This window comes from Aquarana catesbeiana, linkage group LG03, assembly GCF_042186555.1.
Source record: "Aquarana catesbeiana isolate 2022-GZ linkage group LG03, ASM4218655v1, whole genome shotgun sequence".
In the NCBI taxonomy this organism is placed as follows: Eukaryota; Metazoa; Chordata; class Amphibia; order Anura; family Ranidae; genus Aquarana; species Aquarana catesbeiana.
In genome coordinates, this window is record NC_133326.1 from 626,083,073 (window position 1) to 626,347,026 (window position 263,954).

A 263,954-nucleotide genomic window follows, 5' to 3' on the forward strand; every position below is an offset into this window, starting at 1 on the left:
CAAATCGTCCCCTCCGCTCCTCCCAGGACCTCCTGCTCTCGAGCCCCCTTGTTACCTCCTCTCATGCTCGCCTTCAGGACTTCTCCAGAGCCTCTCTCATCCTCCGAAATTCCCTGCCCCGGTATATCCGATCAGCCCCTAACCTGTCCACCTTTAGGAGATCCCTGAAAACTCACTTAATCGGGGAAGCCTATCCAACACACACCTAACAACTGTCCCCAAGCCACCCCCTATCAAATCATTCCCTGCATCTATTATCTTTTGTACCACCACCCCCTCCCTTTAGAATGTAAGCTCTACGAGCAGGGCCCTCCTGTCCCTTCTGTATTGAACTGTACTGTAATTGTGCTGTCCCCCCTATACATTGTAAAGCGCTGTGTAAACTGTTGGCGCTATATAAATCATGTATAATAATAATACATTTAGTCTGTTTGCACTTCCCATTGAGGTCCCGTATTTCTGGCTGCAGGATCTCAACCGCCCTTCCACCTGATACTGGGATAACAAGACTACTGGTCAGGAAACTGGAGGGACAGTTAGAGTCTCCTGGCAGACCTGACAAGGGGTGTACACTTTTGTGAGATACTATGTATACATACATACATACAGTGCCTTGAAAAAGTATTCATACCCCTTGACATTTTCCAAATTTTGACATGTTACAACCAAAAACTTAAATGTATTTTATTGGGGTTGTATGTGATAGACCAACACAAAGTGGCACATAATTGAGAAGTGGAAGGAAAATGATAAATGGTTTTCAACATTTTTTACAAATAAATATGTGAAAGTGTGGCATGCATTTGTATTCAGCCCCCTGAGTCAATACTTTGTAGAACCACCTTTCGCTGGAATTACAGCTGGAAGTCTTTTTTGGGATGTCTCTACCAATTTTGCACATCTAGAGAGTGACATTTTTGCCCATTCTTCTTTGCAAAATAGCTCAAGCTCTGTCAGATTGGATGGAGAGCGTCTGAACAGCAATTTTCTAGTCTTGCCATAAATTCTCAATTGGATTTAGGTCTGGACTTTGACTGGGCCATTCTAACACACGAATATGCTTTGATCTAAACCATTCCATTGTAGCTCTGGTTGTATGTTTAGGGCTGTTGTCCTGCTGGAAGGTGAACCTCCGCTCCAGTCTCAAGTCTTTTGCAGACTCTAACAGGTTTTCTTCTAAGATTGCCCTGTATTTGGCTTCACCAGCTTCCCTGTCCTTGCTGAAGAAAAGCATCCCCACAACATAATGCTGCCACCACCATGTTTCATGGTGGGGATGGTGTGTTCAGGGTGATGTGCAGTGCTAGTTTTCCACCACACATAGCATTTTGCTTTTATGACAAAAAGTAAAATTTTGGTCTCATCTGACCAGAGCACCTTCTTCCACATGTTTGCTGTGTCCCCCACGTGGCTTCTCACAAAAAGCAAACAGAATTTATGACTTTCTTTCAACAATGGCTTTCTTCTTGCCACTCTTCCATAAAGGCCAGATTTGTGGAGTGCACGACTAATAGTTGTCCTGTAGACAGATTCTCCCACCTGAGCTGTGGATCTCTGCAGCTCCTCTAGAGTTACCATGGGCCTCTTGGCTGCTTCTCTGATGAATGCTCTCCTTGCCCTGTCAGTTTAGGTGCACGGCCATGTCTTGGTAGGTTTGCAGTTGTGCCATACTCTTTCCATTTGCGGACGATGGCTTGAACAGTGCTCTGTGAGATGTTCAAAGCTTGTGATATTTTTTCTATAACCTAATCCTGCTTTAAACTTCTCCACGGTTTTATCCCTGATCTGTCTGGTGTGTTCCTTGGCCTTCCTAATGCTGTTTGTTTACTAAGGTTCTCTAACAAGCCTCAGAACAGCTGTATTTATACTGAGAATAAATTACACACAGGTGGACTCTATTTACTAATTGGGTGACTTCTGAAGGCAATGGGTTCCACTAGATTTTAGTTAGGGATATCAGAGTAAAGGGGGCTGAATACAAATGCACGCCACACTTTTCACATTTGTTTTGTAAAAATTGTTGAAAACCATTTACCATTTTCCTTCCACTTCACAATTATGTGCCACTTTGTGTAGGTCTATCACATAAAATCCCAATAAAATAAATTTACATTTTTGGTTGTAACGAGACAAAATATGGAAAATTTCAAGGGGTATGAATACTTTTTTAAGGCACTGTATACACACACACATTATATGTGTATATATATATATATATATATATATATATAAATATATATATATATATATACACAGTATCTCACAAAAGTGAGTACACCCCTCATATTTTTGTAAATATTTTATTATATCTTTTCATGTGACAACACTGAAGAAATAACACTTTGCTACAATGTACAGCTTGTATAACAGTGTAAATGTGCTGTCCTCTCAAAATAACTTGACACACAGACATTAATGTCTAAACCGCTGGCAACAAAAGTGAGTACACTACTAAGTAAAAATATCCAAACTGGGCCCAATTAGCCATTTTCCCTCTCCTGTGTCATGTGATTCGTTAGTGTTACAAGGTCTCAGTTGTGTTAAATTTGGTGTTATCATTCTCACTCTCTCATACTGGTTACTGGAAGTTCAACATGGCACCGCATGAAAAAGAACTCTCTGAGGATCTGAAAACTAGAATTGTTGCTCTACATAAAGATGGCCTAGGCTATAAGAAGATTGCCAAGACCCTGAAACTGAGCTGCAGCATGGTGGCCAAGACCATACAATGTTTTTTACAGGACAGGTTCCACTCAGAACAGGCCTCTCCATGGTCGACCAAAGAAGTTGAGTCCACGTGCTCAGCATCATATCCAGAGGTTGTCTTTGGGAAATAGACAAATGAGTGCTGCCAGCATTGCTGTAGAGGTTGAAGTGGTGGGGGGATCAGCCTGTCAGTGTTCAGACCATACGCCGCACACTGCATCAAATTGGTCTGCATGGCTGTCATCCCTGAAGGAAGCCTCTTCTAGAGATGATTCACAAGAAAGCCAACAAACAGTTTGCTGAAGACAAGCAAACTAAGGACATGGATTACTGGAACCATGTCCTGTGGTCTGATGAGACCAAGATAAACGTATTTGGTTCAGATGGTGTCAAGCATGTGTGGCGGCAACCAGGTGAGGAGTACACAGACAAGTGTGTCTTGCCTACAGTCAAGCATGGTGGTGGGAGTGTCATGGTCTGGGGCTGCATGAGTGCTGCCGACACTGGGGAGCTACAGTTCATTGAGGGAACCATGAATGCCAACATGTACTGTGACATGATGAAGCAGAGCATGATCCCCTTCCTTTGGAGACTGGGCCACAGGACAGTATTCCAACATGGTAACGACCCCAAACACACCTCCAAGACAACCACTGCCTTGCTAAAGAAGCTGAGGGTAAAGGTGATGGACTGGCCAAGCATGTCCCCAGACCTAAACCCTATTGAGCATCTGTGGGGCATCCTCAAAAGGAAGGTGGAGGAGCGCAATATCTCTAACATCCACCAGCTTTGTGATGTTGTCATGGAGGAGTAGAAGAGGACTCCAGTGGCAATCTGTGAAGCTCTGGTGAACTCCATGCCCATGTTAAGGCAGTGCTGGAAAATAATGGTGGCCACACAAAATATTGAAACTTTGGGCCCAATTTGGACATTTTCATTCAGGGGTGTACTGACTTTTGTTGCCAGCGGTTTAGACGTTAATGGCTGTGTGTTGAGTTATTTTGAGGGGACAGCAAATTTACACTGTTATACAAGCTGTACACTCACTACTTTACATTGTAGCAAAGTGTCATTTCTTTAGTGTTGTCACATGAAAAGATATACGGTAATAAAATATTTACAAAAATGTGAGGGGTGTACTCACTTTTGTGAGATACTGTATATGTGCATGAAATTATTTTTCCATTGTTTCTACATACATGTTAATCATTTTATATTGATAAAAATACCTCCATTATTCAATTGCTTCATTTAAAATCCCAAATTTCCTTTATTCTTTACCCTAATTAGGGATGGAGGCACTTCATTGTGCTTCATTCAAAGTCCCAAATCCCCCTCTTTTTTCTATGTGCATAGGGATGGAAGCAACTGAAGATTGGGTTTGGCAGTGTTCCCTTGTCATCCCTGTGTGAGGTTTGCCCTCACTGATAGGGTGCCTTTCGAAAAGGTTCATTTATTAGGGACACTTACTTATACTGTTCCTTTATACTTGTATTTATCAGTTGTGTTCACGACATTATTTATAGGCAACATTCCCAGCACCATTCTAGTGATTTCACATTTTTGTTTATGTCTAGGTGTCCAATTCCTTCTTGCCACCTGGTCAGTGCCGTGCGTCTTTGTGGTTTATTGGACGCTCGGTTGGCGATGTGCTCTTTTCTTTGTGCGGGAGCTGTGATGCGTCCAGTGGGTCCTCCCCCTCCTCCCTTTGCACTTCCTGTGCTCGGGAGGTTTGGGCGAGCGCCTCTTCGCACATCGGCGCCACGTCACTCACGCCGTGCGTGTAACGACAGTCATGACGTCATCATGCCGACATTTAGCGTCAACATCCTTGTGTTTCATTGTGAGGGAGCTTTCGCGCTTTTCACTGAGTGAATGCACAGTTCAGGTGCGGACCCTCTCCCTCCATGGGCTCACTTATGTGGCGTTGGTGGCATATATTCATCCCCCATTTGAAGCTAGCTGTCTACACGGCTAGTCTCCTCCTGGGACTCTGCACACCAGCCATATTGCTTTGCTGGTTTTGCATTGATGCGGCATTGGGGTAAGTTGTACCAATTTCATTTCAGCTATCATCTCCTTCACAGCTATACTGGGCCAAGTATTATCCACTACTTTTGTATAACTTAATATTGTTATAACTATACACATACTCAATATTTTGTTCCCAGATATCCCTGTTTGATGAGCTACACATCATCATCATTTGCTATATGGAGATTATTCTCACATTTTGCCCTTCCCAATACTATCTGGTGCCGCATCCCTATATATTGCCACCCCAGCTCCTGTGGCGAAGTTGTGCTCTCAGCTCACCTTTTTCCAGTTACCGCATGCCGCATTCACTGTCCTGGTTGGTAAGTGTGGTTGATCCGACTACCCGTATAGTATAAAGATCCACTCTTCCTGATATTTTTTTCCTCTCTATTTTGAGTGTGGTTCATTACATTCATACATTCATATATTCTTTAGTAATTCCTGTCGCATCTGCTCCTGATGAGTGGGCATACCCACGAAATGCGTCAAGCTCTATTTGATGTCACACCATATATGGAATGACATTTACCCACTAACTATGTTTGATGATGTTGCTAATATGTTACTCAGTAGATGTACACATATCATGTGAACACAGATGCCAGTATCGGGCATGTTGCTGTTGGAATTTTCATGCCATGCCATTTTATACATTTACATCAATACCATGTATTAGTCATGATTTTGTGTTGATATATTTGCATCCATTTGTCCATCATGTTTTTGCCTTGTGTACGATTGTTTATATATGCATGAAATTATTTTTCCTTTGTTTCTACATACATGTTAATAAATAATTTTATATTGATAAAAATACCTCCACTATTCAATTGCTTCATTTAAAGTCCCAAATTTCCTTATTCTTTATTCCCGAAAAGGGGCCGGATGCCTGAACAGGGGGGTGGTGGTGGCGGCAGCCATTGATAGATTCATGCAATGCATGAATCTATCTATCTACATGGGGGGGGGTGGCTGGAGAGAGGGGGCAGTGCCCGTGCGCCCTTAATAGACGCACCGCCACTGAGTACATGTATTGGTCTATGAAGGGTTTCAAAGCCATTTCTAAGGCTTTGGAACCCCAGTGAACAACGGGGAGAGCCATTATCCACAAATGGAGACAACTTGGAACAATGGTGAACCTTCCCAGGAGTGGCCGGCCTACAAAAATTACTCCAAGAGCATGACGACAACTCATCCAAGAGGTCATAAAAGAACCCAGAACAACATCTAAAGAACTGCAGGCCTCACTTGTCTCAGGTAAGATCGGTGTTCATGATTCAACAATAAGAAAGAGACTGGGCAAAAATGGCATCCATGGGAGAGTTCCAAGGCCACAGCCACTGCTGACCAAAAAGAACACAAAGGCTAATCTCACATTTACCAAAAAACATCTTGATTATCCCCAAGACTTTTAGGCAAATATTCTGTGGACTGATGAGACAAAAATTTAACTTTTTGGAAGGTGTGCATCCCGTTACATCTGGCATAGCTAACTAATACAGCATTTCATAACAAGAACATCATACCAACAATCAGACATGATGGTGGTAGCATGATGGTCTGGGGCTGCTTTACAGCTTCAGGACCTGGACGACTTACCATAATTGATAGAACCATGAATTCTGAGCTCTACCAGAAAATCCTAAAAGAGAACGTCCAGACATGAGTTTGTGACCTCAAGCTCAAGTGCACTTGGGTTATGCAGCAAGACAATGATCCAAAACAACAGCAAGTCCACCTCCAAATGGTTCAAACAAAGCAAAATTTAGGTTTTGGAGTGGCCTAGTCAAAACCCGGATTTAAATCCAATTGTGATGCTGTATCATGACCTTGCACAGGCCGTTCATTCTGGAAAAGCTTCCAATGTGGCTGAATGCCGTATTCACTGTCCTGGAAATTGGACAATTCTGCAAAGAAGAGTGGGCCAAAATTGCTCCACAGCAATGTGAAAGACTCATTGTCAGTTATCGCAAACGCTTGATTGCAGTTGTTGCCGCCAAGTTTGACACAACCAGTTATTAGGTTTAGGGGGCAATAACTTTTTCACATACAGCCAGGCAGGTTTGGACAGCTTTTTTGCCTTCATAAATGAAACCATCATTTAAAAACTGCATTTTGTATTTACTCGGGTTATCTTTGTGTAATAAAAAAATGTGTTTGATGACTTGAGTCATTTAAGTCTGACAAATATGCAAAAAAATAAAAAATCAGAAAGGGGGCAAATACTTTTTCACACAATTGTATATACAGTATATACACATAAACATGGCAGGGGGACATGTTTGCTGTCTTGGGGGGTCTGATCGAGGAAGAAGGAAGTCAATAATCTTCCTCCTTCTCCCTCAGTTCCCCCAGGTTTCTCTCTTCTCTCCCCGATTCTCCACCTCTGAGCGGGTGAGCCTGGGAGGGAGAATTCTGACATAGATCGCCAGGGAAGTGCTGAGATCGCACCTTCATAAACTGTCCGCTTCTGTGTCAGTCAATGATGGAGATGATCGGCGATTATCTCTGTTTCATAAACCGGTAATGAACTGAGCTCAGCGGCGATCCTCGGGATCGCCGCTGTTCAGTTTTATAAATGGACACCTCTAAAAGCAAAAATCAACAAGTTGGTGTTCAGTACTGAAGACAACAAAGTCCATCTTTTCTCAATCCGAGATTTTTAAAAACTAATGTAAGCCATGATAAGAAATAAGCTTTTACTGATGCTTCCAGATCTGGCTACAGCCACTGTCTTATAACCCTGTGCTCTGCATACTTACTGAGAACTACTGAAGGCCATGCTCACCTGTTGGAACACTTGGCCTTTCATGTCCTAATTTGGAAAGCCTTTCAGATAACAAGGATACTTCTAAGGTCTCATTCACTCAGGCAACAATACCTGCAAAATATGAATGGGCTTTTTTTTTCTTCCAGGTGCTGCCTGCAGGTAGCTCATTGAAGCCTACTGAAATTTAATAGTATGCACAGATGCACAAACTCAACCTTGCCCTAATGTGACGAGTGTGCAAGTGCAGGTGAACGGGCCCATTTGCAGACAGTGTGCACAATAATCGATCTAATAGACTTCAATGAGCTGCCTGCATGCAGAACCTGGAAAAAAATCCAACCTGTTCACAGGCAGTGAGACATTTACCCGATGCATCATCACCCGTGTGCCTAAGGAAGATGAAATCATACACTTCAGCATCTAGATTGTGGGGTCCATTTAAAAAGTGGCTGTACAATGGTCACACCATTGCTAAATATTTATATAAAAAAAGCTAAATATTTATATAGAAAAAGCTAAATATATATATAAAAAAAGCATGCTGTACTTTATTAAAGCACAATGGTGGGCCTTAAAAATGTGCATTGTTCTAAGCTTTGTGAATCTGAAGCTAGTAAAGAGCAAAAAAGGATAATGATTGAAGAAAAAAAATCCATGAGGAGAGCCCAGTCACCATTAAAAATGGTTAAATGACCGACTTTCCCACAATCATACCCTGCTGGGTATCACAGTCTCCTCCCCATGACCTCCGTTTTTTAAATTGCCCTGTAAAATGTGGACTGATTTTTTATTTTGAAATCTTGTTTCTATATAGAGATTGTTATTACTACTTGTCCTGGAGATATAAAGATAATGAGCATTATTAGTGAGGTTAAAGCGTACCTTCAGTAATTTTTTTAAACTTTCCTTCTATTAAATCTTCTGCCCTTGTTTAACTTTGGAAAAAGAAAAAATTGCGCTATTAATGGACAATATGCTAAGCTGCGACTAAAAGCGTTATACGACACTAAACAAAATTAAAAAACAGGAAGTCGCGCTAGAAATTATGAGAGAATGTGATATGTGCTCACAAAATAGTAACGACAAACCACATTAAGTAGGTCTAAGAATAGACAGATCCACTGTGCAAGGAACAAAATATATAAATGACTACACTGAATAGTGATATTTAAAAACCTACGTGATACAACAAATACTCTGTAATGTAAAGGAGGACATTACAGATGTAATAAACAGGTGAAATAAATACCGAATGAAACAAATAATTAAAAATAAAAAATCAAATGATATATTGTATACCAAAATACGTGACTAAATGAAAAGAGTCCATATGTGATAGTGAAAAGACCATATCATGATAGTAATTAGTTCATTAAAAATAGATGGTTCTTGAATGGTGATGTGCTGCAGGATTTCCCAGAGAAAATGACAAGTGAGAAGATGCCTCCATGTGTTGCGTTTGTCACAATATGATTTTTTTTTTTTTAATAATCAGACTTACGATACATGGGACATAACATTACACAATAGTGATTGGTCATAGAGATATTGTCAGTTTTTGGCTTGAGTAGATTTCTCAAACAAATGCTGTTTTATACAATGGGGGTAAATATCATTGTTGTATTCAATTGATAGTTCAATTAACAGGCTATTGTCTCTATAGCTACAGTAAACAAGTAAGAAATTTACTTTTCTGAGGTTCTTTCAGCTTTCAAACTGAAAGAATGACTGTTAGATTACTGTCAGGTGTTGGATTGATTAGACAATGGGTACGTAGATGCAGTTTTCAACAGTCCATTTTTTCTACAGCTACAGTAAACAGGCATGTTTTCTGTTGTTTGGTAACTATGGCAAACAGCCTGACACATAAAAGGGGGTGAGTAGAGACACACACAGACACACACCATCATGCTGTAACATCTGACGCCACTCATGATAGAAGAAACTTGCCTGATGCTCCAGGAGAATCGTTGCCAGTGGAGATCACGAACATACAGTAACAAGATAAGTAACCTTTAAGTGTATTTGTACTATTATAGACCATAGGCTGTTCAGTTTGCTAGGCATTTTGCTTGTTATAGATATATGTCAGTCTTGTATTGTATTCCTAATATTGTAATAGTTTTTGTATGTACAGCATCTTTGTATAGTAAAGCACATTTACACACAGAAATCTCAGCTTCCTTGCTTATACCACAGAGTAACCTTGCTAGATAGACGCAAGCAAAACATTTGGGGGCTTGTCCGAGTTCTGTGCTATAATTCAACTGAAGCAGACCTGTTTTTCTGTAGTGTGTTGTGTAGCTTGTGCTAGGTAAAATACTGCCTAAGCTGTTTAGGAAAAGCAAGGCTGCAGAGGGTTCTGGTGGCCAGAAGGAAGTGTGCAGCTTACCTATCTGGGCCAGAGACAATGAGTGGGAGCCTCTTGCTAAAGAATTTGTGAAGTATGCTTCTCCCTTGAACCCGACATGGGGTGATAAAGTCTCAGATCATTTTGTAGATTTTTAGCCTTAAGGGGTTGGATTTAAGTAAAAAAGAGAAGAGGACAGTGTCCACAGTGGGTTGGCACTTCCTTAATGCTATTTATACCGCATCACATAGAAGGGAGAAGGCAGAGGCAGAAGTTAAGGTATTAAAAGACCAGCTAGCAGTTGCTTCAGAGTGTGTGCGTTCAACAGCTAGTCGGGCTGATGATTTGCAAGAGCGGTGTGCAGCCCTCATGACCAAATCAATTAATGCCTTAAGGAAAAGGAAGGGCCATAAACCTGTTAGTAAAGCCAGGGTATGTGCCATTGTCACATCCCAAAATTGGGATTGTGAGGATGTGCTCTCCTCAAATGATAGTGAGGATGAGGGGATAGAGTTTGATATTTCGCATGATGACCTGCTAGTGCGAAAGAAAAAGTATGCCAGACCTCTCATTACTAAGCATAGGAAACGGCAACATGATAGAGAGGATATGGCAGATGGGGAGGTGCATTATCGCAACCCCAGAGATGTTGAATTTGAAGAAGTACGGGAGTTTACACAAACTGAACTCCATGAGCTGGCAAAACAATACAAACAAAGGTCTGGGGAGCCCCTATAGACCTGGCTCCTACGCTTATGGGATGAAGGGGCGGACAGTGTTGTTTTGTCAGATAAGGAAGCAGTGACTATGGGAGTGTTAACACATGATCCACAATTGTGTCAGGCAATGCGAAAAGCCCGAGAGTTTAGCATGAATTTTTCACTGTTAGACCTCGTGAGAGATGGAATAGTCCGAGTATACGCTAGTCCTACTGACCTGGAAAATACCTACTCATGGAGAGCAATAGGAGAGGGTATTTCCAGGTTACGTGAGATGGGTTGTATAACCGGATTAAATATGTTTCCAGAATGGATGGGTCCAGATATGGAACCCTTTATGTCTGCTCTGCACTCTAAGCTGATGAAGTCTGCGCCATTTAATCTCAGGGCTCCATTATTGTCCTTGTTGGGAGGCCTGGGATTAAACAGCAAGATTCATGAAGCCATAACTCTTTTAAGCCAGTTGGGGGAGCTAGAGGAGACTAAGACAAAACCTGTCAGGGCAGTAGATAAGGCCAAGGCCAAAACAGGAAGAATACAAGCAGAAAAGAACAGAGAAGAAAGGGAATGGGGTAGAGAAGACAGGAGGTGAAGAGAAAACCAGGCTTGTTATTTCTAGGAAAGAAATGTGGGTGGATCTATTAAAGGCAGGAGTACCTAAAGATGAGATAGATGGGATTTCTACTGCAGAAATGCTGAAGAGGTGGAAACATTTAGTAGGGAAAACTGTCAGGGTTAGAAACACTACTCCTAGTGAAGATAACATCAGCCTAGACTTAGAGGAAACAGAACAGACCCCTCCTGTTAGCCCCAAACCAATTCCCAAAACTGAACATGAATCCAAACCCGAATCCCTTTATCCTGGGGAGGAATTAGAGAAAATCAGAAAAGGGGATTGGGAGGTTCCTTATACTTTATGAAGGGAAGGTGAGTCTCCTGTAATAGCCGTGAGGGCAGTGACAGCAGGAGACCGACCCCCATATGCACCTATCACTGTATGGTGGGGGAAGTCATCTTCTCCTACACATGTTATGGCTTTAGTTGATAGCGGAGCCGAAGTTACACTTTTGCAAGGAAATCCTTCCCATCACAAAGGAGAATTGATTTATGTAGAAGGTTTGGGAGGGCAAACTACACCAGCATGTAGGATACGGGTGAAATTGGCTATTGGCAAGGGATCAGGATTTATGACAAATGTTTTGGTATCAGAGTTACCCGAAAATATTCTTGGGAAGGATGTACTTCAAGGTCAGTCAATTCAGACTGAAAGAGGTACATTCGCATTCGGGTATCCTGGTATCTGGTAAGAGCGGTGAAGGCTGTGGTCAGAGGTCATGTGAAATGGCCCCCTGTCTACATTCCTCCACCAGAGAAGCCAGTCTGTCTCAAGTAGTACAGACTTCCTGGAGGCCACAAAAAAATTGGGGAGACTATTCAAGAACTGTTGAGAGTAGAGATCCTTTTAGGGCGTACACACGGTCGGACTTTGTTCGGACATTCCGACAACAAAATCCTAGGATTTTTTCCGACGGATGTTGGCTCAAACTTGTCTTGCATACACACGGTCACACAAAGTTGTCGGAAAATCCGATCGTTCTAAACGCGGTGACGTAAAACACGTACGTCAGGACTATAAACGGGGCAGTGGCCAATAGCTTTCATCTCTTTATTTATTCTGAGCATGCGTGGCACTTTGTCCGTCGGATTTGTGTACACACGATCGGAATTTCCGACAACGGATTTTGTTGTCGGAAAATTTTATCTCCTGCTCTCCAACTTTGTGTGTCGGAAAATCCGATGGAAAATGTCCGATGGAGCCCACACACGGTCAGAATTTCCGACAACACGCTCTGATCGGACATTTTCCATCGGAAAATCCGACCGTGTGTACGGGCCATTAGACCTGCTGTAAGTCCTTTCTTGTCTCCGGTGTTCTCAGTAAAGTAACCTGATGGGACATATAGAATGACTGTGGATTACAGAGGTCTAAACAAAGTGGCACCTCCATTGAAGTCAGCTGTACCAGATATGATCTCAGTTGAGAAAATTGCTAAAGATGCAGGAGAATATCATGCTGTGATAGACCTGGCTAATGCTTTCTTTCTGATTTTTTTAGACCCAGAGTGTCAAGACCAGTTTGCTATGATGTGGGACGGCCTCCAGTACACTTTCACGGTGCTTCCTGAAGACTATGTTTATTCTCCAACGATTTGTCATGGACTGTTTGCCCGAGATTTAAGTACCCTGAGTTTAAAAGTCGCTGTGTTCCACTACATTGATGACATCATGATCTCTGGAACAAAAGAATATGTAACTGAAGCACTGCACCTGCTGATAGAGCACTTGGAGAACAGGGGATGGGCTATCAACAGAGACAAAGTCCAAGGACCTGCCACAGAAGTGAAATTCCTGGGAATAATGTGGACTGGGCCGCAGAGGAAAATTCCAGAGACAGTTGTGCAAACTATCCAGGCTCTGTCGCCTCCTACTACCAAAAAGGAGGCACAGAAGTTCATTGGAGTTGTGGGGTTCTGGAGATCGTTCATTCCACATCTTGGACTGATCCAGAGGGTCCCGGAGCAGAGAGAAGCAGGGGATCAGCGCAGGGACAGCATGACTTGTGTGGACTGCACAGTCACGCTGTATACACTGATCTGTTTCCCCTTTAAGAATAAGGGAGGGGCTGGAGCAGGGGAGGATGCCGGAGAGAAATGTAGAAGAGAAGAGGGGGGAAGTGACGTCAGTGGAGAGCGACGGGGGAAGAAGATTAGACACGCTCCCACACCGCTCCACTGAATTCTAATATAATGGCAGCGTTAACGGCGGCGGCGATGCTCGAACAGCTCCGAGCGGTGGCCGCAGCACAAGGGGCAGACTGGCTGCAGGCTCAGGTCGCAGCAATTATGCAGGAGGACAGAGCGGCACCGAGCGGGGGGGGCCAGGAGGCTCCACGTGGGCGCCGTTCCAGGCCGCCAGAGCGCTTCAGCCCTGACTCTGCTCCTGGGAGTCAGAGGCCTCAACATCAGCCCAGAGGAAGGTCGAGCCAGCCATCCCCCAGTGCACAACAAGCTCGGGGAGCCAGCAGAGGTGATGGACAGCGTTCGCAGCGCAGAGGTCGAAGTGCAGGGATGGGGGAGACCAGTGCAACCCTCGGTCCCCCCCCTCAGCGCGTCGCAGGCGTCAAGAACAGCCGGATGGTGAGTCGCAGGGGTCAGCAAGTGGTCAGTCGGACCAGCGGTCATCGTCAGTTGATCGGGGGGCTGGTCAGGCGGTCCAGGCGGTCCAGGCGGCCAGCAGCCCTACGCCAGACAGAGGAAGAACTGTGAGAAGCGCCGTTTCGGTGGTGAACAGAGGCAAAGGGAGACCGGTTGAGGCCCAGTACGGTCAGAGGAACAGAAGTTCGTCTACAAGGCCAGGACACGGGTCTGGTGTTGCGGCGCAGCGTGCAGGGAGAGAGCAACAGCGGAGACCCCCGGCCGCCAGAGCGGGAACCTCTGGAGTGCAGGCATCAGTCGTTCGCCAGGAGGAAGTCAGCGACAGATCGGAGGGAGAACTGTCCGGGACAGAGAGGGACGAGGACCAGGGACATGCGGCAGCGGTGGATTCCGGAATGGCGGCTGTTGGGCCCAGTCCTGGGCAGCCCGGTGAGTGCAGCTCTACTTTTACTATTTCTTCTTTGTTAGAAAAACTATTAGAGCAGGGCAGAAAAGGGGCTCCCTCTGGGGGGGGGGTTCCGGGGGGGTGAGTGTGGTTAGGTCACCAGCAGCACAACCTAGGGAGGCAAGTGAGGTGGCGAGCAGTAGGGGCTTGCAGGATTTATTGGCAGGTTTGCGGGACTTAGTACAGCGTTTTGATCCACCCACGGGGGACAGATCGTCACCGGCGCGGGCGTGGGCCACAACTCAGGAAAAGGAGACGGCTGTGGTAAGTACGCCGGTGCCGGCGGTCGTAGTTGGTGGAAGTTCTGAGACAACGGTGCAGATGCGGGGTCGGCGGCCGTTGAGCCGCCTGGGACGTCAAGTGGCGCTTCGGTCACGAACAGCCAGGAAAAAACAGGGGATAAGACGGCGGAGTCAGTCAGATTGGCTGATGCTGCAAAAAGTGAAGTGTATGTCTGCTTTGAAGGCCCATTGGGAGCACATCTTAAAGCAGAAGTAAAAGAAAAAATTTGGAAAGGGGAATATGTGGAGATATTCACGTTATTGCCTTTAGAGAAATTCAATCTGGATAGATTGAAACCAAAAGAACGCAAAAAAGAGGATGAAGAAAAACGCAGGTATCGGCTGATTCCGCGTACTTTTTCCAGTTGGCTGCAGGCATTTGCTATCCTGGCGAGTGTGGTTGGGGAAAAGGCCCCTGAGCACTGCTCGGCCTTGTTTGTGTACTTAGATGCTATTAGCGAGGCACATCAGACGTACGGCGGAGTGGCGTGGCTGCGGTACGAAAAACAGTTTAGGCAACGGATGGCCGTCCGACCGTCACTACGCTGGGATCATAAGGACATCAGCCTGTGGATGAAGCTTATGACTGCGGCGAGGGCTCCGAACCAGTTTTTTCAGGCAGGGGTCGGAGGTAGCACAGCTCCAGGACAACCGACCGACAAAAAATGGGGCTTCTGCTGGCAGTTTAATGAAGGCACCTGTAAGTTTGGTGCAACCTGCCAGTTCAAGCACACATGCTCGGGTTGCGGGGGATCTCATGCCCTGTCCAAGTGCTTTAGACGGGGAAAAGGTCGTGGAGGAGAGCCTTCAAACAAAAGGGAAGACCCCAGTGCTGGTGGAAAGGATGCGTCCTTTTCTCAGTAGATATCCTGACCGAGAGGCAGCACAGTTATTAGACTCAGGTTTTGAGAGTGGTTTTAAAATACCGTGTTCCTTGTATGCGGCACCCCCCTTAGCAAAAAATTTACGGTCGGCTCTCATGCATCCGTCGGTGGTTGCTGATAAATTGGAAAAAGAGGTACAATTGGGGCTCATGGCTGGTCCTTTTACCTCGGCCCCACTGCCGGGATTGGTGGTTTCCCCGTTGGGAGTAGTCCCTAAGAAGGAGCCAAATAAATTCAGGTTGATTCACCACCTTTCCTTTCCGAAGGGTGCGTCAGTCAATGATTCAATTGCGCCGGAAATGTGTGCAGTGACGTATACCTCCATTGATGCAGCGGTATCATGGGTGCGGCGCTATGGGCGGAGGGCACTGCTGGCGAAAGCGGATATTGAATCTGCTTTCCGGCTTTTGCCGGTTCATCCGGATAGTTTCCGTTTGCTTGGGTGCACATGGAATGGGGCGTTCTACGTGGATCGCTGCCTTCCAATGGGATGTTCTATCTCATGCGCTTTTTTCGAAAAATTTAGCTCATTTCTCGAATGGGTGGTTAGGGACGTGTCGGGGATCCAATCGGTAATCCATTACCTTGACGATTTCCTTTGTGTTGGCCCGGCGGGTTCCAACGTTTGTGCTGTCCTCTTAGGGACTTTGCAGCACATAGCGGAACATTTTGGGGTCCCGTTAGCACCGGAAAAGACGGAGGGCCCTACGTCCACCATTGTTTTTCTGGGTATTGAGGTAGATTCCATGGGGATGGAGTGTTGATTACCGGTGGACAAGCTTGAAAATCTCAAGGCGGAAGTACGTTGGACCATTGGCAAGCGCAAGGTGCAATTGAGGCAGCTGCAATCATTATTGGGCAAGCTGAATTTTGCTTGCCGAATAATGCCAATGGGCAGGGTTTTTTGCCGGCGGTTGTCGGCAGCGACCGCAGGGGTCACCGCCCCCACTCACTTTGTGACGCTCAACAGGGAGCACAGAGAGGAGTTATGGGTATGGCATGAGTTCCTAGAATCCTTTAATGGGTGGGCCTTGTGGATGTCAGGTCCCATCAGTAATTGGGATCTCGAACTATTTACGGATGCGGCAGGTTCTACGGGCTATGGGGCAATTTTCCAAAGAACTTGGAGCGCAGCCCGCTGGCCCCCAACTTGGGTGGAGGCTGGGTTCTTGAAGAACCTGGTCCTGCTGGAATTGTTTCCAATTGTGGTGGCAATGGAAATATGGGGAGAGTCTTTTCGGAATTTGAAGGTGCGGCTGAACTGTGACAACCTAGGCGTTGTTCAGGTGATTAATCATTTGTCGGCCAAGTCTTTGCCAGTGGTTAGGTTGCTGAGGCATTTAGTGTTGCGCTGTTTGAAACTGAATGTTTTCATCTACGCTGTACACTTACCTGGAGTGGACAACACCTTAGCTGACGCACTGTCTCGTTTTCAGTGGGACAGGTTTCGGGAACTTGCACCAGACGCGGAGCAGCAGGGGGTTACCTGCCCGGACTGGATGTGGACCGTTGCCTTGGGAGCGCGGCTAGGTGGATCCAAAACTCCATGAGTAAGGCCACTTGGGACGCTTACTCTAAGGTATGGCAAGAATGGCTGGCATGCTTAAATAGGTTAAAAATCGACCCTGTGAGCCGGGAGGTACCTCAGGCGATGCTATACTTTATTAATTTGGGTTTCGAGCGGGGCATCTCGGCAGCCGCCGTCGATAAAAAAATGGCGGGTTTGGCCTTTCTTTTTAAGTTGCAGGGGCTGCGAGATCATACAAAAGATTTTTGGGTTAGGCAGGCATTGAAAGGTTACAGGAAAGGTCAGAAGAGGAGAGATGGGCGACGACTGGTGTCTTTTGACATGTTGCACGGGCTATTTAGCCAGATAGAAGGCATTTGCAGTTCAAAGTTTGAAAGCGCATTATTTTGCGTGGCGTTTGCATTAGCGTTCTTTGGGGCGCTGCGCGTGAGCGAACTGGTCAGCCCGTCTAAGCGTGCAAACGGGGGACTGCAATGGGATGATCTAGAGTGTTCAAATGAATCAGTTAGGATTTACATTAAACGGTCAAAAACTGATCAAGTGGGGAAGGGAGTACAACTGGAGGTGTTCCGTATTGCGGGATCACAGATATGTCCGGTAGCAGCAGTGGCAACGTTTAGAGATATGCGCCCGTGATGCCTGGGCTCATTTCTGATTCATGCGGACGGGTCGTCCTTGTCAAAATTTCAATTTATAGCCGTGTTCAAAAAGTGTTTATCGGCAGCCGGATATGACCCCACTAGCTACTCGTCCCATTCCTTTCGTATTGGGGCGGCTACGGAAGCTGCTAGGGCGGGTCTTGGTTCTGAGGCAGTGAAGCGTATTGGCAGGTGGGACTCAGATAGGTTCAAGCTTTACATCCGCCCACATTTATTACAGGCTTGTTGAATAGGGGGTGCTTTTTCTTTCATTTTGGGAAGTTTGGGTTAAAGTTTTGGTGATTTATTGTTGTGTTATGTCAATCTTACTTTACAGGTGACTCGGTGGCTCTGGTTTGAATATTGGGCCACACATTCGTTTTCTGGGGTGCCAAGGAGGCCGACGTTCGGCCGAATGGTAGGCAGCTGGGTATCCCAAGGCAGGAGGCATGGGTAAGGTGGATTGGGTTGTCTGGGATGCTGTGGAACAGGGTAAGGTCAGAGGTTCACAAGTTTGCTCGGTGGGACAGGGCTCCGGATGTCTTAGTTTTGCATGTGGGGGGAAACGACATGGGGGTCAGGTCCATGAGGGATCTTATCCGAGATATAAAATGTGATGTTTTACGCTTACAGGCGGCATTTCCTGGGATGGTGATAGTATGGTCGGACATGGTGGGGAGGAGGTCATGGCGCTGGGCTTTGTCTGATAAAAAGGTTGATAGGGCCCGTGTAAAAGTAAACAAGGAGGTCAGCAGGTTTGTTATGAGGAATGGGGGTGTGACCATACGGCATAGGGAGTTGGAGGTGGATACCTGGAGGTACCTTAGGAGTGATGGGGTGCATCTTAATGATGTGGGCACTGATCTTTGGGCGCTTGGTTTGCATGAGAGGGTACAGCGAGCTTTGAAGGTGTGGAGGTGCTCGCAAGGGTAAGGTTTTACCCCTTGTGAGCGGTGGCAGTGGTTTGGGTCTGTGAGGAGGAGGAGATTGATGGTATGGAGAGATAACATGGTTGATACCCATATATAATATGGGCTGTTTTATGTACCTTCCTGTTACGAGGGGTTAACCAGGAAGGGGAAAAGTTAGGTCACTGAGAAGGTTGGGTACTGTCTCACAGTCTGGGGTTAGCGACTGGAGGCCTTAAAAAGTTTACGAATTCTTATGCAGTGACCTGTGGGTGTATTCCCCTCCTAGACTCCAATAAGTTCTGAGAAGTTATTATTAAAAGTTATTTAAAAAGTTATTTATAAATATTATTTATTGATTTTATATTTTATTAATAAAAGGCCGGCAAGGCCATTTACTCCACCACCTTGTCACGTCATTTGTGGGAGGTCTTAGAGGGTAATTGTTATAAGGGGTAGCTCTTAGGACTGAAGTTAAGTCCTTCACAGGTCAAGAGGGTCCCGGATCAGAGAGAAGCAGGGGATCAGCGCAGGGACAGCATGACTTGTGTGGACTGCACAGTCACGCTGTATACACTGATCTGTTTCCCCTTTAAGAATAAGGGAGGGGCTGGAGCAGGGGAGGATGCCGGAGAGAAATGTAGAAGAGAAGAGGGGGGAAGTGACGTCAGTGGAGAGCGACGGGGGAAGAAGAATCCCACCCACCCTCCCTGAGGCTTATGGTAATAGGAGACGTTGGTGTTAGATTGGGCAGTGGTTTGGGTCTGTGAGGAGGAGGAGATTGATGGTATGGAGAGATTACATGGTTGGTACCCATATATAATATGGGCTGTTTTATGTACCTTATACGAGTTCTTATGCAGTGACCTGTGGGTGTATTCCCCTCCTAGACTCCAATAAGTTCTGAGAAGTTATTATTAAAAGTTATTTAAAAAGTTATTTTTAAATGTTATTTATTGATTTTATATTTTATTAATAAAAGGCCGGCAAGGCCATTTACTCCACCACCTTGTCACGTCATTTGTGGGAGGTCTTAGAGGGTAATTGTTATAAGGGGTAGCTCTTAGGACTGAAGTTAAGTCCTTCACAGGTCATGAGGCCTATATATAATGTCACCAGAAAAAAGACTTAGTTCTCATGGGGTTCAGAGCAGCGGACTGCATTCTAGGCTGCTAAAAAAGCTATTTTGCAGCATCAGGGATTAGGACCCGTGAGACAAGGAGTACCATTTCAGCTGGATGTAGTGGAGCCGAATGGTACCATATCTTGGAGTCTATGGCAGCCAGATGAAAAGAAAGGACTGAGAGCAATACCCATTGGATTTTGGTCCAAACAACTGACAGGGGCACAGAAGATATACACGCCCCTAGAGAAGTACCTGTTTGGGGCCTACACAGCACTTCAACATGTAGAGACCATTACAGGAAAGGACACAGTCACCATCCATACTGCATTGCCAATAGCAGGATGGGTGAGAGATAATGGACTGACCACTAGGGCAGCTGTAGCCCAGAACCAGACACTGATGAAATGGAAGTGGTACCTTCAAGAAAGAGGGGGTATTGCATCTGGGGATGTTAGAGACATTTCAAAACAGTTGGCTGGGCTTGTCACTTTTACCAGCACCCGGCCAGAAGAAGAACTTCCTGTGCTGCAGTCATCCCCCATTCAAGAGGCTCCACCCTTTGAGTCTCTGTCAGAAGACATGAGTCAGCGTGGTTCACTGATGGTTCAGCCATAGTCACCTCGTCTGGATGTAAATGGACAGCAGCAGCCTACAACCCAAGTACAGACACAGTCCTGCAGGAGACCGGAATTGGAGGGTCCAGTCAGTATGCAGAGTTGAAAGCTGTGGTGATGACTCTTCAGGAGGATCCTTCTTCCCATGTCACTATCTACACTGACAGCTGGGCGGTTTTTAAAGGACTGACAACTTGGATGCCCACGTGGAAGTCCAATGAATGGATGATTCATGGAAAGGTGGTGTGGGGAGGCAAGGAAGTCTGGGACTACATCTGGAAGGAAGCTCACTCCCACACCATAAAAGTGGGGCATGTTGATGCACATGTGCCCCTAGTCCCAGACTTTGAGAACTATAACAGAGTTGCAGATAAAATCGCCAAAGTGAAGGCAGTTGTGCCAATTGATCCTGTCTTGATGAACTTGGCCAACTGGGCCCACAAGCAATCTGGACATTTGGGGCAGAAAGCAACATATGAATGGGCACAGCAGAGAGGATTGCCTATGTAGCGCTGACAACTTTTGTTTTTAGCCATATGTGTGTTATACAGGACATAAGTTGTTATAGTGCCATCTTGTGGACAATTGAAAAGGTACAATACTTTTATGTTTCATGATTAAGAGAAGTGACATGGAAGTGATTGATTGTTTACTTCTGAACTTTAGCTATGACCTACCCACAATGCTCCTGGACAGGAGGAGAACTGAACTGCATTGTGGGAGGATATAAAAGGGCTGGGAGCGGCCATCTTAAGTCTCTTGTTCCTGGGACGCGTGGCCTGCTAGCAAAACTCTGTGGGTGTGTGTGTCCCACAGGGTTGCGGCCTACCTTGTGAAGGAGTGGAGCAGCAGCAAGGATCCTGCCATCATATCACAGTGTGCTGGAGCAGCAGAAGTGATCGTTCCGGAGACCCGTGGAGGAGTTAACCGAGGACTCCTGGTCATTAGTGAACGGAACAGTGTGACGGCGTGGTGGTGGCTCCATACTGACTGAGAACTGCTGAAACGGAGACATCTACCTGCTCGGATCCCGTGTGGTGAGAGGGTTAACACCCGAAAGTTTGTTTAATACTACACACACATTTAGAAGTGTTACAGAGTGTTGCTGGGACTGATAGTCCCACGGAACAAGTTAAGTTGGAGAACCTTACATCTGAATAGACTTCAGTATTCAAGAACGGATGCTAGAGGTTTGTCTTCTTCATATAAGAAAATTTAGTCAATCTGCTGGATTATAATTGCCTTAGTGTATTACATTACACTGCGCAACACCCAGGAGGAACCCCTTTGTGAATTACAATTACAAAAGCTAGCGAAGACTGAAGACGGCAGGACTATCTCTTTTATTGCAGGGCCCTGCATTTAGTTACCAGGGATAGTGACTTTACAGTTTAGAGCAGGGGGAGCTCCCTGGTATAGATATATACAATTAGGTATATTTGTGTATGTTACCAATTGTCATAACTATTTACTATACTATTGCACTACGTTGGCGTGATAGTGTAGTCATTGTAATAACCCTTTACATAAATATATTATTTACACAAAGAAAGAAGTTATTTTTGGTTATTACTGAAGTTTGTGTGCAGTGTTGTTATTTCTCCTGCAGGTGGAGTTACCAGCACCCAGGTAGAGGTAAATATAAATATAAATATAAGTGTGTATGGTGGATTAAAGTTGATACTCATATCATTACAACACTGCACTACAGCTGTGCCAAGGGGATTGAACTATTTAAGAGGGGTGAAGAGCAAAGAGGACAGGCCCGCTTTAAACCAGCAGCTTCACTGAGAGTTATTGCTACACCTATATCCATGGACATGATAAAGACTGTAATAGGGAACTGTACAGTGTGTGGAGAAGTGCGACAATGGCCATTGCAAAAGTACTCCACCGGGTCGATTAAGAGGGGTGAGAGGCCTGCAGAGATTTGGCAGATCGACTTCATCGGTCCCCTGCCCCAGGGAAACAATGGACTGAGATATTGTTGCACTGCAGTGGACACCTATTCAGGACGTATGCTTGTTCATCCCTGCAAACGTGCAGATCAAACCGCAACGCTTCAACTGCTCCAGAAACTTGTCGTTGCTTATGGTTGTCCCAAACAAGTCCAAAGTGATAACGGCTCACACTTCACTGGATCAACAGTACAGCAGTGGGCCAAAGATTCTGGAGTGTACGGGTTGTGCCACATCCCATACCATCCAAAGGCAGCTGGTTTGATTGAAAGATACAATGGGCTATTGAAGGACCAGATACGCAAACTTACACCCACACATACACTAAGGGGATGGGATCGGGTCCTCACACAGGCAGTCATGTTGTTAAATTCTAGGCCAATAGCCAAAAGAACACCATATGAGAGGATGGTAGGGGCTGGGGCACAGATTCCACAGCTGGAGTGCAGAGTTCAGTATTTATGTAAGGTTCCTGAAAGAACAGGGCTTAACAGATACCATGTTACTGCTTCCCATGAGATAGAAACCAAGAGTGACGTATCTGAAGCTGAAGCCTATCTAGGAATGAGAGGGAATCTGGCAGGAAGGTTTGAAGTTACATTTGCATTGACAGATGAGCTTCAAGACAGTGGCTGGGACTCTGACTGGTTAGTGGATACTTCTCAGCAAGAGTGGAAAGTGAGGCTATATAACAGCAAACCTTCCAAAATAAACAGCAGTGATCTTCTGGGAAATATCAGTATATTTCCTCTCCTCCCTATTGATGTTCTTTGGGAGGGTCAGAAGTGGGTACAGGCAGGGGGCAAAGTGTAATGCCCCGTACACACGGTCGGACTTTGTTCGGACATTCCGACAACAAAATCTTAGGATTTTTTCCGACGGATGTTGGTTCCAACTTGTCTTGCATACACACGGTCACACAAAGTTGTCGGAAAATCCGATCGTTCTAAACGCGGTGACGTAAAATACGTACGTCGGGACTATAAACGGGGCAGTGGCCAATAGCTTTCATCTCTTTATTTATTCTGAGCATGCGTGGCACTTTGTCCCTCGGATTTGTGTACACACGATCGGAATTTCCGACAACGGATTTTGTTGTCGGAAAATTTTATCTCCTGCTCTCCAACTTTGTGTGTCGGAAAATCCGATGGAAAATGTCCGATGGAGCCCACACACGGTCGGAATTTCCGACAACACGCTCCGATCGGACATTTTCCATCGGAAAATCCGACCGTGTGTACGGGGCATTAGTCAGATATCCAGGCAAGAAGCCATTTAGAGGAGAGATTTTAGCTGAAGGGCCTGGATCTACTGTTTATGTATTATTAGAAGGAACAGATAATCCGCTTTGTTTTCCACTCCACAGGCTGTCTCCGATTTGATCCACAGGAAGACCAGACAAAAGTGGTTACATTATGGAAAGAATGACGGAAGATCACAAGAGCTGTGGAGAGCAAGGCCTTTGTTGTATTACAAGCCTGGACTTGTTTCTAAAGAACTTTAGAATGGACTTTCTAATTAACTTTTTAGTTAAAGACTGAAACACCTTCTCAGTGACAGAAATGGGAGGTGTTGCATTCAAGGAAAAGTAATGTTTAGAATGAGTTTAGTAATGAAGATATTTTGTGTGTAGTCTGGGAAAAAAAAATCTAGGGCGGAATGTGTTGGATTTGTTACAATATGATTTTTTTTTTAATAATCAGACTTACGATACATGGGACATAACATTACACAATAGTGGTTGGTCATAGAGATATTGTCAGTTTTTGGCTTGAGTAGATTTCTCAAACAAATGCTGTTTTATACAATGGGGGTAAATATCATTGTTGTATTCAATTGACAGTTCAATTAACAGGCTATTGTCTCTATAGCTACAGTAAACAAGTAAGAAATGTACTTTTCTGAGGTTCTTTCAGCTTTCAAACTGAAAGAATGACTGTTAGATTACTGTCAGGTGTTGGATTGATTAGACAATGGGTACGTAGATGCAGTTTTCAACAGTCCATTGTTTCTACAGCTACAGTAAACAGGCATGTTTTCTGTTGTTTGGTAACTATGGCAAACAGCCTGACACATAAAAGGGGGTGAGTAGAGACACACACAGACACACACCATCAAGCTGTAACATCTGACGCCACTCATGATAGAAGAAACTTGCCTGATGCTCCAGGGGAATCGTTGCCAGTGGAGATCACGAACATACAGTAACAAAAGGTAAGTAACCTTTAAGTGTATTTGTATTATTATAGACCATAGGCTGTTCAGTTTGCTTGTATTATATTCCTAAGATTGTAATAGTTTTTGTATGTACAGCATCTTTGTATAGTAAAGCACATTTACACACTGCAGAAATCTCAGCTTCCTTGCTTATACCACAGAGTAACCTTGCTAGATAGACGCAAGCAAAACACTCCACTGCATAAAAACACTGCCGCTTACCAGAATTCGGTGGTCCCTTGATTATAGGGGACCACACAAGGCGGATGGCTGTAACCCCAGCCCGGGATCTCTTTGGCATAAACTGGGCACTTCAGCCTCAATGGAAACGGTCTGCAGATGGATCGGTTTGGGTAAGTAGTGAGTTCCCCATAAAACAACAAAAAGGCTTCACATAGCATAAAATCCTTAAATGTATTCAATTTTGAAAAAGACAAATGAAATGCTTTGTCCCGCGTGCACTCGGAACAAAGCATCTGCATTTGCCATTCTAACACCGGGGTGATGTTTCACTGTAAAACTGAATTCTTGAAGGGCCAGGAACCACCTATTCACCCTCCTATTGGTCTCTTTGTTCTATGCCATCCACTTTAATGGAGCATGATCTGTTACCAATTCAAATTGTCTACCCAAGAGATTTTATCGCTAAACATTCTTTCCATATAGTGGCGTAATTTTCATCATGGGCCTTCAATTTCCAGCTGAGGTAAATGACAGGGTGTTTTCCCCCCTTGAAAACCTGAGACAACACAGCTCCTAACCCAACATTTGATGCATCAGTCTGGACCACAAAGTCCCTTGAAAAGTCAGGCGAGTATAACACTGACTGACTACAAAAGGCCTGTTTTAAGGCCTCAAAAGCTGCTTCTGCTTCGGGGGTCCATTTAAACATGACAGACTCCTTCCCTCTTGTCAAACTGGTCAGGGAGGCAGCCTGTGAGGCAAAATGGGGAATAAAGCGGTGATAATAGCCAGCGATTCCTAAAAACGCTTGAACCTGCTTCTTGTTGGTGGGGCGTGGCCAACTCTGAATAGCCTCAACTTTGTTTACTTGGGGCTTTATTGGACCTCTCCCAGTGGTATATTCGAGATACTTTGCCTCCTCAAGCCCAAGGGTACATTTTTTGGGATTTGCTGTAAATTTCCAGGTGGAATCTAACTCAGACTGAACCTTTGGTAAGTGTGAGTCCCAATCCTCACTATGGATGACCACATCATCTAGGTATGCAGCAGCATAGGATCAATGAGGCCGAAGGGTCTTATCCATTACCTGTTGAAATGTGGCCGGAACATTCTGTAACCCAAAAGGCATCTGCCAATACTGGAAAGACCCCTCTGGAGTTACAGATGCCGTTTCTTCCTTGATCAATTCTGAGAGAGGAATTTGCCAATATCCTTTCATCAGGTCTAAGGTTGTCATATACCGGGCTGTCCCTAGGCAATCAGTTTGTCTATGTGGGGCATGGGATAGGTGTCAAACTTAGTGATTTTATTCAAGTGATGAAAGTCATTACAAAACCGCCAACTTCCATCTGGTTTGGGCACTAACACAATGGGACTGGACCATTCACTATTTGACTCTTCTATAACCCCCATCTCACGCATTTTTTTTACTTCTTGGCGAATTGCCTCTCGGTGGGCTCGGGGAATTCAATTAAGGTTTCAACTTGACCCTTTCCCCTGGTGTGGTGACAATGTCATGTTCAATCCCAGACTCCCAACCTGGCAATTCTGAAAATTTCTCTTTATTTTTGAGCACAAACCCTCTGGCTTCCTGTTGCTGAGCTTTGGACAGAGTCTCCGCTATCACGACTTCAGGGATAACCAGGTTAGATGGAGCAGAGTCGGGTAGTCTTAGTGACCAAGAATTCCCTATTCTTTCATGGTTTTAGCAAATTCACATGATATATCTGCTCAGGCTTTGGTCTTCCTGGTTGACTAATTTTATAATTCACATCACCCATTTTTTAAAACACTTCATAGGGACCCTGCTATTTGGCTAGGAATTTACTTTTGACCCTGGGGACCAACACCCTATCACCAGCTGCAAAAGAACGGACCTGGGCCCCGCGATTGTAAATCCTCTGCTGAGCCAACTGGGCTTGTGCCAAATGTTCCTTCACAATAGGCATCACTTGCGCAATTCTGTCTTGCATTTGTTCCACATGTTCAGTCACACTTCAATGAAGGGAACTCTCACTCTCCCATGTTTCCCTGGCAATGTCCAGTAGTCCCCGTGGGTGCCTCTCATAAAGTAACTCAAAAGGAGAGAACCCTGTGGACGATTGGGGAACCTCTCTGATAGCAAACATCAAATAAGGGAGCAGACAATCCCAATTCTTTCCATCTTTATCAACCACCTTCCTCAGCATTTGTTTTAACGTTTTGTTAAATCTTTCAACCAGCCCATCTGTTTGAGGGTGATACACTGAAGTATGTAATTGGGTCACTTTCAGAAGTTTGCAAAGCTCACTGGTTACTCTAGACATAAACGGGGTGCCCTGGTCAGTTAGTACTTCTTTAGGAAGGCCCACACGGCTGAAAACCTGAAATAGCTGTTTGGCAATGGTTTTGGCAGAGGTGTTCCGAAGAGGAATCACTTCTGGGCAATGGGTGGCACAGTCCATTATCACCAAGATGTGCTGGTGCCCTCTAGCGGACTTCAGCAAGGGGCCAACCAAATCCTTTGCAATCCTCTCAAAAGGGACCTCAATAATGGGCAGGGGTACCAAAGGACTGCGGAAATGTGGCATGGGTGCAGAAATCTGAAACACTGAACAGGAGGAACAGTACATTTCTACTTACTTAGTGATCTCAGGCCAATAGATCCTCTGGGTCAGTGATGGCGAACCTTGGCACCCCAGATGTTTTGGAACTACATTTCCCATGATACTCATCTACATTGCAGAGTGCATGAGCATCATGTGAAATGTAGTTCCAAAACATCTGGGGTGCCAAGGTTCACCATCACTGCTCTGGGTGATTCTTTCCCGGGTCTTTTCAGCTCCTAAATGTCCCCCAAGAATGTGCCCATGGGCCAGTTCTAAGACCAACTTGCGGTAAGGTTTGGGCACCACCAGTTGCTCAATGGTTTCCTCTTCCCTCTGTGTCACCCTATATAACAGGTCCCTTTCCATGATGAAGTAAGGGAGACCGGCCAGGGAAACTCAAGAGAATCCTCACACTAAGACCCCTTTCACACCGAGGGCGTTTTGCAGGCGCTATAGCATTAAAAATAGCGCCTGCAATCCGCCCTCAAACAGCTGCAGCATTGTCTCCAGTGTGAAAGCCCAAGGGCTTTCACACCAGAGCGCTGTGCTGGCAGGACGTCAGGAAAAGTCCTGTCAGCAGCTTCTTTGGAGCGGTGAAGGAGCGTTGTGTTTACCGCTCCTCCACCGCTACTCCCCATTGAAATGAATGGGGCAGCGCTGGGAAACTGCCGGCAAAAGGCCGCTATTGCGGCGCATTGCGGGCGGTTTTAACCCTTTCTCGGCCGCTAGCGGGGGAGAAAAGCGCCCCGCTAGCGGCCAAAATGCGCCGCTAATCCGACGGTAAAACGCTGCTAAAAATAGTGGCATTTTACCGCCGACGCTATGGGTGGCTCGGTGTGAAAGGGCTCTTAGAGGATTCCTTAGTAGAACCTCCAGGCTCTGAAGAACCACTTAAAGTGGTGTTCCACCCCCCCAAAAAAAAAACAAATAATGCATAAATGTGCCTAAAAAAAATATATTTTTTTTTGTACTCACCTCTAAATGCCTGTTGCTAGGGGGTCCCTCGTAGTCTGCCTCCTTCAGTGCCTGGGCTGGTGACATCACTTCCCCTCGGTGCAGGAAGGGCTCAGCTCTGCCCCCTCCCTCTTGTCAATCATATGGAACACGTGACAGGTCCCATATGATTGCGCGCCCAATCACGGCGCGCGACGCCGCTCGCGCATGCGCACTGGGTGCCCGGCTGTGAAGCCACAGCCAAGCGCCCACAGTTGCAATGCCGGCGCTGCTGAACGGAGGGGGAGACGAGCGGGGCTTCTGATCCCCCGCATCGCTGGACCCTGGGACAGGTAAGTGTCCGATTATTAAATATCAGCAGCTGCAATATTTGTAGCTGCTGACTTTTAATTTTTTTTTTTAGTGGGAACTCCTCTTTAATGGTGTATCTTGGCAATCCCAGAGCTCCCAGAATTTTGGGAAATCCCTTCTCACAATGGTGTCATGTGGTAGTTGGGGAACCAAACCCACCTGGTGACACAGGTTACTGAGGGAGGTTTCAGAGGATACCGTAGTCACCGTGTCCCCATGTACACAAATGACCACCATTTTCCTAGGGTGTAAGGTTTTTCCCACCACCAGTTCAGTTTTTACAAAGGTAACCAGGCTACCTGAATCCAACAATCCAACAACATTTTTTTACCATCTAAACACATTTTGCATAAAGGTTTCTCATTTTCCTTTACTGCAGTGCATGTAGTTGCAAATAGGGACTGCTGTCTCTCTGTAAGAAAGTCACACTGCATTGGTTCATCAAAAGCTGGGCAAACTGCCGCTACATGTCCCTCTTCCCGGTAACAGTAACAAATTAAATTTCTAGTCACCTCCTGTGGGATTGGTCTTCCAGGCCGTTCTTGCCAGACATTAGAAGCAGTCCCAAAAATACCTTTAGTTACCCCTTTTTCACTCTCTCCTCCCCCATCCCTTGATTCAGTCTTACCCGTAGCTGGGGATGGTCTGGTCTTGGGATGGAAAGTCTGTGAGTCTGTGAGGAAAGATGTCAGATTCTCAGTCGTCGGATACCGTTCCACAAGGTTTACAAGTTTTTCTGCTGTTTCCGGATCTCCATGGCTCATCCATTTCTGCAAGGTGGTAGGGAGAGACCTCAGAAATTTGTCCATGACTACCCGCCCCACAATTTTTGGTCCGGACAGAGTTTCTGGCTGCAGCCATTTCCTGGTCAAGTGGATAAGGTCATACATTTGCGACTGGGGTGGCTTTCTCAGCCGATAACTCCAATTGTTGACACGCTGAGCGCACCCAGTCATGCCAATATTTCCATTTTCAAACGATCATAGCTTTTTGCATCTGCAGGCTCCAAGTCAAAATAACCCTTTTGGGATTCTCCAGATAGTAGAGGGGCCACTAGTCCAGCCCATTGTTCTTTAGGCCAACTTTATTTTTCTGCTGTCCTTTAAAAGTTGGTCAGAAACATCTCAGGGTCATCATTTGCAGTCATCTTTGGCAACAGGTGGCTTAACTGAAAAGCCAGTATGTTACCGACATGACTCTCAGCCTCGGTCTGCTGCCTCTGCAGAAGCTGTTTCATGATGGTCTCAATTTGCTGCTGTGTTGGCCTGTTTTAGGGCTTGTTGCTGGGCTGCTATGCTCTGTTGCAAACCTGCATTTGCCTGCTGTTGATTTGCATTTACTAGAGCCAGCTGTCTCAGTATCCCCTCCATGCTGGCCTTTCTTCACCTACCCGCATCCTCAATCATGTGTAAGGGATTAGCTCAGTAGCAGGGTGTGCAGGACCCCCTGGATGGGTCACAGCACAGGATCTTTGTGAAAACAAAACAGTGGTTTATTTTCAAGTCTGTAGTTACAAGTGCAGGTTTTAAAAACAGCAAAAATAAAACAAAACAGAAAATAAACCCTTGCTACTTTGGGCGTCTAACTGCAAAACACAGAAACCTATATATCTGGTCTGGAACAGCCTACCGCTGCCCAAAAAAACTGCCTGACACACAGAAAAACAGAGTCTTTTAGTCATACAGACTTAATCCCACCACTCAGAAGGTGCTCCCTAGACATGTGCACACTGAAAAATTTTGTTTCGGAATTTCGTTTTCGTCCGAAAAATAAATTTATTTAGTTACTCCCGAAATTCGTTTTTATTTATTTCGTTTTTCGTTAAAAATTGCATTCGTCCGAAAATCCAAAATAGGGTCGAATCTCTCATTGAAGGCTTACGGTGTCTGTCGAATGTTCAAAGAAGATTCGACGGAGCAGCTAAACTGTACAATGCCGTATAGTTTACCTGCTCCGTCGAATCTTCTTAGAACTTTCAGCAGACACCATAAGCCAAACTACGTGTGTACTTAGTTCTAGCTATTTTACTGCTCCTCCTCTTTGGTTACAATCAGCCAATAACATTCATCATCATCATTATTTTTATTTATCTTTTCTCCCCTACGTCGAATCTTTCCTCTCTACGTCGAATCTTTTCTCTCTATGTAGTATAATCTTGGACTAATAGAGTTAAGGTTAGGCACATTCGGCCACAGGTTTGATGGACACAGATTGTTATTGTCAGCGTCATGTCAAATCTGCTATTAATATTGAACTGTTGTAGCAACAAAAACAAAAATAAAGCATTTGTTTATGTCGGATCTTTCGTTTTTCGGATTCTGCACTTTCGTTATCGTTTGTTAAAACGATAACGAAAATACCTGAAATTCGGACGAAAATGCATTCGAACGAAAACGAATGCACATGTCTAGTGCTCCCCAGTCCTATGCAGGAATCTGGTTCCAGGGTGCAACCTGAGAGTTTTATAGAGCCCTGAGTGCCCGTTAACCCACAATAAACCTCAAACAGGCTCACTACCCAGCAGAAATATATCTCCCATCTTGGATACTACAACCCATAGATTTGCCTGGCTTCCTGTCACAATATATCTACGTATATATATAATTTGTATTTTCTTTTGCCAAAATTTCCAGATCCTATTTTTAATACTCCTATGTATTTTATTTTATTTGTTATTTTAATATTTGCACATTTTATTACCAATATTTTTTATTTATTCTATTTATTTTTAAAATTACAGCTGATATTGTATTGTCCAACATAAAATGTCTTTGGCATGGACTAGAATTTGTTTGGGGTTTATCAAGTTTATGATACAAACTAGCAATATATTAGAGCCTCACCTATCCCACACTTCATTTACTATTTCGATTTTTAAAGAATAACTTTTACTAGCTGTCACTGCTATATAGACTGTAGTTTCATTGTGTTACTTTTGCCTTTTGTGATTATAACTTACTTTTTAAAAATACTTTTTAACTTTGGTCTTGTGTATTATTTTTAGTCTTACTGTTTTATATGTAATTCTTTTGATATGTAATCTTTATTATATATTTTGTAAACTTTTTTTTTTATACTTTTAATGATATGCAATTTTTACAAAGTAACTCTTTTTAGGAAGTAGTTTACAATTTTTTTGGGTTACATTGTTCAATCTTCTTGTTAGAAACCTATCCCTCATTGCTGCGTGCGCACTGCTGTTGTCCCTTGCGTCATGGCCCGTCTATATACTACCCTAGACTGTCCATATACCTGCAGACCATGGCTAGTGTGACGAAGCGCGCTGGTGCCGCCACTATTTGTTTTCCGGCTGGGTCCAGAGGTGCAGATGCGGGCCTGCAGATCGCGGCTGAAGAAATAGGTGTCGAGGCGCTGCAAAAATCTCCACCTTATACATGGGCAGGGCAAAGGGGATGGAGTCAGGGAGACGGCAAATCAAGGTTTCGCCAAGGGTGTAAAAAATCCTTGCACCAGCCCTGATCAGCTGCCACGGGTATCCACTGCACCTTAAGCACAGGGAACCAGGGAACCTTAAGCACAGAGCAACTTTGATCATTGTTTCCTGCTCCATATGAGAGTTGAAATTAACTCTTTGGACTCACCTAGATAAAAAGAATCATGTGACTTTGTGTTTGAGATTTTATGGCAGCACTGCTAAGCTTTTTCTATTTTGGTAGACAAAGCATATTATATGGTTTTATATGAAATTTATTAGCAGTTGCTAATCGTATTACAATTTTTATTCATACATGTGCGCTAAGGGAAGTGACGGTGGACACATATTTACGTGACATAATCGCTTTTGTTTTATAATTAGGGCCTAATAACCTGGTAATAAATGTATATGTGTTATCATTATCAACTGTCTTTTATGGAATTCTAAGACAGGAAGTTAGCTGTGAAAAAAAATGTTTACCCAACAATATCTACGGTACTTTATCCCAAATTTCTTCTGTTCCGATGTGGTTGATCATCCAACTCTTTTATATAATGCAACTTTTTTGCTCACTGGCCCCTTGAATGCATTTGACCAATGTCATTTTCTGCGGGTTGAGTTCAGTTAATGGAATACAAATCCAGTTAAAAGCCCTTACTAAGCCCTAGTGCTTTACTTAGTGTATTACTGCCTAATTCCCAGAAGGCTCAGTGTTCTGTATTCCTCTTAGCTCTTGTTTCCTGAACTTTGGGAGATGCATGTCAAACATGTTAATGCTTGCCTCAATCATTCTATGTTACATAATTTACTAAAAGAATGTGTCTGCTTTCTTACTAGTTCACTTAACCATACTGAAAAAACCCAACACAATGTTACTCAGTTTAGAATCCATACATGACTGTAGCTAAAACAGGGCTTGAATGTTCAGTTAAAGGGAAATGCATAGTAGTTTCCTACATCATTTCATTGATTATTATGGTCAGGATTAAAAAATATAGTTTTTATGCACAGTATATGGTATATTTTTTTTTTACTCAATCTATTTTTATTGAAAAATAAATAAGTAGGGTTACAGAGTAGAAATGGGGAAAGCAACAATAAGTTAAGAAATACAGCAATAGATTTTGTTGGTTCACCCTTTGAGCCAGTACAATAAAAACACTAATGTTAAATTACAGCTTCTGGAAATATATATTATTTGAAATATACAGTTTATACGGTATTAACATGTCATGTGCGTAATGTTGTTAAAAAAGGCATTTTTAATAGACAGGCTGGGTTCACACTAGCTGCGGCCAAGGCTCACAGCAGGGGTCCATTGCGTCCCTGTTCCATGCTTCAGGTGCGAATCAGGTCTGAATTTTTGCCTAAATTCGTACCTAAAACTGAGCCAAAGGACCCCTTTTCAATGCGGGCCACGGAGGTGTGTGAAACCGCTCCATTGAGAGCCAGTCACAGTCTCCTATTATGCAAATTGGATGAGGGGAAACCCAGCCTAAAGTGTGAAATCAGCCTAAAATTTGTGTCCAAAGTTTCACTGGTCATTAAAGTATGCTGTTAGTATAAGTGAGCTGTTAGCATGGGGTAAAAAGGGGATAGTGGAAGATGGCACCAATTACTGTATATAGGTCCAAATAGGAAGAAGAAAGCAGTGAGGGGGGGAAATGAGTGAGGTGGTAATAGAAAAGGAAGGGGGAAAGGGAAAAGTAAGAATCGGGGGGGAGGAGTCCAGTCTCTTAGCTTGTGTCCCCAAGACAATAAAACCTACCCCAAGAGGTGATATTGACGGGGGCTTCTAGATCTGCAGCCACATTTTAATTAATCTGAATGTAGACGATCCAAGTGTTTCCCCTGTTCATAAATGAACTATAGATGAATTATAGATGTTGTGTCATGGGCTATCATTTCCTCCATTTGCATTATGTGGCATAGTTCAGAAGTTCACTCTTTAAGAGGTCTTGCAGGCATTCCAATGTTTAGGAAAAAATAGCTTTATAGAGGCCTAGCACCCTCTAGTAGTGTGCTAGGGAGGATAGGTAAATTTTAAGCAGGCCTGGCTGGCAGCTAGGCCTGTTTGTTTTCAATCTGAGCTGGGTGTGGCTCGGGGTAGCAGCTGGTGGCTCAAAGATGGCATCACTGAGACCTCCCTCTTCTTTCTAGAGTTTGCTGGAAAGTTCTGGAAAGAGAAGAGGAGAGGAGAGGTGGAGCTGCCTGGGGTGTTTTAGGGAGCCCTGACCAATCCCCAACCTGGATTGGCAGGGGGCAGGCCTCCTCAAATACCCAGGGTCAGCCCAGCTGGGGAGGAGTTGTCGGGTGGCAGAGCTGGATTGAGAGGGTGCAGAGGCTGTCGGACCTTTCAGAGAGCTCCCCAGTCTGGGGGGGGGGTGACCTTGGGTCTGGGCTCGGATGCAGTCGGGATCACTTTCAGGAAAACATGAAGAGGTCCTGGACCGGAGGCACAAGAAAGAGCAAGGAGAGGACAACTGATTGCAGCCAGGAGGGCTGGTGAGTGAGGCACAGTCAGGGGGACTGGGGAGGCATGCCTGAGAGGACTGGGAGTTTGCAGTCTGAGATGGGTGCAGAACCAGAAGTGTGGACTGTGGTGGAAAGGGCAGTGGAAAGAGGCAGCTGCAGCCAGGAGGGCTGGCAGGGCCTGAAGAGGGCTAACTGGGATCAGTAGCCATAGTAGGGCAGCTGCTACACCACTGGGGCCTGTGGTTCCAGCCTGCAGGGTCAGTGTCAGGCCTAACCAACAAATAGTGCTGGGGAACCAAGTGATGTGCTGGAGGTGACTAGAAGTAACAGTCTGCAGCAAGTGATGTGCTGGTGGAGTGAGGAGTAATGAGCTTAAAGCAAATTTGTGCAGGAGGAAGATGAAGGAGTATGTACAGGGAGTGTACATAGTTGTCCCAAAACCAATTGCTGTTTATATTGATCCATGCTGGGCATCCCATAGCTCCCATCCCCATCCAAGTTATACCCCTCAATGAAACAAAAAAACAACAAAATTCACTGACTGCTTGAGTGCCTGAGAGTGAATGCAGGGCTGCTCAGGGTGACAGACACACCACAATTTTCAATAATATAAACAAAAGAAAAAAAGACCACTGGCGTTGCCAATCAAGCGCAGGTGTGCGTGAGCTTTACTGGCGGCTTACCGATTACCTGCTCAGATATATACACCTGCGTATATCATTACCACAGACTATAGATCGTGAAAAAAACCACATAAAACAGGGTAATTGTCCTCTGAACTTAACTAACAGCATATACAAAAGAAAAAAGTCGGAAAAGATTCCAAAAAAGCAGTTTCTTCAATGAGGACACACTGATATTAAGCTTAACTATCTTTATTAGAAACCCTCAGGTAGAAAAGTTCATATATAAACAGATTAACAATAATACAGAAATTAAAGATGAAAATAATCCTCCCTCCAGCTAGAATTAAAAATAAGACTGACGTCTTACATGGGACATTGGGTGGCCACCTTACCCTATATACACACCTCCATCAATCACTCGTCTTGCATACACATACAGACAAAAAGTCCTTGACCCGGGTCTTATTGAGTAAATATTGTTCAAATGTTGCTCAGATATATAAAGTGATAAAAGTAGAGTACCATGGGCATATACACAGGACAATTGACTGTATCAGAGCTGCATAAAGGCGAGAAATCCACCCGTAGGATTGACCCGAATATATTGAACAGAGATCCATGCAGTATGGCGCTGTTAAGCACGGGGGTCAACAGTTAGTGACATGACAGACCCAAGTCCATTGATGTTTTTACATAGGAAGACATGTAATATCGCTCACCATTTAGGCGTCTTGATCTGAATGTCTTGTGGTCCGCGGAGTAGCCGTGCTGACACCGTCTCCTGGCTTGTCAGTGAACCATGCTGATAGCCTTACACTTCCGGCAGTACTGATTCGTCCAGACTACGCTTACGGTAGATCGCCAGGTACAAGGGTAGTCAGCTGGGCTATGGCAATCAGCTAAGTAGGCGGTATTGTAGACAGCCACATGAGGAAGCAGCGGAGAAGCAGGATCGCTGTTTAAATTTAGCGGTATTGGTCCGTCCAGGGGTGGAGATGGACTGAGGTGGTTCCGGGCTATTTGGTGGGCATCCAGAGGTCCCAGCCACCACACAGGTGATGGCGTGATGCTTACGCGTTTCACCTGATCACAGGTTTCCTCAGAGCATACGTGCTGGGTCAGGATACGTGCTTTAAATAGTCCCACTAAGGATATCAATTACTAATCAAGGACACTCACACCTGGACACCATTCATTACGTCATTCACCACTAGTGCAGAATTAAAAACCATATATAAATGCAGTTAGTTAACGGACCTGATGGATATATTGAGAAAGCAATAATAAATATATAATTTTTCTCAAAAAATGGAAAGCATTCACTTCTGCTTAGCAGTGGCAGCTCACCAAGGGGATATGTGTACAATTAACCTGTATATGGTAGTAAATGCATATAAGGTACTTTTGATAAGCAACCCCAACTCCCCCTGGGGGATGCATGTCTAATTAGCCCATATAAGGTATGCTGATGTATACCCCTAATAGTGAATCTGTACAGTATGCCAATGTGATCTCGAAACCCCGTAACCATATTAGGGGAGTATATACAGAGGCAGCCTATACAAACCCTATACAGGGGCAAAAAAACTTCTCAGGAAACAAGAGTAGGGAAAATAAATTTCCACGCAAAGGTCCATCTCATTAGCGTTCCAGAAATGCAGAAAAACTGCATTCATTATTCAAGCCCGAAGGCTGTAGGCTTTTTAAGTAGAAGATCCACATCTTCTCTTTTTGATATAAAATCCTATCATAGTCCCCCCTTCTAGAAGGCAAATTCAGTTTATAAATACCCTTGCATTTAAGGCCACTTGGATCACCGCCGTGGGCCTTCAGAAAGTGCAATGCAAGGGGATGGTCATCTTCTTTGTTGATGATACTTAGGACATGTTCACCAGTTCTGGTCTTAAGTTGTCTCTTAGTCTTGCCAACATAAATTAGTCCGCATGCACAAGTCAACATATAGATTACACGTGTTGTAGCACAATTAATAAAATTTTTAATCTTAAATTGGTTTTGGCCGTCGGAACTGGTGAACATGTCGGTCCTATCAACATACTTACAAATATGGCACCTGCCACACGGATACATGCCTCTCAGGGGGGGGAGGCTGGTAAGCCAGTCTCGTCTTGGAGGTCTACTATACTCGGAATGGACAAGGCAATCTTTTAAGTTCCTTGCCCGTCTGGCTGTCAAGAGTGGTCTATCGCCTACTATATCACCTAAGATTGGGGCCTCAGAGAGTATATGCCAGTGATGGCTCAATACCTTTCTGGTTTGTTCCCATTGTGCCCCATACCTGGTGATAATCCTAATTGGGGACGAATTTGCATTACCTGGCTTGTTCTTTTTGTTTCCAATCAGAAGGGACTGTCTATCAGACTGTATAGCTCTTTTTTTGGCCTTTCTTATAGATTCATGGGAGTATCCACGGTCCCGAAATCTCCCATATAGGTCCTGTACCTCAGAGTAGAAATCACTCTCACCCGAGCAGTTCCTTCTAGCCCTAAGGAACTGTCCCACGGGGATGCCCTGTATGAGGGACTTAGGATGATGGCTTGATGCCAGGAGCAATGTGTTGGCTGCAGTATCTTTTCTGAATGTCCTGGTCTGGAGTTTGCCTCCCTCAATACTGATGGAGAGGTCGAGGAAGGACAGGGTTTCGGAACTATAGGTATAAGTTAGTCTGATGTTCCTGTCGTTTTCATTTAGTTCTTCCATGAAATTAACTAGGTCAACTGTTGTGCCCTTCCATAGCATAATCACATCGTCGATGTACCTTAGCCACAGTAAACAGTGGCCAAGGTACATCAGCGAGGGATACACACAGTCAAGCTCCCACATCCCCAGATGCAGGCACGCATATGATGGGGCCCATGGGGCTCCCATCGAGGTGCCTCTGATCTGTCTATAGTAGACCCCTAAGAACTGGAAGCAGTTGTTATCCAACATAAATTGTAGGAGGTCTATGATAAACTCATTTTGGGTGGCTAGAAGTGGGAATTTATGGTCCAAAAAGTGTTGTGTCGCTTTGATCCCCCAAACATGGGGAATTGATGTATACAGCGACTCAACATCAATTCCGACAAGGAGTACCTCCTCCGGTACCACAATATCATTCAGTTTTCCCAAGACATCCCTTGTGTCTTGTACAAATGAGGGTAACTCAACCACTAATTCTTTTATAAGGGCATCTACATATTTGCCTATTCTTTCAAGGGGGCCCTGTATAGCAGAAACTATGGGTCTCCCTGGGGGGTCGGTCATAGATTTGTGGAGTTTGGGTATTGTGTAAAAGGTGGGGATATTAAATTCCTGAACACTAAGATACCCATGTTCTTTACGAGTAATGAGGCGCTCCTCCAAAGCCATATTGAGCTTAAAATTAAGGTTAGCAACAATCTGAGAAAAGGGGTTTATAGAGAGCCTCCGATATGTAGTTTCATCCCGCAAGAGGGACAGAGCTTGTCTCTCATACATAGTGCTGGATAGGAGTACAGTGTTGCCACCTTTATCACTCCCTTTTATTACAATATCTGGGGCCTTTTCCAGCTCTCTCAGGGCTTTTCTCTCCTGTTTACTCAGATTGTCTAGTCCCTTGTGGTTCCAATTGATCTTGGAAAGGTCTTTTTTCACCTGTTCCAAGAAGAGTTGGATCCTTTTATGCTTGGAAAACGAGGGCATTTTCAATGATTTGATTGGTAGTTTTGATGGACAAGACTAAGACTAAGAGACAACTTAAGACCAGAACTGGTGAACATGTCCTAAGTATCATCAACAAAGAAGATGACCATCCCCTTGCATTGCACTTTCTGAAGGCCCACGGCGGTGATCCAAGTGGCCTTAAATGCAAGGGTATTTATAAACTGAATTTGCCTTCTAGAAGGGGGGACTATGATAGGATTTTATATCAAAAAGAGAAGATGTGGATCTTCTACTTAAAAAGCCTACAGCCTTCGGGCTTGAATAATGAATGCAGTTTTTCTGCATTTCTGGAACGCTAATGAGATGGACCTTTGCGTGGAAATTTATTTTCCCTACTCTTGTTTCCTGAGAAGTTTTTTTGCCCCTGTATAGGGTTTGTATAGGCTGCCTCTGTATATACTCCCCTAATATGGTTACGGGGTTTCGAGATCACATTGGCATACTGTACAGATTCACTATTAGGGGTATACATCAGCATACCTTATATGGGCTAATTAGACATGCATCCCCCAGGGGGAGTTGGGGTTGCTTATCAAAAGTACCTTATATGCATTTACTACCATATACAGGTTAATTGTACACATATCCCCTTGGTGAGCTGCCACTGCTAAGCAGAAGTGAATGCTTTCCATTTTTTGAGAAAAATTATATATTTATTATTGCTTTCTCAATATATCCATCAGGTCCGTTAACTAACTGCATTTATATATGGTTTTTAATTCTGCACTAGTGGTGAATGACGTAATGAATGGTGTCCAGGTGTGAGTGTCCTTGATTAGTAATTGATATCCTTAGTGGGACTATTTAAAGCACGTATCCTGACCCAGCACGTATGCTCTGAGGAAACCTGTGATCAGGTGAAACGCGTAAGCATCACGCCATCACCTGTGTGGTGGCTGGGACCTCTGGATGCCCACCAAATAGCCCGGAACCACCTCAGTCCATCTCCACCCCTGGACGGACCAATACCGCTAAATTTAAACAGCGATCCTGCTTCTCCGCTGCTTCCTCATGTGGCTGTCTACAATACCGCCTACTTAGCTGATTGCCATAGCCCAGCTGACTACCCTTGTACCTGGCGATCTACCGTAAGCGTAGTCTGGACGAATCAGTACTGCCGGAAGTGTAAGGCTATCAGCATGGTTCACTGACAAGCCAGGAGACGGTGTCAGCACGGCTACTCCGCGGACCACAAGACATTCAGATCAAGACGCCTAAATGGTGAGCGATATTACATGTCTTCCTATGTAAAAACATCAATGGACTTGGGTCTGTCATGTCACTAACTGTTGACCCCCGTGCTTAACAGCGCCATACTGCATGGATCTCTGTTCAATATATTCGGGTCAATCCTACGGGTGGATTTCTCGCCTTTATGCAGCTCTGATACAGTCAATTGTCCTGTGTATATGCCCATGGTACTCTACTTTTATCACTTTATATATCTGAGCAACATTTGAACAATATTTACTCAATAAGACCCGGGTCAAGGACTTTTTGTCTGTATGTGTATGCAAGACGAGTGATTGATGGAGGTGTGTATATAGGGTAAGGTGGCCACCCAATGTCCCATGTAAGACGTCAGTCTTATTTTTAATTCTAGCTGGAGGGAGGATTATTTTCATCTTTAATTTCTGTATTATTGTTAATCTGTTTATATATGAACTTTTCTACCTGAGGGTTTCTAATAAAGATAGTTAAGCTTAATATCAGTGTGTCCTCATTGAAGAAACTGCTTTTTTGGAATCTTTTCCGACTTTTTTCTTTTGTATATGCTGTTGGTTAAGTTCAGAGGACAATTACCCTGTTTTATGTGGTTTTTTTCACGATCTATAGTCTGTGGTAATGATATACGCAGGTGTATATATCTGAGCAGGTAATCGGTAAGCCGCCAGTAAAGCTCACGCACACCTGCGCTTGATTGGCAACGTCAGTGGTCTTTTTTTCTTTTGTTTATATTATTGCCTTTTTGGGATTATACTTCCCTTCCTGACCTTTGATAGTAACGCCACCCTCTTTTCTCCCACCAGCCTATGTTCTTTTTAATCACGGTTTGCACGTTTTTCCATATAGTTGCAATACATTTTTTAATTAAAATCGGACCGATACGGAGACATTGTTAATTATCAGGGTGTATCCGTTTACTATTCTTATGGTACCCTAATATCTAAAAACATGGCTTATCTTTTAGCTGAAGAAATCAATCTAGAAATACAAACAGCATTCACCTGCGTGACTTCTGCCTCCCACAATACTGATGATGGTTTAAAAAAACTATTAAAAAACCACAAAAAAACTTACGATCAAATTTCTCAATAGAAAGTGGGATATTTCATCGCTAAAGTCTCATATTGAGCATAGGATAATTCCCAGAGGACTGCGGGAAAGAGTTATTCCCGCAAGTCATTTACACACATCACGTTTTCTTGAAATATGGAAAAACAGTTGTCTTGAACGTGGGCTATCAATCTTACAAATGATTGTAGATGAGGAACAAGCACAACTAGAAGAAATCCAAAAAGAAATTGATACTAGTGTACAGTTACTTGAACCATTCAAAACTGACCCAGAGTTTATTAAAAGCAATGATCTTTTGAAAAGAGAAGTAGAAAAAACACAAAAAATTCTAAAAACCACCAAACAGGAAAGGTTTAAACAGAACCTCCTCGATTGGGAGAAGGGGGAGATATTTGACCCCACAATATCAAGGGGGAGGAGTAGGTCACGTAAAGGTAGGAGGAATAAATCAAACACGAGTCGTGCAAGATATTCCTCAACCGACAGCGACCCAGAAAGGCAAGATAAAACAGTTGCTTTTTTAGATCAGGATGGGCCAGGTCTGGAAGTAAAAAATCCCAGAAAGGACAACCAAAAAGACATTGCCATAAGCAAGAACTATATAAAGACCAACAGGGGAAATCAGGGAAAAGAGAAGGAGACAAAGGGAGGTCAACGGGAACTAAGATCGGGGTCACGAAGACCCTGAATAATGAACAAAAAAGTACCCCCACTTTGGGAACGGATAACTTGTTATCTGACCACAGGGTGGTAAACCTCACTGACTTTCCCCTCAATCAACACCATATTTCCCTACTGCAAAAGGGCCTGTCATTTTCACCAACCGCAACGATGAGCGAATTTGAGGTCTTTAAAGACCTGAATTTGTTCTTGCGGAAGGTGATTTTTAGATACTGGCACTCCGATCGGGGTAATCAACCAACACAAGTAGATGAGCAAACCCGGGAGGAACGTGAGTCCTTGGAAGCCCTGGTCGCCCTCTTGGAGGAAAACCAGGACTGTGACTCCGATATTGAAACTCAGGACTACTTACAGACAAGTTCTCGTCCATCAAAACTACCAATCAAATCATTGAAAATGCCCTCGTTTTCCAAGCATAAAAGGATCCAACTCTTCTTGGAACAGGTGAAAAAAGACCTTTCCAAGATCAATTGGAACCACAAGGGACTAGACAATCTGAGTAAACAGGAGAGAAAAGCCCTGAGAGAGCTGGAAAAGGCCCCCGATATTGTAATAAAAGGGAGTGATAAAGGTGGCAACACTGTACTCCTATCCAGCACTATGTATGAGAGACAAGCTCTGTCCCTCTTGCGGGATGAAACTACATATCGGAGGCTCTCTATAAACCCCTTTTCTCAGATTGTTGCTAACCTTAATTTTAAGCTCAATATGGCTTTGGAGGAGCGCCTCATTACTCGTAAAGAACATGGGTATCTTAGTGTTCAGGAATTTAATATCCCCACCTTTTACACAATACCCAAACTCCACAAATCTATGACCGACCCCCCAGGGAGACCCATAGTTTCTGCTATACAGGGCCCCCTTGAAAGAATAGGCAAATATGTAGATGCCCTTATAAAAGAATTAGTGGTTGAGTTACCCTCATTTGTACAAGACACAAGGGATGTCTTGGGAAAACTGAATGATATTGTGGTACCGGAGGAGGTACTCCTTGTCGGAATTGATGTTGAGTCGCTGTATACATCAATTCCCCATGTTTGGGGGATCAAAGCGACACAACACTTTTTGGACCATAAATTCCCACTTCTAGCCACCCAAAATGAGTTTATCATAGACCTCCTACAATTTATGTTGGATAACAACTGCTTCCAGTTCTTAGGGGTCTACTATAGACAGATCAGAGGCACCTCGATGGGAGCCCCATGGGCCCCATCATATGCGTGCCTGCATCTGGGGATGTGGGAGCTTGACTGTGTGTATCCCTCGCTGATGTACCTTGGCCACTGTTTACTGTGGCTAAGGTACATCGACGATGTGATTATGCTATGGAAGGGCACAACAGTTGACCTAGTTAATTTCATGGAAGAACTAAATGAAAACGACAGGAACATCAGACTAACTTATACCTATAGTTCCGAAACCCTGTCCTTCCTCGACCTCTCCATCAGTATTGAGGGAGGCAAACTCCAGACCAGGACATTCAGAAAAGATACTGCAGCCAACACATTGCTCCTGGCATCAAGCCATCATCCTAAGTCCCTCATACAGGGCATCCCCGTGGGACAGTTCCTTAGGGCTAGAAGGAACTGCTCGGGTGAGAGTGATTTCTACTCTGAGGTACAGGACCTATATGGGAGATTTCGGGACCGTGGATACTCCCATGAATCTATAAGAAAGGCCAAAAAAAGAGCTATACAGTCTGATAGACAGTCCCTTCTGATTGGAAACAAAAAGAACAAGCCAGGTAATGCAAATTCGTCCCCAATTAGGATTATCACCAGGTATGGGGCACAATGGGAACAAACCAGAAAGGTATTGAGCCATCACTGGCATATACTCTCTGAGGCCCCAATCTTAGGTGATATAGTAGGCGATAGACCACTCTTGACAGCCAGACGGGCAAGGAACTTAAAAGATTGCCTTGTCCATTCCGAGTATAGTAGACCTCCAAGACGAGACTGGCTTACCAGCCTCCCCCCCTGAGAGGCATGTATCCGTGTGGCAGGTGCCATATTTGTAAGTATGTTGATAGGACCGACATGTTCACCAGTTCCGACGGCCAAAACCAATTTAAGATTAAAAATTTTATTAATTGTGCTACAACACGTGTAATCTATATGTTGACTTGTGCATGCGGACTAATTTATGTTGGCAAGACTAAGAGACAACTTAAGACCAGAACTGGTGAACATGTCCTAAGTATCATCAACAAAGAAGATGACCATCCCCTTGCATTGCACTTTCTGAAGGCCCACGGCGGTGATCCAAGTGGCCTTAAATGCAAGGGTATTTATAAACTGAATTTGCCTTCTAGAAGGGGGGACTATGATAGGATTTTATATCAAAAAGAGAAGATGTGGATCTTCTACTTAAAAAGCCTACAGCCTTCGGGCTTGAATAATGAATGCAGTTTTTCTGCATTTCTGGAACGCTAATGAGATGGACCTTTGCGTGGAAATTTATTTTCCCTACTCTTGTTTCCTGAGAAGTTTTTTTGCCCCTGTATAGGGTTTGTATAGGCTGCCTCTGTATATACTCCCCTAATATGGTTACGGGGTTTCGAGATCACATTGGCATACTGTACAGATTCACTATTAGGGGTATACATCAGCATACCTTATATGGGCTAATTAGACATGCATCCCCCAGGGGGAGTTGGGGTTGCTTATCAAAAGTACCTTATATGCATTTACTACCATATACAGGTTAATTGTACACATATCCCCTTGGTGAGCTGCCACTGCTAAGCAGAAGTGAATGCTTTCCATTTTTTGAGAAAAATTATATATTTATTATTGCTTTCTCAATATATCCATCAGGTCCGTTAACTAACTGCATTTATATATGGTTTTTAATTCTGCACTAGTGGTGAATGACGTAATGAATGGTGTCCAGGTGTGAGTGTCCTTGATTAGTAATTGATATCCTTAGTGGGACTATTTAAAGCACGTATCCTGACCCAGCACGTATGCTCTGAGGAAACCTGTGATCAGGTGAAACGCGTAAGCCTCACGCCATCACCTGTGTGGTGGCTGGGACCTCTGGATGCCCACCAAATAGCCCGGAACCACCTCAGTCCATCTCCACCCCTGGACGGACCAATACCGCTAAATTTAAACAGCGATCCTGCTTCTCCGCTGCTTCCTCATGTGGCTGTCTACAATACCGCCTACTTAGCTGATTGCCATAGCCCAGCTGACTACCCTTGTACCTGGCGATCTACCGTAAGCGTAGTCTGGACGAATCAGTACTGCCGGAAGTGTAAGGCTATCAGCATGGTTCACTGACAAGCCAGGAGACGGTGTCAGCACGGCTACTCCGCGGACCACAAGACATTCAGATCAAGACGCCTAAATGGTGAGCGATATTACATGTCTTCCTATGTAAAAACATCAATGGACTTGGGTCTGTCATGTCACTAACTGTTGACCCCCGTGCTTAACAGCGCCATACTGCATGGATCTCTGTTCAATATATTCGGGTCAATCCTACGGGTGGATTTCTCGCCTTTATGCAGCTCTGATACAGTCAATTGTCCTGTGTATATGCCCATGGTACTCTACTTTTATCACTTTATATATCTGAGCAACATTTGAACAATATTTACTCAATAAGACCCGGGTCAAGGACTTTTTGTCTGTATGTGTATGCAAGACGAGTGATTGATGGAGGTGTGTATATAGGGTAAGGTGGCCACCCAATGTCCCATGTAAGACGTCAGTCTTATTTTTAATTCTAGCTGGAGGGAGGATTATTTTCATCTTTAATTTCTGTATTATTGTTAATCTGTTTATATATGAACTTTTCTACCTGAGGGTTTCTAATAAAGATAGTTAAGCTTAATATCAGTGTGTCCTCATTGAAGAAACTGCTTTTTTGGAATCTTTTCCGACTTTTTTCTTTTGTATACACCACAATTTTCAGCAGCCCCTGCGGGGGTACCGCTACAGAAGAAAAATCCTATTAGAGAGAGATTTTTTGGTGGCAGGATCTAGGAAATGAAGAAAAGGTTGCAGTTTCTGGGGTAAGTGTGTCTATAGAAGAAGAAGCTCATTGAGGTCTGATTAATGGGCAGCTCCACCATATATGGGTAAGTGTGCCCACATACTTTATGTGAGGCAGAGCAAGCAACAGATGGAAAAATCAGGTAAGATTTAATGTAGTCTTTGTGGAGAACTAGTAAGGTAAAAAATCCACGCTTAGGAAAGCAAGTGTTGCAGCCTCCCCTAATTAGTACCCTAAGGCCCTAATGGAGTAAATAAAGGAGAGTGGGGAAATGGCGCTACTCTGTGTGCCAAAACGTAAGCTAAAGTATATGTAAGTGGGGCATCAAATAAAGCCAAACCTAGTAGCAGATGACTAAGGTATGTTTATGTTCCACCAGTGAATGTGAATACACGTGTAAAACATAAACAAATGTAATCAATAGAGTGTAACTGGGCGGGACCCCCATACAGCCAAACTTAATAATCCAGCCCCTGGCACTCCATATATCCACACCCCTGCTCTAACAAATCCAAAAAATCAGCTCAAGATCAAACTAAAAAATAACATAAATTAACATGTGTTCAGTGACATATATGTACACGCTAGTAAATTAGTTAATCAACCAGTATTTGGTGCGACCAGCATCCACAGTGTTAAATACACATATAATTGTCCAATCTATGGTATATATCCATAAATCCTGTGCTCATATTATGAAAACAACTTGTATTGCATAAAAAAGTGCTTATAAACAAAATGTGATAAAGTTCCAAATGTGACCTCCAGTGAATTCTGTGTATGGCAGATTCCGTGACTTAGTGCTCCCCCAATGTGTCCCCACTCACCAGAGATGATAACCCCTGCAGGGGTAGTAGACATAGAGTGGGTAGCTGTAAAACGGATCTCCCCCTTAGGTAGCCATAGTAGTAGTCTGTACCACCATCACTGCAGTATAAGGTCATGGATTTCCAGCATGAATTTTAACCAGGGTACCTCGAGATACTTCACCGCACCGGTCCGTTCCTCACCGGAAAACACAAAGGACTCCCATAGTGTAGTATGAAAGGTCCATTATAAAAACAGCATACATAAAAAACCCGTTCGGCACAAGATACAAAAATGCAGGGGCGCCTCAGTGCCATGAATGGAGAGCTGTCTGCAGCATGCGCACCAGCCTGCGCTCCAGGCCGAGACCTCCGGGCACGACGTCAGAGCGCGGCTCCGCCCCACGCGCCTCGCCACAGGACGTCATCAAAGGCGCCTTTTTACAGCTACCTACTCTATGTCTACTACCCCTGCAGGGGTTATCATCTCTGGTGAGTGGGGACACATTGGGGGAGCACTAAGTCACGGAATCTGCCATACACAGAATTCACTGGAGGTCACATTTGGAACTTTATCACGTTTTGTTTATAAGCACTTTTTTATGCAATACAAGTTGTTTTCATAATACGAGCACAGGATTTATGGATATATACCATAGATTGGACAATTATATGTGTATTTAACACTGTGGATGCTGGTCGCACCAAATACTGGTTGATTAACTAATTTACTAGCGTGTACATATATGTCACTGAACACATGTTCATTTATGTTATTTTTTAGTTTGATCATGAGCCTGATTTTTTGGATTTGTTAGAGCAGGGGTGTGGATATATGGAGTGCCAGGGGCTGGATTATTAAGTTTGGCTGTATGGGGGTCCTGCCCAGTTACACTCTATTCATTACATTTGTTTATGTTTTAAACGTGTATTCACATTCACTGGTGGAACATAAACATACCCTAGTCATCTGCTACTAGGTTTGGCTTTATTTGATGCCCCACTTACATATACTTTAGCTTACGTTTTGGCACATAGGGTAGCGCCATTTCCCCACTCTCCTTTATTTGTGGAGAACTAGTTTGAAGTTCCTCTCCTAAAGACAGCTGTCCAGTTTATGTGTATGACATGAACAGGTGATCTTGGCCTAATTCTGTGAGAATGAAGTTCAGCTCTTTTTGCCATACATTTAGGAAGTATTAATCATTTCAGTGCATGCAGGAGAGCAGGGAGTTATAAAAAAAAAAGGGCACAAGATGTTCAGGGAAGTGACAAAATATACACATATTTTCAAAGGAAGTCAACTGTTGATATAGTTGCCCCTTTTCAGATAAAGAAAAAGAACAAAGTGTAAATACCAAAGGCGGGCTCCTCTGGGAGGTAACTCAGGATGGAACAACTGGGTTCAACTATTTAAAAAAAAATTCTATTTGAATAGGTTGGTTCTAAAAGCACTGGATAAGATAGTGCCAGTGCAGAAAGGATGTTACTCCTTGTATAGGTGAAAAGTCTGGGTTGCCAATGGCCAGCATAAGAGGGCCACAGTGGATGGATAGCCAAAATGTAGTCATTATAGCTTTTCGTACTTTAAGTATCAGTGGAATTAAAAATGGCAAGGTTGAATGTTTAGGGTAAAAAGAGGTGTTAGTCAAGGAAGGATAGTTAAGAGAATAGCTAAATATTCCTCTCTATCAAACCAAGTTTGATGGAGGATTGTCCAGGATTGGAGTTTGGAGTATATGTCATTAAGCAGTTTATAATTCAGATTGTAGAGGTCATGGAGGTTTGTTCAGATGTGCACCACTAAATATATGTGGTCAGTTCTACATATACATGGAAATTACTTTTGTATGTGAACCTATGCTGGGAGTGGTAAGGATATAGTATTTAGGGATTCAGTTTTCGTCTAGGTCACTTTGTAATTAATAAGTTTGCTGTAAATTGTAAGCTCTGTTGGTAAGAAAGGGAGTCTAATTCTCCGAATGAACAGGTAAAGGAGCCAATTTTTTGCCTTCATATAATGCCATTTAATAGGTATATTTAGCTATTTTAAATCCTTAAATGGAGTTGTTAAGTTGGATGGCATTAGCCAAACGCTCCTTTACTAAAAAATATAAATAAGGCAAAAAGGGACAGCCTTGTCTCGCCCCCTTATTAACTAGAAAGGGTTTGAAAAAAGTACCATTTGACCCAGATCTTAGCAGTAGAGGTTGTGTATAATAGATAATTTTATGTATAAATTCTGGAGGGAAACTCGTGAGATAACGATGCAATGAGGAATCTCCAGTGTAAGCTTCAGTAGCTCCCCTGCCCTTGGCTGGCTAAATTTAGTTTTTCTTTCTGTTGTACCAAGCTGAGCATTTATTGTCCGGGTCTAACCAGGTGTATCCCTAATGCCTTGTAGCTGATTGTGTAGTTAGGGTTAGCCGCTGGGTTATGAATATTTATCTGACCTCAGCCAATCCCTGGAAGGGAGGCCCAGAAGGTGTGGCTGGGAAGATAATAAATGTTTTGAGGAGTCTGATCAGAGCTCTCTCCTGGGACTTCTCCCCCTGGGAGGCAGCCTGTGTTACTGAACAACTGTTGCTGTTGCTGACAGTGCCATCTTAATAGCATTGTGGGCCCCCTGGGCAAAGTAATGCACTGGAGCCCCCACAAGCCTGCACTACCGCTCACCAAATGCAACCCAATCCCAGGTAGCAACCAGGATCAAAAGAATGTATGTCCCCAATTCTAAAACCTCCTGTCTCCATCCCTCCCTCTGTTGCAGGTCCCTTCAACCTCTACACCCTCCATCACTTCCATCCCTCTTTAACTTTATCCCTCCCTTCTTTTATCTTCCCACAACTCCTTGTGCCTTATATCCCTCCACCTTTTCTATCCTCCATCACTTTAATCCCTCTATTATTCTGTCTCTCCCTCTTTCTTTCCATAACTCCATCCCTCCATCCTTTGCTTCATCATTCCATTTCTCTGTCTCACTCACATCCCTCCATGCCTTGCTCTATCTCATCATCCATCTCTCTGTCACCCAGTCTATACCTCCATTCTTTAGGGCTCTTTCACACACACGTCCGTTTTCACGGACTCCGCTTGCTTAGCAGGGATCGCTCCACTGAGCCGACGGATGACAGGTCCGTCTCTGCACACTGTGCAGAGACGGACCTGTCAATGCTCCGGTCTCCTCTATGTGGGATCGAATGAAAACAGATCTGCCTGTTCGTTTTCATCCCATCTGCCAGAGGGATGGACAATAGGGTTTTCATCCATCTGGATTAGCGGATTGGATGCCAGCGGACAGGTCACTGCTGACATCCGTCGCTCCATAGAGGTGAATAGAGCATCCGATCAGGTCCGCCTGAAAAACCGACAGACAGACCTGAATGTGTATGTGTGAAAGGGGCCTAACTCACTCCTCACTCTTTCCATCTCTCTGTCCGTCCAACTCCCCCATCACTCCACTACTCTCTTTCCATTATAAACAAATAAAAATACTCCAGTGCGCTTCCATACTAAATTTGCTCACTACTTAATAAAAAAATATATGAATAATAAAAATCTTAAGACCATCGAGCACAATAATCATATATATAATGATCATCCGTTTTAAAAAACACACACTATACAACACCAGCACTTTTCATCTACAAAACCAGCCTGATCTGTGATATTGCTGATGCCTCCCCTCTCCTGGCATGCTGGGATTTGTAGTGCCACAGCCTGACACATGATGTGGTCATGCAGGAGAGGAGGCTGTGCCTGGTGAGCAGGTAATGGGTAGGGACAGGGAGGCTTAATAGAGATTGGGGGGAGATCTCAGAAAACATGCTCCCTTTAGAAACAGAACAGTTCACAGCCACACACAAAAACGATCTAGTGTAACAGCATGAGACAGGAGCCTGCTACACAGAGCCCCTCTCTCCCCCTCCTCCTGACCACTAAGATAAGCCACTGACAGGACTGCATGTTGTTCAGCTAGCTTACCTTAGGCTATGCTGAACTCCGTCCTCCACTACAGGCTGGCTCCACTCCTCCCCCTCTCAGCTTCTCCTGGGAGGAACTTGAATAAGGCGCGCTGAGAGAAAGGGGGAGGGTACAAATAGCTTCACTCACTTAGATAGATGATCGGAGACTCTCGGTCTCCGCCGGTTCCAGCCAGGAACTGCACATGCGCAGTCGAGCCGAGAGCGAGTACTGCATCCCTCTTAGATCGGAGCCAGCCCTAATGGGGCCCCATGAGCACTTGGTGCCCCTGGGTAAGACGGCCCTGGGTCGCTGGGCAGGTGGGGCCCCATAGGCAGGTGGGGCCCCTGGGCAATTGCCCAGCGTGCCCATGCGAAAGGACGGCCCTGGATGCTGATATGCTTAAATGAAGACCTTGGAGGAATTTGGAATTTAGGAAATTGGCTGGAGGACACTATCTTGGGAAGCTGGGTTGGAGAAGGATGGACCCCTTTCACTGAAGAGTGTCACAGGGGAGCTGGTTGGGGAGCTGCCTCTGGATGTTGCAAGTAAAACCTTCCACCTAGAGCTCCAGGTGTCCTTGTGCTTTGAGGGTTAGATGCCAGAGGTTGCTACAAGAGCTGGGCCTGCTCCTACAGAGTCTCAGACTAGCTGTCTATCCTCTCTACCTCCAGCATTATTTAAGGTAGCTACAGAGGGACTTTGCTTGGGGTATCTTGAACCCTCATTGCTCTACTCGCCCGTGTTCAAGTAGTGCAATAAATCATCAAAATGACACCTCTAGACAGAGCCTACATTTTGTAAGGAGCTGGTACCTGGGTCTGGCAGCCTCTAAATAAGTAAGTTAGCTCCAGCAACACTACACTCTTTCTACAGCGCTTTTTCAGTTTCAATAGAGAGTAAATAAATAGGCGTAGTTGAGTGGGGGTAGCATAATGGATTAATGGGATTGTCTTTTTTAGTCTTATTATTAGCTTCTCTTCATGGTACAAAGCCCACCTGTTCCCTATGGATTAACAAGAGGACCTATGGTTTCATGTGGTTGGCCTCATTTAAAAAATTATATTTTAAGATCTACATTGATGAGCTGTCAGAAACCATGAATCAGACCAAGACAGAAGTACAGTTAAATCACACTTGTTTAATAATAAAAGTAAATAGAACAAACGTAGTCAAAACATAGCCAAAGTTCGGTAACCGAAACGGATAATCAGATAAGCCAGAAAGCCAAGAAGCCAGGAATCAGCGTAGTGGAACAGCAAGCAGGATCTGGGGCCAGAAGGAATGTCAGCTAAGCAAGTCTTTAAAAGGCACGCTGGAGAAAGTCTCTGTGATGTTGACCAAGGCGAAGGCAGAGATGATCTGGGATGGACGGCTTAAGTGAGCAGGATATCATCAACAGGTGAGTCACTGTGGAGACATAGGAGCTGGCAATTAGCCGACAGCTGAGCGGCCAGCTCAGAGAAGGAAGGGCTGAGCCCAGCCCTGACAGTACCCCCTCTTCAACGACCCCTCCCCCTTGGAGTACCATCAGGCTTGAGGGGAAAATGTCTATGGAAGTCACAGAGGAGGACAGGGGCATGTATGTCCAAGGATGAGACACAAGAGTGTTCCTCCTGGCCGTACCCTTTCCAATGCACCAGGTCTGTATGCGGTCGTGGAACCTACAGGAGTCAACAATGGACTTTACTTCATATTCCTCATGGTTCTCAACCTGTACGAGGTGAGGATGTGACACTGAGGTGGTAAAGTGGTTGCAGACCAAAGGTTTTAATAAGGAGACATGAAATACATTACAAATACGCATATTAGAAGGAAGGTCTAATGCGTAAGCCACTGAGTTAATCCTGCGGAGAATACGGAAAGGCCCAATAAACCGAGGTACAAACTTCAGAGAGGGAACATGAAGTCGGAGGTTGCGAGATGACAGCCAGACCCTGTCCCCAGCCTGGTAGGAAGGCGCAGGCAGGCGTCTGCGGTCAGCATGGAGTCTCTACCTATCACTACGGAGATGCTCCTCTAACGCAGGAATACTCTGCGGAACAAATGAGTCAGGCAACATGGAAGGTTGGAAACCATAGTTCACCATAAACGGGGACAATCAGGAAGCAGAATTCAAGACACTATTGTGAGCAAACTCCGCCCACGGTAAGAGGTCTGACCAGTTGTTATGATGGTCAGAAATATAGCAACGTAGGAACTGCTCCAAGGACTGATTGACTCGTTCTGCAGCCCCATTAGACTGCAGGTGATACGCAGAGGAGAAAGCAAGCTGAATTCCCAACTGTGCACAAAAGGCTCACCAGGACACAAACTGACTGCCCCTGTCCGAGACGACCACCTTGGGTAGCCCATGTAAGTGAAAGATCTCCCGAGCAAAAATGGAAGCCAGTTCCTTAGAAGTGGGCAACTTCTTAAGTAGGATACAATGAGACATTTTCGAGAACCGATCAACCACAACAAGGATAACTGTGTTGCCCTGGGAATTGGGTAACTCCAAAATGAAATCCATAGACAGGTGGGTCCAGGATCTCTCTACATTGGGTATGGGTTGTAGGAGGCCCACTGAAAGGTGTTGTGGAGTCTTAATCTGAGCACACACAGAACAGGCAGCTACAAAGGCGGTAACATCAGCACATAGACTAGGCCACCAGAATTGTTGGGAAATGGCCCAAAAGAGTTGGTTCTTCCCAAGGTGGCCAGCAGCATTGGGGGAATGGTAAGTCTGGAGCACGGCAGTACGGAGACTCTCTGGGACAAAGCAGCGGTCACAAGGTTTCTTAGAAGGAGCATGGACCTGAGCGGCAAGAATTTTGTCACCCAAAGGAGAAGTGAGACTGGTGCGAACAATAGCCAGAATATGATCAGGAGGAATCACAGGAACCAGAACCGACTCCAACTTGGAAGTGGAGGAAAATTGTTGCGACAAAGTCTCAGCCCTTACATTCTTAGTACCGGGTAAGAATGAGACAATGTAATTGAAACTTGACAAGAAAAGAGCCCATTGCGCCCTTCTGGGAGAGAGGCGTTTAACCTCAGACAAGAATGTGAGATTCTTATGGTCAGTAAGAATGAGAACTGGCACAGTGGTACCTTCGAGGAGATGTCTCCATTCTTTCAGGGCTAAAATGTTCGCTAACAGCTCTCTGTCCCTAATCTCATAATTGGACTCCGCAGGTGACAATTTCTTGAAAAAATAGCCACAAGGATGCATAGCGCTCTCAGAGGTAGGACGTTGAGACAGAAGGGCGCCAACTCCAGTCTCAGAAGCATCAACCTCAAGGATAAAAGGTAACGTTGGATCAGGATGTGCCAACACAGGAGCAGAAACAAAGGCAGCCTTGAGACTCTCAAAGGCCGTAATGGACTCCGGGGACCAACTCTGTGGGTTACCGTCCTTTCTGGTCAAATCAGTCAAGGGGCTTGACCAAAGATGAGAAGTTATGAATGAACTTCTGATAATAGTTAGCAAAGACAAGAAAACGCTGCAGAGAACGTAAACCCATGGGTCGGGGCCACTGTAGGACTGCTGAAAGTTTCTCTGGGTCCATCGAAAAACCAGCAGTGGAAATGACATAACCCAGGAATTTAACCTATTCACAATGGAATTCACACTTCTCCAATTTATTGGATTGTTCTCTCTTAGTTTCTGAAGCACAGGACAGACATCTGTATGGTGGCTCTCCGGGGACTTGGAAAATATGAGGCTATCGTCAAGATAAACCACCACACATAACTGCAACAACTCTCGGAGGACATCGTTAATAAATTCCTGGAAAACTGCCGGAGCATTACAAAGGCCAAATTGTATTACAAGGTACTCATAATGGCCTGTTCTGGTATTAAATGCAGTTTTCCACTCATCGCCCTCCTTAATCCTCACAAAACTGTATGCCCCTCTCAAATCAAGCTTTGTGAAAACCGTTGCTCCCTTGAGGCGGTCAAATAACTCCATAATCAACGGAATCGGATAAGCATTCTTAATCGTGAAACGATTGAGACCCCTATAATCAATACAAGGTCTCATTTCACCACTCTTCTTCTTCACAAAGAAGAAATCAGCACCAGCAGGAGACAAGGATTTGCGGATGAAACCTCGAGAAAGCGCATCTGCAACATACTCCTCCATGGCCTTATCCTCCAAGACTGACAGAGGGTAAACCTGGCCATGAGGGGGTATGGCACTAGGTTGAAGGTCAATTACACAATCATACGACCGGTGTGGAGGCAAACTACCAGCTTGAACTTTGTCAAAGACATTGCTAAAATCGCAGTACTCCTCCGGCAGGGAGGAGAGTGAAGAGGTGCACAGGACCATGGCTACCTTCTGGAAGCATGTCTTACTGCACTGTGGCGACCAGGAGATAACTTCAGCACAAAGCCAATCAAAAGAGGGTTTGTGCCTCTGTAACCAACGAAAACAAATAATCATCGGAAACTTAGGTGAGGAAATAACTTGGAATTGGATTATCTCATGGTGAAGAGCCCCTACAACCTTGGACAATGAAACAGTCTCATGAGTCACATGGGCAGGCTCTAGAGGTCTCCCGTCAAGAGCCTCAATGACAAGTGGAGTTGCACGCATCTGCAGCGGAATCAAGTGCTTCAATACAAAGGCAGCATCAATGAACAGGCCTACAGCCCCAGAGTCGATTAAAGCCTGTATCTCGACAGACGACTCAGCCCAAGAAAGGGTAACCGGAACCAGGGGCTTATCCTTCTGGATAACTGGGGACGAAACAATGCCACCTAAGGTCTGTCCGTGACAGGACCTCAAGGTTTGGGCGTTCCCTGGATGGGTAGGACAAGACTTCAAAAAGTGACCTGCCTGGCCACAAAGGCACAAACTCTCCCTCCTCTTAAGAGCTCTCTCATCCGCAGAGAGACACTTGAAGCCCAAGTGCATGGGTTCACCTTCACTGACTGACTCGGTACCAGGAGGAATGGGAGGTGAGGGAGGCACGGGTGGGACTGCAAAGCTCGGAGACAAATTTACAGGAGGCTTCCGCAAGAGCTCCTTAAAAGAGAGTCTTTCTCTGAGTCTGTAGTCAATGAGGATGGCAAACATGATCAACTTTTTCAGCTCAGTGGGTATATTCTAGGCTGCTATCTTACCCTTGATGGTGTCCAAGAGACCTGCTGCCAGAGTACGGAATTCAATGGCGTAATCGACAACAGTTCTCATTCTCTGTTTGATGGACATAGGGCACTTGGCAGCAGAAGCGGAGCGTGCAGGAATGTCAAATACTCTTTTAAAGGAAGCCACAAAGTCTGGGTAACTCAGGACAATGGGTTTTTGCGTCTCCCATAGAGAGTTTGCCCAGGCCAAAGCTTTCTCAGAAAGCAAAGATATCATGAAACCTACTTTGCTTCTGTCCGTGGGAAACACCTGGGGCAGCATCTCATAGTATATCTTAACCTGGTTTAGAAACCCTCTGCATTGGACTGGATTGCCCCCAAATTGCTGGGGAAGCAGAGCGGAGCCAGGCATACCTCTTATAGAGGTAATACTTGAGGCGGGTGCCTGCACAGACTGGAGCAGCAGCAGCAGGGACGCCTGCAACACAAGTTGTAGCGGAGCAGCCACAGTGGGAGATTCCAGGTGAGCCGTGTGACTCAGGAGCGTTTGTAACGCCATGGCAAACTGATCCATGCGGTGATCCTGCTCATCCAATCTGGAAAAAATATTACCAACAAGTGGATTGACTGTATCTTCTGAATTCATTCATCTGTCAGAAACCATGAATCAGACCGAGACAGAAGTACAGTTAAATCACACTTGTTTAATAATTAAAGTAAATAGAATAAACACAGTCAAAACATAGCCCAAGTTCGGTAACCGTAATGGATAGTCAGACAAGCCAGAAAGTCAGGAAGCCAGGAATCAGCGTAGTGGAACAGCAAGCAGGATCTAGAGCCAGAAGGAATGTCAGACACGTAAGTCTTTAACAGGAGCGCTGGAGAAAAGTCTCTGTGATGTTGACCAAGGCGAAGGCATAGATGATCTGAGATGGACAGCTTAAGAAAGCAGGACTGACAAGCAGCATATCCTCAACAGGTGAGTCACTGTGGAGAAATAGGAGCTGGCTATTAGCCGACAGCTGAGCGGCCAGCTTGGAGAAGGAAGGTCTGAGCCCAGCCCTGACTTGAGCTTAGTGAGGAGATAATTATCACAGTGTGTGGTACCCATACCCAGTTTTGGAAGAACTACCACATGGGCATCCATGAATTGTTTTAGAAAATAACAATTTATGGGATCAAAGTTAAAAGTTTGTTGTAAAAATGGCATCAGGAGGTCTTTCAGGTGTCTGCAGAATTATTAGTCAGGCCATCCAGGCAAAACTTTTACGGAGGGAAGGCTCTATATTGCTTGCAGGATCATAAGGTCCATAAATGGTGGTTTTAATTCCCCCAAAATGTTAGCGTTTAGGAGGGGTAATGCAGACCATGTAATATATTAATTTTGTTTATCCTTGTACATAGACTTATGCCGCGTACACACGATCGGACTTTACGGCAGACTTTGTCTGGCGTACTTTTTGACGGACTTTACGATGGACTTTCCGAATGCGCGGACTTGCCTACACACGATCAACCAAAGTCCGACGGGTTCGTATGTGATGACGTACGACAGGACTAAACCAAGGAAGTTCATAGCCAGTAGCCAATAGCTGCCCTAATGTCGGTTTTTGTCCGTCGGACTAGCATACAGACGAGCGGACTTTTTCGACCGGACTCGAGTCCGTCGGACAGGTTTGAAACATTTTTCAAATCTAAGTCCGTCAAACTTTTGAGAAAGCAAAGTCCGCTGGAGCCCACACACGATCGAATTGTCCGACGAAATTCTGTACGCTGGACCAAGTATGCCGTAAAGTCCGATCGTGTGTACGCGGCATGAGAGTCAGAAGTAGGCGCTCAGGGAATATTTTTTATAAGGATGTAAAAAAAAGCTATGAAATTCAGCATCAATTCTTTCAGTTTTCTAGACCACGCTGGTTAAGGGGGGAACTGAGCTTTGAAACATATATGGAGGATTTCTCTTGTTGCCTCAGAGCTAGAAGGATCTTGTTGAAAATATTACTATGTGCATAAAACACACACCTAATTTTGATTCCTGTGTAAAGCCTCGTACACACGATCAGATTGTTGGCAAGGGATTGTCTGACAGACTGTTGGCCTAAAATCTGACCGTTAGTACGCTCTTTTTGACAATTATTGTCCAACTTTCTGCCAACAAATGTTGGATGACATAAATATACAGTGGACAGCGGTCTGTTGTCAGATTTTCTGATGGTCAGTACACAAGTCTGTCACACAAGTTGAAAGTACAAACACGCATGCTCGGAATCAATGCTCACCAAACACAAAATTAGCAGAAGAGGCCCAAAGGGTGGTGCTCAAGAGCTGAAATTCCTCGCAGTACGTCACTACGTTCGTGTTTGTTGGCCAACAATTGTGTACCATTAGTAAGACAAGTTCCGGGCACATGCCCTTTGGACAAAAATCAGACGCTCGGTTGGCCAACAATCTGATCGTGTGTACGAGGCTTAAGAGGGTCTTGGAGTCAAGTAGCTATTTTATGTCAGTTTAACCACTTCAACCCTGGAAGAATTTACCCCCTTCCTGACCGGGTAATTTTTTGCGATACGGCACTGCTTCACTTTAACTGACAATTGCGCGGTCGTGCAACGTTATGCTCAAACAAAATTGATGTCCTTTTCCCACAAATAGAGCTTTCTTTTGGTGGTATTTGATCACCTCTGCGGTTTTTATTTTTGCGCTTTAAACAAAAAAGAGCGACAATTTTGAAAAAAAACACAATATTTCTTACTTTTTGCTATAATAAATAATCCCCAATTTAAAAAAAAAAAACAAAACACATTTTTTCCTCAGTTTAGGCCGATATGTTTTCTTCTACATATTTTTGGTAAAAAAAAATCGCGATAAGCATATATTGATTGGTTTGCGCAAAAGTTATAGCGCCTACAATATAGGTTTTTTGATTTATGCCATTTTTGTAATTTTTTTTTTTTTACTAGTAATGCCGGCGAGCTGCGAGTTTTATTGGGACTGCGACATTGCAGCAGACAGATCGAACACTTTTGACACTTTTTTGAAACCATTGACATTTATACAGCGATCAGTGCTATAAATAGCCACTGATTACTGTGTAAATGTCACTGGCAGAGAAGGAGTTAACACTAGGGGGCGGTCAAGGGGTTAAATGTGTTCCCTCACTGTGTGTTCTAACTGTGGGGGGAAGGGACTGACTGGGGGAGGAGACCGATCGCTGTTCCTATATACTAGGAACACATGATCTGTCTACTCCCCCCTGACAGGATGTGGATTTGTGTGTTTACACACATGGATCCACGTTCCTGCTCTGTCACGAGCACTTGCGCGTGCCTGGCGGAGATTGCGTCCGCCAGGCACGCCCATCAACGGCGGGCGGTTGGCATGTGGTTAAACAGTTCATGCAGAATAGATGCAGAGGCATTTTTGTTTGACTTTGAAGATTCTTTTTTTTAGCAGTGTCTAGCCAAATTGGCATCTTCACCATACTTAATAAAAATGCCTAACAACACAGATTTAAGTATTTTCTACTTTACCAGGGTCAGGCTGGGATCTGAAATGTGGTCAGATATAAACTTAGTCATAACTGATCGTGTCTCCAGCACACAGCTTAGTGGAGTACAAGAAAGCAGGAATTTGGAGTTTGGGTTACGATGAGTTCAGAGTATGCCCAAGCTCATCTCTAGTGACAACAATGGCTGCTCCCATAGATGAAGCGGAAGAGTAAGCATAGCCATCCAGGAACTTAGCCACCTAGGAACATAAAATGTGTTGTTCACATGACTACCAGGTGAAAAAAGGGTGGAAAAGTTTGAAAAAAATAAACTAATGCAGCCACCACATCTAAGGACTGGTAAGCTGCAATATATTCATTGTTTGGGTTGGGATATAATGTAGGCTACTGATCAACTAAAAGACTGCATGGATGTGACAAGTCCACATCAATCTGTTACTCTCAGTTTCTCTGTTAGGCAGTCCAATTATAAAAACTAGGGTGCAAATTAAGAACATTATTTGTCTGTCATTTAGAGATGTGTGAAGTTATTTTATTTTTGCCACAAAATTAACAAGTTTGCCATCTGTGAACATTTTAGGAAAGTGGACAATTTAAGGTTTGAGCTGCTTAGGAAAAATTTTCTTGGAAAATAAAACTCACTATTTTTGTTGTGTATTCAGGGCTGCACAAGAACACGTTTAGGATAGTTGACTGGAGCTTCCATAACCACCAGGAACTATTTAAAGCTCCTCGCACCCTAGTTTACATTGCTTCGACACAGAAGTCGCACGATTTCCAATCCGACTTTGCTCTGCGACTTCAGGTCCGACTTCTATGCGGCTTCAATGAACAGGATCCGACTTTGAGATGATTGTGACTTGTCCTTTGACCAATCAAAAAAATGTATTTGCTTCTAGTATGAAGGAAACCTCACGCCAAATTTATTTATATAAAAAAACAAAGTTTAAAAAAACGGAGTAGGCCCCCCCCCGATCCATACCAGGCCATTTGAGTCTGGTATGGATCTTGAGAAGGACCCTATGCTAAAATGTTAAAAAAAACTAAACAATGTTGGGTCCCCCCCAAGACCATACCAGACATGGATCTTGAGGGGAAACCCCACGCCAAAAAAAAAAAAAGGTCCCCCCCCAAATCGACACCAGACCCTTATCTGAGTATGCAGCCCAGCAGGTCAGGAACGGTGGGGGAGGGTTTGAGCGATCGCCCCTCCCTCCTGGACCATACAAGGCCACATGCCCTCAACATGGAGGGGGATGGGTGCTTTGGGGCAAGGGGCTCTGCGCTCCCCCACCCCAAAGAACTTTGTCTATGGGGACTATGGGAACTATGGGGACAAGGGCCGTTTCTTGACAACCCTGGGCGGTGGTTGTGGGGGTCTGCGGACAGGGAGCTTATCGGAATCTAGAAGTGCCCTTTAACAAGGGGGCCCCCAGATTCCGGCCCCCCCATGTGAATGAGTATGGGGTATATTGTACCCCTACCCATTCACTATAAAAAAGAAGTGTAGTGCTACAAAAAAACGAGAGACGGTTTTCGACGAGTCCTTTATTAAAAATAAAGACTGTCCCCATCGTAGCTTCAATGTGTCTTCTTTCTCTGGTTCCACCACTGATGTCTTCTTCCTCGGGTCTTCTCCCTCTGCAGATGTCTTCTCCCTCCGGTGATGTCTTCTGCCTCCGCCGACCCGCTAAAAATAAATAAAACGGTCCTTCCCTGAAGCTGGCTCCCACCGTTGTGTCAACTTCGTTGTCTGCCAGTTCTTATATAGCTATGGGCGTTGTCATCTGGTGACATCACCCGGAGACCCCCGCCCATTGTGACATCCCAGGTTAGTTCTTGATGTCTAGATGTAATTGCTGCATTTGTTTTCTTTTTAGGCTTTCTTTCTTCTATTTATATCTGGTGGTCCAGCCAGTAAGTCTGTTTTTCAAAAGAACAAGCTCTCTTACAGAGATGAAACAAACCATTTAACACTAATGCCCTGTACACATGATCGGATTTTCCGACAACAAATGTTGCATGTGAGCGTGTTGGCTGAAAGTCGTACAGTGTGTATGCTTCATCGAACATTTGTTGTCGGACTTTCCGCCAACAAATGTTGCCTAGCAGGTTCTCACATTTTCCGCCAACAAACGTCGTGGTCGGAATTTCCGATCGTGTGTACACGCACAAATGTCCGACACACAAAAGTTCACGCATGCTCGGAATCAAGCAGAAGGAGCCGCACTGGCTATTGAACTTCCTTTTTCTCAGCTCGTCGTATGTCTTGTACGTCACCACGTTCCCACTTCCGTAATTGTTAGCCAACATTTGTGTGACCGTGTGTATGCAAGACAAGTTGGAGCCAACATCCTTCGAACAAAAATCCACGGTTTTGTTGTTGGAAAGTCTGATCGTGTGCAGGGGTGCTTAACAATTGTGAGCTTTTATATATTTATGTAAAACCTTTATCCCAAACGTAAAAAAAAAGCTATAACTGCTTATAAAGTGTTAGCTGGGGTTTGGCTTTGATTTGTTAGTGCATCTAAATCTGCTAGTATATCTAACACTACCCTCAGTCCAGACTGACAATGCTACTGTCCAAAGATGTCTCCTGTGCTCCTTCATCCAGAGTGGGGGCACTTTAATACAGAAGGTGTGTTACTGGCCAGATCACCAGGTGAAAACAGAGGGGGGAAAGCCTAAAAAAGAAAACTGATGCAGGCAACACATCTAAGGATTGGTAGACTGCAATATATTACATTTTTGGTTTTGGGTTTAATACCACTGTAACACGAAGTCTTTCATTCTCAAAGATAACAACAAAGACTCTACAGTCCGTTCCAGTTAGTTTTAACAGCTTGAAAACAATTGCGGTCTGTTTGCTTTAGAGGGCTGGCAGACAGCTAATGTTTTTTACTTTACCTATTTTGTTGTAGTAGTTTTTAATCAAGAACAGGAAGAAGCAAAGCAGATGTTCTTGATAAGTAATGAAGGGGAATATGGGTGGACTGAGGGAAACATTGGATTTTAAAAATTTTAAAAGTGGGAATATAGGAAACACTGGTTGTAATATATTGTGATATCAAGAGTAAAGTCACCTAACCAGCTTCCAGGTCATAGAGACTTCCACTTTTGGTGTCCTAAAAATAATCCCATTGGTGCTCACCCAGGAGCTTAGTGACTTTTGTATGGAGTCTTCAATGAGATGGTTTGTGTTGATAAAGCACAAAAAAGCACTTGTGGCTTTAACTAATCATTTTTTTAAATGTAGTTCTCCTTTAAGGGGGCGTGGTAGGGGGTGAGTCCTATGCCTACATACTTTTGCTAATAGTTTTCCCTCTTTCCCATCTCAAAAAGTCGGGAGGTATGCATATATGAATGTTTAAAGAGAATTATGGAAACTGCAGATTGAAAAGAAACAGTCAGCTTTAATAACATTAAATTACAATATGGCTAATCTATCAATTATATATGCTATATTATTATTATTATATTATTATTATTTTTTATTTATTTATTTTGTGAAAGTTGAGTCACCTCTTATCTCTTTTATCTCATTAAAGTTGCCATTATGGAAATAAATTGAAATCCAAGAATGTCATGCCACATCGGTCTCTGGAAAAAAAAATATAATAGAAGGACCACTAGACCAAAAGATAAAACAGTCCAAATAATTTGTTAGTTTATACTAAAAAAACTTCCAACACATTTTGGGGGTAAGAAAGAACTCCCCCTTCATCAGGGCTTCAGTTCAAAAAAGAACCTTGAATGGACTCAGAATAGAACTTTCCTGTGTATATCTGTGTAGGGAAGCTAATTGCTGGATCAGGAGAGTTACTGGCCAGCAGTATTTGCGTGAGCAATCAAGATAAGATGCCACATCTGTCTGACATTAAAAAATAGTTCAGCCTGGTACACAACCTTCAGTATTTTTTCATTTAACCCAGCGGGCTGAATGAAAAAAAAAATCAGATGATCAGCGAATGCCGATTGGCAAAACGTTTGGTCATGCCCCTTTGACAGAAGATGGATGTTCGGCTGGCTTCTGTCGGACCGTCTGCAGTACACACGGGCCGAATGTTGGCCAGTTTCTATTGAACTGGCTGATACTGCCCAATAATCAGCCCTTGTGTATGGCCCTTTGGATAGGGAGGTTATTGTTACAGTTTTTCTTTAGGTCTTTTGACATTAAGGCCTGATTCACACCCAGGGGCAGACTGTTAACTCATGGGGCCCCCAGGCAATCAGAGATTATGGGGCCACACAGTATACACACACACAGTATACAATCACACAGTATACACATAAATGTACACACAGTATACACCGACAGATGTAAAAAAAACACAGATTTATACATACTGTCCCTGGTTTTACTGAGGCTGGTAACCCTGATGGGGCCCCCTAGTGGCCCAGGGCCCTCGGGCAATGCCCGAGTGGCTCAATGGTCAGTCCGCCCCTGTTCACACCTATGCATTTTTTGTGCATTTTGCATTTTGCAGATTTGCACTACAGAACGTGTTTCATAGGAAACCATCTTAAATGGACTGTAGTTAAAATCTGCAAAATGCAAAAAGTACTAAAAATGCATAGGTGTGAATCAGGCCTAAGGGTCTCTTTCTTCTCTGGTAATGAGCAGATCCTGAATGCTGAGAACAGCTCCACATAATGATGTGGTGCTGCTCACTAAAGCATTTTCCTCGGAATTAAGGGTGGCTTGATGATGTGCCCCCAAGGGGCAGGTTCTTGATGCTCTCAGCTCTAGCTTTGGTGTGGTTCTGCCAAGAAAAGAAGATGTGCTGGACCTTGGAGTAGTGATTCTGCCGGGACAGTGCTGGAGAGTATTGCAGCCAGAGCTGATTTTTGTATTTTGTAATATATGTGAATCCTTACCTTATAAAACAGCCCATTCAGTTTAAAATAAAAATGAAAGGCAAACCATTTGTGTGACGATATAGATGGATAGAGAGACAGAGAGACAGATATATATAGATATATCTATATAGATATATAGATATATCTATATATCTATATATAGATATATAGATATATATAGTGCAAGTCTGATAATTGGAGGACAGGCAGGCTATTCACACAGCACATCCAGAAAACTGACCATGCTGGATGTGGTCTCATGCCTAGCGTGGTCAGTTTGGATTAGGAAAGCAGGGGAACTCTCAGGACCACCAGTTTTTTCAAACAAAGGAAGCAATACAAAGAGAACAGAATACTTTTCATGGTACATGGTACAGCAGACACATAGTAGGAATATGAAGTGTTGAGGTAACATATTCTTTAACAAGGCCTGGGCTACTTATTTTTTTATATCCATCTGAAAGTGGAGTTGAGCTTTAAATTTTGGATCATGCAGTTGGATACAGCCAAAAGTTTTCTGAATGGAAGCATCTGATAAACAATGATAATAATGACGTTTAGGCAGTATCTGAATTATTTGTCATAGCACAATCCATAACGATAGCTGTGTTTTCACAAGCATTCTCCATCTTGTCCTCTTCTTCCATGTGGGGGTTTGTAAAATGTTCATGTTTCCTCCAGCAGTTCTTCTTGAGAGATGACAGGTGCTTCTCCTTTTAGAATCACAAGTATAAAAAGAAAATACATTATAAAGCATTTTGTCCAGTGTCAGCTTTATATAGTATAGTGTCTATACTCAGACAAAAAAATTAAATGAAACACCCCCCCCCCAAAGAAGACAAAAACAAAACAATCAAACGAAAAAAACTAAAAAACTAACAAGAAAATGGGCAGACTCGATAGACTACTCGGTCTGACTCTGCCATCACTTTTCTATGCTTCTATGAATCACCCACTGCTTTCTTCCATCTATCAGATTCTACCTTATGGTAACATGCATCTCTCATGACAGATTCTCTTCCCTCTACTCTTTTTAATGCATTTGCTTTTGTGCATTATTTAGTACACTGGAGTTATAGCATTTGCTTCATAGAAATAATGGTTTTAGGACAGCTGATCTTGTAGACTTTGGGGCTTATTTAGTAAAGGAGTTGAGAATGTTCATACAAAACACTCTAAATATTAAAGCAGTAGTAAACCCTGCTTGGTCATTTTTACCTACAGGTAAGCCTATAATAAGACTTGCCTGTAGGTAAAATGAATATAGAGATATTCACCCTGGATGCAGCCAGTTACGTCACCGACGCATGCGCTCTGAAAGTCCGTCATACCTTGCTGGACCTTCAGAGCGATGCATACCAGCACATTATGCCATTGCCTTGCAGGTGTTTTTTTGTTTTCTTTTTTTCACAACAGCCACGGTTTACAACCACTTTAACTTTATTTATCCCCATTTACTTATTTTACCTGAATAATTAAAGTGAACAAATTATTAGTGTAAACATTTTCAACTTCTTAGACACCGCTCGCACTAGCGCAGGGGTAAGCAATCTTAAAGAGATGGAGATCTACCTGAACAACATGGGAGAAGTCAAAGACCACCAGGCACAGTGTCACCTCGTCACACCTGATTTAAAAGCCTAATTGCCACACTATCGTGTTACAATCACGTGCATTGTAAGGCAATCATGGGTTTAAATTGCCTCCTCACCACCTGTCAAACGAACTCAGATTGCTTTTCAGAGGAACAGCAGTGCCTTCTGCACTTGTGAATGAGTCCTTAGTTGCATTTGGCAGTGGTACCCTTAGGGCGTGTTCACACATAAAGCTGGGGGCCAGTGCCCGGACAAGGTCATCCAGTGCCCAGGGCAAGGATGCCAAACTGTGCCCCCCTCTCCTGTTCATGATGTGCAAACTTCAGTATACCTCCCAACTGTCCTGGATTCTCTGGGACTGTCCCAGGATTTGATTTAAATTCCGGCATCCCACGAGTCTGGGCTAAATCCTGGAGCTTAGTGCCAGAACAAGTTCCAGCACTCGGTTCCACTAACCCTTCTGGGCAAGCTAGCATCAGCAGTTGGCACCCCTTCCCCACTTCTCTTAACACACGCACTCACCCCCTCAATGGCAGCCGGCCACTCTCCCTGTTGGCTGCCTGTAAATTTGCCCACTGCAGAGCAGACTCACACTCAGGCTCGCTGATAAAGCAGTACAACCGGCCCTGCTGTAGGGGGCACGAGCCTCATCAGTGCAGAACGGGGTCCGGGCACCTGCAGGGGAGGAGAGCCGACTGTACTGCCTTGTGACTCCTGAGGAACCCCCGGCAGCGCTGCTGGCTTTCTCCCTCCCACTGCTCTGCAGGGGATCAATGCTACTTACTTGTCCACAGTTCCTGTCCCATGCTGCCTTTGTTCTCGGGCTGTGTGATTTTGAAGCAGCAGGCACAGCTGCAAAGTCTCTCTGCCTTTGCCAATTACACTACCGGTTCCTGAAACTCCCCTTTCCCCTGTGATCTGCAGTGTTATCTCTTGCAAAGAAAAAAGATTGAGGTAAGAAGTTCTCTGCCTGTTCCTCCCTGAGTTCTGAGCTCTGCCGACCTCCACACTGTGCTCTGTGTGCATTGTAACCTGCTGCATGTTGTAGTGCTACTGCTGGAAGGGGGTGAGTGGGGGGAGCTGCAGAAAAGTTCAGGATTCAGAAAGGGGGAGAATGTGCCAGGAGCCAGCCTAGAACTGCAGGTAGACACTAGCTACCACTGCAGTGCTGGAGCTATAGGCCAGTGAATACACCTCTCCGTCCACCTGACAGACATCTCTGCACCAGCCATTTCTATGTGCCACCCCTGAGGCCCTATTCACACTTAGCGTAGCGGGAACCCATGTTCCTGCTCACATTTTTTTTAGCCTGTTTTTCACACATAGGGCAGCTCATTCACTTAAATGGACTGCCCTACGTTTGACAAACGTAGCAAAGAATGCTATTTTCAGGCATGCAGCTTTGCAACTTTGCCACATGAAAAAACGCAAGTCTGCTAAGTGTTTTTGGGGTGCCATTAACAATTAATGGCACCACTAGCGCTATGCAAGTTTGCAGCGCATTTATAAAATGTACTGCAAAGGGTGCATTCCCCATGCACTTTGTCACATATTTAGGAAATGCAAAGTGTCAATGGGGCCTAAGGACGCTTTCACATGGGCAGCTGAGCTATGGATTTACCGCCTTCCCTGGCTGCGCAATCCAAATCCTAAAAATACAGTCACCACTGATGCCACCCACCTCAACACTGCCGCCACTGATGCCACCCCCCTTAACACCACCATTGCCACTGAAAATAAAAAAAGGATCAAAACACGCTTTTTCGGGGGTGGGGGTTCGGGGGATTGGGCCTTCATGATTTCTTGCACTGGGGCCCTGAATAGGAATCTACTGAATCCTGCTGCTGGGATTGACAGCTGTGTGTGGATCGCAGCGGGCTGTTGGCAGCTGCAGCTATTCGTGCCTGTTCACAAAGCCAGTGATTGCCACTGCTATGCTGCTGGTGACTAGTGGTTTTCGTGTTCTAGCAGCAAGGCAGGACATGGGGATTTCTAACTGAGAGTTTTTTGGCCAGGCTTCAGGGGGGGGGGTGCCCAAATGGAGTACAGATATAACAATGTAATTAATGAACATTTTACAAAGCTGCACTGTTTTTCTGATATCTACTGGGACCCCTTGACTGCGCAGGCTATTTTCTGGAAAAGGGGAACTTGGCCTTTAGCTCTAGGGATAGAAGAATAATACCTCGCTCTAATGCCCTGTACACACGGTCGGACTTTCCGACGGAATATGTGTGATCGGAGCTTGTTGTTGGAAATTCCGACCGTGTGTGGGCTCCATCGGACTTTTTCCATCGGAATTTCCGACACACAAAGTTTGAGAGCAGGCTATAAAATTTTCCGACAACAAAATCCGATCCTTTAAATTCCTATCGTGTGTAGACAAATCCGACGGACAAAGTGCCACGCATGCTCAGAATAAATTAAGAGACGAAAGCTATTGGCTATTGCCTCGTTTAGAGTCCCGACGTACGTGTTTTACGTCACCGCGTTCGGAGCGATCAGATTTTCCGACAACTTTGTGTGACCGTGTGTATGCAAGACAAGTTTGAGCCAACATCCGTCGGAAAAAATCCATGGATTTTGTTGTCGGAATGCCCGATCAATGTGTACAGGGCATTACAGGCTTACTCCATCTGTGTGACTGGTCCCTCAGGCCTCCTCTAAGATGTTCCCTTAACTTATACAGTATATTTGTCCTTACATTTAAAATGCAGCCAGTCTATCTAGCAAATATACCAGTGACAGGGCTGGAGAAAACTTCAAATTGTCCAGGGTGCTAACAGGCACACTTATCTTATGGAATGGGCCATGACATAGTCTGATAACCTCCTAGTTAAAGTGGAACTTTAGGTCATAATTAAAGATGGGTGAACAGGCAGGAATTTTAATGCAGAAAGACATGCTTTGTCTCTTTGGCATTAAAGTTACTTACCTGCCTGCCCACCAATGTACAGTAAGCCCCGCACATGCAGCTTACTGTACAAATTCAGAAATGTTGAATCTGACTGTGCTCCCATGCATGCACAAGAGTGACGTCATCCCCACCTGGCCAATGACAGAGGGCGGCGATCAAGACCTGGATCCTGGCTGCCTGAAGATGTCAGCAGCCGAGCGGTGAGCTTGGGGATGCAGCATCACTAAACCCAAAAGCAAACATTTATTATATTGCAACTTACTCTTTTTTAGATGTGATGGCTGCATTTGATTCCTTTTTAAACTATCTTTCATTTATTTTCACCTGGTGATCCTGTCAGTAAGTCTGTTGTTTTTCAACAGAACAAGCTGTCCCGCAGATGTACCAGTTAGAGGGTTGAGACACTGACAGGGATTCTTACAATGATCAGCTTTTATTTATTTATGTAAAACCTTTATCCCAAAAAAACTGTTGCTGTAACTGCTTTTAAGTGTTAGCTGGAGTTTGGCTTCATGTTGTTAGTATATCTAAATCTGCTAGTCCATCTAACACTCCCTTTCCCCCAGACTGACCACTCTGCTGTCGAAAGGTGTCTCTGTTGCTCCTTCATTGTCCCCTTACTGGCCAGTTCACCAGATGAAAACAGAGGGGGAAAAAAAGCCTAAAAAAAGAAAACGAATACACCCACCACAATGGTATGCTGCCAATACAGTGCCTTGAAAAAGTATTCATACCCCTTGACATTTTCCACATTTTGTCATGTTACAACCAAAAATGTAAATGTATTTATTGGGATTTTATGTTATTGACCAACGCAAAGTGGCACATAGTTGTGAAGTGGAAGGAAAATGATAAATAGTTTTCAACATTTTTTACAAATAAATACGTGAAAAGTGTGGCGTGCATTTGTATTCAGCCCCCCTGAGTCAATACTTTGTAGAACCACCTTTTGCTGCAAATACAGCTGCAAGTCTTTTTGGGTATGTCTCTACCAGCTTTACACATCTAGAGTGATATTTTTGTCCATTCTTCTTTGCAAAATAGCTCAAGCTCTGTCAGATTGGATTGAGAGCGTCTGTGAACAGCAATTTTCAAGTCTTGCCACTGATTCTCAATTGGATTTAGGTCTGGACTTTGACTGGGCCATTCTAACACATGAATATGCTTTGATCTAAACCATTCCATTGTAGCTCTGGCTGTATTTTTAGGGTCCTTGTCCTGCTGGAAGGTGAACCTCCACCCCAGTCTCAAGTCTTTTGCAGACTCTAACAGGTTTTTCTTCTACGATATTTGGCTCCATCCATCTTCCCATCAACTCTGATCAGCTTCCCTGCCCCTGCTGAAGAAAAGCATCCCCACAACATGATGCTGCCACCAACATGTTTCACGGTGGGGATGGTGTATTCAGGGTGATGCACAGAGTTAGTTTTCCACCACGCATAGCCTTTTGCTTTTAGGCCAAAAAGTTCAAATTTGGTCTTCTCTGACCAGAGCACCTTCTTCCACATGTTTGTTGTGTCCCCCATGTGGCTTCTAGCAAACTGAAAACAGGACTTCTTATGGCTTTCTTTCAACAACGGCTTTCTTCTTGCCACTCTTCCATAAAGGCCAGATTTGTGGAGTGCACAACTAATAGTTGTCCTGTGGACAGATTCTCCCACCTGAGCTGTGGATCTCTGCAGCTCCTCCAGAGTTACAATGGACCTCTTAGCTGCTTCTCCGATTAATGCTCTCATTGCCAGACCTGTCAGTTTAGGTGGACAGCCATGTCCAGGTTTGTAGTTGTGCCATACACTTTCCATTTTCCGATGATGGATTGAACAGTGCTCTGTGAGATGTTCACAGACTTGTGCACAACGGAAAATTTAGTTTCGTTTTCATTCGTAAAATACATAATTTTGTTCTGTTATATTCGTTATGTTACGTTAATTAGTTTTCGGATAATTCGTTATTATTCGTAGAGTGTTGATATTCATTATACTGAATCTCGAATCATGTCGAATTCATTCGTTATATCCGCTATAATTTTTTTCGTATTATTTGAAATTCGTTATTTTTTTATTCTGACATTCGGATGCATCCGAATGTCCGAAAGATGCAAAATTCGTCCGAATTTCGATTTATTACGAAACGAATTGCACATGTCTAGTTCACCGCTTGGGATATTTTATTTATAACCTAACCCTGCTTTAAACTTCTCCAACTTTATCCCTGACCTGTCTGGTGTGTTCCTTGGCCTTCATGATGTTTCTAACAATACCCTATATGTAGCAGAGGTGAGACCCTTTGTTGACCTTGCTTAAGCTATCTTGTCAAAAATAAAGATTGGGGGGAAGAGATATGCTCGTCTGATATTAAGTGCAATTAACTTATTGGGCATGAATCCTATCTGATCTGCATGGATAATGTGTTTAATAACCATATTTAATCCAGTAGCAAGTATTTTAGCGAGAATTTTAACATCTGTAGATAGTAGAGAAATTGGTCTGTAGGATTCAGCATGTAGCAGGTTTTTATCCTTTTTGGGTATAACTACTATTACAGATTGACCCATAGTGTCTGGAAGCCGACCCAGATGGAAAGCCTCATTTAATGTACTAAGGAGAGCGGGAAGCATCTCCTTATTGTATTTTTTATAGATCTCTATAGGGAGACCATCAGTCCCTGGGGCTTTGGAGTTAGGGAAACTAACCACCGCACTTTCCAATTCCAATAGAGTAAGTGGATTATTAAGGATCTCTCTCTCTTCCATTGAAATAACTGGGAGATCAATACTGGCCAGATAAATAGATAGCTCTGCTAATGTATAGTCAGCCCTAGAAGTATATAAATCCTGATAATAGGACTTAGAAATGGATATAATAGGGCTAGTCTGATTAAAAACCTCCCCCTCTCCATTCATTAAAGCTGAAACATGTGTAGGGTTAGATTGAGACCTTACTATCTGAGCCAACAGTCTACCATTCGCCTCTCTCTCAGCCCAACTGAGTCTCTTCTAAAAGAAGAGTTTATTCCTAGCCCTAGATTCCAACAGTTCATTCGGCCTATTTGAGATAAAAGCCATTCCTGTTGGACATCCGGAGAGGGATCCTGAATATACATGGCTTCCACCGCAGGAGTATCGGCCTTTGCAAATTCGAGCTCTCTACGAGAAGCACTTTTAATAACACTTATATTCTGGATTAACAATCCCCGAAGGTAGGCCTTGAGAGCATCCCATACGACCCATATGGAAGAGCCCAGATTGAGGGACCAAAAATCCACAATGCAAGTGGATGACATCCGCTGTGGGAAATAGTTCCAGCCAAAAGGGGTTCAGCCTCCATGGCATTATAGACACCCAATGCCACGATGTTAAGGTAACTAGCAGAGGGGAGTGATCTGAGATTCCTTGGGGTTCAATATTAACATCTACTATATACTTCCAAAGGGGGAGAGATGCTCATAGGTCATTGACCTTCGGAGCTGGGCATCTGTCCCACTTCATATCAATTACACTATTAAAGTCTCCAAGTACCAATATTGGCATCTGGGGTGAAGCACCTGCAAAGGAAATGAGCTGACAAAATATTTCTGGATTATATGGGGGAGGTATATAGATATATCTATATATCTATAGATATATAGATATATCTATATATCTATAGATATATATTGGTCGAAGTTAACTCTAGCTCATCCAACTTGCATTGTAAAAAAATATATTTGCCATTTTTGTCTACCATAGTCTACTGCAGGAGAATACCACACCAGTGTAGACCAGAACAGAAACTCCTCTTGAGTGGGAGGTAAAAAACAAATGGTATGCCTCTCTAACCAATCGACGCTTCAGAAATCTGGTCACACTGGATGTGGCATGTGTCTCCTGCAGACAGACGAGGGCAGGATGAAAAGAAGCAATGTAGTCAAAGACAAATTGTCTTTTTAAAGCATTATTCATTCCCCTAACATTCCAAGATAAAAGTCTAATTGATTGATTTACCGGGTACGAGCAAAATTAAGCTACTAGTCAACCAACCTGCACCAAATACAATAGAATGTGGTATACAGATATAAAACATAATAGATACTCCAAAAAAAAAAAAAAGGACCCCCCGCCCTAACCCCCCCGACCCAAAAAAACAAAGTTTTAAATTAACCATCAAGCCAGTCCTGTCCTTCCTGGGGTATTTGAAATACTTGTACATTGCCTTCATAGACCACCAGCAAACGAGCAGGATAGAGCATAGAATATTTTAACCCTTGGAGTAACAGGCATTTCTTCACCTCTTGAAAATTTGCCCTTCGTTTCTGAACCTCTGGTTTACAATTATGTGCCACTTTGTGTTGGTCTATCACATAAAATCTCAATAAAATAAATTTACGTTTTTGGATGTAACGTGACAAACTGTGGAAAAGTTCAAGGGGTATGAATACTTTTTCTAGGCACTGTATAACATTTTTGGTTTTGGGTTTAATACTGCTTTAATATCACTTTAAATGTCCATTGAGGTGCAGATTTTTAAGTGACTGGCAGCTAGGGGGCACTAGAGACAGTTATTTGAGATACGCAGCTATTTACAGTAAATACATACAGTGAGGTCTTACCAGAACTGCTCTCTGTTCTTCGTTTTCCTCTTTTTGTGTCTCTGCAGAATTCTTCTCTAAGATATCAATTCTGTTAAAAAAAATAATAAATCAATGAAAATGGTTAAAGGAGTGAAGCTGAAGCACATACATTTATTAAAGGAGAAGTACAGCCAAAGCTAGTTTGGCTGTACTTCTCCTATGGATCACAGGAGTGCAGTTTAATCTGCACTCCTGTGACCTGTTTTCAGCAGATAGCGGGCTAAATGCAGCTGTCGGCTGATGTCACAGAGCAAGTCCAGGCAAGTCAAGACCATATGGTCTGGATCCACCCAGTGACCAGCACCCGGCTCAGCCTCCTCCTCCACAGCCCAGCGCTCCAGCTGTGTGTGTGTGTGTGTGTGTGGGGGGGGGGGGGGGCAGAGAGCCGGTGACTGACAGCCACCGGCTCTCTGCTCATGGAGCTCTAAGAACTGAGCAATCAGTGGAGTTTAATCGCTCTCTTCTCAGTCTTAGAGCTGGAGGGGGACAGACGCAGCATGGAACCGGTGCTGCATCCACCTATGTAAGTATGATTCCAAAAAAAAGACCAAAAAAAAATCTCAACTTCTCTTTTAATCTGTATTTCTTTTTATAATTGACAATTTTATTAAGTTTTGATCATTTCAATACAAAACTATAGGACACAAATTAAAATGAGTAAAAAGAAGAAAATAAAATAAAAAAAAAACAACAAACTTCTCTGGGTAGCACAAAGGCAACCATCAAATGTCAAATATGAGGCATAGCCTATTAACAAAAGAGGCTGTGATACACCTCTACAAAAGGTGAAAACATAATGCTGAAGTAATAACTATAGGAGAGCCTCAGTCCAACATACTATCAGCATATTAAGTAACTTTTAATTGTGTGGTCTGCATATCCAGGGATAGAAGAAAACGAAAGACATGGATGAGTGAGTTTGGGGTGGAGGAACTTGACTGGCCTGCACAGAGTCCTGACCTTAACCTGATGGAACACCTTTGGGATGAATTAGGGTGAAGACTGCAAGCCAGGCCTTCTTGTCCACATCAGTGCCTGAGCTCACAAATGTGCTTCTGTAAGAATGGTCAAACATTCCCATAGACACACTCCTAAACCTTGTGGACAGCCTACCCAGAAGAGTTGAAGCTGTTATAGCTGCAAAGGGTGAGACAACTCAATATTGAACCCTACAGACTAAGACTGGGATGGCATTAAAGTTCATGTGCGTGTAAAGGCGGGTGTCCCAATACTTTTGGTAATATAATGTATATACATAATTGCCCCTCTCCTTGCTCCCCCCCCCCCAATGCATATATTTATGTTCCATTCATTTCAATCAGAAACATTGAAGTAAAATAATTGGTAAATCTGGGTATATAGGGGCTTGTGACTCTTCTTCCTTCTCCGACAATTAAGTGCTAATTGGCTGAGTGGCCAACTGCCAGGTTCTGTCCTATGGGGGGGAGGGGGGATTGCTGCACCCCAGACATCATAGTTTTTGCTTTAGCATGCCAAATTCCTCACAACAATTATTTTTCAAATTAAAAAGGCTACGCAGGAAAAAGCCTGTGCAGTCACGGGGCCCCAGTAGATATTAAAAATCTGTGCAGCTTTGTAAATGAATTAATTTTTTTTGTCACACTTGTAGACCATTTGTGTCCCCTCAGAAGATTGACCAAAAACCCCCAGTTAGTATCCCCCACATCCTGCCAATGATTTTCACATCCAAGCAACTAGGCAGGACAAGGGGATTGCAAACTGGGAGTTTTTGTGACAGGCTTCCGGGGGACCCGAATGGCCTACAGGTATGACAATAAAACTAAGCAAAATTTTACCTAGCCTCTGTTTTTTAGTACCCATTGGGGTCCTTTGATTTACAAAATGTGAACTTAACCTTTTATACAACAGTTTTTGGATTTATTCGAGGATAATAATAGAAGTGTGATTTGTTACCTCTTCTGCATTTTGCCCATCTGTTCGGTCATCTCAGCCTGCAATGCCCGGTACATCTCTTGCGTTCTAGCCAGCTGGCTCATGACTTCTTGCACCTTCTCTGTCATGGTCAGAAGCTGCCCCTCCAGGTCCTTCTGCTTACCCGAATTCTCAGCAATCTGCCCCCTCATCTCCTGCAGATGCATTTCCTTGATGGGCATAATTGCAATGCAAATTTTATAGACCATTTCATTATACAGGAGGCATTTTAATTTTCAACTGATTTAAAATAATTGAGAAAATAATCATAACCTAGACTACTGGTTTATATTATTATTCAGGCCAAATGCCAAACTATTTATTAGGCCAAAAGCTTATATGAAAATTCCACATTTATTTAAAAAACAGTATAATTTGAGGTTAAAAACTCCCCAAGACAGGGTTGCCCCCTTTCTCCCCTCGACTTTGCCCTTGCGATTGAGCCCCTAGCTGCTCTGCTCAGGGCAAACCCAAATATTAAAGGCCTAGAAATAGCCTCCATAACCCATAAATTATGTTTATTTGCTGATGATGCACTATTGTTCATTACCTCACCACACACAACACTCCCAAATCTTATCCAGATCCTGGACAATTTTGCTCTAATAACGGGTCTGGAGGTCAATCAGTCCAAATCCAAAGCTCTCAACGTGTCTCTTCCACAAAAGGAACTCGAACACATACAAGAATACTTTCCCTTCACCTGGTCCACGACATTGATACCATACCTCGGAATAAAACTAACTAGCGACCCGGCCCACCTTTTTCAAACAAACTATCTCCATATGCTGACACACCTGACCTCCCTGCTAGACACTTGGCGACCGCTGTGCGTCTCGTGGCTTGGGCGGGTTGCGGCCGTGAAGTTGTCTCTTCTTACTAAACTTTTATATTTATACAGGGTCCTCCCAGTCTCAGTTCCTCCCTACTTCCACCAAATTATTCAAACCCGAGTGTCCAAATACATATAGCGCTCATCAGACCCAGAGTGTCGAGGTCTATACTACTCTGTAGCAAGTTTAGTGGAGGACTGGGGTTTCCCAACTTCTTAAGATATTATCACGCAGCCCAGCTGGCCCAGATCACCCTTTTACATGCAAAAGCAGAGGTTCCTCTGTGGGTCAGTCTGGAAGCGATCGACCTCTACCCCCTCACAGTGACTAACTTACTATGGTTATCCTCTTCTACCCGGGGCCCCATAACCAACCCCATAACACTACATTCTCTCAATATATGGGACAAATTACGGGGACCGTTTAAATTGTGTCCGCCCACTCCCCATTACTTTCTTTCTTGGGCCATCCAAAATTCTACCCAGCCTCCATTGATCCAGGTTCATTTCAACTCTGGTCCCAAGTTGGACTGAGTCGTATATGTGACCTTGTCACTAACACCTCCCTGAAACCATTCTCAGCCCTACAAAGCCAAACTGAACTCCCTTCGAAAGAGTACTTTAGATACCTCCAGATCGCCCACTTTGCCCACACAGTTATAGGCTCACTCTCTCCACTAGACAATCTTTCTACGTTTGAAGGAATTTGCAATTCAGACCCCCATGCTCCGGGCATCATATCCCGACTCTATAGTCACCTAAGATCACCTCCAGCCAACATGCCATCTTAAGCTACACGGTGGTCTACGGATCTAGCTATAGAACTTCATGCAGAAGACTGGTCAGATATATGGGCTAATACAAAAATCTCATCCCACAATGTATTCGCCTGGAAGCAAACTATAAGATCCTTATGCGGTGGTATCTAGTCCCGGCTAGGATCCCCAAATTCCTGCCGCACTACCCCTCAGTATGCTTCAGAGGTTGTGGTGAGAAGGGTACACATGCCCATATATGGTGGTCATGCCCGATAGTCCAGCAATTTTGGGCGACAATATTCCGCATGGCCTCCACCTTACTTCAAATTACCATAGACCCTGACCCGTCACTAGCATTACCGAATCATGTCACCATAGAACGCATTAAATCCCAGTTACGTCTCCTCCTCACGCCCAAAATTAAACCTCACCGCACCGAAGTAAAAAATAGGACTACTCAAGCCATCGAGGCCACAATTTTGGAGAGAATCCCTCAACACCTCAAAATATGGCGTCCCTGGGTGGAACACTTTCTGCCCCCAGACTTTGATAAACATTTATTGGAGCCTTAGATTCCCTGTTGTGGCCCCAGATTCTGGAGTACAGTAATTTGGTGTCCTGTGCGACCCTCCCGACCACCCTTTCCCAACCTTCTCCCACTTCCCTCCTCTCTCCTCCCTTCTCTATTTGATCTTTCTTTCTCTCCCCAATTTCCCTGCCTTACTCATAATCTCACTGCTGGTAATGTTAACTACTGATTACACAAGTTTTACTAATTCCTGACCCTCAAGTTACTGAGGAACGTTCTCACCCCAAACACACAACTGCACTGGGGTTTAGCCCCCTTTTTTTTAGCTACTATAATAAAACTGAAGATTGTACACTTTTTGATACAATGATTATCTACTATACCATCACACAAAGCAAATGTTTTTTTTTTCAATATCTTGCTGTACCAAGTGATGTTGTGTAAGTTACATTGTCAATTGTCACACAGAGATTACCTGTTGATGTTTATGTCTTCTTTTCGATAAAAAAGTTTGAACAAAAAAAAAAAAACTTGCCCCCCCCCCCCCCCCCAACTCTGTAGTCAGCTATGATATGTACTTCCTTCTATGACAACTTGGCTTATTCAATAATATTCAATAAACTACTTGTATACAGAGCCCCCCCCCCATATAATTTTCTGCCAATCTGATAGGTTGCCTGCTTTTCCAATCAGCTTTTACTCCTATTACAACACTAGGATTGATCACATGACTGTAAAAGTTTTCACCCAGGAAATGAATGACATGCACCTGCTGGGACACTTCCGGGTTTATCAATCTCGTTTATTTTAACAGTTTTAAAGTATGTGTAAACCAGTATTGTGCAATTTTTAATAAAGTGGAATTATGCTATGGGGATCTTCTTTGTTTCATCCTGCATATGGTGAGAGATTTATTGTAAAGACTGTGTATTGGGACAGGATTTATTTAAGCACTAGCACTTTATCACAGAGACTGCATTATTGGGACACTAAACACATTTCTATATGAACATTATATTTTCTTAATTTTAATTCTCTACAGTATGGTATTTTGTATTTATACAGACTTGTGATTTACACAATGGTGAGTAAATAATAGAGGTAGTGCTGTGAGCCTTTATACTATTTATAGGTCCAAGCACCTTGTAACAGTAGCAGCCCATTGTTACTGTTATTGACTGATATATGTGTTCATTCATTTGTTGATTGTTCACATTTTTCATGGTGGAGTATATCATAGCGCAGGTTAATAGTGACCCATTGAATGCATAAAACTGTCCCGATGAGGCTTTTCCTGAACAAACATGGACTTACACTCTAATGTTCCACCTTTTCTTACTTCTAAGGTCATACCTGGCTTCCTCCTTCCTCCCTCGTTGGCCCAATCAGATGATGGTCCTCATTCCTGCACCACGGGACAGTGGACTTTCGCCTGGGAAGAGAGGATGATTGTCGAAGCCGTGGTGTCCTCTGTAAAGTGGAAGCACAAAAATCATTATTTATTACTGTGGAGAAAAACGGCAACTTCACCAGTTCCTCATCAATCCTACCACTTTAACTGATTCATTCTCTCTGTCTATTTTTCTCTCTATCCACGGAACTGTGGTAGGAAATTGTTGTTCCTATGACAGAACAGGGTTGAATTACTGAAAGATTAGAGATTTTTAATTGAGCAAAGTAAAGCCTTTTGCAAAGGGTACTGCATTACTGGACGTATTTTCAGTCGTTTGTTTTGCACATATTCGCATGTATTTATGTGCATATTTGTGCATTCTCACGTACAATACATTTCCTAGGCAAAATTCATTAATTAATGATTTTGCTGAACTTATTTTATTTAATTTACTTTGTTTTTCTATGCACAATTTTTGATATATTTATTTATGCACAGACACTTTATTGATTGCATTAGTATTTGATTATATGTGGATATGTACTTGAATTCTGTTATGGTTCCACTTTAACCACATAAAGTGGATGTAAACCCGAAATGTTTTTTTTTTTTTTTTTTTATGTCATAATGTAGAGTATAATGCCCCGTACACACGGTTGGATTTTCCGATGGAAAATGTCCGATCGGAGCGTGTTGTTGGAAATTCCGACCGTGTGTGGGCTCCATCGGACATTTTCCATCGGATTTTCCGACACACAAAGTTGGAGAGCAGGAGATAAAATTTTCCGACAACAAAATCTGTTGTCGGAAATTCCGATCGTATGTACACAAATCCGACGGACAAAGTGCCACGCATGCTCAGAATAAATAAAGAGATGAAACCTATTGGCCACTGCCCCGTTTATAGTCCCGACGTACATGTTTTACGTCACCGCGTTTAGAACGATCGGATTTTCCGCCAACTTTGTGTGACCATGTGTATGCAAGAGAAGTTTGAGCCAACATCCGTCGGAAAAAATCCTAGGATTTTGTTGTCGGAATGTCCGAACAAAGTCCGACCGTGTGTACGCCCTATTAGATTTCCTATCATTTGAGCCCAGTCTTGCCACAAAGAGTTAATCCAGCTCTGAGCAATCCTCTTTTATTGTTCAGTGAGATAAATCTTGACAAACAGAGAAAAACTTAGTCAAATCCTCCCCCTTGCTGTGAGTGACAGGTGATTTACATATCTTGTGCACTAGCCTAAGACATGCATTGCTTTTTAATTCCCACTCCCACTCCTTTCTTCAGCAACTCTGCAAGGATTGGCTGTTCCACACCTCAGCATGATTTGGCATGCTGAAGTCATGTGGTTACTTTCCTGTCTTTTCACTGGATGTTAGAGATCATAGCAGAAGTTCAGTGTAAGAAATACACAGGAGAAAATGCATATTGACAAGGGGAGTGTAGAGGTGGGCGGGGAGTCTACTGACATCACGACTCCACCCACCGAGCTCCAGACAACAGACCCACCCACAGAATATGCAGTTTTTCGGGTCTCATAACAGACAGAGGGGAGACATTTGACAGGTAAAAATACACGCAGGAGGCATGTATATCCTTACAGATAACCCCTATGGCAGTAGTTTAGAAAAGATGACATTGGGTTTACATCCACTTTAAGGACTGGGCCTATTTTTCAGACTCTGTGTTTACCGAGTTAAAATAATTTTTTTTTTTTGGTAGAAAATTACTTAGAACCCTCAAACATTATATTTTTTTTCTAACACTCTAGAGAACAGAATAAGACAACAGTAAAGTTAGCCCAATTTTTTTTATATTGTGAAAGATAATGTTACACCGAGTAAATTGATACCCAACATGTCACGCTTCAAAATTGCGCCCGCTTGTGGAATGGCGACAAACTTTTACCCTTAAAAATCTCCACATAGGCGACATTTAAAAATTTCTACAGGTTACCGGTTTTGAGTTACAGAGGACTAGGGCTAGAATGACTGCTCTCGCTCTGATGATCGTGGCAATACATCATATGTGTGGTTTGAACACTGCTTTCATATATGGGCGCTACTTACGTATGCACTCTCTTCTGCGCGTGTGCTCGTTTGGGACGGGGCGCTTTACATTTTTTTATTATTTTTAATTTATTTTAATTTTTTTTTATTTCGACACTGTCCTTTTTAAAAAAAATAAAAAATTGGGTCACTTTTATTCCTATTACAAGGAAAGTAAACATCCCTTGTAATATAAAAAAAGCATGACAGGACCTCTTAAATATGAGATCTGGGGTCAAAAAGACGGTATTTAGCATCAAAGTAACGACGTGCAGGTATGGCGATTTGCGTTAAGTGGTTAAATAATATCGTTGATTTATCATTTTTTATCACTTGATTGGGTCGAGCTTATCCACTCTTCTTGGTACATTAGCGCTGCACTTTTCCTGGATTATACATTGTGATACTTTGCCTGAGTATTGTGCTAGAAGCTTTGTTTCCTTCACAATAGTGGCCTTCAGCGCGGGAGCTTTTCTCTTTCTGAAACTCTGAAAGGAATATTCCAACAACCCCCATTATTGGCTTTCAGACAACCACCCAACCTCAGACACAAACTAATTAGCAGGAAGCTTCACTCTGATTATGAAGTCACAAATAATGGAAGCAAACCCTGCAATAAAAAAGGCTGCAAACTATTTAACCAGATCAATCTATCCAAAAGTGTTACGCATACAAATGGGACCTTCAATATCATGGGATCTTACAACTGTACCTCCAGTAATGTTGTGTACCTCATCCAATGCAAAAGGTACAGCAAAGGATCTTATGTTGGTGAAACAGGACAGAAGTTGCAAGCGAGGATGAATTTGCGCAGACATACCATCAAAGAACATAAAGAAGACAGTTTATGCACACCTGTGGGACATCACTTCTCACAACACGAAAAATAATGGCCTGAATTTAGATATTGGTTTCCTTACACATTATGCTAAAGTTTTAGGACCCCCTCTGTGACTAGTATCCCCCCCTCTATTCTATAGCTCTCCCTCTGTCTTATCTCACTAACTCTGCTGCTATCTTTATTACCATTGATTTGTATGTGTTTGTTTTTCTCTCTCTTTTTTTTTCTTTAACATTCTACTTAAAAATTTGTGAATCAGTACCGCTTGGACCTTGAAGAAGGGGACATACCCCGAAAGCTTGTCCTGAAAAATTCTATGTTAGTGTAAATAAAAAAATTAAATAAATAAAGTATCACGTACAGTACTCAATTTTTTCTTTCTTTCCAAAATACATTAATATATATGCTCATATGCATGTATTTTGTTGTATCGGCGCAAAATATTGACTGGAAATGCAGATTTTTCCATTTAAAAAAAAAAAATTTTTTTTAATTTTCAATTTACTCAATTACTCAAGAATAACCAGCGCTTATTTACACTCCTGTGTGTACAGGCTCATTGTAAACAATGGGCTGCATTTTAGATCAGAAAAAAAATGTTGTACTGAGCTTTTTCAAGGCCTAAATGTTAATTAGCTTTGTAAATTTGGTGAAGCTGTGTTCTCTTCAAGCATCCAATCAGGCTCTGGAGAAGTCCTGGAGGCGAATATGGGAGGAGGTGATGAGGGAGCTAGAGAGCAGGAGGTCTTGGGAGGAACGAAGAGGACGATTAGGTTGGTATTTTGAGAGCAGGCGAGTGATGTAGCTGGGGGCAAAGTTGTGGATGGCTTTGTAAGTTATTGTTAGTATTTTTAATTTAATTCATTGGGCGAGTGGCAGCCGATGGAGGGATTGGCAGAGAGGGGTAGCAGACACTGAGCATTTTGTAAGGTGGATGAGTCTGGCAGCAGCCTTCATTATGGACTGAAGGGGGGGATAGTCTATTTAAAGGTAAGCCAATGTGGATGGAGTTGCAGTAGTTGAGGCGAGAGATAACCAGGGAGTGAATCAGGAGCTTTGTGGTTTCATTGGTTAGAAAGGGACATAGTTTAGAGATGTTGCGAAGGTTGAGGCAGCAAGCTTTGGAGAGTGATTGGATGTGGGGCCAAAAGGAGAGTTCAGAGTCCAGGATAACACCTAGCACCCTGACATGCGAGATGGGTTGATGGTTGTGCCATTGCTCCTGACAGATAAGTCAGGGGAAGGGGCACGTGGGGGAGGAAATAGTATGAGCTCGGTTTTGGACAAGTTGAGTTTGAGGTAGTGGTGTGACATCCAGACAGATATGTCTGTTAGTGAGATAGTGATGCATGAGGAGACTGATGGAGTGAGTTGAGGTGTGGAGAGATAGATTTGGGTGTTGTCAGCGTAGAAATGATATTGAAAGCCGTGGGAGGCAATCAACTGACCCAGGGAAGAGGTATAGATTGAAAATAGAAGAGGTCCAAGAACAGAACCTTGGGGGACCCCGACAGAGAAGGGAAGAGGAGAGGAGGAAGTAGAATTGTAAGTGACACTGAAGGTGCGTTGGAATAGGTAGGATGAGAGCGACTGACGAGCACAGAAGAGTGAATAGTTCATCAAGAATTGTATCAATCTTGTTTGAAGTGATTAGTAATCTCCTGGGCAGTGAGTGAGTCAGTGAGTTGAGGCAGTGCAGGACGAAATAGAGAGTTGAAGGTAGAGAAAAGTTGACGGGTACTGGATGAGAAGGTGTTAGAGTAAGAGTGGTAAAATAGGTCTACTTGGCAGTGTGGAGGAAAGAATAGTATTTTTGGAGGGCAGATTTGTACTGGTTGAAGTCTCTCAAAGACTAAGTTTTTTGAGTATTCTGGTGTCATCTGTTTGCCAGGTTTGTAGGGGTCAAGGCCTAATTCTGTATGTAGTGAGGGGAGCGAGCTTGTCCAGAGTGAAGGACAGGGATGTATTGTAGATGGAAGTGGCTTGGTTGGGCAAGGACAGGGGTGAGATTTATTCATAGAGGTAGTCAGTAGCAGAATAAAGGAGAAATGGGTTGAAGTGGCAAAGGTTTTTACGGGTGATGGTTAGACGATTGGAGGGAAGGGTGGTGGAAGACAGGGAGAGAGAGAGACACAAATAAGGTGGTCGTCAGAGCGAGGAAAAGGATTGTTGGAGAAGTTGCATGGAGTGCATAGGTAGGAGAATACAAGGTCAAGAGTAGAAGCCTGTACCCATTGTTTCAGTTCAAATGAGGCGGTTAGACTAAGGACCTCATCAGGACCTTCATCAGGAGCTTATACAAATACTGTTGCTCTTCAGTTGGATGCTTTTTAATATATGACTGCATACAAACCTTCTGTGGTGTATATTTTATATGCAAATTTGGGGAAATGTATTAAGTGTGTCGTAGACACCCTTCAGGATTCCATTGGGCTGTTAAACTAAAATGTTTGGTGCTTGCACCCAATCCATGTACCTGTCAGAGACGAATACATAAATCTTTCAGTGCCTGGCACTAAGGTTAAAGTGTCCATACTGGACACTCCTTCTTCAATCCTTCCTTGGCCCCTGTGCCGTCAGCAGGTTGAATGAAAAAAAACTGACAGCTCCGGTTGTGATGTTAGAACAGCGATCTCTCCTGTTCTGACAGGGGGACAGCCATTGGCTGCTGGTCTTCCAGCATGCTCCTCCAACAGATGCCTGCCAAACGGCTGGCTTCTGTCAGATTGGCTGCCTTTTTTTATTAAACCGGCCTATGTCACCTGACATTCAGCCCATGTGTACTAGGCTTTAATCTGCCACCCATTGTCAGTCTCTCAGTTCCCTCTCAGGCTGCGCCTACTGAAAAGGCACTGCAGCCCTGGGGACTAGTTCACCATCAGGTCCACCACCCCTGTGACTCAAGTCAATTTCTCAAATATGGGCATTGCCATATTTAGGTAATGACATCACCATTATTCCCAGCCCCTTTGCTTTCATTTATTTTTTAGTCAAATTAGAGGAATCTCCCGGCCAACAGCTGAATGGGGCCAGTGATTCCTGTGTAGGAAACTGTCACATACATAACCGCTTTCCAGCACAGACGTGCCCCACTAAGAACAGTGGCGTGTCATCTCAGAGCTGTTGTTAAAGGAAAGCTACAGGCTCCTCCCAAAAAGATTAAAAGTCAGCAGCTACAAATACTGTAGCTACTGACTTTTAATATTAGGGCACTTACCTGTCCAGGCATCCAGCAGTGTCCTCACCTGATTCAATTCTTCAATCGTGCTGGCGACCACATCTTGACTAAGGGAAACCAGCAGTGAAGCCTTTCCTACTGCTCATGCACTTTGTGAATGAACTGTAGTCTTCTAGGACCTGCCCCCCCCCCATAAGGTACCAAATGTGGTAGCAGAGGGGGGAAGGGGGCAGACAATCTGTGAACTGGTGGTAATTCTTTAAAAAATCTGTTGCTGCTATAGCAATTAGGTCCCAAAGTGTCATAAGTTAGAACTACCTGATTTTGGTGCGTGTGTCAGTAATGGCACGAATACTTGCCCAAATTAGGTATAATTATATTTCGTTGATGTAGCACCCTGGTGTTTAGGCAGGGTCGCAAACAAATTTAGTCTGTCAGGTATCAAGTGTTCTGGCTAATTGTTAGAGGATCCACTGGTTTTTCCCTAAATCTAGGTTTGCCGCACTTCTCTCTTCTGTCAGTGGAAGGCACGGTTGCCGGTGACATTGGATTGACAAGAGCCTAGCAAAGTCAGACTATGAGTGGATGGGTTGCCTTGGCCAATTGGCAGGGGTCTCTTTAGCCCCTTGGCCTGCTGGGAGAGCCTATTTATTTGGGCGGAGTCAGGTGATCGCGGTTCTGTGCCACCTAGATGGCTGTCTGGGTGGACATGTGTTGAAATGCCCTGGGTTGCTAGGCCAAAAGCCTGAGGCCTCTCCCAGGAGTACCTGGTTGCTAGGCTGTCTGAGGCCTATCCAGGAGTAGGAGAAGCAGGGCAGGGTTGGGTCTTCAGTCTTGGAGTCTGACCAAGTTGCAGAGGTTCAGTCGGACGGGGAACCAAGTTGTTGCTATCAGGAATGATAATTTTGGTTGCCAGAGGCAATCACGGATCAAGGCCAGAGGTAAAGGGAAAGCAGTCACCACTAAGGGACCATCCTTCCTGTTATCAGAGGCCAGTTTATGGAAGTCTAAAAGAAGTACCAGACCAGCCCTTTTCACTAGCCGAGGACGGTGAAGAAGTGGGAAATCTTTAGCAACTGCCAAGCCAGGCACCCAGCAGGTTAGCGGGGGTGACACTTAAGGAGTATAAAGCGGGTTAGCTGTGGAAGAGCTCAGAGGATCCAGTGATGACTGGGATCTTGAAGTCTAGTGAGAGACTGGGAGCTCAGTGAGTGAAGATTTACAGTGGGACAATGTGAGATGTAAGAAAAGATCTATACCAAGTTACTGTGAGTTACATGTAAGGATCACTGTTGACTGTTGCAGGTTCGGAGACAGCAGTTCTACAGATGCAGTGACCGTATCCAACTGGAAGGCCCTTATCTGTATAGCTGTCTGCCTATTTTGTCTCGGAGTCAGCCAATTACTATTGCATCTGCCTAAGGGTGTCCTGGCCCTAACCTTCTCTCCTCCAGTTCTTGTTAAGAGACAATAAATTTCTTCAGTTTGCATCCAAAAAGTGACTGGCGCCCAATCATTCAATCTTGCATTACACCCACTATGCCTAGGAACCCACTCTAAAAAGGATGTCAACTCTTCCTGATTCTGGAGGTCACCATTAGGCCTTTGGAGGTCAGGGCCAGGGCTACATTTATTGACAGCACTATTGTACTACCAGCCAGCACAGAGATCTCGCATAGTTTGCATACTTACTGTAGTTACTAAATGATCACCCATTTTTCAAATTGAATGGCCTCTACTTCTTTAGCAAGTCAACCCAACAATCCACTAAGTGGTAGCTGTTACATACACATCCAAACAGTACTTATGACATAATTATTTTTGTCACCTTTACAGTGTTTGTAGTATCCTCCTGATCTTTATCAGCCACTGAGTTAGCATCTGCTCTTGTCCTGCGCTCTCGTTTTGGTCTGCTCTGCGCAGGAACACTCTGTGTGCGGGTAACATGACGTTTGCTCTTCTTCTCCTCAATCCTTGGCAGTGGAGCCAGCTGTTCCCTCATTAGACTGCCAAGCGACTGACACTTTTTCACAAGAGGTCTAAAATTTCTCATGTCCTTTGGAAACATGTACTCTGGTTCTTCGCTCTCTTCCTGGCTGTGGAAAAAGTACACAATGGGGTGTGATTCTTCATATGGTAACCTCTCCAGGAAAAAGTTAACTTCATCTCTTGCCAATGTCTATACTTCTTTCTACTGTCTACTGAACAAATATGAATTTTTGGTTTGTTTTTTTTGCCATAATTGGGTAGAGCATCCCACAAAGGCCATGTACAAAACCTATAATTTAATACCATATAACAAAAACAATACAGTTGCAAAGACAAGGTAAGTCTGATAGGAATGAGTGTCCCAATTGCAAGAGCTAATTGAGCTGGCCATGGACATGAGATACCAGAAACACAGGCAATCAGGCAGTGATCTAATGTTTATGAGACCAGAAGATGTTTTCTCCTTGAATGCTCACATGAAGAAGGAAGGGTGGCATCATTTGGACCAGAGCTGGATCATCCATAAGGAATGCTAGGCAATAGCCTAGGGCCCAGTGATTGTCCATGACCCAGATACAACCTTCTCCTGCAGTAAACCAGGGGGATAGCACGATTGGACAAGCCACAAAATTCATTCTCCTGCGCGTAGTAGTGGGCCCAGACCATAGGTATGAGCAGCCTATTGCATTAAGGTGTGCACCCCAAAACCCAAACACACATGTATTTCTCTGCAGCCTCAGCTGCACTGGACAGTGAATGAAAGGGATAGTGCTCTGTGCTGAGCCGTTTCCTGTTCATTCACAAACTGAAGCATAGTAAACACTGTTTACTATTCATTTATTTATTTCAGATACTTATATAGAGCCGTCAGTTTATGCAGCACTTTACGTATACATTGTACATTCACATCAGTCCTTACCCTCAAGGAGCTTTTAACCTAGGGTCCCTAACACACATTCATACATATACTAGGGCCAATTTAGACAGGATCCAATTATACCTACCAGCATGTCTTTAGAGTATGCTTCAGTTATGAATGAACACAATAAATATTTTATTACATCTTTTCATGTGACAACACTGAAGAAATCACACTGTGCTACAATGTAAACTAGTGAATGTACAGCTTGTATAACAGTGTAAATTTGCTGTCCCCTCAAAATAACTCAACAAACAGCCATTAATGTCTAAACCGCTGACAACAAAAGTGAGTACACCCCTAAGTGAAAATGTCCAAATTGGGCCCAAAGTGTCAATATTTTGTGTGGCCACCATTATTTTCCAGCACTGCCTTAACTCTCTTGGGCATGGAGTTCACCAGAGCTTCACAGGTTGCCACTGGAGTCCTCTTCCACTCCTCCATGATGACATCACGGAGCTGGTAGATGTTAAAGACCTTGCGCTTCCCCACCTTTCGTTTGAGGATGCTCAATAGGGTGTAGGTCTGGGGACATGCTTGGCCAGTCCATCACCTTTACCCTCAGATTCTTTAGCAAGGCAGTGGTCGTCTTGTAGGTGTGTTTGGGGTTGTTATCATGTTGGAATACTGCCCTGCGGCCCAGTCTCCAAAGGGAGGGGCTCATGCTCTGCTTCAGTATGTCACAGTACATGTTGGCATTCATGGTTCCCTCAATGAACTGTAGCTCCCCAGTGCCGGCAGCACTCATGCAGCCCCAGATCATAACACTCCCACCACCATGCTTGACTGTAGGCAAGACATACTTGTCTTGAGGACAGTAAATCTTTGGTGAGGTAATTGTCCCAAATTCGTAGCGTAGCAGAAGTCATGAGGGGCAGTAGGTCAATAGGGGGTCTGTGTATCGGGTTTGTCCACAGTAGAGACGTGAGGTCAGGAGATATCAGGTCGTTTTCTAATGACATCCACAACTTAGTGGATTTACCATGGTACCAATCAATTATCCTGATTAGTGACGCTGCATGGAAGTATAACAAGAGGTTAGGAAGAGCAACACCTCCTCTGATCCTAGGTAGCACTAAAATGTTAAAGCCAATCCTAGGCCTATTATGTTACCAGATAAAATTACGAATAGCCCTTTTGATCGTCTGTAAAAAACCTTGCAGATGGGGGAAAGAGATCGCCTGAAAGATGTATAGAAATTTAGAGAGAATGTCCATCTTGACAACATTCATACAGCCAAACCAAGAGATGCTCGGTTTAGCATATGATTTAAGACACGTATGAATTGTTTGCGCTAGGGGCATATAATTGAGATCTGCCAGGGTAGACAAGGAGGTAGGACTTTGCTTTCCAAGGTATTTAATAGCCTTTTTGCTGCCATTTAAACACAAATGTAGACCGAAGTTGGGATAAAATAGTCTTGGGTAAGGATGTGTTGAGGGCCTCAGTTTTATCGTAATTTACTTTGAAGTTACTTACTAAGCCAAACTCCGTGAATGCTTTGACAATGTCTAGCATAGAGATATGAGGAATAGAAACATATATAAGAGGACATCTGCATAGAGTTATAACTTATAATGACATTAGCTGATAGAAAGACCCTGAATATTAGAATTTTGTCTTATGGCAATGGCAAGATGTTCCATAGTGAGTATGGTTCCATTACGAATCCAGTTCGGGTCTGATAGTAGACCATTAAAACGAATCCTCGCCATGCGTTTCCATAGAGAGCCTGGATCTTACATAAAATGTTTGACTCAAGGCCCACTTGTTGAAGCGTGCCCTCAAGGAATTGCCAATGAACCCGGTCAAAAGCCTTTTTGGCAACGACGGAGATCAAGCAAGCTTGGATTTGGCATTTTTGGGCATATTCCATCAGGGAAAATGGTTTTAAGGATATTACCCCTGGCCTCCCTCTCGGAGGTAAAACCCACCTGGTCAAGACGGATCAGGTTAGATATCAATGGCAAAAGACGTTTGGCCAATAATTTAGAGTTTAAGTGAATGTAAATATTGATAAGTGAAATTGGGTGATAGCTACCACAGAGTGTAGGAACTTTCCCGGGCTTAGGTAATACTACGAAATTAGCTTCTAGGGCTCGGGAAAAGTCTCGGGAAAAGAGAATGGTTTTGTTTAAGTTTAGAGCCATGTTTAATAAAGACCCCGTGTAACACACATTTTAATGCCTCCCACTGGATCGGGCAGAGGTATCGTCATTACCATGGTCAGAAATGAAGTTGGAAATAGTGGTCCGAATTTCTGCAGAACACAGGTCCACTTTCAACAATGAGTCGTTCAGTCTCCATGTCCAGTCATGACCAGGCAGATCAGGTAGGGAAAGGAACAAATATACCGACGCATGAACGGACCACAATATGTTGCTTTGAGGGCAGTATGTCAAGACATAATGACTTACAAGAAAAAATTCAATGCAGGAGTAGATATTAAGGACATTATTAAAGTCTCAGCGAGAAGGATCACCCCTTCTGCAAATTCCATTAATTTATGGAGATATTGAATGGTATAAGTTATTTGGTCTTGGTTAGGGATGTATATGTTAGCCAGGGTACATGTTTTGCCACTAAGAGACATTTTCAAAAATAAATATCTCCCGTCAGGGTCCGAGTATGAATCTAAGAGAGTATAGTTTACCGATTTGTGGAAGGCAATCGCCACCCCTCTAGATTTCGATTGGGAATACGTACTATGAAGCCAGGTCAGGTAGTATTTATTCCGCAATGAGGGAATATGGTTTGAGCAAAAATGGGTCTCTTAAAAAAAATTACGTTGATCTTTGATTTGTGAAATAAGTATAGTATTTATGATCTCTTAGCAGGTTCATTCAGGCCGCGGGCATTGAATGAGCACAGGTGAATGGTAGCAGCATTCTGGGGGCCTCCCATGGTAGAAGGGATGGAGGAGAGAAGAGAAAGTGTAAGTAAGAAACAACAAAAACCAAGATGCTAGTATAGAGTTTAGCACCACTTTGGTACCCTAATCAGGGACGGCTATAAAGGTCAAAGCCAGGCAGAAGCTCTGAGTTCTATGTGGGGAGGGAAAGTAACCTAAAAGCAAAGTGTCAAAGCAACGTCCCACACTATAAAATAAGCAATAAGCAATAGTGTATAATGAAGGAAGAGGGCCAACCGATTCCGAGATGGCTAAATCATATAAAACACCAAGATAGTTAAAGAAACATAAACAACAGGTAAATGAACCCTAGCCATATTGTGAAACTTATTCGATTCACAAGAGGAGTATCCTGGTAGGAGAGAGGAAAAGATCCATAGAGATAATGTACTCCACAAAAGGAGTTAACTGCATTGGATACTAACAAACATCACAAATGTAAGAGGGCAAGAAGCAACCTTAAAGCTAAGGGGGGGGGGGGATGAATTGGGGGCCTTCCCCCAGGGTCCTCTTAGATGAAGATACTTCTGAGCTGTCAGAGCTTGAAATAGGTCATATTGTAGATCTTGCAACTATATGAAAAAATATAGGTATATATAAAGGCTTTAAACAATACCCAATCCTAAGACTCTCAGCATCGAACAACAACAAAGGAAATAAAAATATATATGGAAAGATAACAAGCATGGAATATTGGTGGTTCTTTGTAAAGTTTATAGGGCAAGCCCATGCTATAAAATTGTTATCCAGGGCCATGAACAGGCAGTGGAATTAAAGCGTCAATGGTGATTGGTTATTCCTGACAATATGGTACAAGGTCTGATAACCAAGGAAGTAGCATTAGGCTCCATTACCATGAGGCGGATCCACTGCCTCGGAGTTCGCCTCTGTCCGCCAGTTCAGTGGGAGATCTCCCTGTTGATCTCTGCTGAGCCGGCGGATGACAAGTCCCTCTCTGCTCACTGAGCGGGGAGGGGCTTGTCGAGTGCCGCTGGTTGCTATGGAGAGATCGGATGAAAACCATCAGCATGTCCGTATTCATCAGATCTCACCCGATCCAATCCGCCAGGTATGGATGCGAACTTAGGACCATCCGTCTGATTTTAGCGGATCGGATCAGGTCAGATGTCAGCGGACATGTCACCGCTGACATCCATCGCTACATAGACTAGCATGGACCGCCCGTTCAGGTCCGCCGACAAAACTGACAGGCGGACCTGAACAGTCTGACAGTGTGAAAGGGGCCTTACAGGATCTCTGCAGTAAAGATAGCGTAGGTCAAATTATTGCTCTCTAGAGAGTGGACCAGTAGACTGCGGTCTGGAGTTGCTTCTGGTAGAGGACCTATGACGTCTGTGTTGTGGGAGTGGAGGACCATTGGGGACATTATCGAACACTAACCAATCAGGTAGGTCAATGGGTTAGATGTCAAGAAAGCAGAAAACATCCGGCAGTTGCCTGTGGTCATTCAAAATACTGTCATTGAGTAGGCGAATAGTGAGACCAAAACGGTAGCTCCAGAGATATGCGCCACCACAGTCCCTAACTATCCAGCAAAGGCTTTACTTGGAGTCTCATGTAGAGGGTTCTGCAAGAAAGATCCGGAAGGAGGTGAATAGTAGCACCATCAAATTGAACTGAGCCCCTGTTCCAGGCTTGCCACGTGAGCTCCTCTTTCATAAGGAAAAAATGCAACCTGCATAAGATGCAGATTTGGATTTAGACATGTTATGAAACCTATTTTCCTTGAGATAAGTGGCACTGGATGGGATTTGCATTTCTCACCCCATCCCTACTACCTAGGTATAATTGTGAATGCTTGGAAAAATCGCCTGTTCATATTTATGGAATGGCTGACAGGCAGTAAGGTCAGAGTGGCCCTGTAACCTGACAACACAACACTTTTAAAGTGATATTAAACGGGCCTATGTAAAGCCTGACAGAAATAAGGAGACTGTCATTGCTGTTTTCCTTCTGAAAATGCCAGCTGTCTGGTTGTCACAAATTTCTAATGCTACTTTTGGCGGACTTTCAACAGACTTTCTAACGACCAGACTTGCCTACACACAATCACACCAAAGTCCGACGGATTCGTACGTGATGACGTATACCGGACTAAAATAAGGAAGTTGATAGCCAGTAGCCAATAGCTGCCCTAGCGTGGGTTTTTGTCCGTCGGACTAGCATACAGACGAGCGGATTTCTGGGTCCGGCGGAGTTACGACGTAAAGATTTGAAGCATGTTCCAAATCTAAAGTCCGTCAGATTTGCGACTGGAAAAGTCAGCTGAAGGTCCGGTGAAGCCCACACACGATCGGATTGTCTGCCGGATTTGGTCCGTCGGCGACGTCAGACAAGTCCGGTCGAAAAGTCCGACCGTGTGTACGCGGCATAAGTCATAGACCTGGAACAAGCATGCAGAAAGTATATTGATTAGAAATTAAAGATTCCTGATCTGCATATCTTCAGAAACATTTAAATTGGGGACACCAATTTTTCCTTGACAATTGGCGTTTCCAATTGAATCCTATTGGAAGTAGTGCTGAGAAAGGACCAGTAGAAGAAAGCAGGGGTTTTTCTTCATCTTAACAATAACGATATCCTTGTACACCACAATCCACCAGTGGTCGGGGCCTGGGTGGGTTTAGTGTTCTCTGGTGTTACAACACACAGTCTACTGTGCACATACTGTACATTTGTCCAGAAATTGTAACAGCCAGAAACATGGGAAAGAGTTCTGAATAATGAGGGTGAGGCCAACAGAGGGTGGCAAAAGCATTGTGTTTCGAACCTCTATTAATGAAGATCCAAAGCTGATTGTGTCTTGTGCAATACATAACATATAACACCAAAGGTGTATAGGGAGCATATTTTACCTTTTTACCTAATACGAACTGTGGAAAAGGCAAAAAATATTAATTAAAAAATAGGTGTAAGCAGAGTCTGGACTAGACTTAAAATAAACTGAATGTTGAAATGACTGACAGCTTTTCAAGCTATGCAAACACTGCTTCTGCTGACAGTAATGAAAAAAATTACATAATATTAGGCTTTATTAATCTGTTGAAATTGACCGAGATTTTATTATACCCAAGTTTAAAGAAGTTGATGAAATATTGTTATCTTTGTTTTCAGGTCACTGTGATTTTAAATGCCTTTATCTTCACCAAAAATGGCACCAACCATATTTATATTGTGCCTGTTACCTCTGATCCTGGGTGATGCATTCTGGGACAGGAAGACCTTCTGCTAGGGCCTTGAGGATTGTGGGCAATGGCTCCAGTTGATCTTTGGTTTGCTGAAAACCAGAATTCAAAATACTTTATACATTTCTGGACTGGTTAAAATGGTAAAAATCTCTGGTAATCATTATTATTATAATTCAGATAATACTTAAAGGAAACGTAATGTTTGACAAGAAGTCAATGGAAATCTTCCCAGTGGGACACAGATGGCAATAGCATTCCCAACTTTTTCCAAAGGTTTAAACCAGCCATACACTGATTGAATTACATTCAGAATGTGGCTGTCTCTGCTCGACAGTCAATGATTTGATCAACTTCTGTCAAAGGAACATAATGCTGGCTGGAATCTACAGGAAATTATGTGTGCTCTGTCCCAGCAAAATGGATGCTCACACTCACTCACATTCACTTATTTTTACATTATTTACTAAGTTAGTGAAAATTCACTTTGCTAAGTGAACATGGCCTACTCTTTTAGTAAATCAACACCATTGCATTAACTACCTTAATTTTCATAATAAAGCAGTTGGGCAGTGTGTCTAAATATTAATGCACAGTTCAAGTGTTTGACAACATTGTCTAGTGCAGTCCATAGTTAACCTATGAGTTGGGATGTGTGGCTGTTACTTTTCTCCGCAAGCATCAAGCATCGGAGTGGCAGAGCAGGAAGTGTACCATTTCCATTAGGAGAACAAGATACTTTAAGTCATTGCCAGGGGAAAATCAGTTAAAATCATAACATGCAGGACTTTAAAGGTGAATAAAACACATGAAACGTCATTTGGGCCTTTCTTGCAGGCATATAATACTAATGAGACCACAGAAGGAACAAATAACAAATCATATTTAGTCATATGCAATGTTGAGTGTAGGCTACTATGCTGTATTTAACAATTGTATTTAAGATATTTGAATATATACCTGATGGACTCCTTTAAAGATAGCACACAGCATGTAGTGGAGTGTAGCAAGTTCATAGGCCAGATCAATGCTGCCCTCATAACCGACTGGTGACACCTCACTGTCCGGATCTGTGACTGTCTGCAGGAAGATCGACATCCCATCCCAATACTGCTCCAAGAAGCCATTCATAAATGCCATGTAGCCTTCCTTTTCTCCGAACCTGTGGAGTGCAACATATAGGAACAGATTCCTTCCTGAAGTATTGTTATGATAGTCAAATTGCGGGTGTTATCGATATGATATTAAACACTGCTATTCATTATAACCTGCCTTTAAACCATTCACTGGACTATGAATGAAAATCACCAAACTGGTGAGGTCCTCCTTGTTCTCCCATTCTGTAAAGCCACCTTATCACCATCAGATTCCAACACCTAAATCTTGGTGGGATGCCAACACTGTGCAATGACATAGAGACCAATTGCACCACAGTATTGGCACTCCCACTCTGATTTCTTGTGTCAAAGACATTATGGAAGCACATTTGTGTAGTTATACTAGGAATGTTTAAAATATATTTCATTCATTTTGATTAAATACAACATTGAACAAATTGAGGTTTTCAATATTTGCTTGGAATTTCACTTTTAATCTGGAAGAAATTCATGTACTGTGTTTTAATAAATATATATCTTTATCAACACATTTGGGATAGTTTACTAAAGGAGTTGAGAATCTCCATGTAATTAATTGTGTGAATTTTCACCTAAATGATCAAATTGTGAATGGAAAATTTCTGTTCACTTTGAATATATAATCACGTGCATATGAAAAATGTAAACATTAATTTGCTTTCAACATGATTGGATAATTGAAGTGAATATTCACAAAATGTATTGTCTAAATATTCTAAACTTCTTGTAATAAATCAGCCCAAAAACATTTAATTCACCAAGCTAACACACTACGATAATGGTCTTTTTTTCAAACAAGTTGACTGTTATTTCTGAATAGATTTGAATGTCAGTAAAACAGCTAAAAAATAAATAATCTTATCTTTATGTTGTTCTTAAAGATTCTCACATATCCAGATCATGCTATAGCTATTAGCTAGTAGCTATAGCTAGTAGAAGATAGTCACATTCATCTGGCCTTGTTTTGTAACTTTGAAATTGTTTCACCATTCATCCTAGAAGCTTCTTCTGCTCTATCAAGTGTCAGGAACATGTTAATACTTTGTGTATTGAATCTACTGCAGCTGAAACCAATATGCGCGGGTCACAGCCAACTATAAGTACAGCTCTCGGAAGAGCTTATCCCTTCAATATTTCATTATGTTCCTCTTTCACAATAAGTTGCTTGTTCTTTATAACTTCTTGGTGAACTAAGTCACTACAGATAAAATCTTAAACAGTGGTAACTTTTCATGGAACAATGTAGAGCAGGCATAGTCGCTATCAAGAGTTTACTGTTTGTAATTTAAACCTACTTTGACCTTAAATTATTTCTAATAAGAATATATGCTCACATTTCCATAATATGACAACGATAAATCATATACAGATTTACAAATTGATCCTCTAGTGGCCATCTCTGTATCAGGGTGTTGGTTCTACAAGCTTGCTTAAAGTGAGCTTGACTTGGTTTTCAATGTGCTTAGGGTAGCAACGTTACTGAAGAACAATCACAGGGGTTGATTTACTAAAACTGGAGAGTGCAAAATCCGGTGCAGCTGAGCATGGTGGCCAATCAGCATCTAACTTCAAAATTAAAATAGTCAAAGTCAGCGCTCTTTCAGGGAAACTTAAGCAGCCACGTGCAATAAGTATAGATATATGGTACACCAATAACCAAATTATAACAAAAATGCAGCGCTAAAACAATAAGGGGTTGATTTACTAAAGGCAAAAAGACTGTGCACTCTGGAAAGTGCAGTTGCACACAGCAAGAGCAGTTGCTCCAGAGTTTAGTAAATGAGCAGAAGCTCTGCTGACTTTCATCAACCAATCACGTGCAAGCAAAAATGCTCTTTTTTTATTTACCTTGCATGTGATTGGGTATTCTTTGCAAAGTGAAGCTTCACCTCATTTACCAAGCTCTGGAGCAACTGCACTTGCAGAGTGCAATTGCACTTTCCAAGGTGCACGGTCTATTGGCCTTTAGTAAATCAACCCCTAAGTGTCCACAAAAATGTGACCATAAACTGAAGTTTGTCAGAACAACAAAAATAAACAGTTCATATTGTTATAGGTGTAAAACATATAAAAGTGCTCCACTTCAGCCTTCACCCAGCGCTTGGAAAATAGTGCCAATCCTTCACCAATAATAGAAATACACACTCGCCAGGGGGATATGCTGTTTATTACTAGAACAACAATAAGCGCTTTTTGTAAATGGCATTTAGCATCAGCACTCTCCTTCCCAGGGCTGGAGCTACCACTAGACGAACTAGGCAGTTGCCTGGGGCGCAGCCACGGCCGCTGGTTCTATATCTCGATGTGTGACAGTCGTAGTCCTTTAAGGCCAGCGCCGCCGTGCAGTCCTGTGGAGGAAGAGGAGGAGGCGCTGGGAGCTTGTCACAACCTCGATCCAACAGTTGTTGGGTTAGTGAGTGGATTCATGTGCTCACCCGGCTCCTCCCCTTCTCCCGCGCTCTGCGGATCTCCTAACATGTGCAGAGCGCGGATAATGGACGCCATGGCTGAGCAGCTCCCTGACCTCATCTCCAGGATGGACGGCCGTAGTGGAGGACCTGCCAGAGCAGGTATCACGATCAGCGCGGGGAGCCAGTCTGCCGGAGTCTCAAGGTACATATAGCATTACAGTCCTGCTGCCCCACACAGACACATCCTGTGACATCATTCCCTAACCGAGGGTGCCCCGAACATCCTTGCCACCAGCCGCCTGTCACCTCACACACACAGCCCTGATGATATGATGCTACCTACTGTCCCCCTGTCATCATCATGCTCCTCATCATCCCCCTGTTCCTGGCATCCCACCACCCTACCTCCGAGTCCTGTCATCATACTTTTTTTTATCATCATCCACCTGTACCCCCCTGTCATATGCATCCCCCTTTCATTACCCCCCCCGTAGCTCCCCTGTCAAATGCATCCCCCTGTCATTATTTCTCCTGTACCCCCCTGTCATATGCATCCCCCTGTCATTATCCCCCTGTACCCCCCCTGTCATATGCATCCCCCTGTCATTATCCCCCTGTACCCCCCCTGTCATATGCACCCCCCTGTCATTATCCCCCCAGTACACCCCCTGTCATATGCATCCCCCTGTCATTATCCCCCCTGTACGCCCCTGTCATATGCATCCTCCTGTCATTATCCCCCCTGCCATATGCATCCCCCTGTCATCATCATCCCCCCCTGCCATATGCATCCCCCTGTCATTATCCCCCCTGTACCTCACTGTCAGCTTCCTACCACCCCACTCCCTGTCATCTTCATCCCCCTGTACCCCACTGCCAGCTTCCTACTATCCCACCCCCTTAAATTTACTGGTGCACGTCACATATGATGGACGCAGGGACAATTTCTTTCTTCCAGACACCATCAATGGGTGGGGACTTTTTTTCTTTTAGTGACACCAAGGATGCAGGCGCATTTCTACCTAAGTCCCTGCTCAGCCATAGTGCAGTGACCTGTGTTTAAAAAGCTGGTCTTGCCTAGGGTGCAAAATAGCCTATCACCGGCCCTGCTCACTCCACAGATGGCAGGACCAGACTGCGCTATTCAACTCCACCAGGGGATAGTACCAGAGTTATCAGCATGAAGTCACCAACCAAAAACAATATTTTTGCTCATGGTGTAGTATTTTAATATTCCCAAATATCGCGGTGCGACCTCTAGCCCTCCACAGTGTAGCTCTACATTCGTTTCACACAAATGCACGTTATCAGTCATCAGGAGCTGTCTCCTGATGTATGTTTTACAACCAAAACAATATGAAGCATCTAACTTCAGCTTGTTCAATTAAGCTTTGACAATAAAACCTGGAAGCTGATTAGTATCTTTGCAGATCTGCACCAGGTTTTACACTCTCTAGTATTAGTAAACCTTCCCCACAATGTATTGCATATAAGCACTTGTGTTTGTCTTCAACACAATCCCTGTGGAGACGCTTAGATCCTATGCCCAGGCTGTACACATGGGGGGTTATTTACTAAACCTGAAGAGTGCAAAATCTGGTGCAAGTCTGCATGGAAACCAGTCAGCTTCTAGGTTTTATTGCCAAAGCTTAATTGGATAAGCTGAAGTTAGAAGCTGATTGGCTACCATGTATAGTTACACCAGATTCTGAGTGCACCAGATTTAGTAAATCTGGTGGGCACTCAATGGGGGGAGGAGCCAGGAGCGCTGGTGGGGGACCGCAGAAGAGGATGATCAGGGCTGCTCAGTGCAAAACTATTGCACAGAGCAGGTAAGAATAACATGTTTGTTATTTTTTTAAAACAACTGGTTCCTTTACAATCACTTTCATGGAAGAGGACAGAGCTTGGTATCACATTATTAATGAGAAAGGTTGATCAAAAGTGTAACTATAGTTTAGCCTAATGCCACGTACACACGATCGGAAATTCGGCCAACAAAAGACCGATGAGAGCTTTTGGTGGGAAAATGCGTTCGTGTGTATGCTCTATCGGACTTTTGTTGGCCGAATTCCAGCCAGAAAAAGACTGAGAGCATGTTCTCAATTTTTCGGTCGGAAAAAGTTCCTATCCGAAAATGCGATCATCTGTAGCAATTCCGACGCGCAAAATTCCTACGCATGCTCGGAATCAATTCGACGCATGCTCGGAAGCGTTGAACTTAATTTTCTCGGCTCGTCATAGTGTCGTATGTCACCGCGTTCTTGACAGTTTCAGCGTGACCGTGTGTATGCAAGGTAAGCTTGAGCGGAATCCGGGCATGCGTCGAATTGTTTCCGAACATGCGTGTTTTTTTGTGCGTCGGAATTGCATTCAGACGGTTCCTGATTTCCGTCAGGAACTCTTTCCGTCGGAAAAATAGAGAACCAGCTCTCAATCTTTTTCTGGCGGAAATTCAGACAGAAAAAGTTGGATGGAGCATACACACGGTCGGAATATCCGACCAAAATCTCCCATCACACTTTATTTGATGGAAATTCCGCTCGTGTGTATGGGGCATTAGAGTATAAATCCCTTTTCTACCTCTATACCTATCATATCTATAGACCATATCTACCAAAGGATAATGCAGAGATGCCTAACATGCAAAACATGAAAATTCTAGGAGATTATATTTAAAAATTCCCATGAATGGGGAGATAGGCCTATCAGACAGCTCAATGGTCAACTGAAAGAGCTTGCACGACAGACTGACTATGCTACTGTTCCTTGCAAGGCAGTGGCTTACTGTTGTCAGCCTGAAATAGTGCTGTTACTGGAAGAATCTTCAGGGAAGAAAGTTTGCACAGATTCACAAAAAAATAGTTTGCTTACGCAAATTGTATAACGTGAGACATGATGCCAAAAAACATGGTTTACTTTAAGCTCAGTTCGCATTTAAAATTTGACCATTAATTTGGTAGATCATGATGGTTTAAACACATGTGGATAATATGCAGTCTTAACTCTGGATTTTCACCTTGTAAAGTTTGCAAGATTTTGGAGGACTTTGGCTACTAGGGTCAAAGCACGTGCAGCAAGAGGGTTGGGATGTTCAGGAGAGATGTGGAATAGACCTGGGGAGAGGATAGCAGGACATAGGAACCGCAAGAAGAGGCAAGCGCTGACCATCTGAGAACCCAAATCTGGTCTGTCCCACATAGTTACTTTCTCCTGCCAGCTTGAGAAAACAGCCAGTAGCTCTGGAGGAAAAGACCTGTAATTAGAAGAAAAAAGAAATATAGAGTAAAGATAAAGTACTTTTTACTAGCTGTTTACATAACAGAAAGGTGGAAACAGAATGTTTGAAAAGAGGGACAATAATTCCAGCATACTCAGGTATTAGCCTGGGCTCACAGCAAGGGTCCGGTGCGTCCCTGTTCACCATTTCAGGTCCGAATTTGGTCTGAATTTTTGGCTGAATTCAGACCTGAAACAGACCAGAAGACTAACAGAAGTCCTGTGCAATTTGCTCCAGAGATGTGTGAACCGGTGTCTTGCCGAGAAAGTTCCCCCGGCAAATAAGGACCCCCCTGTACTGCGCAGGCGCAGCGCTTGCGCAGTACGAACGACTAAGGAGCCGCGAAAATAGCCGAAGCTGAAAACCCTCAGTCAGCTGTACACGGCACCTGCGCCCTGGGTCCAGGTTCAAGCCCCACCATCCAAGTGGACCTAGAGTAGAATAAAAAAGTGCAGAGCGAAGCGAGCCCACGAGGGGCCCTCTTACAGGCGCCGTGTACATCTGATTCACAACTATTCGGCTTCGGCTATTTCTGACAGCTCGTACTGCGCAAGCGCTGTGTCTGCGCAGTAAAGGGGGGTCCTTATCTGCCGAGGGGAACTTTCTCGGCAGAACACCGACTCCATTGAGAGCTGGTCACAATCTCCTGACATGCGCATTGGATGTGGGGAAACCCACATCCAAATCGCAATAGTGTGAACCCAGCCTTAAAGTGTATGTCCAGCCCAAACTGTTCTCATTAAGTTTTTGAAATATTATCAAAGGATAAGAGCCTCTGTTGAGTTTTAAAGTTGCACTAAACAATGTACTCATTCTCAAAACACAATCTATACACATCCGCTACTTAATGGCCTGGTAACCTACTTTTGATTAAATAGTTTCTAACTGTGTTTTTATGCCTCCTTGTAACTTCCTCCGTCAACCTTTTCCCCTTTACTTCCATTTGTCTGCTCTTTGCACACTATAAATTCCATAATCTATAGTCTATCTCAAGAGTGAGCAAGAGAGGGTGGCTACGTTCATACATACATTGGGACTATGAAGAACGAACATAACCACCCTGTAGGCAGGTGAAATCTACTTTCTTCACTGCAGGTGGTGCTCCTCTGCAGCTGCACTGCAATTGGAGAGGAAGTCAGGATGAACAGGGTTCATCTATGGTTTCCTGGGTCACTAAGGAAGCTAGCCCATTAGATGCTGACACCCCATGTGACTCTGGTAGCTATCTTGGATCAGGCAGAGCCTTTTTAAGGTCCTGGCTCCCAGGTTTCACACGCATTTGCGAGTGGATAGACAAGGGACAGAACTAGTGGCAGTGAACGGTTCCTGATGAGGAGGGAAAGTTTAGGGCTCCCAACTTCTCTGCCAATCTGCATTCTCCCCCTCTCTACAGACGTAGTCAGTACAGCTACATTCTGCTCTCTGCCTGCTGTTGGAACTGTGAGTCTTCCCAGCGGGTTATTTGTGAACTGTCTCTACATTATTTCAATACAAATTCTTTCATTGCACCGGGCTTGAATTTATTATTTCTACCACACCGCACTGCACCCCACTTACAAACCTTCCCTCACAGACAGTGACTGTTTTACAAATCAGGAAGCAAGGGAAATCTTCAAAAGCTGTTACTGTTTGGTGAAAGGATTGTCTCCAGTGGCAGCCCGTCCATTAGGGGCACCTGGGCGCCGCCCCCTCTCTCACGCCACCCCCCTATATGCATAATGGATAGATTCATGCATTGCATGAATCTATCTATGGCCAACGCGGCCACCCCCTATTCATGCATCAGACCCCTTTCAGGGGCAACAGGTGCATGAATTACAGCGGCAGGGGATTTTTTTTTTTAAGCTCCTGATTAGAGCCAGAGTCTCTTATAGGCTTCAAACTAGGGTGGACTTGGGTCGCAGAGCATGCGACCTGGAGCCCACCCAGGTGTGTTACAACAGCGAATGAATATTCGCTGTTGAAACACTGATCCTCAATTTGGCCAATCAGAAGCGGGTGTGAGACCTGTTTTATGATTGGCCAAAAAGAGCAGACTCCTGATTGGCCACCGTGGAGGACAGAGGAAACGGAAGCAGCCACAGTGGAAGAGTAGAGGGAATCCACAGCCGCAGTGGAGAGCAGGTGGAAGCTGCAGCCGCCATAGAGAGCAGGAGAACGGGAGGCTGCCGAGCAGGGAGAAGCCACCACCATCGTTGCCATGGAGAGCAGGAGAAGGTGAGGCCGCCGAGCAGGGGAAGCTGCCGGTGATGGAGAGCAGGAGGTTGAGAGGCTGCCACCACCGAGCAGGGGGAAGCCGCCGTTGATGGGGTAAGTGCTGGGTTCCTAGTACTTCAATCAACCCATAACTAACAGAAAAATGTATCTGATGCTTGGTGCACTTGATATACAAATTGTCATTTTCAGTCATTTTCCAGCCTTGAGTCATCACATGGATATTCTAACAATCTTTAGGATGATGTCCATCTCTACAGTAAGAGAGGGACAATGGTGGAACGTACCTTTGTGACTCTAGAATACTTTGCACAGCCTCCTCACAGCTTTGCCACAGATGCTCCTTGTTTTCATTTAGCTCTTCTGGGGAACAGCGCAGGGGGTCAACTTCATGGCTGTCTGTTGAGGCATATATGCGAGAGACAAAAGGGCCTGGGGACAAAAAAAGACTCCTATTTATTATCTTAGGACATATTTTTAATGTGTGATATAATACATTTTCTAAGTGCAAGCAAAGTAAGAAGCAACAAAGAAACCTAGTGGAATATTTTATTGTTAATTAATTCACCATATAGAAATCAATATTTTTTACTCAAAGTAAACATTTATGTATCAATTAATTTTTAAACAACCCCTTGAGAAAAAAAAGTTTCTGTGAGTCAGGTAAATAAACTGATATTTGGAACTAGGGTGCTGTTTCACTATTAGCCTGGACAAATTTGGGAAATGTCTAGGTTCCAGGAAGATTTAAAAGCAGAAGTGAATGCATTGCTACATTGATGATCAGAGATCTGGGCAGGATGACCAGAAGCTCAAAAGATAATAGTTTTTCTCACAATTGGTGGGAACAGGTGAGATCTGTGACTACAGCATGATCCTAAAGGCTTTCTGTGCATCTGACTGACAGTTCTTCTAGAATAGGGACTTCAGAAGATTGGAGTTAATGGCACAGTACTAGATCTATGTTATCTTTGCAAGCACACTGATTTTATGCATTTGTTGCCTCCACAAACTCCCTAGTGGGGTTCTCCTCCCACACCGGGCCCCATAGCAGCTAAGATTATATGTAAACCACTGAATGAAATTGTGCCTGGAGTTAGGTTTTAACATTGATATGGTTCAGAAATAATGAGAAAATCAATAAAGATAATTAACCTGAACTTGATGGTTTACACCCATGAGTCCTCAAAATCCTGAACTAAATGTTGTTTCTAATGTAAGACATCATAGCTAATTTTTCAAGATTCTTTATTACTGGCTTGGGATCAATAAAGTTGCACAAAACACGATTGGTACCTATATTTAAAATGGGATTAAACCCTTTATGTAATAATTACAGAACTGTATTTAGTAGTAGTTAATCACACGTAAGTGTAATGTAATGTTGAAGAAGTTCTGTAGCTTGCCCAAGCCACTTCTTCAGCTCTAATAAGTGTCAAGAGAATACCCCAGCATTTATATCCACACAGGTAGCTCATATACCTTGAAAAAATCGTCATAGAAAGACAGATGTTTTTGTAGAAGAACAAGATAGGAGGTGTGTTCCTCACGCTCAATAGAACTGAAGAAGTGGCTTGGATGAGCTAGCAAATGGTGTCAGCATTAAAGTAAAAGTCCAGTTCAATGCAACAAACTACTACTATGGTAGATATACCATGGCCTGTGTAAATGAGAACCTTCACAGACATACAGAACTGTCATTTTTTTGTGGAAAAACAATATTTTAAGAGGAATTGTATTGTATGTATGGATATTTTATACATAGTTACATTGGCACACTGGTACATGGGACCAATGTATCTATGTACATACCATACCTGGCCAATGCCCCTGGAAGCTGGAAATCACTGAAGTAGACACTGCTACTACAGTGATCTCCACTTGTCTTCCATGCTGAGCGGCTAGCCTGATGCATTCTGGTCGGCTGCTTGGCATGGTTGCCAGTCAGAGAATGCTTTGCATCTACTGAATGAATGCAAAGCACTCTTTGGTTGGACGAGGTGCAGAGGTGGGGCAGTGAAGGCAGAATGGTATCATTTATTTACCCATTTTAAACTTTTTTTTACATTTCTTCAGTTGCTTCCTGGTTTCTGGCCTAGACCAAAATGATGTCATACATCCCAGGAGTCTTCATAGGCTTTTTTTTCTTTCACCTGGAGAAGGGGAGGAGGGGCTTTTTTAGCTAAGCACACCCTCCTTCCTGTTGTCAGTTTGTGGTGCTTAGATACAGTGGGGTTTTGCTTTAATAACCTCACACAATGTTAGTCTACAGTTTCTTAGGCTGGCAAGATATTTTTTTAAAGAAGCATGTATTCAAAGAGAGAAACATCACTGGTTGATCCAAAAGGCTAATATGTTTGCTTTTGGGAATCTGGAAATATTTTTTTCCCCCTTAAAGCAAATTGGAGCTTGCTTCATAATTGTTTTTTTTTTTTTCCCGGCAAATCAGTTAGAGGTTAAGGATCCTGATTGAAAATGCAAGTTTTTTATGGTTAAACTTCCTGAATGTGTCATTCTTTCACCCGAAGTAAGACTTCCTATAAGCTGAGCTCTTTCCTCTCTTAAATTATTCTGGCCCTGACTACTAGCAAATGGAGCTCTATTCCCCATTTCATGAGGCCTGCTTTATTTTAACAAGTATAGCCTAGTGAGGGCTTTCATTCTCCGCACCAAGGGTCTCCTGGAGGTACGTCTGTCCCACCATTTTCATGTACTCTTCAATGGCCTTGGTGACAATAGTGTTTTCACGGAATATTAATGATTCTTGGAAGTTATAACGTGTAAGCTCAGCCGTACCGAGGTCCACCAGGAACTCCTGCAAAACAGTGCACAGGAATAGAAAGTCTCATCCAGTGAGTTTGATGATCCTATACATGTCCATTTTAAGTATGGAAATGGATATCATATAGTTTTATTTTAAAATTTAGAAAAGCTTAGATCTCACCTTGGCCTGACCAGTACTCTGCAGGACGTAGACCAGTGATCTACCAAGCTCTTCTTTCTCCCGTGCACTCAGAATGGGCTCCATTGCTCGGCTTAGCTTAAGGTACTTCCAGGTAAGATACTCTGCAAATTCCTTGTATTGCACCAGGGGAAGAACACAGAGCTTTCTGTACCTTCCTCGTAGTCTGAGTGTCACCTCTCCACCAAGAGGCACCCATCTCTCAACCCCTTCCCTCATTCCTTCCAAAGCCAGTGTTACAGTTCCCACACCAGTGGCTTCTTTCCCTTCTCGGAGAAGATGCAGAGCAACATGGCCTGAAAAATTTGGCAAGTCTTTTAAGTTAAAGCTCTCTCCCCAGAATACCACGCCAGACTCAGGTGCTTTGCTTGAGGTTCGGCCATAAAGAGAGCCATCGAGATGGACCTCACAGAAGTAAAGGGCACGAGAGCTAGGACCTGAATTGGGAAGACCTTTGGCTTCATGGATCCACAGACTGAGAGAGGACTCTTCACGCTCAAAATTATCCTAGGCAAAGCAAAAATATAAATGGGTTTATGAACCTGACAAATGATATTTAAAACACTCGGGTGATGGTTGAATAAACACTGACAAACTTACTCACCTTATCTGGTTGCACAATTCTGCGAAGATTTTCAATCCATCGGTCTCGTTCTAGAACAGATGAACATCCAAAACAACGGCTGCATTTGGAGGTGATGACCTATGAGACATGTAGGATTGTTAGTCATTGTCTTATTTATTATGATTCTTCAAGTAAACTAGTTTGTGTTTCTAAATGTAACCTTTTGAATTATCAGTCTAGGTTTGAAAATAAAAGAATGAACCTAGCTTTTATGGGCAACAGATATTGCTTGTTTTACACACTTTCATAATTAAGGTCCATTGCGTAAGTTCCAGTATAGCAGTGGTTTTCAAACTGCGGCCCATGGGCCAAATTCTGCCCTTTGCTTGTCTTTATCCGGTAGTTATTAGCCTTTAATCATCTCCCTACTTTAAAATAAAACTATGACCTTCCACTTAAGTGTGCTATACACTGCAAATTTCAGTCGGTGCCCAATGCAGCTGCTGTTTGGGTATTGACAACCGGTGGTGGCACCTGTCAGGATACAGTAGTCCCGGGAATTCCTCTATCTGTGCTCTTAACCTGCAGGCTGAACAAAACAGGGTATGACCAGCTTTCTTTTAGTCCTCCTGAAAAGTCCTGCATATACCATTTGATCCAGTCAGTGAAGTCCATCTCATGCAGCTTACAGGGATGTGGGGACAATGCTGCTGCACTGCTCCAGAAGTCAGAGCAGAATTGTCCTTTGTGTAGGCTGTGCCTGCTTGGAACACAATGGGGAGATGTTTCAGGGGTCGTGGCTATCAGCATTGTCAGCTTGTGACCTTTAAATCAGCAGCTGGCCATATGTAGCCCCATCCAGTTCTTTTTAGACTGGCAGAACTGACTGTGCTGCTAGGATCCTCACACTTTTGGCTGTAGTGTCTGGGAGCATGTGAGGCACAAATAAAGGAAAATTTGGCTGAACCAAGACACTTTTGTTTTAGTGTATGGGGCTTGTGCATAACATAGTAAATGGATTTGAATCTTGTTTAGACTGCCACTCAGGAGTCTTTGAATGTTGGCTGTCACAATTTCAACTTCTTTTGTTGTATTACAAGATAAAAGAGCCCATAAAAGAGATACAAGATAAAACAGCCCTAAAATGAGATCTTGTTATATTTACCTCAAAGCAGAATTGCTCCCCCAGAATACTGCTATGTAGAGCTCGTATAATCACATCTTTCTCATTATTCAGGTCAAGAATTTCCACACAACCCAGTGATTCATGGGACCCATGCAAACTCCTGGATTAAACAAAAGAGAATTTATTATCATCTCCTCATTTTACTTTGTAAACTACACAATTTCCTGCCATATGGCACAATTCACTTTTTTTGGCTGGTGTTTATTGTACCATAACTGGGACATATTGGGATTGATTTACTAAATAAGTAGAGAATCTTCACTTTTCAAAATAAATCTTCACTTTGCAAAGTGAATTTTCACTTACTGAAATAAATGAAACTGTGCTGACTTTAATCCTCCAATTATATGCCAACAAAAATCAGTTTTATTTATTTATTTTTTTGAAAGTCACATAATTGGATAGTCTTTGCAAAATCAACACTAATCAGCCTAAGACATTGCAACTTACATTGGGTGGGAATGGTCCCTTGTGCTGGTGACTGCTCTCTTATTTTAAATCTTTTTTCCTCTAAACCGCATCCCCCCCTCCCCATATCCCTGCAGCGGTAAGCTTCCAATGCTGTGGAGGATAGTAGGAGCCATTGAACCTGTTATAAGCCCTCAACAAGATCGCTGACTATGAACAAAAGAACACACTAGAAATGGGATCTTATGGGTGCATAAAAATATGCATATAATAATATACACCACTATTAAAATTATAAAAATGTATTCACAAGTATTAAAAGTACAACGCATGGCCTATTTACACATCCTCGATGTATTGACATTAAAAAACTCTTGTATCACAGTATAACGTTGGCTTTCCCAGCCTACTTTGATAATATATACATCTTTTGTTTTAGTCACATCAGGTGACTTCAAGATCCTAGATGACAGTAGCAGGGGGGATCCCAACAGTTATGTCACGACCTCTTTTGTGGGTTCCAAATACCTCACTTCCTCAGGCTCTGTAAAACACTTGGAGGGGTCTCAGTATCGCTTTAACGTAAGAATAAAAATTATAACATTCTATTAGCCTTATTAGGGATCTTCTATTGCCCCACAATAAATAGTGCATGATCCTTAAAGAGGACAAAGCCTATATAGTTGCATAGCAAAACCTTTTACCATCTACTAAACCGTCTTATAGTATATGTGTTTCCCCAGGTAAGGCAGGGGCAGAAAAAGTGCCGACTATGCCTGACCTTTCCATCCTTCTCCTTCATTCGTAGAAGTTGTTGTATAGCTTCCATAAATGAAAAACACTCTGTGTGAAATCCAGATGCACCCCAAAATCCACCAGATATGTCCAAAAGATTTTAAGAGCCTATTTAACAGGTGCACCCCTCCTCCCTTAATAGAAGCTGTACTGTAGTTTCCATCAATAGCAAGTGCTCTATGAATGGAGGCAGTGGACCTTTCATTTATCCATCCATACTCCTTTCATAGAGTGCTTTTCATTGATGGAAGCTATACTATATACTATATTTTTTGATTTATCTACACTGCCTGCTGACACCACTAACTGTGGAAGGGAGTGCCACATCTATACAGCTCTAACAGCAAAGAACCCCTTAGATAGTTTAACCACTTCAGCCCCGGAAGGATTTGCCCCCTTCCTGACCAGAGCACTTTTTGCGATTCGGCACTGCGTCACTTTAACTGACATTTGCGCAGTCGTGCGACATTGCAACCAAACAAAATCAACGTCCTTTTTTTCTCACAAATAGAGCTTTCTTTTGGTGGTATTTTATCACCTCTGCGGTTTTTATTTTTTGACTATAAACAAAAAAAGAGCGACAATTTTGAAAAAACGCAATATTTTTCACTTTTTGCTATAATAAACATCCCCAAAAATATATAAAAAAATTTTTTTTACTTAATTTAGACCGATATGTATTCTTCTACATATTTTTGGTAAAAAAAATTGCAATAAGCGTTTATTGATTGGTTTGCTCAAAATGTATAGTGTTTACAAAATGGGGATAGTTTTATGGCATTTTTTATTGTTAATTTTTTTTTTTTAGTAGTAATGGTGGTGATCTGCGATTTTTATTGTGACTGTGACATTATGGCAGTCACATCGGACAATTTTGACACTATTTTGGGACCATTGTCATTTATACAGTGATCAGTGCTGTGTGTGTCCTAGGGAGTGATCCTAACTGTGGGGGGGTGGTCTTCAACACACATGACAGCGATCACTGCTCTCAGTGACAGAAAGCAGTGATTTCTGTCATGACACTTGGCAGAATGGGGAAATGCTTTGTTTACAAAGGCATCTCCCCATTCTACCTCTCCGTGACACGATCGTGGACACCTACGGTAACGGTCACGGAGAACGCGGCGGGCACGAGCGCGTGTCAACAGTGCCGCTTCTTAAAGGGGACGTACCTATACACCTTTTTGCCCACCCGTGCCATTCTGCCGACGTATATCGTTATACAGCGGTCGGGAAGCGGTGAAGATTGAACCACTTCTCAAACTTCACTGTGTGGCTGTGTGTCTTCTTTATCTGGCTTTCTTTCAACAATGGCTTTCTTCTTGCTACTCTTTCATAAAGGCCAGATTTGTGGAGTGTACAACTAATAGTTGTCCTGTGGACAGATTCTCCCACCTGAGCTGTGGATCTCTGCAGCTCCTCCAGAGTTACCATGGGCCTCTTGGCTGCTTCTCTGATTAATGCTCTCCTTGCCCGGCCTGTCAGTTTAGGTGGACGGCCATGTCTTGGTAGGTTTGCAGTTGTACCATACTCTTTCCATTTTGGGATGATGGATTGAACAGTGCTCTGTGAGATGTTCAAAGCTTGGGATATTTTTTTATAACCTAACCCTGCTTTAAACTTCTCCACAACTTTATCCCTGACCTGTCTGGTGTGTTCCTTTGCCTTCATGATGCTGTTTGTTCATTAAGATTCTCTAACAAACCTCTGAGGGCTTTACAGTACAGCTATATTTATACTGAGATTGAATTACACACATGTGGACTTTATTTAGTAATTAGGTGACTTCTGAAGGCAATTGGTTCTACTAGACTTTAGTTAGGGGCTTCAGAGTAAAGGGGGCTGAATACAAATGCACGCCACACTTTTCAGATATTTATTTGTAAAAAATTTGGAAAACCATTTATTATTTTCCTTCCACGTCACCATTATGTGCCACTTTGTGTTGGTCTATTACATACAATCCCAATAAAATACATTTACGTTTTTGGTTGTAACATGACAAAATGTGGAAAATTTCAAGGGGTATGAATACTTTTTCAGGGCACGGTATATTGCAGCTTACTGGTCCTTAGATGTGGTGACTTTATTAAATTCTGTAGGCTTTTTTTTCACCTTTATTTTTACCTTCCTGCCCAATATGGCAACGTTCACTCACTGGATGGTATCTACAGAGGAGCAGCATTGTCACCCTAGGCAACTGGGTCTACAAACACCTCCTTCTCTTCTTATCTCTATTACATAGATGTTATAGAGATTTGCAGTTCATAGACAATAACTGGCAAGGCTAATAACATTGTTTGATATTTCAGTGAAGTGGACATAAAGTTACAAGTTACTGGATTTCTGACAAGACCAACAGGTATTTTTCTGTACTTGCAAAAGTGTTCTTAGCCTGAAAAAAATAAGTTAAAGCAGCCACCACAACTAAGGACTGGTAAGCTGGAATATATACATTTTTGTTATTAGGGTTAAATATAATTTATTGTAGAAAACACAGAAGCCAGTTTAAAATACAGACAACTATGTCCAAAACTGATGCCTCTGTTGTTGGTAAGTTGCCCCTTAGAAATAGAGGCCCCTTTGTTTAGTGTTATAATGTTTACTGATTACCTCTCATCTGGTTGAAGTGGTGAAGAACTTGTTTTTTTCTTGTTCTTCTTTTTCCTTTTCAAAATCAAACCCTTCCAAATTAGAGTGAAAAAGTAAGTTACTACTAAAACAACACAAGACAATGTGTAAGAGAAAGGACTGCTGTTGGGCATGCCTCCCAACCTCCTGGAATGATAAAGAGGGAAATCATTTAGCACATAGTATGTAAGCAAAGACCATGTCCATTGCCATGGCCCTGGTTATATGGATCACAAAGATCTTATATGCAGAAAATGATAAGCTGACCCATACAAGTGCTTTTTTTACCCTGATTTTCCCTTTATATTGGCTTTTCAAAATAACAAATGCAGTGATATAGAGGTTGGATTAAAGGTTTAGAACGGTGTAACACTTTTGTTAGTAAACTAGTAAATTCTGTATAGAGATGTACACATCACACCAAAAAGAGCGACAACTGAGGCTGCACGAGAGACAGTCCTTCCAAATGAGAGACACGTGGGAGCTATGCTGTTGGGTATTTAGTCAGACCAGAATCCTAATGTGCAGCAATAGTTCAAGATGTTCTGATTCATCAGTGCTTGCTTATGAGGAGTTTCACTTTTCATGCAGGTTGCAGCTTATACAACCCCAGAGCACTGTGTAAAATCTACATAAACTCTCCATCTCCACATAAACTCATATTTTATTCACAATAGAAAATAGAAAACATATCAAATGTTGAAAATGAGAAAATGTACCATTCTAAGAAAAAAATAAGGTCATTTTTTAAATTGATAGCAGCAACACGTCTCCCAAATAGTTGGGGCAGGGCCATGTTTACCACGGTGTAGCATCCCTTCTTCTTTTAACAACACTCTGTAAATGTCTGGAAACTGAGGAGACCGGTTGCTGGAGTTTTGGGAGAGGATTGTTGTCCCATTCTTGCCTGTTATAGAATTCTAATTGCTCAAGAGTCCTGGGTCTTTATTGTTGTATCTTTCATTTCAAGATGAGCCACATGATTTAAATTGGTGAAAGGTCTGGGCTGCAGACAGGCCAATTAAACACCTGGACTCTTCTACCATGAAGCCATGCTGTTGTCATAGAAGCAAAATGTGGTTTAGCATTGTCTTGCTGAAATATGTAAGGCCTTCCCTGAAAAAGATGTTGTTTGAATGGGAGCATATGCTGCTCTAAAACCTGGATATATCTTTCAGCTTTGAAGTTGTCATCCCAAATGTGTAAGCTGCCAATTCCATACACACTAATGCACCCCCATACCATCAGAGATGAGGCTTTTGAACTGAGTGCTAATAACAAGCCAGATGGTCCCTCTCCTCTTTAGTCTAGAGTATATGGCACCCATTAATTGCCAAAAAGAATTGTCAAATTTTGATTCACCTGACCATAGAACAGTTTTCCACTTTGCAACAAACCATTTTAACCTCCCTGGCGGTATGATTATGACCAATTTTTGATGCTGAAAGCAATACAATTATTTTGCATGGAAATTTGGCGTTTTATATTGTAGGCCTGTAATTCTTAGGAATAACTCACTTAAATCTGTCCAAACAAGAGTCTAGTAGACATCCAGGGTATGATAAAGTTTGAAAAACAAAATCATAAATTATAATATAATAAATAACTATAAATAATTATAACAAACAATAATATAATAATAATAAAAATTATTCAATAATGTAATCACTGAAATTTGCTCAGGTGCAGAATTGTCGCTGTCATTACTTTCAGTGTTTGATGACGGATCTCCCCACAAATCACTATCGCTCAATTCTGCAAGTGATTCTAATTTATTATCGCTGTTTTCTAGCTGGTCTAAATCCACTTTTGATGTTGAGGGACACTTTTTGGTTGCTATGGACAATCTCCAGTTTCCAGGCAGAAAGAACAGTATTTATAATATAAAACTGCATGCAGGGCACTGGAGAAACCACTAGGGACAAAAGGGAGGTGAAATAAATTGATACAGTACTGTAATCTGTAAGATTACAGTACTGTATATGTATTGTATTTTTTACTTTTTGAATTTGGCGCCGTTCTCCATCCCCATGAGTCGCAGCGCTCGCAGGGAACGGAGCATGGCACTGTAATAGATCCGGCAGAGGACGGCTCGCACACAGACCGGGGTGGACATCGCAGGATCCTCGGGACAAGGTAAGTAACTTCTTCCTAGATCCTGCGATGCGATCCAGAGTGTGGCTCGGGGTTACCACTTTTGGTACTGAAAAGCCACCCTGAGCCACACTCGGGAATACCGCCAGGGAGGTTAAATGAGCTTTGGCCCAAAGAAGATGTTCATCGTTTCTGGATTAGGTTCCGATATGGCTATTTCTTTGCAAGATAGAGCTTTACCTTGCAGTTTTGGATGGCATCACAAACTGTGTTCACAGACAGCGATTTCTGGAAGTATTCCTGAGCCCATGTGGTAATGTCCATCACAGAATCATGCCTGTTTTTAATGCAGTGCTGTCTGAGGGCCAGAAAATTACAGGCATCCCTTTTGGCCTTGTTCCTTGCACACAGAGATTTGCCCAGATTCTCAGAATCTTTTGATGGTATTAACCTCCCTGGCGGTATGATTATTTCGGATTTTAGGTGCTGAAAGCGGTACAATTATTTTGCATGGAAATTGCATTTTATATTGTAGGCCTGTAATTCTTAACAATAACAGACTTAAACCTGTCCAAACAAGAGTCTAGTAGATATCCCGGGTATGATGAAGTTTGAAACACAAAAACATAAATTATAATATAATAAATAAATATAAATAATTAAAAAAAAAAAATAATAATAAAATAAATTTCCCCAGGACTCACTATCGCTCAATTCTGCAAGTGTTCTAATGTACTATCGCTGTTTTCTAGCTGGTCTAAAGCCATTTTTGACGTAAAGGGACACTTTTTGGTTGCTATGGACAATCTCCAGTTTCCAGGCAGAAAGAACAGTATATATAACATAAAACTGCATGCAGGGTAAGGGCCAAAGCACTGGGGACAAAAGGGATGTGAAATAATTTCATACAGTACTGTAATCTGTAAGATTACAGTACTGTATGTGTTATGGTTTTTACAATTTTTTAAAATTTGCCGCCAGGCTCCGCCCCTATGCATCACGAAGCTCGCAGGACGGAGCCTGGCACGGAGAGGCTTCGGAGGAGACAGAGCCCGCAGACACAGGACATCACAGGATCCTGGGGACAAGGTAAGTAATGCCGCACCAGGATCCTGCAATGTAATCCCGAGTGTGGCTCGGGGTTACCGCTAATGGGACTGAAATTTAACCCCGAGCCACACTCGGGAAAACCGTCAGGGAGGCTACATACTGTAGATGATGATATATTTAAAGTCTTTGCTATTATATTCTGAAATTGTTGGATGATTTTTAAACGCAGCTTTTTACAGATTGGTGAACCTTTGCCTATCTACTTCTGAAACACTCTGACTCTCAAAGATGCTATTTTTATACCCAATCATGTTACTGACCTGTTGTTGCCAATTAATCTAATTATTTGCAAAATGTTCTTCCAGCTCTTCCTTCCTTACCTACTTTGCCAGCTTTTTGTTGCACTGTCTCGATTTTTTTGAGATGTGTTGCTGCCATCAATTTAATTACCTTTTTTTTCTTTTAAATGGTACATTTTCTCAGTTTAAACATTTGATATGTTTTCTATTTTCTATTGTGAATAAAATATGGATTTATGAGATTTGCAAATCATTGCATTCTGTTTTCATGCAGATTTTACATAGCGTCCCAACTTTTTTTGATTCATTTGATGCATCATTTTCCACACTCCAACCTAAGGTTGCTTATTTTTTTTCAGTATAGTGTACACAAGCAAATATGGGTTGAAAATATCTTTATGTGCTAATAATAGCTTTTGGTGAACAGAAGGACTTGGTCCTGCATTTCTAAATTGTTTGATGGTGGTTTGAATTGGTCACAACACCTGCTTTCAATGTACGGTATGTGGCCTGGTTAGCGCTAAAATCGGCTTAGAGGATTATTTAGTAAATCAGTGTGCAGTGATTAGGCCTAAACAGTACTCTGACGTTGGACAGAAAGCCTTCTGAATATAAAAACTCTAGATGACAAAAGGTTTGTGGACACATAACCATGTAACCATATACATAATAACCATATACATAACCATATAAGCTTGCTGGACAGCTCTGTAGAGCTTGTTGGACATTCCATTCCAAAACCAAGGCCATTAATATGGATTCATCCCATAAGTGTTTAATAGGGTTGAGGTCAGGGTTCTGCGTGGGCCACTTAAATTACACTGAACTCTTCAAACCATGTCTTCATAGAGTTGGAAGAAAAGGGTCTTCCCTAAACTGTTACCACAAGGTTGGAGGTGCACAATTGTCTAAAATGTCTTTGTATGCTACAGCATTAACAATAACCTCAAGCACACTCATATGGATCGGCCATAAAATGTAGGTTTTGTATTGAATATATTGTATGTTGATCGGTTATTTGAAGCTTTTGTAGATGCCCCCTGACTATTGTTATACAGGATTTAGATTTAGTGGCAATGGTTTTTGCTTTACAAAATGAAGTGTGACAGTATATTTACAGGAGGGTTAGGAGGGCCCTGGTCATGAGAGCTTGCAATCCAAAATATTGGCTATCCGGTCTATGCATATTTGCATAGCTTGCAGTCTTTAGTCTTTGCTATAATTGCTTTTTGTATATAAAAAAAAAAATAAGTGTTCACTTGTTGGACCTTCTGATCACCATCTAATGTCCAGCTTTATATTGACCTGTTTCTACGGAATCAGTAAAACATGATTCAGTAGAAACCGGTCCATGTTGGGGAAGATGGGACCCTTCTCCTGAATATACCTGTATAGGGGCCATTGGACCAATTTTTACCAGTTTACTATTATATCAGGTCTACTGCACCAACTCACTGGTGGAGTGAATTTTAGTGTATTTGCTCATCAGCTGACACAGACCCAACATTTAATCAAAAATTTCGTCTTCTAGAAGATGTGTCCAAAAAAAAAAAATTCAATGTATTTAGCTTTTTAGTTCACATAATTGTTGCTGATATTTTTTTTACATAACTACCAATAACAGGCCTTGTATTCTGAGTGCACATTATTCTTATACCATTTAGTTTCAAGTACCCTTCTCTGAATCCTAATATCCGTCATATAATGTAGACATGGCTTTTGCTGGCTTGATTAACATAGATACAATTTATTTTCTAATGAATGATCAAGTAATATATTTAGTATAGATATATTTTTAAACATTACCTTCACATTATTAAACTGATTCTTTGAATCAAACTCTGCATTTCCATCAACATTTGGATCTGTGATTAAAAACAATAGCAGATTTATTGTACAACTCGTGTGTACGTAACACAAGCAGGAAGGCTTAGCACAATATAGACTTTCTATTCATGAATAGTGCTTTTCACTCACCTCCTGGGGTATAGATAGGTAGGAAAATGGAGGTCTGCAGAGGCACAGCATATAGGCTAGAAAGCCTCACCCAGCAAAAATGCATTCTTTAGGACTGGCAGTAGTAACGGCAATGCTGCCCACCAGTTCTGCCTCCTGCCCACCCTTGTTCACTGCAGCAGCCGTATCTGTTGGTCCCACCATCTGCCAACCCATGTTCCCAAACCCAGCTTGCAAAGCCAGTCTACAATGCATGCTGAGTTTATGGTGGGGTAGGGCATATATGCAGGCAGGAAGGTGGTGGCTTAGAGACTCTTCGTGATACATTGTTCAACAGTTTCTGGCTGCTAAGTCCTCATGCACATTGGACGTTTTTGCTGCTGCTTCTAGGGGTGTCAGACATTTTTAAACTCCCCTGCATGTTAGCCTATGTGTCCAAGCACACATAGACTTTTAGCAGCGTTTAGTGGCAGGGGAATTTAGGCCTCATGCTCATGCAAAAGCCTTTCCTCCTGGTAGCAGCGTTTTGACAGAAAAAACGCCTGACACTTGTAAAAGTGTGTAACGTGTTAAGGCGCATTAAGGCACGTTTGCAGGCGTCAAGTGCTTGAACGTTAATTAATTTCATTAGCCAGAAGGCCAGAATAATTAATTATTCTGCCCATTGAAATGAATTAACGCTCAAGTGCTAAGCACTCCTAATGTTAACACACATTAACAAGCCTGTTGTTAAGGCGTGTCTACACACGTCAAGCACTTGGGCGTTAATTTGCTTTATTGCCCAGAATATTTATTCTGGCCATTGAAATGAATTAAAGTGGTTGTTAAGCCAACACAATAAAAAAATCCCACCCCCTCTGTAACATAACGTTAGGTGCCCCTGTGCCTGTGTTATATTAAAAAGCTGTCGATCTGTACCTATATCAGAGTGTCTCCCGGCGCTCATGTGACTCATTGGCTTTCTCCTCTGCCCAGCTGACAGCTATAGCAGGCGGGGCCGAGCACTCCGGTTGCTGTCAGCCGGGGAGAAGGAGAGGAGAGAGCCGAGAAGTCATGAGAGTGCTGGTAGACGCTCTAAAATAGGTACAGATCGGCAGCTTTTTTATATAACAGACAGAGGGGCACATAATGTTATGTTACAGAGGGGATGGGATGCTTTTATTGAAGTTATAATAGCAGCAGGAGGGTATAATACCTGTGGTCAGTTTACAGGGGGGAGGGTATAGCCAGGCAGGATCAGCCAGGTTTTTTAGGTGATAGAAGGGGCCAAATTACACAGCTTAAGCACTGTGCTGCTAATTATGCTTTAAGGGAACACAATACTTTTTTTTTTTAGGGTAACAAAATCTTTAACACTCAAGCGCTAAAAGCGCCTAGCGTCAACATGTGTTAACAAGTGCTAATGCGCGTTATTGCCCGCTAACAAGCATCAAGCACATCAATAAGTGTCAAACATGTTAACGCCAGGCAATTTTTCTGCCAAAACATCACTGCTCTTGGATGCAGTGGCAGTGGGGTTTCTTTTCTGCCTCTAAAAGCCCCTGTCACTAAATGCTGCTAAAAGTTGTGTGCTTGGGCACATAGGTTAACATGCAGAGGAGTTTAGAGGCAGAAAAAAAAAAGTCTGACGCCCCTAGAAGCAGCTAAAAAAATTGTCCAGTGTGCATGAGTCCTAAGAGGTAGAAATAAACCCACTGCCAGTGTGTCCAATAGCAGCGGCGTCGTGGCAGAAAAGTCGTTTGACACTTGTTCATGCGCTTGATGCTTGTTAGTGCGTTTTAATGTGCGTTAACACTTGTTAATGCATATTAATTTTAGGCACTTTCAATTTTGAGGCTGGTTGCAGCACCAGTGATTCAGATAATGGGTGCTACATATGTCATATTCACACTATAATACTTATGCAGTAAAACCCAGTAGGGTTGTGTATTATATTTAACCTTATGATTTTTTTTCTATATATATTCTAGTGTATATATATATATATATATATATATATATATATATATATATATATATCCAAAGGTAATTTAATGTATAGCACTCAACCACTGCACGCATTTGGAATATTGATCATAAGCACTTTTTTCTTTATTTATTTAGGTTTAATGCACATTATTCATCTAATCGGGTACTTAAACCCCCCCCCCCCCCCCCCACACACACACACACATTGGAATCCATGGTCTGGGGCTCTGATATGTAGATCAGGGTGCCAGACGCATGGATAGGGTAGACGGCGCCCGTGAGCCTCTATGGACGGGCCACCGCTGGTTTTTACCTTTAATGCAGAGAATTCATTAAGGTAAAACAACCTTTACCTTTACAACCACTTTAAGTTTTATACTCCTCCCACTGTTAAAACAATTTTGCCATACCCACAATTTTCCACAGCACACTATGTATGCCACCTAATTATTGTTATACAGTACAGGATTTATATAGCGCCAACAGTTTGTGCAGCTTCTCCTATGAATCACAAAGGTTGACCCCCCCCCAGAAGATTCTAACTATGGTGTAACTACAATGTATGATAGTCAGTCACCCAGTTACAATATGTGACTGAAAATTGTCTCCCCTATGTTGCCATATGTGAGTACGTTTCTGAAGAACAGCTCTTAGTAACTCTAGACAGGTTATCAGTAGTGCTGATGAAAGAGTTTTCACATTGGCCACTTCCTGCAGGAAGGAAGTGGTGGATTGATTCCACTTTACTGTGTTAACTCCTGATTGGCCAGACCACTGTTTAGGTACTTGCTTTCTGGCCACAGAAATAGTAACTGGTAAGTCAAGTCTATGCCCTAACTTCCTGAACATTGTATATCTGAAGCTTACAAGTCTTCACATTGCAGAAAATGAAAACCTCTTACCTGCCTCTGCTCTGTCTGCAAGCACTGCTTCATTATTGGACACACAACTGCCAGCACGACTCCGGGTGCGAAATGCATCCTGGGGGGGGGGTAGACAGAATTAAAGGGGTCTTCACCATCAAACAGGTTAAACTGCATTCATCCAATATCTGTCATGCAACTTCCTGATTTACGTCTTGGCAGAATTTCAAAAGTACAGTTAAAACAATGCTAGCAATTACAGGCAATAAGACTAGTCTCCAGGATTGAGCACTGAGAACACAGTCTAATCACCAAATTTACAGATCAGGGCTTCCAAACACAAATCAAATGTTTATTCCGCCTTCTGAGTTCCTCTTGCAGCACGCTGCTCTGACCCCAGGCTTAGGCCAGCCATACACAGAGCGAATTTCTTTCCTGCAACCAAGGGTTGCAAGAAAGAAATTCACTTGATTCCCCCATCAACAGAGACAGTATTGACAGGGCAATCTCTCCCATCAGGCCATTGTATTCTCCGGGGGGGGGGGATTAGGGGGGGGGCAGCCGTCCCCACCGGGAGGAGATAGTGAATACTACTAGCGGCTATACCAGCCACTAGCAGTAATCATATGTAAAATCCGGCAGGCAGGTTGTTCCCAAGTTGATTGATCGATTAACTTGGTACATTCAGCCTGCCCATACATGGTTAGCCGGTTCTTGCTGAATCGGCTGAGATTCAAACCATTTATACAAACCATCGCCTATCTATGACTTAGGCCAGGGGTCAGCAACCTTTTTCCACTTAGGGACCGGATTCAATGTATGTGAATGCATGGAGGGCTGCATTCACCTGCTAATAAATGAAGATAATAATAATCCTAACATGATAAGTAATAATAACAGTACAGGTTTACCACCCTCACTAATACAAAGCCAGTTCACCCCAAGGGAGCATGTGGCTGGGCAATCAGATTTTACTGCCCCCTCCCCCATCCTGGCACCCAAGCCTGACCAGCCATCATGGTCTGAAGATAGGGTTTCTGTCCCTAGGGAAAATGGGGTTCCTGCCTGTAGGGGAGATGGGAACCTCGTTCCAAGAGGAGATGGGGTTCCCGTCCCCAGAGGAGATGGAGTCCCTGTCCCCAGGAGAGATGGGGCCCTGTCCCAAGGGGAAAAGGGGTCCTTATCCCCAGGGGAGAAGGGGTCCCTTTCCCCAGGGGTGATGGGGTCCCTGTCCCCAAGTGAGAAAGGGTCCCTGTTTCCAGGGGAGATGGGGTCCCTGTCCCCATGGGAGATGGGGTCTCTGTCCCCAGGTGAGAAGAAGCCCCTGTCCCCAAGTAAGAAGGGGTCCCTGCCCCCAGGGAGATGGGGCCCCTGTCCCCAGAGGAGACGGGTCCTTGTTCCCAAGTGAGAAGGGGTCCCTGTCCGCAAGTGAGAAGGGGTCCCTGTCCCCAGGGAAGATGGGGTTCCTGTCCCCAGGTGAGAAGGGTCCCTGTCCCCAGGGAAGATGGGGTTCCTGTCCCCAGGGGAGATGGGGTCCGCCTTCACATCACTCCCATAGTGTCCTCTGTCCCCTGCGCCCCCCCACTTTAGTGTCATCTGTACCCCAATAGTGTCCTCTGCCCCCCTGCACCTCACCCCACCCCCCCCACACACACAAACATACAAACAGAGACAGAGTAGGTAGAACTCTCCTACCTTACACATGTGTACAGCAGAGCAGAGATCGGCATCACAGGGCTGGATATGGGCGGGAACTGCTGAAGTTAACTTTTCACATTAACAGGCTGGTGATTGGTTGCTAGGATCGCCCAGCAACCAATCACCTGCTGTTTAATGTAAAAAGTTAATTCCAGCGGTTCCCGCCTCCATTCAGCCCTGTGATACCGGCCACTTGCCGCTGTCCAATGAAGAGGACAGCGGCAAAAATGTCCCCAGGCTGGGTGCCCGTGAATTGATGGGCCAGACATTTAGTGGTGGCGGGCTGGGTGCGGCCCGCAGGCGATAGGTTGCCGACCCCTGACTTAGCCTCTTGTCTATTCCTTCAGATTGGCTCACAGCTTAACTGGCCACATTTTAATCCATGTATGGCCAGCTTAAGTTGCTGAGGCATGAATGAAAGAGAAATGTTTACGCACAGATTTCCAAGTAATATTGATGAACTACAAATTACTAATGTTGTGTGACCAGCAGCTACAGGAAAAAGTATGAGGGAAATTATTTTTGCCAGAGGAGGTTCTATCTTTACTGCATGCAAGGGTTCATATATTTGTTTCAAGCTCAGGCTTAATGTACACGGGACGTTTTTAGAACCTCTCCTGAACGATTTACCTTGACAGATAGTAACCCACGTTTAAAACGTCCATTTTGACACGTTTACATGCCACGTTTAACAGCGTTTTGATGCGTTTGCGTTTAGAAGCGTTTTTTTAAAATAGCCAAAATAAAAAGCCTGTAAATGAAACATGGCTAAATGCGAGTTAACGTGTGTTTAGAAGCCTTTGGCGCTTGAAATACCTGTAAACTCAGATTCTGAACCCATTTTTTTGCGTTCCAAAAAAAAGCTCAACTGCCTAGAAACGACTATAAACGACCCTGTGTACATGTACTGATTAGATAACGGAGAGAAGAGTTCAGAAGCAGTTGAAAAAAATGCCCAAAAATGTCCGTTTACCAGCAGCAGTGTACATGAGGCCTTAGACTGTAAATATTTAAACTACTTTTCCAATAAAGACTTAAAGCTGTACAAATTTTGTGTTTTTTTTAGTGTAAGAAGATTGGGCTTGTCTATTATTGTGGACACAGTGTACTATAGGAAGCATCACGTCTATGCAATCACGAGATTGCAGACGAGACACTTCATTTTACAGGGTTTTGAATGGGCTTGTGGCACCGTCCAACGGGCCAACCAACTTCCGCCCGCCCGTAGTATCACTATGGCCAGGTGCTTTGTTCTCCATGTAGGACATCACTTCTGGTTTTTCCATACTTAACAATAGTTCCGAATCCCAATTTTCCCGGGACAATCACGATTTTGGGACCCTCGTTCCGATTAAATTCCCGGGATTTTGCTTTTTGTCCTGGGAAAATCTGGAATGTTTCAGCAAAAATGGCCAGCGGGCTACAAAAAGATGGCTGCCGCCGCCGACATGAGGACTAATCCCCTTGTGTTCAGTGGAGAGTGAGCGCTACAAACTGAAAACACTGTTTAATTAATTTTTTAATATTTACAGCAAACTCACCAATTCATTCATTCATGCTTTTTTTTTTTTTTTTCGAGAAACACCCTCCCTAGCATTTCTAGCCATGACCATCTTGAGTAAAAGTGAGATGATTTATGTACATCCACCTCCTGGAATCCATCTTCCCTTAGCTCAGGTATACTGGCAGGTGTGCTTAGCTGAGAAAACCCCTCCTTCCCTCTTCCAAATGAAACAAAAAAATGCCCACAAAGCCTCCTGGGATGTATGACATAATTTTGACCTAGGCCAGAAACCAGGAAACAACTAAAGAAATGTAAAACAAAGTTTAAAACAAGAAAATATAATATACCTTCCTATCTATTTACTAATGCTAGCAGTATAAGGATTAATAATAGTTCATGATGATTAAGAGAGTTTAGTTTCACTTTAAACATGATTGCATTGAATGGAGGTCCAACAGTTATGACTGCAGCTATATGGACAAGAGAAGCAGATCCCTGATTCTGGATGTGTAGCGGTAGCTATGCATCTTCACTACATTGCCAAGCTCGCCGGGACCCTCTTAGTTCCAACCAAAAGTGGAACTTCCGCTCATTGTACTCCTCCCCCCCTCTGGTGCCACATTTGGCACCTTTCGCAGGTATGCTTTCCCCACTTCTGGGAGCCTCAGCCACAGGTATTGATGACACGGCTGGGGCTCCCTCCTCCTCCCTGCTCCTCCCCCTGTCACTGGGCCAGTAGGAGGGAGGAGTGGAGCGCATGCGCAGTAGAGTTCTCGGCGTGAAGTCAAAAGGCTACACTGCCGGGTTTGCTTACTCGCAATGGAGGCGGCATGCACCCGACAGCTGATGTGGTGACATCGCTGGACTCCAGGACAGGTAAGTGTCTGATTATTAAAAGTCAGCAGCTGCAGTATTTGCAGCTGCTGGCTTTTAGTTTTTGCAGCAGTGGGCGGACCTCCGCTTTAATGAACAGAGACACAACTTGTCAGCTTTGCACAAGGAACTTCCCCCCTCCCCTTTTTCTTCTCACAGACTTGTTTACAGGCAAGACAGCCCACTCTGTCCTGTCACCTAATTCTCCATAGGCAGAGGCGAGTTGGCCAACCAAGGGAGGAGATGCAAAGAACTCTGGGAGTTCCCAGCACAGACTACTTGATTGAAATCAACACGCAGAGAACTACACATTCCAAGAAGCACTGCTGCATGGGAGGAGTGGCACTGATGAGCACTGATAGGTGGCACTGATGATTGGCATTGGTGGGCACTAATAGGTGGCACTGGTGGGCACTGATTGGCAGCACTGGTGGGCACTGATAGGCGGCACGAATAGGTGCCACTGATGGGTGGCACTGATGGGCAGCAATGATAGGCATTGATGAGCAGCACTGATAGCATCACTAATGAGCACTGATTGGTGGCGATTGGCGGCAGTTGTGGCCACTGATTGCTGGCACTGGTGGTGCTGTATTGTAATCAGGGCACTGATGATCAGAGGAGAGGAGAGGAACAATTACAGTCGCTCACATGTAAACACGGAGATGCCGGTAATCGGCTCTCATCGCCTCACACTGACAGCGTGTGTGGCGAGAAGAGCCCATCAGCGGCATCTCCCCTACGAGGAGATGCCGTTGATGGGCTCTTCTCGCCACACACGCTGTCAGTGTGAGGCGATGAGAGCCGATTACCGGCATCTCCGTGTTTACATGTGAGCGACTGTAATTGCACACAGTCAATCACATGGTTAAAGAGCCACGGCTCTTTACAGAGATCGGAGTCACTCCGCGTCCTAGCAACATGGTGTGCGGCGGCGGTCGGCGGCGATCGCCGCGCTGCATGCCCCCAAGAGCACATGAGAGCGCCCATTTTGGGACGATGTCATATGACTTCTCTGAATGAGAGCTGCACCGCCCTTCCGTCCTTTGACAGTGGGAGGGCGGCAAGCGGTTAAACAAGCGCACAGTAAAAGTTACTTTCTGATTTCACTATAATCTGTGTCTTTTACGGTGATATCTACACAACACTACTGCTAGGTGTGCTAGTGGGGTTGAGTCTGTTCTCGGGGTTGAAGAGGCAGAGTAAAGAACAAACAATATTCAAGCGGCTCCTGCGGGAGTAGTGTTACAGATGTGATCCTTATTTTATTAAAACATTAAGGCCGGGTTCACACTGTAACCCGCTGCGGATCGCACAGGAGCGCTGTGCGTCCCTGTTCCCCGTTTCAGGGACGAATCAGGGCCGATTGTATGCCTGAATTCGGCCCTGAAACGGAGCCAAAGACGCACAGCATTTCTGTGCAGTGCGCGCCGCAGCTGCAATAGAGATAGGTGAACCAGCTCCATAGGGATCCAGTCACATTCTCCTGCTATGCAAATTGGATGCGGGGAAACCTGCATCTAATTCGCATAGGTGTGAACCCGGCCTCAGTGTCTCAAGAAAAAAAATAATTACCTGTTCCTCTCCTTTTGTCCTTAAAATACGTCCTTCTACAAGGGAGAAGCTTGACACATCCCATACGGGAACTTCAGGCGTAGGGGTGGGAGAAGGTAAGACCGGCGGCTCTGAAATATACAATTACAGGGCACATCAAACCAGGAAAAATGTACATAAGGTGTCAAACATACATTTGTTTTGACAACTTTTGGTAACTATCTATACTATATCTAGGACTTTAGATGCATTATAGGCTAATGTTACATCTCAGTGCTTCAATGCCTTACAATTATAAAAAACTCTAATTAACTTTAACATTCTGCATGAATGCTACTTTGTCCTATACCTGCCAATGCATTATTTTTTTTGTTTACAAACATTTTTATTAGGGTTTAACATAAAAATAGAGTGTACAGGCACAGAGAGGACATTAAGCACAATCCCAAGATAGGATTAATCAGCTGACAAATACATCTCTCATGCGACCTATAAACAAAGTAGTGGAATAAGAATTCACCCCATTAATTGGGGAGGAAAAAGAACATAATAAAAATAATAATAAAAAAAATTAAAAATTAAAAAAAAAACCTAGAAGCCTTGATGTTCAACCTTACAAATATAGGGATTGTAATACCATTCAACCAGAATTCAGATTGCAGATGTATAACGCGACCATGAAAATGAGTGTCATAATTATCCACAGTATGAGATGTGTTAATCTACCTAGTCTATACGGGCAGCAGGAACAGGGATCAAGGGATCCTTAAGCCCCGAGCCATGTAGGCGTGCCGTCCAAATACCCCACTTACAGTCAAAGATGTGCATGGAGTCCAGGAGAGTATGGTGAATCCTTTCCATCAATCTAATGGACTCCATGCGGAGGAGTACTTGCAACCACAACACAGAGGGGGCCTTCCAGTTCAGTGCTATTGTCCATTGGATGGCACTAAAAAGTGGGTGTACTAATTTCTGATGTGGGGGGAGAATTCTGAATATAATATGCACATCTGATAGGTCAGAGTAACAGACACTCCAGTTAACTGGGTGGTCAGAGTGGCGGTTTTATGTCAAATAGGTTCTAATACTTTACAACTCCAGAACGTGTGTAGGAGTGTGCCCCTGTCCCGACACCCTCTATAGCATGTGTCAGGAACCAGTGGGTACATCCTGTGTAAGCCGTCCGGAGTGTAGTACCAACGGGTATGTAATTTAAGGACCGTTTCTTTAATGGATATAGATCGTGTGCATTTGTGCATATTGTCAAACATGTCTTGCCAGTCATCCTCTGAGAATTCCTGAGCCGTCTCAGTCTCCCAACCCACCATTGCAAGAGATTTCAGGGTGGTATTGTAGTCATTGAGGTATCTGTATAAAGTTGAGATAGTCCCTCTGTCCCTAGAGGCCTCTCCACATAAGTACTCAAAAGGCGTTTTTGACAGATCCACTCCGCCACACATGCCTTATTTGTAGGTATTGGTAAAAATCTGATTGAGCAAAATGAATGAGCAAAAGGATGTGCCCTGTAGCAGAGATTCTAGGTTTATCAATTCACGTTCCCTCCAGTTGTGAAACAAATCACCTGTGTTAAAGGCTGGAGGGAATGAAGGTTCACCCATAAAGGAAGATAGGAGTCGAGTGTCAGACCTCAGTTTGAATTTTTCCCTGTAGAGAGACCAGAGGTAGAGAGACTGGCCCACAACACCATTCAATGGAGTAACATCTTTCGAGGATATTGAGCCTGACCAAAGAAGACCCGGGAGGTAGCATGGAGCCACTGAGATCCACTCAAATTGCAGCCAGGGGATAGATGTAGGAGAAGCGTGCCATTGTGCCAGTTGGACAAGACAGGATGCCAGGAAGTATTTCCATAGATCCGGGCATCCCAAGCCACCTCTCACCCGGGCCCCATACATCATTGAGCGGCTCAGTCGGTCGGGGTTTCTTATTTTGCCATATAAATTTAAGCAGATCTGATTGAAGTATTTGTAAAGTGGAGTGAGTTACATACAGAGGTAGGGATCTAAAGAGGAACAAGAGTTTTGGAAGGATAGACATTTTGACTGCTTGAAAGTGACCTAAGAAGGATATACGGTACGGAGACCATTGGTTAATCAGGTGTTTCACATTGGAAAAGGCTTGTGGGTAGTTTAATAAGTACATCTGTTTGAGAGAGGGAGCCAATTTTATTCCTAAATATTGTAGGGAACTATGGGTCCATGAGAATTTATACTTATCTATAAGGGTGGTCAGTAAAGATTGGGGGAGGTGGATAGGCAATGCTGTGCATTTAGATGGGTTCACTCCTAGTCCTGTAAGATGATTGAAGGAGTTTAGAGAGGTCATAAGGTTGGGAGGGAAATGAGGAGGTCAGAGATAAATAAGAGGACGTCATCTGCATATAAGCTGATTTTAAATTCCTGATCTCCTTTTTTATATCCCTTTATGTTGGGGTTATTAGAGATGGATCGGGCCAAGGGTTCCATAGCGAGGGCAAATAAAAGGGGGAAAAGGGGGCATCCCTGTCTGGTTCCGCGGTTAAGGGGAAAATATTCAGAGTTATACCCTGGGAGTTTGATACTTGTGCGGGGGTGGTGGTAAAGGGCCTTAAATCCATGAATAAATTTGCGTTGAATCCGAATTTGGAAAGAACAGTGTCTAAATAGGGCCAAAGGCCCTCAGTCATTACCACACTGATATCACCCGACCAAACAGGCTTTATACCATCTAGACAAATCACAGATAACATCCGCTTAGCATAACATCCGCTGTCAAAGGCCTTATTAATATCCAGGCTCAAAAGTAATACTTTTTTGGAGTGAGTGTCAGTATCTTGGAGAATGTTTGTTGCTAAGCGGATGCTATCTGTGATTTGTCTAGATGGTATAAAGCCTGTTTGGTCGGGTGATATCAGTGTGGTAATGACTGAGGCTAGGCGATCCGCTAATATCCGCCCAAAGATCTTTAAGTCATTATTAATGACAGAGATGGGGCAGAAATTTTGGGGTAGGGTATGGTCTTTTCCTGGTTTAGGTATAAGGGAGATATTGGCCAATAGCATTTCTTCGGGGAAGTGTTGCCCCTTGAGGATAGAATTATAGAGTTTGGTCAATTTGGGGACAAAAGATTCAGCGATTTTTTGTAATAAGTGGCAGAGAATCTGTCAGGGCCTGGAGTTTTAGTGGGTTTGAGAGAGGAAATGATGCAGGCTATGTCTTCAGAAGTGCAAGGGGCATTGAGGATTTGTGACTGCTCCTCTGAGAGCTGAGGAAGTGCAAGGGCATCTAACCAGGTTGGAGGGGAGGGAGGGAGTGGGAAGCCAGTGTCAGAAAAAAGCTTTTTGTAGAAGGAAGAGAAGATACTAAGGACATCTTTGGGATGGGTGGTGAGGTTACCATTATGGTCCCTTAATTTGTAGAGGTGTGTCGGTTGAGTAGTCTGTTTTAGTTTCCGAGCAAACATTGTGGACGCCGAATTGCTGTGAAGGAGAAAACGAGCCTTAGCCCACCTAAGGGACTTTTCTGTGTGTTCAGAGAGTAAAGTGTCTAGGGTCCTTCTTTTTTCGTTAATTTGGAGCAATAAGTCGTGAGACGGAGTCTGATTGTGTTTGTGGTAAAGTTTCTCAAGGTCCCAAGTGAGTCTTTGAGTTTCTTGTTGTTTTTGGCATTTTCTAGTGGTGGAGATTTCAACCAGGTGGCCCCTCATCACAGCTTTATGAGCTGCCCAAAGGGATGTGGGGGATATTTCGTCTATGTCATTGTGTCTAAAATAGTCTGTAAGGCGTTCGGATATTTGGGTCATTGCTATGGGGTCCGTAAGTAGTGCGTCATTGAGTCGCCAGGTTCTGGTAGCATATGGGAGACCTATACACGGAAAATAGCTGGATACCATGTGATGGTCCGACCATGGGCAAACATGAATGGTCCTGAGGTGGAGAAGGCGAGTAGGGAGGGAGTGCAGAAAATGTAATCCAGGCGAGAGTGGCTGTCACAAGAGTAGGAATAGAACGTGTATTCCAGAGAGCCTACGTTGTGAGCCCTCCAGGCATCTATCAGTTGATGGGACTTTAAAGAGTGTTGAAGTGATTTAGGGAAGGCATTGGAGGAGGAACCTGTACGAGTTCTATCTAGCACAGAGTGGGCCACCAAGTTGAAATCCCCCCCAATGAGTGTGTGAGGCGAGTAGAACTTATCTAGGACCTGGAAAAAGTTCTTAAAAAAAGTAGCCTGAGATGTATTGGGGGTGTACACTGAGGCCAAAATAATCAGTTTACCCTGTATGGAGCCTTTGACTATAACAAAACGACTGGACGGGTCCCTGTAAGTCTGCTGGACCTGAAACATTACAGAGTTTTTAATGAGGATAGTCGTCCTCCTAGATCTGGACTCAAAGCTGGAAAAGTAATATTGTTTGAACGATTTGTCCAAAAAGGGTGGGTGGTTACTGGTGGAGAAATGTGTCTCCTGCAGTAGGAGGATGTCAGCACCCAATGATTTATATGCCTTAAAGGCCTTTCTCTGTTTATGAGGGGAGTTAAACCCCTCAATGTTGTGGGAGATTACCCTAAGACCCATGATATGGTAAGGGTGGGAGACTGAAGGTTAGGGGAGAGTCCAGGCCAAGAGAGACATTCACACAATAATTAGCAAAACCCTTGAGAATATAAACCATAGGTGTTATAAATGTATGTGGGGTATCTCCCCAATCAACAAACATATCTGGTACACTATCGGCATTGGCATCACATTTATGGAAAAATATCAAGGTTAGTAGCTTAAAAAAGAAAAAAAAAGCAAGAAAAAATAGAAAAACCAGCAACTTCGAAACTGGGCCAAAAAATGGCAATGTATAGTCTTAGGGAGTCAGGGGGGAAGGCCTCCCACTTACCCGAAGAACAATGTCAGTGTGGACCAAAGGGTCCAATACTCTAAACCCGCAGGTCCAAAAAATCCGCACATACCTTAAATCATTATGCACATGTACCTGTGAGGGGCCTTCTGGCACGGGCATTACCAAGCAAACGGGAGGCCAACAGGCTCCAACGGGTGTAGAGTAGGGGGACAAACAAGCGTACGCAATTGGAATTCACCTCAGAACCCGAAGAATCAAATTGCTGTGAGGCATGGCGGGAGTTGCCAATGCATTATTTTAATAGGATATCTTCAGACTCAGAGGCACCTGGGATTATAATAATAGGCTTGGCTTGTTCCTATAAAAGCATAGTTGGGATTGTTAAACCAAATTTTGTTTTTTTTTTATAAGTGGACTTAGTTGTTATTTATTTCTGCCAGTTCTGTGAGTCTTTCTAGCAATACTCAAGATGGTACTCATGCTCACACAGTAACATTTTCTTTCTATCCAGGGCTTCTCTTGCACTCTTCTTATGTAGCACCCTCTAGTGTACTACTAAATTAATGCAGGAAATGTATTTAACACATGGTAAAGTGAGTCTGAATCTGGGTCAGGGTTTGTTGCAGGTCAGGCTATATGACTCACAGAGGCACGGCTCTGGTGCCTCCCCCTGGATCTGGGGGTTTGGAGAAACCTCTAGAAGTTAGTGGGCAGAGGCCAGGAGGGTTGATCTGCATACTTGAGGGAATCTGGCCAATCCCTCAGTGTACAGTCCTGGCAGCGTGGCTAGGTCAGCCCTTAAATATGGATGAGTCATGCTAGCAGGGGAGTGGGGTTGAAGATGGAATGCTGAGGAGGCTGTCGGTGACCTAGGAGGGATCCCCTAGGTCTGGGGGGATCTCTACCTCCAGGCTGGCCTCAGGCTGGCTTAGGAAGACCCTTATAGCATCACGGTTTGTCTAGGAGTTTCAACTGAGAGCAGTGGGAGCAAGAAGGACAGAGTGACATCAGCACACCCAGGGCTTTTCAAGGGGAGAGACTGCCACACGTAGCAAGCTTTCTAAAAGGGCAGCACTGTGCTTAACCTTTTGTCAGGGCTGGGCCCAGCCCTTCCTTCTTTGAGCTGGCCGCTCAGCTGTCGGCTAATTGCCAGCTCCTAACTCACCTGTTGATGTTATCCTGCTCATCAGTCCTGCCTACTTAAGCCATCCAGCCCAGAGGATCTCTGCCTTCACCATGGTCAACATCACAGAGACTATTTCCTGCTTTCCTGTTTAACCATCTCAATACAGTGCATTTTCACCTCCTTCCTGCCCAAGCCATTTTTCAGCTTTCAGCGCTGTCACATTTTGAATGACAATTGCGTGGTCATACAACACTGTACCCAAATGAAATTTTTATTATTTTTTCCCCACAAATAGAGCTTTCTTTTGATGGTATTTGATCACAGCTGCGGTTTTTATTTTTTGCGCTATAAACAAAAGAAGAGGGACAAGTTTGAAAAAAAAAAAATATATATTTTTTACTTTTTGCTATAATAAATGTCCAATTTTTTTTTTTTTAAACACATTTTTTCCTCAGTTTAGGCCGATATGTATTCTTCTGCATATTTTTGGTAAAAAAAATATCAAAATGCGTATGTTGATTGGTTTGCGCAAAAGTTATAGCGTTTACAAAATAGGGGATAGATTTATAGCATTTTTATTATTTTTTGTTTACTAGTAATGGCGGCGATCTGCGATTTTTATGCAATATTGTGGCAGACACATCGGACACTTTTGACACATTTTTGGGACCATTCACATTTATACAGCAATCCGTGCTATAAAAATGCACTGATTACTGTATAAATGTGACTGGCAGGGAAGGGGTTAACACTAGGGGGTGATCGAGGGGTTAACTGTGTTTCTAGGGAATGTTTCTAACTGAAGGGGGAGGGGACTCACAAGGGGAGGAGACTGATCGGTGTTGCTCTATACTGAGAACACACATCGGTCTCCTCTCCTCTCTGACAGGACGTGGATCTGTGTGTTTACACACACAGATCCACGTCCTGCCGTGTTATGGGGCTATCGTGTTATCGCGGGTGCCCGGCAGACATTGCGGCCGCCGGGCACGCGCATCAGTTGCCCAGTGACATGGCAGGCGCGCGCGATTGCTGCCAGTGGCGCGCGCGCCCCCGGTGGGTAGGGAAGGCAAGGGTGTCATATGACGCCCTCCCAGAACTAGAGCCGCGCCGCCTGGCCATCATATGACTGCCGGCGGGCGGCAAGCGGTTAAAGACTTGCTTGGCTGACATCCCTTCTGGCTCCAGATCCTGCTTGCTGTTCCATTACACTGGTCCCTAAATTTCTGGCTTGGCTGACTATAGCAAAGTAGGTTTCGTGATATCTTTGCTTTCTGAGAGAGCCTTGTCCTGGTCCAACCCTCTATGGGAGACACAAAAACCTGTTGTCTTGAGTTACCCTGAGTTTGTGGCTTCTTTTAAAAGGGTATTTGACGTACCATCAAGGATGAGATAGCAGCCCGAGATATACCCACTGAGCTGGAGAAGTTGATCACTTTTGCCTACTTCATTGACTCCAGTCTCCTGTCCGTTTGTCTCTGAGCTTTGCAGTGCCACCCTTGCCTCCCTCGCCTCCCATGCCTCCTGGTACCGAGACGGTCAGTGAAGGTGAATTCATGCACTTGGGTTTTATGCGTCTCTCTGCGAATGAGAGAACCTTTAGGAGGAGGGAGAGATTGTGCCATAATTGTGGCCAGGTAGGTCACTTTTTGAAGTCTTGTCCTACCCGTCCAGGGAACGCTCGAACCTTGAGGTCCTGTCATGGACAAACCTATGGGGAGTTGTTTCGTCCCCAGTTATCCAGAAGGATAAGCCCCTGGTTTTGGTCACCCTTTCTTTGGCTGAGTCGTCTGTCGAGATCTAATCGACTCTGGGCCTGCAGGCCTGTTCATTGATGCTGCCTTTGTATCGAAGCACTCGATTCCGCTGCAACTGCTTGACACTCCACTTGCCATTGAGGCTCTTGACGAGAGACCTCTGCAGGGGCTCTTCACCATGAGATAATCCAATTCCAAGTTATTTCCTCACCTAAGTTTCCGCTGGTTATTGGTTATCCTTGGTTACAGAGGCACAATCTCTTTTTTGATTAGCTCCATGCTGAGATTCTCTCCTGGTTGCCACAATGCAGTAAGACATGCTTCCAGAAGTTGGCCAAGGTCCTGTGCACCTCTTCACTCTCCTCCCTGCCCGAGGAGTACCTCGATTTTAGCGATGTCTTTGACAAAGGTCTAGCCGGTAGTTTGCCTCCACACCAGTTGTATGATTGCGCATTTGACCTTCAACCTGGTGCCATACCCCCTTGTGGCCTGGTTTACCCTTTGTCGGTCTTGGAGGACAAGGCCATGGAGGAGTATGTTGCAGACACACCTTCTCGAGGTATCATCCGCAAATCCTCGTCTCCTGCTGGTGCTGGTTTCTTCTTTGTGAAGAAGAAGAGTGGTGCACTGAGACCTTGTATTGATTATAGGGGTCTCAATCATTTCACGATTAAGAATGCCTATTCAATTTTGTTGATTACAGAGTTATTTGACCGCCTCAAGGGAGCAACGGTTTTCACGAAGCTTCATTTGAGAAGGGGCATACAATCTCCTAAGGATTAAGGAGGGTGACGAGTGGAAAACTGCGTTTAATACCAGAACAGGCCATTATGAGTACCTCGTAATGCCTTTTGGCCTTTGTAACACCCCAGCAGTTTTCCAGGAATTTATTCAAGATGTCCTCCAAGATTTGTTGCAGTTATGTGTGGTGGTTTATTTCGACGATATCCTCATATTTTCCAAGTCCCTGGAGAGCCACCACACAGATATCTGTCGTGTGCTTCAGAAACTAAGAGAGAACAATATCTATTGTAAATTGGAGAAGTGCGAATTCCATCGTGAACAAGTTAAATTCCTGGGTTATATCATTTCCACTGCTGGTTTTTCGATGGACCCAGAGAAACTTTCAGCAGTCCTACAACAGCCCCGACCCATGGGTTTACGACCTCTGCAGCGTTTTCTTGGCTTTGCCAACTATTATCAGAAGTTTATTCGTAACTTCTCGTCTCTGGTCAAGCCCCTGACTGATATGACCAAAAAGGGCGGTAACCCACAGAGTTGGTCTCCGGAGTCCATTAAGGCCTTTGAGAGTCTCAAGGCTGCCTTTGTTTCTGCTCCTGTGTTGGCACATCCTGATCCTACGTTACCTTTTATCCCTGAGGTTGATACTGCTGACACTGGAGTTGGTGCTCTTCTGTCTCAATGTCCTACTTCTGAGAGCACTATGCATCCTTGTGGCTACTTTTTCAAGAAATTGCCACCTGCGGAGTGCATTTATGAGATTGGTGACAGAGAGCTGTCAGCGATCATTTTAGCCCTGAAAGAATGGAGACATCTCCTTGAAGGTACCACTGTGCCAGTTCTCATTCTTACTGACCATAAGAATCTCACATTCTTGTCTGAGGCTAAACGCCTCTCTCCCAGAAGGACGCGATGGGCTCTTTTCTTGTCAAGTTTCAATTACATTGTTTCATTCTTACCCTGTACTAAGAATGTAAGGGCTGTCGCTCTGTCACAACAATTTTCCTCCACTTCCAAATGGAGTCGGTTCCGGTTCCTGTGATTCCTCCTGATCATATTCTGGCTATGGTTCGCACCAGTCTCACTTCTCCTTTGGGTGACTAAATTCTTGCTGCTCAGGTCCATGCTCCTCCTGAGAAACCTTGTGACCGCTGCTTTGTCCCAGAGAGTCTCCGTACTGCCGTGCTCCAGACTTACCATTCTCCCAAGGCTGATGGACACCCTTGGAAGAATCAACTCTTTTGGGCCATTTCCCAACAATTCTGGTGGCCTAGTCTACGTGCTGATGTAACCACCTTTGTAGCTGCCTGTTCCGTGTGTGCTCAGAGTAAGACTCCACGAGTCTCCTACAACCCATACCCAATGGAGAGAGGCCCTGGACCCACCTGTCTATGGATTTCATTGTGGAGTTACCCAACTCCCAGGGCAACACAGTTATCCTTATGGTGGTTGACCGGTTCTCGAAAATGTCTCATTGTGTTCCACTTAAGAAGTTGCCCACTTCTAAAGGAATTGGCTTTCATTTTTGCTTGGGAGATCTTTCGCTCACATGGGCTACCCAAGGTGATTGTCTCGGACAGGGATAGTCAGTTTGTGTCCTGGTTCTGGCGAGCCTTTTGTGCACAGTTGGAAATTCAGCAGAACGAGCCACTCAGTCCATGGAGCAATTATTACGTTGCTATATTTCTGACCATCATAACAACTGGTCAGACCTCTTACCATGGGCAGTTTGCTCACAATAGTGCCTTGAATTCTGTTTCCCAATTGTCCCCGTTTATGGCGAACTATGGTTTCCAACCTTCCATGTTGCCTGACTCTTTTGTTCCACAGAGTATTTCTGCGTTAGAGGAGCATCTCCGTGGTCTTCGTTCCACTTGGGCACAAGTCTCCATGCTGACCTCAGACGCCTGCCTGCGCCTTCCTACCAGGTTGGAGACAGGGTCTGGCTGTCATCTCGCAACCTCTGACTTCGTGTTCCCTCTCAGATGTTCGCAGCTCGGTTTATTGGGCCTTTCCGTATTCTTCGCAGGATTAACCAAGTGGCTTACGCATTAGACCTTCCTTCTAATATGCATATCTCAAATGTATTTCATGTCTCCTTATTAAAACCTTTGGTCTCCAACCACTTTACCACCTCGGTGCTATGTCCTCACCCTGCTCAGCTGGAGAACCATGAGGAGTATGAAGTACAGTCCATTGTTGATTCCCGTAGGTTCCGTAGGCGCATACAGTACCTGCATTGGAAAGGGTATGGTCCAGAGGAACGCTTTTGGGTCCCATCCTCAGACGTACAAGCCTGGTGGTACTCTAAGGGGGAGGGGTTGTTGAGGAGGGGGTACTGTCAGGGCTGGTCCCAGCCCTTCCTTCTCTGAGCTGGCCGCTCAGCTGTCGGCTAATTGCCAGCTTCTATCTCTCCACAGTGACTCACCTGTTGATGATCCTGCTCATCGGTCCAGCTTAAGCCGTCCAGTCCAGATGATCTCTGCCTTCGCCTTCGTCACATCTCTAGAGAAGCTCTCCTGTGTTGCTGTTAAAAACTTGCTTGGCTGACATCCCTTCTGGCTCCAGATCCTGCTTGCTGTTCTACTAAACTGTTCTCTGGCTCCCTGATGTTTTGGCTTGTCTGACTATCCGTTCCGGTTCCTGAACTCAGGCTATGTTTTCACTACGTTTACTCTGTTTTTACTTTTTTTTATTATTATTAAACAAGTGATATTTAACTGTATTTCTGTCTCAGTCTGATTCATGGTTTCTGACTCCCTTTTATCTGTGTCCTGAAGATTTTCAGAGCAGCCAGGAGGGCTGGTAGTGCCTGCAAGCAGTGGAGCTGGGAGCAGTTCTAGATTAGGAGAGGATTTACTCCTGCATGCAGTTTGCCTAATTTTTGTGCTATTTCCAAGAAGGGCTAAGAGTTCCTAGTCTGTTATGGACTTTTGCTATTGATCCACAAAAAAAAACTGTTTTGCATAGAGGAAGGAAGTTGTCCCCTTTTGTTGTTCTCTGACTCTGCCTTTTGTGCACAGCTGGGAAGCTTGCTTTTTCCTCTGCGTATCACCGTAGTTTAAAGAGGCCGCAGAACGAGCCAATCAGTCCTTGGAGCAATTCCTATATTTCTATATTTCTGACCATCATAACAACTGGTGAGACCTATTACCATGCGGCAAAGTTTGCTCACAATAGTGCCTTGAATTCTGCTTCCCAATTGTCCCCGTTTATTACGAACTATGGTTTCCAACCTTCCATGTTGCCTGACTCATTTGTTCCGTGGTCTTCGTTCCACTTGGGCACACGTCCAAGAGGCTTTGCGACATGCTAATGATAGGTACAGACTCAATGCTGACCGCAGATGCCTGCCTGCGCCTTCCTATCAGGTTGGGGACAGGGTTTGGCTGTCATCTCGCAACCTCCGACTTCATGTTCTCTCTCTGAAGTTCGCACCTCGGTTTATTGGGCCTTTCCATATTCTTCGCAGGATTAACCCAGTGGCTTACGCATTAGTTCTTCCTTCCAATATGCGTATCTCAAATGTATTTCATGTCTCCTTATTAAAACCTTTGGTCTGCAAACGCTTTACTACCTCAGTGCCACATCCTCACCCTGTACAGGTTGGGAACCATGAGGAGTATGAAGTACAGTTCATTGTTGACTCCCGTAGGTTCCACGGGCGCATACAGTACCTGGTGCATTGGAAGGGGTGCGGTCCAGAGGAACGCTCTTGGGTCTCATCCTGTGACGTACCTCCCCCTGTCCTCCTCCTTGATTTCCACCTGACATTTTCCCCTCAAGCCTGGTGGTCCTCCGTGGGGGAGGGGTCGTTGAGGAGGGTACTGTCAGGGCTGGGCTCAGCCCTTCCTTCTCTGAGCTGGCTGCTCAGCTGTCAGCTAATTGTCAGCTCCTATCTCTCCCTAGCTACTCACCTGTTGATGTTATCCTGCTCGTCAGTCCTGCCTACTTAAGCCCAGAGGATCTCTGCCTTCGCCTTGGTCAACATCACAAAGACTATCTCTTGCATTCCTGTTTAAAGACTTGCTTGGCTGACATCCCTTCTGGCTCCAGATCCTGCTTGCTGTTCCACTACACTGATCCCTGACTTTCTGGCTTGGCTGACTATCCGTTCCGGTTACCAAACTTTGGCTATGTTTTGACTATGTTTGTTCTATTTACTTTTATTATTAAACTAGTGTGATTTAACTGTACTTCTGTCTGATTTCATGGTTTTGGACAGACAGCTTGCGGCTTCACAGCCGCTTGAGCACTGCGCGAGTCGCGCTGCGCTCTCCTAGTGACCAGGCAATCTTCTGGGACCTGTGACGTGTCCCAGAAGATTGCAGAGAGGGAGGGGGAGAGGAGGAGTCGCCTAGGGTTAGAGGAGGGATTGCCTAGGCGGCGAGGCGACAAGTGTAGGAAGTAGGAGCTGGGTACCTGTTAAAACTAGGTACCCGCCCCCAAAAAGAATTACATGCCAAATGTGGCATATATGGGGGCGAGGAGTGCTTAAAACGGAAGTCCCACTTTTGGGTGGAACTCTGCTTTAAGACGTTGAAAAATAACAATGTATTGGCCAGATCAAAAGATGAAATAAAAAAAGATGCAAGCTCAGTGTAAGATACACTGATACATATCTCAGTGATGTACTGGTTTCGCAATTGCAAAAGTCAGCCTCAACTAAAATATGCTGTATGCATGTGGTTGTATGAATGGTACATATTTGATGCATGTCCACATCAGAGTTCCAGTACAGTACTTTTTATAGAGGTGTTATTTTTTGGTATCCTGATAAAATATTTTTTTATCATAATATATTTGTTAATAATGCTTTATATATACAATAAATACATTTATATAGTATATACGTGTGTGTGTGTGTGTATGTTTGGTGAATGAATAGTGGCAGTGACACTGCCACTCCATGTGGTGATTTTCTGTGATTCTTTAGACTGGAACCTCTTGGGAAGGTTTGTCATTGCACTTTTTCATGCTTCTCTCTCAGGTGAAAGATCTTGGAGTTCCATGTTAGAGAAAATCATCAGAAACTTCTTATCCGTGTATACGGCCGTGGCATAAAGGAAAGATATAAAATTTCTTGGTGTTTCAGGCCAAGCTCAAGTCTACTTGTGTTAGCTCATATGGGAATACGCTAACCCAGTGGTCTCTGAACTGTGGCCTGCAGCCCAGATGCAGCTCTTTGCTTGTCTTTATGTTGCCTTTGGGGCACTATTCCTTTCACTGATTCAAGGCACCATTCTTCCCACTTACACCAATGGTTGGGCACTGTTTAATGTGTTTACCCTAAAACTAGTCACTTTCATCCCCTTCCTTCCCAGACCAATTTTCATCTTTCCATGCTCTCGCACTTTCAATGACAATAACTCAGTCATGCTACACTGTACCCAGATTAAATTTTTATCATTTTGTTCACACAAATAGAGCTTTCTTTTGGTGGTATTTATTCACCACTGGATTTTTTATTTTTTGCAATATAAGCGAAAAAAGAGCGAAAATTTTGAAAAAAAACAATATTTTCTACTTTCTGTTTTAAAAGAAATCTAATAAAATCTAATTTTGTCATAAATTTAGGCCAGAATGTATTTTGCTACATGTGTTTTGTAAAAAACAATCCTGATAAGTGTATGATAATATGTTTGTGTGAAGCTATGCTACGTATCATTGAAAATTGATCAAGCCTGATGTACTGACAGCCTATCTCATTTCTTGAGGCCCTAAAATGTGAGGACAGTACAGATAAACCCCAAATGACCCATTTTTGTAAAGATGACAGTCCAAGGTATTTAGTTAGAGGCATAGTGAGTTTTTTGAAGTTACAATTTTTTGCCCACAATAGTTTGGAAAATGAAGAAAATAATTTTTTTTTCCACAAAATTGTCATATTAGCAAGTTATTTCTCACACTTACATGTGGTAAATATATATATATATATATATATATATATATATATATATATATATATATATACCACATGTGTGAGACTTTTCCACAGCCTGGCCACATACAGAGGCCTAACATGCAGGGAGCACCATCAGGCTTTCTAGTAGCATAAATGACACATTTAATACCTGTCACATATTTTCTCCCACTATAATATTGTGTTTTTCTATTTGATACACAACTTTTGCTTTAAAATTTTCATGGGATTGCACAATTTTGAGTATAGTGATTTCACATATATACTGTATGTAGCACGCTCCTAGGTAGGTGCTAGAAGAGAGTATAGTTTCTTTATCTTTCTGCTTACCAGGAAGATGGTCAGGTAAAACTTATGCCGCGTACACACGACCGGACTTTTCGGCATCAAAGGTCCGACGGAACGAATCCGTCGGACAATTCGATCGTGTGCGGGCTTCATCGGACCTTTTCTGTCTAAAAATCTGACGGACCTTAGAAATAGAACAAGTTTCAAATCTTTCCAACGGACTCGATTCCTATCGAAAAATCCATTTGTCTGTATGCGGACCAAAAACTACGCAAAGGCAGCTATTGGCTATTGGCTATGAACTTCCTTATTCTAGTCCGGTCGTACATCATCACGTTCGAAAGGATCAGACTTTGGTGTGATCGTGTGTAGACAAGTTAGTTTAGTCGGAACTCCGTTGGAACTCTGTCGGAACTCCGTCGTAAAGTCCTTCAGGGTTCAGTCCAACGAAAAGTCTGCTTGTGTGTACGCGGCATTAGAGTGCTCTCTGCCTACCAGGGAGCAGGATCTATTGCTTAGGTCTGCTCATTGTGCTCAGGTGCAGCTCAGCTTGCTCTGACTGTCCCTCACTGGTCCAATAGGGAGGCGTATTGGACAGTGGGAGGATACCTGACAAATGAATGCACAGGCTTTGTTACAGCCCTGGCAAATGACAGAGTAAAAGTGCTTGATTGCATGTTGGGACACTGTATATAAAGCCCGAGTACATGTGCTCAGAGTTAGTTGAGTCGGGGAATAGAGTCCGGGAGGGAGAGGGGCGGCTGCCCTCTACTCCATGGAGGAGGCCGTGTGGCCCTGGGTGGTCGACCCAGGGGCCTAGAGAGAGAGAGAGAGAAGCTGCACCCAGAGGTCCTGCAGAGCTGACTGGAAGGGAGACACCAGGAAGGATCTGATTCTGCCTACTGTGAGTACAGATCTGTGTCTTTGGGGTCTGTCGAGTGGGGGCCGCCCCTTCAGCTAGAAGAGTCAGTGGACAGGTGTCAGTAAAGGGCATGCTAGAGAATGTCCTGAAGATAATGTAGTGCATCAAGTCTGCTGCTAGTGAGAGCAAGAAGACTTAACCCTTCCATACATGTGACTGTTTGGTCAAAGTAATGTGACTGCTTCTACTACTAACCCAGTGAGGTCAAGTGAGAGTTGTCTTTATCCTTTGTGAATAATTCCAGTTGAAGTATCCCACTTATCCCTTCTCCCATCTAAGTTCCAAAATAAAATACAAAAACACAAATACTCCGATCTGATCTTTGAGTACCGAGCAAGTGAGAGAAGGGTGGGACAAAGTGGGAACCCTCAGCAACCAAGTGGGAACCCTCAGCAACCAGGTGGGAGCCCTCAGCAACTAAGTAGGAGTCCTCAGCAACTAAGTGGAAACTGTTGACAACCAGCTGCAGGTAACCAGAAAGAGGCCTAAGAAGTCAACACTCAGCAAGCCCTACAGGGACAGTGCTTCATGTATACTGTATATATCAGCGTGGCACAATTTTAATCTATTTTATTATATTGTCAAGAGGTGGTGTTTACCATTGAAAGTCTTGACAGCTGATTAGTTGATTACCAGGCTAATGTGAGGTATTTTTATTAATATTCATAATTGAGTTACACGTGACTATAAATGCAGAGGTATGTTCCTGATGCTCATTAGAACTGAAGAAACATCTTAGATAAGTTGCCAAATGTCTTCAACATTACAGGAGAAGTCCAATTGAATGTGACCAATACTCGCTGTAGTGCTAAAGGTCCACAGACCTCACTGGTACCCTAAAGCAACTGTATCAAGCGGCATCCCTCCTGGACATTTTCAGAAAGAACTAAAAAAAATCCCAAAGAAGAATACTGTTAAAATAATGTAAAATGTTTTAATTGCTTAGAAAAACTTGTTTTATGTTTAAGCTATACTAACGATCACCACAAATCTTTGTTACATCAGGCCAGAAATCACGTTATATAAAGCTTCTTTCGACAATGCTCTCCAGAAACAGTGATATATGGTCTTCCTGCACAGACATCAATATATATAAACCATAAAAGGATGGCTGAAAGCACTATGGTATTTGCATGTCAGAATTAGACCAAACTGAACAGGAAACATGTTCAAATTTCCGCTACTGAAACCACATAGATTCTATGGCAGAGTTGCTGACAAAGTGTGTTTCCTCATCCATACAGAGATGCTGTACATACAAGTATTGTAACATTTTAATTTATGATTGTGTACTGGAGTTTAATTTGTGTTTGTCACATTTTTGTCACATTGCTTACAGTTCTGTAATTGAAAGCTTACCTCCACACAGATATAAAACACAACTGAATCCTCTTCTAAATGTGTCTAATACATAATTTAAGTACATGTAGACCTACTGTATTACAAATAGTTTTCTAAAGCACTGTGCGTCATAAATACATTTTATTAAAATATTACTTATTTTGACAATTTTTACATCCTGTGTGGCAGCTCAGTGCTGCTGATTTCATGCAGCCCCTTTGTAGCTACCTGCCATCTACATGCACTCCAGCATGGCTATAAAAAAATTACAGCTGCGCTTAAGCATATCAAAGCAAATCACAGTAGAATAAACTTAGGAACACACAGTATAATAAAGTCACGTGGACTTTATTATATGTTCCTACGTTTATTTCACTGTTATTTGCTGTGATTTGCTTAAGCGCAGCTCTGATTTTTCTATATTTGTATGCAATTGTTTATATCACATGGTTGAGTTGCTGCTCTGGATAATATTTTTAGATAATTATTTTTTTCTTTTGGCATTAGAGCGATTTCTGCAGTTTTATTTACTCCAGCATGGCTGAATTGCATTTCTCAGGGTTAGTTCCCTGATAAGTATAATAGTAGAACATTGCTGTATACATTGCTGTATATAGTTTGTGTTAAAAAAGCCACTTGTATTTAATGGTTTTAAGCTGGCCATACAGATTTAGAATCTCTCTCAGTCTGTAGGCTGAACGGAGAAACTCTTAACAGACTCCACCATCCACGCTATACAGTGCGGATGGAGGAACCTTCAACTGCAGCCATTATATGTTGATAGCCGGGCCCACCAGCTGTCAAAATACATAAACGGCCACTGCGTCTAATTGGATGTGGCCGCTGTTTGGCCAACAATTTCCCATGCTCCTTCAATTTTTCGATCAGGGAATATCAGATTGGAGGCAGCTGGTTCAGCCAGCTTTGGCTTCTTGCTATCTACTGTATGTAGGGCCCTCTATCTTTAGGTAGGTGCTTTATTGTTTATTTTGATAGCGTAGAATATAGTGACAGGTAAATTTAGCCAGGCCTGTGTTCTTTACTGGGCCTGAAGTTTAATTCAGGGTTGGAAGTACCGGGATAGAAGGGGGTGTGGCCGCCTACACTTGGGCTCAGGGAGACCTTCTCTGCTTAACAGTGGATTCTGCTGGAAAGAGAGGATAAGCGGAGACCTGAGTGGCAGGAAACCCATGTGAGAGGATTGACCAATGGTTAATTTCCATGGTCAAGGGGAGGTCTCTCATTAAAGGGGAGGGTCACATGCTCTGTGAGGAGTCGTAGGAGTTTGAGTCAGGATTCAGAGTCCACAAGGGAAGCCCTGTGGCCCGGGAGTTCAGAGATCCCGGAGCCCTGGTGCTGGAGGAGAATCCAGGGGGGGCCAAGTGCCTAGGCCCTGGAGAAGAAGTCAGCATGTAGTCGCTGAGAGGATACCGGGCGTTCCCAGGCGGGAATGTGCCGGTCGGAGAAGGAGGAAGTAGGAGCAAAGCAGGGGAAGAAGAACTGGGTGATCGACTTTCTGTGAGTAGAACATGGACTGTTGATTGGGAGAGAGCAAAGGGAGTGCAAACCCAGAGGAGCTAAAGGAAGGATTTTATACTGTGCATTCAAGGAATACAGTATCAAGCATGTTTAGAGACTGAAGGATGTTGATATGCGGGTCATGGAAAAGGCGGTGCAGGTCTTTGACCTTAAAGAATTAATACCCCAAAAAGGGTGTTGGTATGCGGGTCATAAAGAAGATGGTGCAGGTATTTGACCTTAAATAATTAATACCCCAAAGGAAGCCTAATCAGTCGGACAGAGGAACTATTCAGAGTAGTAAATCTTCAGCCAGATTGATAACAGAAGAAGCAATAGTCTGCAGTGAGCACCATTACAGGGGGAATCATTTAGAGTGATTTGTCTTGTAAATTGGAATCAATAGTTGCAGTAAGGACTGGACAGGGGAAATCCACTAAAAAGGCCAAGGCCATGGAAGATAACCTATTCTTCTGAAACATTCATGGGCATCTCATTCATCTCTAGATCTCTTCAAGTTAATCTCACAAATAAAGATCAAGTAAGAAATCCTAACATGGACTCTTTCTATCTCATAGGTTGTGGTGTGTATGGCAGTATGGGTGAATGGCAGATTGTACAACTAATTTAGCAGCTCCTACGGGGGTAGTGCGCTGCATGTATAGCAGACGTCAGACTAGGAGAAGAAGAAGGAGCACGGGGAGATAGTCAGCTGTGTTACAGTGCTGTGGTAACAAACATGATTTTTCCTGGACAGAGGATTGGGGGGGAGGGGTTGATTGGGGGTGGCTGGATGAATTGGCCCTGAGGGACTTGCCCATATTTTGTCATATTGGATGTTTGTCATTTGTTGCCAACATATTGTAACAATTAACTCTTTGCATGTTTAGAGCTGCTGTTAGAAATCATGGGGCCCTGTACAACCTTCCTGACTTGGCCCCCCCACCCCTGCCTATACCCCATCCACCCCCCTGGGGAGCAGTGAAACAGTGACACTGACTTTACCTCCCAATGCCTCGAAAATTAATGAAAAATTCCCCCTTCCTGGGCACCTCTGTTGACCTGATGGGGCCCAGGGAAATGTAACATAAGCCCTGGTAAAAAAGTAGGAGTAGGGGTGTGGTCTAGTAAAATCCATACCTCCCAACTTTCTGAGATGGGAGTGAGGGACACCTATTAGCAAAAGTATGTAGGCATAAGACACACCCCCTGCCACACCCTCCTTAAAGGAGAATTGTACAAAAAAATGATTGGTTAAACACACAAGTGCTTTTTTACCACTACTATTCCTTTATACTGGCTGTTGCAATTTAGAAACTGGATAAAAGGTTTAGCACTGGGAAACACTTTTTGATAGATAAGTAGTGCATTTTATGTATAACTATATAGATCAGACCAAAATGAGGGACAAATGAGGAGGAAAGAAGGACTTTGTTCCAAATCAGGGACAGTCCCTCAAAATCAGGGACAATGTAAAATCCATTTCTTCATTTAGGAAGAAACGAACAATAAAGTTGCCCTGGGCCCCCCTGTTTAGCTGATGAGGTTTGGGCCCAGTACAAAAGGACCAGTTGTACTGCCTTACCAGCGGCCCTGTTTACCCATTTGTTGCTTATGTATTACAATGGCTACTCCTTTGTTGCTCAGGCGTTGTAACAATTGACTGTTTATTGCGTTGTTATTATATATGACTGGCCATTTGTAGCCCATGTAGATAGGACTGAGATTTTCTTGCCTATGTATCTCCAATTCACCTTATTAATATAATATATTCCCCTGCAGGCCTGTCACTATCAAACCATAGTTCCCATGTGTCGATACAGTGCACGTAGTCATTGACTCCCACATGCAAATCTTGTTAGTTGCTCTAAATGTAAAAAAAAAAAATGTATACAACTCGAAAGAACATAAAGCAGATGTTACTAAAAAAAAAAGTTGCCTTCTTTGTGAGACCGGAACAGGCATAAAAATCAGCATGTCAAGTGCACCAGTCTACCTTTGTCCAGGGGATTGAACTTTGACAAGCCTGGTAAAATCATACATTTGGCATACAGTAAAACAAATACAGCTTCTATTACACTACACTGTGATCGTTTGAGTAGCATTAAATTCAAATGCAAAATGCAGCTTTCATCAACAAAGCCTGCCTTCAGAAACACTGAATCTGGCCACACGCCATCAGAGTGTGATATGTCAGATTAATGATATTCACCTGTTGTGTAGTGTCAAGGGACATAAATATCATTTTATTTTACATGCAGGCAACTTTTGTTGATCTGACAGATCAAAATATGACTCTTATGTAGTTAGGTTGAAAAAATGACAAGTCCATCTACTGTACTTCAACAAATAAAATAAAAAAATAAGTACATGGAAAACCTCCATATACAGAACCTTATACCCAGATTTGATCCAGAGAAAGGCAAAACATACCTATAAAGCATGGTTCAATTTGCTACAGGGGGGAAAAAATAAATATTTGTTTATTTAGGAATGCATCCAACTCTTTTAAAAACAATCTACTGAGCTGGCTAGAACTGAAAGAGTCTGTTCTACATTTTCACAACTCTTACTGTAAAGAAACCTTTCCATATGTGGAGGTTCAGTCTCTTCCTCCAAGACATAAATGCCCCTTTGTCTTTTCTAATGACCCTAAAGTGAATGCCTCACACCAAATCCACTATATGCCCCACTTACTGTATGTACAGTATACATGACGATCATATTCCCCCTTAATCGCTGCTACTCAAGAGAGAATAAATGCAGTTCAGCTATTTGTTTAGTTGAGCTCCTTCATGCTGCTTATCAGTTTGGCTGCCCTTCTTTGCATTTTCTCAGGTTCCTCAATATCCTTTTTTATAATCTAGCATAAAAGCAACTCTATTGATAAAAAAAAACCTGTATGATAGAGGGGTTCCCTGCAAAAAGCACAATAAATATTCACTTTCCCGGCTGCCCACACAGCTGGTCTCTGTAGCAGTGAGGAGAAATCACCAGCTAAAAATTAGACAGGATTAAAAAACTCCAGAAATATTGATTCCCTGGTCCCCCACTTCACTCTGTGGTTCCCACTTGTGTGATTGCAGCACAAAACTTGTGGCCAGCCGATGGAACCACTAAGGACAATGTTGGACTAGGAAACTAACACTCCTGGAAGTGAATACTCAATGTCTTCTTTGCAGTTTATCATACAGTTTTATTATACTGACAACCGATTTAGGGTGGCTAAAGATATAGCATGACAGTTCGGACATACATGCATGATCTGATGGTTTTCAGGAAAAACTTTCTATTCTGCTGCATAAACAACATAGTCTGCTCTGCCATATGTAGACGATCATGTCTGTAGAGAGGGGACAAGCAAAAAAGTGGAGGCAGACTTCAATGCGATAACATAAGTGAGCATACAAGGTGTTTGACCCTGCCCAACTGACCAGGCACCCTACTGAATGGTTACCCAGGGCTGTCTGCAGACACATACGATATGGGATTGGTTGCCTGATCTATCAAAAATGGTGACAGTATTCTCATTTCAACATTCAGTTTTAGTCACTAAGTGGTTTATTTACTAAAACTGGAGAGTGCAAAATCTGGTACAGCTCTGCATGGTAGCTAATCAGCTTTTAACTTCAGCTTGTTCAATTAAGCTTTGACAAAAAAACCTGGAAGTTAAATTGTTTCTAAGCAGAGCTGCACCAGATTTTGCACTTTTCAATTTTAGTAAATCAACCCCTAAAAGTCTAGGCCTGTTTGTTTTAACAGTTTATGGAGATGTTACTAAGGCTCCAATAAAGTTAATTGTCCTAAATCAGGAATCCTTCCTCTCCCACCTCTCTACTTACCCTCAGTCACCTCAACTAGCTCCGTTATGTCCTTCTTCCTTCTTTTCTGCGGCAGCGAGACTGAGCCCAGGTAACGTGCAAAGCTCCCTTTTTTTGATTCATTGGATGGCTTTGACTGCTTTTTTGTGGATGGCTTATGTTGCGTAATAAACGAGGTTCTCCAGTCCTGAAACCTGTTCCACACACTGCGATTTCGGCTTTTCCATTGATAGGAGGCCATAGGATTGAGTTCTGGAACGCTAGACTCATGGTCTGTCAGCTCCTCACAAGGCTCCACCATCTTGTGCCCCAGATAACGGTGATGGCTATGAGATGTAGCACAGGTCTTTCTCAGACCAGATTGATGTTTTCTATATAAGTCTCAGTCCTCTTTGAAGCACCATTCAGCCTTTACCTCTTCTTCAGCATGTTATCGTATCTGATGTCTTTTCAGTTTCATCAAGCTCGCTTGCAATTCCTCTTTGCTCCCTTCTCTCTTATGTGATTCAAACTGAACACAAACTGTCTGGTTCCCGTCCTGTTAGTGTCCTTTATTTACAACCCAACGGGTTGTCTATTACTCATTACTATGTTCCTCTCTATTACTGTCTATCTGTGATCTGTCTTTCCCCTACGCTCTCTACCCTCACAACAGGAAATAAACTTTTTTTGGAGCTTTTTTTCAAATAACAGTCAACCTGTGGTGTTAGAATATATTTCAGCAACTCAGGCCGGTGATGAGGAGGGGTGGGCGAGACTGTGGTAACAAACATCTGACATAATTCACAGAACACGTTGTTATCATGAAAATTTTATTAAATGCAGCACAAGATGCGATAGAGGCAGGTTGACAGCCGAGAAAAGATCATTGTCAGGATTCCTGTAAAGAAAATAAATGATATGTTACTCAACATTTAAAACACTAAAGAGACTCTGTCGCAATAGTACACGCTGTAGGCATGCGATACATACTATAGCTCTTTGCCTGGAATCAGTCTGTTTTTAATTTAGTATTCTAGTTTTTACCGACACTTTTGGTAGAGTTGGAGGCTCTTTACAAGCTGCAGCTTTAGCTACTTCTCAGACATCACCAGGTATCCAGCAACTAAATGGGAAGCCTACAGCATTACTATGCTCAGGAAGGCACCCAGGCTTTCATCTATGTTGCTCAGTGCCAGCCCTGCATGATCAGAGGGGGACACTTTCTCTTGTTGCCTCCTAGTAGACACAGTGCTTGTCTTCATTTTTAACCTCCCTGGCGGTATGATTATTTTGGATTTTAGGTGCTGAAAGCGGTACAATTATTTTGCATGGAAATTTGGCGGTTTATATTGTAGGCCTGTAATTCTTAACAATAACACACTTAAATGTTTCCACCAAGAGTCTAGTAGACATCCCGGGTATGATGAAGTTTGAAACACAAAATCATAAATTATAATAAAATAAATAAATATAAATAATAAAAAAAAAAAAAAATATAACAATAATAAAATACATTTCCCAACGATTCACTATCGCTCAATTCTGCAAGTGTTCTAATGTACTATCACTGTTTTCTAGCTGGTCTAAAGCCACTTCTGACGTAAAGGGACACTTTTTGGTTGCTATGGACAATCTCAGGTTTCCAGGCAGAAAGAACAGTATATATAATATAAAACTGCATGCAGGACATGGGCCAAAGCACTGGGGACAAAAGGGAAGTGAAATGATTTCATACAGTACTGTAATCTGTAAGATTAAGAAGTATGTGTTATGATTTTTACAAATTTTTGAATTTGCCGCCAGGCTCCGCCCCCATGCGTCGCAACGCTTGTAGGGAAAGGAGCTTGGCACAGAGAGTTTTCGGTAGAGGACGGAGCCCGCAGACAGCGCGGGGGGACATCGCAGGATCCTGGGGACAAGGTAAGTATACTACACCAGGATCCTGCAATGCAATCCCGAGTGTGGCTCAGGGTTACCGCTAATCGTGCTGAAATTTAACCCCGAGCCACACTTGGGAATACCGTCAGGGAGGTTAATCTGTTAACCTCCCTGGCAGTATCCCCGAGTCTGGCTCGGGGTGGAATTTCAGAACCAAAAGCGTTAACCCCGAGCCACACTCGGGATCGTATCGCAGGATCCAGTAAGAGCTTACTTACCTTCTCCCCTTTATCCTGCAATGTCTCCCCGCAGTGTGAGCGGCTTGTCCTCCGCTCAATTCATCGCGGAGTCGGGCTCCGTTCCCTGCGAGCGTTGCGACGCACGGGGACGGAGAACGGCGCCAAATTCAAAAAGTGAAACACACACAATACATACAGTATACTGTAATCTTACAGATTACATTACTGTATCAAATAATTTCACATCCCTTTTGTCCCCAGTGGTTTCTCTAGTGCCATGCATGCAGTTTTATATTATAAAAACTGTTCTTTCTGCCTGGAAACTGGAGATTGTCCATAGCAAACAAAACCGTCCCTTTACATCAAAAGGGGTTTTAGACCAGCTAGAAAACAGCGATAATAAATTAGAATCACTCGCAGAATTGAGCGATAGTGAATCGTGGGGAGATCCGTCATCAAACACTGAAAAGTAATGACAGTGACAATTCTGCAACTGAGCAAATTTTAGTGTTTTTGATTTGATTACATTATTGAATAATTTTTATTATTATTATATTATTATTTGGTATAATTATTTATGGTTATTTATTATATTTTAATTTATGATTTTGTGTTTCAAACTTTATCATACCCGAGATATCTACTAGACTCTGGTTTGGACATATTTAAGTGAGTTATTCCTAAGAATTAGAGGCCTACAATATAAAACGCCAAATTTCCATGCAAAATAATTGTACCGCTTTCAGCATCAAAAATATGAAATAATCATACCGCCAGGGAAGTTAACAAGTGCTGAGCTGATTAGAAAGCCCAGCATGCACTGCAAAACAGTGTATTTTTCAGGCACCCTGCATTAAATGTTTACTTATAAAATAAAGATTCTATATAATTAACAAAACAATATAGAAAGCATCAGTTTATTAACGTGTAAACTCAAGAAAAAAAAATATAAACTTGAATTGAACACAAATCATTAGTGTTGCCTGTTAACAACTGCTCATATGAAAAAGACTACAATATTAACCAGACATCACTAAAACCCATGCCAAATGTATGTGACAGTTAACAAAAACTCTGACTAAGTGGTCTATATGTTTATACTTTCTAAAAGCAGGAAAAATAAGTTAAAATGAATTTTAGAGCAAACAAACACAATATAATACCCAAATTTTAGTTTAAGTATAGTGCCCCGTACACACGATCGGACTTTCCGACAACAAAACTGTGGATTTTTGTTCGAAGGATGTTGGCTCCAACTTGTCTTGCATACACATGGTCACACAAATGTTGGCCAACAATTACGAACGTAGTGATGTACAAGACATACGTGATATCTCCATTATGAACGCTAGTTTTACAAGACCGAGCGCTTCCGGCTCGTACTTGATTCTGAGCATGCGTGGACTTTTGTTTGACGGACTTGTGTACACACAATCGTAAAGTACGACAACAAACATTTGTTGGCGGAAAATTTGAGAACCTGCTAGCCAACATTTGTTGACAACAAATGTTCGATGGAGCATACACACGGTCAGACTTTTCGCCAACAAGCTCACATCCAACATTTGTTGTCAGAAAATCCGTTCATGTGTACAGGACATAAGACTGGTTGGATTGGGTAAATAGATACCAAACATGTCAAGTCATAAAATTGTCTATCAGTTATATTTTAAAAGTCATTGCAGATCATCAGTTTAAAGCGGACTATGGTACAGGCATAGCCCACTTTTAAGTACACAATGGGGTTTATTTACTAAAGCTGGAAAGTGCAAAATCAGGCTCAGTTCTGCATAGAAACAAATGAGCTTCTAACCCCGGCTTGTTCTATTAAGCTTTGGTAATAAAACCTGGAAGCTGATTGGTTTCTATGCAGAACTGAGCCTGATTTTGCACTTTCCAGCTTTAGTAAATAAACCCCATTGTGTACTTAAAAGTGGGGTATGCCTGTACTAAAATTATTGCTTTAAGCCCTGGTTTACAATGAGCTGCGGGAATGAAGCCGTGCAAGTTCAGCTGAACTTGCACGATTTCACTCCTGCATGTCAGTCCCAATTTCGGCGGCGATTTCACAGACATCTGTGCGGGTTTTTGCACAGGTGTCAATAGAACCCTGAAATCGCAAGAAGTAGTACAGAAACTGCTTTTTTAAATCAATGCGGCGCTGCAAATGCAGCGTCGCACCGATTAGGACGGTGCCATTACGGCAATTGCCGCCGATTTGACATGTCAAATCGCATTTCAAAACGCACTAATGTGAACCAGGGCTCACTTCGACATTCGTGGTGATATCTTACATGTGTGGTGCGACTTATGGTTACAGGTGCGTGGCCATTTAACTTTATATCTATCACAAGGGACTAACGAGTTCCCTATGTGATTGCATTGGCAGGTGACAGGTCCTCTTTTTAAAGATATCAGGGATCTATTAGACCACTAATGTCTCTCCTGCCCTCCACTGCAGCTAGGCAACCATAGAACATGCTTGATTAGCTGCTTCCCTGGCTACAATAGCCGGACAATTACAGCTCTGAACCCAGAAGGGATATAATATATATATATATCTCATGCCGCTCCTGGATTCATTACAGAAGAGGGAATGGATGTGGTGTTACTTTATTAGTAGTATAAAAGTGATCAGGACTCTTTAGAGCTGCCTGGATTTCTTTTATTTGAAAGCAGATTGCTGGTTCAGAAACACAAAACCAGACATTTAGCTGCAAATACTGTAATTTTGTTTTACTTTTAAGAATCTTTGGTCAAACTTTTTATTTTATTTTTTTTTTTTACACATTGTAAAAAAAATCACTGATTCTTTTCAACCTGCATGCTCATAAGTTTAGCTTTAGCTGTCAAGCTCCTATTTTTTTTTTTTTGGTGGGGGTGATCATATTTTTTATTATAACTTTCAGATGAGCCTGTTCATCTATGATCTGCTAAAGAGAAATCTCAGAAACAAACAGGTCTTAATTTTTGGAATCTTTCACATGTGTAATGTGATATAAATTGTGAACTTTCAATGGAATTATGTAGTATACCAAAAATGCTTTGGGTGTTTATTAATCACACTAGAAGGTTTTATGTGGTTCTTCATACCTTAAAGTTCTTCCAAGCAGAGATTTTCTGAAAGAGGGCATCTCCTGGACAGGATGTCTTTACTACTTGTCGGTGGCCTTGAACAGTGTAGTTGGAGGTGATATACCCAGACACCACTGCACAGCTCAAGAAGCGATCTCTCACCAGGCTCAGGATGGGATCCTCAGGGACTGAAGCCATGAAATTGCCGATAAAGCTCACACCATACCCAATAGAGTTGTGGCCCTTTGTGTGAGCTCCCACCCAGAGCCACCCTCGTCCTTCATAAAGGTATCCATCAGATCCTACCACAAAGCTGGGGAAGAGGAAGAAATGAAGATGGGGTTAAAATGATGATATAATTACCAGAGCAATTACAAATTATTCATGTGGATCCAATCAGAAATCTTTATTCACTACATTGGTATTGGACCCAAAAGTCTGAGTAACAAGAATCAAAGTCATTCTTGGGCATAAAAAATGTTAGTACCAATGCAGACTGCATGTATGCTTTTGAATATTTGAATAAAGCTGCTTGATCAATTCCTATGCAGTCATTTGTTTTACATGTTTCTCAAAATGTTTAAATGTATGTTACTATGCTCTAGTGTACATTAAGAAAGGGGCTTGTGTCTTAAGAGATGGCAAATACAAAATGATTTAGTCTCCCTGAAATCAGTAATTTAAAGCTCAAGTCTAACTTGTGTAACGCTGCCCCCACAGGAGCCGCTTGGTAGATTGGGTTCTTTGTTCTTCTGTCTTGAGCCTAGGTTCACATTGCTGCGGGTTAGAAATCGTGCAAGTTCAACTGAACTCACGATTTCATCCCCGCAATGCAGTCCGACTTCTGGGGCGATTTGACAGACATCTGTACGGGTTCCTGCACGGATGTCTATACAAATCGCCCCTCGAAGTTGCCAAAAGTGGTAAAGGAACTACTTTTGGGAATCGGTGCAGCAATTCCCATTGCCGGCAATAGCTGCCGATTTGACATGTCAAATCGCATGCCAAATTGGACCAATGTGAACCTAGGCTGACTCTGCAAACAATCTCAGCCCCGCTGACACACCAGATTAAGCAATTGGATACTGCATTGCTACTGGGAACACATACAGTAGTACCTTGGATTATGAGCACAATCCGTTCGAGAAGCATGCTTGCAATCCAAAGCACTCGTATATCAAAGCAGGTTTCCCCATCAATCAATGGAAACTGAGATAATTGGTTCCACAGTCACCGCTGATGTATGCAGTACTGTATGCGGCCAGAGGAGCGGGGGCGCTCGGAGACACTCGAAGACGCTCGGAGATGCTCGGAGACACTCGAGTGTCTCCAAGTATCTCAGAGCATCTCCGAGTGTCTCTGAGCGTCTCTGAGTGTCTCCCCGCGTCACTGGCGCCCCCGCACCTCTGTCCAAATGTGGTACGGCACAACCCAGCAGCTTGAATCCTGCTAGTCTTGCAAAACAACAACAAAAAAAATAGCTTGTGTTACGAAACGCTTGTATACCGCGTTACTTGCAATCCGGGGTTCCACTGTATATAGATACCCTGCACACAACGAAGATTCATTATCAAAAAGCAAAGATCATGGTTTGCAAGAAATAGTAGTATACACATAAATGAGTAAGTAAAGAATTAGGGCAATCACAGTTCACTAGACAATATGTTCAATAGGCTATAGCAGCATTGAATAGAGTCCTAAGCAGCTAAATTAGAGTAAACCTGGTAATCAAAAAAAAAGAGCAATAAGTAATGGCATTAGAAAACAGTAACAGCAATGATTAATACTGTGCTACCTCCTCTGTAAACAGTAGGCTGTATCCACTTTAGAATGCACTCTATATGAATGGCAGCAATGAAATTTAAAACTCTCTAAAGAGGTATCTCTTACTATGGACAATAGACAAAGTTCTTCAGTTCTAAAGCAGTCTTTATCACACTTTCTTCAGCCAGCTATCATCGGGGCCCAGTCTTTATGGTGCTGCACATGCACATGTACAGCCCCAGTAAAGTCCACGTGGTAAATAATGCTTCTAGTTCGATGGTCAGTCCCTATGTGCTCAGTCTCTCTGCTGGCACCAAGTTAATGGCAGCAGTGTCCTGTCACCAGTCCCAGCAATACAGTAACAAGGGTCCTGTTCAGATACCAGCTCACTACTCATCTGCCAGAATCAACTCCAGTTCTCAGCTCACAGCCGCAGAGTTATAGCAGTTTTATGTCCACACAGGAGCAGCGATGTGCACACCATGGTCACCTTGCAGCAAGGGGGGGAAATCCCTTGGTATTCAGTCTGTGATAATTCAGCTCTTTCTATGCCCAGCTCACATTGGGAATTGTAGTTCTATAGTACATCGACTTCCATAGCATGATCCTTCCCCTGCACTACATCTCTCATGATTTATTGCTAACCACCATCAAGTCTTTTGAGCTCCTTCTGCTTGTCAGCTGCCCTTGGTGGACAGAGAAGTTAGTGCTATGCTAACCCATTCAGCTGAAATTGATGGGAGCACAGACAGCATTGCAACACAGTGTCCTAAATCATTCTCTGTCTCTTGCTAAGCACCTGCGTACACTTGGGCAAAAAATAAAAAATAAAATAAACCAGAACCCAGCCACTTGTAAAAATAAAAAATCTACACAGGGTAATTTACTTACCCAATCTCAAGTACTTTCTCCTGCAGGCACACTGATCCAGTGATGCTGTGCTGCTCCTCTTCTATGTTAAATGACACCCAGTGTCATTCAAACTACTTACTGTGGGCACAGGAGGTCAAGGTTACACCCCTCCTTTGCACTCACAGTGCATGCACTGCAATACACAGGAGAATGCTGCAGAAAGAGGTTTCGTAACATTATTTGGAGCTACTCTCTTTGGTATTTAGGATCCACCCAGCACCAGAGGAAGAAGAGAATGAAGAAGACCTGTGACGTCAAGGAACTGGACCAGACACTTGAAAGAAAGGTATTCTTATTTATTGGTGAAGGATTACTCCAATGGGAGGGGGCGGGGGGGGGGGGTGCAAGAGGAGGGCCCAGGCCCAGAGTTGGACTTTAAGTAAATTAGGACATAACAAATGTAGACATAGACATGGTTACAGGTATAGTGGCCCCAGTACAAGGTGTGGGCTTGGCAACTCATTTACTTTGTGCCCCTTCCCCAGCTTATCGCCCTTTACTGCCCCGGAATGGCAGTTACATCTAAGCAAAACTAGCCATTGTAGATGGGAAGTGCATGCCAATGCAGAGAAGAGGAGGTGAGCAGCAAGGAGTGGAGCTTTAAAGCAGATCTAAAATCAAAATGAAACAGCAGGGTTTTTATCACATAAAACATGCAATATCTCTTGTGCAATAACATAAATGTACCTGCCTGCTTGCAATATTCTGTAAAATTTACACAGAGCTGCACATGCACAGCTCATTTTCGCAACGGTGCCTGTCTGGGATGATTGAACTCCTGCACATGCATGGGAATTACATCACCTTCATGCCACTCCAAGACAGCTGAAGACCAGCACCTAGAAGAAGCTAGTGTTGGTGAGGGGCCTAGGGATGTTGGACCATCGCCGGGAAAGTAATTATTTGTGGACTTTAGATCCACTTTAGTGTTACTAAACCCAGGACCCTGCATTCACTATATCTGGTCTCACACAGTACACAGAACATGGAAATGCAATAGTTTTAATAAATATAAACTGCTAAATACCTTTTCTCATCAGCAGTATCTAGCAGTCTTGTGACTTCTATCAGTGCCTAGTTAAAGCTTGTAGGAGGAGTTCTCATACTGCACTGAGCTGTCCTATCAGGATCAAGGACTCCTGAACCTCTGTCTGGACAGTGCTGATTGGCCCTGTGCTGATCACATGCACTCTCTCAAGAAAAAAAAACCTATCTAGCAATACACACCAAACTGAGCATGTGCAGCCTGACTCCAGTAACTCTGTCTTATCCAGACCTGTTCTGTAGTCAATGGAAGAGAAGGAGGATCTGTGCATACAAGATCAAACAGTCTTTTTACACAATGCAAAGGATTAACCCCTTAGGTTCCACAGTGAGTATAACACGCATGCGTTACTGTATATACAGACTGATTTTACTGTTGTGGGTTTAGTAACACTTTAAAGTGGATGTAAACCCCCCAAAAAATGTTTTATTAAGACTCATAGCTGGTACAGCAGAGAATGTCATTTCATCTGTGCCCAGTCTTGCCATAAGGGTTAATCCACCTCTTTTTTCAGTAAGATAAAAACGGACACAAAGAGAAATAGGTGTTCATTTCTTGCTGTGACTGACAGGTGATTTCCTTATCTCATGCACGAGCATGTCTCTGCCTCTAACAGCCTCTCACAGCTACCACACAGCTCTTTCGAATCCACACTGCAGATGGCTGTGTTTGTGCACATGCGCAGGAGTGTCTACTGACATCACGATTCCACCCACCGAGCACCAATCGAGAGACCCGCCCACAGAATCTGCAGTTTTTCAGGGCTCAAAACAGACAAAGGGGAGACATTTGACAGGTAAGGATATGTAGCAAGGGCCCTGACCCCTAGTGGCCTAATAGTGACCTCCTGAGTCAGGGAGAGCTGACATCCTTCTTTGTAGAATGGGTTACCAGGCATGGTGGGTGGGATGCAAGAAGAAATGCTGGACGCCAGTCACTTTTTGAATGCAAACATTTATTGTAATATTTATAGTCTCTTAATAGAACTGTGGGAGAGAGAGTTAGGGCCAGGACGCCCTTGAGTAGATGCAATGCTAATTGGCAGACTCCAAGACTTCTATAGGTAGACAGTTATACAGTGGAAGGCTTCCAGCCTGTTAATACTTCTGTATAATTAGGACCGCTGTCTCCTATGGCAACTAATCTTGTAACAGTCAATAGAAGGTAGTTATACGTAACTCTTGGTAACACAGAACAGTCCATTTCTTATCTCACAGTATCTCACTGTAAATCTTCACTCACTGAGCTCCCAGTCTCTCACTAGATTTCCAGATCCCAGTCGTCACTGGATCCCCCTGAGCTCATCCACAGCTATCCCGCTGTATACTCCTCAATCGTCACCCCCGCTATCCTGCTGGGTCCCTGGCTTGGCACTTGCTGAAGCTTTCCCACTTCTTCACTGCCCCAGTTGGTGAGAAGACTGCTCTGGTACTTGCTCAAGCTTACTTACTGTAGTAATGGATGGTCCCTTAGTGGCAATAGCTTCCCTTCTACCTCCAACCACAACTGGTTCCCCGTCAGGCTGAACCTTCTCAGCTTGGTTGGACTCCAATCCTGCAGTCCCAACCCTACGCTGCTTCTCCTGCTCCTGGATAGGCCTCAGGCAGCTTAGCAGCCAGGTGTCCCCGGGATAGGCCTCAGGCTTCCGGCCTAGCAGCCTGGGGCGATATAACACACGTCCACCTAGACAGCCATCCAGGTGGCCCAGAACACCGATCACCTGACTCCACCCAAATAAATAGGCTCTCTGAGCAGGCCAAGGGGCTAAAAGAACCCTTGCCTATTGGTTGAGACACCCCATCCATTCATACTCTGACCTTGCGAAGCCCCTTGTCATTCTAATGTCACCAGCACAGTGCCACCTAGTGACAGAAGAGAAAAGGTGCAGCAATTCCAGAATTAGAGGGGAATCAATTGATCTTCTAACAATTAGCCAGGAAAATGACCACCTGGCAAACTAAACTTATTAGTAACCCTGCCTAAACACCAGGGTGCTACAGATACATGCAGGAGGCATATCCTTATAGATAACCACTGTGGCAGTACTTTAAAAAGGATGAGAGTGGGTTTACATCCATTTTAAGGTTGCTGGCCTCCCTGTTTGGCTGTGTCTGAGTCACTGACCAGGAACAAGCATGCAGCACCAGGGGGTGGACAGAAGAAGTGACTCCCTTGGGCAATTCAGAAGGAGGAGGGTGCTACAGTAGGTGCTATCGTAGTAAACTGCTAATGACGGGTGGGAGGGGGCCCACTTTGGCCATAATACAGTATTTACAGTATTACCATTATAAGAACAAAAATGTGCTCAGAACACTAATCAAATATATGATAAAACGTGGTTACCAACAAACACTTTGAATTAACATACTACAACCCTTCATCATAGAAGGAGGTCCAAATAAAATGGAACAACCGAAAGCACAGTGCCATATGTATACTGCATAATAAACCCATTAAAAGGACAAGTGCAAATCTAAGCGGAAACGAGGTATGAAAGTGACAAATGTCTGACATTTAGCTGCAAATCAGTGGTAGCCAGTAGACTGCTGAGAGTTCTGGAACAGCCTTGCATGCAGCAACATATCATGTGAGGGTGCCCAAAGGAACAAAAGGAAATGAGATGATGTTTCCAGGCTCCTCCAAGCCTAGGGTGGCCTTTTCAAGGAGAGGGACCTATATGTTGCTGGAGATCAGTGACGGCCCCTAATGCAGGGTGCAGGGGTGCCGCCCCCTTATCCATGCGTCTGGTCCCCTAATCTAAATGCAGGGTGCCAGATGCATGGATTCCAATGTTTTTTTTTTTTAAGCACATGATTAGAGCCAGAGGCCCTAATAGGCTTCAAGAAAGGATGGGCTCGGGGCACAGTGAGCCCACCCAGTTGTGTGACGATAGTGAATTAATATTCGCTATTTTCACACTGATTCTCCTCGCGGCCAATCAGGAAGTGGATCCTGAGACCCATTTCCCAATTGGCCAAAAGCAGAAGTGATCCTATTGGCCTAGGTGGAAGAGGGAGGAGATGCATGGCTGCCGCGATGCCAAGGAGGAGATGCAGGGGAAGAAGCCACCTGTCGCCCGCAGGGAAGCACTGCCACAGATGGTCTAAGTATGGGGCTGGGGCTGGTAACCGACTGATTAAGGGGGGTGCATTGTTTCCCGCCTCCCCCCCCCAAAAAAATATATACCACCAGCCGCCATTGCTGGAGATAGGTATTGCCTCTGTGAGAAGGCTAACAAACACCTGATTGGCCAGGAGAAGTCTACGCTATGCAGCAGTCTCCTTCCAGACACATTCACCACTCAGTAACAAGCCATAGAATATCTCTAGAACAATTAAAGTGTTACTAAACCCACAACAATTAAATCAGTCTATATATGCAGTAAACCATGCTTGTTATACTCACTTCTGAACCTAAGGGGTTAATCCTCTGCATTCTGTAAAAAGGTTGTTTGATTCTGTCTTCTCTGTTCCTCCCCTTCTTCCACTGTCTCTAAACCATCTCCTGAACAGAGGCTATGGACAAGCTGCACATGCTCAATTTGCTGTGTATTGTTAGAGAAGTTTTTTTTTTCTTTGGAGAGTGCCTGTAATCGGCACAGGGCCAATTAGTCCAGATAGAGGGTCAGGGGTCATGCAACCAGATAGGACAGTCAGAGCAGAAGGAAAACACCTCCTTCAAGCTTTAACCAGACACCGATAGAAGTCACAAGACTGCTATATACTGCTAATGAGAAAAGGTATATAGCTGTTTATATTTACTAAAACTATTGCATTTCCATGTTCTATGTACTGTGGGAGACCAGACATAGTGTTTGCAGGGTCCTGGGTTTAGTAACACTGTAACTTCTTTTAATTTGTCCTTGTGTGAGAATGACTCATAACTTGGTGCCATGAGTACTGCAAAACATTGTTTTGCTCATAAACCATACAAAAATCCACAAATGACAGAGTCCTCTAGTTCTATCAGCAAGCCATGACATGAATGACATGGAGATGAATGATTTAAACAAAAAAGTAAAAAAAAATGTATGTTCATTTTTGGCACATTTATATCTTTTTGGGATCTTTTAAAATGGATTTTGTATATGATTGCTGTTAACTTATTTAATGTTCTTGATTTCAGCTCGCACTTCTCTTTCCCTATGTGCAAATAATCCCCTAAAAGGGCTTCTGGTTAAATGCCACCCTTACCTGTAGCCAATGTCATCCCATCCACGGTCCTCCTGGTGGAACCTCTGCATACTGCGCATGTCTGCGCTACAGTCTTTGAAGGATAAGCATGGCCTGGATGGCTCATAGGTGTGATGGATGTAGATGTGCTGCAGAGGAAAACCTAGCAGGGTCGGGGTCCCTTTATATGGCTTAGCCCCCCACTGACAGCGAGGTATAACTGCAGGACAATCTGGGGAGGAAATAAATCATTCATTCAATCAACCTGTTATATCTACCGATTAAATAATTCATGGACTATATTCATATACTGTATCTTGTATAACTTTTGTGACATAAAGATGACTCTGTTTGCACTGGAGGAAGACAAAGCATCCAGTAAGAGATGCTATCAGGCATTTCCTGCTTGCAAGTTATTTCGTAATTATTAATTTAATATTTGTTTAATCATTTATTCTATATAATAAAGAATTACTTTTTTAACACACTGATCCTAAACTATTGTGTATTAGTTTATGCTAATGAAGTAACTGTAACTAAAGATAATTTAGGATTAGAAGTAGAATTAAACTCCAGACCAGTATAACAGATTTAAATGAATGCAGCTTTGTGTTCATTAATACATCATAAATAGATTTGTAAATGTCCAGCAGAGCTCAGAGTGAGAGAGGGAGAAGCTGCACAAGGTACCAATAAGTTAACGTACCGAAAAGGAACATGTTAAAAGAAGGAGAAAGCATAGAGAGCATAGGAGAGAGACATAGCTCATCACTGTGCTGCTTCTCAATTACTGTCCAGTTTCAGGTTGGGGTGGGTCCATGATGCTGGCCCAGAGGCCCAGGCTTTTCTGGGCTCAGAGGAAGTGGGTTTAATGACACTGGCCTTCATTCAACTCCAGTGGCGGCTCGTCCATCCCCTTACTTGTGCGCCCAGTCTCTAATCTACATGCAGAGCACCGGACGCAAGGATTTCAATGGGGTTTTTTTTTTTTTTTAAGCATATGATTAGAGCCTGAGGCTCTAATCAGCTTCAAAAAAGAGCCCACCCAGTTGTGTGACAATAGCAAATTAATATTCGCTATTGTCTTCCTGATTCACCTCCCGGCCAATCAGGAAGCGAGTCTTAAGACCCGACTGACCGAGAGGAGAAGCGACCATATTGGCCGCCGAGGAGGAGGAGACGCAGGGTGAAGCCGCCGAGGAGGAGGAGAGGCAGGAAGGAGCCTAAGCTGCCTGTGACCTAGATGGGGTAAGTGTGGGGCTGGTGGACAAGCCAGCGACAGGGGGGGTTTAACTGACCGACCGAGATGGTTGGTGGGGGGTTGTTTTGTTTGCCCCCCCCCCCAAAAAATGGAGCACCAGCTGCCACTGTTCAACTCTAAGGCTGGGTTCACACCAGTGCGAATTGAATGCGGGTTTCCCTGCATCCAATCTGCATGTCAGGAGATTGTGCCCGACTTTCTATGAAGCCGGTTCAGACATCTCCGGAGCACAGGAGTCCTGTGCATTTTCTGGTCCGTTTCAGGTCTGAATTCAGCCAAAAATTCGGGCTGAAATCAGACCTGAATTGGTGAATGGAGTCGCACCGGACTCCTGCTTTGAGCCACTCCATTCCTCAGTGTGAACCCAGCCTAAAGCTTGAGTAAATCTACAGTAATTGTACAAGAAGTACCACAGGGACAGCTCCAGGTTAAGTAGTGTTGTAGAAAAATCTGCTTTTTTATTTCACCTTTTTCAGTTTTTTTTTTTTACTTTTTCGACTGAAAGGGGTTGTAAACCCTCGCTGTTTTTAACCTTAATGCATTCTATGCATTAAGGTGAAAAACATTTTTCAATGCAGCAGCGCCCCCGAGCACCCCTTATACTTACCTGAGCCCTGAAATCTGCGCGACGGGAACGAGCACACCAGCTCTGGCCGGTGTCTCGTGTCCTGATTGGATAGATTGATAGCAGTGCAGCCATTGGCTCCTGCTGCTGTCAATCAAATCCAATGACGCGGCCACCGGGGGACGGGGTCGAGTCCGGCATTCGTGTCTATGGACGCAAATGCTGGACTCAGGAGCGCGCCTGCAAGTTAACCCCCCCCCCCCGGGAGAACGCTTCGCCTAGGGGGTTATCTGAAGTGAGGAGGAGCCGCGAGAGCCGCCGGGGGACCCCAGAAGATGAGGTTCGGGGCCACTCTGTGCAAAACGAGCTGCACAGTGGAGGTAAGTATGATATGTTTGTTATTTAAAAAAAAAAAATCGAACCCTTGAAGTTCTACTTTAGCCATTAGCTGCAGTGGAGTACAGTGGATTCATCAGGGGTCTTTTAAAGGGGCCTGGAGGGTTCTCCATAAACAGAACCAGCCACAACCTATATGCTATATGCTAGTTATATAAAAAAAAGTTTTAAACATTTAAAGTGATAAATAAAAAAGCCCCACCACTTAATATATACAAAAACACATGTGCTGGGGTGCCTACGTGTGAAAATGATGATTGCCCTACACATGGTATATACATGCATGCACGCTGAAGTGACAGCAATAATTCTAGGCCCATTTTTTTATGGTTAACTCTAAACTGATGATCTGTAGGGGCATTTTAAGCATTGCCTATAGACTATTTTGATACTGAAAATTGTTGCCATTTCACTGGCGCATGCAATTTTAAGGATTGACATGCTAGATATCTATTTACTTGGCACAACCTCATTTTTTTTTTTCTTTAATTGGGTAATATATTGGGGTTGATTTACAAAAGGCAAGCAGACTGTGCACTTTGCAAAGTGCAGTTGCACTCTGCAAGTGCAGTTGCTCCAGAGCTTAGTAAATGAGGTAAAGATTCACTTTGCAAAGAATAGCTAATCACGTGCAAGCAAAATAAAGTATAAAAAAACATTTTTACTTGAACAAGATTGGATGATGGAAGTTAGCAAAGCTTTGGCTCATATACTAAGCTCTGGAGCAACTGCTCTTGCAGAGTGCAGCTGCATACAGGCATACCCCACTTTTAAGTACACAATGGGGTTTATTTACTAAAGCTGGAAAGTGCAAAATCAGGCTCACTTCTGCATAGAAACCAATGAGCTTCTAACCCCAGCTTGTTCAATTAAGCTTTGGTAATAAAACCTAGAAGCTCATTGGTTTCTATGCAGAAGTGAGCATGATTTTGCAATTTCCAGCTTTAGTAAATAAACCCCATTGTGTACTTAAAAGTGGGGTATGCCTGTACTTACCAAATGTCCCGGATTTCCCGGGACATTCCCGGGATTTGGACTCTTTTCCCGAGTTTATTGTTTCCTGGGAAATGTACAGAGAAATCGTTTTTTTTACGAATTTTCGCCGCCACCGCTACAGGTCCGCAGCCAGCGGAGACATTGTCTCCACTGGCCGCCATTTTTAAGGAGACCAGGAATGGCTGGGTGGCTAGACGAAGCTCCTGCAACGCCGCCCACCCTGCGCCCCACTCCGCCTCGCCCCGCCTACCCCCCCGCCCCCCGGTCTGTTATGGAAAGGTAAGGGGGGCACTGCTGGGGACACCTGATGTTGGGGGGGCACCGCTGGGGCCACCTGATGTTGGGGGGGCACCGATGGGGACACCTGATGTTAGGGGGAACACTGGGGACACCTGATGTTAGGGGGGAATGGCTGGGGACATCTGATGTTAGGGGGGCTCTGCTGGGGACACCTGATGTAAGGGGGGCTCCGCTGGGGACACCTGATGTAAGGGGGCTCCGCTGGTGACACCTGATGTAAGGGGGTGCTCCGCTGGGGATATCTGATGTAAGGGGGGCTCCGCTGGGGACATCTGATGTAAGGGGGGGCTCCGCTGGGGACACCTGATGTAAGGGGGGGGCTCCGCTGGGGACACCTTATGTAAGGGGGGCTTCACTGGTGACACCTGATGTAAGGGGGCTCCGCTGGGGACATCTGATGTAAGGGGGGCTCCGCTGGGGACATCTGATGTAAGGGGAGGGCTCCGCTGGGGACATCTGATGTAAGGGGGGCTCCGCTGGGGACACCTGATGTAAGGGGGCTCCGCTGGGGACATCTGATGTAAGGGGGGGCTTCACTGGGGACACCTGATATAAGGGGGGCTCAGCTGGGGACATCTGATGTAAGGGGGGGCTCCGCTGGGGACATCTGATACAAGGACGGACTCTGCTGGGACACATGATGCAAGTACGGACTCTGCTGGGGGCACCTGATGCAAGGACGGACGGCTGGTGGCAGGCGACGTGGCAGGTGACACGCCCAGGGATCCCACTGATTCGGCATTATGGTGAGTTGAATGATTTAATTTTATATTACAATGTAATAATAGAAATAATGCACTTCAATCATCCTAACACCATTACAACCATGGTGCCGGGATGATTGAAGCGCTAACACCAGGTGTTTGGAGTATCTTTATGTGCTTGTTGTTAAACTTTCTAGAATACGCATTTTTACTTTCCCCCTGTGCCACGCCTACAAATGTGCCACAGCCAAAAAAGTGTCCCTAAAAAATGTTTTTCAATGTTGGCAACTATGCAACTGCACTTTGCAAAGTGCACAGTCCATTTGCCTTTAGTAAATCAAATTCAGAGTGTCTATGTGCACTAAAATAAACTTGAGTGTCTTTATCTACCAAAAATATGGGTTTGATAAGCCAATGCGTCAATATCATGTGACATGAAAAAATTGCAACTACCACCATTTTATTCTCCAGGGTTTTTGCTTTCAGAATATACACTGAGCAAAATTATAAACACAACACTTTTGTGTTTGCCCCTATTTATCATGAGCTGAACTCAAAGATCTACAACTTTTTCTATGTACACAAAAGGCCTATTTCTCTCAAATATTGTTCACAAATCTGTCAAAATTTGTGTTAGTGAGCACTTCTTCTTTGCCGACATAATCCATCCACCTCACAGGTGTGGCACATCAAGATGCTGATTAGACAGCATAATTACTGCACAGGTGTGCCTTAGGCTGGCCACAATAAAAGGCCAGTCTATAGTAAAATGTGCAATTTTATCACACAGCACAATGCCACCGATGTTGCAAGTTTTGAGGGAGCATGCAATCGGCATGCTGACTGCAGGAATGTCCACCAGAGCTGGTGCACATGAAGTTGTCTCCAAAAGAGTTTCAGAGAATTTGGCAGTACATCCAACCAGCCTTACAACTGCAGACCATGTGTAACCACACCAGCCCAGGACCTCCACATCCAGCATCTTCACCTCCAAGATCGTCTGAGACCAGTCACCCGGACAGCTGCTGCAACAATCGGTTTGCATAACCAAAGAATTTCTGCACAAACTTTCAGAAACCATCTCTGGGAAGCTCATCTGCAGGCTTGTCATCCTCATCGTGGTCTCGACCTGACTGCAGTTTCGTTGTAACCGACTTGAGTGGGCAAATGTTCATATTCGATGGCATCTGGCACTTTGGAGAGGTATTCTCTTCACGGATGAATCCCGGTTTTCACTGTACAGGGCAGATGGCAGACAGCGTGTATGGCATCAATTGGGTGAGCTGTTTGCTGATGTCAACGTTGTGTATCGAGTGGCCCATGGTGGCAGTGGGGTTATGGTATGGGCAAGCATATGCTATGGACAACGAACACAGGTGGATTTTATTGATGGCATTTTGAATGCTCAGAGATATCGTTACGAGATCCTGAGGCCCATTGTTGTGCCATTCATCCACGACCATCACCTCATGTTGCAGCATGATAATGCAGGGCCCCATGTTGCAAGGATCTATACACAATTCCTGGAAGCTGAAAACATCCCAGTTCTTGCATGGCCAGCATACTCACCGGACATGTCACCCATTGAGCATGTTTGGGATTCTCTGGATCGGTGTATACGACAGCGTGTTCCAGTTCCTGCCAATATCCAGCAACTTCGCACAGCCATTGAAGAGGAATAGACCAATATTTCACAGGCCACAATCAACAACCTGATCGACTCTATGCGAAGGAGATGTGCTGCACTGCGTGAGGCAAATGGTGGTCACACCAGATAGTAAATGGTTTTCAGACCCCCCCCGACCCCCCCAATATAGTAAAACTGCACATTATAGAGTGGCCTTTTATTGTGGCCTGCTTAAAGCACAGCTGTGCAATAATCATGCTGTCTAATCAGCATCTTGATATGCCACACCTGTGAGATGGATGGATTATCTCGGCAAAGAAGAAGTGCTCACTAACACAGATGTAGACAGATTTGTGAACAATATTTGAGAGAAATAGACCTGTTGTGTACACAGAAAAAGTCGTGGATCTTTCAGTTCAGCTCATGATAAATAGGGGCAAACACAAATGTGTTGCGTTTATAATTTTGCTCAGTGTATATACATTATGAGGGTTTTCACCCTTCAGGCCTAAAATGTGCATTTTCTAATGTATAAAAACAATGGCTCCAGGACTGGAGTGATTAAACAATGCTTTATACACCTGTAACAAATATAAATCCACATAATAGCTATAATATTATACCCAAATATTGCTGCTCAAACTGCTTTGCTGCTGCAGCTGTGGTTTCTTTCAGCTCTTCCTCTGTCATATTTGGAAGGCCAGAACCTGGATATTGTTTCTTGTAACATTCAATTGCTTTCCCTATCGCATCTCCTAATTCGCCCTTCTCTAGCAGAGCCTGGAAATTCTGCCTCCTGTACGGGCTCCTAGCTGGAATTCCTCCATAGTAAGAATGAAGTAGATCACTCATCTTCTGGGTTTCATTTATGATCATCATTTCCCTCAGTAGGGCACCATCCAATACACCATTGAAGTTGGCAAGTGTCAGATCAGTTATAGAAGGGGCTCCATGTAGCTGGAAGGTTTTTGGATTGGTGGTAGAATCCCAGCACCCATCAGGAACATATAATGGTACCTGCAAAGAATCTTTTAAACTGGCAAAATGTAATCCTAGCACACTTGGAAGTGAAATTCGACACATGGTATGGCTGTGTGGCTCTTGGCTTGGTCCTGTATCCTTACTGGGTTCCACATCCCTTGTGTCATTTTTCAATTTTTTTACATCACACTTAGCTTTCCAACCACAGACCACTGTGTCAACAAGAGACCTTAAAGCCACTGTGCTACCATCAGGAGCCAAAACAACTCCTTGTTGCTGCCAAGGCATGCCCTCTAAACGTATCACCTTTTCTGACAGCAAAACGTGAGCAAGAGCAGCTTGTCTATCAGACAAATATTGATGGGACTGGAATTGTTTAGTATTAGAAGACAGCAGGAGCTCAGCAACATCCCTAGCAGGCCATTCTGGCAAACTGGACTCCAGCTCCTGTATGAGATCAGTGAAGGTATCCATCTTCATAATAGCTGGAATAAAGGAAACATAGCAGTTAAAAATTAGCATACTAGCAACTTAAAAAGACTTATCACCCACACATCACGCCATACTGACCACATATGTACAGATACAGGGCATAACTAAAAGTGTTAGATGTATAGTATCTGATAGACAAGAAACTACGGATGGTGCACATGAGAGTGTAATTCACAGCAAATAAACGACACAGCAATTCCCCTATGTACTTTGAAAAAAACGATTGTCAGTCACTGCAGAAATCAAGGCCAGCTGGCTCCTATGATAGACAGCATACTGGTGCAATGCCAGGACGTGTGACTTCCATCATAGGCAGTGCCGGGACAAGGTTATTCAGTACCCAGGGCAAAAAAGGCAAACTTTATTATTTTGCAGATGGTATCATGGCAATCATTATCTGCTTACTTGTGCCATGCGATACATACTGCTTTATTGATTCCTTAGGCTCCTTGGCTCCTCTAGGTTGCAGCCCGGCAGCAGCTCTCTGTGCTTCTCTGAGTCCTTCCACCCTACCTCTGGCCATGAGTGATTTTACGCCGCCCGGCCGGGGAGTAAAGTGCTGACAGGGAAGGGAAGTAATTGGCTTGTGCTGGGTGCAGGAGCGCACTCGGCACATCGTTACAGTTACAGCAGGTACAGCTATTAGTAGCGCTGGCTAGTGTGTACAGTCACACACACACAGTTGTGAAGCACACAGCCGGTACTTCATCTGCGCCCCCCTCCCTCCAGTAAATTGTACCGCCCAGGGCATCTTCCCCTTCCGCCCCCCCCCCCCCACCCCGTACTGGCCATGATCATAGGAGCCGGTCCAGGAGGCGGGACTTAGTGTGACAGCGGCAGCGCCGGGTAAGCGGGAGATTCCCGCTCTGTGTAATCCTCTCCCCGTGCACTTGCAAAGCTGCACCGATGGGCATTGCTGAGGCTGCATTGATGGGCACAGGTAAGGCTGAGCTGATAGGCATGGATCAGGTTGCATTGATGAGCACTGGTGAGGCTGCATTGATGGGCATTGGTGAGGCTGCATTGATCGGCATTGGTAAGACTAAGCTGATGGGCACTGGTCAGGCTGCATTATTGGGCACTGCTAAGGCTGCATTGATGGGCACTGGTGAGGCTGCATTGATGGGTACTGGTGAGGCTGCATTGATAGGCACAGGTAAGGCTGAGCTGATGGGCAATGATGAGGCTGCATTGATGGGCACTGGTGAGGCTGCATTGATGGGCACTGATGAGGCTGCATTGATGGGTACTGGTGAGGCTGCATTGATGGGCACTGGTGAGGCTGCATTGATGGGTACTGGTGAGGCTGCATTGATGAGCATTGGTGAGGCTGAGAAGATGGGCACTGATCAGGCTGCATTGATGGGCACTGATGAGGCTGAATTGATGGGCACCAGAGAGGCTGCATTGATGGGCATTGGTGAGGCTTCATTAATGGGCATTGGTGAGGCTGGGCTGATGGGCACTGATCAAGCTGCATTGATGGGCACTGGTGTGGCTGCATTGATGGGCACTGATCAGGCTGCATTGATGGACACTGGTAAGACTGCATTGATGGGGACTGATGAGGCTGCGCTTATGGGCACTGGAGAGGCGGCACTGATGGGCACTGATGAGGCTACATTGATGGGCACTAATGAGGCTGAGCTGATGGGCACTGATGAGGCTGTATTGATGAACACTGATCAGGCTGCATTGATGGACACTGATGAGACTACATTGATGGACACTGATGAGACTGCATTGATGGGCACTGATGAGGCTGCGCTGATGGGCACTGGTGAGGCTACATTAATGGACACTGGTAAGGCTGCATTGATGGGCACTGGTGAGGCTGCAGTGATGGGCACTGATGAGGCTGTGCTGATGGGCACTGGAGGTGAGTATAATACACTCTTTAAATGTGCTTTACCATGCATGGTTTTTCCTTTTATGAACAAGAAAATGATGACGTTATGCTGTTGGGCTAGTATAATAATGATATGGGGCTGGTATGAAATTATTTCCAGGGCTGATTTTTATGCCCAGTCCGGCCCTGGCGGAAATGTATTATCATTATTATGAGATATCAGCAACTCAACCAGCTAACCTTTAGGAGATTGAACAAGATTGACTGTTTGCGGACTGTTTGATCTGTACCAAATGCTTATACCAAAAATAATAAATACATTGAAATCAAAAAAAGAAAGCTACAAATAATAAAAAAAAAGCCTCTATTGTTCCTAAAATATATATACGATATATACAGTTCTTTGAGTGCAAAAATATTCTATAGGGCAGGATATAAGTGAGGAATTTCCCAGCTACTGCTAAAGAACCCCAATTGGCTCTAAATGGTCACATTCAATCAGTGGCATAATTATAGGGGTCGCTGAGATCGCGATGGCGACCGGGCCCCTTGCTGCAGGGGGCCCTAGAGGGCCCCCCGTAATCTTCGATAGGAGGAGCGGCAGGGGCGGCTGAGATGAGCTCCCCGATCGTAAGGCAAACTGTAATCGGCGGCACTGTACAGGGAGTTCGTCACATTAACCTAAAGTGAAAGCACAGTGCTGTGCTCTTTGTCTCCCCCTACAGTGCAGTAACCATCAGGAAGAGCTAAGGTAAAGGTCTGCTGTTTTTTTTATAAGACTATCTATCTATCTACTGTATGTGTGTTTATATGTGTGTTTATGTATGTGTGTGTGTATGTATGTATGTATGTGTGTGTGCATATGTATGTATGTGTGTGTGTGTGTGTGTGCGCGCGCATGTATGTATCCATGTGTGTGTGCATGTATGTATGCATGTGTATGTGCATGTGTTTATCAGTGGCGGTGCGTCCATAAGGGTGCACGGGCGCCGCCCCCTCTCTCCAGCCACCCCCTCTATGACCGATGGATAGATTCATGGTATAGCATGAATCTATCCATGGCCACCGCTGCCACCCCCATATTTAGGTGTCCGGCCCCTTTTCGGGCGCGGGGTGCCTGAATTACAGCGGCGGGGGGGGGTTTTTGAAGCACCTGATTAGAGCCATAGGCTCCAATAGGCTTCAAAATAGGTGAACTGCGAGTGCCATGCTTGACGCTCACAGTCAACCCAGGTGTGTTAGAAAAGCGAATTAATATTCACTTTCCTAACACTGAACTGCCTTTCCGCCAGTCAGGTGTGCGGGTCTTTTACCCATCACCTGATTGACTGAAACGATAGGCGCGACTATTTGACGCCTATCAAGAGGAGAGGACGAGAGATGAGGACGGCAGGAGACGCATGGAGGACCCCGCTCGTGGCCGCCACCTGCTGCCCCACCGAGACAGGGTAAGTGCCGGGCAGTGCGAGGGGGGCCAGGCGGCAAACGAACGGGGGGGATTTACAGTGGTGGCATTCGATGGCACAGTTGCAGCATTTGATGGCACACTGGCAGCATTTAATGGGCACACAGGCAGCATTTGATGGGCACACTGGTGGCATTTGATGGGCAAACTGGCAGCATTTGATGGGCACAGTGGCGGCATTTAATGGCACAGTGGCAGAGTTTGATGGGCACAGTGGCCGCATTTGATGGGCACAGTGGCCACATTTGATGGCACAGTGGCGGCATTTGTGGCACAGTGGCAGCATTTGATGGGCACAGTGGTGGCATTTGATGGCACAGTGGCGGCTTCTGATGGGCACAGTGGCGGCGTTTGATGGGCACAGTGGCGGCGTTTGATGGGCACAGTGGCAGCATTTGATGGGCACGGTGGCTGAAATTGATGGGCTCAGTGGCTGCAATTGATGGGCACAGTGGCTGCAATTGATGTTTTTTTTTCAGAATTTTTCAGTTTGCTTGCACCCCCCAAAAATTTTGAGCACCAGTCGCTACTGGTTTATATGTGCGTGCATATGTGCATTTATATATGTGTGTGTGTGTATGTATATATACAGTATATGTGTGTGTATTATGTGTGTGTTTACATGTATGTATGCACATTTTATGTATGCACTTTTAATCCTGACCCCCTATATGTGTACAATCAGAACCTTTTTTTTTTTTTTTTTTACATCAAGGGTGCCCTGACTGTAAAAAGATTGAGAAACACTGACATAGAGGAACGGATCTCTCCATTTTCCTCCTGCAGCTGCTGAATGCCTGCGGGAGGAAGAGGAGGAGAAGTGGGGGGAAATGGAGAAATCGATTCCTTTATATGCAGCCACCCACTTGCGACTGGGCCCTGTTGTTCTGCCACCGGGCTCGGGGGAAAGGAGCCCTGTCCGGGGGTCAGGGGGGCCCTTCATGGTTTCTTGCATCGGGGCCCTGAAGTTTCTAGTTACACCTCTGCTTTCAATGTAGTGCAGTGACTCTCAGTCTATTTCGAAAGGATAAAACAGCCAATCTATGGCTTTTTACAAGTATAAAGTGAATGGCAGTAGAGGTGGGGCAAGTAGAATTGTAACCCATTATACATATGAAGGCTTCTATTATCTGTACAATTTTTTTTCATTACATAGTGTATATTATCAGGTCTGCTTCAAGAATGCAAGATTAACCAGTTCAGCTCCCACATCTGTATACCTCATAAAGGCCAGATCAATTTTAAAATTAAACGGGCATGATACAGTACATTCATTATTACACTGAAGATAACAAAGATATATATATATATATATATATACACACAGTGCATCCACAAAGTATTCACAGTGCTTCACTTTGATTATGTTACAGCCGTATACCAAAATTCATTATTTTCCTCAAGATATTACAAACAATACCCCATAATGTATATAAGTGCGCACTGTGCTCGACTAAAAGTACAATTATGCCGCTACTTAAGCAAAGTAAACACATAAAATAGGTGAAAAATATAACATGCAATGACAAATATAAGTTTCACAGTAGCGCAATAATTAATATAGTGAAAACAAAAATAAGTGCCCATAAAAAATAAAAATGTCCATAAGGAATATGTCAATATTGCAACTCTGGGAATAACATATAATCCAACTTATTGTGATAAAGTAGGTATAAAAAAACATAGCCTAAAACACCAACTCTCCTCCACCAAGGTGATAAGTGCCAATTCCACTCACTTAAGAATAAAGCTCACCAGATGTAGTTGCCATTCACTCTCGTGTCTGGCAAAAATAGCTTTTTGTGTTATATTGAAGAGCCTCTATAGACCGAGACAGAGCCTCCAATAGTGTAAAACACCTTAGGATAACCATTTATTTAAAAGTAAGGCACTTACATCATAAAACCATCAAAATCACCTTCGAATGAACAATCTCAATAATACCGGGTGCCACAGTGTTGCGATCTCACCATGCCATCGTTCGCACTCCTAGGATCACCGTCTCGGCTTAAGAGTATAGTTGCCGCGTCATCATGCCCAACGTGTTTTGTCACTTACAACTTCATCATAGGGGGTTTATGACGGGGTCAGAAGTGACAAAACGCAACAAAACGTTTTTGTGTTATTCATATTCTCTGAAAAATGGCCAAGAAATCATAAATTCTGCCAGGGTATGTAAACTTACGAGCACAACTGTGTGTGTGTGTATATATATATATATATATATATATCTATATATATATCTATATAGAGATAGATATATATATATAGATATATATATCTATCTCTATATATATATATATATATATATAGAGATAGATATATATATTGTGATCTGGGGTAGCTCTGGAATGACCACCAGCCAGTTTGGCAAAAGCAAACAGTTAATGTATTTGAAGCACGGATAAACAAAAAGACAGCTTACTTCAGCCAAAGTCAATAAACAGTCCAAATCCTGGTATCACAAAACTAAACTGCAGGCTCACCACCAATCTTCAGTCCCATACTGGGGTTAGGCTCCTCCATAGTAAGGGTGCCAGGCAGGCCACACAGGGTGTTAGAAGCCTGGGTTTCATCTTGTCTGAGAGCTCACACTTTAAGAAGGGGCTAATTGAAGAGGGCAGGTACTTTCCCTTCAGAAATGCATATTAGTCAGTTTGGTCTGGAAATGTCAGTGGAGCAGTGTGCTTGGAGTGAGAGAGACATCAGCACTTTGGGAGGAGAGCTCCATTGCTGGATTGTGTCCTGCTGGGGTGAGAAAAACCTTATTGGAGACTGTAGCTCTGGTTAGAGCTGTGTGACTGAACTTTAACCACGTGTGCATCTGGGTTAGAAGACAAGCCTGTCGTTTCTTTTGTTTGACTTACCTTTTGCTAAATAAAGCTACTTTTATTTTACTGCACTGTCTCTGAGCTGGCTGTTTACCCCTCTGATCCCTTACAAATTGGTGGAGGTATACATTGGGCAGTTTGAGGGGTGCAGGCCAATCCAATGTCCTGGGCGAAAGCTGCGCAGGCTGTGAAGTCTTCGGAACAAGCCATGGAGGAGCTAATTAAACAGTTAGCAGTGGCTGATGAAATTGATATATTGGATATCCGCGCTAATATATCAATTTTAGTGCTTATCCCACACCTTATTGTGGTGGAACTTATAACTGCAGCAAATCCTATATAGATTTAAGTCACGTATCAAAACATTTTTATTTTTGTCCCGGTGCCACTTGAAACACAAAAAGCAGTGGCTAATGCCCAAGCAGTCGCTGTGCAACAGGAAACAAATCGCTTACTGGTTGAACAATTGTCAGGAATACAAAAGGCGGTGACCTAGCAGGCTGAAATGATGAAAGGTCACCCCGCTGTAAAGAGTGACCCCCGGAAGGCAGTGCAGCGGATCCCGCAAAAGAAGACAGACTCAAACAATGTGGAAGCATACCTAGCGGGTGACAGCAAGGGTAGGTCTACCGGATAAAGACTGGGCAGATGTACTGGCTCCTTTCCTGACTGCAGACCCCCAGCAAGAGTACTGTGACTTGGCCCCAGAATCAGCACAGGACTTTAAGCTGCTGAAAGCAGAAATTCTAGCAAGGCTTGGAGTGACTGTCGCTTTAAGGGCGAACCGAGTCCATGGCTGGCGCTTTGACAAGGCTGAGCCTGCTCCTCCAAAGTTTGCGTTGGTATACCCTCAAGCATCACCCACGCTTCCCTGCCGGGTCCCTGGTTTGGCACTCCAGATACTTCTCAAGCTTTACCCCTGCTAACCGGTGAGGTCCCTGGCTTGACTCACAAGGCTGCTCTGCAAGCGTCTCCTCCGTGGGTTGGGTCCGTGACTTGATCACCACCTGAAGTTTCCCGATTCTACACCGTGCCCATTCTGTGAGAATGTGGTTCCGGTCCCTGGTAAAGGTGGTTGGACCCTTTGTGGCGACAGCTTCCCTTCTACCTCTGACCACTGACAGGTTCTCCAGAACCATCACTTCTGTTGGACTGCAAGCCACAATCCCAACCCTGCTCTGCTCTCCTACTTCTGGATAGGCCCACACGCAGCCTAGCAGCCAGATGCCCCTGGGATAGGCCCAATCTCCGGCCTAGCAGTCCGGGGCGTACTACACACGTTCACCCAGACAGCAGTGCAGGTGGCAAAGAACATAGATCACCTGACTTCACCCGAATATATAGGTTTTCCCAGCAGGCCAAGGGATTTACGAAAACCCCTGCCCATTGGCTGAGATACCCCATATACTCATAATCTTACCTTGGGTTGCCCCTCTCATATCTAGTACCACCAAATACCCGGCCACCTAGTGGTAGAAAAGAAAAGTGCAACAAGGCCAAACTTAGAGAAACCAATATATCTCTATCAATCGACCAAGATAACTACTCCTGGCAAGTAAATTTCCTGAGGAGCTCACTGACTAAACCCCAGGGCGCTACATCCTCCCCCTGCCCAAAAAAACTAAGTCTCAGAGTTTGCAGAAAAAGTAATTTTTCTGCCCTCAAACCTGAGAGTGAATGTCCTGGCAAAAATGGGGATGGGTGGGGAAACAGGTAAAAGGATTAACAGTATAACAGTGGAATAACATATGTGGGCCGTGCCACATGAATAAACATTGGTATCACATGGAAAGTGGTTAGTCAGGTATGACATTCAAATATCAAAAATAGTTATGTACAATTTGAAAGCAAGTAAGCAATAATGCTATCATCTAACTATCTATCTAATATATACAGTCGTAACAAATATATAGAGGGTTAGTTTTGTTATCCGGCTAGATCCCTATCCTATTCCAAGGAAGACACACCAACACAGCAACACCTGAAAGAGAGAAATCAAAACAATGCAAAGGCATCCTACCCTATTAGAACATAGTGCAGTATGTACACAGTGATTTGAACTGATCCTCAGCCGGGGGCAGCATGAAAATGTAAGAACATCCTATACATGTCTACATTATTTGCATCTTGAAAGCAGGCCCCATTCTCATTGAGAATGCCAGCCCCTTTCCTAATCAGCATAGAACTAAAAAACTTCAGCAATTCATTGATCAGAAGCAATCCTGATGTATGTGTATGTGTCCATTATTTGAAGAAATATGCAATAATTTCCTTATCACAGCCTATTCTAACTAGCTATATGCTCAGCGTCCGTGACAGGTTACCATCCATTAACTTTACTTTAAATGGATTACATTTCCCAGCAATTCCTTTTCTTCTTCCAAGGGCAACTCCCAACAAAAGGGCATGGCTGCATCTCAGGCAACAAGCAGCCAAATTATGGTGCAAGGGACCATACTCCAGGACACAGGTCCCCTTGCAAAGACTTCTCCAGTCTGTCCACATGACAGCTGAAGACAAAGAGATTCTCTTCATCATTTGCAAACACAGTTTGCTGAAAGTCACAGATCACTCTTCAGGGTGGAACACCCCAACTACCTCAGTAGTGGCCAACGTGGCCTAAAGTATCACTCACTGTATCTGCCAGCAACATTCATTCCTGACCTGACGTACAGCTTTCTAAGGTGTTCCCCATTAACAAAGAACTTTGTGCAAAGAATAGAGTAGATTCAGCAAAGCGTCCTTTGACTCCACAACTGCACATTTGTAATCCACAGAGATGATATTGGTATTTTCAACAGCTACTAGTAATACCCTGGATCATGTAGAATCAAGGTTTCTCCCTTGGTGTTCACCGTTGTGACAAAATGTTTTATGTCTCTTTTATCTGGTCTGCGAAAAACCACACTATCCAAGTTGATCTTCCGGCCATAGGCCCAGGTATCTACTACAGAGTGGTATTTTGTAGCCATCTTAGGTGACAACTTAGGAAAATCCAGGTGGAGAGAGATATGTATAAAACTGAGCACAGCCTCATCCACCTACTGAGCCTCTTTGTTAAAGATCTCATCTGCCAGATGATTTGGTATGTATGGATACAAGTATCTGTATTCAGACGCTACCTTCTTTATTATATTGCGCTGTATTTTGGACAGCCGAGGCAGGGTCTTAAAAGCTCCGTACCCAGGTAGAACACGTGCGCCTGGGGCACGCAGGAATGAGCACCCCACAACCATCTCCGGCTTATGATCCGTTTTGGAACTTGGCATGGGCATGATAGGCTGGACCATGGGAACCCACTGATTCCCTTGATACTTCTCACAGAACCTGACAATGCTAATCAGCGGTGCTGCACCGGCTGACTGCATAATCTGTACATTTGCAGTAGTGGTAGCAGATACTTCATCCTCCTGCACATTACTAGTTAACTCGTCATCACTTTCTCCTCATTTTCCTGAGTAGGACAGGGTGTCCGAGAAGAGTTCTGACAAACCATGGGATGGAATGACCGAATCTGAGATGGTCGAGCACTCTTAGGCTGGAATGTAGTTGCGCTTGGCTTTCGCCTTGACTGGCGCCTCCATGACATCCCCTCTCACGGCCACCCATATCACTTCCCCCACAGGCACACCGCTCTCACTTCTCATTGGCTTTCTCTCGGATGGCTCAGACATCAGTGCGAATAGTTGGACCTGACCTCGGCCTTTAGTAACGATCGGTGTGCTGGGTCCTGGGGTAGTCGCTGAGACAGGGGTAACAGCTTCCTGCACCACTGGAGTGACAACCGATGGTTTTGGGGCATCACTTTCCGAAGGGACACCAACATTCTTGTCCCAATCCACTTACAGGATCCGTGGGGGTAAGGTTGGAGGTACAACCTCAAACAGATGATCCCCACAATGTCCACAAACGATCCAAGGCCTTAACTGGTTAGGCCAGAGCACTTTCCACAAATCAGTCCCAGGGACTCGTAGCCCCCAGCCGTATACAAGGCAAGCTGGCCATTTGGTGCGTACCACATTCCAGTATCAGTTAGGACAAGTCTTCCGCCGCGCGTGGCAAAGCAGACGCCCGGACTGTATTTTCCCCAATCCGCCATCTCACTCACGAACTGCGCCATCTCCTTCACTAACCCACAATCAGACATACATGGCAGCACTTCCTTATCCTCCTGTGCAGAGCGGAGACTCCTCCCCCTGCCAACGGATTGGTGCAAAAGTTCTTTGGGAACTGTGGCGCCCACCTTCTCCATGCCAAAACTGTAATGCAGTCCATTTTGGAGTCTGTATTAACCCTCACAGCGCTGCCGGGAAGTGTCAAAAGACCACCAGGCTGATCCTCTCCCCCCGAGCAATGAGACTTGGTGGTTCTTCCCCACATTGATAGTACACATGACAACACAGTCTATAAGAAGGGTAAATGTTACTTGCCACCTTCCCACGGAGCCAGACGAAATCCCAGTGGAGCTGAAGCCAGTTGCTATGGACGACTGCTGCAAGGACAACGCATTGGCCCCACATTGGGCGCCAAATGTAGCAAGGTCTCTGGCCTTGTCCAGTCTAATGAGAACCACTAAGGCTAAAGATAGCTGACATCCTCCAATATGTATTGGGTTGTGAGGCATAGTGGGTGCAAAGATGGTGACAGTCATTGGGAGCCAGACACTTCTTGGATGTAAAAGAGATTTTATTTCTTTTGACAGTCCTTTTTTTGTATTTTTGGGGGAAAGGGGGTTAGGGCCAGGACACCCTTAAGTAGTTGTAGATTCAACTGGCAGATTCTGAGACTTCAATAGGAGGACAGCCGTGCAGCAAGGCGCCACATCTGCACATGCAGGAATGCTGTCTCCTATGGTAAGTCTTTAACAGTTCCTAACTCAAACGTAACAGTCCTTTCAGCTCCACTACAACTGCCTCTTGTAGTTCTTCAACACCGAGCTCCCAGTCTCTCAGTAGAACCTCTGATTCACTGACTCGGAATCCCTTGAGCTCCTCCACACTCAATCCACAACTAAGAAACGTGACATTGGAGTTAGGCTTGAAGCTCATAACTGGCATGATTACAGGAAAATAGAATCTAACTGTTAGCTATAGGGTATTGCACTTACTATATCATGCACTTACGTATCCTCATTACTTTTAGTACTGTATCCCCAAAATGCCTAGTGTGCACTTACTATGAGACGGAGCTGCTGAAAAACATGCAGGAAGAATAAAGATGCAGATCAGACGGTAGGCAGCCATGTTCACCTCAACCTGCGCAGTGAGAGAATGGAGAAATAACACCTAATTATTTCACACTGAAAATTGATCATGCTTCCTGTAATGTACACACCAGGAATTATATAAACTCTGAGCTCATCAAGAACATCTTATCAAAAGTTCTGTTCTTGCACAATGATCACAGGAACTTGTTTTGCCAGTTAAAATGCCACGTACAAGGTGGTAGAAGCAAGACATAAATATTTATACTACTGTATATACAAGGGCTGTTCCAAAAGTATTGCAAAAGTGGGCATAACTTCTTTATTGACTTACTTAGATCGTTCAAATTTCACATGTTGGTAGAGTCATTCTTCCTCTATAGTAAAGCCTGGTACACACTACAAGTTTTTTTTTCGTTCAACCTAGTGGGTTGAACAAAAAAAAATTGACAGCTCTGGTCGGAGCTGCTGTACTAACCATCTGAAGTTAGTACAGCAATCTCCCCCGCTGAGCTGCTGTGTTCTGTGTGCTGTGTTCCAGAACACTCCGATCAGCGCTTTCTGCCATTGGCTGAGAGTGCTGATCGGGAGTGCTTTACTGCATATACAGACTGATTCTACTCTTGTGGGTTTTCAATGCAGGTACATAATGAAATCCAAGCAGAAGCAACTTGCCCTCACAAAGGAGAATATTTATGGAGTTGTCACTATTGACAAGAGCAATGTCTTGTCATTGATGACTCTTGATAATGGGGTCATCTCCATAAACATTCTGTAGCCTTCTTTGGGTGCCGGGCGGCCTGCACCCCTCCTTTGTCAAGAACTTAATGATGGCATGTTGCTTTTACATGGAATCCATTATTTACCTGCAATGAAAAAGAAAAAGAGTTAGACTGCTTTCACACAGTGGCGCTTTACAGGCGCTATAGCGCTAAAAATAGCGCCTGTGAAGATCCTCTTCTCTTACTTCAGTGTGAAAGCCCGAGTGCTTTCACACTGGAGCGGTGGCTGGCAGGACGCCAAAAAAATACACTTCTCCTACAGTGCCCCTGCCCATAGTCAATCAATGGGTAGCACAGCCGAGGTGGCGGCAAAGCACCGATGCAGTGGCGCTTTGCGGGTGCATTTAACCTTTTTTCGGCCGAAGAGGGCCGCAAAAACGAGGGTAAAGTGCCACTAAAAATAGCGGCGCTTTACCGCCGACGCCCCCAATGCCCCAGTGTGAAAGTAGTCTTAGATCCCTTTCACACTGAGACGCTTTTCAGGTGCATTTATGCTAAAAAAAAAAAGCGCCTGAAAAGCTCCTAAAAACTGCTTCCCCATTAATATCAATGGATGTTTTCACACTGGGGCTGTGCACTGGTGGGGCAGTCAAAAAAGTCCTGCAAGCAGCATCTTTGGAGCATGTTTGGAACACTTAAAAAAGCGCCTCAAAAACGCCCCTCTCCATTAAAATAAATGGGAAACATTTCAAAAGCGCCTGAAAAGCACATGAAAAGCGCTGCAAAATGGTTCTTTTGAGTCACGTGGCCTTAAAAAATCGAACTGCTAACGCCTCAAAAGCGCTCGAAAAGCGCCCAGCGTTTTACGGGCAGTTTTTAAAAGCCTCAGTGTGAAAGGGGTCCTACTATAAAGGAAGTTACTCTTCCATGTGAAACTTGAATGACTTACATAAGTTAATAAAAAAGTTATACCAACTTTTGCATTACTTTCAGTACAGCCATTTTATTTTATAATTTATAATTAAGTATAAATCTTCTAATACACCACATATTTTTTTTGATCATATAAAAAAAACACAAAATGCCCATCGCTGTAGGTTTAAAAAAAAATTTGATGGACTACTCGGTCTTTTTATTGCCATCAATTTTCTATGTTTCTATGTTTAGCAGAATTAATTAATTTACATACTTTATTGCTAAGTTAACTAAAATTTTCAAGCTGCATTGAAGTAATAGGGCAACCGGGGTGGTCACATCTATACATCTATTCAGCAAACGTAATAGTCAGCTATATAGAGAACTATAATATATAATATACTATTAATGCAGGCAACCGCATTAGGGCAATGTTGGAAGATTTATTTTTTATGATGGCAATTTGCATATACTCTAGAACAGGGATATGCAATTAGCGGACCTCCAGCTGTTGCAGAACTACAAATCCCATGAGACATAGCAAGACTCTGACAGCCACAAGCATGACACCCAGAGGCAGAGGCATGATGGGACTTGTAGTTTTGCAACAGCTGGAGGTCCGCTAATTGCAGATCATTGCGCTAGAATGATATGAAGAGTGATCAGATGAATAAAGTCCCTCTTTGCCATGAAAATTAACTTAATCCCATAAAAAAAATATTTCCACTGCATTTGTGAAGAAAGCTTCAGGGTGCTGAAGGAAGTCCACCAAGCTCCGGGACTGTCTCCTACATTTGATTCAGCTGCAGGATCGGGGGAACCACCAGTGCTGAGCTTGCTCAGGAATGGCAGCAGGCAGGTGTGAGTGCATCTGCACGCACAGTGAGGTGAAGACTTTTGGAGGATGGTTTAGTTTCAAGAAGGGCAGCAAAAAAGCCACTTCTCTCCAGGAAAAACATCAGGGACAGACTGATATTCTGCAAAAGGTACAGGGGTTGAACTGCTGAGGACTGGGGTAATGTCATTTTCTCTGATGAATCCCCTTTCTGATTGTTTGGGGCATCCGGAAAAAACCTTCTCCGGAGAAGAAAAAGGTAAGGGTTACCATCAGTCCTGTGTCATGCATCCTGAGTCTATTCATGTGTGGGGTTGCTTCTCAGCAAAGGGAGTGGGCTTACTCACAATTTTTCCTAAGAACACAGCCATGAATAAAGAATGGTCCAAAAATATCCTCCAAGAGCAACTTCTCCCAACCATACAAGAACAGTTTGGTGACGAACAATGCCTTTCCCAGTATGATGGAGCACCTTGCCATAAGGCAAAAGTGAAAACCAAGTGGCTTGGGGAACAAAACATCGAAATTTTGGGTCCATGGCCAGGAAAGTCCACAGACCTTAATCCCATTGAGAACTTGTGGTCAATCCTCAAGAGTCAGGTAAACAACCCCCCCCTCCCCCACAAATTCTGCCAAACTCCAAGCATTTTTTATGCAAGAATGGACTGCCATCAGTCAGGATGTGGCCCAGAAGTTGATTGACGGCATGCCAGGGCGAATTGCGGAGGTCTTGAAAAAGAAGGGTCAACACTGCATATATCGACTATTTGCATAAACTTCATGCCATTGTCAATAAAAGTCTTTGACACTTATGAAATGCTTGTAATCCTACTTCAGTATACCATAGTAACATCTGACAAAAAGATCTAACAACACTGAAGCAGCAGACTTTGTAAAAATTTATATTTGTGCCATTCTCAAAACTTTTGGCCACGGCTGTAGTATAAAGGTAAGCTCTGTTGATGATTTTGTGAAGGATGTAGCCTGATTACTTATCCAGAGATCCTAGACATGCCTGTGATCACAGGGTTCCTAGGAATAGAGATATGCTGATATACTACTTCTCTAACCAATGTTCTGGTGTAATCTAACATCATTTTCCTTGTCAAAAGAAGTTTATTGAGTATACAATGTTATAAAGATACATAAAGATACATAAAGTAAGTTTACAAGGATCTATAAAGTAAGCTCATTGTTTTACAGTAGGGTTTATATAGGTAAATATCATGAAATTTCAAATATTAAACATTGGGTTCACGTAAACCTAAATTAAAGATATATATAATTTCCTTAGTTACTTTTGTAGGTATTTAAATGATTTATACCTACTATACATATTGTTTACAAGTAGAGTGTATATAGGTCAAATAAATTCTGATAATGAGTTTTAATCGTAAGGTGGAGAAAAGGAAAGAGAAAGAAGAAAAAGGGTTGAAAGGTAGAGGTATGGTCCACAAGGTTGTCCCGCTCGTCAGTTTATTATTCTTTTTAGTTCTCTTTGAAGCTTTAGAATGGGTGTCTCTGTAAGTCATTTAATCTGTTACCATGGCAACAGGACAGAGTCATTGAAATTTGACAGGAACTGTTGTTTTATCCAAGGATGCCAAAGTTTTTCAAATTTTGGAATTTGATTTTGATTGATGGCTACCATCTTAGCATGGGACATTGTATTATTCATTCTGTGAATTGTTTCTGCTAGTACCAATGTAGGAGATTTCCATGCCTTGGCCACTGTTTGTTTTGCAGCCGTTATTAGTTGGATCATAAGTTTGAATTGAGAGAGGGTTAACCATTCCGGTTTTAGATTAAGTAAAGTTAAATATGGATCTGGTTGTATTATTTTTTTAAATATTTTAGATGCAATCACGAAGACTTCCTTCCAGAAGGTTTGGATTACTGGGCACGTCCACCGTATGTGTAAATATGTGCCTATTTCTGGGCATCCTCGAAAACAAAGAGTTGAGGTATTAGGTGAATATTTTGCCACTCTAGCGGGTACAAGGTACCAGCGAGTTAGGACTTTATAATTTGTCTCCAGTGCCAAGATGTTGGGTGAAGATGACTTAGATGTGAGCCATATATTAGACCAGTCCGTGTCTTCTAAAGTTCGTCCCAGGTCCTCCTCCCACCTCTGAACGTAAGAGGGTCTATTAAGATTTGCTACTCCATATAATTGATTATAAAGTGATGAAATTGTACCTTTAGCAAATGGATCTTTTGTACAGATTGATTCAAAAATGGATAATTGGGATAATGGTGTATCCCCCTTTAGGAATGGTGTATAGAAATTTTTGATTTGGAGATATCTAAATATCTCAGAGTTTGGTAGATCATATTTTTCTCTAAGCGATGGGAATGAAAGGAATGATTTAGATGCTATGAAGTCATTTAGTGTCTGAATGCCTGATGTTGTCCAAGCTTTAAAAGAATTTGGGTAGATCCATGCCGGATAAAAGGCCGGATTTCTGATAAAAGAAAGGAGAGGATTGTGTGGAGATTGTAACTGATATTTGGTTTTTAGTTTATCCCAGAGAGATAAGAAGTGTTTAGTTATGGGATTATGAATTTTAAAGCGGTCTTTAGGATCAAGCCATAATAAATTTGATATTAATAGAGGGTCATTTTCTGAAGCCTCTATAAATACCCATAATGGGATTTCCTGTTTTGCATGGTATTTGGACAGACTGGCCAAATGTGCTGCTCTGTAGTAGTTAGTAAAATTAGGGTATCCCAGGCCTCCTTTATTTTTGGGAAGATGTAGTGTGTGTATAGGTATACGTGGTTTAGAAGAGCCCCATATAAACGAAGTTGCTCTTTTTTGTACTATTCTCAAAAAATAGGAAGGAATTGGAATAGGGAGGACTCTGAATAGATAAAGCAATTTGGGTAGAATAGTCATTTTGATTGCATTAATCTTCCCTATCCAGGATAAAGGAAGTTGCGACCATTGTTTTATTAGATTTGTGATCTGTCTTAATACAGGAGGATAATTGGTTGAGAATAAGTCAGAATGAGATGCTGTTAAATGAATTCCAAGATATGGGATTGATTTTTCTGCCCATGTGAATGGGAGTGCAGCCCTAGCCGGGATCAATTCCATGTTTGTGAGTGAAATATTAAGCACTAGGCATTTCTTAGGATTAATCATAAGGCCGGATAGGGCTGCAAATCCATCAAGAGCTGGTATTAAGTTAGGACCAGAGACCTGTGGTGATGATAGAAAAAGTAATATATCGTCTGCAAATATACATAATTTGTGTGTAATACCTCCTACTTCAATGCCAGTTATAGTTTGGTTTGTTCTGATGTATTGGGCCATGGGTTTGAGTATAAGGGCAAATAATAAGGGAGATAATGGGCAACCCTGTCGGGTACCTCTTTCGATATTAAAGGCTTCAGATTTGTATCCAGCATATTTTATATAGGCTTTGGGTTTATTATATAATGCTTTGATCCATGTTAAAAAGTGGGGTCCAAAACCCCATTTTTGTAATGAATATTGCATATATTGCCAGGATACTGTGTCAAATGCCCTCTTAATATCGAGAGATAGAAAACATAAAGGGATTTTCCGTTTTTTAGCAATATGTGCCAATAACACTGCCCTGCGTATATTATCGTCTGCCTGTCTATTTGGCATGAAGCCTACTTGATCTCTATGTATTAATTTTCCTATAATGCTATTGAGGCGTTTTGCTATTATTTTTGCTAATAATTTAATATCGAGGTTTAACAGAGACATAGGCCGATAATTCACACAGGAAGTATCATCAGAAAGGGGTTTTGGGATCATACAAACAATTGCCATTAGTGTTTCTTGCCGAAAAGAATGTCCATCTAGAAGTTTGTTAAAAGTTTCAGTGAGAATGGGAGAGAGTATTTCTGAGAATGTTTTATAGTATAAAGCCGAGTAGCCATCTGGGCCTGGTCTTTTGTTAAGTTTTAGGTCTTTTATGGCGTTAGCAACTTCATCTATAGTTATAGGCTCATCCAAACTGCTTTTTTGATTCTGAGATAACTCAGGTAAGGTTATTTTTGAGAAGAAGGATTCAGCTTCTGTAGGATTAAATTCATTGTTTGTCTTGTATAAAGTTGCGAGATGTGAGTGAAATTTATGGACTATTTTAACTGGATTACAAGTGTAAACATTTTTTGATAATTTCAAACGTATTGGTTTGAAAGATTTGTTAGTTGAATTTAATGCCCGAGCCAAATATGTACCTGGTTTGTTTGTATTCATGTAGAAATTGTGTTTGGAGCGTTTGAGGGATTTATCAACTGACTCAGTGAGAAATAGATCGTATTCCAATCTAGATTTTTCCAGATGAGATTTTGTACTCTGAGATGGATTATCTTGAAATGATATGTAGGCTGCATTAAAATTGAGTTCTAGTTTTTTTGCTAGATTTTTGCGTTCCCGTTTAAATAGTGCCATTTGTCTTTGTATTGTACCACGCAAGACAGGCTTATGAGCTTCCCACAGTGTTATTGGGGAGATGTCTGTTGTATTATTAATTGATATGTATTCCTTTAAAGCTTGTTCAATGGCCATCTGATGTAGTGGGTGTTTGAGCATTATGTCCGGTAAGTACCACGTTGGGTCATGCACTTTTGGTATGGCTGAGGCTATAGTAGTGTATACTGCATTATGGTCAGACCACGGAATCGGAATTATATCTGATGCAATAATTTCTGGTATCATTCCTATTGTTAGAAAAATATGATCTATTCTGGTGAAGGTTTGATGAGGGTGCGAGAAATAAGTGAATTTCTTTTTCATTGGGTTACTTTCTCTCCATGAATCTACCAGATTGTATTTGGAAAGAAGTTGAGAAAAAGGTAATCTAGAGGTTATTTTGGATGGTGTAAAAGGTGATTTATCTAGAAATGGGAGGAGGACCTGGTTCGAATCCCCACACATTATCACTGTTCCTATTTTGTGTGTATTAATCACTTGTAATATATGTGAGAGGAATGGTGTAGGTTGTTTGTTAGGAGCGTAGTAGGAAATCACCGTGATTTCTGTATCCATTATATAACCCATGAGTATCAGGTATCTACCTTCTGGGTCTTTAATTTCTGATGATAAGGTGAATGGTGTGGATCGGTGAAATGCAATTAGAGTTCCCCTTTGCTTGGTACAGGCAGAAGCCGTGTAAATTTGTTGATAAAAAGGAGAAATATATTTTGGAGTAGAATCTTTGGTGAAGTGTGTTTCTTGGAGGCATACTATGTGAGCCTTCTTGTTATGGAAAGTACGGAAGGCTTTGGTCCTTTTTTGAGGGACATTTATTCCCTGAACATTCAGGGAAAGTGTATTCAGTGGTGCCATGGCAATAGATCAAATAGTTTTGACTTACTTTTTGTTATGCAGAGCTGACTGCGCAGATCAACCTGTGTGGACTGAAGAGATGAATAGATAGAAAAGAAACCAGTGAATTCTGGAGTAAAGAGTAAACAAAAAACATATGAGATTAGATGATACATTGTATAAATTATTTTTTGCAAGTAATCACAATTTACCCGTGAAAGAGAATAAATATCTCTCTCAGGGGAATAAGTGCCTTCGTCACACTCCCACATAATATGGTTGGGAGAATGAGGAGGGCTAATGGGGGTACACGGATCTTCCGCTTACAGGAGAGAGGTGCTATGTCAAAAGACATCAAAATGATGTTTCATTAGTTGGAGTGCAGAATATAGTTTTTGTTGAAATTATTTATTCCAGGGTGGTTGTATATGGTTAGTCTTGCCCTAGGCTAAATAATTCAGTTAGAAAGGTACTGTTAATAACTTTGGTATTGATGAAGATAGTTTGAATTATTTTGGGATTTTAACCCTTTTAGAGTAAACAATTACATATTTTATTCATATGTAACTGTTTAGATATGTTAACTCATAAAATTGAGGTTGTATTGCTTCAGATTAGAAAAAACAAAAACATAATTCTAGGAACTAGTTAGGTAATAATATATTTGTTTTAAGAAAAGAAAGAAAAAGCTTCCATTACTTCTGGATTATTGAATATATTTGTCCTAAAAAGTAATAAATCTATTGTTATTACCTGATAATATATAACTGAACAAGAATTTCCTTATTTCACTTATATATTCTAAGGCTATATGAATCAGAAGTAATAAGAAATATAACTGGAATGTAACATGATCCCACACAGTGTGTGACTATCAGGATGCAGTTACATTCAGTTATAAATATAGGTTTTTTATAGAGAACCATCTCTTAGTATAATAAATGAAGAGATATCAGGAATTAGGATGTCAGTCCATTGAATCTTCTTGGTCCATGGATGATGTGGCATAACGGCCTCTTTTGTGAGAATGATGATTTCCATTTTGTTCTGAAATTTTCTGGGTGCTGCCTGAAGGTGAAGATGACGCCATTCTTCTGCGTGTGGGAGTGTTGCTGCTTGTGGGTTCTGTCAGATTTAATTTTAAAAGGGTTTGTTGTAGTTCATCTGCTGATCTGCTTCTGTAAATTGTACCTTGGTAGTTAAATCTGACTGAAAAGGGGAAGCCCCATTGATACATAATGTTGTGGCGTTGCAGTTCCATTAGTTGGGGTTTCATGGATCGTCTTTTAGTAATAGTAAGTTGGGATAGGTCAGCAAAAATTTGATAATTGTGTCCTTGAAAATTAAGTTCCTTTTTTTCTCTTGCAGCAATTAGTATTTGTTCTTTCGTTCTGTAATAATGAAATTTTGTGATTATATCACGTGGGGGTCCATCTTTCTTTTTGGCTGTGAGGGCTCTGTGTACTCTGTCCAGTTCTAAACGTTCAATAGGGATATCTGGCTTTAGTTCTTGTAATAGATCAGTAATAGTAGATTGCAGGTCTGTCACAGTTTCAGGTATTCCCCTTATGCGCAAGTTTGAACGTCTGGCTCTATTTTCGTAATCTTCGAGCTTAGTTTGAAGTATTAAATTCTCTTCTTTTAATTGTTCCAATTCTGTTATATTTTCTTGGGTTGTAATTTCAATTTCATCCATTTTTATTTCTAAGGCTGCGGTGCGGTTTCCCAGCTCTCTTATTTCTTTGGTTAGGCTTTTTGTTATTTGGTCTGAGGTTTGTTTTAAAGCCTTATGAAGCATCTTTTCAAATTGTAATAATATTACTGGGGATACTGAGGAGGCTTGTGGAGAAGTTTGTGAGAGGATTTGTTCTGTATCTGACTCAAATGGAGAGTCTTGCTGTGACATTTTCTGTCTGTGAGAGCGCCCTGATGCTGTATCTTGTGAGGTGACTGGAGCTGCTTCAGCTGCAGTGAGTGCCTGTGAGCTCTTTGTGAGGTGATTTTTATTTCTGCCACGGTTTCCTCCCAGTACCATATTTCCTGCCCAAACTTTCACAGTTTGTTCCCTGGGGCAAAAAGGTTCAAATGGATACCTTTTGAGCCTGCAGGCTCCGCTTTGTCCTTCTCTTCTCTCCTCAGCGGTGTGGAGCTCTAACAATGCATGTCTGCTCTGCTAGGCTCCGCCTCCTGCTCCCCAATCTAACATCATTTTAAGCAAACTTCATCATGATTGTTTTTACTGGTTGTGACAATAATGAGGTCAGATAAATTCCAAACTAGCAAGTGAAGAAAATGTGGATAATATGAAATATAGTGTACCCTCTTTTCTCCAAAATACGCAAGTCAGTGACAGGCAATTTGATTTGAAATCTTGTTTGTGAGACACATCTCCAATTTTCTTCCTCTAGAATCAGCTGGTAATATGAAGCAGGCTACTATAAATCTGATCTTTTGTAGTGCAGCACTGTTCAACCTGTAAATCATTCAATTATTAAATGAATATTTATTATAGCAAACAGTACAAAATGTTGGGTTTTTTTTCAAAATTGTCGCTCTTTTTTTGTTTATAGTGCAAAAAATTAAATCCGCAGAGGTGATACATTTTGTTTGGGTACAATGTCACATGACCACGCAATTGTCAGTTAAAGCGACGCAGTGCCGTATCGCAAAAAATGGCCTGGTCATTAAGGGGGAAAATCTTCAAGGCCTGAAGTGGTTAAGCAGGCAAATCTTCCGGTTTGTAAGTTGTTAAACTCTGTGCCTTTTTATATACAAATGTAGGGTAGGAGGGGAGAACACCCCCTAAAACCTTATCCCTCAATAGTATATTCCAATGCTTCTTAATTAAATTTTCTACCTTATTCTTTTGGATATTACACCCCAACATCCTATCCTATATTCCTCTCCTTCCTTACTTCCTACTTTTTCTTTTGTTACCAGTAAGTCTTTCCTTTCCATATTTTTAACTATTTCCAACTGTTTGTTAACAGAGGCACTATCATAACCTTTTTTCAAATACTTCTCTTCAAACTGTGCCGCTTGCTCAATAAATTCTTCCTTCCTGGTACAGTTCCTCCTCAGTCGTACAAACTGCCCCTGGGTATGTTCAATAACCAGGGTTTATGACAACAGCTGTTGATTGCTATATATCCATTTCTGTCTGTAGGCTTAATTTTTGGTATATATCTACCCTTCCTGCACACACATCTCTACATCTAGGAACACCATATTCTACTTATCATATTTCCATGACAGTATTATGTTTTTATCATTTTGGTTCAACCTGTTCATGAAGGAGAGGAGACTAGCTTCATCTCCTCTCCATGCCATAAACAGGTCATCTATGAACCTATTGTAACAGACCAACTCATTTGGTCTATCCGCAAAGACCACCTGAGACTCCCAGTGAGCCAAAAATAGATTGCCTACACTGGGAGCAAAACGGGCCCCCATAGAAACCCTGGTCTTCTGTAGGTAATAACTACCATCATACCAAAAATAGTTATGAAGTAACCCAAACTCCAGACATTGCAATTTAGCCTTAGTGGAGTCCCCCTGAACAGCAATGAAATTAAAGTATTAGATAAAGGATAGTGTTGGGATATAAAATCCAAAAGAATAAGGTAGAAAATATAATTAAGAAGCATTGGAATATACTATTGATGGATAAGGTTTTAGGGGGTGTTCTCCCCTCCTACCCCACATTTGTATATAAAAAGGCACTGAGTTTGACCACTTACAGACCGGAAGATTTGCCTGCTTAACCACTTCAGCCCAGAAGATTTTCCCCCTTAAAGTGGATGTAAACCCCAAATTTTTTTTTTATGTCATAATGTAGAGTATAAGATTTCCTATCATTTGAGCCCAGTCTTGTCACAAAGAGTTAATTCAGCTCTGAGCAATCCTCTTTTATTGTTCAGTGAGATAAAACTTAACAAACAGAGAAAAACTTTGTCAAATCCTCCCCCTTGCTGTGAGTGACAGGTGATTTACATATCTCGTGCACTAGCCTAAGACACAGGCATTATTTTTTAATACCCTCCCACTCCTTTCTTCAGCAGCTCTGCAAGGATTGGCTGTTCCACACCTCAGCATGATTGGGCATGCTGAAGTCATGTGGTTACTTTCATGTCTTTTCACTGGATGTTAGAGATCATAGCAGAAGTTCAGTGTAAGAAATACACAGGAGAAAATGCATATTGACAAGGGGAGTGTAGAGGTGGGCAGGGAGTCTACTGACATCACGACTCCACCCACCGAGCTCCAGACAACAGACACACCCACAGAATCTGGCGTTTTTTTTCGGGTCTCATAACAGACAGAGGGGAGACATTTGACAGGTAAAGATACATGCGGGAGGCATGTATATCCTTATAGATAACCCCTATGGCAGTAGTTTAGAAAGGATGACATTGGGTTTACATCCACTTTAATGACCAGGCCATTTTTTGCGATACGGCACAGCTTCACTTTAACTGACCAGAAATAGGGCTTTCTTTTGGTGGTATTTGATCACCTCTGCGGTTTGTATTTTTTGTGCTATAAACAAAAAAGGAGCAACAGTTTTGAAAAAAACACAATATTTGTACTTTTTGCTATAATAAAAATATTAAAAAGAAACTAATTTCTGCATCAGTTTAGGCCATATATATTCTTCTACATATTTCTGGTTAAAAAAATTGCAATAAGCGTATATTTATTGGTTTGTGCAAAAGTTATAGCGTCTACAAAATAGGGGATAGATTTATGGCATTTTTATTATAATTTTTTTTTTTTTTTACTAGTAATGTAGGATTTTTATTGGGACATTGCGGCGGATAAATTGGACACTTTTGACACTTTTTTGGGATCATTGACATTTATACAGCGATCAGTGCTATAAATAGCCACTGATTACTGTATAAATATCACTGGCAGGGAGGAGGTTAACATTAGGGGGCGATCAAGGGGTTAAATGTGTTCCCTATGTGTGTTCTAACTGTGGGGGGGAATGTGGCTGACTACAGGAGGAGAGAGATCGTTGTTCCTACTTACTAGGAACACATGATCTCTCTCCTCTTCCCTGACAGAACCAGCGAGATCCCGGTTCTCGCTCTGTCACGAGCAATCGGGCACACGCATCGGCTCAGGGGACGCGCTGCAGGCGCGTGCACGCACCTGCTACAGTGTCTTAAAGAGCCGAGGAACAGCTACGACGGCTCGCGCACTGCAGCAGCTGGTCGGGAAGGGATTAATGACCAGGCAATTTTTTGCAATATGGCACTGCATCGCTTTACCTGACAATTAAGCGGTCGTGCGACAATGTACCCTTTTTTTCCAACAAATAGAGCTTTCTTTTGGTGGTATTTGATCACCTCTGTGGTTTTTAATTTGTGCGCTATAAACAAAAAAAGAGTGACAATTTTGAAAAAAAAATAATACTTTTTTACTTTTTACTGAATAACTATCCCCCAATTTTTTTTTAAATAAACTAATTTCTTCATCAGTTTTGGCCAATATATATTCTTCTACATATTTTTTGTAAAAAAAAAAATCAGTAAGCCTATATTGATTGGTTTGCACAAAAGTTATAGCGTGTACAAACTATGGGATAGATTTATGGCATTTTTATTATTATTTTTTTTACTAGTAATAGCAGTGATCAGCAATTTTTAGAGGTATTGCGGCGGACAGATCGGACACTTTTGACACATTTTTGGGACTACTGACATTTATACAGCGATCAGTGCTATAAAGATGCACTAATTACTGTGTAAATGTCACTGGCAGGGAAGGGGTTAACACTAGGGGGCGATCAAGAGGTTAAATGTGTTCCCTTGTTTTTGTTTCTAACTGTGGGGGGATGGAACTGACTAGAAGAGGAGACATATCTTTGTTCCCAGCTAGTAGGGACAGACGATCTGTCTCCCCTCTCCTCACAGAACAGGGATTTGTATGTTTACACACACACGTCCCTGTTCTGGCTCTCATGCTCATGTTTACGCGTGACCGGCAGTCATCACGGCCACACGCATCAGCTCCCCTGCCGTGCAGCAGGCGTCAGCCGCGCGCCTCTAGCGGCGTGCCTGCTATAGGCATTTAAAGGGCCGATGTACAGCTACAACCTGCCGCAGTATAATGACGGCGGCTGGTCGGCAAGTGGTTAAGAAACATCCTAGCCCCTGGAGCTTTGGACCCTCCCAGTAGGAAGATGGGAACATTGACACCTTTCCTAACAGGCTTTTATGCATGTGGGAGGTGCTTAGCATGTAAAACCACTAAAGGAAGTAATGTTAAAAAGAGGAAGGATTTTATAGCTACAGCCTCAGGAAGGGTTCATAAAATGAAAGAATTTATTACCTGTTCATCTGAGGGGGTGGTTTATGTGTTAGAATGTCCGTGCAAGTTCCAGCATGTTGGTCGGACCTCAAGGCCCCTGCTGGTAAGAGTACGTGAACATATAAATAATATAAAAAAATGGGATGAAGGAACACAGTGTTTCCAAACACTTTAAAGAGGTCCACAATAGTAACCCGAAAGGTCAGCCACCATTGGAGGGGGGGCAATTTTATAAGATACCTCAGTCAACGTGAGTCAGTCTGGATATATGAGACCCAGGTTCTAGCGCATAGGGGTCTCAACATAGACTTTGATTTAAACTGCTTCAATAACAATAGTTAAAATGGGTATCTATTTGTAATTGTAATAATAAAATAAACAATGATAGGGCAAGTAATCAGTAGGTTTATTTAGGAATAAATAATAATAATTTTTTTTTATAAAAACAATTTTCTAAAAGGTATGGGAATGGTATTAGATCATAATATGTATCAATAGGTCTTAAATTGTGAAAAAATGATTAATTGAAAGCATTATTAGTATTTTCCTGTTTAGATTGTAAACGGGAAGTAACCTCGGCGGTCAGTAGTAGTGTTGTGGTGGGACTTGCTGTTTATAGCTAAAGAGAGGGATCCTTACATAGTGACAATGATTCGTTTTAATGGGAATCTTGGTTCCGTGGTCCGCAGGAAGTAGGAGTATTCACAATCACTGCTGACGGCCGTGGTGAAGCCCAGAGGGTTGCCTAGGCAACATTAGTGTATATAAAGGCTCGGGGTAGGCGGCCCATCTATCTATAAATATGCTGTTTTAAAGAACACATCTTGTAAGTGCCTAATTTTGGGGCTGTTTTAATAAAATTATCAAGCAGAGAGCACTATGGAGTCTGTGTTTGTGATTGCATTTTGACAATGGAACTGAGAGAAGCCGAGCTGAGCTGTAGGCGGAGAGTGAAAAATCCATTTGAAGTTACCAGCGCGGGTGTACAATTGGGAGAGCGTAGGAGGATCAGCTGTTTTGGCGTGGAGGAGAGAGCTTGTGGAGGAGTAAACGAGAGACCATTATCTGAGTTTTAGAACAAGAAAAAATACCCCCTGAATGGGACTTTAACAGACCACCAACTCTTTGATAAAAAGTATCTTTCAATGATATAGAATAAAAAGACATGTACCGTCTACACATAGCATAGATACATTAAACAAAAAACAGAACAAAAAATGTACAGGTTACAGATCAACATATGTACTCTCCAAGGGGTGGTGTACATTGATGCCCAGAACAGAAAATATACAATTACAGATTATCATATGTACTCTCCAAGGGATAGTGTACCCTGATGTCCAACGCATTTCCAGTATTCTGATACCTTCATCAGGGAATGAGAGTTGGGTATATTTACATATATTTTTTAATTCAAATGGAATGATTCCATGTATAAAGAGTGCCGAAGACGATTCAATCAAACAAAATATTCACTAGGTGCCAGACCGTGATGATGGAAGAATTTTGAGTGCACAACAATTCCAGCATCAGTAAATATGCATCCTGGATACCTGGGATGGGCTGTCATTAGAGCCTAAAGTAGGGGCTAAATAATGGGCGGAAAAATATCCGAGCATCCCTGGATGGGTACCTTTAGGACATGTCCATTCAGGGACACTCGGATATTTTTCTGCCCGTTATTTAGCCCCTACTTTAGGCTTTGACGACAGCCCGTCCCAGGTATCCAGGATGCATATTTACTGATGCTGGAATGGTTGTGCACTCAAAATTCTTCCATCATCATGGTCTGGCGTCTAGTGAATATTTTGTTTGATTGAATCGCCTTCGGCACTCTTTATACATGGAATCATTCCATTTGAATTAAAAAACATATGTAAATATACCCAACTCTCATCCCCTGATGAAGGTATCAGAATACTGGAAACGCGTCGGACATCAGGGTACACCACCCCTTGGAGAGTACATATGATAGTCTGATAATCTGTAATTGTATATTTTCTTTTCTTGGCACCAGGGTACACCACCCCTTGGAGAGTACATATGTTGATCTGCAACCTGTACATTTTTTGTTCTGTTTTTTGTTTGATGCATCTATGTAATGTGTAGACGGTACACGTCTTTTTATTCTATATCATTAAAAGATACTTTTTATGATAGAGTTGGTGGTCTGTTAAAGTCCCATTCAGGGGGTATTTTTTCTTGTTCTATTGCACCAGGGATGGGACACCATTTGTCATGGTGGAGGCCTCTCTTTCTTCCCATTATCTGAGTTTTTAACTTATCTGTGAGGTGAACAGGCAATTTAGCTGGTGACAGTGTGCACATATAATAGATCCTAGTGAGGACGGATGAGCACGGCGGTGGATGTTAATACTTTCTGTCAAATATGAACTGGCTTTATATTAATATTGAAGTTTTGCAACACATGAATGTCAACTTTTATATATATATACTGTATATGGACTGGTTGTGAATTCACTGTTGAATCATTTACACATATATGATAGTATTGTAAGAGGTATTTTATTCATTTAATAATTGACTGATTCACATGTTGAACAGCGCTGCACTAAGATCAATTGTATATTTTGATGTGGTAAATCACTGAGAGTGTTACAGCAGCTGTGGGGATTTAATAGTTTTTATGCACATTGCACTTTAGGAGGTTTATTTTGGTGCTGATTGTCACTATACACTACAGGCTATCATAAATCACATTGCAGCATTCCAGTCATATCATCTTTGACAGGACTCGGACCTAGTATCATTAAACCCATTAGCATCAATCTGACAATTCAGAGCACTAACAACTGACATGAATAACAATAAACCAAAGACTTTACATAAAAGTTCTGTCGTAAAATTGCTACGTCAAAAAAACCTCTGGCAGAGCTTAACAAATCTTAATGCATGTCATAATTGGCTGTCTTAAAACCATTTTAAGCAATACACCATTCAGTGTGGCTCTACTTGACCTGAAGCTATCCTTTTCATTAACCCAGCTCTCAAAACCTATACTTATTCCATAAATCCTGCCATGATAGAATTACAGTCAAACCAGAATCATGTTGGACTGCAAAATATGGTAATCTGCAAATGTTGATATGGTTAGAAAATTGGTATGGGGGGAGTGTCTGCTGAATTATCATAAAACGCTTTGACACCCGCTCAGAACACTCCTCAGAACCTTTCATTGGTTATGTAATTTTTGTAAGTGCTCTCCTCAGGAAACAGACGGCTACATTTGCAGCTTGTAAGCTCCTAGTTTTCCACTGAAAACTTGAATGCTTGACTGCTAAGACTCATCTTTGCGGGCCAGTGACTCTTTCGAAATTGGACTTACACTGCAGTGAATTGGACTCCATCGGAACCAAAGGTCAGGCAAACTTTCCTAAGTAGTTTTTCACTTTTATTCCTTTTTATTTTACTATTGCTATTGTCTGTTTTGCAATGTCTTTTTCTATGAATATTTTTCTTTGTTTCTTTCTTTCATTAAAATTTTTTTTAAAAATTATTAGTGGTTCTTGAAATGCTCTAAAGAAGAACTTTGTAGAATATTACCATATTTTAAACTCACCTTCCTGACTGTCTGGCAGGAAGTGTCACATTTCCTAAGAGCAGAATTGTTACAGCATATGCTGTGAATGGTGTGTGTTTGGGTTAAAGCATATGGTGGCATGTTTTACATGAGCACATGTTGGTGTAAAGGGTTGACTGAAGAGTTAACTGACCCCAATCATGATCACTTTCAGGCTCATGGCACTTGGATTGTTGTCCCATGAGCTGGAACATTTCAGTTAGGGTGAGGCCGAGAGTGCCATTGTTACACTTCTGTGTGACTATTTTAGCCTTTTAAAGATATGTCAAAAGGCATAAAAGAAAAGTGCAGGAATACATACAGAAGTAAAATATAAAAATCATACACCCCTAGATGGCTGCAGCACTGATCCCAGCTGTAGCTGTCTACCGCTGGCTCTACCCCAAGAACTAAGCGAGTGCTGGGCTGTGGAGGTGAGAGTGGCTGGCTCAGGCTCTCAGCTGTGTGCTGAGAGCCTGAGCCACCTACTGGTCCAGGCATCTGGGTGGATCCTGACTGTAAAATCAGGATTTGTCCTAAGCCTGGACTAGATGAGTGACTTCAGCTGACAGCGAGCATTAGCTAGAACTGGGTCACAGGATGCAGAGCTTTGGCTCTACTTTTCCTGTAACCCGGATCTGCATAATTCACATACCAATTGTTTTGTCCTAGTTTTGGTTTTACTCCATCATAACCATCATACAGAACTTCTTAACCATCCCTATTGAAAATAGTGGGGTTTTATCAAATAGGATAGGTTTAATAAATGTGGTCAGAGCTAGTGTGAGGTTTGGTTGCATTGTTTTAATTATAAGATGTTTTAAAAAATGCAGTACTTTATTTTTATAGCAGGCCTGGCCAAATCAGTGGTGGGTACCGCTGTCAGAATACTGGTGTCCTGGTGGGCTGAACAACAACAAAAAAAAACTAACTAACTATGTATGGCCAACTTTAGAGAGCTGAAGTGGTTAAATATGTCAAACAAAAAATATAGATTAATAGTACAAAACTAGATAGAAAACATCCGTTAAAAACGTATATAAAGAGCATTATAGGCTATAAAAAGCATGGAACTAAATAGCTTGGGAGACCAGCAATAAATGATGGGCAAAGTAGCAGGTACATTGCAAGGTTTTTCATCCCTGAGCAATTGATCTCAGTAATAAGTGGCTGCTAATAACAGATATAACATAAACCCATCACTTGGATTACAAAACCAAAAGGAACATATCACCTTTTGACAACTTTACAAGTTCTTCCACCGCTGACCCTCCTTCTGAGGTGTGAGAAATTAATTTATCCTGGCCACGTGTAAGCAGAATAAAACCCAGGATAGAATGATACTGACCAGATATTCCCCCCAGCCCAGCAAATCTTTTCCTACTCACACTCCATTATCCAATTTAGCCCATGTCTTTAAAAATCAATGCTGCCATCAATCATTTTTTACATTGATTAAATTGACACCGGAGTATCCAGAAAGATATGTTTTTCATCACCGTCTTATAATAATATATTATAGATGCTAAACCTAATGCAATGCTTTACCTACCCACGTTCCTGATACCCACCTTGAAACAATTTATATATTTTTAGGGATTCTCAGCATAATCCAAACTTGCTTGCATGAATTTAACTTTCATAATAAACAGGAAAAAAGGACATATCCTGAATGGAGTAAACTGCAATCATTTCCTCTGGGGAAGGAAGAGGAGGTCTGAATGGTTTTAACTCTATCAAGGATTAGGACAACATTGACTAGGTTAGGACAGCATTAAGGACTAATACCGTTAGTCTGATAACCTATATATTGCTGTAATATATTTCAAAACTATTATGACAATATATGTAAAATGCCTGCTGGGAGGATATTATTGTGCTATTGATGAGTATCCGTTAAATTAACCCAAGTGGTATATGTAGAACTGTAAGACAGATTACTGTTAAGGATGAGCTGAATGTACCTAAAGTTTGGGTGCCGAATCCAAACCCTATTAAAGTCAATGGGAACCAAATGTTAAATACAATAATAGGCAAGTGATTGTCAAGCAAATGGCATGGGGGACTGGGCACTCCACTGGAAGACATGTACCAAAGCAAATCAAAGCAAAATAAAATTAAAAAAGATTCTGGTTGGCAGTGATTTTGAATAATGTTGTAGATGCAAAATTCCTTAAATGGGCTGCTGTACCTGCAGGAAATGTAGCCATAGGGAATTTGCATGGTGTTTTTGCATTTTCTGTTTCAGAGAGGCCACGTCTAGGGCAAGTTCCTTCGACGCTGTGTGAATGGCCAACAGAAGTGATGGACCCAAGGCCTCCTCTTTCAAGTGCAACAGGTCATACCGTTTTGTCACTGTCACAGTTGACTCTGCATCTTCCTGTTTCCATGCAACCGTGTCCACCACTCTATCATGAAAAGAGATGGTGAGTTGCACTCTGATTCGCTCCTGTAGGGCTCATCTCACTGGCCCAGCCTTTATTCCTACCATCAACTGGTTCCTCAGTAGATGATCTGAGGTGGTAATATTGGCACAACTACGCACACCCCTCTTCTCCAGGCGATTCCAGAGATTCTGATGTGCCACCGCAAAGTGAGTGAGGCTCTCATCCTCCTGCTGCCCCTGGACAAAGAATCTCTGCTTCAACTCTGGGAAGACCACATTTTCTCTGAACAGACCAGGCACACCCCAATTCGTTCCAAGGTGGCCTGATCCCATTTAGGCAGTGCCATCCCCGCTCGTCAGGCGTCATTCTCCAAGGGATTAATAGCTAGCCCCCCATTCAGCTGGGTAGGGACCATGATACAGGCTTGCAGCACTTCATAGCCTCCCCTCCCACTCAGCTAGAAGAATGTTGGAGCCATTAAACCTGGCCACCAGGGCCGAGGCTGATCCTAATGGTACCATGATAGTTCCTGCTTCTCCTTTCACACCCACTGTAAGAAGGGACAAAACCTCCCAAATGCCGCCAAGTGTGGGGAGGTGCAGTGTTGTGCGGCGGCAATAAACACTCCAGTTGCAGAAAATTGAACTTGTATTAAAGTTAGAGTTTGGCAATTTACAACAAGCCCAGCGGGAAGACGCCTGACCGGGACCACTAACAGAAGGCAACAGCAATGTAGGCAGGTCTCAGATGATCTGACAGCATCTGCTTTGAGGGGTGGAATGTGCCCTGGCCAGTCCATGGCCAAACAGAGAGGTGTCCAGAAAGAATGGCATGTCCCTATACTTTCCCTACTCATCTGGAACCTCCCCCTGCTGCTAATCACTGTCCCTGTCAGACAGGTGAGCTATACCTACATTACCCACATGTGAAATGCGCGCCAAGCCTGGGAGCCAGGGCCTTAAATAGGCTCTTTCTTACCCAAGATGGCTGCCAGAGTCACATGGGGTGGTAACATCGAATTGGATAGCTTCTCCAGTGACCCGGGAAACTATAGGGGAACCACGTTCCTCTCGACTTCCCCTCCAACTGCAATGCCACTGCGGTCAAGCGCTTCCCATCCAACTGCAATGCCACTGCGGTCGAGCGCCACCTACAGTGGAGAAAATAGACTGCACCTGCCTACAAGCAGCAAACAGCCATGTTAGTACACACAGATTGCATTCAGCCTCATGTGAATGGGCCCTGCTGCAACTGTGTGTTATGCACAATACTTTCTGAGAATTCTAGACACAAGGTATCTCAGATTAGCCTCCTAAAACTTAAAAGGATTCACTTGGATGGGATAAAGGAATCTACTTTTGCGTAATGTAAAATTGTATTATCCCCTTCAACTGCAATGCTGCTGCGGGCGAGCGCCACCTACAGTGGAGAAAATAGACTGCACCTGCCTACAAGCAGCAAACATAGACTTGTTAGTACACACTGCTGTGGTCATGGTGTGGCAAAATTTATACAACAGATTGCATTCAGCCTCATGTGAATGGGCCCTGCTGCAACTGCGTGTTCTGCACATGGTTGCAGTGCTATAGGCTTTCTATGGTTAACACAGGACTGTCAGATGCCTCTAAAAAGCGATTCTAGGTGGGGAGGCAAACACAGACACATGTGTAGATGAGCCCTCAGTCCTGATCTCTGATAAAATACAATCCAATACTTTCTGAGAATTCTAGACACAAGGTATCTCAGATTAGCCTCCTAAAAACTTAAAAGGATTCACTTGGATGGGATAAAGGAATCTACTTTTGCGTATTGTATCATTATCAGCAGCACTATTATCATGGTCATATTAGCCTCTGAAAACGTAAAAGGATTCACTCGGACTGGATAATGGAATGTACTATGGAGTTTTGTAGCATTATCAGCGCAATTTTCATGAAAGTTTTTTTTTTTTTCACTACAACCTATGTCAGGGTTATGTGTGTGCTCTGCATCTTGCTGATCCATTTGGTATACCCAAGGGATTTCCAACAGGGATGTTTAGTCAAGGTTAAATCAAGTGCAGTAAACTCTTCTATAATGTACTTGGGCTCCAGAGAGTGGAGTGCGTACAGCCAGTTCATTTCCATTTATGCATGTAGAGCTCCGGGTGGCTCTACATGCATAAACAAACACCTAATTCACGATATACTATGATTGAGACCTAAATCTACTAGTGCATGTAGCAGCCTGGTCCTAAACAGGGCTGCTAAAAAATCTAGTTGTGCTAGGTGGTAACTAGCCTGGCTAATTGGTAGTTTGATCCACTGATTTCTGTCCTTAGTCTGAGTTTAATTGGTAGTCTCTCTCTTATGTCAATAGGTGGCAATGTTGCCTTTGGCATTAGGATGATGGATTACAGTGAATTCAGGTGATGGGTAAATGAGTTATCTCAGCCAATCAGCAGGAGTTTCTTTTGGCTGCTTTGCATGCTGGGATAGGCTATTTATTCTGGAGGAGTCAGGTGATCGGGGTTCTTCCCACACGGGGCTGCGGCCTGAGTGGGTGTAGATTGTCGAGTAACTCCGGGTTGCTAGGCCTGAAGCCTGAGGCCTATCCAGGAGTCATACTGGCTGCTAGGTCTATGTAAGGCCTATCCAGTAGTTTAGGGTTCCGCAAAGGAGGAGCAGCAAAGGTTAAGCCCGAAGCCTAGGGCGGAACCGCGTGTGTTAGAGGTTCGGCCCGTGGGATTGAAAATCCATTTTCAATCCCACCTTTGCCAAAGGTCCTTATATTCACAGTTTTTATCAAGTTGTGTATGCAGACATACTGCGTCTATGTCAACAGTCTACAACTAATAACAATTTTTCAAACTTGTCTACATCAGAATTGAAGGCCCTAAAAGATCTCTCAGATAACTGACAGTTGATTATTCGGTCAGCTGACAAAGGAGGCGGCATCGTCATCCAAAACCGCACGGACTATCTAACCAAATCCAATAGACTCCTATCCAATACATCCACATACAAGAAATTACACTTGGACCCTTTACCTATTTTTTTTACTCTAAGCCCACAAACTGATCCAAAGAGCTTCAGATGAAGGTATCATCACCAAATCGGAGGTTGCTTTTCTTAAACACGACTTTTACAAGAGGCCTTATTTCTACCACCTCCCTAAAGTGCACAAAGATTCTAATAACCCTCCGGGTAGGCCAATAGTGGCAGCAATGGAAAGTGTCACCAGTTATTTCTCCATCTACTTAGACCACTTCCTGCAACCCATAGTTTGCAACCTCCCCTCATATATAAAGGACAGTATTCACCTTTTGGACATGTTGCAGCACTACACTTGGGAGCCAACCTACCGCTGGCTCTCATTAGATGTAGTATCGTTATATACCTCCAACCCACACACAGTGGGTCTCCAGGCCATAAAATATTACCTAAATCAAGACCCTCTGCTAAGTCCATGTCAGATACATTTTTTGTCGGAAATTCTCAAATTTTGTCTAACACACAACTATTTCGAGTTTAACAGCCAATTCTACATCCAAACCCATGGCACAGCTATGGGGGCAAATTTTGCCCCCAGCTATGCCAACCTCACAATGGGTCAATGGGAGGATACATCCATCACAACAACCCCTTTGCAGCAAATCTGTTTTTTTACATGCGATACATTGACAACGTGGTCATCATCTGGGATGGTCCTGATTCACTCATCCCCGACTTTCTAGAATACTGCAACAACAACAACATGGGCTTGTCCTTTACCTCCATGACTGACAGCAACAAGCTAACCTTTTTGGATTTAGAACTATTCCACCAAAACAAAACCATCTGTGCGCAAAACTATGTCAAGCCCACGTCAGGGAACTCATATTTACATTACAAGAGCTGCCATCATCCTCGCTGGATAAACAACATCCCCAGAAGTCAGTTCTGTAGGCTCAAACACAACTGTACCTTGGAACAAGATTATATATCTCACAGTGAGTTACTCAAAACAAAATTCAAAGAAAAAGGATACCCAGATGACATCACAGAAGAAGCCTTCCAACAATATCTCCATAAAGATGTTATTATCAACAAAGAACACACCTACAGATAACTCTCAACACACCCGGTTTGTCACACAGTTCCACAATAAATTCAAGAAGATGGAAAAGATCCTTCAAAGACATTGGCCAATCCTAAGAGAAGATCCTCACCCCAAAGCTACAGTCAGTGACCGTACTTTAATCACCTATAGACGAGTCAAAAATATCAAAGCCAAAATAGCACCAAGTAAGATAAAACCATTACACTCCATCACCAGTACATCCCTAACCTTTTTCAATATCAAGGGTATGTACCAGTGCAGGAAACCTCTGTGCCTTACATGCGCCCACGTTACACACAGACAGAAGGACTTCACCCACAAAGGCAAACAATATATAATACCTGATTTCTTCACATGCCCCTCCGAATATGTAATCTATTGCCTGACCTGCCCTTGTGGCCTACTGCACGTCGGCCGCACGATCTGAACCCTATGTAAAGGCTTTGGAGAACACCGCAAGCTGGTCGAACAGGGAAAGGACAAACACAGCGTCCCCAGACACTTCCTGGAATTCCATGACCAGTCCTCCATTGGATTATGGGTTTGGATACTGGAGTCCATTCCGAACACCTTTCCTCCCGCTGAATGATACACAAGACTCAGTGAAAGAGAGAATTATTGGATCTACACCCTGGATACTCTATCCCTGGAGGCCTAAACGAAACCATAGAAATTAACACCTTACTATGACCCAGACAATACATGGCCTCCAGTATTCTATCTGTTCTTGCTGATGACCCTCCATAATAAAATGCCTAGGCACATCTGTAAGTTTGTTACTTACACATCCACCCCTGTGTAACTCCAAATATACCTTTTTCACCCTTATTTTGGTTTATTTTTCTGATTCATTTGTCTGATTCATTATTGCTGACATTGTTTCATACATGGGTATTTCCTCTATTCAGTCTAACATCATTGTCACATCCACGCATCACCCTCTGTACCACCAGTATGATGAATACTTTTTAACAGTATCATCCTCCCACCCCAATATTCCATTTAACCACTCTCCCTCTGACCCCTCTCAACAAATAACCACCACCAACCACTCAATATTAATATTAATCCTTAATCATGTTCCCATAAAATACACTTTCCATAACCGTCATCATCATTTAATTTTGTTCATTTTATTATTATTATTTTTATTTTTATTTTATCTTTATTCTTATTTTTATGTTAATTTTATTTTTATTTTTATTCTTATTTTTAAGATTTTTCTTTTCTCATCCCATTATATTTTCGCTCTATTATTTCATTTTATTTTTTACCTTATTTACTCATTCCATTTACCCTATTTAATTGATTTCATCATAATCCATCTATTACATCCTCTGTAATATACTTATCTTACATTTACCCACCACCGCCTTATCTAATTGCACACTCTCCTCATATAAAATTTCCTACATACATTTTTATTTCCTCCTTCTGCTCCCCCCCCCCATCTGCTGCATATACATCTTCAATCCACTGCCACACACACACCAATTAGGTCGCATGTAGTTTTTTTACTCCCTCCCACTCCCCTTTCATCCCCCTCCCCTTGTGTGTAATATTGTGTATAATGTTTCCATGGTAACACATCATGTGACTGTGTATTGTGTGGGTATATCATGCCTCCACTAAAGATGGCCGCCATTCAAGCCTGAGGAAGGGACACGCATGTCCCGAACTCGAGCACCTCCCGCCGACCCGACCCGGAAGTGACGTCCGCCCCAGCGAGCAGTGTACACCATCGATCCCCTCTCCTATCCACCGGACAGCACAGTGAACCAGCAGTGTGACCGGCATAGGATCGGATCCAGGAGACACAGCCACCACCACATCTACACCGGACCTCCCCCAATCTCACCCGGCCATCGGGAGCGGATGATAATTAATGCCTACTGTTCCTTTACTTTTGTGAGTGTTTTTAAACCATTTCATTAATTAAACCAGCTTATATACTGCACTTGAATGAATGTATGTTGTATATGCCCGTCCCAAAAAAACAACAATGCTCTGCGCTTAGTACAATATTCTAACGGTGTATGTGCGGCACATAAATAATTATATGACTAGTAGCAGCTGCTTAAATAGTAGAACATGTATATAGGCAATAATGAATCAATTAAATTAGATAAATATATAAATACACAATTATAAATATATAAATATATAAAGTGTCTCTTCAGTATTGCAGCAGCGCTGTGCACCCCAATTGAACAGGGTCTCTTTCTTAATCTATTTCAGAAAGTTCAAACATGGATCTGATAGCCAGAGTTCCACCAATAAATAATCAAGATGTATTCTGTGAGGGTAGTAATCCTTTCACCAAGCGATACACCACGTGCTGGGGTCCCCAATGAAAACTCACTCACCAGAAATCAGATCAATAAAAGCCTTGATTAATAGTAGTAAATCTGCATCAATATCCAAAGCGACCACCAGATGTCAGTATTATTCCCAGTAGTTCCAATAGGATATGTAGAGGAAACAAAAATGCTCACATAGCGTGATACTGCTAAACATCTTTATTTGAACCATCCAAACATCCCCTTAAAACCATGCGTACCAAAATTTAATAAACATTGAGCAAAGATAACAAAGTGCACTGTGCCTGATTGCGTCCTCCAGTCGTGAAAACCTGTCAGGAGCGCTCCCTGTGTGTAACCACAGTCACACGCTTCCTGGTTCCTTGGTTGGTGGAGCACATGCGTCACTTCCTGTGCGACACGTCCCTAACGTTTCGTCACTTCCTGGACTTCTTCTGAGGGCGTGACACACAAGAAAGGAGGCCGGTATTTATATAAGTGGCAGGCGGAACAGCCAATCAGCAGAAGCAGACGCCCGGATGACTCACACATCCCCGCCCCTAATGCTAAATACTGTCAGCAATGTGTGAAATAACATCATCCGGACATTCTGCTCCCACAGGTCGTATTAAGCATGACAATACCGGTTCTAGTGGAAGATGACCTAATGCATAAAAAACAAGTACCTTGAATACCTGCAATCATTCAGTGTATGTGGCGCGGACATTGATCCGCAGCGCTATCATTGAGCAAGCACACTTTCGGTATTCATTAAAACTGATTAAAATATTCTCTCAAAATATAAAAGTATTTAGTAAACAAGAATTGTCTAGCAATTTTACATCATACATTGCTTATCCTATGAATAAAGATAAAACTGCATAGCGATTTCCTAGCATGTATTGAATAATCGCATACGCTAAATTGCACCTGATAAACATATGTTGGAATATTAAAATAAATATATTGTCTAGCAATTTTACATCATACATTGCTTATCCTATGAAAAGATAAAAACTGCATAGCGATTTCCTAGCACGTATTGAATAATCGCATACGATAAATTGCACCTGATAAACACATGTTGAGATATTAAAATAAATATGTATTAAAATTGTATATCTAAAATGTATATATGTACATATATAAAATATATGACAATCCACATGTAAATATATGTATATAAAACATTTATATAAAACGTGATCATATTGGAGTCAAAATTATAATAAAAATTACACTGTGATAAAATGAAACTGGAACCATACCCCAGGGTATGTCTATGTGTCACTGATGAAACAATTTATGTCAAGCTCTATGTTAAGACCCTTGGGGGCAATCACATCCACAGAATAGATCCAATGGGTTTCACGTTTGGATAACTCTCGGATGCGATTTATGCCCCTCCAATGGGACTGGAGATGTTCAACCCCCCAAAATTCCAATCCCGTCGGGTCACTATCATGTTTTAATTTAAAATGCAGTGAGACGTTATGATCCTTATAGCCTATTTTTATGTTGTTTATGTGTTCAGCTATTCTCACCCGTAATAGCCTTTTTGTACGGCCTATATAGATTAAACCGCAAGGACATTTCAATGCGTACACCACAAAGGTGCTGTTGCATGTAATGAATTGTTTAATCCCGAAACTGCGATTATTAATCGGGGAAAGGAAACTATCAATTCCTCTAAGAGGTCTGGAGACCTCCCTGCAGGCTTTGCATCTCCTGCATGCAAAAAAGCCGTTGCGATCCCAAAATGTCGGAGGACGTTTAGGAGGGTCAATCACTTTCTTCACCACTCTGTCTCCAAAACTTGTGGTTTTTCTATAAATGAACTGGGGCTCAGAAGGTAATACTGTGGTGAGTTTCTTATCTAACCGGAGTATATGCCAGTGTCTTCTGAAGATCTCCTCCACTTCCTTGTATTGAGTATGAAATTGAGAAATAAAGCCCCACTCTTTATTACGATTTTTTTCTGTTGGTGCTACCTCAGAACCCACCGGCCGTGATTCTTGTAAGCATGTAATTCTAGGTATTTCAGCCACTTCCTCCACCACCTTCTTCAGTTTCTTCGGGTCATATCCCTTGGCTTCAAATCTCTCTGTAAGGACTTTAGATTGAATCCAGAACTGTGTATCTTCAGAGCAGTTTCTTCTTACTCTCATAATCTGTCCTTTTGGGATATTCCGGAGCCATAAAGGATGATGACCGCTTGAGATGGGCAAATAACTGTTCCTGTCTGTTTTTTTAAAATAAACTCTTGTTTCTAATTTATCGTTCACCCTATAAATGGTGACGTCCAAAAAGTTTATTTCTTCTTTATGCCATTCTGAAGTAAGCTTAATATTATTATTATTATTATTCAAGGCCTGTATAAATGCCCCTAATGACTCAGATGTACCATTCCAGATAAAAAACAGGTCATCAATGAAGCGTTTGTAAAATATAAGTTCCGGCCTTTGTTCTCTAAAAATGGTCTTATCCTCCCACTCCGCCATGAACAAATTGGCTATGCTGGGCGCGAATTTCGCGCCCATCGCAACGCCTCTTTGTTGTGAGTAGAATGTACCGTCATACCAAAAATAGTTATGACAAAGGCAGAAATCCAAGGCATTCCTAAGGAAAATCTTTTGGTTATGGGGGAGATCCTCTCTTTGACTAAGGGCCCAATTGAGCGCCAATAAGGCATCATCATGCTGTATGATGGAATAAAGAGAGGAAACGTCGGCTGTGACCAAAATTGCCTGCTCTCTTCCTATCAGGCTCACATTCTGCAAACAATTTAAAAAATTCTTAGTGTCCCTTATATATGAACGGGTATTAGTGACACTCTTTTGCAAGAACCGGTCCAAGTACTGACCCATTCTGGCAGAGACAGTATTGATTCGGTCTCTGCCAGAATGGGTCAGTACTTGGACCGGTTCTTGCAACCAAAAGATTTTCCTTAGGAATGCCTTGGATTTCTGCCTTTGTCATAACTATTTTTGGTATGACGGTACATTCTACTCACAACAAAGAGGCGTTGCGATGGGCGCGAAATTCGCGCCCAGCATAGCCAATTTGTTCATGGCGGAGTGGGAGGATAAGACCATTTTTAGAGAACAAAGGCCGGAACTTATATTTTACAAACGCTTCATTGATGACCTGTTTTTTATCTGGAATGGTACATCTGAGTCATTAGGGGCATTTATACAGGCCTTGAATAATAATAATAATAATATTAAGCTTACTTCAGAATGGCATAAAGAAGAAATAAACTTTTTGGACGTCACCATTTATAGGGTGAACGATAAATTAGAAACAAGAGTTTATTTTAAAAAAACAGACAGGAACAGTTATTTGCCCATCTCAAGCGGTCAACATCCTTTATGGCTCCGGAATATCCCAAAAGGACAGATTATGAGAGTAAGAAGAAACTGCTCTGAAGATACACAGTTCTGGATTCAATCTAAAGTCCTTACAGAGAGATTTGAAGCCAAGGGATATGACCCGAAGAAACTGAAGAAGGTGGTGGAGGAAGTGGCTGAAATACCTAGAATTACATGCTTACAAGAATCACGGCCGGTGGGTTCTGAGGTAGCACCAACAGAAAAAAATCGTAATAAAGAGTGGGGCTTTATTTCTCAATTTCATACTCAATACAAGGAAGTGGAGGAGATCTTCAGAAGACACTGGCATATACTCCGGTTAGATAAGAAACTCACCACAGTATTACCTTCTGAGCCCCAGTTCATTTATAGAAAAACCACAAGTTTTGGAGACAGAGTGGTGAAGAAAGTGATTGACCCTCCTAAACGTCCTCCGACATTTTGGGATCGCAACGGCTTTTTTGCATGCAGGAGATGCAAAGCCTGCAGGGAGGTCTCCAGACCTCTTAGAGGAATTGATAGTTTCCTTTCCCCGATTAATAATCGCAGTTTCGGGATTAAACAATTCATTACATGCAACAGCACCTTTGTGGTGTACGCATTGAAATGTCCTTGCGGTTTAATCTATATAGGCCGTACAAAAAGGCTATTACGGGTGAGAATAGCTGAACACATAAACAACATAAAAATAGGCTATAAGGATCATAACGTCTCACTGCATTTTAAATTAAAACATGATAGTGACCCGACGGGATTGGAATTTTGGGGGGTTGAACATCTCCAGTCCCATTGGAGGGGCATAAATCGCATCCGAGAGTTATCCAAACGTGAAACCCATTGGATCTATTCTGTGGATGTGATTGCCCCCAAGGGTCTTAACATAGAGCTTGACATAAATTGTTTCATCAGTGACACATAGACATACCCTGGGGTATGGTTCCAGTTTCATTTTATCACAGTGTAATTTTTATTATAATTTTGACTCCAATATGATCACGTTTTATATAAATGTTTTATATACATATATTTACATGTGGATTGTCATATATTTTATATATGTACATATATACATTTTAGATATACAATTTTAATACATATTTATTTTAATATCTCAACATGTGTTTATCAGGTGCAATTTATCGTATGCGATTATTCAATACGTGCTAGGAAATCGCTATGCAGTTTTTATCTTTTCATAGGATAAGCAATGTATGATGTAAAATTGCTAGACAATATATTTATTTTAATATTCCAACATATGTTTATCAGGTGCAATTTAGCGTATGCGATTATTCAATACATGCTAGGAAATCGCTATGCAGTTTTATCTTTATTCATAGGATAAGCAATGTATGATGTAAAATTGCTAGACAATTCTTGTTTACTAAATACTTTTATATTTTGAGAGAATATTTTAATCAGTTTTAATGAATACCGAAAGTGTGCTTGCTCAATGATAGCGCTGCGGATCAATGTCCGCGCCACATACACTGAATGATTGCAGGTATTCAAGGTACTTGTTTTTTATGCATTAGGTCATCTTCCACTAGAACCGGTATTGTCATGCTTAATACGACCTGTGGGAGCAGAATGTCCGGATGATGTTATTTCACACATTGCTGACAGTATTTAGCATTAGGGGCGGGGATGTGTGAGTCATCCGGGCGTCTGCTTCTGCTGATTGGCTGTTCCGCCTGCCACTTATATAAATACCGGCCTCCTTTCTTGTGTGTCACGCCCTCAGAAGAAGTCCAGGAAGTGACGAAACGTTAGGGACGTGTCGCACAGGAAGTGACGCATGTGCTCCACCAACCAAGGAACCAGGAAGCGTGTGACTGTGGTTACACACAGGGAGCGCTCCTGACAGGTTTTCACGACTGGAGGACGCAATCAGGCACAGTGCACTTTGTTATCTTTGCTCAATGTTTATTAAATTTTGGTACGCATGGTTTTAAGGGGATGTTTGGATGGTTCAAATAAAGATGTTTAGCAGTATCACGCTATGTGAGCATTTTTGTTTCCTCTACATATCCTATTGGAACTACTGGGAATAATACTGACATCTGGTGGTCGCTTTGGATATTGATGCAGATTTACTACTATTAATCAAGGCTTTTATTGATCTGATTTCTGGTGAGTGAGTTTTCATTGGGGACCCCAGCACGTGGTGTATCGCTTGGTGAAAGGATTACTACCCTCACAGAATACATCTTGATTATTTATTGGTGGAACTCTGGCTATCAGATCCATGTTTGAACTTTCTGAAATAGATTAAGAAAGAGACCCTGTTCAATTGGGGTGCACAGCGCTGCTGCAATACTGAAGAGACACTTTATATATTTATATATTTATAATTGTGTATTTATATATTTATCTAATTTAATTGATTCATTATTGCCTATATACATATATACTGCACTTGGAGGGCGCTGTTCTTTTTGTTTCTCAGCCCGAGGGGAGCCTGATCATTGCCGGAGGTAAAGACAGTAGTGTATTTAGGTTTTGTGCTGCTCTAGGCCTGACTAAACATGTGTACCCCCTAATTTAAATATGACCCAACCCTTCCTGTCAAGGCCACACCCCTTGCTGTTTAAGACCTGCCCTGAAATGTTTGAGTGGGGACACTAGTTCTGAGGGCCTGGGGGGTAATGGATTCCTTTAATTTGCAAAGATTTCCTCTCACTTCCTGTTTGGCTATGGGACAGGAAGTGAAGGGCTATCTCTGCAATGGGACAGGGATGGTAAAAAATAAACTGACAGGGGCTATAACCCTCCCTTACTCTATCCAAAATGAAAAAAAAAAAGTGTTGCCTATAGTTCTACTTTAAGCATACATTTCTGATAATTTTATCGAGAGGACTAAGAAGATATAACCATGCCAATGCTGCAGCAGAAAACATAGCATAGTGAGGAAGGTCTGTGGTCCAGAATGATGAGAGTCAAAATTAGAAGCGGTACCCACCCCCACAGTTGCGGAATGCCGGCCGCTGCATACCGGAAGCAGTGCGAACGCTTTATGGGGGGCGCTAGACTAATTTGCCTCTCAGACCAGTCTGCCCCATAAGACTGGTGCTACACTAACAGTGTAGCGCAAGCCGGCGGTGACTCTTTCCGTGCTGCCCCCATGCAAAGTGCTGGCCTGGGCCTTGTCGGCCTAGGCCAGGATACAGCGTTGGGTAAAGAAGAAGCAGTTGCCACAAAGGGACGACCACTCCTGTTAGCAGAGGGAAGTTTGGAAGGGATGAAGTTCTGAAGGAGAACCAGAGCAGACGCTTCACTAGCCGGGGACGGTGAAGTAAGTGGGAAAGCTTCAGTAGAGACTCATCTGGGAATGCAGTAGCTGTGAGTAAAGCTTGAAGGAGTACAGTGGGTAGCTGTAAGTAAAGCTTGAAGATAAGTACAGCGATTAGCTGTGGGTGAAGCTTGAGGAATCCAGCAGGTAGCTGAGAGTCCAAGAAGTCTAGTGAGAGATGGCGAGCTGAGCTTGAAGATCTACAGTGGGATACCGTGAGTTAAGCTGGAAGATCTACAGGGGGCTACTGTGAGTTAAGCTGGAAGATCTACAGTGGGATTACTGTAAGAGAAGGTATTGCTATAGGAGACAGCAGTTGCTACAAGATACAGATTGCTGCATTCAGCTTAAAGGCCCTCTTCTGTATTGCTGTCTGCCTAGTTCTATTTTTTTCTGCAGGGTTTGCCTGATTGCTATTGGATTTGCCTAAGGGTGCCCTGTGTAACCCTCTCTCCTACTGTTCCTGTTAAGAGAAATAAAGTTTCTTTGTTCATTTTAGAAAAAGTGACTGACGCCCAATCTTTTCACCTTGCACCACACCCACTATGCCTAGTAACCTGCACACTGAGGAGGAATGTCAGTTCTCCCTGGCTCTGGGGGTCACCATCAGGCCCTTGGAAGTTGGGGAGACAGCTACATTTTGGTGCCCAATGTGGGGCATGACGTTATTTTTGCTGTGGTCGCCCCTGGCAATGGACTGCAACTATACAAGGTTTCCTCTCGCTCTGTGGGAAAGTGGCACGTAACATCTTTATTCCTCAGAGACTGTGTTATTATCCTTGCGAACTGTGTGGAAGAACCTAATTGCCAGCACTTCTGGTCCTCCTCTGGGTCCCTCCGTAATGGATTCTCACCCTTGGGGGAAGGGGCTGAATTTTGATTGTGTGAGGACAGCTCTTATTTTAGGGAGGCCATGTCCAGGGCGAGTTGCCTTAATGCTGTGTGTATGGCTGACAGTGGTGAGGGGGCTAGGGCCAGGGCCGGACTGGCCTACCGGGATACCGGGAAATTTCCCGGTAGGCCACCTGCCCTGGGGTCGCTTTGAGCTGCAGCTGACTTCAGCGCTCCCCTCCCCCGCTCTCTCTCTCCTATGTGTCACACACAGCGGGCATCTCCTGCGGTGTGTGTCATGGAGCTGGCTGGGTCTGTGTTCGGCTGTGCTGTCGTAAGGTCCCGCCCCCCTAGACCGGCTCATGTGATAATAGATGGAACACTGGATTCAATTGCCTATCACACGAGCCGGTCTACAGCACAGCCAAACACAGACCCCGTCAGCTCCATGACACACACCAACAGGAGGAGGGGAGCCAGTGGAACATCTAGCTCTACAGAGACAAGTATAACCAGTGGGACATACTGGGACTTCTAGGCAATGCCATGGTGAGTATGTATTGATGGGGCACAGTGAGGCTGCATTTGATGGACAGTGAGGCTGCATTCACGGGCACAGTGAGGCTGCATTCGCAGGCACAGTAGAGCTGCATTTGATGGACAGTGAGGCTGCATTGATGGGTACAGTGAGGCTGCATTCACAGGCACAATAAGGCTGCATTCTTGGGCACAGTGAGGCTGCATTCATGGGCACAGCAAAGCTGCATTTGATGGACAGTGAGGCTGCATTCACGGGTACAGTGAGGCTGCATTCACAGGCACAGTGAGGCTGCATTCATGGGCACAATGAGGCTGCATTGATGGGCACAATGAGGCTGCATTGATGGGCACAGTGAGGCTGCATTGATGGGCACAGTGAGGCTGCATTGATGGACACAGTAAGGCTGCATTGATGGGCACAGTAAAGCTGCATTTAATGGACAGTGAGGCTGCATTGATAGGCACAGTGAGGCTGCATTCACGGGCACAATGAGGCTGCATTCACGGGCACAATGAGGCTGCATTGATGGGCACAGTGAGGCTGCATTGATGGGCACAGTGAGGCTGCATTGATGGGCACAGTGAGGCTGCATTGATGGGCACAGTAAGGCTGCATTGATGGGCACAGTAAGGCTGCAGTCATGGGCACAGTGAGGCTGCAATCATGGGCACAGTGAGGCTGCATTCACGGGCACAGTAATGCTGCATTTGATGGAGAGTGGGGCTTCATTCATTGGCACAGTCAAGCTGCATTTGTGGGCATAGTGAAGCTGCATTCATGGGCACAGTGAGGCTGCATTCATGGGCACAGTGAAGCTGCATTCATGGGCACAGTGAAGCTGCATTCACTGGCACAGTAAAGCTGCATTTAATGGACAGTGAGGCTGCATTGATGGGCACAGTGAGGCTGCATTGATGGGCACAATGAGGCTGCATTCATGGGCACAGCGAGGCTGCATTCATGGGTACTCACGGGCACAGTGAGGCTGAATTCATGGGCACAGTGAGGCTGCATTCATGGGCACAATGAGGCTGCTTTAATGGGCACAATGAGGCTGCATTCATGGGCACAGTGAGGCTGCATTCACGGACACAGTGATGTTGCATTCATGTGCACAGTGATGTTGCATTCATGGGCACAGTGATGTTGCATTCATGGGCACAGAGAGGCTGAATTCATGGGCACAGTGAGGCTGCATTCATGGGCACAGTGAGGCTGCATTCATGGGCAGTGAGGCTGCATTCATGGGCACAGTGAGGCTACATTCATGGACACCGTGAAGCTGCATTTAATGGGCACAGTGAGGCTGTATTGATGGGCACTTCTGAGGCTGCATTGATCTCCTGTACCATGTCTGCAGTCTCTGACCATCTCCTGTATCATGTCTGCAGTCTCTGACCTTCTCCTGAATTATGTCTGGAGTTTCTGACCATCTCCTGTATTATGTATGCAGTCTCTGACCATCTCTTGCATCACATCTGCATTCTCTGACCATCTCTTGTACCATGTTTGCATTGTCTGACCATCTCTTGTATCATGTCTGCAGTCTCTGACCATCTCCTGTATCATGTCTGTGGTCTCTGAGCATCTCTTATATCATGTCTGCAGTCTCTGACCATCTCTTGTACCATGTCTGCATTCTCTGACCATCTCTCGTACCATGTCTGCAGTCTCTGACCATCTCTTGTACCATGTCTGCAGTCTCTGACTATCTCTTGTATCATGTCTGCAGTCTATGACCATCTCTTGTATCATGTCTGCAGTCTCTGACCATCTCTTGTATCATGTCTGCAGTCTCTGACCATCTCTTGTATCATGTCTGCAGTCTCTGATCATCTCTTGTACCATGTCTGCAGTCTCTGACCATCTCTTGTACCATGTCTGCAGTCTCTGACCATCTCTTGTATCATGTCCGCAACCTCTAACCATCTCTTGTCTTATATCATGTCTGCAGTCTCTGTAGGAGTCTGGAGAGGAGTCAAGAGAGGGAGCGCTGCCGGGATGGGGATCATGGGAGAAGTCAGACGTCTGTGGACTGTGGAGAGGAGACTATAGGATAAAACCATAGCCACCAAGCTGGAGCCGACTGACTGAGCCCTGCACGGTGCACCTGTGAGGAGGTCAGTGACAGTGCCGCCAGGCCAGTCTGAGGGGGGTCACTGATGTAAGGGGGGAGTGAATACAACAATGTAAGGGGGTCCTGTGTGTATATGTGTATGTATATATATATATATATATATATATATATATATATATATATATATATATATATATATATATATATATATATATATATATATATATATATATATATATATATAAAGCCCTATGTGCTTTCATATACAGTGGGGACAGAAAGTATTCAGACCCCCTTAAATTTTTCACTAATTTTTCACTCTTTATTATATTGCAACCATTTGCTAAAATCATTTAAGTTCATTTATTTTCCTCATTAATGTACACACAGAACCCCATATTGACAGAAAAACACAGAATTGTTGAGATTTTTGCAGATTTATTAAAAAAGAAAAACTGAAATATAACATGGTCCTAAGTATTCAGACCCTTTGCTGTGACACTCATATATTTAACTCAGGTGCTGTCCATTTCTTCTGATCATCCTTGAAATGGTTCTACACCTTCATCTGAGTCCAGCTGTGTTTGATTATACTGATTGGACTTAATTAGGAAAGCCACACACCTGTCTATATAAGACCTTACAGCTCACAGTGCATGTCAAAGCAAATGAGAATCATGAGGTCAAAGGAACTGTCTGAAGAGCTCAGAGACAGAATTGAGACAAGGCACAGATCTGGCCAAGGTTACAAAAAAATTTCTGCTGCACTTAAGATTCCTAAGAGCACAGTGGCCTCCATAATCCTTAAATGGAAGATGTTTGGGATAACCAGAACCCTTCCTAGAGCTGGCTGTCCAGCCAAACTGAGCTATTGGGGGAGAAGAGCCTTGGTGAGAGAGGTAAAGAAGAACCCAAAGATCACTGTGGCTGAGCTCCAGAGATGCAGTCGGGAGATGGGAGAAAGTTGTAGAAAGTTAACCATCACTGCAGCCCTCCACCAGTCAGGGCTTTATGGCAGAGTGGCCCGACAGAAGCCTCTCCTCAGTGCAAGACACATGAAAGCCCGCATGGAGTTTGCTAAAAAACACTTGAAGGACTCCAAGATGGTGAGAAATAAGATTCTTTGGTCTGATGAGACCAAGATAGAACTTTTTGGCCTTAATTCTATGCGGTATGTGTGGAGAAAACCAGGCACTGCTCATCACCTGTCCAATACAGTCCCAACAGTGAACCATGGTGGTGGCAGCATCATGCTGTGGGGGTGTTTTTCAGCTTCAGGGACAGGACAACTGGTTGCAATTGAGGGAAAGATGAATGCGGCCAAGTACAGGGATATCCTGGATGAAAACCTTCTCCAGAGTGCTCAGGACCTCAGACTGGGCTGAAGGTTTACCTTCCAAAAAGACAATGACCCTAAGCACACAGCTAAAATAACGAAGGAGTGGCTTCACAACAACCCGGTGACTGTTCTTGAATGGCCCAGCCAGAGCCCTGACTTAAACCCAATTGAGCATCTCTGGAGAGACCTAAAAATGGCTGTCCACCAAAGTTTACCATTCAACCTGACAGAACTGGAGAGGATCTGCAAGGAGAAATGTTAGTGGATGCCCAAATCCAGGTGTGAAAAACTTGTTGCATCTTTCCCAAAAAGACTCATGGCTGTATTAGATCAAAAGGGTGCTTCTACTAAATACTGAGCAAAGGGTCTGAATACTTAGGACCATGTGATGTTTCAGTTTTTCTTAATAAATCTGCAAAAATGTCAACAATTCTGTGTTTTTCTGTCAATATGGGGTGCTGTGTGTAGATCAATGAGGAAAAAAATTAACTTACATGATTTTAGCAAATGGCTGCAATATAACAAAGAGTGAAAAATTTAAGGGGGTCTGAATACTTTCCGTCCCCACTGTATAATACACCCTTCAAATGTGCTTTAAAATGCATGGTTTTCCCTTTCATGAACAAGAAAATAATGATGTTTGCTGTTGGGCTGGTATAATAATGCTATGGGGCTGGTATCAATTTTTTTGCCAGGGCTGGTTTTTATTCCCAGTCTGGCCCTGGCAAGGGTCTCCTCTTTCATGTGTGCTAAATCATACCTTTTTGTCACTGAAACAGTTGCTTCCGCATGTTCCTGCACAACTGCATCCACCATACCATTATAAAAAGTGATGGGGGATTGCGCTCTGATCCACTCTTGTAGGGCCCTCCTGACTAGGCCAGCCTTAAATTCTCCCATGAACTGATCCCTCAATAGGTGATTTGAGTCAGTGATATCCCGAAAGCAGCGTGCATCCCTTTTTTTCCAGCCGCTTCCAGATTCTGGAGTGCCAACGCAAAGTAAGTGAGGCTCTCGTCCTCCTGCTGTCCCTGAACCGTCAGGTTTTCTCTGAACAGCCCCTCCAGGCATGTCATGATTTGTTCCAAGGTGGCCCGGTCCACTGCTCAGCAGACGTCATCCTCCAAGGAGATAATACCCAGCTGCACAAACAGCTGGGTAGGAACCTGATACAGGCGCACAGCATTTTCTAATCTCTCTTCCCACTCAGCCAGAGGCATATTAGAGCCATTAACCGCTTGCCGACCAGCCGCCACAGTTATACTGCGGCAGGTTGGCTCAGCTGCACGAATCACCATAGGTGTACATTGGGCTCGTACATGGCTTTATGTGGGCGGCACGCTCGCGCGTGCCTATTGGCCAGGGAGGAATCCAAACAGCGTAAAAAATGTCAGTTAGGTGTGCGATCTGTCTGCCGCAATGTCACAGTCCTGCTAAAAATCGCAGATCACCGTCATTGCTAGTAAAAAAATAAAATAATAAAAATGCCATAAATCTATCCCCTATTTTGTAGACGCTATAACTTTTGCGCAAACCAATCAATATATGCTTATTGGGTTTTTTTTTTTACCAAAAATATGTAGCAGAATACAAATTGGCCTAAATTGATAAAGAACTTTTATTTTGTATGTGTTATAGCAGAAAATAAAAAATATTGTTTTTTTCAAAATTGCTGGCCTTTCTTTGTTTATACCGCAGAGGTGATCAAATACAACCATAACAAAGCTCTATTTATCTATCTATTTATAAAAAAAGGACATCAATTTTATTTGGGTACAGCGTCGCACGACTGCGCAGTTGTCAGCTAAAATAACGCAGGGCCGTAGTGCAAAGGTCACCTGCTCATTAAGGGGGTAAATCCTTCCAGGGCTGAAGTGATTAAACCAGGGCCAAGACCGATTCCAGCAGTGCCATGATGGTACCTGCTCCTCCTTCCACGCCCACTACAGGAAGGGACATATCCTACCGACTGCCGCCAAGTGTGGGGAGGTGCAGAGTGGTGCAGTGGCAGGAAACACTCAGAGTCCAGTTGCAGAGCAAAAAACAGAACTTATATTAATGTAAAGGGTCAATAAGGCACAACAAGGCCGGTGGTGTCTCTACCAGATGGGTGACTTGCCCCTACACTACCCACACATAGAATGCACGCCAAGCCCGGGAGCCAGGGCTTTAAATAGGCTCTGCCTGACCCAAGATGGCTGCCAAAAACAATCAGATAGCTCCTCTAGTGACCCAGGAAACCATAGAGGAACCAAGCTCCCCTTGATTTCCACTCCAACTACAATGCCGCTGCGATCGAGTGCCACCTACAGTGGAAAAAATAACCTGCATCTGCCCACAAGCTTTTATCAGGGCTGGCAGCCTCTAAACAGGTAAGGGAGATCTGTATATTTTCAGCAGAACCTCCAGGATTATCACTACACTCCCAAAGACTTCAGTCAGATGTGTGTGACTCTATGTTTGGGTTTGACAAATATTGAACAAGATGCACCAAACCCTTGCCAAATCAAACCTTGGCAGATTCGACCATCACTGCTGACCACCATACCACTGCTATGAGCTAAACTTGCTGCCTTAACATTGGTTTATTCATATGTATATACAGTAACATTAAAACATTACAAAGCGGGGGACACAGGAATTTCAGCTTAAAGTAATTGGGTGTCACTGTCAACCGAAGTGTGGGAAAATATCTTAATTAGGGACATGCCCAAATCTAACCCTTCCCCACACTACCCAAAACTCAAAATGTTCCACTTTAAAGTATAGCTAAACCAAAACTTTTATTTTTATGTAGCTGCCACATTTTTGCTCAATAATCTGATGCTATGTTATCCTATGTACAGTGTTATAGTTTAGGATATAGTACCATCTAGCGGCCAAAATTGTGAATGGACTTTATTTTATTTTTCTTTCTCAAGAATGTGAGAAGATGACAGGAAGTGACTGTTGTTTACTTTTCACATTAATTTACCTACCCAGGATGCCGTGTAATTTAACCAGCAGGATTAAGGACTGAACTGTATGCTGGGTAGGTTATAAAAGGGCCCGCGTGGCCATTTTCTTTCTCTTGTTCCTGGGATGCATGGCCTGCCAGCAGGACTCTGTGGGTGTGTGTGTCCCACAGAGTTGCGGCCTACCTTGTGCGGAGCGGAACAGCCAGCGATCCTGCCTTAGATCGCAGCGTGCTGGAGCAGCAGTGTGATTGATCCAGAGACCCTTGATGGAGGCAACTGAGGACTTCTGGTCGTCTGTGAAACGGAACAGCGTGACGGCGTGGCCACAGCGAACGAACTGAGATGCTGTGGAGTGGAGGCATCCATCTGTCTGGACCCAGTGTGGTGAGAGGGCTGCTGCCCAAAGTTTTATTGACGCACTTTCACACACTTGCATCTATAACGCAGTGCTGCTGGAACCTATAGTCCCACAGAGGAAAGTCAAAGAATTAAGACTGAGTTCAATATAGGCCTCAAGCCTGTACTTCATCACAATTCTGATACTGTGTTACTTGCACCAGAGGTAGTTGTAGTGTTGCAGCACCACAACACTAGTTAAACATTCAGTTTGCTCTGACCTGGGAGTTGTTAACCACTGGATTACAATTTAATCTACACATAGCTAGCAGAAGACAGAAGAAAAAAAGGACTGCCTCTTTAAACGCAAGGCCTTGTATTTTATTGCTCTTTAAAGTTATGGTAATATCAAGCAGTGGAAGCTCCCTAGGTATTTTGATATGATTTTTTAAAATATCATTCGTTTTTTTCTACAGTTACATAGCGTGCTGAGAGTGGGACAGTGCATCTGTTAAGTATTCACAGCACTTCACGTTTTCCACATTATGTTACAGCCTTATTCCAAAATGGATTAAATTCATTATTTTCCTCAAAATTCTACAAACAATACCCCATAATGATAATGTGAAAAAAACTCAGCGATAATCCTATACTATATATACACAATGAGTCATATAAGTGACCCTCTTTCAATAAGTAAATCATAGAATATATATATATAGTATCTCACAAATACAGCCCTCACATTTTTGTAAATATTTTATTATATCTTTTCATGTGACAACACTGAAAAAATGACACTTTGCTACAATGTAAAGTAGTGAGTGTACAGCTTGTATAACAGTGAAAGTTTGCTATCCCCTCAAAATAACTTAACAAACAGCCATTAATATCTAAACCGCTGGCAACAAAAGCGAGTACACCCCTAAATGAAAATGTCCAAATTGGGCCTAATTAGCCATTTTCCCTCCCCGGTGTCATGTGACTCATTAGTGTTACAAGGTCTCAGGTGTAAATGGGGAGCAGGTGTGTTAAAATTGATGTTATCACTCTCACTCTTTCATACTGGTCACTGGAAGTTCAACATGGCACCTCATGGCAAAGAACTCTCTAAGGATCTGAAAAAAGAATTGTTGCTCTACATAAAGATGGCCTAGGCTCTAAGAAGATTGCCAAAACCCTGAAACTGAGCTGCAGCATGGTGGCCAAGACCATGTAGCGGTTTAACAGGACAGGTTCCACTCAGAATAGGCCTTGTCAAGGTCGACCAAGGAGGTTGACTGTACGTGCTCAACGTCATATCCAGAGGTTGTCTTTGGGAAATAGATGTATGAGTGCTGCCACCATTGCTAAAGAGGTTGAAGGGCTGGGGGGTTAGCCTGTCAGTGCTCAGACCATAGGCCACACACTGCATCAAATTGGTCTGCATGGCTGTCCTCCCAGAAGGAAGCCTCTTCTAAAGATGATGCACAAGAAAGCCCACAAACAGTTTGCTGAAGACAAGCAGACTAAGGACATGGATTACTGGAACCATGTCCTTTGGTCTGATGAGACCAAGATAAACGTATTTGGTTCAGATGGTGTCAGCATGTGTGGCGGCAACCAGGTGAGGAGTACAAAGACAAGTGTGTCTTGCCTACAGTCAAGCATGGTGGTGGAAGTGTCATGGTCTGGGTCTGCATGAGTGCTGCCGGCACTGGGAAGCTACAGTTCATTGAGGGATCCATGAATGCCAACATGTACTGTGACATGAATCAGAGCATGATCCCCTCCCAGTATTCCAACATGATAACAACCTCAAACACACCTCCAAGTCGAACACTGCCTTGCTAAAGAAGCTGAGGGTAAAGGTGATGGACTGGCCAAGCATGACTCCAGACCTAAACCCTATTGAGCATTTGTGGGGCAACCTCAAACGGAAAGTCTCTAACATCCACCAGCTCTGTGATGTTGTCATGGAGGAGTGGAAGAGGACTCCAGTGGCAACCTGTGAAGGTCTGGTGAATTCCATGCCCAAGAGGGTTAAAGGATCACTAAAGTTATAATTTTTTTTTTTTAAATAACAAACATGTTATACTTACCTCCACTGTGCAGCTCGTTTTGCACAGAGTGGCCCCGAACCTGGTCTTCTGGGGTCCCTCGGCGGCTGTCTTGGCTCCCCCCGCAAGGACTCAACACCTTCATGCGAGCTCCCTCGCATGGTGTTGAGTGCTTGTGGGCGCGCTCCCGTGTTACAGCCGGCGGCCATAGCCACTCACTGTATCACTCGGTCCCACCCCCGGCCCGCCGCGTCATTGGATGTGATTGACAGCAGCGCGAGCCAATGGCTGTGCTGCTTTCAATCCATCCACTCTAGCCAATCAACGACCAGGCTGAAGAGGATATTGGGGGCGAGCGCGGGACTTTCGATGGGTCAGGTAAGTAAAACGGGGGGGGGGGCGGTATTGTCGGATGTTTTTTCACCTTAATGCATAGAATGCATTAAGGTGAAAAAACTTTTACCTTTACAACCCCTTTAAGGCATTGCTGAAAAATAGTGGTGGCCACACAAAATATTGACACTTTGGGCCCAATTTGGACATTTTCACTTAGGGGTGTACTCAATTTTGTTGCCAGCGGTTTAGACATTAATGGCTGTATGGCTGTGTGTTACTTTGTGAAATACTGTATGTGTATATATATATATATATATATATATATATATATATATATATATATATAATTATATATATAATAAAACGGCATGTCTCTATATTAATCTCTGCATCCACAGCTCCGCCTAGTTCCGCCCAGCATGATTATATCACCGCCTAACTCACGCGTTGTGCCCAAAGGGCTTTCTCAAAGTTTCAGGCTCGAGCCCATTGGGCTCAAGCCTAAACCTTTGAGAAAGCGGTGACGTCACTACCTCAGGTGAAGCTAGGGCACAATCTTGCTGAGATTCTTTTGTATAGTGGAAAAGCGCTTTTACCCTCCCATGTGAGTGTATTTTCACAATTTTTTAAAGAAAATAGTGGTTTGCAGTCCGCACTATCTTGCCTTTGATTGGATGGTGTATGGGACTTTTTCTATCTTTTGGGGCATTTGTAAATTTTTTCTTTGGGATATATATTTAAAGAACTATATCTGCTATATTATACTTATTCACTAATTGCTTTCTGATGTTTTTGTTATAGTGCACACTTTTTGCACATTTTTAATTTTTAAGACACATATCGCTTTTGTTTAAATTGTATAATTTTGTATGATTTAGGCAGACTATTTAATTACAGAGCGCTTTATTTATCATTCTAGTATATGCATTTCATCAGTGTGGTAAATGCTTTGTGTGGTAGGTGCTCTGAAAAATTGTTTTTCTTTTTGCACTATTATTAACGTAATGTTCTTTTATCTTATATCTTGCCTATTTGTTGTCCGCGTATTGTCTTGGTTGCCTATGTGTTGCTCGCACATTGTTATTGTTGCCCTTTTGTTGCCTGTGCATTGTTATTGCTGCCCATTTGTTGCCTGCTTATTGTCACAATTGACATTTGTTGCCTATGTATTCTACCAATTTAGACGTTTGTAGGAAAGCCAGGAATGCCCTTTTGTTTCCTTGAAGGGTTACTTCAACTTCACGAAAAACTGCTTATGCAGGTAAGGGGTGCCTGCAGATAACAAACTGTGAAGCTTTAACTGAAGTTATATAATGCCCTTACTATAGCACTAGTGTAGCACTTAGTACCTCCTGAAGCCTGGCTGAAAAACTCTCAGAGATAGTGTCCTGTCTTATTGCTAGAACAGTGCTAAGACATTCCCAGCTGTTACTGCTCACCCCCACTATCACAGGAGCTAGAGCTTTCTTTGATTCAAACCCCTACACACATACCCTCATTTCAGTGTTGCAGTAGCTCTGAGCTCAGTGATGCTGTGACAGAGGGAGGGGTGACGCACATGTGTAGAGGTCTGAGAACTCGCTCCTATGATGGTGGAGATGTTTTAGCATTGTCCTATCAACAAGGCAGGACAGGATGATGCCATCTCTGGGAGTTTTTTTTTAGGAAGGCTTCACAAGGAATGTAGATGGTCTACACCTACTTTACCTACAGTTGCCCTTACTTACCGTATATATTCGAGTATAAGCCAAGTTTTTCAGCACATTTTTTTGTGCTGAAAGTGCCCCCCTCGGCTTATACTCGAGTTAAGCACTTTTCTGACATTTTCCGAACTGACTTTGGGGCCCCGTATCTCGGGGATACTTGGTGCTAGGAACCCCAAATTTGGTGTGCAAACCCAGTGGAACTAGCACTATGACATATCCAAAGATGGGGTTCCTAGCATCAAGTGGCCTCAGGATACAGGGGCCCCAACTCAGTTCGGAAAATGTCATTCTCTGCTGCAGAAAAGTGCTTGACATTTTCCAAACTGATTTTGGGGCCCCGTATCTCAGGGCCACTTGGTTCTAGGAACCACTGGATATGTTGTAGTGCTATGCCCACTGGGTTTGCACACCAAATTTGGGGTTCCTAGTACCAAGTGGCCCCAAGATACAGGGCCCCAAAGTCAGTCAACTGTGTCCATCTGCAGCAATGTCATTTCAGGACCCTTTGTGTTCAGAGACCCCAAATTTTGGCTGCAGCTAGGGGGCATCTAGGAACCCTTAACTACCGAGTTTGAAGTTCGGGGGACCTATGGCTGCAAATGGGCACATTGAGGCTGCAAATGGGCATTGCTGACCCTCTTTTCCACTTACAGTAGCTGCGCATTTCTCACCCTAGGCTTATACTTGAGTCAATAAGTTTTCCCAGTTTTTTTGTGGTAAAATTAGGTGCCTCGGCTTATATTCGGGTCGACTTATACTCAAGTATATACGGTACATAGGCAGTTTTTTGCTAAAGGTAAAATAAATCTTTAATATTTTCAAGTTAGGGCTTGTTTTATGGGGGACTATATTACTCTATAACTGGATCTCTTGAAGGCCTGTTACTATCAAACCACAGCACAGCCCCATATTTGGCCACTCTTAAAGCAATGCTTCCATTTTGGCAGTATTAGCTTCCCCCCCTTGCCCTGCCCCTTACTCCAGTGTCAGGGTCACGTTGGAAAGTTCTCATGTGTGTCAACAGGACAAATCTAGTTTTTCATGTCCCAGCACACAGATCATTATATAATTACTACAATGTCATATGACTTATTGTCATGGTAAATCAGGAGTCTGTGCGGCAATTTTCAGAATCCCTCTCGTGGTCACATTCCTTAACAGGTCACCCGAGTATTTACTGCATCTTTCTCACAGTGGACACAGTGCTTATTATGTAGATTTCTTGGGACATGAAGACATAAATCATCTCCGGGGCTAGTACATAAAATACTACTATGGCTCTATTTGCTTTTGGGAATACATAAAGGACAAAACGATGATGCAATGGAACACTGAGAACTATTTAGCCTGGGTACAGCTATTAAGTGTTGACTGTAGATCATTCTTTTACAGAATACAAGGTTCACTAGACAAACATGAGCAGATTAAAAACTAGAGTGTATTTTCAGCAAGAACATGTTACAATGCCAAATTATGCGCGCTTGTGCGCTAATACATTCTAAAGTCCAGAATAAATGATTATTCTGGCCAATAGAATGCTAGGGTCACTATGTGATGGAGACTTATGTATGATTGGGAGCACCAATATCCCCAATTGGTAGCACGCTGCTGGATAAATCAATACCCTTGGCATATGCTGTGATTCTGCATGTGCAACCTTGGTCATCAAAGGTTTTCAGGTGCCTCTTTGTTTATCAAGTAAGTCTGTTCCTAAGCTCTGGGTATCTAACGTATTCACTTTTTTAGCTGATAATTTTGGTATATGTTTAATCCCCGGTGTGCCATGTATGGATATTACTTCTACATATTTATAGCTGCTTATAGTGATATAGCATATAATCCTTTTGGCACTCACGGTGGCTGTAGGTGCATAGATATACTGTGCTGTGTACATTATTATATATTACACATACACTATATTACCAAAAGTATTGGGACGCCTGCCTTTACACGCACATGAACTTTAACCACTTCCGGACCAGCCGCCACAGTTTTACTGCGGCAGGTTGGCTTGGTTGGGCAAATCGGCGCTACCTTACATCGTTTTTCCTTTTGGCCACTAGGGGCGTGCACGCAGCATGTGCCCGGAGCCGATGCGAGTGCCCGGCGGGCGCGATGACTGCCGGGCACCCGCGATCGCTTTTGACAGAGTGAGAACCGGGATCTGTGTGTGTGTGTGTGTGTGTGTGTGTTCTTTCCGCTGAGTAGAGACAGATCTCTCTCTTCCTAGACAGTCCCATCCCCCCTACAGTTAGAACACAGTGAGGGAACACAGTTAACCCCTTGATTGCCCCCTAGTGTTAACCCCTTCCCTGCCAGTGACATTTATACATTTACATACATTATACATGCATTTTTATAGCACTGATCGCTGTATAATTGTCAATGGTCCCCAAAAATGTGGCAAAAGTGTCCAATTTGTCCAGTATCGCAGTCCCGATAAAAATCGCAGATCGCTAGTGAAAAAAAAAATAATAATAAAAATGCCATAAATCTATCCCCTATTTTGTAGACGCTATAACTTTTGCACAAACCAATCAATATATGCCTATTGCGATTTTATTTACCAAAAATATGTAGAAGAATATATATTGGCCTAAACTGAGGAAAAAATGTGTTTTTTTGAAAAAAAAAAATTGGGAAATCGATTATAGCAAAAAGTAAAAGATGTTGTGTTTTTTTTCAAAATTGTCGCTCTTCTTTTATTTATACTGCAAAAAATAAAAACCACAGAGGTGAGCAAATACCGCCAAAAGAAAGCTCTATTTGTGGGGAAAAAAAAGGACGTAAATTTTGTTTGGGTACAAAGTCGCACGACCGCGAAATTGTCAGTTAAAGCGACGCAGTGCCATATCGCAAAAAATGGCCTGATCATTGAGCAGCCAAATCTTCCGGGCTGAAGTGGTTAATGGCATCCCAGTCGTAGCCCGTAGGGTTCAATATTGAGTTGGCCCACCATTTGCAGCTATAACAACTTCAACTCTTCTAGGAAGGCTGTCCACAAGGTTTAGGAGTGTGTCTATGGCAGTGATGGTGAGATGTTTTGGAACTACATTTCCCATGATGCTCATGCACTCTGCAGTGTAGCGTAGCATCATGGGATATGTATTTCTAAAACATCTGGAGTGCCAAGGTTCGCCATCACTGGTCTATGGGAATGTTTGACCATTCTTCCAAAAGTGCATTTGTGAGATCAGGCACTGATGTTGAATAGAAGGCCTGGCTCGCAGTCTCCGCTCTAATTCAGCCCAAAGGTGTTCTATCAGGTTGAGGTCAGGACTCTGTGCAGGCCAGTTAAGTTCCTCCACCCCATACTTGCTCATCATTTCTTTATGGACCTTGCTTTGTGCACTGGTCCAAATCATTTGGTGGAGGGGGATTATGGTGTGGGGTTGTTTTTTAGGGGTTGGGCTTGGCTCCTTAATTTCAGTGAAGGGAACACTTAAGGCTTCAGCATACCAAGACATTTTGGACAATTTCATGCTCCCAACTTTGTGGGAACAATTTGGGGATGGCCCCTTCCTGTTCCAACATGACTACGCACCAGTGCACAAAGCAAGGGCCATAAAGACATGGATGAGCGAACTACGGACTAAGACTGGGATGCCATTAAAGTTCATGTGCACGTAAAGGCAGGTGTCCCAATACTTTTGGCAAAATAGTGTATATGATTCCCAGTTTGTGCACCCAGGTCCAGACATATAAGTATATTTGCATATTTTTATTACATTTTTTAACTAGTCATCGGCTATTTTGATATTATAACTTGGGTGCACTAGCTGTGGGGTGTTGACTAGTCAGCTCTTCTTTTGCTCCGGTGCCTGCCCAGGGACTAGGGGAAATTTTTATTCCTGGCCGGAGGGCCGGCCATTGTATCACACAATGGTCACTTTTCACTCTCCCACTTCCCTATCTCCCCACTCTCTTTTTATTTATCCCCGTGTTTGTCACTTCTATGTATTTTTTTGTTTGATGTGTATACACGTTTGTCACTGTGTGATGAGTAGGGTGTGGGTCCTCAGGCCTAATCTGAAAGTCTTGGGATGGGGGCGGATAATAGGCCTTCTGGCTTGGTTCGCCCTCTCCCTTGGGGGGTCTCCCTTAGGGGGAGCCCCACCTAGTACCTGGGTGGGTCTGTTTCGGCACCCCTTCCAGAGAACGGGGGTCCGCCTGGTTTCGGCCAGATGGACCCATTGTAAAGTACCTCAGTCCCTCTCTGGAGCCTAACCCCCGGGGGATCAGGGTAAGGTCTTTCCCTAGTGGAGGACACTGTACACCCGTTGCACGTTTTTGTGTTTCAATCTTTATGTGTGTGCTCTTTTTTTTGGCACCAGGTGGAAGTTTTTGGGTGTGTTCTGCACGCCACTGGCTTAAAAAAAAAAGGGTTGATGGGAGGGGTCCCTAGCCAGACTTGCAGACTTGCAGGCTTCTTTTTTTTTAACAGAAAAGTTTTTATTTATCAGACATCTTACATTGAGAATACATAGGTACACATTCCATCAATCTTTAGTACAAAAGTTACATTTATGTAAGCTTACAAGGTTTTATGAGCAAACACAGCATTTGGTCTAGGATTCCAAGGCACTCAGTATCCCATCTGTATAAAAGGGTCATGTATATATAGTAAAAAAGAGAGCACCTCTTTTAGGAAAAACAAAGAGGAAAAGAGAAGAGAGAAGGGGGGGGGGGCATCGGGGGGTAAGGGGGGGGGGGGGGTAGACAAGGATCAGGGGTGGGAAGGAAGGGAGGAAAATAACAGTAATATCCCATTTCAATTAGATAATAATATGTCCTTTGCAATGCTATTTGATGTATGTTTTTGTTTAATGGAAGAGTCTCTTCCTATGTTTTACCAATAAAAAAAATCTGATTTAAAAAAAAAAAAAAAAAAGACTCTGGTTATAGCTTCTTTATATCTGATCAATTCATTTGCAATTCCTTATGAACTAATTCCATTACCATTTACAATACCTGTTTACTTAGGAACAATAGCTTAAGTAAACAGCAGTCTGCATTGTTGTGATGAGATAATGGGATTAGAGGTGTTGGCTCTGGTCTTTAATTTACTTTTGAAGACCACAGGCCCTTCCTTGGAGGTTATCTTCCCTCAGGCAAAGACAACTGGATGGTACAGTTTAGGGTTAGTGAGAAAAACTATTACTTGAAGGTCTAAATACTCACTGAAAGAATATATAAGGCGCCTTTCACACGGACGGCTGTTCTGCCGCAGTTAAAAGCATATAATATGTTCTGTGAAATTCAAGACTCCAGACACTGCGATCAGCTGCATTTGTACACTGAGATTACCTGCTTTTACGTGCGTTTACATGCGGCTGTGTCTAGCTGCGTTTGGAACATGCTTGCCATTTCTGATGTGCTTCCTGTTGCTTTTCTTTCCTTGTTGCCGCTGCTATCCACAGGAGAAATAGTTACACTGCGATTATCTGCAATTATGTGCAGATAGCTGCGCTAAATCGCTCCTGGACGAAGTCAATTCTATTTTTTCTATCCGCACGGAACCGCATGTAACGAAATCGCAGCTAAACGCAGTGTGTGAATGGGCCCATAGGAAAGCATTGTGTGCTTTTAGTTGCGGTAGAAATCTAGAAAATCCGCAGCTAAAAGCGCCATTCTATCCGTCCGTGTGAAAGGGGCCTAAAAGACTGGTGAAGGTAAGACGAGTATCGGCCGGTTCAACAGAAACAATACGACATTCAGCCCCTTTTTCCAGCTCCTCGTTAAAGTTGCCATCTCATCCCTTTAAACCCGAACATATATTAATTACCCAGGTTCTGAGGCTAGTTTAATGCAGATAAGGCACCAAGTTTATTTTAAATTGCGTATTACAGTCAGGTCCATGAATATTGGGACATCGACACAATTCTAATCCTTTTGGCTCTATACACCACCACAATGGATTTGAAATGAAACGAACAAGATGTGCTTTAAATGTAGACTTTCTGCTTTAATTTGAGGGTATTTACATCCAAATCAGGTGAACGGTGTAGGAATTACAACAGTTTGTATATGTGCCTCACACTTTTTAAGGGACCAAAAGAAATGGGACAATTGGCTGCTCAGTTCCATGGCCAGGTGTGTGTTATTCCCTCATTATCCCATTTACAAGGAGCAGATAAAAGGTCCAGAGTTCATTTCAAGTGTGCTATTTGCATTTGGAATCTGTTGCTGTCAACTGTCAATATGAGATCCAAAGAGCTGTTACTATCAGTGAAGCAAGCCATCATTAGGCTGAAAAAAAAACAAAACAAACCCATCAGAGAGATAGCAAAAACATTAGGTGTGGCCAAATCAACTGTTTGGAACATCCTTAAAAAGAAAGAACGCACCGGTGAGCTCAGCAACACCAAAAGACCCGGAAGGCCACGGAAAACAACTGTGGTGGATGACCGAAGAATTCTTTCCCTGGTGAAAAAAACACCCTTCACAACAGTTAGCCAGGTCACGAACACTCTCCAGGAGGTAGGTGTATGTGTGTCAAAGTCAACAATCAAGAGAAGACTTCACCAGAGTGAATACAGAGGGTTCGCCACAAGATGTAAACCATTGGTGAGCCTCAAAAACAGGAAGGCCAGATTAGAGTTTGCCAAACAACATCTAAAAAAGCCTTCACAGTTCTGGAACAACATCCTATGGACAGATGAGACCAAGATCAACTTGTACCAGAGTGATGGGAAGAGAGTATGGAGAAGGAAAGGAACTGCTCATGATCCAAACCATACCACCTCATCAGTGAAGCATGGTGGTGGTAGTGTCATGGCATGGGCATGTATGGCTGCCAATGGAACTAGTTCTCTTGTATTTATTGATGATGTGACTACTGACAAAAGCAGCAGGATGAATTCTGAAATGTTTCGGGCAATATTATCTGCTCATATTCAGCAAAATACTTCAGAACTCTTTGGACGGCGCTTCACAGTGCAGATGGACAATGACCTGAAGCATACTGCGAAAGCAACCAAAGAGTTTTTTAAGGGAAAGAAGTGGAATGTTATGCAATGGCCAAGTCAATCACCTGACCTGAATCCGATTGAGCATGCATTTCACTTGCTGAAGACAAAACGGAAGGGAAAATGCCCCAAGAACAAGCAGGAACTGAAGACAGTTGCAGTAGAGGCCTGGCAGAGCATCACCAGGGATGAAACCCAGCGTCTGGTGATGCCTATGCGTTCCAGACTTCAGGCTGTAATTGACTGCAGAGGATTTGCAACCAAGTATTAAAAAGTGAAAGTTTGATGGATGATTGTTAATCTGTCCCATTACTTTTGGTCCCTTAAAAAGTGGGAGGCACATATACAAACTGTTGTAATTCCTACACCGTCCACCTGATTTGGATGTAAATACCCTCAAATTAAAGCTGAAAGTCTGCAATTAAAGAACATTTTGTTCATTTCATTTCAAATTCATTGTGGTGGTGTATAGAGCCAAAAAGATTAGAATTGCGTTGATGTCCCAATATTTATGGACCTGACTGTATATTGTGTGTGTGCCTGAGGGTTTGGGTCGGAGCCTTTGTACTAACAGTTCGATGTTTGATTGGCAGTTTGGTGCTATTGTGTTCTGACAGGGGGATGGCGCCCCCCCAGAACACTCCGGTCAGCTCTCTCTGCCATCGGCTGAGAGCGATGACCGGTCATCACCCTTCGACTTAAGCCGCCCGACAATCGACTTATAGCTGCCAGCCAACCTGGAAATTTACCTACTCTCACAAAAAAAACTACACTACTCTTCTAGCACACCAGAGGGTGCTACACTCACATAGAGAGATACAAGGATCAGGGGTGGGAAGGAAGGGAGGCAAATAACAGTAATATTACATTTCAATGAGATTAGCACATCACCAGGCTCACATACTCCATCCCCAGAAACCTTAAGTAGGACTTGGCCTCATCTTCATCTACGCTCCCCAGATCTTATCAAATTTCGTCAGTTTATATAGGGGCAGTACCCCATCTATCATTGATCGCCAATGCGAAAATGTCGGAGGATCCCACAGTTTCCATTTGCATAGAATTGTTTTCCTGGCATAAAAGGCTGAGTAAAAAACAAACAGCTCTTTGTGTTTATTATGCGTGATGGTGTCACAGATTCCCGGAAGGAGGATTCTGGGGTCAGTGTCTACCCGTAGGCCCCCAATTTCATTAATCTAGTTCACCACTCCCTCCCAGAAACCTCGTACCACAGGGCAGGCCCAGACTACATGCATGAAGCTCCCCACCTCAATCAGACACTTGGGGCATCGATCCGAGTGTATCAGATAGATTCTAGTTAGCCTTTGAGGGGTATAATAAGCTTTATATAAAAACTTGAGCTGAATATATCTGTCTCTGGCAGAAATCATTAGCGGTATGTATTGTTGGATCCCCTCATCCCAGTCTTCCGACTCCAAATTTGGAATGTCTTTCTGCCAGCATTGGAATAGCTGCGTGTTCTGATTTTTGTCACAAGAGGAAATCCTAAGATACAGGGACGAAAGGATTCGATCTGCATGTCGGGTTGTCAAGTAAGATTCTACCATGTGGGAAGCAATTGTTGGGGTTTGTGGGAATTGCGACTGGATAGCGTGTCGTAGCTGCAGGGATCTAAAAAATATCCAGGAAGGTAGTTGAAATGTGGTTTTGAGGGTGTCGTATGTTAATAATCTGCCAGTCGGCATTACGTGCTGAATCTTAGTGATTTCATATCTGGCCCAGACGCTGGGGTCTGGTATCATCTATAAGTGTGGAAATCTTGGGTTTCCCCATAGTGAGGCGTGGGGGAGATTGCCTGTAGTGGGCATAAAAATCTGGACATATGTTCCCATACCTTGGTAGTAGATTTCATGGATACTGTCATATTAGCGTGTGCCTTCGGTCCTCTAAACACGAGATTGCTCAGGGCGGCATACGATCCTAACATGGCTGCCTCCAGATTGATTGCCGGGTTTGACCCAGTTTGCGCAAACCACCAGCGTACAGTCACCAGGACTGCTGCCCAGTAGTATTGTAGGAAAGAGGGTAAGGATAAACCCCCCATCATTAGTGATAGTTGCAGCTTGGATTTGGCTATTCTCGGGGTACAGCCTGCCCAGATGAAAGCGCCAACTATCTGATCCAATTTGGTAAAAAAAGCATTGGGAATAGGTATTGGGGTATTTCTGAAAATATAAAGGAATTTAGGGAGAAAGGTCATTTTTATGAGGTTAATTCTGCCTACCAGGGTGAGGAGCAGTGATTTCCAAGTCTGGCATTTAAGTGTCAATTGTTGCAGTATTGGGTAAACGTTATCTTCAAGATAAGAGGAGGGAGCCTGTATCTTTATGCCCTGCCTTGTGCCTTGACTGAGGGGAAAGGAGGACGAGAGGATCCCATTGGTTCAAACTCTCGCCGTGGGGGACTTGTATATCATATGTATCCAGGAAATGAAGTTCGAGCCAAAGCCAAATTTGTCTAGAACTCGCCATAGGAAGGGCCATTCAACCGAATTGAAGGCCTTTTCTGCATCCAGGGACCTACCACCCCGGAGGGGGTGTCATCCCCCGAACGCGCAATGTGGGTGTACAGGCGTTGAAGATTATTGTGTGTGCCTTTACCAGGCATGAAGCCGGATTGGTCCTCATGGACGAGGGACAATATCACCGAATTTAGACGATTGGCAAGTATTTTTGTGAAAATCTTTGCATCCACATTTAGTAACGAAATCGGGCGGTAAGACCCACAAAGTTCCGGGTTCTTACCCGGCTTAGGCACAACAACAATGACCACCTCTGACATCTATTGTGGTATCATCCAGCATAGTAAGGAGAAGAGAGTGAAAATGGGAGGTCAAAACTTTGGTGTGTTCTTTATAGAATTCCGCCGGGAGTCCGTCCGGTCCCGGCGTTTTCGCGGTCTGGAGAGAAGCAACAGCTGTTTGCACTTCTTTCCTGGTGAAGGGGGCATCTAGCCTATTACGGGTGTCAGTGGTGAGCTCCGTAAAATCTATCGTGTCCAGGAAGGAGAGTAGGCTGTCAGTGTCATACGTCACCCTGGAGGAGTAGAGTCTAGTATAGAAATTTTGAAACTGAAATCATGGCTGGGTCAGAGAGCAAAGAGTCATCTTCTATGTCTCTGATATGTGATATGTCTCTGATTGCTCTGATAAGAGCAATATGAGCTGTCAATGAGCACTCTTTAGCAAGCCAGGCTAACAACCTACCCGTTCGTTCACCCTGCTCAAATATTCGCTGGGATTGAGATAATAGGATTTTCTGGGAGGATGTAGCTCGAAGGACGGCTATTTCCTTGTTGAGCACCTGTAGGTGACCATAGACCTATAGACCTCTCTATCCCCAGTAGTGACATATTGCGCCTCCAGACTCTGCACCCGGGCCTCTGCCTCTTGAAGAGTTAGGGCTGAGTCTTTTCGGACCTTACCAATAACTCGCTGATACTGGCCTCGAATATGGGCTTTAAAGGCATCCCAGACTACTGCTGGTGCAGCCGTACCTTTATTTTGCAGCCAGTAATCCGCCACCTCAGATGCCATTTCTGGGAGAACCCGGTCATCAGAGACCCAGAATCGCGACAGCCTCCACATAGGGGGGCCTGTCTCTTGACCAATATCCAACTGCAGGCAAACTGGAGCATGGTCAGATATACGACATGGTAGAATGGAAACCTTCAGGGTACGAGATAACAACCAGTCACTCAGATATATAAGGTCAATACGTGAAAACGTAGCATGGGTGACTGAGTGACACGTGAACTGTTGCTCCCCTGGGTGCTTCCATCTCCATACATCATGCAGCACATGACTGGCAGGCTTCTTAAATGAGTTCAAGTAGAGATCAGACCTCACCCACAGTGTCCTTCAACAGGAAAGGTCCATCCATTGGGCTCAGCATATGGTGACAGGCCAGTCTGATCATGCAAAGGTCAGGGAGGAAAGAACACATACACACGGCGACTCTCAAGCAGTCTATGTGACCACTTCCATGGTGGCTGTGCATCTCAAACAGTCCTCCTCATGCATAGAAGTGTGGGTCAGGCAGTCTCTTCCTACCCCCCAGATAAGGGTCTGGTATGGATTTTTATCAATGAACTTCTATGTGTATTGTCGGCAATGCAATAGCCGTGAGTAGGTTTAAATGGGTTTTTTCCTTCGAAATGTCATTTTGCTGTCAGACTGTTCTAAACACGGGAAACATGCGCCCCTTTACAGGCATACTATAGACACCCCCCAGCTACGAAATTTAAAGGAATATTACACTTTTATTGTTTGACTTTAAGCATTATTAAAATCACTGCTCCTGAAAAAACGGCAGTTTTTAAAACTTTTTTTTGCATTGATCCATGTCCCCTGGGGCAGGACCCGGTTCCCCAAACACTATTTATGACAATAACTTGCATATAAGCCTTTAAAATTAGCACTTTTGATTTCTCCCATAGACTTTTAAAGGGTGTTCTGTGGCATTCGAATTTGCCGCGAACACCCCAAATTGTTCGCTGTTCGGCGAACTTGCGAATAGCCAATGTTCGAGTCGAACATGAGTTCGACTCGAATCCGAAGCTCATCCCTAGTGATGAGCAGTGCCTGGTTTTCTCCACACATACCGCTTAGAATTAAGGCCAGAAAGTTCTATCTTGGTCTCATCAGACCAAAAAATCTTATTTCTCACCATCTTGGAGTCCTTCAGGTGTTTTTTTAGCAAACTCCATGCGGGCTTTCATGTGTCTTGCACTGAGGAGAGGCTTCTGTCGGGCCACTCTGCCATAAAGCCCCGACTAGGGGAGGCAGTGATGGTTGACTTTCTACAACTTTCTCCCATCTCCCGACTGCATCTCTGGAGCTCAGCCAAAGTGATCTTTGGGTTCTTCTTTACCTCTCTCACCAAGGCTCTTCTCCCCCAATAGCTCAGTTTGGCCGGACGGCCAGCTCTAGGAAGGGTTGTGGTCATCCAAAACGTCTTCCATTTAAGGATTATGGAGGCCACTGTGCTCTTAGGAATCTTAAGTGCAGCAGAATTTTTTTGTAACCTTGGCCAGATCTGTGCCTTGCCACAATTCTGTCTCTGAGCTCTTCTGGCAGTTCCTTTGACCTCATGATTCTCATTTGCTCTGACATGCACTGTGAGCTGTAAGGTCTTATATAGACAGGTGTGTGGCTTTCCTAATTAAGTCCAATCAGTATAATCAAACACAGCTGGACTCAGATGAAGGTGTAGAACCATCTCAAGGATGATCAGAAGAAATGGACAGCACCTGAGTTAAATATATGAGTGTCACAGCAAAGGGTCTGTATACTTAGGACCATGTGATATTTCAGTTTTTCTTTTTTAATAAATCTGCAAAAATGTCAACAATTCTGTCTTTTTCTGTCAATATGGGGTGCTGTGTGTACATTAATGAGGAAAATAAATTAACTTAAATGATTTTAGCAAATGGCTGCAATATAATAAAGAGTGAAAAATTTAAGGGGGTCTGAATACTTTCCGTCCCCACTGTATATAACATAACATCATCCGCCAATGCAGATGTCTTATGTTCTTGTCCTGCAACCTCTATACCTTTAATTTTATAATTGGCTCTTATGGAAGCTAAAAAGGGTTCCAAGGAAAACACAAAGAGTAGGGGGGACAGGGGACAACCCTGGCGTGTACCATTATATAGCCGGATAGTCTCGGACAAAGTTCCATTTACTTGAATTTTAGCTGTGGGGTTAGAGTATAAAGCCTCTATCCACCTCAGCATTCATGGGCCCATACCGAATTTATTTAGTGTCCGCAACATAAAATCCCAATCTAACCTATCAAAAGACTTTTTGGCATCTATTGATAGAAAAAGAACAGGTTTTCTTCCCTTTCTTGCTATATGCATCGGTAAAGTTGTTCATAATATATTATCTCTTGCTTCCCTCCCAGGGACAAAACCTGCTTGATCTTTCTCAATACAATCTGGCATAAATGGTCTCAATCTTTCGGCCAAGATCCTTGCATATATTTTAAAGTCGCAATTGATCAAGGATATCTGCCTAAAGCTAGAGAACAAAGTTGGGTCCTTCCCTTCTTTACGCAAAAGTGATATATATGCCCCCAGTACTTCCCCACGGATCTTCAAACCTTCCCCAATAGAGTTCATATATAAATGGAAGAAGAGGGTCAGGATACCTGAAACCTTTTTAAAATACAAGGATGTATAGCCATCTGGGCCCGGACTTTTACCAGCCTTACTTTTCCTAATTGCCTGCTCAATTTACTCCTTGGAAATATCTTTTTCTAATTTACTTACATCCTCATCCGATAAGGCCGGTAACTTAATCTTCTGTAAATACTGTTCTATTTTATTTCCTCTATTTTGTCTGACTTCACTGTCTTGAATATCATTTACTTTGTTTAGTGATTGGTAGTACTCCAAAAAGATTTTACTGATGTCTTTACATAGTTACATAGTTAATAAGGTTGAATAAAGACACCAGTCCATCCAGTTCAGCCTGAGTGAGTGTGGGTGTGTGTCTAAAATTGTCCCCAACCCTGTACATCCCACACTCACATCAGTTCCTACCCTCAATCCAAGGTCCCCATTCATATACTAGGGCCAATTTTGGACTGAAGCCAATTAACCTACCAGCATGTCTTTGGAGTGTAGGAGGAGGAAACCGGAGTACCCGGAGGAAACCCATGCAGGCACAGGGAGAACATGCAAACTCCAGGCAGGTAGTGTCGTGGTTAAGATTCGAACCGGCAACCTTTTTTACTGCTAGGTGAGAGTGCTACCCACTACACCACTGTAGAGTAATTAATTTCTCCCTTTTTATCTTTAATTTTCATAATATAGTTTATATTCCTTCTAGGTTTATTCACCCCCGCCAGCACTTTCCCAGGTCTGTTACCGAACTCATACTGCCTTTTAAATGTTCTAATAAAAGCTTGTTTAGACTCCTGCTCCATCAAATCTCTCAGAGCCTCACGTTTTCCTGATATCTCCACCCTTACCTTATTATCATTTAAATTTTTATGTAACTGCTCTATTATTATTATTATTATACAGGATTTATATAGCGCCAACAGTTTACGCAGCGCTTTACAATATAAAAGGGAGACAATACAGTTATAATACAATAAAATACAAGAGGATTAAGAGGGCCCTGCTCAGATGAGCTTACAATCTAATAGGGTGGGGCAGGTGGTACAAAAGGTTGTAACTGTGGGGAATGAGTTGCTGGAAGTGGTAGGAAATTAGTTGGAGACATGATAGGTTTTCCTGAAGAGATGAGTTTTCAGGGATCGCCTGAAGGTAGCAAGAGAAGGGGATAGCCGGACAGGTTGAGGTAGCAAGTTCTAGAGGATGGGAGAAGCTCTGGAGAAATCCTGGAGACGAGCATGGGAGGAGGAGATGAGAAAGCTTGAGAGCAGGAGGTCTTGAGAAGAGCAGAGAGGACGATTTGGGTGATATTTGGAGACAAGAATGGTGATATAGCTCGGGGCAGAGTTGTGAATGGCTTTGTATGTTATGGTTAGTATTTTGAATTTAATTCGCTGGGTGATTGAAAGCCAGTGTAGGGATTGGAGGAGAGGGTTGGCAGACACTGAGCGGTTGGTAAGGTGGATAAGTCTGGCAGCAGCATTCATGATAGACTGAAGAGGGGATAGCCTATGGAGAGGTAGGCCAATAAGAAGGGAGTTGCAATAGTCAAGGCGAGAGATAACAAGGGAGTGAATGAATGAGGAGCTTGGTGGTTTCATTTGTTAAAAAGTGGTGAATTTTAGAACTGTTACGGAGGTGAATTCTACAAACTTTTGACAACGATTGGACTTGGGGCTGAAATGACAAGTCAGAGTCTAGGATTACACCTTGTACCCTCGAGTGAGGGGAGGGACTGATGGTTGCATTGTTGATTTTGATAGAAAAGCCATGGAGGGGGGCATGAGCGGGGGGGAATATTAATAGCTCAGTTTTAGAGAGATTTAGTTTAAGGAAGTAGTACAACATCCATGCTGATATGTCAGTTAGTAAGTTAGTAATGCGAGAGGAGACTGAAGGAGTGAGGTGAGCAGTAGACAGATAGATTTGGGTGTCAGACGTATAAGTGGTATTGGAAGCCGTGGGCAGTTATCAAATGACCAAGGGAGGAGGTGTAGATAGAGAAGAGAAGGGGTCCAAGAACAGAGCCTTGGGGGACCCCCACAGAAAGGGGCAATGGAGAGGAGGAGACAGAGTTGTAGGTGACACTGAAGGAGCGCTGTGATAAATAGGCAGAGAACCAGGATAGAGCAGAATCTTGGAGGCCAAGGGAATGTAGTTTGAGAAGGAGCGGGTGGTCAACAGTATCAAAGGCCACAGAGAGGTCAAGTAGTAGGAGTATGGAGTACTGGCTGTTGGTTTTAGCAATTAGTAAATCGCTAGTGAGTTTTAGTAAGGCAGTTTCCGTGGAGTGCTGCGAGCGAAAGCCAGACTGTAAGGGGTCAAGAAGGTTATTTTCACTGAGGTAGGAGCTAAGATGGTTGTAGACTAAGCGTTCTAGAAGTTTAGAGGTGAATGGGAGCAATGAGATGGGTCTTAAGTTGTTCAGATTGGTAGGGTCCAGTGAGGGCTTTTTAAGTATGGGAGTGATCTGCGCATGTTTTAGATGGGAGGGGAAGGTGCCACTAGAGAGGGAGAGATTGAAGATATGAGTGAGGAAGCATAGGATAGAAGAAGAAGGTGACCATGGTAGTTGTGAGGGAACAGGATCCAAGGGACAATTGGTTAGGTTCAGTAGTAGCCAATTCAAAAGAGGAGAGTGTTGAATGTGCTGCTAGGCAAGGTATGTTGGGTGGGGAAGACGTACGCACAGAGGAGGTGTCCTCATGAATTGCATCGATCTTGTCTTTGAAGTGATTGGCAATCTCTTGGGCAGTGAGTGAGTTAGTGGGTAGAGGGGGTAGGGGACGAAGCAGAGAGTTAAAGGTTGAGAAGAGCCGATGGGAACTGGATGTCAAGGCATTAATAAAAGAGACAAAGTATGCTTGTTTGGCAGCATGGAGGCAGGAATTGTATTTTAGAAGGGCAGATTTATATAGGGTGAAGTCTTGCAGGCATTTGGTTTTACGCCACAGTCGTTCAAGAGCACGGCCATGTCTCTTGAGATTTCTAGTGTTGTCAGTTTGCCAGGGTTGTAACGGTCGGGGCATGATTCTGTGTGCGGTTAGAGGAGTAAGTGCATCTAGTGATGATGAGAGTGAACTGTTGTAGACAGAGGTGGCCAGGTCAGGACAGGACAGGACAGGGGAAAGATTATGTCATATAGGTGGTCAGTAACAGAATAGAGAAGAGAAGAGTTAAAGTGGCGAAGGTTTCTACAAGTAATTGTTTGCTGCTTGGAGGGATGGGTGGTTGGAGGCAAGGATACAGTGAAAGTAATGAGGTTGTGATCAGAGAAGAGGAAAGGGGGTGTTGGTGAGGTTGCCAGGGTTGCAGAGATGGGAGAATACAAGGTCAAGGGTATTACCATTGGAGTGAGTGGAAGTATGTGTCCATTGGGTTAGGTCAAAAGATGAGGTTAAGTTGAGAAATTTAGCTGTAGTTGGGCTGTTAACATTGACAGGAATATTGAAGTCACCAAGACTTCTAATACCTGAATTTTTTCTAGGAGAGATTGTTTTTGTGCTGTCCACATTTTTTTCCTCTTAACTCCCTCTACTATCAGTCTCTCTCTCATAAATACTTTGTGGGTTTCCCACAATACATAATATACACAATAATATTGGCGCAATATTTTCTACGTTGTTCTCTTTAAAAAATAGATTAAAATCCCTTTCCAAATCCTCCACTATGCCCTGATCATATAGGAGCGATTCATCTAACCTCCAGGATCTTTGCCTATCCGGTATATTCTTTAAATCCAAGCTGACTATAACCGGGGCATGATCCAAGAGGGTGAATGACCTCACTTCTGCCTTTAATAGCCCCTCTAGGAGATGGTGATCCAAAAAGACATAGTCGATTCTCGAGTAGGATGAATGCACCTGAGAATAATGTGTAAAATCCTTCCCTTTAGGGTACAGGGTTCTCCACACTTCCACAAGCTGCTGTCGGTATATTTTTAGTTTAATTACTTTGAGATATTTGCCTTCTGAACGTAGGGAGAGAGGCTGGGTATCCAGGGTTGGATCGAGTACAAAATTAAAATCCCCTGCCATAATTACTTTACCCTCTTTGAAATTTTCTAATTCATTCAATACCTTTCTCAAAGAAAGGCACAGAGGGACATTTGGGCAGTATATATTAACCAGTGTGTATTCAGTATTGAACAGGGATCCCTTAATAAACAGGTACCTTCCTTCAGAGTCTGTTTCCATCACTTTTAAATTAAATGGTGTATTTTTATCAAAACCTATTGCTATTCCTTTGGATCTCTTATCAGGGGAATATCCATAGAACCAAGCTGGATAATTTTTTTTTTTTTTTTGTACAAAGAGTTTTATTGAAAATATATATCAACAGAATAGTACAAAACAGTGATGGATACATCATGAATTAACAGGTATAAGGCTGCCGGAGACCGGCAGGTAGAACTGACATTCAAGAATTTAAACCTGGTCTCAGGCAGCTCAAGGCCGAGGCCAGGCTACATACTAAGGAGAGTCTTTATCTAGTGTTTACTAGCATAACGGTAAACTGCAAACACAGAATATTATGTTTGCAAACACTCATAAACATTAAAGGATGCATAGTGAGATGTTATTGTAATACGTAACATTGCATTAATAAAAAAAGAAAAAAAAAAGAAAAAGGAACCAGAAATAAAGTCAGATTAAATTGGTTAACTTCAAAGAAGATAACATACCTTTGTATGGAATAACTTTTTTGTTACCTTAAATATCCAAACTCTGTAGACTGAAACCCAGAGGCCTGAATAAGAAGAAGGAAAGAGAAATTGAAAGTGGGAGAAGAGGGGGGGGAGGGAAAGGAGGGGAGGACCCTGGGATGGGGGGAACGGAGGCTCATTATAGGGAAAGAAGCGTTAGGTCAAATCTTGATGGACGGTTATGGGTCACCCAGGGTTGCCATATCCTGAGGAACTTATCATGCGTGTCCAGCAATATGGCCGTAAGTTTCTTGTTTACCATGATATCATTCACACAATTTTTAACTGCTTCAAAGCTAAGGTTCAGAGTTTTCCAGGCCCTTGCTATGGTCAATTTAGTTGCGGTAAAAATATTTGCTGCTAATTAGCGTTCAGGACGAAGAAGCTCTGTATTCGGTTTCCATAAAAGGGCCTCAAAAGGGTCCCGCTTTATAGTGGTATTAAAAAGATTGCGTAGTAGTGCGTATACTCTAACCCATAATCTGCAAACCCTGGGGCAGGTCCACCAGATATGCAACATCGTGCCCTCCCTTGAGCACCCTCGAAAACAGAGTGGGGAATAAGATGGGATGAAGCTTGCTAATCTAGCTGGGGTATAGTACCATCTATAAAAGACTTTATAAGCGTTCTCCAAAAAGAGAACATTCTTAGAGCATTTGGATAGCATAATAGTCATATCTTGCCAGTCCTCCGGGTCCAATTGTTTCCCGAGTTCGGCCTCCCATTGGAGATGATAGGGTCTCAATGGTGGCGTTTTGGAGTTAATTATAGCAATATATATGAAGGAAATTAGACCCGGGATTGGGGGCGCGATCTACAAAGGCTTTCAAATGGGGTCATGGTAAAGGGGGCCGAATGGGATTTTATAAGGTGTTGGAGAAAATGCCTAATTTGCAGGTAACTGTAGTGCTCCCTAAGGGGGATATCATGTGAGGAACGTAAAGCCGCAAAAGGGATGATCTTGGTTGGGGTGAGTAACGAATGGATATCTGTAAAGCCGTTATCAGACCACCATTTAAACTGCAGTGGATTATCACAACCTGGTTGAAATAAAGGGCAGTGGAGGAGACGAAGTAGTGGGAGGTGAGGAGAAATTAGGCCTGCTGAGTACTTAACCGCATCCCACAGTTTAAGGGAGTGAGCCAGACAGGGACCTATGGTTGAGGGGCGATGTGCTTTAGGAAGCCAGGGAAGGGAGGCTAGAGGCATTGGGTGTGCGTCTACTAAATCCATGGTGGCCCATAGTGGCATTTGTTGTTTCTCATGAAGGTGAGATAATGGGGCGATACCCGCAGCTGTGTAATATGCTTGCAGATTAGGAACTGAAAGGCCACCATTGATTTTGCGCGCGTAAAGTACTTGTCTCTTGATCCTGGGTCTCTTGTGGCCCCATATAAACTGCATAATTTTACGTTGATGTATTCGAATGATATGGGGGGGCACATGGACTGGCAAAACTCTAAAATAATAGAGCAATTTAGGGAGGTACGTCATGCGTACCGTCGCTATTCTGCCGAACCAAGAAATCGGAAGTGTGGACCAAGAGGCAAGCATAGCCTCCAGCTTTCGGAAAAGCGGAGGAAATTTGGCTTGGTATAATCCCAAGTACCTTGGAGTAAGTTTAATACCCAAATAGGGTAGTGAGGTTAACCACTTAAATGAGAATGCCGATTGCAGGGATTCTAGTTCCGGGGCCCGAAGGTTGATGGACATCGCTTTAGATTTTGCCGGATTAACTGAAAGGCCTGAGAATGAGGCGAAGGAGTCTAAGAGGGAGAATAAATTGGGGAGGGAGATTCTGGGTTTAGTAATGGTCAATAAAATGTCATCCGCAAACAGTGACAATTTGTGCGCGGTGCCTGCTACTTCTACTCCTGATATATCTGGGTGAGAGCGTATGGCCTCCGCCAGGGGTTCAAGTGCTAGTATAAATAGAAGTGGGGAGAGTGGGCATCCCTGACGGGTTCCCCTCTTAATAGGGAAAGTAGGCGATTCATATCCATAATAACGCACTTTAGCCTGGGGGGAGTGATATATGGCTGAGACCCAACTCAAAAAGGAGGTGCCGAAACCGTAGTGGGTGAGGACCTGTGTCAAATAGGGCCAGGATAAGGTATCGAAAGCCTTATTAACATCTAAAGAAAGAAACATTGTCTCCAAGGACCTTTCATGAGCTATATGTTGGATTTGGAGGAGTCGTCTAATAGCATCTCCTGCCTGCCTACGGGGGACGAACCCCACCTGATCTTTTTTTATCAGGCGCGGTAGAAAGGAATTCAGGCGATTGGCCAGAATTTTCGTCAATATCTTCATGTCAATATTAATTAAAGAGATTGGCCGAAAATTTGCCCAGGAAGAATGGTCCTTGTCTGGTTTAGGAATCATCACTATGTTGGCAGTCAGCAAGTCTGGTGTAAATGGGTGACCTCCTTTGACCGAGTTATACATAGCCGCTAGGTGTGGGGCCAGAACCTCTGCAAATTTTCGATAATACAGAGCAGTAAAACCATCCGGGCCTGGTCTTTTGCCCACCTTCAGTTCCTTAATGCACTGGAGAACCTCAGAGACCTGTATATCTCGGTCCATTAGGGAGATATGGGATTCGGATAGGGAAGGTAAAGATAACTCTTGTAAGAAAGCATTCAGGCCCTGTGTTGAGGAGTGATTTGGGGGGGAGTAGAGTTTGGTAAGTCGATAGCAGAATTCTTCCAAGACCCGCTGGGGGTTTCCAGTGAGGATGTTATGGCGGGTGCGCAAGGTTATGGGGGTAAATTTCGGGGTAAAAGTGCATAGTCTATTGGCCAACTGAGCATTGGGTTTGTTTGCCTTAGCATACCATTTCTGTTGAGCCCAAAGTAAAGAACTGTCCGCTTCGTCTGTCAGACATAGCTCCAAGTCTGTACGGGCCTTGTCTAAAGATCTGCGGTTAGCAGGGGTGGGAGCTAATTTAAAGGCCGCCGAGCGGTCTTCCAAGCTCTGCTCTAACTTGCGTCGGGCCTGAATCCTTTCTCTTTTGCACTGAGACGCTATGCAAAAAACGCGACCCCGGAGGACAGCTTTATAAGCCTCCCAAAGTGTTATTGGGGACGAGACAGAACCTGCATTAAGTCTAAAGTATTCCGCAGAAGCTTCTTGGATTTCACTGAGGATCGGTTTGAAGGATAAAAGTGAATCATTCATCACCCAGGGAGCATGCTGTGGTTTGCTGAGTAGGGAGCGACAAACGGTTAGAATAGAATCGTGATCTGACCAAGGGACTGCTAAGATCGAGACCGAGTCTATTAAAGGGAGATGTTTCCGTAACACAAACGAATGGTCGATTCTAGAGTGGGAGTGATGAGGATGGGAATAGTGGGTGTAGTCCCTGCCCATGGGATGAAACTCTCGCCATATATCCACTAGGTCAAGATTTTGTAGGGCTAGCAAGAATTTTTTTGAAGCAAGAGAGGGAGCTTTATGTTCCGCCGGGTACTTATCAAGGGCAGGATTGAGCGTCACATTAGAATCACCCACCAACAGGAGGGTGCCTTTCTGGTGGACCTGTAACAGGGAGCAGACATGAGACAAGAATGGGCCCTGATTGTCATTCGGGGCGTAATAGGTCATAATAGTTACTTCATTGTCCTGAATAGAACCCTGCAGGAGAAGGTATCTACCGTTAGGGTCAGCTATCTGTTTGTTGCAGATAAATGGGACCGATTTACGTATAGCTATAAGAACCCCTCTCTGCTTAGTAGGACCATTAGCCAAATAGACCTGGGGATAGTTTGCTGCAAAATATTTGGGGCAGGAAGAGGAAGAAAAGTGTGTTTCCTGGAAACAGGCTATGTCTATTCTTTGTTGCTTAAGGTAATTAAAAACCTTAACCCTTTTTTGGGGGGAATTCATGCCCTGAACATTCAGGGACAGCCAATGAAGGGTCATTGGGTCTGAGATATAACGCTATGGACTACTCCATCCGCACACCCCAGGGGCCGAGAGAGGGGAAGGGGGGAGGGAGAGAAAAGGGAGAGAAGAATAGTAAAAATAGGAAAGAACATAAGGTGTGAGAATACCGAGAAGAACTCGGATTAGAGTGTGTAGTGAGTACTTTGACGTATCACGCTGTGTGCAATAGGGCCCACAATGGGGTGGGACCATAGCCAAGACAAGTATCCTAGCCAGGTACCAACTCTTGAGGGGAGCAGTGGTCCGTCGGAACCACCGGCCTATAGTGAAAATAATTCAGTCTAGTTAAACAAAATGAACATAGAATTTAAACAAAACATAGAAATAGCATCAATACAAGCAGCTTAAAATGAAGTGCAGTATGAGAACCTCAGTGCATTATCGGCATTTGAGAGTGTAGGTGCAGGGGTCCCCCCGCCCCCAGGGGCGACAGCCACAAGACCATCCACCCCAGAAGGCGGGGCGAGACCCCACAGCAAAGTCAAAGCGCCAGCCCTGTCACTCCACTGAACAGGAGTGAAGGGCCTCGGTGTGTAAGCAAAGACAACCAACCTACATAGCAGTCAGTGGAGGCGTGTCCCTAGCCTAAAACCATTTACCCTTCTCCCCCCACCCCAACCGGTCTTGAAAGTGATTTCCTAAGACCGATGAACCCTCTACTCCATGAAAGCCATCAACAATGCAGAGGTGGTTTGGGGGGCAAACTAGTGCCGGAGGCCCATCAGGGAACCCCAAAAGGGGTGGTCCATGCCTGAGACCGCCATCTCACAAGCGGGGCAGTCTATAGTCGGACAACGGCCCCCCCAGCCAAGCAGCAGTCAACTCGATAGGGCAAAGGTACGGCGGGGGGACGTCCTCCAAAACAAGCTGCTGGACTCCTCAAGTTAGGTTGGAATTTAAAACAAGAACAGTCAACAACACACCGGGTAAGCGGCCAAGAAAAATGAAATGCACATCAAGGGAAGATGGGGATTTTCATCCATTATTGGCTTTTTGGAATCTTTGGGCCTGCAAGTCCCGCAGCGCCTGGGATCCAGATTGTGATCTTTGTGATGCTTGAGAGGATTGACGAGGAGGCCTGGCGGGGCCTGGTCGGGAATGTGAAGCCTGGGCATCAGGTTGGGACAGAGGGATGTCCAATTGAAAATCCTTGAGATGTTGTTTGAGGCCTGATGGGGAGGTGGCATGGAACTGGCGACCCTGATGGGAGAAGGAAAGTTTAAAGGGGAACCCCCATCTGTACTTGATTTGATGGGATTGTAGAACTTGGAGATAAGGTTTGAGACCTCGGCGCCTAGCAATGGTGACCGGCGAGAGGTCCGCCAATATTTGGAGGGGGTTACCTTGGAAAGAGATATCCCGTTGTTCTCGGGCAGACTGTAAGAGTTTCTCCTTGGTCCTATAATAGTGGAATTTGATGACAACATCCCTTGGGGGACCTTCAGAGGGTTTAGGGGCTAGTGACCGGTGAATGCGGTCAAACTCCAGCCTGTCCACCGGGATCTCAGGGGCCAGTTCTTGAAAAAAAGCGGTGGCTGTTCCCTGCAGGTCAGTGATCGTTTCGGGGATGCCGCGGATACGAAGGTTATCCCTGCGGGCCCTGTTTTCCGCGTCCTCTAATTTATCTCTGAGAGTGTCTATTTCTGCGGACATTTTGTCTACCTCCTCTTCATGGCCCTCCAGCACAGTGGTGGCCAGGTCCATGCGGTGTTCCAATTGATTGGTGCGGTGTCCTATCTCTTTAAGGCCGCAGACCAAATCTGAGGAAAGCTTTCGGGAGGCAGCCGTTATCTCATCTCTAACAATGCTGCGGAACTTGGCTAGCATGGCATCAGGGTCAGCAGGGTGAGGACTTACGTGATCCGTGGGGAAGAGATGGAGGCTTTCGACAGGAGATCCCTGTCCCAGTTCAGAGAGCTGTGTATCCTCATCGGGCTCTGGAGGCTCGGGCGCCATCCTGGATCTGCCTTTGCCTAGGGCTGGAGATTTGTTGCTGCTCTGCCGATTTTTTAGTTTGTTTTTTGTGGAGCGGTACATCACCGCTTGTAGCTTCAGGTATTCCTCTGTCTTGTGGGGTATAGCGGTCCCCTCCTCATGTCTTCTATGTTGGATTAGGCCGGGTAACGGTATCCGACGGCACGGAGCGGAGGAATCAGACTTCCATTACCTTCGCGCGTATGCACCCCTCTTAGGCAGTGATTTACATAGCAAGAAAAAGGTCTTTAATAAACATGATGGGGCCGTTGGTCAGTAGCCCTGTGGACTTGTATAGTATTTGTGATTGTTAGGGCAAGTGGGCCCTGGTGCTCCGTGAAAGGATGGCCAGTCGGGTATCATAGGACAGTCAACAATCACTTGTAGTCTCCCCCCTCACAGTAACAGGCAGGCAGAGGCCAGGTATGGTATACCAGGGGTGCCAGTGTGCAGAAGGCCCTGAGCAGTGTGGCAAAGGCAGCAGCCAGTGGGGCACACCAAGCTATCCAATACCTTGGGTCAGTCAGGCAGTCTCTGGCAGTATCCCAGGCCCTGTGAGGAACCAGGGGGTTTGACCAGGCAGGTGAGGAAAGGAGGCCTGCAATTAGTTGTGGGCCTGACCGGTCTCGATGACCCCCGGCGGGGATGCGGCCTCAGGAAAGAGCGGGGATCCACAGGCCTCACTAGGCCGCACTAGGCTGGACCAGGCCGCGGCCGCTACGGGCGTCCCCGGAACTCGGCGGAGCCACCGGACAGTGCCAGATGTGCAGGGGGATAGTCAGTATATGTGGATGAGGGTCCCCTTACCTCCGGATCCGTCCGGATTGCGATCCCCCTTGGAGGCCTCGGGTCGGCAAGATGGCGGCGGCCGCGTGAGTCTGGAGGCCTCTTGCAGGCCGGATTTCTTTAAAATAGCCCCAGGTAGTACAGCAGGGAGTCCCGGTGACTAGCCTGGTGGGTTTTTGTGGACTTTATTGGGCTGTAGATACACGGATGCCGGCGGATTAGCAAGCAGGGCTCTGGAGCTCTTCACCAAGACGTCCGCCGCCGCTCACATCCGGACACGCCCCCCCCCCCCAAGCTGGATAATTTTTTGAGTTTAATCCAACCCTAGATGACTATTTCTTGCAAAAAAACAATATTGGATGACCAGCTTTTTAATTCCTGCAGTATTTGATGCCATTTACTAGGACTATTTAGACCTCTCACAATATAGGTCACTATCTCTCAGACCTGTGAAACATATGCATCCATAGACCCTTATTCATAAAAAGAGAGTATAAAACTTCCAATTTTCCAGAGATGATCCACTTAACTAACACAAAATTTAACAAGACACGACAGAATACCCCACCTCCCCCCTCCATTGGATATCAATAATATGGCCTACCTGGCTGTCACCCAATTTATTGGCGCCCAGCCAGGGCATCCCCTGGGGGTTTCAGTATGCCTGCATGGACCCCCAGACCCCATCCCAAAATCAGGAATGGATCTGAGGAGACAGGCAGGCATCACCGGACCCCCTTGCACCCCCAAGCGAGGTCTTTCCCCTACCGATCCATTGTCCCCTTATTTTCCTTGTGCTATTTGTTTATATAAACCGTATTATATTCTAATAATAGAACTCTAGACTATTTTCCATTGCTGACCACTTAACATCCCCCATTCGGGGTTTTTTTTCTCCCAATTCTCCAAATTGATACATGGCCAATCTAATTTTCTGCAGAATTCTTTTAAGTTCTTTGGAAATCGCAGTGTAACTGATACACCTTGATTTTTAGCCACCAAACAAGCTGGGAAATCCCCCCATCTATAAATAATGTTTTTTGCTTGTAACTGGTTTATTAGGGGTTTCAGAGATCTCCTAAGAGTCAAGGTCTCTTGCGATAAATCCGTGAAGATAAGAATCTCATTAAATGTAATTGGTGCAGCGCTTCTCATGCCATATGCAACTTGTTGTTTTACATCATAATGAGAAAATCTCGCTATGACATCTCTTGCAGTTTCTGTTGATGAGAGATTTGTCTTTTGTATTCCATGGACTCTTTTGAAGTGTATAGGAGATGTTATTTCTTTGTTCAGTATTTTATTAAACACCTCACGAACCGTTTTTTCTAAATCACTATTTTTTACGGACTCTGGTAGTCCGCGAATCCTTAAGTTATTCCGTCTGTTGCGATTTTCTTGGTCTTCCAACCTGTATCAGATATTTCTCATTTCCAGCCAGTCTGAGTCTACCCTTGCCTGCAGTTCCAAAATCGCTTTTTTATGTTCATCGAGATGTATTTCAGATTCCTCAACCCCTTGCAATACATTCTGTATGTCCATCCTGGTGGCATTCAGTTCTCCTTTAATCATGAACTCTAAATGTGATATCATCTCAGCCATATCCTGCTTTGTAGGAAGCGCTTGTGGGTTCTCCAAATCTTTTTCTCTTTCCATTAGCGATTGTGGCTTATCTTTCTGCTGGATTTTTTCCACTTCTTCTTCCCCAGATCTATTATTTTCCTTCGGTTGACCCTCTGGGGAGGAGATTATTCCCTCCACCCTTTCTGCTGCTTGTTCAGATCTTTGATCGACTTTGTCCTGTACCATGTACATTTTTATGGAGTTACAATTCTGGCTATCTACTTGGTTGGTTTTTACCCCCTTTCTACCCACATTTCCTTTTCTCCAGTTGTTAATCCTTCTTATGCCACGTACACACAAGCGGACTTTACGGCAGACTTTGTCCTGCGGACTTTTCGACGGACTTTCCGAATGAATGGGCTTGCCTACACGCGATCAACCAAAGTTCGACGGATTCGTACGTGATGACGTACGACTGGACTAAAACAAGGAAGTTGATAGCCAGTAGCCAATAGCTGCCCTAGCGTTGGTTTTTGTCCGTTGGACTAGCATACAGACGAGCTGACTTTTCGACCGGACTCGAGTCTGTCGAAAAGATTTGAAACATGTTTCATTTCTAGGTCCGTCAAACTTTTGGGGAAAAAAAGTCAGCTGGAGCCCACACACGGTCAAATTTTCCGACGGGCTTGGGGCCGCCGAACCAAGTATGCCGTAAAGTCCGGTCATGTGTATGCGGCATTAGTGTATATTTTCAAACTTTTGAGGGTACTTATAGTCCACAAAGGAATCTTTTGCAATCAGTTAATAGATACTTATGCAGATGGTAATGAAAGTAGATATCCAGATAAAACGTACACAGATAAAAGTGCAAGGTAGATTTTACAGATTAAATTGTGTTTACTGTTCAGACCAAAGTACCTTGGAAGTACCTTCAGATGCACAACTCACATTTGCATATAATAGTGGCAGTGAAGAATATCTAAACCGGATAGACAATAGCTAACACATCAGAAGCAGAGCAGAAGCAGACATAGAATGCAGGTATAAGCTTGATGTGCAGATGTAAACAGTCGCTAGGAGAGCAAGTATAGAGATTTTATGCAAACTCAAGTCTTCAGATGCACAATTCACTCTCACAATCCATGTATAGAGTATAGTGTATAATGTGTATTTGCTAAAAGCAGAAAAGGGCAAATAACAGCCAGCAAGCAGAAGAAGCAGATCCGATATACAGGTATAGACTCAGGTTTCACGCTTTTACCAATATAAGTTTTCTATATATGTTTGTATAAACTTTATCGGCTTTAAAATACAGTCTATAGAGCAAACATATGTTAGTGCAAATAAAAAAAGTATCACGGACAGTATTCAAATTTCTCTTTTGGAGATCTTGGAAGGAAAATAATTTGCGAGTTACAGGATGTACTAGGTGGCGGAGCTGAAAAATGCCCGCCTGAGACCATGGATATATATTATCATAGAAAAGGCTGTCCGGAATATCTGGGTTAAAAAGAACATTTAAGAGAGGAGGGCATGGAGAAGAGAGAGAGAACCCTTTATTAAATTTTTTCCATATGGAAAGAGTGAATAGCATTGGTCCTAGACAGATATGTCTGAGCTGAGATATGGAAGAAGTCAAATCGGTCCAGAGCATTGAACAAGGATGTACAGGGCTAGTAACACTCAGTTCTAATTCTGACCATCTACTCGTTGCAAGGCACGAAGACCAAGAAATGGTCGCTGTGATAGCCATTTTTTAAAAATCAATCCTACCCTGTCTTCGGTCCTCCTTCACAGCTGTCCTCTAGAGCAGTGTTTCTCAACTCCAGTCCTCAAGGCACACCAACAGGTCATGTTTTCAGGATTTCCCTCAGATGAAACGGCTGTGGTAATTACTAAGGCAGTAAAACTGATCAAATCACCTGTGCAAAATAGTGGAAATCCTGAAAACATGATCTGTTGGTTCGCCTTGAGGACTGGAGTTGAGAAACACTGCTCTAGAGCTTCTTTGTAGGACTAGCTGTCTCTCTGCACCGTGCTCACAGGCACCGCCGCTCCCACGAGACACCCTCCAGTGGCGAATACAAGCAATGGGGGGGAAAAGCGAACTTAGGACTTTAAATGGGACGCAAGGAAAAGTTTGCGCCCCCATCCTTAATATCATGAAAAAGAGGGGGGAAGGTTGGGACTTTGAATGAGGTGCGCATGATGCAGCCCAATCACACTCACAGAGGTGCAAACATATGTATGTTTATTAAGGACCAATGATCAACATGGCATAAAAACGCATTGCATACATTAAATAAAAAAAATTGCATATAGACAATAAATCTATGTATATACAACCATGGGACATGGGTAGGTACAATTATCTTATTTTCCCCCAAGCAAGATAAAAGTCATGTGAAGTAAAAAACCATCTGAAAATTGGTCAATGTGTGTTTGATGCATCAAAGGTAGGCCCGACGCTGCGTTTCATGGACTTCAATCCACTCTTCAGGAGCCAGATGCATCTAAATTCTATAAAAAATGTATGAAAAGCAATATAGTTTCAGGGTCTAACAAGATCAGCAGAAAAGAGGGAAATATGGGCATAATGGGCCATGCCAAAAAGGTTACTCACATGATAGCCAAAACTGGGACCGTGTGACAAAACAAAGCCAGGGGTGAGCCATGGAGCCTGGCCCGGGAGCTGAGAGGGGGACCTCAACGAGGAACACCGGACTGCGCACACCAACACCCCGCAGTGGAGGGGACTTCTATAATGTAGGAAATATATAAAATGTATCTATGATGATACAAGTAACAAAAAACGAGATGATATAAGCTGCAGATATCACCAAGGTGATTGAAAAAAGCACCCGGAAGATTACCTTGAAAGATACATGTGATGTTTGAAGCCACATAGATGGGAGAGGATCAGGGTTGCATAGGTTGTATCAGTACCATCTCTGAATACCATGAAGCAGGGAGTGAGATGCAGCCCCAGCATGGAACGTCAGCTCCCCCTCAGCGTCACGCAGGCACGACACAGTGGAGCAAAACCTCGGCGGACGCCAGAGAAGCTCACCACATGTCAGCCCAGCTGATATACCGGACGTCTGTGTGTGCGACGCCCAACCAAGGAGGTCACATGCACAGTGCTGGGGGCGTGGCGCCGATGCAAGGTGGAAAGATCCACCCAGCCACTCACCCCCAACCCTGTGGAGGGGAGGTAGGAGAGCGGACACCAGCATGCATCGCAGCTCCCGGGAGACAGGACATCTGCCCACCCACCAACAATGAGTCACACAGACCCAGTCTGGCCACAGGGAGTAAAAAATGTATAAAGTAGTAAAAGGTCAAAGTATGTGAACTGTCAGTGCAAAGAACGTTCCATATCAAGCATGCTGAATTACGGCCGGACCCGGTAGGAATCCACCATAAGAGAGCGATGGGCTACAATCGTTTTTATGCCATGTTGATCATTGGTCCTTAATAAACATACATATGTTTTCACCTCTGTGAGTGTGATTGGGCTGCATCATGCGCACCTCATTCAAAGTCCCAACCCTCCCCCCCTCTTTTTCATGATATTAAGGATGGGGGCGCAAACTTTCCCTTGCGTCCCATTTAAAGTCCTAAGTTCGCTTTTCCCCCCCACTGCTTGCATTGATTAGTGATGGAGGTGCTCATGATTGTAGCCCATCGCTCTCTTATGGCGGATTCCTACCGGGTCCGGCCGTAATTCAGCATGCTTGATATGGAACGTTCTTTGCACTGACAGTTCACTTTCCACCTTGCATCGGCGCCACGCCCACGGCACTGTGCATGTGACCTCCTTGGTTGGGCGTTGCACAAACAGACGTCCGGTATATCAGCTGGGCTGACATGTGGTGAGCTTCTCTGGCGTCCGCCGAGGTTTTGCTCCACTGTGTCGTGCCTGCGTGACGCTGAGGGGGAGCTGACGTTCAATGCTGGGGCTGCATCTCACTCCCTGCTTCATGGTATTCAGAGATGGTACTGATACAGCCTATGCAACCCTGATCCTCTCCCATCTATGTGGCTTCAAACATCACATGTATCTTTCAAGGTAATCTTCCGGGTGCTTTTTTCAATCACCTTGGTGATATCTGCAGCTTATATCATCTCGTTTTTTGTTACTTGTATCATCATAGATACATTTTATATATTTCTTACATTATAGAAGTCCCCTCCACTGCAGGGTGTTGGTGTGCGCAGTCCGGTGTTCCTCGTTGAGGTCCCCCTCTCAGCTCCCGGGCCAGGCTCCATGGCTCACCCCTGGCTTTGTTTTGTCACACAGTCCCAGTTTTGGCTATCATGTGAGTAACCTTTTTGGCATGGCCCATTATGCCCAAATTTCCCCCTTTTCTGCTGATCTTGTTAGACCCTGAAACTATATTGCTTTTCATACATTTTTTATAGAATTTAGATGCATCTGGCTCCTGGAGTGGATTGAAGTCCATGAAACGCAGCGTCGGGCCTACCTTTGATGCATCAAACACACATTGACCAATTTTCAGATGTTTTTTACTTCACATGACTTTTATCTTGCTTGGGGGAATAAGATGCATAATTGTACCTACCCATGTCCCATGGTTGTATGTACATAGATTTATTGTCTTTATGCGATTTTTTTTTTTTATGTTTAATGTATGCAATGCGTTTTTATGCCATGTTGATCATTGGTCCTTAATAAACATACATATGTTTGCACCTCTGTGAGTGTGATTGGGCTGCAAGATGCGCACCGCATTCAAAGTCCCAACCTTACCCCCTCTTTTCTGGTGGCGAATACGATCGATTGCCCAGCTTTGCTCACAAACAAGGGAGGAGGGCTGCATTCACCGTTTCCCTCAGGTGTCCCTACAGCTTCCTGTCAGGGGATTTAGTAGACCTGACTGTGTGAACTGCACAGAGGAAACCAGAAACGCATGTAAGTGAAAAAATAGTGGTGTTTACTAAATAAGTGACAAGAGAAATATAAACAGTGCAAAACCAACCACAGACCCACAAACAACACATAGTATATACAAGTAAATGGAGATACCGGAATCGTAAACAAAGCCAGGCCAAGGTCATACACAGGGAGGTCAGCAGATGGGTAAGGACGGGAAACCAGCAGGAAAGGGAGAGGATGGATGGTTAGGCTGCAGGGCAGGGATCCAAGGGAATCAGAAGGGACAAGAACAGAATGGGCTAGGGATAGGGATCGGATCAGATCAGGACAGGACAGAAACAGGTTCACGATCAGGATGCAGGCAGCAAGGTCAGGGCGCAGGGAGAAAGATACCAAGGCAAGCCTGGAAGGCAGGCATCGAGACATGCAGCTGGAAGGCAGGCATCGAGACATGCAGCTGGAAGGCAGGCATCGAGACATGCAGCTGGAAGGCAGGCATCGAGACATCAGACTGGGAGGCAGGCACATCAGACTGGATAGCAAGCGCATCAGACTGGAAAGCGGGCACTGAGACTTCGGGCTGGAAGGCAGGCATCAGGACAGACTGCACAGCGGGCACATCAGACTGTGAGGCAAAGACATCAAGCTGGGAGGCAGGCGCCGAGACATCAGGCTGGAAGGCATGCATCAGGACATCAGACTGGGAAGCGGGCACATCAGACTGAAAAGCGGGCACCGAGACTTCAGGCTGGAAGGCAGGCATCAGGGCATCAGACTGGAAAGCAGGCACATTAGACTGGAAGACTGAGACATCAAGCTGGAAGGCAGGCATCGAGACATCCGGCTGGAAGGCAGGCATCGAGACATCCGGCTGGAAGGCAGGCATCGAGACATCCGGCTGGAAGGCAGGCATCGAGACATCCGGCTGGAAGGCAGGCATCGAGACATCCGGCTGGAAGGCAGGCATCGAGACATCCGGCTGGAAGGCAGGCATCGAGACATCCGGCTGGAAGGCAGGCATCGAGACATCCAGCTGGAAGGCAGGCATCGAGACATCAGACTGGGAGGCAGGCACATCAGACTGGATAGCAAGCGCATCAGACTGGAAAGCGGCACTGAGACTTCGGGCTGGAAGGCAGGCATCAGGACAGACTGGACAGCGGGTACATCAGACTGTGATGCAAAGACATCAAGCTGGGAGGCAGGCGCCGAGACATCAGGCTGGAAGGCAGGCATCAGGACATCAGACTGGAAAGCAGGCACATTAGACTGGAGAGCGGGTACATCAGACTGGAAGGTGGGCACATCAGACTGGAAGGCAGAGACATCCGGCTGGAAGGCAGAGACATCCGGCTGGAAGGCAGAGACATCCGGCTGGAAGGCAGAGACATCCGGCTGGAAGGCAGAGACATCAGGCTGGAAGGCGGTCACGAGACATCAGGCTGGAAGGCGGTCACGAGACATCAGGCTGGAAGGTAGGCATCAGGACATCAGAATGGGAGGCAGGCACATCAGACTGGATAGCAGGCACATCAGACTGGAAAGCGGACACCGAGACTTCGGGCTGGAAGGCAGGCATCAGGGCAGACTGGACAGCGGGCACATCAGACTGGGAGGCAAAGACATCAAGCTGGGAAGCAGGCGCCGAGACATCCAGCTGGAAGGCAGGCATCAAGACATCAGACTGAGAAGCGGGCATATCAGACTGGAAGGCAGAGACATCAAGCTGGAAGGCAGGCACCGAGACATCAGGCTGGAAGGTAGGCATCAGAACATCAGACTGGGAAGCAGGCACATCAGACTGGAAAGTGGGGGCAGGTTGGGTTACTGGCAAGATGGTGTGGGTCGGGAAAAATTTTTGTTTCTTTTTTGGTTTAGCCCGTGCAGTTTTGTATGTAGGTGCAGGGCTGTAAGAAAAGAAAGTAGCTGGGCAGAAGGAAGACCAAGGAACTGTAGCTGGAGGAGGGTTTTGTGGGACTGTTACAGGTGGAGGAGAAGAGACAGGTGGATTGAAGGCAGGATCGGTGCTACACTTGGAGACTGGGTAGTAGTATTTGGTAGGGGGCTGATTAAACTGGGCTGTAGCTGAGGTTGCCATATGCGACGGGAGAGATAGATTTTTGGGAAGATCTGACCATGTCTGCAGCACAGGTTGAACAAACGCTGATTCAAACACAGCCTGACTAACTAAGGATTGCACCGACTGGATGCAATTAGACAACACCTGCTGTGAACAGGAGGAATAATGTTCCATGGAATAGGCTGGATCATCCTCTAACAACCAAACCAGGGATTCAACTTGGCCATAACTGAAGGGGGGCGAAAAATCATCACTTCCTTCGGGAATGCATGACAGGGCTGGTTTTGCACATAACTGGATCAGGGGCTGAACATCTTCAAATTACATATACCCCTGATCCACTAGGGAATGAGCTGATCGGACAGTTTCCATCAGCTGGTCACTAGTCCACCCTTTTAAAATCTGGCGACAATATTCACCATCCTCTTCTGCTAGCAGAGAATAATAAATTATTTCATTGAAATCCATATTAGCAGACCTGACAAACCAGGATGGTTTCCTCAATGCAGCCACGTCTGGTCAGGGATGGCCTTGGTATACTGTCAGGGGATTTAATTGACCAGACCGTGTGGACTGCACAGAGGAAACCAGAAATGCATGTAAGTGAAAAAATAGTGGTGTTTATTAAATAAGTGACAAGTAAGAGAAATATAAACAGTGCAAAACCAACCACAGACCCACAAACAACAAATAGTATATACAAGTAAATGGAGATACCGGAATCGTAAACAAAGCCAGTCCAAGGTCATACACAGGGAGGTCAGCAGATGGGTAAGGACGGGAAACCAGCAGGAAAGGGAGCGGATGGATGGTTAGGCTGCAGGGCAGGGATCCAAGGGAATCAGGAGGGACAAGAACAGGATGGGATAGGGATCGGGACAGGACAGAAACAGGACAGAAACAGGACAGAAACAGGACAGAAACAGGACAGAAACAGGACAGAAACAGGACAGAAACAGGTTCACGATCAGGATGCAGGCAGCAAGGTTAGGGCGCAGGGAGAAAGATACCAAGGCAAGCCTGTGAGGGCTTGCCGGGTATTTATAAGGCTGTAGTAATTGACCTCATGTTACAGCTGAGCGCAGAGGGTGCTGTTTTCTCCACACTGCCGGAGTGCACCCGCTGGTGGACACCGGTACTACGGCCCAGGGATGCAACAGTGCCACCAGCAGGAGAGACCTCTTACTACAGGTCCCAGGTGTTGGAAGACACCCGCTGGTGGACACTGGTACTGCGATCCAAGAGACCGATAGCGCCACCAACGAGTAAACCCTCTCATGACACTTCCCTTCAAGCGCAGGCACAACCCAGGCAAGAACTCAGGCTCCGGTTGCAGCCTCCAACCGGCAGTCTGACCACGCTCAGGCGTCCGTCTCCCAGCCTCTCTCACAAGCAGGAGTCGGGTTCGTTGTTCACTGCCACAGTTGCCCAAGGGTCTCCAGCTCTCTCTCCTTCTGGACCAACACGCCCCCCCTGCAGCACACGGCACCCGACATCTCAGCGTGGGTGACTCGTCCCGAGCAAGGAGCAAGGAGGGGGGGGTCCAGCCAGACAGGGAACTTTTGCACTGATGGACACTGAGGCTGCACTGATGGGCACTGATGAGGCTCAACTGATGACAACACTTTTGGATAGTGGTGAGGTGGCACTGATGGGCACTGATAGGTGGGACTGATGAGCTCTGATAAGCTGCACTGATACTCAGGGCACTGATAAGGAGGCACTGATGGGGCTGCACTAATTATCAGGGCATTGATGATCAGTGTCCTGATTATCAGTGTAAAAAATATACTGTCAGCCTTGCTGCATGTCAGCTCTCCTTTCCTCACACAGACAGTGTGTATGTATAAAAGGAATGCTGATATTTGGCAAGTCTGTTTAAATGTGACCAGTTGTGATTGGCCCATTACCTGCGATCTGTGATCAGCTGTGTCCAAAGGACACAATGGTCACAGAGCGTGCCCAATGCACGCCCCAGGAAGTACGCGGGAGGTGTGAATCTGGGAGGACATTCATGGGCACCCTCCCAGAACTGGAGAGCCATGCTGTAGCTGTGTTTTGGCTATAGCACGATAGGGAAGTGGTTAAAGAGGTACTACACTATTGTACTAATTTTGTTTTTTGGGTGAATTATAGACATAGGAGGAGGTTATTGAACAGGATTTGTGAAGAACGTTTTATGGGGATGGCGGAACTTGTGTTTCTGCTCGTGTTTTTCTTTTTTGTTTTGCGTGCGTTTTGGAGTGTTTCCACTAGTCATGCATAGTGCAGCTCTTTCCCTTAGGCCTCGTTCACACCATGGTTCAGAGATGTCAATTTTTTTGCATGCGTTCTGCAAGGCCTAAAAAATAAACAAAAAAAAATGGTTCTCTATGCAGATTTTTTCTGTGCAGGAATCTGCAACGTGTAGCCAGTTTTCTGCACGGGAAAAAAAACGGATGTGAAATCAACACTGTGGTGTGAATAGAGATCATAACCGACGCGCATGAAAACTGATGTCCATATGCATGAAAACTGAGGTAAACTGATGTGAAACTGATGTCTCTGCAAGTGAAATCTGCGCAGTTTTCCCATCAGTTTTCATGCACGTGTAGTGTGAGTGAGCCCTTAGCAGAAGTAAACCCATCGATTTAGTCTAAGTTCACACTGGCATTAAAAGCAGGTGTTTGAGAGGCATTCAGAACGCCCCTCGAACACCTATGCAAATGATACAATGGACAGCAGATATTGCTGTTCACACTATCAAAACATGAAGCGTTAGCGTCGCATCACTTCAAAATGAAAGCCTCATGTCGAGTCAGGAGGCATTTGAAGCCTTTCAACGCCACCCATTCAAGTCTATAGTAATGCTTCGCAAACGCTCTGGGAGGCAGTTGTGGTGCGGTTGCGGGGCGTTAAGATTAGTTTGCTAACTGTAATATAATAGGCATTTTTGGAGCAGTTTTAATGCACCTTTAGGCCTCATGGACACAGGACGTTTAAAAAATGCCAGCGCTGATACCAGAAAAAAAGCTGCATTAAAAACGCGCTGTTAGCTGTGTTTTTGAATAGCCAATATGGGTGTTTTTTCGCGTTTTGTGGCATTAGCGTCTTTTGGCTTTTTTTCAGTAAAATCACTCCCTAAAATGTAAAAATGCCTAAAAACTCCAAACACGGCTAAACGCTTGTTAGCATTTTTTAGCATTTTTTTGTTTTTACAGCTCAACAGCCTCTGCTTCTGTCATTTTTTCTTCTGCCTCCAAATGCCTCTGAAAGTTTATGTGTGCATGAGCGCCAACGCTCATCAAACGCTTCAAAACTGCCCATATGTAAAAAGAGGTCCCCCAAAGAGGATTGGGACTTTGAAGGCAACTGGATATAGGTACAAAAAAACTATTTTATGGTAACATGATTTATTAAATATTATCATAAAAAAAAAGTCAATGTATGCATAACACTACAATTGACTAATTAAGAACAATATCGAAAAAATATACATACAGTGGGGACGGAAAGTATTCAGACCCCCTTAAATTTTTCACTCTTTGTTATATTGCAGCCATTTGCTAAAATCATTTAAGTTCATTTGTTTTCCTCATTAATGTACACACAGCACCCCATATTGACAGAAAAACACAGAATTGTTGACATTTTTGGAGATTTATTAAAAAAGAAAAACTGAAATATCACATGGTCCTAAGTATTCAGACCCTTTGCTCAGTATTTAGTAGAAGCACCCTTTTGATCTAATACAGCCATGAGTCTTTTGGGAAAGACGCAACAAGTTTTTCACACCTGGATTTGGGGATCCTCTGCCATTCCTCCTTGCAGAACCTCTCCAGTTCCATCAGGTTGGATGGTAAACGTTGGTGGACAGCCATTTTTAGGTCTCTCCAGAGATGCTCAATTGGGTTTAAGTCAGGGCTCTGGCTGGGCCATTCAAGAACAGTCACAGAGTTGTTGTGAAGCCACTCCCTTCATTATTTTAGCTGTGTGCTTAGGGTCAATGTCTTGTTGGGAGGTAAACCTTCGGCCCAGTCTGAGGTCCTGAGCACTCTGGAGAAGGTTTTCGTCCAGGATATCTCTGTACTTGGCCGCATTCATCTTTCCCTCGATTGCAACCAGTCGTCCTGTCCCTGCAGCTGAAAAACACCCCCACAGCATGATGCTGCCACCACCATGCTTCACTGTTGGGACTGTATTGGACAGGTGATGAACAGTGCCTGTTTTTCTCCACACATACCGCTTAGAATTAAGACCAAAAAGTTCTATCTTGGTCTCATCAGACCAAAGAATCTTATTTCTCACCATCTTGGAGTCCTTCAGGTGTTTTTTAGCAAACTCCATGCGGGATTTTATGTGTCTTGCACTGAGGAGAGGCTTCTGTTGGGCCACTCTGCCATAAAGCCCCGACCAGTGGAGGGCTGCAGTGATGGTTGACTTTCTACAACTTTCTCCCATCTCCTGACTGCATCTCAGGAGCTCAGCCACAGTGATCTTTGGGTTCTTCTTTACCTCTCTCACTAAGGCTCTTCTCCCCCGATAGCTCAGTTTGGCCGGACGGCCAGCTCTAGGAAGGGATCTGGTCGTCCCAAACGTCTTCCATTTAAGGATTATGGAGGCCACTGTGCTCTTAGGAACCTTAAGTGCAGCAGAATTTTTTTTGTAGCCTTGGCCAGATCTGTGCCTTGCCACAATTCTGTCTCTGAGTTCTTCAGGCAGTTCCTTTGACCTCATGATTCTCATTTGCTCTGACATGCACTGTGAGCTGTAAGGTCTTATATAGACAGGTGTGTGGCTTTCCTAATCAAGTCTAATCAGTATAATCAAACACAGCTGGACTCAAATGAAGGTGTAGAACCATCTCAAAGATGATCAGAAGAAATGGACAGCACCTGAGTTAAATATATGAGTGTCACAGCAAAGGGTCTGAATACTTAGGACCATGTGATATTTCAGTTTTTCTTTTTAATAAATTTGCAAAAATGTCAACAATTCTGTGTTTTTCTGTCAATATGGGGTGCTGTGTGTACATTAATGAGGAAAAAAAAGAACTTAAATGATTTTAGCAAATGGCTGCAATATAACAAAGAGTGAAACATTTAAGGGGGTCTGAATACTTTCTGTCCCAACTGTATATAATGAGTACAAAACGACTGCTGCTCCCTGACGGAAAGATCTCTCCATATGTTGTGATTGGCATCCATAGGTAATACCATCCTTCCCTTTGAACATATATATGTTCTCTTACGGGTTTCCTGCAAATAAAACATCTGGCTCTGCTTGCCTCTTGACAGCCAATACTAACACCTAGTGGTCAATTTTCATCACTGGGTCTATTAGGATTGCCTTAATCTGATGATTGGATTTCACTTCCCTCTACTTTTGGGTGACTCTCAGTAGTGAATTTTTCTTCTTTTTGACATCAGATGCACAATGTTCTCCACAAGAGTTTGCCCCTGAAGAAAGGACAAGATCCTGAAACGCGTCGGGCTCTATCTCTATTTTAGGAAATATTTTTTCGATATTGTTCTTAATTAGTCAATTGTAGTGTTATGCATACATTGACTTTTTATGATAATATTTAATAAATCACGTTACCATAAAATTGTTTTTTTGTACCTATATCCAGTTGCCTTCAAAGTCCCAATCCTCTTTGGGGGACCTCTTTTTACATATCCATGTATGGTATGGTGGCAACACCCTAGTCCACTTTTGGTGAAACATCTTTTGACAAAACTGCCCATAGGGCAATTTGGGGAGCATTCCTAACTCGTCAATAACGCTTGTAAAACGCCAGTCTAATGCCCATACTAAAGCTCATTAACACGAGTCTAATGCCCATACTTATGCTATAGGTGCGTTTGTTAAGTGTTAGAAATTTAGTCAAGTGTGAACAAGCCCTTAACGGTTTCAAAAAACAGTTCCATTCAAGGCATGCCAGGAATGATAACTGTCAGATTGGTTGTGCTCTCCAGCAAACTGTCAAACCATCAAATGGCTGGTGTCATAACTGATCACATGTGCAGCACCATGGCAGTTAAAGATTAAAGTGGTGTTCCGGCCGAAATTATACTTTTTAAATAAAAATACCCCTATAATACACAAGCTTAATGTATTCTAGTAAAGTTAGTCTGTAAACTAAGGTCTGTTTTGTTAGTTTATAGCAGTAGTCTGTTATTTTATAAACTTACAGCAGGCCGTGGCCATCTTAAGTGTGGGCATCTAAAGCCAGACTGTATTTCTTCCTGGATCTCGTCCTTGCAGATCTCGCACATGCTCAGTGCAGCACAAGCAGTGTAATAGGTTTCAGGTCAGGTTTCCATAGCAACGGCTGTGTCAGAGGAAGTTGCCGCCCCTTCCCAGAAGGCATTGCAAACAAGAAATGATGTGATGGGCCACGGCCAGGGAGGAGGAAGTGAAAAATGAATACAGCAGATATACAGTAGGTGCTGAGAAAAAAAAAATTTTAAATATCCAATTCGTTTACAGTGCACAGTTTAGTAAGGGATGCTGAAGAGTTGTAAAAGTGGGTGGAACTCCACTTTAAAGTGGAAGTAAA

General features: G+C 43.6%; 2 protein-coding genes across 4 annotated transcripts; both read right to left on the bottom strand.

Annotated features, from left to right (window-relative positions):
• Positions 1–62,444: 62,444 nt before the first annotated feature.
• Positions 62,445–148,011, bottom strand: RASAL3 (RAS protein activator like 3). Its single transcript, XM_073622401.1, has 18 exons — positions 147,351–148,011; positions 125,063–125,172; positions 119,452–119,530; positions 116,432–116,490; positions 111,165–111,235; positions 107,325–107,445; positions 106,199–106,297; positions 105,577–106,101; positions 105,303–105,447; positions 102,920–103,064; positions 100,158–100,394; positions 94,552–94,753; positions 93,592–93,683; positions 86,395–86,662; positions 78,457–78,573; positions 74,967–75,154; positions 73,011–73,080; positions 62,445–64,624 (listed from the first exon to the last, which is right to left on the bottom strand). The coding sequence occupies exons 1-18, from the start codon at positions 147,628–147,630 to the stop codon at positions 64,469–64,471; spliced, it is 2,964 nt and encodes a 987-aa protein (XP_073478502.1). The 5' UTR covers positions 147,631–148,011; the 3' UTR covers positions 62,445–64,468.
• Positions 148,012–148,062: 51 nt separating this feature from the next.
• Positions 148,063–242,254, bottom strand: PGLYRP2 (peptidoglycan recognition protein 2). 3 transcript variants are annotated; one of them, XM_073622403.1, is made up of 6 exons: positions 242,142–242,254; positions 179,040–179,118; positions 166,869–167,711; positions 160,418–160,628; positions 152,522–152,816; positions 148,063–148,209 (listed from the first exon to the last, which is right to left on the bottom strand). In XM_073622403.1, the coding sequence occupies exons 2-6, from the start codon at positions 179,104–179,106 to the stop codon at positions 148,201–148,203; spliced, it is 1,425 nt and encodes a 474-aa protein (XP_073478504.1). In that variant the 5' UTR covers positions 179,107–179,118; positions 242,142–242,254; the 3' UTR covers positions 148,063–148,200. The 3 variants fall into 3 exon arrangements, with proteins under 3 accessions (XP_073478504.1, XP_073478505.1, XP_073478503.1); XM_073622404.1 differs by having other exon boundaries at positions 242,169–242,237; XM_073622402.1 differs by lacking the exon at positions 242,142–242,254 and adding an exon at positions 198,319–198,433.
• Between the last annotated feature and the right edge of the window lie 21,700 nt (positions 242,255–263,954).

What these genes read in the sequence shown, in the direction of transcription:
- RASAL3 (XM_073622401.1), bottom strand. Translation starts at nt 147,630, where the DNA reads ATGGTGGAGCCTTGTGAGGAGCTGACAGACCATGAGTCTAGCGTTCCA. An exon ending in GGACAAAAGGAGAGGAACAG is followed by an intron (nt 119,531 to 125,062) that starts GTAATTATTTTT and finishes CCCCCCCCCCAG; the next exon opens with GATGCATTTCGCACCCGGAG. An exon ending in AATCTTGCAAACTTTACAAG is followed by an intron (nt 94,754 to 100,157) that starts GTGAAAATCCAG and finishes TGCACTCCACAG; the next exon opens with GTTCGGAGAAAAGGAAGGCT.
- PGLYRP2 (XM_073622403.1), bottom strand. Translation starts at nt 179,106, where the DNA reads ATGGCTGCCTACCGTCTGATCTGCATCTTTATTCTTCCTGCATGTTTT. An exon ending in TTCAGCAGCTCCGTCTCATA is followed by an intron (nt 167,712 to 179,039) that starts GTAAGTGCACAC and finishes CCTTTATTCCAG; the next exon opens with CTATTATGAAGATGGATACC. An exon ending in GTTTGAGCAGCAATATTTGG is followed by an intron (nt 160,629 to 166,868) that starts GTATAATATTAT and finishes TTTCCTCCCCAG; the next exon opens with ATTGTCCTGCAGTTATACCT.